The 254431-nt window shown below is 42.2% G+C and overlaps 2 protein-coding genes, 1 non-coding gene and 1 pseudogene across 5 annotated transcripts; 3 read left to right on the forward strand and 1 right to left on the reverse strand.

Annotated features, from left to right (window-relative positions):
- The first annotated feature begins 99355 nt into the window (after nt 1-99355).
- Nucleotides 99356-146491, forward strand: LOC120246789 (desmoplakin). 2 transcript variants are annotated; one of them, XM_039254399.1, is made up of 24 exons: nt 99356-99659; nt 111928-112030; nt 114199-114347; nt 115325-115499; nt 118710-118838; nt 119968-120018; nt 120934-121095; nt 121647-121751; nt 122822-122917; nt 123462-123587; nt 123926-124078; nt 127109-127263; nt 129944-130070; nt 130860-131061; nt 131778-132004; nt 132900-133066; nt 133498-133636; nt 134138-134331; nt 135356-135518; nt 136649-136732; nt 137288-137395; nt 138164-138262; nt 139287-141581; nt 142550-146491. In XM_039254399.1, exons 1-24 carry the CDS (start codon nt 99469-99471, stop codon nt 145796-145798), a joined length of 8649 nt encoding a protein of 2882 aa, XP_039110330.1. In that variant the 5' UTR covers nt 99356-99468; the 3' UTR covers nt 145799-146491. The 2 variants fall into 2 exon arrangements, with proteins under 2 accessions (XP_039110330.1, XP_039110331.1); XM_039254400.1 differs by having other exon boundaries at nt 99358-99659; nt 139287-139784.
- On the forward strand, nt 136785-136888 carry LOC120246808. The gene has a single exon (XR_005532154.1). It is a non-coding gene; the product is annotated as a U6 spliceosomal RNA (small nuclear RNA).
- Nucleotides 146492-150161: 3670 nt separating the features above from the next.
- LOC120246793 lies at nt 150162-150723 on the reverse strand (annotated as a pseudogene).
- SNRNP48 (small nuclear ribonucleoprotein U11/U12 subunit 48) lies at nt 150535-206474 on the forward strand. 2 transcript variants are annotated; one of them, XM_039254414.1, is made up of 10 exons: nt 150535-151174; nt 155092-155205; nt 155453-155513; nt 156350-156424; nt 161447-161635; nt 162061-162182; nt 165550-165638; nt 166467-166631; nt 168902-168955; nt 205567-206474. In XM_039254414.1, exons 1-9 carry the CDS (start codon nt 150758-150760, stop codon nt 168948-168950), a joined length of 1281 nt encoding a protein of 426 aa, XP_039110345.1. In that variant the 5' UTR covers nt 150535-150757; the 3' UTR covers nt 168951-168955; nt 205567-206474. The 2 variants fall into 2 exon arrangements, with proteins under 2 accessions (XP_039110345.1, XP_039110344.1); XM_039254413.1 differs by lacking the exon at nt 205567-206474 and having other exon boundaries at nt 168902-169819.
- Nucleotides 206475-254431: the final 47957 nt, after the last annotated feature.

Consider the following 254431-nt stretch of genomic DNA (forward strand, 5'->3'; position numbering starts at 1 on the left):
ATTGCTGGGTCCTAGGGGAGTTCTATTGTTAGTTTCCTGAGGAACCTCCACACTGTTTTCCAGAGGGGCTGTAGCAGTTTACATCCCACCAACAGTGTAGGAGGGTGCCCATTTCTCCACATCCTCACCAGCATCTAGAGTTCTCTGATTTGCTCATTTTAGCCACTCTGGCGTGAGGTGGTATCTCAGTGTGGTTTGGATTTGTATTTCCCTGATGAGGAGGGATGCTGAGCATCGTTTCATGTGTCTGTTGGCCATCTGGATGTCCTCTTTGGAGAAGTGTCTGTTCATATCTTTTGCTCATTTCTTCACTGGGTTGTTTTTCGGGTATGGAGTTTGGTGAGTTCCTTATAGATTTTGGATACTAGCCCTTTATCTGATATGTCATTTGCAACTATCTTTTCCCATTCCGTTGGTTGCCTATTAGTTTTGTGGCTTGTTTCCTTTGCCATGCAGAAGCTTTTAATCTTGATGAGGTCCCAATCGTTTATTTTTGCTCTTGATTCCCTTGCCTTTGGGGATGTGTCAAGTAAGAAGTTGCTGCAGTGGAGGTCAAGAAGGTTGTTTCCTGCTTTCTCCTCTAGGGTTTTGATGGTTTCCTGTCTCATGTTCAGGTCCTTTATCCATTTTGAGTCTATTTTTGTGTCTGGTGTGAGAAAATGATCTGGTTTCATTCTTCTGCATGTTGCTATCCAGTTCTCCCAACACCATAGACAGATAAATTTAAAATGGAGTAGGTATTAGATGACGATAGGAAGGCATTGTAATTTTATTAGATATGTTGGTAGTATTAAATCATTTTAAAAATTGTGCTCTCCTTGTGGACTGAAGTCTTTATGGGTCAAATGAATAGGATGTCTGGGATTGCTAGAAAACACTCCAACTTTATCCCCATCCCTAGTAGATAAAACAAGATCAGAACGTTAGTAATTGCTAAACCTGAGTGTGTAGGATTCATTGTGTTATTCTATTTCTATGTATAAAAGTTTCCATAAGAAAAAGGTGGGTTTTTCTTAATGATTTAAAGTATATTAAAAACATGACTTGTCACTTAATAGTAGTGTCTATATATTTGTCTTGTTCTTTTTTTAAAAAACATTTTATTTTATTTTTAAATTTTTTTAATGTTTTATTTATTTCTGAGAGAGAGAGAGAGATAGCATGAGCAGGGGAGGGTCCGAGAGAGAGGGAGACACAGAATCTGAAGCAGGCTCCAGGCTCTGAGCTAGCTGTCAGCACAAAGCCCGACGCGGGGCTCGAACCCACAAACTGTGAGATCATACCTGAGCCGAAGTCAGACGCTTAATCGACTGAGCCACCCAGCCACCCCTGTCTTGTTATTTTTAAGTAATTATTTTTGCCTGGGCATTAAGGTTTAATCATGTGGGCCAAAAAAAAGTAGGTGTAGACAGAATTGTAATGCCTACTGGTGCTAGACTTGCTTGATGTCACTTGAAATGACCTTCTGGGTCTGAAATTCAGATGCCACTAGTAGGACGCAGTTAAAGAACCTGTGTATAGAACAAAGGCTGATGGAAGCTTTAGTTCTGCCAAACCCGATACTTGTTTTAAACTGTGATGCCTCCTTCTGAGTGGCCTGTCCTAAGCACTGTGTTTGGAATGGCAGTCTGCCTGCTTCACCTACATGCTTTATTACATTTGCACTATTTGTCTAGAGCTCTTGTAACTCATGTACATACTGAATTTACTTCTGTATATCCTCTGTCTTCACTCACTTCCCAAACTCTGCTTAGAATGTAGTAAGCTTCATAAGGGCAAGGAATTTTGCCTTTGTTCAGTTCTGTATCCTGGCATCTAGACTGTTGTCTGAAACGTAGTAAATGCTCAATAAATATTTAAGTGAATGATAGGTTGTGTTCCTTAAAAATGAGGGTATTACATCAATTGAATGTACCCCTCATGTTCATAACAGTGAAAAGCAGGAGTTGATGTGGACTTCTTTGTATCCTCTCTAGCCCCACCCTGGCCAGTGGTGTCCGCTTTAAAGTGGCTGACCTGAGCTTTGTCTGTAGGGTATAACACTGCCCTTATGTTGGCACTCAAGCCAATGGAACTGATGGTTTTTTAAAAATATTTATTTGAGACAGAGCATGCACTGGAGAGCAGGGGTGCAGGGGAAGAGAGAATCCTAAGCAGGTTCCCGCAGTATTAGCAGAGAGCCAACACTGGGGCTCATTCTCACAGTTCACGAGATCATGACCTAAGCCGAAATCAAGAGTTGGATGCTTAATCGACTGAACCACCCAGGAGACCCTGGAACTCATGATTTTTAAACTAGATTGTTTTTTTTTTTTCATTTTTTTCTTAAATAGTTTATTGTCAAGTTGGTTTACATATAACACCCAGTGCTCATCCCCACCAGTGCCCTCCTCCATGCCCATCACCCCCCTTCCCCTCCCCCCCACCCCATCTGCCCTCAGGTTGTTCTCAGCCAAGAAAACAAGTCTCTCATGGTTTGCCTCCCTCCCTCTCCCCAATTATTTTCCCCTTCTCCCTCATAGTTCTCCGTTAGCTTCCTCCTAATCCACCTATATGTGCAAACATATGGTATGTGTCCTTCTCTACCTGACCTATTTCGCTCGGCATAACACCCTCAAGTTCCATCCATGTTGCTACACATGGCCAGATTTCATTCTTTCTCATTGCCATGTAGTATTCCATTGTGTAAATATACCACATCTTCTTGATCCATTCATCTGTTGTTGGACACTTAGGTTCTTTCCATGTTTTAGCTATTGTTGAAAGTGCTGCTATGAACATTGGGGTACATGTGCCCCTATGCATCAGCACTTCTGTATCCCTTGGGTAAATTCCTAGCAGTGCTATTGCTGGGTCATAGGGGAGTTCCATTGTTAATTTTTTGAGGAACCTCCATACTGTTTTCCAAAGGGGTTGCACCAGCTTACATTCCCACCAACAGTGTAGGAGGGTGCCCGCTTCTCCACATCCTCGCCAGCATCTAGAGTTTCCTGATTTGTTCATTTGAGCCATTCTGAGGGGCGTGAGGTGGTATCTCAGAGTGGTTTTGATTTGTATTTCCCTGATGAGGAGGGATGCTGAGCATCGTTCCATGTGTCTGTTGGCCATCTGGATGTCCTCTTTGGAGAAGTGTCTGTTCATGTCCTCTGCCCATTTCTTAACTGGGTTGTTTGTTTTTCGGGTGTGGAGTTTGGTGAGTTCCTTATAGATTTTGGATACTAGCCCTTTATCTGATATGTCATTTGCAACTATCTTTTCCCATTCTGTCAGTTGCCTATTAGTTTTATGGATTGTTTCCTTTGCCATGCAGAAGCTTTTTATCTTGATGCAGCCCCAGTAGTTCATTGTTGCTCTTGATTCTCTTGCCTTTGGGGATGTGTCAGGTAAGAATTTGCTGCGGTTGAGGTCAAGGAGGCTTTTTTCTGCTTTCTCTTCTAGGGTTTTGATGGTTTCCCATCTCACATTCAGGTCCTTGATCCATTTTGAGTTTATTTTTGTGTCTGGTGTGAGAAAATGATCTAGTTTCATTCTTCTGCATGTTGTTGTCCAGTTCTCCCAGCACCATCTGTTAAAGAGGCTGTCATTTTTCCATTGGATACTCTTTACTGCTTTGCCAAAGATTAGTTGGCCATACATTTGTGGGTCCAATTCTGAGTTCTCCATTCTATTCCATTGGTCTATGTGTCTGTTTTTGTGCCAATACTATACTGTCTTGATGATGACAGTTTTGTAGTAGAGGCTAACGTCTGGGATGGTGATACCTCCTGTTTTGGTTTTCTTCTTCAATATTACTTTGGAAATTCAGGGTCTTTTGTGGTTCCATACAAATTTTAGGATCATTTGTTCTAGCTTTGAGAATGCAATTTTGAGGTGCAATTTTGATTGGGATGGCATTGAATGTGTAGATTGCTTTGGGTAGTAATGACATTTTGACAATATTTACTCTTTCGACCCATGAGCATGGAATGTTTTTCCATTTCTTTGTGTCTTCTTCAATTTCCTTCATAAGCTTTCTATAGTTTTCATCATACAGATCTTTTACATCTTTGGTTAGGTTTATTCCTAGGTATTTGATGGTTTTTTGTGCAGTTGTGAATGGGATCAGTTTCTTGAGTTCTCTTTCTGTTGCTTCATTATTGATGTATAAAAATGCAACCGATTTCTGTACATTGATTTTGTACCCTGCAACTTTGCTGAATTCATGGATCAGTTCTAGTAGGCTTCTGGTGGAGTCTGTCGGGTTTTCTATGTAGAGTATCATGTCGTCTGCGAAAAGTGAGAGTTTGACGACTTCTTTACCAATTCTGATGCCTTTTATTTCCTTTTGTTGTCTGATGGCTGATGCTAGGACTTCCAGCACTATGTTAAACAACAGTGGTGAGAGTGGACATCCCTGTCGTGTTCCTGATCTCAGGGGGGAAAGCTTTCAGTTTTTCCCCACTGAGGATGATGTTAGCTGAGGGCTTCTCATAGATGGCTTTTATGATGTTTAAGTAAGTTCCTTCTATCCTGACTTTCTTGAGGATCTTTATTGAGAAGGGATGCTGTATTTTGTCGAATGTTTTTTCTGCATCTATCGACAGGATCATATGGTTTTTATCTTTTCTTTTGTTGATGTGATATAACACATTGATTGAATTGTGAATATTGAACCAGCCCTGTAACCCCGGAATGAATCCCACTTGATCTTGGTGGATGATTCTTTTTATGTGCTGTTGAATTCGATTTGCAAGTATCTTGTTGAGGATATTTGCATCTGTATTCATCAAGGATATTGGCCTGTAGTTCTCTTTTTTTTGCTGGGTCTCTGGCTTGGGAATCAGAGTGATGCTGGCTTCGTAAAATGAGTCTGGAAGTTTTCCTTCGATTTCTGGTTTTTGGAATAGCTTGAGAAGAATGGGTATTAATTCTGTTTTAAATGTCTGGTAGAATTCCCCAGGGAAGCCATCTGGTCCACGGCTCTTATTCGTCGGGAGATTTTTGATCACTGATTCGATTTCCTCACTAGTTATGGGTCTGTTCAAATTTTCTATCCCTTCCCGTGTGAATTTTGGTAGTGAGTGTGTGTTTAGGAATTTGTCCATTTCTTCTAAATTGTCTAGTTTGTTGGCACATAATTATTCGTAGTATTCCCTGATAATTGCTTGTATTTCTGAGGGGTTGGTTGTAATAAGTCCTTTTTCATTCATGATTGTGTCTATTTGAGTGCTCTCTCTTTTCTTTTTGAGAAGCCTGGCTAGAGGTTTGTCAATTTTGTTTATTTTTTCAAAAAACCAACTCTTCCTTTCGTTGATCTGTTCAACTGTTCGTTTAGTTTCAATATTGTTTATTTCTGCCCTGATTTTTATTATTTCTCTTCTCCTACTGGGTTTGGAGTGCTCCTGTTGCTCTCCTTCTAGTTCCTTTCAGTGCACTGTTGGATTTTGTATTTGCACTTTTTCTAATTTCTTGAAATAGCGCTGGAGTGCAATATACTTTCCTCTTAGGACTGCCTTTGCCGCATCCCATAGAGTTTGGATTGTTGTATTTTCATTTTCATTTGTCTCCATATATTTTTTAATTTCTTCTCTAATTGCCTGATTGGCCCATTCGTTCTTTAGTATGGTGTTCTTTAACCTTTATGTTTTTGGAGGTTTTCCAGACTTCTTCCTGTGATTGATTTCAAGTTTCATAGCATTGTGATCTGAAAGTGTGCATGGTATGATCTCAATTCTTTTATATTTATTGAGGGCTGCTTTATGTTCCAGTATGTGATCTATCTTGGAGAATGTGCCATGCGCACTTGAGAAGAAAATGATTCCATGGCCTTGGGATGTAGAGTTCTAAATATATCTTTCAAATCCATCTGGTCCAATGTGTCATTCAAGTCCATTGTGTCTTTATTGATTTTCTGACTAGTTGATCTGTCCATTGCTGTAAGTGGAGTTTTAAAGTCCCCTGCTATTAGCACATTCTTATCCATAAGATTGTTTCTTTTTGTGATTAATTGTTTTATATATTTAGTTGTTCCCTTATTCGGTGTGTAGACATTTATAATTGTTAGCTCTTCCTGATGGATAGACTCTGTAATTATTATATAATGCCCTTCTTTATCCTTTGTTACTGTCTTTAAAGTCCAGTATAGCTACTCCAGCTTTCTTTTGACTTCCAGTAGCATGAATTTCCTTACTTTCAATCTGAAGGTGTCCTCCACTCTAAAATGAGTTTCTTATAGACAGCAAATAGATGGATTTTGGTTTTTTTTTTTATCCATTCTGCTCTCCTACGTCTTTTGATTGGAGCACTCAACCCATTTACATTAAGTGCTATTATTGAAAAATATGGGTTTAGAGTCATCGTGTCCTTTGTGGGATTCATACTTGTGGTGGTGTCTCTGGTATCTTGCGTTCCTTGCAACATTTCCCTCAGAGAGTCCCCCTCAGGATTTCTTGTAGGGCTCGTTTAGTGATGACAAATTCATTCAATTTTTGTTTATTTGAAAAGACTTTTATCTCTCCTTCTATTCTGAATGACAGGCTTGCTGGATAGAGGATTCTTGGCTGCATATTTTTTCTGTTCATTACATTGAAGATTTCCTGCCATTCCTTTCTGGCCTGCCCTTTCAGTAGGTAGGTCTGTAATCACTTTGATAGGTTTCCCTTTGTATGTTAGGGTCCTTTTATCCCTATCTGCTTTCAAAATTCTCTCTTTGTCCTTATATTTTGCCAGTTTCACTATGATATGTCGTGCAGAAGATCGATTCAAGTTACATCTGAGGTGAGTTCTCTGTGCCTCTTGGATTTCAATGTCTATTTCCTTCCCCAGATTGGGGAAGTTCTCTGCTGTAATTTGTTCCAGGACTCCTTCAGCGCCTTTCCCTCTCTCTTCCTCTTCTGGGATTCCTATGATATGGATATTGTTTTGTTTGATTGTATCGCTGAGCTCTCGAACTCTCTTTTCATGTTCCTGGATCAGTTTATCTCTCTTTTTCTCAGCTTCCTCTTTTTCTATAACTGTGTCTTCTAAATCACTTCTCCTTTCTGCCTCTTCAATCCGTGCATTGGATGCCTCCATTTTATTATGTATCTCATTTATAGCATTTTTAAATTCATCACAACTACTTTTAAGCTCCATAGTCTTTGTAACAATAGTTTCTCTGATGTCTTACATGCGTTTTTCAAGCCTAGCCATTAATTTTACGACTATTGTTCTAAATTCTTGTTCAGTTATGTTGCTTATATCTGTTTTGAGCAGTTCTTTAGCTGTCATTTCTTCCTGGAATTTCTTTGGAGGAGAGTTCTTCCGTTTCATCATTTTGGTTAACTTTCTATCTCTTAATTTTAAAAGCTTGTTATTCACTCTGCCCCTGCAGGTGCTGCTGTATTAAAGAGGGCTCTTTGACTGTCAAGGGCCTGTCTGTTCAGGAAGTGTTCTTTGAATGCTGTCTCTTGGTTTCTCTTGTTGAGACTTTGGTTATTTTATTTCCCTACTTGTATTGGTATTTGGGACTCTCCACCCTGTGCACTTTGGCTTGTTTCTTGACGTAGCCCCGGCTTCTGCCAGCTCAGCCTCTCGGCCCCCGCCTTGAGCTCTGCTTGACTCAGCGGGGGACCCGCACCCCGATCTTGGGCCCTGGGGTGGAAGTGAGCCCACGAGTTCCCATGCCCCAGCCTTCTCTCACTCATTTACTTTCTCCACCCGTTTTTCATCCCTCAGAACCTTCTAGATTGTTATTCTGACTTTGACCATGGGAGACCATTTGAACATTACCCAAAGTGCTCAGCCAAAATTGGATTGACTAATGAATTCTTCAATCCCAAATCACCACAAAATATAACAATGAGAATCTTTGAAACCAACGCTTATATTCACACAGTTTGTCATCTTTTCCCAAATAAAAACCGAATAGACAAAGTTTTTAAGGTAACTTTATTTTAAAAGATGGTTCTGAGTCGAGGTGTACCTCCGTGGCTTAGTAACTTAAGCGCCAAACTTTTTTTTCTTAATGTATATCCAAATTTATTAGCATATAGTGCAATAAATGATTTCAACAGTAGATTCCAGTGATTCATCCCTTATGTATAACACCCAGTGCTCATTCTAACAACTGTCTTTCTTAATTCCCCTTACCCATTTAGCCCATTCACCACTCATAACCCCTCCAGCAACCCTCAGTTTGTTCTCTGTATTTGAGTCTCTTATGTTTTGTCCCCCTCCCTGTTTTTATATTGTTTTTGCTTCCCTTATGTTCATCTGTTTTGTATCTTAAATTCCACATATGAGTGAAATCATATTATATTTGTCTTTCTCTGCTAATTTTGCTTAGCATAATACCCTCTAGTTCCATCCACATTGTTGCAAATGGCAAGATTTCATTCTTTTTGATTGCCAAATAATACTCAATTGTATGTATGTATAGATGTATATATACCACATCTTCCTCATTCATCCATTGATGGACATTTGGGTTCTTTCCATACTTTGGCTATTGTTGATAGCACTGCTATAAACCATGGGGTGCATGTGCCCCTTCCAAACAGCACACCTGTACCCGTTAGATAAATACCTAGTAGAGCAGTTGCTGGGTCGTAGGGTAGTTCTATTTTTAGCTTTTTGAGGAATATCCATACTGTTTTCCAGAAAGGCTGCACCACTTTGCATTCCTACCAGCAGTGCAAAAGAGGTCCTCTTTCTCCTCATCCTCTCCATCTGTTGTTGCCGGAGTTGTTAATATTAGCCATTCTGACTGGTGTGAGATGGTATCTCATTGTGGTTTTGATTTGTATTTTGCTCATGATGAGTGATGTTGAGTATTTTTTCATGTGTCTGTTGGCCATCTGGATGTCTTCTTTGGGAAAATGTCTATTAATGTCTTTTGCCCATTTCTTCACTGTATTATTTGGTTTTTGGATGTTGAGTTTGATAAGTTCTGTTCAAATTTTGTTTCTTCTTATTTTAGTTTTGATAGTTTATATGTTTCTAGCAACTTATCCATTTCTTCCAGATTGTCCCATTTATTTGTATATAATTGCTCATAACATTCTCTTATTATTGTTTGTATTTCTGCAGTGTCTATTGTGATCTCTCCTTTTTCATTCTTGACTTTATCTATTTGGGTCCTCTTTCTTTTTGATCAAACTGGCTAAGGGTTTATCAATTTTGTTAATTTTTTCAAGGAACAGCTCCTGGTTTCATTGATCTGTTCTATTGGTTTTTTTTGTTTTTTGTTTTTTGTTTTTTGATAGCATTGATTTCTGCTCTAATCTTTATTATTTCCCATCTTCTGCTGGTTTGCAGGTTTGATTTGCTGTTCTTTTTCCAGTTCTTTAAGGTGGAAGGTTAGGTTGTGTATCTGAAACCTTTCTTCCTTCTTAAGGAAGGCCTGGATTGCTATACATGTCCCTCTTATGGTTTTGGACTGTGGTGTTACCATTTTCATTGGCTTCCAGGTACTTTTTAATTTCCTCTTTAACTTCTTGGTTAGCCTACTAACATTTTTTAGTAGGATGTTCTTTTTGTTTTAATTTTTTATGTTTTTATTTTATTTTGAGAGACAGAGACAAAGAGCGAGCAGGGGAGAGGTTGAGAGAGAGGGAGACACAGAATCTGAAGCAGGCTCCAGGCTCTGAGCCTCCAGCACAGAGCCCGATTCAGGGCTCAAACCCACGGACTGTGAGATCATGACCTGAGTCAAAGTCGGACACTTAACCGACTGAGCTACCAATTTTTTTCTTGTGGTTGATTTCGAGTTTCATAGCGTTGTCATCTGAAAATATGCATGGTGTTATCCCGATCTTTTTGTACTTGTTGAGAGTTGATTTGTGTCCCAGTATGTGTTTTATTCTGGAGAATGTTCCATGTACACTTGAGAAGAATGTGTATTCTGTTGCTTTAGGATGAAATATTCTGAATATATTTGTTAAGTCCATTTGGTCCAATGTGTCATTCAAAGCCATTGTTTCCTTGTTGATCTTCTGCTTAGATGACTGTCCATTGCTCTAAGTGGGGTGTTGAAGTCCCCTACTATTACGATATTATTGTCAATGAGTTTCTTTATATTTGTGATTAATTGATTTATATGTTTGGGGGTTTCACGTTGGGGGCATAAATGTTTACAACTGTAGATCTTAGTGGATAGACTCCTTAATTATGATATAATGCCCTTCTTCATCTCTCGTTACAGTTTTTATTTTAAAATCTAGATGGTCTTATATAAGTATGGCTACTCTGGCTTTCTTTTGGCGATGATTAGCATGATAGATGGTTCTCCATCCCCTTATTTTCAATCCAAAGGTATCTTTAAGTCTAAAATGGGTCTCTTGTAAATAGTTTATAGATGGATCTTGTTTTCTTATTCATTCTGTTACCCTTTGTCTTGTGATTGGAGCATTTAGTCCATTGACATTTAGAATGAGTATTGAAAAATATGAATTTATTGCCATTGTGTTGCCTGTAGAGTTGAAGTTTCTGGTGCTGGTCTCTGGTCCTTTCTAGTCTTTGTTGCTTTCGGTCTTTTCTGTTTTATTTTGTCTTTTCTCCCCTCAAGGAGGCCCCCTTAAAATTTCTTTCAGGGCTGGTTTAGTGGTCATAAACTCCTTTAGTTTTTGTCTGGGAAACTATTTATCTCTCCTTTTTTGAATGACAGCTTTGCTGGATAAAGAATTCTTGGCTGCAAATCTTTCTGATTCAGCACATTGAATATATCTTGCCACTCCTTTCTGGCCTGCCACGTTTCTGTGGATAGGTCTGCTGCAAACCTGATATGTCTTCCTTTGTAGGTTAAGGACTTTTTTCCCCCCTTGCTGCTTTCATGGATTTCACATGAAATCATGCTTTCACAGATTCTTTACTTGTCTGTGTATTTTGTGAATTTGACTGATACACCTTGTCGATGGTCAGTTTTCATTGAATCACAGTTCTCTGTGCTTCCTGGATTTTGATGTCTGTGTCTTTCCCCAGATTAGGAAAGTTTTCTGCTCTGATTTGCTCACATAAACTTTCTACCCCTTTTTCTCTCTCTTCATCTTAAATTTGTCCTCTGTGTTGCTGATTCATTGCTCTGCTTCATCCATCCATGCTGCCTTGGCATTCATTCAAGATTGCATCTCAGTTACAGCATTTTTAATTTCATCCTGACTAGATTTTACTTCTTTTATCTCCGCAGAAAGGGATTCTATACGTTTTTCAACCCCAGCTAGTATTCATATTATCGTGATTCTAAATTCTGGTTAAGACATCTTGCTTGCATCTGTGTTGGCTAAGTCCCTGATTGTCATTTCTTCATGTTCTTTCTTTTGGGGTGAATTCCTTCATTTCATCATTTTAGAGGAAGAAAAGGAATTAATAAAATAAATAATTAAAAACAACACAAAAAATCAAATAACAGATGCTAGATCCTATGTGTGTTTTCGTCTGATTGTTGAAAGAAACTTGTTATAATATGGAAGGGGGGAAGGAAAAAAAAGTAGGAAAATGTTTGAAATTTAAAAAAAATACAATAAAATAGAATGACATGATGAAAGTAAAATTGAATAAAAATTATAAAAAAAATAAATTTAGTAGAAAAGAAAAATTCTTATTAAAATGGAAAATAAAAATAATTTTTCTCTTTCTATATTCACAAATAAGAAACGAATAGAAACAGACAAAAATTGAATAGATGAACCAGCAAACAGAAAAAAAATGACTGAAATTACATCCAATTTCCCCTAAAAGTCAAACTATGAAGACTTTATAGTTCATAAACTAAGCAGATGGAGAGACTTGTGTTCCTCTAGAGCACGGGTGGCTTAGTTGGATGGAGCTTAGTGTAACGACTCCATTCTCCACTAGATGTTGCTGCTTAGCTTACTGGGGTGGATCAGTGTGGCACATGTATGCATATATGTGCATGTGCGGGAAGGGTGAAAACGGCATCACCCAGCAACCCAGTTTCTAGTATCAGAACTCTGTGCTCTCCCTGACTGGCAATCAAGAACCCTTCCTTTGTCTCTGGCTTCTGTCCACTCCCCGCTTCTACACTGTCTGTGACCAACCTATCAGCCTGCCAGGTGGCACTTTCCAAATATTATCTCTGACGGGGCTGTGTTTCTAAACGCCTCCCTTCTGAGGGCCCTGCAGCTTTGACCTGCTCTGACCCTCTGGGGGAGGGTCTTGTTGAACAATGGCCAGGTGCTGGCCCACCTCGAGGAACATTTGCGCAACCATGCTGCTGCAGATGTCCAGAGACTGTGGCTGGGTGCCAGCCCACCCCAGAAGGTTGAGGGATCATGTAGCAGCAGCATTTTAGTGATTATGGTAAATTTCAGCACACAGATGGCGTCAGGCTTCACCCTTAACATCCTTGTTCCAATACCAGCAAATGTGGCTATACTCTGGCGTCTGCTAGAGCTTTTGCCTTTGGGGAGGCTGCACAGTCTCTACCAAATGTCCTCTCAGCAGTGGAGCCACGAATCCCCCTGTGGCCTGAGGACCCTTCAGACCTTGTTCTCTGCTCCTGGGGATTTTCCCTTCCCACCAGGACTTCACCAGGTATTGAGCTGTGGAATTTCAGACTCTACACTCCCCTGTATATAGAGTCCCAATGGTATTTAAACCGTCTCCTTTTCTCCTTTCTCCTTTTCTTGTTCAGTCCCTTAAGAGTGTTTCCCCTCTTTGTCTCTCTCCAGCTGCTTTTGGGGGGAGTGCTTTTCCTATATTCTCCCCTCTGTCTCCATCCTCTCTCTGCAAGCAAAAACAGCTGCCTACCCCCCACAGCTTCTCTCTCCCCCAATTCACCTCTCTGTGCTGCCTACCTGCTGAATTCTGTAGTTCAAGTTGTGCATATTGTGTTAATCCTCAGATCAGTTTTCTAGGTGTGCAAGATGGTTTGGTGTTGATCTAGCTGCATTTCAGGGACAAGAAAAGCAGAAACTTTCCATGCTGCTCCACCATCTTAGTTCCTCTTCTTAAACATCTAACTCTTGATCTCAGCTCAGGCCTTGATCACAGGGTCATGAGTTCAAGCCCCATTGGGCATGGAGCCTTAATTAATTAATTAATTAAATAGAAGATGGTTCTGAGTTTAAACAAGACCTCTGCTTACTTGAGAAACAGTGAGGCACCATCCTGATCCTTTTCCTCAACAGAGCATAAAAGAATACACCATTCCCAGGAGACTGGCATGATTGCTGACTACGTATTTGGTTTTGGCCAACCTGGTTTTTCGTTAAATGGTACCAATATTGGCAGTAATGTTGGGAGCTTGTCTCCTGCTCTCCTGAGCATGTAAACATTGTAAAACCTTGCTTGAGGAGCTAGAGGGGCCACTAGCCCAATCTATCTCTCTTGGCTGGGAGAGTTGCTAAGCCACTTTCCTCTGGGGGGAGATTTTTCATCTGTGGATTGAGGGGGTCAGACCAGGTAGTCCTAAAATTTCTTCTTTACAATTCCATTATTTTTAAAAAGTGTAGCAGATCAGTGATTTTAAAAAGACCAAGGGACCAGGCTAGAATTACATCTCTTAAAAGAGTTTGTTTATTCAAAATACAGCAAATGGGTTTAAGGTGCCAGTTACCACACAAGGCAAGTTTGCTGTTTGTATGAATCATAATCTCAAGGCAACTTTTTCTTATGGTGTGCCATTTTAATTTTGTGTTCATTGTCCTTGTAATAATGTTTGCTCCTCTAGAGGGAGGTGTGTTCTTGAGTTCTCATCATCCACATGTCTGACATACTTTATGCATGCCATTTATGCTGCTCATTGCCAGAACTTTCAGACGCTGCAGGATCCACAGCACTAGTCAAGTTCATCTCTACATTCTCCTTAAAAAAGGATTAAATGAGTGGATCCTGTTGACAGATGCATGTTTGGTGGCTGATGTTTGAATTAGTCCTCTCAAAGAACTGGAGAAATAACTCCTCAATAACATTTTAGTAGAAGTTGTAGCTCATTTAATCAGGAGCTGTTTTATTTGAAAACAGCACCCATACTTCAAGAAAAGAATAGCAGTCACACAGAAACAGGCATTTGAAAAGCCTTAGAATGGGAGTCTGACATGCTATTAATTTGCTAAGACTCACTTTCTCTTTCTAGGCCTCAGTTCCTTATTGAAAGTGAAAGTGTTGGAGTGATGAGGTCTCAGAATTCTAGAGCTGCCATCAAGGTGGTAGCCACAGGCCACATGTGACTGCTGAGCCCTTTCAATGTGGCTGGGCTGGATTGTTAAGTGCAAAATGCACACTGAATAATGAAAGCTTAATATGAAAAACAGAATGTCACATAACTTAGTCACCTTTTAATATTGATTATATGCTGTAATGATAACATTTTGCATTCAGTAATTCCCTCTTACTCATGGCTCCAGTTACCTGTGGTCAACCATGGTCCAGAAGCAAATGATCCTCTTTCTGATGTATCTTCAGAAGGTCATCAATAGCAGCCTAGCACTAGGTCACAGTGCCTACATCATTCACCTTGCTTCATCTCCTCCCATGACATTTTATTATCAAACATCCCAAGAAGGGTGAGTACAGTACAGTAAGATATTTTGAGAGAGAGACCATGTTCACATAACTTGTGTTATAGTATGTTATCATTATTCTATATTATTAGTTGTCAACCTCTTACTGTGTCTAATTTATAAATTAAACTATCCTATGTATGTATGAGCAGGAAAAAAATTATATATACAGGGTTTGGTAGCATCTGTGGTCTTAGGCATCCACTAGGGATCTTGAAACATATTCCCCTGGATAAGGGGTAGGGGGACAACAGTATATTGGGTCAAATAAAATATATTAAAATTAATTGCAACTTTTTTGTGGAGTAGGAAATTGTGAATTGTGTATATGAATATGTGGTGTGTAGAATAACAACATACACAGGAAGGAATGAGTAAGGTTCTCCCCAAAATCTGTCAAAATCAATCTATAAGTTATTTTAAAAATTTCATATTCAGGAATATTTATTATTTCTGAAAGTAAAATTGCCATTCCATTTGGTGTAAATAAGATAATAGGTAATATATACAAGAAGGGAAAATGTGGCTTCTTAAGAATAAATTAACATAAGGAGGCATTAAATACTTGGTTTGTTTTTTTTTTTTAATGTTTTATTTATTTCTAGGAGAGAGACAGCATGAGTAGGGGAGGGCCAGAGAGAGAGGGAGTCACAGACTGAAACAGGCTCCAGGCTCTGAGCTGGCAGTCAGCACAGAGCCCGACACGGGGCTCGAACCCACGAACCGCGAGATCATGACCTAAGCGAAAGTCGGATGCCTAACCGACTAAGCCACGCAGGCGCCCCTGTTTTTTTCTTTTTTTAAAATGTCTGTTTTTGAGAGAGAGAGAGAGTGTGTGTGCATGTGCTGGGGAGGGGCAGAGAAAGAGGGAGAGAGAGAGAATCCCAAGCAGGCTCTGTACTGTCAGTGCAGAGCCTGATGCGGGGATGCGGGGCTCTATCCCATGAACCATGAGATCATGACCTGAGCAGATATCAAGAGTTGACACTTAACTGACTGAGCCACCCAGGGGCCCCAAAACACTTGTGTTTTTTAACAGTATTTTGTTAGCTTGTTAGTTTACTCCTCAGATTTTTCTATTGAAGGTACTCACTGGGACAGAAGAGCAGGCCCCAAGCTACTTCCCACTCCACCTTCCAGGCATGACATTTCTTTCAAATCTCTTGTTTTAGCTCTAAGGAAAAAAAAATCCATGTGAATTTTGCATTCTACTTAATAATAAATTCCTAAAAACTTTTTTGGAAAGTTTTAAATGACCATCAAGTAATATTAGTGCTCCAGGCAGTCATGCCCCATGTTTAATCTGAGGTTCCCTTGTGGACCATCATAATTGTGTTTTGTGGGGTTTTTAAATGTTTATTTCTGAGAAAGAGAGAGAGAGAGAGAGAGAGAGTGTGTGTGTGTGTGTGTGTGAGCTGGGGAGGGGAAGAGAGAGAGGGAGACAGGATCCAAAGCAGACTCTGCACTGTCAATGCAGAGCCTCATGAGGGGCCTTCAACTCACCAACCATGAGCTCATGACCTGAGCCAAAGTCAGACACTTAACCAACTGAGCCACCCAGGCACCTCCATCATAATTGTATTTTAAAGTCTGTTGCTAGTGAGGACAGTGTGGCAGGATCTTTGCTTGAAAATTGTAAGATAATAGTATCCTTTATATTGCAATGAGGATTAATGCACTCAGTCACATAGCTCAAAATAAATGTTTATTTAAAAAAAAAGTATTGGTCACCTTTCCCATTTGGTTTCTAAAAGGTGCCATTCCATTTAAAATGAAGGATAGAAGTTAAGGATTTGTCTTAGAAAATGTGAAATGTGCTAGGGGAGCACATGAAGTTATGAAAGACTGCCATAGTGTGTGTAGGATATCCACTTCATTTATAGTTTTGTTAATACTTATGCAGGTGTTGGGAGATGGCCATGTGCTGTAACAGAAAAGGTCCCACATTTAAATTAAGAAACTGAACTCTAGTCCAGGATCTGATATTCCTTCTTATTTGATTTATAATTTATACCCCATCTATGAAGAAGTTTTAAATGGTTTCAGTAAGCAGCATATTGCAATACTATCAATAAAAAGAGCAAAGCCATTTGGAGGAAGGGAGAAGTTTATTATAGCACAAACCTGTGCGCAGATATATGCTTGTTGCCTGAATGTCCTGAGCTATTGGGCACTGGATTGGCGAGCTTGGGGAAGCCATTTGACATAAGGCCTTGTCTCCTCAGCTCCATAATGAGGAGGCTAGGCCAGGTGATTGCTAAGGTCTCTTCCATTCCTAAGTACAGGACTTACAAGTCAGACAAATTCTGACCGGTTCAGATTCTACCTCCAGTGTTCACTAGCAGGATGAACATGGGCAAACTGAACTTTCTGAACTTGTTCCTTCATTTGAAATGAGGATGGTATGAAAATCAAACGTGATGTCAGTGAAAGTTCAATGCTTGACAAGTAGGAGGTAATCAACGCCGGTTTCCCCTCAGAATTCTAGGGAATTCTAATGCAAGTTTACTTGTTACCCTCTTCCAAAATGAATGTTTTCCTTTATAAAGAGGGTAATTTGGAACTTCAAAACCAAGAACTCCAGAGCAAGGGGTCATGGAGTCCATGGCACAGCCCTTGTAATAAGGGGGATCATTGAGGCAATGACCTTCACCACCAGCACTGCTACTGGGAATAAGTTTTTAAGAGCAGATGAGGCATTTTATTTCAAGACAGGTTCACCCCAAATTGCAAAAGGCTAATTTCTGTTAAGCAGATCTGAACCAGGTGGAGGGCAATGGAATGCCTGAAGGGGTGTGGTGGGAAGTGAGGAGTTTGCAGAATGGGGAGGGTGGAGAAGTCCAAAAGCCAAACTTACTGACTTCACAGTTTTACTTGGGGCCGGCCCTGCCTTCCCTTAAAACAGCAGGAGGAGTCAGTTAGCTCTTGCGACCTGCTCATCCTGTTGGGAAACCGCTCCCTATGTGGGGCATGGGATCTCAGCGTGCTGCTCTCCGGCCAAGGTGGAGCTGGTTCAGGGAGCATGCGCCCACACCTAGCACCTGACTCGGAGAAGCTGGCCTTCCCCAATTAGGTGAAGGAGTGCATGCTCATCCCAGAGGGTGTGCTGTGGGGCTGAGGCTGTGAGTCAGCTGAGCAATGGATGTCACCACCTCAGGACCCCAGAGTTTCTCTGGGCAGGCAGGCCAGGTTGTAATTAGGATTCTCCAGTAGAGATGTTGGTTGGGTTCTCTGGGCTGTTTGATTTTGCTTTTTCACTGTTTGTTTTAGATCATGGCCACTTTCTGGCACATGTAGTTGCTCAGCTCAGTGGAAGGTAAGAAAGCCAGTAGCTCTCCCTTTTCTTGGAAAGCCCACTTCAGATTAGGATTTCATCTTCCACCCTGAACTGGCTTCACTGCTTCTTCTCCAGTTTATGAATGAGTATACATTATATTTGCTGCTTTTAGCCTGTGCCTGCCAGGGCAGAAAGTGTCCTCATCAAAAAGGTGGTGAGCAATCCTAGGCATTAGCTGGATTCACCATCCCAGCAGCTCTCAGAGATCCTTTAGACCTTGGGGAGTGGATCTGAGTCCCTGGAATGGGCCAGCAGGGGCTTCAATGCTCCTGCCTCTGGAGTCCTGGGGTGGGCGATGAAGATCGGATTCTCTGGAGACAGCTCTTCAGAGTGACTCTCCTAAGGGTGTCACAAAGGTGGAAATCTAACCTCTGACTAGACCGGCTTGCTGCAGACAAGGCAGTCCTGGAGAAAAAGGGAAAAAAAAATCCTTCAACCATCTTAACAAAGGGAGAACATTTTTGTATCAAAGAAAGAACAAGCCCCGACAAGGCAAGTGCAGAAAAGATCTCTGAATGGCTGTATTTCAGGTTTGAGATTTCAGCGGCTTCTATCTGCAAGCCCAGGGGAGGCCCGGCCCAGTCTGGGTGGACTCTCTCTGGTCCAGCCACCTCCCCTGAGCCCTCATGATGGGCAACGTGCCAGCCGGTATCAGCAGCCCAGGGAGTGCAGGAGTCTGTTTTCCAGAATCATGTGTTTGGGGGAGGGGGAGAGAATCAGATGAACTAAGGGTGCTTTGGATAATGCTGTCAGAGGACGGGCATGGGCGCTGCCCAGGCGTGTGCCGCGGTCATGTGGAAGCTGCCCAGGCACCACCCATGCACAGTGGAAACCCACGTGTCCCCGTGTCCCCAGAAAACAAAGGCCAATGAGGAGGGCGGTCCCGGTGCCTGTGAACTGGTGGTGCAGGATCCATCTGGTCTCCCAACCAGTGCATATGGGTGATCAGACTGCAGATGGAAGCCATCCTCACACAGCTTGGCTTGCTCCCTAGGTGGGGGGCGGGTGGTGGTGGGGTGGTGGTAAGGATCAGACAGTCTTGGCTTTGGCAGCCTGGCCTCTCCAGCCGCTCTTGGTGTGCAGGCTCCCCCTCCATCAGGTCATCCCCTGGAAGCTGGCAAGAAAGGTCCAGAGATCCAGGCACTTGAAGGAACCTTAAGGCTCCTCCTGGCCATTGATGTTCTTCCCAGCTTAGGGGATGGCTCTCACAGAATCTATGCAGTGGAAGTGGAAACGGGGTCCACTCTCTAATGGTCTGTTCTTGAAGGGATTTTATTTTATTTTAATCTTTTTCCCCCTAAGTTAGAGTATGGTTTATTTTTTTTGTGAATATAATTTATTGTCAAATTGGCTTACATACAACACCCAGTGCTCATCCCAACAAGTGTCCTCCTCAATACCCATCACCTATTTTCCTCTCTCCCCCAATCCTCATTTTAATCTTTTTAAATGTTTATTGTTGAGAGAAACAGAGGCAGAGTGTGAGTGGGGGAGGGGCGGAGAGAAAGGGACAGAGGATCCTAAGCAGGCTCCAGCTGACAGCAGAGAACCTGATGTAGGACTCAAACTCACAAACTGGGAGATGACAACCTGAGCCAAAGTCAGACGCTCAACCGACTGAGCCACCCAGGTGCCCCTTCTTGAAGGGATTTTAGATGCTCTCTGTCAGTCACAGTTTGAAGACGACCAGGGGAAAGCAGAAAGCTGGAGATGTGATTGCCAGCACTCTGCTCTAATTTTGAGGACAAAATTTCAGTGGCTTCTCTGTTTTCCTAGGGCAGCAGCCAGGCTGCTCAGAGGCTGGTTCTCCAGCTCCCTGACAAGCCTCTTGTCCATGTGCGAGTCTGCTCTGGGTTTTGTGGTGTTGGTGTTTTGTTTTGTTTTGTTTTAAGTAGAAAATGTGAACAGCAGAATGAAATGCTATCCAGAGCCTTCCTTGGGCTCTGGTTTATATGTCTTTCATGTTGCATCCTTAGAGAGGCTTTGACCACATGAAATGTGCTCTGAGATCACAAGGGAGGTTTGAGAGCTTGGAGTCAATTTTGACCACAAATATAGACTTGCATATCTTAGATTTATTTTCCAAACATCCATTCCCGTATCAAAAAATGAAAGAAAATAAACTCCCCGTGAACAAATAGAAAACCAATGAAAATCAGCAGTAGCCATATTATTCAGTCTTTTTTTCCCTCTAAATTAAATATCATGTAAGCTTACAGATGATATGCTATTGGAAGATAGACAAGGGTTATACTTCAGCTCCTGCCCTTAATGTCACTGTTTCCTTATGGAATAAAACATATACACGTATGTGCACTCATACACTAAACAGTTAGGAAATAATGCAAGACTTTTTACATGCCACATTGTGTGGTGTAGGCAATATGCTATAGGTGTACGGAGTGAGGAGCAAACTGTAGGATTGGAGTGACTGGGTGTGACTGGAACTAGATCAAGAGATGGACTCATTTGATTGAGAGTAGGAAGGTGAAAAGCTGAGCTACGTGGCAAAAAGCCATCCTAGAAAGGCTGCTGTGATTGGTAGGAAAGAGCCACTTAGCATGGTTTGGGTTACAAGTAATAGTAATCCCTGCCCCATGTGGCATAAACAGTAAAGACAAAATTGATTTTTTAATGTTATACCAGTTTCAGCATGGATTTTAATACTATAACCAGAAGAGCCCCTTGCCGTGGTGATAGAGTAGGGTTTTGGAGGCCTCTGCAATGGCCAGTGTTTACCCATTGTGCAGGGGTAAGGGAAAGCCTAGTAAATTCCAGGGGAGGAAAGAAGGGCTGGTAGCGAGACACTCAAGAACCTCAGGGCAACAGCTATTAACAAAGCAACACAGACATATTTCAGTATGATGACAACAAATATGATGACCGGCATGTACCTGCTGCAAAGAAGCCCTGAACAGGGCTAACAAACGCATTATCTCACATATGTGTTTAGAGGCAAGCCCATCGTGGCTGGATAACTCAGCAGTCCAAGGTCTTCAATGAAGACTCGGTTCTTTATGGTACTCTCTCCTGCCATCACCCGGGCAATCACATTCTCATGACAATATCCAGAGGTAGAAAAAAGGACTTTTTCCCCCTGTTATTCTTTTTATCAGCTAAGAATACATCTATCAGAAGTCTCCCTACAGATTTTCATGCAAATTGCATTGTACTGCAAATGACTGTCCCAGAATGGCTAGGACTAACTGTGGCTCTCCCCTTGGGATTAGGGATGGGCCACTTCCCCTGAAGTACATGGTAACCCAGAGGAGGATGTATTACTGGGATGCACTTGGGAATCTTTCAAGGGGGAAGAGGAAATGGCGTTGTGTAGGTTACATGTGCCTAGTGAAGTGACATGAAGTAAGATGGAACCATGTTTGAGAAGGCCTTCTCTGAGTGGAGAAAAGTTCACTTAATCAGTATCATTGGTGACCAGTTAGTGAGCACTTACTGTGTATGCTGCTCAAAGACATCACATGTATCACCTCACTGAAGCCTCAGGGACTCCAGAAACGATAGACCTGCACACCAGAGGGTTGTATAACCTGCACCAATCCCCCTCACAGGCAGACTGTGACAGTGCTGGAGCAGCTGGGGTAATGGAATTGACATTTTGGTGCAGTGTGGCACAGAACAGATTAGGAAGCAGAGAAGTCGATGGCATAGAAACCAGTTAGGAAGTGTCACAGACTATGAGTCTGGAATTCTCTCTTGTCCAGCAAGAGAGCGGATGCAGAATTGAATATGAGGGAGGCTAATGTTCAGGAAGAGACAATAGCCCCTAACAGGGGTTTCATCTCCGTATTTATTGAGCTCTCAAGATCTTACACATGTGGTGAATATGAAGAAAACAATCAGATAGTAATCATTAACTTGTGTGTAAGAAGCAAAGGGTCTGGGGGACAAGTGGAGTTTGTGATCAAAGCACGATAGTATATTGGCAGCAGATGGAAAGTAATTTCCTGCAGGTGATATAACAAGTTACTTGTGATTCCATTATAATATCTTGCTACCTAATCTTGGGCACTTTCACCCCATGGTGGTGGCTTTCCACTTTATGATTTTGTCTACTTAATGTCTAACCTTTTTATCTAAGTATAAGGAATTCTTGAACCTATTTCCCCACAAGGAAGCTCTGGAAAGATGTGCAGATATGCTAAGGGTCTGAACCACTATGAAATGAAATTTTGACAGCCTATTGTGTGTGAAGCACTTCACCAGGCAGGTTACCTCATTCTCATGAGAGTCCCATGGGATAATTTTCCATTGTGGTAAAGAAACGCCTAACATAAAATTTACCATCTTAACTATCTTTAAATGTGCAGTTAGGTAGTGTTACGTGTATTTATACTGTTGTGCAACAGAACTCTAGAACTTTTTCATCTTGCAACACTGAAACTCTATACTCACTGAACACTAATTCCCCTTTTCCCTTTCTCCAGCCCTAGGCAACCACCTTTCAACTTTGTTTCTATGATTTTGACTACTTTAGATATTTTATATGAGAAGAATCATACAACATTTGTCCTTTCATGACTGGCTTATTTTTCGCTTAGCATAATGTCCTTAAGTGCTAGGATGTGCCAGGATTTCATTTATTTATTTTTCATGTTTTTGTTTCTTTTGAGAAAGAGAGAGCACAATCAGGGGAGGGGCAGACAGAGAGGGAGAGAGAGAGAGAATCCCAAGCAGTTCTGCATCATCAGTGCAGAGCCCAATGCAGGGCTCAAACCCACAGACTGTGAGATCATGACCTGATCTGAAATCAAGAGTTGGATGCTTAATCGTCTGAGACACCCAGGCATCCCTACCAGCATTTTCTTTAAAATGTCTGCATGATTTCTGTTGCATATACACATGACATATTCTTTATTCTACTGTGGATGGACACTAGAGTTGCCTCTGCCTTTTGGTTATTATAAGTAATGCTGCTACAAACATGGGTGTGCTGATATCTCTTTGAGATCCTGCTTTCAATTCTTGCAGATATATACCCAGAAGTGGAATTGCTGGATCATACAGCAATTATAGTTTAAATTTTTTGAGGAACCTCCATACTGTTTTTCATAATGGCTCTACCACTTTGCATTCCCACCAACTGTACACCAGGATGCCAATTTCTCTGCATCCTTGCCAATATTTGTTATTTTCTATTCTTTTGATAGTAGCCATCCTAATGTGTGTGAGGTGTGGTTTCTTTGTGGTTTTGGCTTGCATTTCTCTTATGGTTAGTAGTGTTGACTATCTTTTTGTATGTGTGCTAGCCATCTGTGTGTCTTCTTTAGAAAATTGTCTATTCAAATCTTTTGCCCATTTTAAAATCAGGTTATTTGTATTTTTGTTGTTGAGTTGTAGAAATTCCTTATGTATTATGGATACTGATCCCTTATCAGAGATGTTATTTGCAAATACCTTGTACCATTCTGTCAGTTGCCTTTCCACTTACTGGTTGTTTCTTAGGGTAACAATTTTTATTCCCATTAATACAGTTGAATAACTTGATAATTGAATACTTCATGCAGCTCTCTCCTCAAATACACAGTGCGGTACTTGAGAGACTTTATCTTGCCTTTGCATTCCTAGCATCTACTAAGTGACTGCCTGTGAATGAGAGAATAGACTGAGCCTCAGAGGTTACCTGACTTTCTCAAAGTTGCACCACTACTAAGAGACAGCATCAAAATTTGAATTCAAGCTTTTGGATCCAACATGAGTCTCCTTTCTAACTATACCAGTGATTCTCACTTCACTTTCAAACGTCTTCCTAATCCAAAATCCTGAATCCTGTCTTTGATTTCATGGACGAATGATGCACAATTCCAAAGATTTTCATTGTTCAGTTTGGTGAAAGTCACTTGCTAGTAACCTGCTAAGGGAGTTAATGTTACTAAAACATGATATTCATAAACCAAAATTAGCATATTACTTGAGGTTCCTGCAGACTCAACATCCATGCTTCTCCTAAGAAGTCTGGTTGCTACTTGGGACTTGGCAAAGTTACCATGTTTCTTCTGCACATTCACATATACATAGCCAGACCAGGAGCTTTGGAGACAGTTTGGCATCCTCTAGAAGAGCTGAAGTTGTCACACTGGTGACTCACCAGTTCCACTGTTATGTCTATCCCTTAGACTTTTGCTATCCAATAGTTGCCTCTAGGCTCCAGGCGACTATTTAAGTTTAAATTAAGTAAAATGAAATAAATAAAAATTAAGTTCTTCAGTGGCACTGGTCATACTTCAGTGCCCAATAGCCACATGTGGCTGGTGGCCACCGAATTGCCAACATAGATGTAGAATGTTTCCATCATTGTAGAAAGTTCTACTGGAGAGCACTGCCCTAGAGAAACTTGTGCTGATGTGTACCTGGAGCCATATACAAGAATGTTCCTGACCCATTGCTTGTAATAACCCCAAACTAGAAGCAGCTTAATGTCTGCCTACAGTAGAATGGGGAAGGCAGCTTATGCATACAATGGAATACGATGCTCATGAAAAAGAACAAAGAGATAGGGCTTAATTTGTTAGACGTCTAAGTCTTGGTTTCAGCTCAGGTCATGATCTCACGGTTTGTGAGTTCGAGCCCCACATCACACTGCATGCTGACAGTGTGGACCCTGCTTGGGATTCTCTCTCTTTCCCTCTCTCTCTCCCTCTGCCCTTCCTGCTCTATCTCCCTCTCTCTCATAATAAACAAACAAAAAAAAGGTAATAAAATGAAGAAAGGTACAAAAATACACACAGATGGATCATCACACACAGTACTGTTGTATGAAGTCTAAAATCATGCATAACTCTATTATTTATTTCACTATGGCAACATAATAAAAGCAAGAAAATGATTGTCCCAAATATTAGTATAATGTCAAGATAGTGGTCCCTTCTTATTTGGTCTTCATAGAGAGCTATGAAGGAAATGTTTCTATTCTCTTGGACTAATGAGAGGCAGAAACTAATAGTATCTCAGATAATTAATCAATCCTTGTAAGACTCTTCTAAGAAAGTGCCATAGATTGAATGTTTGTGTCCCCCAAATTCATATGTTGAATCAAACCACCAGTATGATGGTATTATGAGGTGAAAGCTTTGGGATGTGATTGGGTCACTGAGCCCTCATGTGTGGGGTTAGTGCCTTTACAAAGAGAGCTTCCTTCCTCCTTCCACCATATGATGACACAGTGACACTGTTCCAACATGGCAGTCTGTGAACAGAACTTGAATCTGCTGCACCTTGATCTTTGACTTCCCAGCCTCCAGAACTGAGAGAAATGTCTATTGCCTATAAGCCACACCCTGTCTACGATTCTGTTAGAGCAGTCCAAACAGACTAAGACAGGTAGCTATTAGGCTTAGGAATTATTTGACTTATTATTTTAAAGTGAGGGTGATATAATTTATCATTTTCTCCTGATGGTATGACTTTAAAAGTTTACAGGGATTATAACCATTTTACATTCCATTAAAAATAAAATCCCATTTATTCCTACACTAAAAGTTTTGCCTCACTTCCTATTGCTAGTCATTTGGGGCAGGTAGAAGAGGAAGTGTAGGAATTGAGTATGAGGTGTCAAGAGAGTTTTTGATGGATGAGCAATGCTCAAAACGACTGTCCATGCTTCCACCATCCTACATTGTGTTATCCACTCTGCACACATTTATGCAGGGATGAATGTGCTTCTCTACACTCTGAAGGTATTCCTGTCCCGATCTGGCAGCCACCTGGAGACGTACATGGCTCTGGACCCAGTGACTAGATCGGGCTTGAGGAGGTAGAAAGCCTTGGTGGGACACTTCAAAATTTGCAGACGACCCAGTTCAGCCCAGGAGGATTCTAGGATGGAGAATTTTGTTGTTCAGTTAGTATTCAGTTTTCGGATAAAACCGTTTGTGTTTTTATCACATGGGACATGTTGGTCAGTGTGTGCCTTGGTCATTTAGGGAAGGAAAAGCTTTGGGCTGCTTTTAGGAACACATTGAGCTCAGCATTGCTAAGAAACCTCCAAGCTGATCAGTGCAGTCAAGAATGGGATTCTACCTCACCCTATGTGCCTCAAATTCTTGGAGCTACCTTGGTTTAGCAGAATCCGCAATTAATCCACTCCAGAACACAGTGGAAGCCAGCCAAGCCCCTACAGGCTGACTCAGGGGGCAGCCATCTCACCCTCATCTTCACTCCCACCCCTGACAGCCAGGAAGGAATGCATTTCCAAAACTCCAGTGTATTTGGACTGAGAGCAACTTCTCCCTCTCCCCTCTGCCTTCCATGCGGTCTCTAGTCTCGTTCCCAAAGTGCAAACTCCTCAAGAAACAAGCATGGTTGCTTTCCCCATGTTGTGGCCATCCTTTCTTCAAACATTTTCTGTTGTAAAGAAATGGAGTTCTTTGGTTATTTTTTTCCCTGAATCTCTTGGGTATTCCTTAAGAATGTATCACACAGGCATTCTAGGAACACAGATCTTGTTAACAAATGATGAAACTGCCCTGAAAACACAAGAGCACTTGGCCCTTGAGCTCACATGTGGGATGCCAATGTTCAGAGACTTTCAACTAGCCCTTATGAATTTGTGGAAGGGGCTTTAAGCCTTAAGAAATTAGAATTTATCAGGTCTGGATATGCACAGGCAGATGAAGCCCAGTACGACACTGTATTCTTACGGTTCTGGAGGAAGTTTCTGGTTTAAGGGAGAGGAAAGAAGATCACCTTACAAAGTTTCTTAATCTTGCTCCATAAGCAACTTGTCTGAGAAATAATCCCAGGTGCCAGGTGTGTGTCTGCAGGGGGTGGGGGTGGGGAGCAGCATGCGGACAGGAAGGAGAGCGGCCATTTAGAGGGGAGTGACCGCTGTACACAGAAAGGACAGGCGGTAACAATATGGCTGGGTGGGGGTAGTTTGGGCCATATCTCTGAACTAAGAGCAAAGGCTGCAGGGTGTGAGGAGGGGAGACCATCCATCCAAAACCCAGTTTACCATGTAAGTCTTGAGAATAACTTTATCCAAAGGGAGAAAAGAAAAGCTTTTGTTCCATCTGCTTTGAGGCATGGCTGATATACCATGCTTGCTCTGAGGTTCTTCAAAGTAAGTTTGGTCAAAGATGTAAGATCCCAAATCCTGGCTGGGAGACTCATGGTTCAAATGGTCTGGCCCTTCTAACTCTGAAAGCCTGAAAGTCAATTTTTACCTCGACTGGGACAAGAGATTTGGGGAGAAGTTTTCTTTCAAGGTGGAAACTTCTTTATTTTTTAAATTTATTTTCTATTTTGGGGAGAGCACAAGTGGAGAAGAGGCAGAGAGAGGATCCAAAGCAGGCTTTGCACTGACAGCAGTGAGCCGACATGGGGCTTGAACTCACAAACTATGAGATCATGACCTGAGCCGAAGTCGGACACTCAACTGACTAAGCCACCCAGGTGCCCCCAAGGTTGAAAACTTCTTAAAACGCTATCATATTTTATGTATATGCTGAAATATGGAAAATTGACCTTTACAAAGATGTCTTTTAGTTTTGTAAAAAGCAGTGGTAGGGAGTATGCTTTCTGTATGCATGACTTGCATTTTCTACAGATAGCTCATGTCATTATTACCATTCAATCAAAAATGTGTCATGAATTGCTTACAGAACTTGAATAATTCCACATGTTTATGGTGGGAAATTTGACTCACTTTGGTGTTAGGCAGAGGATTCTTTATTTAAAAAATTCTAAACTTTATATTAATAAGTTGCTTTAGCTTAAACATTTTTTTCCTGTTGCAAATAGATCCTCATATTTCTTTGTTTTCCTCTTTGCCAAATATACATATTATTTATTCTGAAAAGTCAAGTCATCAAGTTACACAGAAAAGAGTCTTAGACCACTTCCCCATGCTTACCCCCTCCCCATTTATTCCTTGGTGTCAGCGGCTAGGTTTTTTTAGTTGATTCTTCAGTAATTGCCTCTATATCTCCAATTAGCAAGCTTGTATTACTATTCCTTTATTTCCAGATTAAGGCATTAGTTATTTTCCTTCTATGAAAGATGAGAATTAGGTCTATTCCTCCCTCTGCCCCAGCCACACACTTACACTTCCTTTCTTCTCCCCTGTCTCCAGGTCAGTTAGTTGTATTTCACATCAGTTTCAGTATTTATGCCAGTGGGATTATCTGCTGTTCAGAGAGATCCTGAACCACTATTTTTCTTTCCCTCCTAGCTATCAGTTCTTCCCCAGTTTAATGTAGGGGAGCAAGATTTGCCACTGTCAAATGTGTCTCTTCAGCATGTGGATTCTTGTAGCCTCAGTAGTTTGAAGAAACGGAAGGCTCAGGAAGAACTTTTATCTTTCCCCTGTCTAGAAGACTTTAGATAGAGGATCTGCTCCAGAGAGGGAAGTATCACTATATCTACAGGATAATATAAACTAGGTGTAGTAGACAGGAAGTTTTGTTAAAACTCCTCCTTGCGTCCAAGTGTTTCTGTGTGGCCCAGCAAACACTTGCTTACCAAACATTTACTCTTTCATCTTCTTATGAATTATCTTCCCTCTCTTTGAAGTCCCAGACCACTGCCCCTTCTACTTAGTTCAGGATGACATATACCTCATTTTGCCTGTCTGTGGAATCTCTCGTGTTTATATGGATTCACCTTACATGTGTAATTACATTTGGTTTTCTCCCATTAATCTGCCTCATGCCAATGTAAGTCTTTGACCAGCCAAAAGAATCTAAAAGGGTATAAGAAAAAGTTTCCTCCTGCATATTAACAACTATCTTCTTTTTAAAAAAAATTTTTTTTAATGTGTATATTTGAGACAGAGGTAGGCAGAGCATGAGTGGGGGAGGGGCAGAGAGAGAGGGAGACACAGAATCTGAAGCAGGCTCCAGGATCTGAGCTGTCAGCGCAGAGCCTAAAGCGGGGCTCGAACCGACAAACCACAAGATCATGACCTGAGCTGAAGTCGGATGCTTAACCAATAGGGTCATCCAGGTGCCCCTCTTCTTTAAAAAAACAAAACAAAATGAAAACAAAAAAACTACCTACTTTCTTTGTGGCTATGACTAGTTCAATCCCAAACTCTCTGCTAATTGTCCAGATCCCTTCTTGAAATGTTCCTTTCCATCAAACATCCTATCAACTTCATCTTTACAAAAGCTCCCTGGGCCGCTTGCCCCTGTGCAGATGCACACCTGTCATTCTGGGGTCTCTCTTGTCTCTTGGAGTTCCCCTCACCTCTCTCCTGCCTTGGATCTCCAGTTCCCTGCTTTGTCATCTTTTTGCCTTTTTTGATCTGGGAGATTTCCAGTTTTATCTTGAATTTGCATTTTTGAAAAGTCCTAATTTCCAATATCTTTTTAAAAATCCTCTGAATGCAGCTTTTTCATATTATCCCATTCTTCCTTTACAAATATACTTTCTTCCATATCTCTGCAATATAGTTTATCAAAAATGCTGTCTTGATTCAGTTTTGTGGCTTTGGTGCTCTCTCTCTCTTTCTCTCTCTCTCTCTCTCTCTCTCACACACACACACACACACACACACACACACACACACGACGGATAGTCCAGCATCCTGCCTCGAGGCAAGAGCCTGGCTACCAACATCTAAAAGCCTAGCACAGGTAGAAGCTTTAACTGCCTTATTCCTCTATGTGTAAACATTCACATCATCTTCCCCCCTAAGTAGAGGCCCCTCACTCCTAACTGTCTCTGGTGTTCCCCAGTCCAGAGAATCTCCCTTTGCCTTCCCCTGAGCACATATCTCTCACCTTCCACTGGGGTGGGGGAGAGGCAGTCGTGGAGTAGGGGAGGGAACCCATGAATTTAGCTGCTTCCTAAACAGCTTTCACCTTATCCTCCCTAGGATGAAAATCGCATCTCTTTTTTCCCCTGGTTTCTTAGATACCTTAGAAATGGTGCTGCCATTTCCTGAGTGTTTTTAAGGATTCTGGGCTTAAATCAAGTTGTTCTCATCTCTCCCCATTTGCTCAGCATTCAGCTTTTCAAGTCAGCTAAAGTCACTTAGCTAAAGTCACTTACCACAGAGCCATTTCCAGCTTCCGAAGTTTTATTTTGTCTTCTCTCTCATTCTCCCTGTCTCTGTGCAGGTTTCATTTGCTCTGTGTGTGTGGCTTTTAATGTTTTTATTTATTTTGAAAAGGAGACACAGAATCAGAAGCAGGCTCCAGGCTCTGAGCTCTCAGCACAAAGCCCGACGCGGCTCAAACTCAAGAACTATGAGATCATGACCTGAGCCGAAGTCAGATGGTTAACTGACTGAGCCACCCAGGTGCCCCTTGTTTGCTGTATTTTTGACATTTCAGGGGAATGAAATTAGATACACGTGTGTGTGTTCTCATCGTCTTTAGTTACCCAGAACTACACTGCAAATTCTAACAGAATTATTTAGTTAAGGATATATGAACCCTGCAGAAATGGCCTAGAAATCTTTTATTTCATTGGTGTGAGCCCCTAAGAAAAGGAAATTAAAAAATCTTATATTTACATGAATTACTGATTCTTTTATCTTCATGACCTCTTAAGAATCTTTTCAAGCAGGAAAAGGAAGGCAATCATTGATGAATTGAATCATCAATCAATAGCTTTTTCTGGTCTCTTTCTCTTTTTAATTGAGAAAGCTTTAAACATCATACATCTCTTCACTTATGTTTGTGAAAAAAAGAAGCACCATAAGAGGAAAGGGTTACTTGGTGGGTAGGAGGACCAGAAGGAGGGAGAGAAGGTAGAGAAGATAGGCAAGAAGCAGTCAGAGAGACAGGAAGAAAATGAAGGGCAGAGTATCCTCCAAACTCACATTGCTTAGAATTGCTAGCACATGGGGCGCCTGGGTGGCTTAGTCGGTTAAGCGTCCAACTTTCGCTTGGGTCATGATCTCGCGGTTGGTGGGTTCGAGCCCCACATCGGGCTCTGTGCTGACTGCCAGCTCAGAGCCTGGAACCTGTTTCAGTCTGTGACTCCCTCTCTCACTGACCCTCCCCTGCTCACGCTGTCTCTCTCTCTCTCCTAGAAATAAATAAAACATAAAAAAAAAAGAATTACTAGCACATGATGATCATAAAAACAGAGGGAGGGTTGATTGGCTCATTACTGTCTTTGGAATCTTAACAGACAAAGCCATCCCTTATGTCTACACCTGAACTGATGGCACTCTCGCCTTAGTGCTTGGTGGTTTTAGTTGAGGATCCTGGGAAAAAGAAGCTTGTAGTAATCATGTAGAGATTTTATTTTATTTCTTAAAGTTTAGTTATTTATTTGGAGAGAGAGTTTGCAAGCAGGGAAGAGGCAGAGAGAGAGAGGGAGAGAGAGGATCCTAAGCAGGCTCTGTGCTGTCAGTGCAGAACCCAACTTGGGGCTTGAACTCATGAACTGTGAGATCATGACCTGACCTGAAACCAAGAGTCAGATGTTTAACCAACTGAGCCACCCAGGTGCCCTCAATCATTTGGAGATATTTAACCACAAGGTAGAAAAATGGAAAGATTCTGGAGTCTCAGAAAGTTTAAAACCTACATAACTGCAAAAAACTTTTTGTAGCTCTTCATTTCATTCCATCTCTAAAATTCCATGTGTGGAAAGAAGTTGTCTTCTATATTCATTTTCACTTAGTCATGCCTTTCATACACATTTATTGAGAACCAGTGATGTGCCAGCCTTGTGCTAGGAGCTGAGGGGTGCAAAGCTAGTTAAGACTTTCCTCAGGGGGTTAGTCTGTAGTCTAACTGGAGGGAGAGACATCTTTTAAAAAATGCAGTGTAGGTACAACATGACAAGTGATATAGGAGGGGTTTTCTTGACTACAAGTTTCAGAGGAGGCCAAACGGAGGATGGAATTGATTTTGTCCAGGGTGTAGGAAAGCCTTGTGTTGAGGAGGGCATCTGGATAGCAGAGAAGAAGGGCAGAGAATGGGTGCACCTCAGGGGAAATCAAGATGGCTGAAGAGTGGATGAGTACTGGGGCCAAGGTCTTTTGAAGGAATTTGAAGTTGATTCTTTAGGCAAGTGATTTTCAGTATCAGGTCCATGCCAGGCTAACTGCCTACAAGTCCCTGGAGATCCTGACTCAGCCTTTCTTGGGTCCTCTCAATCTCCATCTTTCAAAATCTCTAAGAAACTACTGCTTTAGCCAGTACAATTCCACTGAAGGGATTTAGGTAGGGCGAGAATGTAATCAGATTGGCATTTTAGAAACATCCCTTTGGCTACAGTGTGGAAGTTGGACTGAAGGAGAAACTGGAGACAGAGAAGCCACTCTGGAGGGCAGTGAGACAGAGAGTGGTACCTACACCAAGGCAGTGGCAGTTGAGATGGAATGGATTAGACATGGCAGTATATAGTGGCCATGTGGTTCTAGAGAAAGGAGTGGGGGGGGGTGGTGTCTCAATAATTCCTGGGTTTCTGGCTCCCACAGTAGTGGGGTAGACAGTGGCCCAACTATTTCTATCAAGATGGAAATCAGGGGAGGACCAGGTTTGGGGAGAGAGAATGAGATGAGTTGGTGCTTAGGGGTTGAGTGTGTAAATGGATGTTCCCCCTGGGTGTGGGGTGGTACTTGGCCATAGGAATAAGTGAGTTGCCCAGACAGAGTGTGAGTGAAACCAGTAACCAAGGAGTTAACAGGGAAGAAAAGGGAAGCTGCAACTCTTTCCCCACTTCTGCCTCTTCTCAGAACGCTGTCTGCCACCATGTTCCTATAAGATAATGTTCTTGCTTGACGCCCATGATAGCCAAGTATATTTAGTTGTTTTTGCGGGAACTCAAGGTTTCATCAAGAAGCTGGCTGGAACCAGTTGGGACCACTCACCTCCTCTTTGAGACCAACAAAATGAGACTAACCCTCCTTTACTTAGTAACTTCTTTTATCTGATTTTGAGTCACTAGCTCCTGTCTCTCTCATGTAGACCCTCTTCTGCCTGCCTTTAAAAAACCCCGACTTTTCCCTTCTGGAGGCTGATTTGAGGCCCTTGCTCCTGTCCCCTCCTTTGGTGGCCTTTCAGATAAACTTCCCTGCTGCATACTGGATGCCTCAGCGATGGGCTTTTCTGTGCAACCGGGAGACGAACTAGGGTTCTGTTACATGAGGAGTAGACAAGGGAAGACAATTTTGCTTTCAATCTTGAAGGCAGGGAAGACAGCACAGGGTAGAAGGCAGGGGAGACAGCAAGACGTGCCAGAAGGATCCGAGAGACGGAAGAACATGAAGGCAGGGAGGCCTTCACACAGGGAGGACAGCCTTAAAGGAGGGTGTGGTCAGCCAAGTCTGGTTCCTCTCCAGAAGGCTCCCTCTCACCCAGCAGAGGCACCTGGGAGTGGAAGACACACACCCTGAGGGGAAGGCAAGGAGCAAGAAGCTGGAGACCTCCTTCAATTATTTTTAATCTCCGTCCAGATTCCGTCAGTGCTCAGCAGCATTTGCTCCCCGAGACGAAAGCGGGAGGGTGCTTGGGGCCTGGGTGTGGCTCCGGCAGCCATAATTGCTGAATGAGGAGCTCCTCCAGAGCTTTGGTGACCCAGCCTTAGTTGGGGGGGCGGGCCACCCACTTTTCAGGAAGAGGCCGAGACTCCCTTTGTAACTTTCTTCTCATTTCGGCAGCAAACGCCCAGCGCTCAGACATCGTTCTAGATGCTGCAAAACCGAGAAAAGATGTTAAAGATGCAAAATTAATTTTCCCCTCTGTTGTCTGCTCTCCACTCTCTCTGTTTCAATTTGACTTTAAATGAGATGTTATGCTTAATATTAAGGTCCCAGTTGTCAAGTGAAATATATTTTCTTTTACAAGCTCCCTCCTCCCCCCCAGTGTTTTTCATCTGAAGGATTTAGTGTTTTTCATCTGAAGATCTCAAGTCTCATCAGGGACACAGTGAAATGATCTATTTTTCCCTGAGAAGCAGGAAAGAGCAATTTTCTCTGTTTTGTGGAGCAATTTTGAGGATAGATGGTTTAGAAAGATAACCAGATGCTATGAGCACATTCATTCACTTATTCATTCAGCAGGCATTTATGGGCTGCCTACTCTGGGCAAAATAGTGTGTGTGAAACCATGCCCTGCCCACGGGGACACAGCCAGCTGGGACGACAAGATACAACATGCACGAGATGTTTAAAAACACCGTGAAGAACAAGGGCCTGTGTCCTTGCTCACCAAGTGGAATGCAGAAGGCAAGGGCTTCTGTTTGCCAGGTGTGGTCCCTTAGGTCTGTCTGATCTGGGGGTGCTGGTGGTGGAAGTGGGCCTCCCAGTGACACGTGACAGGGTGCCCAGCAGCATGCAGACCCCTACCATTTGCAAGCTCTCAGCCTCCTTCTCTCCAGAATGGGGATAACTATAGCTATGCAACAGTTACTGAAAGCACTCAGCAAGGGGACACCTGGGTGGCTCCATTGGTTAAGCAGCTGACTTCTGCTCAGGTCATGATCTCATGGTATGTGGGTTTGAGCCCCTTGTGGGGCTGGGCACTCCCGGTGTGGAGGGAATTCTCTCCCTCTCTCTGCCCCTCCCCAATTTGTGATTTCTCTCACTCTCTCTTTCAAAATAAATAAAGTTTTTTTTTTTTTTTTTTAAGCACCCAGTAAGAATGGCCGATGTTATTCTTCCTCTCCTTCCCATGCACGGCCCCGTCCCCACCCTGGTTTGCTCTCCCCCAGAACCCTGCTCCCCACCCATACCACGTCTCACACAGTCGCAACCGACTGGTTCCTTGTCTGCCACTCTCACTAGCCTTGTCACTGTGAAGTCTCCCTTCTTGGAACATAGTGGGGACTTTGTGAAAAATGTGTTGAATCTGGGAACAAAGAGCCTTGTAGGCAGAGGGTAGAAGTGTGGTCTGAGCTAAGGCTGGAATGTGCTCGGGTTATTGGGAGAACAGTGAATCAACCTGTTTGGTTGGAGTGGAGAGTGTGTGGGAGAGAACAAGGAAAGACAGATAGGGACCCGATTGTGGTACATCTTACATGTCCATGCGGCGGGCTGGAGATCAGGGCTTTGTGCCTCAAGTACAGGGAGACCCGGAGTGGTTTGGAACAGGCGACTGACTGACAGGGAAATGCAGGAGGAACTTGAACCTGAGGCACTGCGGGATGATGGGGCCAGCAAGATTGACATGATGCTAGCCATTCTTAGAGTGGAAATATACAAGCAAAGATACAGTAAAAAAAAATAAATGTGTCTACATTCCACTAAAAAGTATTTTAGTCATTGATAGGACAGTGACCTTTATAATTTAAAATCCAAACAACTTTCATTCAGGCTATAACAGAATGACCTCAGTCTCTGAGCGAGGATTGATTTGCAACTCTGATCTTTAAGTCCTAAGGATGTCACCTTGTAAACAAGGTCGGGTCTCCATACTTGGATGGGAGGCTCTTCAGGGTCTGGGCAGATGGGGATGGCAGTGAAGGGTGAGCTCCTATCCTTAGTCTGACTCTCAGGAGACTCCTGGCAAAGAGGTTTTTCTGGAGGAAATGTGTGTGTGTGTGTGTGTGTGTGTGTGTGTATGCACAGGTGCCTGTGCTGTGGGTGTGACTTCCCTCCTCCTTCTCCAGATCTTATCTGGAGCTAAATACTGTCCAGTTGCTCCCGATCCTAAACTCAGGGACCAAAGAATCTCAGGGACTCAGTAAACCTGGGCTTGAAAAATACCACAGATCCACACTCGTGGGAGAAGAGGAGAGAAGAGGGACCCGGCGGGTTTCAACAAACCCTCTGGCCTGCAGGCAAAGAGCTCATGGCAAAAATGACTATTCAAAGAAAGCTCGGGTGTGCCAGCTTTTAAATCTTTTCCAGGATGAATTAATTTGGCAATGATGACTATACATGTTGGCAAACAGAGGGGGAATAGAAAATTCAGTAAAGGAAGAGGTAAAGGAAGAAAGGTGTGGGAGGCTGGGAGCTCACCTGGGAAAGCATAGAGGGAAAGGGCAGCTGAGTGGAGTGCAGACAGAGTAGAGAAGAGACAAAGAAGGTGGCCAAGAAGTGCATGGGGCGGGAAAGGAAGGATTTCGTATCTGTTGGGCTAGTCTGCTCTTTCCAGTCTCCAACTCCCTTTGGGAATCTTCAACCTCTTGTATAGAATTGCAGGTGGTGTTCAGCTCAGGGACACAAAGACCATCTTTGACTACTTCCTTATGAAAGATCACTTTTGCTAATTTGAAACAAGCTAACTACTGCTATCTTGTATTGAGGGTTTTCTAAGAGGAAACGCATTGCACATTTCATGCTCAGTAGGAGTCTAGGAGGGATGTGCCACTCACCATCTCCACTTAGCTCTGAAGCCTGAGCACTTTACACAGTGAATAAAATAACAGAGCTCTGAATGTGAACCCAGCCAGCCTGCCTCCAGAGCTCACCAGCTTAGCCAACATCTGATCTGTCCCCTGTCCCCACCTCCCTGTCCTTGTTCGTAGTCTATTAACAAGTCCATTGAGGGTTATGTACAATAGGCTTCTCTTAGATTTCAAAAGAAAAACACGTTTAGCTCTGGCAGAATGCCTAATGCATGCCAGGAGCTGGGCTTGATGCTTATTTCCTTGAACACTTCCCATCCTGGGAAGTAGCCATTGCTGAGTCATTTATAGGTTGAGGCATTTTAGAGAGAGAAGTAATTTGTCACAGGTTACATAGCTAATAGGATTCAGAGCCTGGGATCCCAAACCAGAGCTGTCTGTCCTGAGAGCTCTTTCCCCGACTTGTCTACGTGCCCTTGGAGGCATTCTCAAACTCACAGGCATTGCAGAATGGAGGTCGTACAGGGGATTTCTGGAGCTGAGAAGGTAGTTTCCTTACATTTCCCTTCCTTTCCTCTCCTGCCTTCTCAACACCTCCGGACTGTGTTCCAGCCTCTTGCTACTCAAATATGCTTCCCAGACCAACAGCATCCAGATTGTCAGGGAGGGGGCTTGTTAGAGGACAGAACTTCAAGCCCCATCCACCTGCACAAGCAGAATCTGTCTTTTTTTTTTTTAATGTTAATTTATTTTTGAGAGAGAGAGAGAGAGAGAGAGAAAGTGAGCCAAGCGGAGGAGGGGCAGGGAGAGAGAGAATGAGAGGGAGACACAGAATCCGAAGCAGGCTTCAGGCTCCGAGCTGTCAGTATAGAGCCCAACACAGGGCCTGAATCCACAAACTGAGATCATGACCTGACATTTAACTGACTGAGCCACCAAAGTGCCCTTCTTTTTAAAATTTTTATATATTTTTTTATTTTTGGGGGCGCCTGGGTGGCTAAGTCAATTAAGTTTCCGACTTCGGCTCAGGTCATGATCTCATCATTAGTGAGTTTGAGTCCTGCATCAGGCTTTGTGCTGACAGCTCAGCGCCCGGAACCTGCCTCGGATTCTGTGTCTCCTTCTCTCTCTGTTCCTCCCCCACTCGCATTCTGTCTCTCTCTCAAAAAGAAATAAAGATTACAAAAATGTTTTTTTAATACATATTTTTATTTTTTGAGAGGGAGACAAAGCATGTGTGTGAGCACACACAGACACGTAAGTGGGGGAAGGGCAGAGAGGGAAGGAGAGAATCTGAAGCAGACTCCACACCTAGCACATATCCTGACACAAGGCTCAATCTCACCATCATGGGATCATGACCTGAGCCGAAATCAAGAGTTGGACGCTTAACTGACTGAGCCATCCAGGTGGCCCTTTAATTTTTTTTAAAGATTTTATTTTTTAAACAATCTCTATACCCAATGTAGGGCTTGAACTCACAACCTCAAGATCAAAAGTCACATGCTCTATTGACTGAGACAGCTAGGTGTCCCTATTATGTAGTTTCTATCTTTTGGAGAGGGGTATCTCACTCAATCTACAGTATGAACCCAATTTACAGAGGATCTGGTTTCAGTAGAGGGAGAGGGGTGGGCAGGAGTTATCGAATCATTAACCCTATCGAGTCTACCATGGACTTCTTCTTCCTTCCAGTTTAAAAAGGGGGTACCTGGGTAGCTTAGTTCGTTAAGTGTCCAGCTCTTGATTTCAGCTCAGGTCATGATCTCATGGTTCATGAGTTTGAGCCCCAAGTTGGGCTCTGAGCTGACAATGTGTGGAGCCTGATTGGGAATTTCTTCTCCCTCTCTCTGCCCTTCCCCTGCTCATGCTCTCTTTCTCTTAAAATAAACTTTAAAAAATAAAGAAATAGGGGTGCCTGTGTAGCTCAGTCCATCGAGTGTCCAACTTTAGCTTGGGTCATGATCTCATGGTTCATGGGTTCAAGCCATGAGTCAGGCTTTGTGCTGACAGCCCTGCTTCAGATTCTCTGTCTCCCTCTTTCTTTGCCCCTCCCCTGCTAGCACGTGATTTCTCTCAAATAAATAAACATTTAAAAATTTAAAAAATATAAAGAAATAAAGCAGACTTAATTTATTTAATGAATCGGTACTAGCCTTATATTATAAATTAATGATTTTCCCATTGGCTTCTCTAACTCAACCAGTTTAAATCTGAACTGCTCAGCTCTCCCCAGATATACTCCTCTGCTTGGATTTCATCTCCCTGTTGGAACTATCACTGCTCTGCCCTCAACCCAGGCATTTCTTTTGGCTCAACCTTCTTTCTGGACTCTCACATCAGCTACTTATTTGAGTCTGGTCATGGCCATTCTCACTGTGCTCCCATCTACTACCAGCTTACCTGGGCAATGGTGTTACTTCTCAGAATTTCTTCTGTTATCCTTCAAAATGAAACAGTAGGGATGCCTGGTGGCTCAGGCATCCAGCTGCAGCTCAGGTCATGATCTTATGGTTTGTGAGTTCGAGCCCTAGATGGGGCTCTGATCCTGCTTGGGATTCTCTCTCTCTCTCTATGCCCCTCCACAACTCGCACTTTCTGTCTCTCAAAATAAACAAACTTAAGAAAAAAGTAACAAAAGGGGCACCTGGGTGGCTCAGTCAGCTGGGCGTCTGACTTCAGCTCAGGTCATGATCTCACAGTTCATGGGTTCAAGCCCCATGTCGGGCTCTGTGCTGACAGCTAGCTCAGAGGTTGGAGCCTGTCTTTGGATTCTGTGATTCCCTCTCTCTCTGACCCTCCTCTGCTCACACTGTCTCTATCTCTCTCTCAAAAATAAATAAAACATTAAAAAAAATAAAAAAATAAAAAATAAAAACAGTAAGTTTTTTAACCAGCAAAAATGAGTTTATTTGGAAATCACAGAAAATTACAACTTGGTAAGCATAATCTATGGCAAAACCATAGGCAAGTCCTCCCAACAATGGAGAGGAACCCTCTTTTATAGGGGTGGGGGAGTTGGAAGTTGTTATAAACTAAAAGCCCATTGGAGTAAACCAGGAGTTCCAAGTGTAGTGGCTTCTCATTGGCTGAGTATGCCTGCGTCCCATGAGCTGAGCTGTTGCTGGAGGAGGGGGAAACCTCTCTTCCTCTTGCTCCTTTCTCTTCTTGTTGGGGGTCTGCAATTGAGTGTAGTAGGCCTTGGGCTCTATGCTGACGGTGCACAGCCTGCTTGGGACTCTCTCTCTTTGTCTCTGTCTCTCTACTCCTCCCTCCCACTCTCAAAAATAAACATTTAAAAACATTAAAGGGAGAGTCTTATCTAGATAGGCACTGAGTAATATATGGAATTGTTGGACTACTATATTGTGCACTTGATTGTACAACTAATAGAACAGTGTATGTTAACTATACTGGAATTAAAATAAAAGTAAAGGGAGAGTGAGGGGGTGGGGAAGAGAAGCCAGCAGGGGCTCAAGCAGGGACAGGGAAGTGAAACATTACAAAAACCTGTTAAGAGGGTTGGTCTAGGGGTGCCTGGGTGGCTCAGTAGGTTAAGTGTGCAACTTTGGCTCAGATCATGTTCTCCCAGTCCCTGAGTTCAAGCCCCGTGTCAGGGCCTATGCTGACAGCTACGAGCCTGGAGCCTGCTTCAGATTCTGTGTCTCCCTCTCTCTCTGCCCATCCCCTGCTTGTACTCTGTCTCTCTCTCTCTCAAAAAATAAATAAACATTAAAAAATAAAAAAAAATAAAAAAAGAAGGTTGATATAACTTGTAGTTAGGCCAGCTGTGCCTTCTAATTGCAACTATCAAAGTTAGGCATCTTTCTACTCTCTTCTAGAGACTGGGAACCAGAGGCCATATCCTTTTTTATTTATTTTTTTAATGTTTAGTTTTGAGAGAGAGAAAGAGCATAAGCAGGGGAGAGGCAGAGAGGTGGGGGACAGAGTATCCAAAGTGGGCTCTACACTGACAGCAGAGAGGCCTATTCGAACTGTGAGATCAGGACCCGAGCCGAGGTCGGATGCTTAACCCACTGAGCCCCCCAGACCCCCCAGGCTATATCCTTTTTGACAATTATATTTAAAAGGAATGTTTTTAGGTCCTGGAGAAAGAGATTTCTGGGCTATAGCAGAAACATGCATCTCCAAGGAGGAAAGATTTACTATATGAAGCTTTTTTTTTAGTACATACTCTAAGAAAGGGAGATACTAATTAGATGTCAGTAGACACAAAGAGTGAATTCTCTTGGCTTGGCAAGATTGAGTTTTTCCAGACAAGGATCTCAAGGTGGGGACTGGGTTGGCCCAGAGATGAGGGCCTTGGCAGTGAGAAGCCATGTCAGGGTTTGGTCAAGTGTCTTAGTGCTGATGTTTGAATGGAGTCTTTCCTGCGGGGAGTTTATGAGGTTCTCACAGCTCAGTGGCATTAAGTCCATTCACACTGTTGTGCAACCATCACCACCATCTGTCTCCAGCACGTTTTTCACTTTGCAAAAGTGAAATTCTGTCCCTATTAAACACTAACTCCCCACTCCTGCCTCCACTTAGCCTCCCTGGCACCCATCCTTCTCCTTTCTGTCTCTGTAAATTTGTTGACTCTAGGGACAAGTGGAATCATGCAGTATTTGTCTTTTTGTGGCTGGCTGAGCACAATGTCTTCCAAGGTTAATCCATGTAACCTGTGTCAGAATTTCCTTCCTTTCTAAGGCTAAATCGTATTTCATGCCCTCGAATGTGTATACCACATTTTGTTGATCCACTCATCCATTGATGGACATTTAGATTATGTCCACCATTTTGCTTTTGTGAATGGTGTTGCTATGAACGTATAAGTATATAAATACTGCTTCAGGACCCTGCGTTCATTTATTTTGCTTATTTCCTTTTGCATCTGCAGGGCTGGCCCCCTTTAAGCTCCTCAATAAATGTTTGTCAAACATCCTTGTTGCACAAACTTCTTGGCAGTGGGAATGGCCACAGCAGGTCGGCCAAGGCCCACAGTGGAGAGATACCCAGAGGTCCAAGGTGACCATGCAGTGAATGCCCCAGAGGTAACGGAGCTGGTCACAGAATCGAGGGGCTCAGCTGAAGGGGTGGGGCTCCTCAGCTGGGGCACAGTCTCAGCAAGAGCATGTTGGTCTATTGCTGGCCTCTGAAGCCTGTGGGCACAGTGAACCTCTATCCACATGCTCCTTCTCTGGCTCTTATCTGCTTTATGTCTGAGATTACTTATCTCCTCCTCTGCGAGGCCTCCCAGAACCACCGAAGAAGCATCCCCATGGCCACCTCACTCTCCAGCATAACATCCTATTTATAATCTTTAGAGTCTTATCATAGGTTAGAATTTTTTCTTTTGTTCACATGGTTATTTATTGTCTCTTCTCCATTTATGGTCTGCTCTCTGTAAGCACCATGCGGATGTGGGCTTCGTCTGTCTGTATCCACACAGTGCTTGGCACATAGTGGGTGGTGTTTTTAAAAAAGATAGACTATGGGGCACCTGGGTAGCTCAGTCAGTTAAGCATCTGACTCTTGATCTCAGCTCAGGTCTTGATCTCAGGGTAGTGAGTTCAAGCCCCATGTTGGGCTCCATACTGGGCAGAAAGCATAGTTTAAAAAGAAAACAATGTAGAATGAGTAATGATGAGTTTGTCTACATGAGGAATGTAGGCACCTCTGGTTGTAGTGTAAACAGTGTTGGGGAGGAGGCAGTGACCCCACCCAAGGTCATCTAAGACCCCTGAGCTGAGGAGGGGCTTACGAAAGATGTCTAGAGCAAGCAGCTGAAGAAAGTCGTGGCAGGTGAGCAGGACTCAGGCAATCAGATGGTCTGAGTTGGGGCTGGCGGTCCAGGGAGAAGACACAGCAAGGGCCTGGACCCTGACACTGAGTTCAGGCACAAGACTCCATTCATTAGAAGAACCAAGAAGAGTACACAGGGTCAGCCAAGAGGAATCAGAAAAGAGGGTGGATCCAGTCTCAACACTGGGGATGGGCCCGAGGAGTAATGACAGGAGGGCCCAGAGCAGAAGGTTTGAGTAGGACCAGCCAGCAAGCTCTCTGCCCTGATTTGGGCAGGTTTGACCTAGAACCTGAGCTGGAGATAAAGAGCCTCAGCATTACAATTACAGAGCAATGGGTGAGAGCCAGAACCAGGCAGGCCATTAGAGCAAGCATCATATATATGTTTTTAAGCATGGCATGATTTTTAAGTGGTGTTTCATGAAATATAAAAAGCACAGACCAGAGGTGCCTGGGTGGCACAGTCAGTTAAGTGTCTAACTCTTGATTTCAACTCTGGTCATGATCTTCCATTTTGTGGGATCAAGCCCCATGTCAGCCTCTGCACTGGGAAGTTAGTGTTTCATGTGTATAGAGTTTCAGTTTTGGAGGACGATAAATTTCTGGAAATGGATAGTGTTGATGGTGGCATAACCTTGTGACTATATTAATGTCATTGAATTGTCTACTAAAAAATGGCTAAAATGATCAATTTTAAGTATGTATATTTTACCACAATGAAGAAAAAAGACTGTATACACAAAGGGAAAAGATGTGGGGAAGATATCTGTTAAATTTTTACATCTACAGTTGTTTATTTGTACTGAAATAAACACTAGAAACGTGAAGTTCCTGGATCAGAGAACAGACCGATTATTTGCTCACATATTGGTCTTCATGCCAGTTCCCAACAGGCAACGCGGTGAGGCCCGGATGTACCCTGCATGGCTGGGGGCTTGTAACACAGAGAAGAGCTCTACAATTATGGGGCTCAGAGCATGAATAGACACTGCTGGCACATCAGTTCCTCCCACCCTGGATGTGGAAGGGGAGCCCTTTGTTCTCCAGTGTAAACAAATCCACTCTGGGGAGGCAAGAGGAAGGTCTCCGGGTTTTTACAACCAATTGGAATGTAAACAGTCGGCTCTGGGTTTATCACCTTTAGAGAATGAAGAGAAAATGAGTCTGGGGAGTAAGGGGGCATTTTCTGTCTTGGTCGCATGTCAATATCTGTTTCTCACTAAGGTCTGGACAGTCCAGGAACACTGAGAAATCCAGGGAGGATTGCCTTCCAGCAAAGTCCGTACCATATGGAACCAAAAAAGGATTCATATAAAGAATATTTAACTAACTCCTACAACTAAACAAGACAAGCAATCCTATTAAAATATGGATAAAAGAATGTAAACTGGCAGTTTCCAGAGGAAGAATTCCAATTGGCCAATAAATAAACTTACGAAAACCCCATGAGACTTACTGATAATTTGGGAAATTAAAATTAAAATGGGCACCAACCACATACTTAAATATTTCAAAACAAAGTGTTATCTTGTCAGGTTATAAAAGAACAAAAGTAGGATTCAGTTTATAGGCAATGTCCAGAATGGACAGGGAAATCTGGAAAGAAAGAAGGTAGACCAGTGGTTGTTTGGGGTGGGGGTAGAGAGACGGGGAGGGGTTAGGAATAAGGGTGATGGCTAAGGGAAGCCAAAGTTCCTTCTGGGGTAACGAAGATATTCCAGAATTGATTGCAGTGGTGGATGTGCAACTCTGTGAATATACTTCTAAAAGCCACCAAATTATATACTTTAAATGGAGGAATTGTCTGGTATACAGACTGTATCTCAATAAGGCTGTTTTTAAAAGGGATGGAGTTAGCATTTCCTTCCAACCAGACTACCAGAAAGTAAAAAGTTCAACTCTTCTGTGTGTTGACAAGGATGTGGAGAGATAGGAGCTTGCCCCACTGCTACTGGGCAGGTAAGCGTGACACCTTGGAAGAGCGCATTGGCTGCTTTGAGCAAAGTTAAAGACACATCTACTCTGTGTCCCAAAAATTCCACTCCTAGGTTAAGAATCTGGGGCATGTGCACAAGACTATACAAGTATGATCATGGCAACCTCATCTGTAAAACTATAATTTTTTAAAAATATTTATTTATTTTTAGGAGAGGGAAAGCACACAAGCCAGAGAGGGACAGAGAAAGAGGGAGACAGGATCTGAAGTGGGCTTTGCACTAACAGCAGAGAACCCCATGCAGGGGTTAAACTCAAGAACTGTGAGATCATGGTCTTAGCCAAAGTCTGACGCTCAACTGACTGAGACATCTAGGTGCCCCAAGAGCGCAAATTTTGAGTGATTTCAATGCCCATGAACAGAAAGATGGATAAATACATTTAAATCCATGCAATGAGATACTATACAGACACTGAAGATGAATCCACTCCATGTATCACCGTGGTTATGTAGTGTCAGCTGAAAATAAGTTTTCAAGATGATGCATTCAGTGGGATGCCATTTACATAAAGGCGTGCAAAACAATGACATATCTTTTTTAAAGCAGTGTCCATGCCCAATGTGGGGTTTGAACCCAGGACCCTGAGATTATGAGTTGCCTGCTCTACTGATTGAGCCAGCCAGACGCCCCAATAGTAGCATACCTTTGTTATCACGTAACATATGGAGTGGTAGTATAAAGTACGCACAGAATGACAAATAGCGAAGTCATGAAAACAGCTCTCGAAAGAGGAAGAGAAAGAGGGCCAGGGAGGCGTAGACAGGGAACATTGTGCCTGTACATTTGTTTCTTTCAAAAAATGTAATGCTGGTTTCTGATAAAGCTGTATATATTTATTTGCCGTATTATCTGCACTTTTCAGAACATTTGTGATATTTGCCAGTATGAAAGAAAAAGAAGTTCTTTGTTGTCAGGCTGCAGGAATTTATGAAGAGAATGAAAATCTGTACAGGGGAAGCCAGAGCTGGAGGGGCCGCTCCCTCCCTGCCCCAGCTGGCCCCTCCTCCCCAACCCCTTCCCTCCCCCTCCCTGAGGGAGGACGGGAGTGGGCCTTTGGTGCCCTCTCCACTATCAGCCAGGCACAGAGGCACTGAGGAAAGTGCTGGCAGGCAGTAGGTGTTGCCAAGTGCATACTCCGTCCCTGTCCTGGACGTCTGGTCCGCAGGAGCACAGGCAAGGCTCCCCCGGCCATGATTGTGGTCTGTGCTGGGCTGGCCCTGGGTGGAAGTGTGCTTTTCGAGAAGAACCCCGGCTTTGCAATAGGCCTTATCATTTAGAAATTGTGCCCTGCAGCGTCAACTGCCTCTTAGTTTACAGGGTGACGGACTGGAAGCCTTAAGAAAAGAGACTGCTTGGAGGCCTTAGGCATTCCATAGGAGTTAAGAAGCCACAACGGTTATCAGCGTTACCATGACAACGGTGGGGCCCATGAATAACAGGGCAGAGGTGAAAGGTCATGTCAAACTGAGAGATAGGTGCAGCAAAACCTTGTATGTGCCTAGATTATGTACCTGAAATGCACCGGATGATTGGTTTGAAACTAAATTTTCTGGGGCGCCTGGATGGCTCAGCTGAGTCTGGGACTCTTGATATTCACTCATGTCTTGATTTCAGGGTGGTGGGATCGAACCTCCTCCTTGGGCTAGGGGGCTGAGTGTGGAGCCTGCTTGGGATTCTCCCTCTCCCTCTGTCCCTCTGCCCTACTCTAGCACACACGTGTGTTCTCTTTCTCTCTCTCAAAATAAATAAACATCAAAAAAAAAAAAAAGGAAAGTAAATTTTCTTTTCACCCCCAAGTGACCTCTTATTAATGCTACTCTTTTATTTTTTTCTTCTTCAACCTATTGGTTTGGAATGCAGCTTAGTGAACAATTATACTTGGTACTACTCTTTTAAAGGATCATATCTATAAACTATGTTAAGTCTGATCAGAGATAATGCCGTCTCTCTAGTGTGAATAAGCTTTAAGTAACCGCAACTTTCTCATTTCCATCCAATGTTGCAAGGTGCTAACATTAGCATGGTTTGCAAATTAGACTAAAGAGTCATAATAATCAAACTCAGAATAATTAAAGACTCAGAATATTTAAGCTCCCAGAAATCTGGTGCTGGGGGTAGGAATGCATAGGCTCTCTGTGTTATTTTTCAAGAAGGGCATTCATTGTCTGCAAGGGGCTTTCTCTGTCTAACTCCTTGCTACTCAAAATGTGGTCTGTGAACCAAAAATCTGAGCTCAGCCCCACCCAGACTATTGGATTGAATAGATCTCCAGGTGATTTTCTATACACTAAGTTTGAGAAATTCTCAGTCTTACAGCCTGAGATGACTGCCTTCCAAAAGATTTCTGGCATCATAAGAAATAAGGTTTTCCAAAAGGAGAGACAGTTCCTGACAAATTCAGGAAAAACAGCTTTTCTAAAAGCAACTAAAAACAAAGATTCTCTGAGATGTCCTAAATTACTGGTTATTGGTGGATTATGTTTTGTACGAAGTTGTTATTCCTTTTCCCCCGCCCATTGAAAATATGAATTTGATTCCTAAAAAAAGGAACAGGGATGGTGGTTAAAGATAACATGGAAATCCTCAGTTCTTATTGGACCGTCATCTTGTGTGGTACTCAGTATGACCATGACTTCCACTTAGCCTGGATCATTTCCCAGGGCCTGCACAAGGATTCACAAGTCAATGATTTTAAGGACTTTGAGGTCCTTGGATGAAAGGCATGGCCAAGGCATTATTGGGGCCATGATGTGAAGGCTGGGCGGACTCCTGATTCAGCAGCCTCCTAACACTTGGGGTGCAGCATGCTCACTTTTATCTCAGTCCCTAACTTCTCTGGAGGAAAGGATTGTTGGGGTGGGGGTAGGGGGGCGGAGAGAAGCAGGTGGGTGGAGCAAGGGAGAGAAAGCAGCTTCTTATATGGATGAGTCAGAGGAAGCCTCATTTGTGGTTGGCGGATCCATTACTCACCCAGCCCAGCACTCCCACCAAGATTGGATGAGAGCAGCATGAGTGTCTCACTTCACTTCTGTGATGTGAGGGGACACGTGTCCGTGTGCACTGGTCTCCCTGCCATAGGGACAATTACAGAACGACATTAGTAACCAACAGGTTGCTCGTCACACAAAACGTAGTGATGGAAATGCGTGAATGACCATGACTCTCAGAGTAATTTGTTAGGCACAAGTATTAAACTAATATTTTTATATGATGGACTCTCACAGAATCTCCTTGGAGAAGTGAATGCAAATGGGCAGCTTGCAGCGCAAAACAGATCTTAGGTGTGACCGGCTTCAGGTTTATACATAAACCTGAACTTCCAAAACATATTAGTTGGGAGGAGGAAGTGTGACTCCTCACCTAATACAGGAGACTTTGGCTTTACAAAAGGACTCATTCATGGGCTTCTTTCTTTCTTTCTTTCTTTCTTTTTTTTAATTGTGGGAAATACAGGTAACATAATACTTAGCATCTTAACCACTTTTAAGTGTGAAGTTCAGTGGCATTAAACACATTGACTTTGCTGTAAAACCATCACCACCATCCACCTTCAGACCTTTATCTTACAAAATGGAAACTCTGCACCCCTGAAAAATAACTCCTCTCCCCCCATCCCCACAACTACCCTTCTACTTTCTGTCTCTGTGAATTTGACTACCTAAAGTAGTCAAATTGGCATCACATAGTATTGTCCTTTTGTGACTGGCTTATTTCACTTAGCATAATGATCTCAAGGTTCATCCGTGTTGTAGCATGTGTTAGAATTTCCTTTCTTTAAAAAAATTTTTTTAATGTTTATTTAATTTTGAGAAAGAGAGAGAGAGACAAAGTATGAGTGGGGAAAGGGCAGAGAGCAAGGGAGACTCAGAATCCGAAGCAGGTTCCAGCCTCTGAGCTGTCAGCACAGAGCCCGACGTGGGACTCAAACTCATGAGCCAAGAGATCATCACCTGAGCCAAAGTCAGACCCTTAACTGACTGAGCGACAAAGTTGCCCCTAGAATTTCCTTTCTTTTTAAAAACATTTTTTTACATTTATTTATTTTTGAGAGAGAGAGAGTGTGAGTTGGGGAGAGGCAGACACAGAATGCAAATCAGGCTCCAGGCTCTGAGCTGTCAGCACAGAGCCTGACACGGGGCTCAAACTCATGAACCATGAGATCATGACCTGAGCTGAAGTTGGATGCTTAACTGACTGAGACACCCAGGTGCTCCGGAATTTCCTTTCTTTTTAAAGGCTAAATAATATTATATTCCAACGTATGTATGTACCGCATTTCTTTTATCCATTCATCTGTGGATGGGTCGTGTGGATTATTTCCACCCTTTTGGGCATCAAGATCCATTCCTACCGCAGAGGAGGTGATGTGACTGCACAGGATTGTCATCAGGGGTCACAGTTGTTTTTGAAATTTTTGAAGATAGCCCTCAGTTAATGACCTCACTGTCTCACTGTTCACCTGTTACTTTTCTCAGTGTGCTCTCACGAATCCTGTGGAATTGCCTGGCGGACACCTACAGGCTGATGACTGCTGTAACTGAAGGCTGACTGAAGACAATGGGAACCACATTAAGATGCCTCATTCTACTTGCCAGGGAACTGAGGACTCAGAGGTAGATTCCTAAGAGGTGATCCTAAGCTGGGTCCTGAAGCTGAAGTGGGTGTAGGCGGGGCAGAGGGGAAAGGGAGGAGCTGCATGTGCGAAGGCCCTCCCCCTCCCCCAGCCCACGGAGCCTGGCCTTCAGGAAGTGCCAAGAATGGGTCAGAGGGACTGGGGATTAGTCTCCAGGATTAGTCTCATCAGGAGAGGGGCTGTAGTGAGGAGGTAAGTCGGAGCGAAATTCTTAAAGGCCTTAAAACCATTCTTAAGCCTGAACTTTATTTTGTGAGAAATGCATAGTCATTGATTTCAAACCAGGGCATGACATGATTAGGTTTTCTTTTTTAGAATGATCATTTGTACCCAAGTGTGGAAAATAAATTGGACAAGAGTGTGGGGACATCTGTTGGGAATCTCTGGTTCATCCTGGTAAGAGATGAAAAGAGCATTGACAGAAGAGAGAAGAACATTCATTTATTCATTCCTTTGCTCATTCACTATTTCGACATTCACCCAGTGTTTTCACTGGACATCTACTATGTGCTAGCATTGTACTGTGTTGCTTACAGGGAAGATAAACTTGGTGTCTGCCTCTCTGCAAATGCAACACTCACTTGGCCACCAGGCAGGTACGAAGGCAACCACAGTATGTGTGTGCTCAGACGGTACAGAGTATTTTTGCAGCATGTGTATCAGGAGCATATTCTAAGAGATGTGGAGCTTCCTGAAAACCTTCCCCAAAAATGATGTCTAAGCTAAGACCTAAAGGAGGAGCAAGGGCTGGCCAGGTGAAAGAAGGAGTAGACAGGACTCCAGGTAGATGAAATGTGGATGCAACCACCTGGAGATGAGAAACAGCAGGGCTTTCTGAACGAATGAAAAGGCTGAGTATGACTAGACCCCAGAGCTATCAAGGGGCGAGGCTAGCGAGGTAAGCACACACCCAGTTCCAAAGCACCTGCTGACCACATGCCGGAGGCTGTATAGGAGGAACAGGTGTTACCACGGGGAAGGTCAGATGGACATCTTGGAAAGATCCCAGTCTGGAGGGTAAATGACAAACAGAAAAGAGGTAGAATGGACAGGACTTGGTGAACCTTCAGATGGGGGTCTGTGGAAGAGCGTGGGGACTCCCAGGTTTCAGGCTTGGGTGTCATGAAACAATAAGAAGGGCAGGCTTTGGATGGAAGATGTAAGTTGCACTGGGACATGTGATCTGGAGGGACGTTCGTGTGGCGTTCTACAGCAGGCACTCCTGTGATATTCCACTCCATGGAGCAGGACCCACAGATGGTGCAGAAGTCATGGGATGGGGGCGATCAGAGAGACGAGTCTGTGGGGTAAGAAGAGAGGAGAACCGAGGAGGGAAATGCAGGGCAATTCCAACACTTATGGCTCAGGCCGAAGAGGACTCTGCCCAAGAGGCCAGAAAGGGTCAGCCAGGAGTACAAGGAGAGCTCAGAGGAAGGAACTGTGCACACCAGCGATGGAGTTTCAAGGGGGGCGAGGGCAAGTGTGTCAACCACGTTGGAGAGGTTAGGTAAGACAAGGATGAAAAGTGGTCATACAGCTTGGCAAGATGGGGGGCTACTACAGCAGGTGGGGTGGTGGGTGGTGAGAAGAGGGGTGCTAGTTAGTGAGGGGGATGCTGTCCTTGGTGTGGGGGGCACGTCTCGGCCGATCAGGGGAGACACAGTGGAACAGCAAGCACAAAGGCAGCAGGAGGAGAAGGCCAGTGGTCAGGAAGGGGAGACCCGGCCTAGGGGAATGGACATGTTTAAGTGATTAAAGACCGGTGGTTCTGGCTGGGAAAGGATGCAGAGCCACTGACCACATTCATTACTGCTGCCATTCCCTTCCAGCTTCGATTATATTCCCCCAGACAGGAAGTAAGAGTTCAATAAATATCACTTAAACACTCATCTGACATTTATTGAGCACTTACTATGGGCCATATGCTGGTGTTATAAATGGCTTGGTGCCTATTCTTTAATATCTTATGTCTTTGAAAGTGCCTGCCTTTATAAAAGGCAAAGTAAACCCCTAGATTAATTTCCAAAGCATCAAAACAATGAAGAGTGTAGATTCTTCATATGAAGTCCTGCTTGCTTTTTGTTATATTGGGTGCAGAGTTGCATGAGGTTTTTGCCTTTACAGTTCATGTTCCCAAAGGTCCAAGGGGTTGGATAGCATTGAAGGCAAATAGTCAAAACCCAAAGCTGGAGTTCAGTGTGAGTGGCATTCCAGCCAAGGAATTTAGGGTCAGGGGTTGGATGGAGAAACCGACCACAAGGCAGGGACTGACTGAAAGATCAGGGACACTGTGGGATAAGCTCAAGACCAAATGTAAGTGGTATTATCCAAAATGGATATGGATTAAGAATGGAAAAATTGCCTTTCATTTATTTGCTATGTAGTTTTGGGGGGGGGGGATTGTCATATATAAAATGTCATATATAAAAATACTAAAGGGAAATACACCAAAAATGTTAACAGTGATTACCTCTTGGTGGAGGGATTACGGGTAACTTGATTTTCTTCTTCGTAACTTTTCATATTTTAAAATTTTGTAAGGGATAGTATTAATTTTATAATCTGAAACAATGCTAGTGGTTTTTTTTTATGTTTTTATTTATTATTTTTGAGAGACAGAGCACAAGCAGGGGAGGCACAGAGAGAGAAGGGAGACACAGAATCCCAAGCAGGCTCCATCCAGGCTCTGAGCTGTCAATAAGAGCCCAACGCGGGGCTCCAACTCACAATTCGTGAGATTATGACCTGAGCTGAAGTTGGACGCTTAACCAACTGAGCCACCCAGGTGCTCCAAAACAATGCTAGTTTTACAACATGAAACGAAATATCAGAAAAAGGCAAAATGATGAGAATAATGTTTCATTTTTTAAAAAAATGGTAGGAAATAGAGTATTGGTATGAGAAATACCCAGAAATAACACTGGAGAAGCAGGGATCATGTGGCAGGCTTAACTTTGTCACAAGCTGGGAATGGTCCTGTCATTTTCTACAATCTATATATCATAACATTGAGGAATAGATCTGAAAGAGATAGTATGGTTGTGTGCCACACTGGGAAATGACTTATCCTAATGTGATATGTCATTTCATCTTGAAATTCTCAGGCAGAAAGTATAGGTGAGGGCAAACAAATATTAAGAATTATAATTCTTGGGGCACCTGTGTGGCTCAGTTGGTTAAGCATTGGACTTTGGCACAGGACATGATCTCATAGTTCATGGGATCCAGCCCTGTGTCAGGCTCTGTGCTGGGAGCTCAGAACCTGGAGCCTGCTTCAGATTCTATGTCTCTGTCTCTCTCTGCCCCTCCCCTGCTCACACTCTGTCTCTCTCTCTCAAAAATAAACATTAAAATTTTTTTTAAAAGAATTATAATTCTTTTTTATTTTTTTATGTGTATTTATTCATTTTCAGAGAGAGTATGAGAGCACAGATGAGGGAGGGGCACAGAGAAAGAGAGAACCCCAAGCAGGCTTTGCACCAACAGAGCAGAGCCCAATGCAGGGCTCGAATGCTCTGAGAGATCATAATCTGAGCTGAGATCAAGAGTTGGATGCTTAACTGACTGTACCACCCAGGCGCCCCAAAAGTTGTAATTCTTAATTGTGACATTTTTATTCATGAGAAGAAACAGATTTGATGTCTCTGATGAGAGAGTGACATATTCCAAAATGAAGAAAGATTACTACTAACTGGAATAGAGTTTTTAAGGTTAATTTCCTAAGGGGGGAGTTTACCTTTTAAAAGACATGCATGGCTATTCTTAAATTCAATGTTTTTAAAGTTTATTTATTTATTTTAAGAGAGAGAATGCATGCACCCATGGAGAAGGGGCAGAGAGAGAAGGAGAGAGAGAATCCCAAGCCGGCTCCGCAGTTAGAGTGGAACCCAGTGGGGTTCGTGGGGCTTGAACCCACAAACCATGAGATCTTGACTTAAGCTGAAGTCAGATGCTTCACCAACTGGGCCACCCAGGTGGCCCCTAAATTCAACTTTAATGAGTATTTGTGGGTAGGTAGGGAGATAGATGGAAATCATGTTTGGGGTATATGTCTAGTTTTAAAGACAAATTCCCTTTTATTAGTCTTGTGGGAAGGGGACCTGCTTTTCTTTGACCAAAACTGTAAACAAAAGAAGCGAGGTGTTGGTCTTACCAGTTGCTGCATGTATTGGCAGGTGAATGCTCATGCTACCACTGGTGGAGATGAGTGGTGGTGCTGCTCTCCACACCCATTCCAGACTTGCAAGAAAGAACCTACCCAGAAGCTGGAAGGCACCCAGAAGACATGGACAAACCCGCAGCTCTCCCTTGAGAGAGAGAGGTGTGCCCTTTCATTTCTCAAGTCTACTGAAGCCTGAGAAGATTAATTGAGAGATTGTTTGCCTCTGAGGCATTTCACTTAAGCAGCCCTGGTCCTGGATCAGCAATGTTCCAGGCTGTCAGGAGAAACACACACTTGGGCATCTCCTGTGTAAAATCCCCACAACCACACCTGCTGACTTAGGGCTTTGTAGACCCTCTCCCCCCGTCTGGGGCCAAAGAAATCTAATAGCCAACAGCCCTGGGTAGGTCTTTCCTTCTTGGCCATGTCTTCAAAATAAATTGGAGAGAATGATTACAGCTGTGTTTGAGAATTTGCTGGCATAACTCTTAATTAAATTCTCTTGATGGAAAACAAATGATTCTTCTATAAAACAAAATCTGAGTTTTGAATCATCTGGGATTTTTCAGTACCTTCAAGATCAACTTAAAGATCCCACTGCCTTTCTTTCCAATGCAGATGTCCAGCAGGATGCAGTGATGGGGGTTTCCTTCCAAGGGACTCAGCTTGATAAATCTGGTCACAAAGAGACAAATGTTGATAAAGGTGTTCAAAATAAGACAATTCCATTCAATATTTTTGGTCCATCTTTAGCTTCAGGCATTTGCCTGAGTGAAATAAAGCAAGGAGCTATTTAGTCAGGGTTTTTTGTTTGTTTGTGTTTTGGTAGATTTTTGCATGTAATGAATTACTTAGTTCCTACATATTTAACTCAATTAATGATTTTTTGGTGAACACTGTGAGGTAAGGACACACAAACACACATATACACATATACTCACACATATTTTTTGCCTTCACATCTTTGTTGAAAATTATCTGATCATGAAGGTAAAGGCTTATTTCTGGACATTCTATTCTGTTCCATTGCCCCATATATCTATACTTATGCCAATACAAGATTGTCTTAATTACTATAGCTGTGTAGTTAAGTTTTTAAATCAGGTAGTATAAGTCCTCCAACTTTGTTCTTCTTTTTCCAAATTGTTTGGCTCTTCTAGGTTCTTTGAATTTCATATAACTTTTAGGGTCAGGTTGTCAAACTCTACCAAAAAACTCCTGAGATTTTGATAGGGATTTCATATAATTTCTAGATCAGTTTGGGAAGGATTGCCCTCTTTTTTTTTAAGTGTCTATTTTTGAGAGAGAAGTGCACCCATGCTAGTTGGAGAGGGACAGCAAGAGACAGAGACAGAAGATTCAAAGCAGGCTCCATGCTGACAGCAGAGAGCCCAATGCGGGTCTTGAACTCACAAGTCATGACATCATGACCTGAGCTGAAGCCCGTTGCTTTACCGACTGAGCCACCCAGGAGCCCCAGAAGGATTGCCCTTAACTATATTGAGCCTTCTAATCTATGTACATGGTACATTTCTCCATTTACTCAGATCTTCAGATAAATACCTTGGTAATGTTTTGTGGTTTTAGCGCATAGTTCTTGCACTTCTTTTGTTAAATTTATTTCCAAGTATTTTATTTTTTGATGCTATTGTGAACAGAGTTGTTGTTTTTTTAAAAAAATTTTTTAAATGTTTATTTTTGAGAAAGAGAGAGAGCAAGCAAGGGAGGGGGAGAGGGAGATAGAGACACAGAATCCGAAGCAGGCTCCAAGCTCTGACCCATCAGCACAGAGCCTGACACGTGGCTCGAACCCATGAGCCACAAGATTATGACCTGAGCCGAAGTCAGATGCTTAACCAACTGAGCCACCCAGGTGCCCCTGGAACTACTTTTAAATTTTATTTTTGGATTGTTTGTTGTTAGTATATTGAAATACAATTAATCTTGTGTATTGGTTTGTTTATCCTGTGGCCTTGCTGATCTGGTTTAATTCTAGTAAGTTTTTGGAAATTCCTTAGAATTTTTTACATACAGAATCATGTTGTCTGTGAATAAAGACAGTTATACTTCTTCCCTTTCCAATCTATATACCTTTGATTTGTTTTTTCTCGCATTATTTTACTGGTAGAGACACTGGGACAAAGCTGAATAAATATATTAAGAGAAAATATCCTTCCCATGTTCCTAGTCTTAGAGGGAAAACATTCATTTTTTTCAATGTTTTATTTACTTCTTTTTTTAATGTTTATTTTATTTTTGAGAGAGAGAGCGGGAGAGGGGCGAAGAGAGAGGGAGACAGAGGATCAGAAGCAGGCTCTGCACTGGTAGCGCAGAGCCCAACAAGGGGCTTAAACCCACAAACCATGCGATCATGACCTGAACTGAAGGCAGACACTTAACTGACTGAGCCACCCAGGTGCCCCTACTACTTTTTATTTTTTAGCCTGTGGTGAAATATAAAAGTCATAGCATAAGATTTATCATTTTAACCATTTTTAAGTGTACAATTCAGAGGCACTGAGTACATTCATGTTGTCGTACAACCATCACCGCCACCTGGCTTCGGGACTCTTTTTGCCTTCCCAAACTGAAACTCTGTACCCAGTGAACAATAAATTCGCATCCCCCTATCTTTCCATCCCTGGACAACCACCATTCTACTTTCTGCCTCTAAAAATCATACTATTTGGGGCGCCTGGGTGGCTCAGTCAGTTAAGTGTCCGACTTCAGCCCAGGTCATGATCTCATGGTTCAGGGGTTTGAGCCCCTTGGGCTCTGTGCTGAGGGCTTAGAGCCTGGAGCCTGCTTTGAGTCTGTGCCTCCCTCTCTCTCTGTCTCTCCCCAGCTCATGCTCGCCCACTCTCTCTCTGTCAAAAATAAATTTAAAAATTAAAAATAAATAAATAAATAAAAATTATACTATTCTATTCATCATCAGTGGAACCATATGGTATTTATGTTTTTGTGACTGGCTTATTTCACTTAGCATAATGTCCTCAAGTTTCATCCATGCTATAGAATATGTCAGAAGTGCCTTCTTTCTGGGGCATCTGGATGGCTCAGTTGGGCAAGCTTCTCACTCTTGGTTTAGGCTCAGGTCATGACCTCATGGTTTGTGAGTTTGAGCCCTGTATCAGAATCTGTACTGGCAGTGTGGAGCCTGCCTGGGAGTCTCTTTCTCCTTCTTTCTCTGCCCTTCCCCCCTCTTTCTTTCTCTCCCCCCCTAAAAAAAAATAAATAAATAAAAATAATAAATAAATAAATAAATAAATGAAGTTGTAGGGTGCCTGGGTGGCTCGGTGAGTTAAGTGTCCACCTCTGGTTGAGCTAATGTGAAATTGTGTATGAGGTATGTATCTTAAACTTAATTTTTAGAAAAGTTAAGCTTCCCTTGGGAAAATTTCTTTTCCTCTCTAACAATTAGAACTATCAGTTGACTGAGTGCCTGGGTGCTCAGTTGGTTAAGCATCTGACTTCCACTCAGGTCATGATCTTGCAATTTGTGGGTTCGAGCCCCATGTTGGGCTCTGTGCTGAAAGCTCAGAGCCTAGAGCCTGCTTTGGATTCTGTGTCTCCCCCCTCTCTCTGCCCCTCCTCCACTCACACTCTGTCTTTCTCTCTCTCAAAAATGAATAAACATAAAAAAAACCTATTCACTGACCATGTTTTCCTTTTCAGTTTGGCTGGTCATAAACAAAAAGTAAAATTTAAGGCTTAGTTATAGCAACTATATATTTCCTTATAGCCTGTAGTTTATGATATTTTTTTAACTTTTCTGTTATTAATATTTATTTTAACTACTTATATTATGTAATCTATGATCTTATTATTTTATTCTTATATATATTTAGTCATGTTATTGAACCTATCTTTCTAGTAAATCACTTTAAATCCCTTATGGGAAAAAGTTGTATTTTAAATACATAGAAGATTTTGACTTTTCCTTTAGAGAGCCAAATATAGTTTGAAGAACTTTCTGTTCTCCATCAATGTATGTTTCAGAGTGCCAAGATAAGACATGATAACTGGCTGGGGTGAGAAAGCAGGAAAACCTAGGTAAATCTTATCAACTTGATCAGGGACAAGGATCTAGTGGAACCCGCCTACCATTTATCAGTCATCTGCGTAGATAATTGCCTAGACCATTGTAGTCAAGAACCGGGCTGGGAAAGGATGGCTGCTGGAGTTTGTGGACTTTTTGTTTGATTATTTTCACATCTGTAAAATGAGAGGATTAATTGAAACATTGAGAGGATTAAATGAAATAATATGGAGGCTCCTGGGTGGCTCAGTCGGTTAAACGTCCGACTTCAGCTCAGGTCATGATCTCACGGTTCATGGGTTCGAGCCCCGCATCGGGCTCTGTGCTGACAGCTCAGAGCCTGGAGCCTGCTTCGGATTCTGTGTCTCCCTCTCTCTCTGTCCCTCCCATGCTCATGCTCTGTTTCTGTTTCTCAATAATAAATAAATGTCTAAAAAAAAATAAATGAGATAATATGTTGAGAGCACCCACCACAGAGTGGAATACGTGGTGGGTTTGTGAATATTATCTGCTTTCCTCTTCCCCTTCCTCAATTAGATGCTGCAATAGCTTACTAAAATTATATTTGTTGGGGCACCTGGGTAGCACAGTCAATTAAGCATCTGACTTCACTTCAGGTCATGATCTAGTGGTTTGTGAGTTCAAGCCCCCACATGGGACTCTGTGCTGACAGCTAGGAGCCTGGAGCCTGCTTCGGATTCTGTGTCTCCCTCTCTCTCTGTGCCTACCCCACCCCACCTGCACTCTGTTTGTCTCTCTCTCAAAAATAAACATTAAAAACTAAAATTATATTTGTGATACAAAAAGAACATAGTATGTTAAATGTGTGAGTGGACTTTGCCACATTTGATTAGAGAGAGTTTCTAATCTTTTTTGGTAGGGAGTAGTAGATGCTGGGGAGGAAACAGAGAATGAGAGGCAGAGCACCCCCACGGTCCATGATAAACACCAGACAGCTGAGTCTGGAATCACCATCCTGAGGGCTTGAATAGCAGAAACATTTGGACGGTGGAAGACATTGGAAGAAGAAATCCATCCGCAGCAGAAGTGGTGGGGTGTGGAATGAGAACTGCCAGCAGCAGTCGCCTTTCTTAGAGAATGGAGAACAGAACTCTATTGTATAGAAACTATCAGTTCTGGGGCACCTGGGTGGCTCAGTAGGTTAAGCCTTTGTTTGACTCTTGGTTTTCAGCTCAGGTCATGATCTCGTGGTTTCGTGGGTTCAAGACCTGTGTTGGGCTCTGCACTAATAATGCAGAGCCTGCCTGGGATTCTCTGTCTCCCTCTCTATCTGCCCCTTACCTGCTCATGCTGTCTCTGTCTCTCTCAAAAATAAATAAAATTTTAAAAAATTAGAATGATCAGTTCTCCAGACTGCTATTCCTTGTGCATCATATCCTACCTGCCACACCCCTTAATCTCCTTCCGCAGCTTCTTAAAAAAATTTTTTTAGGGGCACCTGGGTGGCTTAGTCGGTTAAGCCGACTTTCGCTTAGGTCATGATCTCGCGGTTCGTGGGTTCGAGCCCCGCGTCGGGCTCTGTGCTGACTGCCAGCTCGGAACCTGAAGCCTGTTTCAGAGTCTGTGACTCCCTCTCTCTCTGACCCTCCCCTGCTCACGCTGTCTCTCTCTCTCCCTCTCTCTCAGAAATAAATAAAACATTAAAAAAATTTTAAAAAAAAATTTTTTAATGCTTACTTTTGAGAGAGAGACAGAATGTATGTGGGGGAGGGGCAGAGAGAGAGGGAGACACAGAATCTGAAGCAGCACGGATGTCAGCACAGAGCCTGATGCGGGGCTCAAACTCACAAACCATGAGATCATGACCTGAGCCAAAAGCAGATGCTTCACTGACGGAGCCACCCAGGTGCCCCCGCACCTCTTCAGTCTTGACCCAGGACAGCAGCACAGTGACCTCACGCTCACTCAGCCCGTTGGAAACTGCCCTATACCCTCGATGTCTGATTGTGCTTCGTTCGCCTGGCTTCCTTGTGATGAACTGACAGTTTTTAAAAACCAGAGATGGAGGAGAATGGCAAGAGACATTCGTCTTTTGATGCTGCTGGTTCTCTGAGGAGCACAGCTAAGCTTGATGATTGGGGGTTCAGTTGTTTCTAGGACTGCTCAGTCTACCTCAGTCGTATTTTACAAACCAATAACCAATAATTTACGTGCGTATTTTAAGATGAAGACGAAATGCCTGTGCAGAGGCTTCCTTTACTACCCAGTGAGGAGAAATCTCAGGCTAAACCTCAAGTTTTCCATTCTTGTTCTGACCTCCCATTAATTTTGCCCCACGCACAGCAACTCGGATTTACAGGGAATTCTCCCAAACCCGCCCCCCTTTTTGTGCCTTGGCACTTGCTGCTCTCTCTTCCTGGAATGTCGTCTTGACTTTTGTCTGCTGTGAAAACGTCTGTTTATTGTTTAGTATTCTTTTTCCTTGTTGCCTACCCACGTAAAGGCTATCGCTGCCCTCCAAACCCTACTTGAGTCTGTCTTTGTGTCCTTGTCAGACTTGGTTGTTTTTTTTTAATTTTTAAAATATTTATTTATTTGAGAGAGAGAGTGAGCAGGGGAAAGGCAGAGAGAGAGGGAGACACAGAATCTGAAGCAGGCTCCAGGCTCTGAGCTGTCAGCACAGAGCCCAACGCGGGGCTCAAACCAATGACCCGTGAGATAATGACCTGAGCTAAAGTTGGACACTTAACCGACTGAGCCACCCAAGCGCCCCAAGTCAGACTTTGTTTTAATGATTTACTCATAGGGCAGTCTCCCTTGCTTTCCTCTGAGCTCCCTGAATACAAGATGTCTGGATTATTCAAATCTGTACTTCCAACACTGTGGCATCCCTTATATGTGTGAGCGTGATGGACATTTCGTCATGAAAACCTCACGAGGGGGAATTTCTGAACTTAATGTGCCTCCACAGGTTAACCCTTGACAGTAGGGTTATTTTCATCTTGGTTACTGGTTCATATGAAAATGACACCCTTTGGGGGACACACCCCGAAAAGCTAGTAAATTTTCTCAAAGTTTTTGTTTACCTATGGGATAGCATGATGCCATAAAATAAGTAATTATACATGTGAAGTGTGTAATATGTGGGATCATTAAAGATGTGATGCTAGTTGAATCTACCTCCCTGTCTCTTAGCAATTAGTATTTAGGGCCAGCTGTGGGGTGTAGCTACATAGGACAAGTTCAATCACAAGGAAACAGTGAAAATAAAATATGCAAACTAGCCATCATATCGAATTTACCGAAATGTCACTTATGCAGAAGCATCTTTCTAAAAATCTCTTTACATCACTCTTCTTTATTTGTGTTTTTGAGGAAACCTATTTCACTTATTTATTTATTTTTTAAGTTTTAATTTTCTTTAGTAATCTCTATACCTAACATGGGGATGAAACTCATGACTCCGAGATCAAGAATCTCATGCTCTTGGGACTGAGCCAGCCAGGTGCTGCTCAGGTGGTCTGTTTCATTCAGCAGGTTTAAATAATTAATGACATGCCCGGTTTACAGTCAGTTCACTCTTCATTTCAACGGTACCTATCCCTGAAAATCAGTTCCTGATCCAATGGAAGGTTTAAGATCATTGAAATGAAATGGCAGAGGTATTCAAAGACACTTGAAGCAAATAAAGGACTGTGTGCACTCTTTTAAACATGTCCCTGTCTTAGGGGCGCTTGGGTGGCTCAGTCGGTTAAGCGTCCGACTTTGACTCAGGTCATGATCTCACAGTTTGTGGGTTCAAGCCCCACGTCGGGCTCTGTGTGGACAGCTCTGAGCCTGGAGCCTGCTTCAGATTCTGTGTCTCCCTCTCTCTCTGCCCCTCCCCTGTTCATGCTCCATCTCTCTCTCAAAAATAAATATTTAAAAATAATAATAAAGAAATAAGCATGTTCCTGTCTTAAAATTGAACTTAGACTTCATTAGGATTCCATGGATGTCACTTTTATTTCCCCTCACAACACCTCCTTATGCTTCTTTCTCCAGCTCAGAGGGCACTGAGATTCTCTGTGTTGCACAAACATATTTTGAGCACCTACTGTGTGCCAAGCACTATGAGGCACTTTATCTCAATGCTCATGCCATTCTAGCGACAGGCTGCAACACCGCGTGCTCAGAGCCAGTCATAGGAGGTGGAAGATGGCACCGGTCAGCGCTATCCTGGTGCAGCTGGTGACCTCCTGGATACCCCAGGCGGAGGATTTAAAGTCCCGTCGCTTCGCAGAAGGAGCGTGACTCTGTGCAGCCTTCTCTCACGATAGCAGAGTTTGTAATGCTGTAGAATAGGAAGCAGACATATTTTGTCTTAAAAAGTAAATGGAAAGGGCTATGCAAGCTGCACTGACTCTTTTTTTAATGTTTGTTTATAGTGAGCAGGGGAGGGGCGGAGAGAAGGAGAGAGAGGATCTAGTAGGCTTTATACTTGGCACAGAGCCCAACATGGGGCTCGATCTCAGGACCGTTGAGATCATGACCTGAGCCAAAATCAGGAATTGGATGCTCAGTTGACTGAGCCACCCAGGCACACACACTCTCTCTCTCTCTCTCTTTTTCTTCTTCTACAGAAGATAGGCTGGAAGAGGAGACATTTTTGAGCTACACAAGCTTTCCAGCATCTGGCATCTGTCACCTGAAACATTTTGTGTAACATTCCCATATTTGATATGGGACTTGAATCGCTTTTCGGCCTTTTGTCTAAGATCAAGTGATGTGGGACTTGAGCTTCGACATGGCAGGGGAAATAAGTGCTACCAGAAAGATAAAACTCGGGGATAGATACTGACCTTAGAGTTATTATCTTGGCATCCTGGGTTGGCCCAGATAGCTTGTGAGTTACTCTCTTAACTCTAAGGGTCAATGTTGCTTCTCCCATATTTGCTGGAGCAAATCTTCCCTGCTTATGATTTTCTTCCTTTCTTTTTCTTCCTTCCTTCCTTCCTTCCTTCCTTCCTTCCTTCCTTCCTTCCTTCCTTCCTTCCTTCCTTTCCCTTCCTTCCTTCCTTCTTTCCTTCCTTCCTTCCTCCTTCCTTCCTCCTTCCTTCCTTCTTTCCTTTTCTTTCCTTTCTCTTTCTTTCTTTCTTTCTTTTCTTTCTTTCTTTCTTTCTTTCTTTCTTTCTTTCTTTCTTTCTTTCTTTCTTTCTTCTCTTTCTTTCTTCTTTCCTTTCTTTCCTTTTTTGCATCAAGGCATATTTTGGTGACTAACACAAAATGTCTTTGGAGTGCAAGGCTGTCCACCGCCATCCACTCTTCCAATAACCCCCCATTCCAGAGAACACCATACCCACCTTGCATCTTCTTTTCTCCTTGTACTTGCCAATTCTTGTTCATTTCATTTCATAAGATCTTTTTTTATTGTGCTGAAATATAGGTAATAGAATTTGCCATGTGCCATCTTAATCACTTTTTAAAAACATTTTTTAAATGTTTATTTGTTTTTGAGAGAGAGAAGGAGAGAGACACAGAGCACAAGCAGGGAAGGGGCAGAAAGAGAGGGAGATACAGAATTAGAAGCAGGTTCCAGACTCCTAGCTGTCAGCACAGAGTCCGACCCAGGGCTCATACCCACCAATTGGGAGATCATGACCAGAGCCAAAGTTGGACGCTTAACCCACTGAGCCACCCAGGTGCCCCATCATCTTAACCACTTTTAAGTACACAATTCAGTGAGATTAACTACATCCACAGTGTTGTGCAAGCATCACCACTATTGATTTCCAAAACTTCTACTCTACACAGAAACTCTGTGAGCATTAAGTAATAACTCCCATTTCCCCAGCCCCTGAGAACCTCAATCACACTCTGTGTCTATCAATTTGCCTGTTGTAGATGCTTCATAGAGGTGGAATCATACAATATTTGACCTTTTCTGTTTGGTTTCTTTCTCTTTCTTCCTTTCTAAGTTATTTATTTATCTTGAGATAAAGAGAGAGAGAGTGAGCAGGGCAGGGGCTGAGAGAGAGGGAGGGAGAGAATCCCAAGCAGGCTCTGCACTGCTTCTACAGAGCCCAACGTGGGGCTTGAACTCACGAAACGTGAGATCATGACCTGAACGAAATAGAAAGTCAGATGCTTAACCGACTGAGCCACCCAGGCGCCCCTTGTTTTGCTTATTTCATTTAGCATAAGGTTTCCAAGGTTTGTCCATGTTATACTCAGAATTTTATTCCTTTTTTAGGATTGAATAATATGTCATTATACACACACACACACACACACTATATATATATATAATGTATAGATACATATATACAATGTTTTGTTTATCTATGCATCTGCTGATGAATGCTTGGGTTGTTTCTACCTTTTGGGTATTGTGAATAATGCTGCAATAAACACAGGTAGACAAGTATCTGTTTGTACACTTGTTTTCAGTTCCTTTGGGTATATACCTATGAGTGCAATTGCTGGGTCATACGGTAATTCTATGTTTAATTTTTTGGGAAGACACCAGTTTTTCACAGTGGCAGCACCATTTTACATCCCCATCAGGGCTCTAGTTTCTCCACATCTTTACCAACACTTGCTATTTTCTGTTTGTTCTTGATAATGGCCATCCTAATGGGTAGGAGGTGGTATCTCACTATAGTTTTGATTTACATTTCCCTAATGATTAATGAGGTTGAACACTTTTTCATGTGCTTGGCCATTTGTATATCTTCTTTGGAGAAAAGTCTATTTAAGTCCTTTGCCTGTTTTTTAATTTTGGTTGTTTGTCTTGTTGAGTGTTAAGAGTTTTTTTTTTAAGTTTCTATTATTTATTTTAGAGAGAGAGAGAGAGAGAGAGAGAGAGAGGCAGAGCACGAGTGGGGGAGGGGCAAAGAGAGAGAGAGAGGGAAACACAGAATCCGAAGCAGGCTTCAGGCTCTGAGCTGTCAACAAGGAGCTGGATGCGGGGCTGGAACCCACGAACTGTGAGATCATGACTTGAGCCAAAGTCAGATGCTCAACCAACTGAGCTACTCAGGCACCCCTAGGAATTCTTTATATAATCCAGATAGTAAACCTTTATCAGATATTAGATCTGAAAATATTTTCTTCCATTTCATAGATTGTGTTTTCACTTTCTTGATAATGTCTTTGGTGCAAAATTTTTAATTTTTATTTTTAAGTTTATTTATTTTGAAAGAGAAAGAACAAAAGCAGGGGAGGGGCAGAGAGAGAGAGAGAGAGAGAGAGAATCTGAAGCAGGCTCCATGCTCATAGAGGGCTTAATCCCATGAATCATGAGATCATGACCTGAGTCAAAATCAAGAGTCTGATGCTCAACCAACTGCGCCACCCAGGTGCCCCGGTTTTAGCCCACTATTTAGGTCATTGATCCATCTGAGTTAATTTTTGTGCATGGTGTATAAGAGGGGCCCAACTTCATTCTTTTGCATGTGGGAATCCCATTTCCCCAGCATCAGTTGTTGAATGGACTTGGCACCCTTTTTGAAAATCATTTGACCACAGATGCATGAGTTTATCTCTAGACTCTCAATTTTATTCTGTTGATAGATATGTCTATCCTTGTGCCAGCACCACGCTCATTCGATTACCACAATTTTGTGATAAGTGTTGAAATTAGAAAGTGTGAGTCCTCTCAATTTGTTCTTTTTTTCTTTCAATTTGTTCTTCTTTCGCAAGATTCTTTTCGTTATTCATGGCCCCCTGCAATCTATGTGAATTTGAGGATCAGCTTTTACATTTCTCCAAAAATTCTGCCACTTCTCCCTTGGTCTCCTCCCTTAAGGAGAATTCTAACAACTGCCTTCCACCCCAAAGGCCACCCCAGCGACAGCTCCCCTCAGGCCCTCCGCCTGATCCTTATCAGAAGTGTTGGTCCCACCTGCTTCCCAGGACTGGTTAATAATCTCCTCGGATGCAGACTGCCAAGAGTCTGGTCCACTCAACCCTTTTATCAACACTATGCATACGAGGTTAGGTCAACTTTGAGTTCCTACACATGAAGCTCCTTTTGGAAGTTTAAGAGCCCCTTTGACTTGGGGCTCATGCTTTTTTTGAGCAGTATTAAGGAAGTACATGGCAAGCTGGTGGGATTGGGACTTAGTGGCCCTTTCTATGGATTGAAATGAATATGCTTACATTCTATCTCTGCCCTTTTATGCCCACTAACTCCATTTATATGGACCTTTGCAGCGTTGGCTATTGTTTCGGCATTAATTTGTTGAGCACCTGATATGCACTAGGTTTTACAGTGTAACAAATACATGAGTTTGCATGGCATATAAATGTTCCAAATATCTCAAGCATGGGCATGGTACCTTATTTAACATCATGATACATCTTATAGTATAAATATGTGTGATTAGGGCTCAGCCAAGGGACAGACCCCCCTGAGCAGTAGTGCTACCAAGAGCTGGGTGGATAAGGCAGTATATAAATTGGGCCTTGAAAGCCAGATAGAATTTTCAGAGGAAGGGAAAAAGGAAGAGGATGTCCTACTGGGTACAAGTGGTGTGATTAGGGGAGAGGACCACAAAATCTAACACAAGGTGGGAATAAGTTTAATGCCTTTGCCAACCAATAAAAATCTGTCTTAGTGCAACCTACTCATATTCAAGAGCATAGTAGACCCAGCTGCAGGGTGGGGACAAATTGAGAGGACCCTGAATCCAAAGGAATTGTTTAGAGTCATTGGTGTCCCAGGACCTATGAGATCATCTTACACAACTTTGGTAACGAGTGCCTTTCCAGTTTCTAGAGGACTTCTTGTTCTCAAGGTGAAGGCAGGCTGTGACCCTCACAGTTGCATCAGTTTGGTGCAGGTGTTTGGAATGTCAAGTCCAATAAGACAGGGACCCTCTCTGGGCTCCCCTCTTCCAAGGATTTGACTGGCTATTTCCACTTGACTGGCTTCCTTTTGCCCCCCTTACACAGGAGTCCCTTCATTGACACTTGGCATCTGAAATCTAGACAGGAAGGCCACCCACCCAGGGCCTGAGTTTTCTTCTCCTTTGCCCATCACAAGTGACCTCTTGCCCTGGTCAGTGACACAAGGAATCACATCACTCTTCAGATGAGACCTTAACTCTATTCATGGCCAAGAGTACGGTGATGGGTTAAAGAGATCGCAACCCTGTAAAGGATTAAATGATGGAGTGGGGTTGGGTGTCCGAGATCAGAAGGCAGGTTTCTCTCAGAGTCAGATGTAGCAGACATTGTTGCAGGTGAGGAGGCTGCGACGGAGGAAAAGCCTCTGGAAAATGAGAAGGGCCTTCCCAGCAAGCAGTAAGACAGGTTTGACCAGCACATCTGTAAGGGATTTCAGAGGGAGTGTGGAAGGAATGAAGACCAAAGAGACATGTGACCCTCTCCTGCCTTGGAAGTATTAGGATTCCGCTTTTCTTCCACAACCCATACACTGTGGCCGCTCCCCAACCCTACTCCGATCACTAGTCCAGGTGGTTCAGCTAGGGAGAAGCAGAGGCCTCCCCGTTCCTTCCAGACTCACTGCCCTCTGCGGAGGGGGGACCCCTCCGCCTTTCTGAGCACCAGCTCTGGAGGCCCACTTGGAATGTGCACCCCAGTCAAGGCTTCCATCTTGCCCATCTGCCCTCTCCTTGCCTGCTCCCCACCCCCCCACTTCCCGGCTTGTAGCAGGCCCTACTTTCTACTTTCGCCATCCTGTGAAAGTCCTACATCACGACTTTAAGTTCCACTGGGCAAGGACAGGAAAGTCACACCGGGAAAAGGGTGCAAGCATTGACGTTCATTTGTTTTTGCTTTGGAACCACAGTCATAACAAGAGACAGTAGAGCAAATCTGATAACGTATCCTCAGCGATGGATTTCAGGCTATGGATCTGAATCCATTCTTACTTATAGTCAGGCTGTTTACCCCCTACCTACCAAACATGCCACTTTTTCTTCCGGAGCTACCAAACTTCTTGGTGAGGTTGTTACAAAGGAGGGACTGTGTCCAGGTCTCCCTGCTGCATTCCACAGAAGTATGACAAAAATGGTGCTCATTACTCAGCTTAACTCCTAGTGGAAGTTCCAGGATGGGTCTAAATAGTAGGCAGTCTCTTTCCCCTGAGAACTTATTTTCAAGATAACTATTTGTCTCTTACTCCTTGTGGTTATGGTGGTAACATCTTCATGGCTCTATTTTTTGACAGAATGCTGGGTGACAGAGCTATGCTTTAGGTAGCCATTCACAGAAACAGGATGCAAAAGGTTTGGGTTCTAAATTCTGACACTAATTAATAGTACGATCCTAGGTAAGTAATTTTTTCCTCTCTGGGGCGCAATTCTCTCTCATCCATAAATAAAAGGATCTAGGACGTGCTAGTAAATCTTTAACAACCAACTTTAGATGGAAGGGGCAGGTGGGGTGGGGGTGAAGGAAGCCCTGATTTGTACTGCTTGTTAATTTCTCTGCTGTAAATATCCCACCAAAGTCAACTGGCTCATAAGTTTCCTGAAAACTTAACAATGGGTTCTGGTGAGATAGATAGTACCAGCCAGGTGCAATATAACTTTGGATAAGATCAATAATACACATTATTTTAATCCTAGAATTCTTTCATATGATAGATCTAAAAGTCCTTTCAGACTTCAAATGCTACAATTGTATGATTCTGACACTGGATGATTTTTTTTTTTTAATTGCCAGGATACACCCAAAGCCTAATTCATAGCACTCACTTGCCGCCTAAGTTCATCGGCATCCTGATTGAAGTTGGCTTTGGTCCAGATTCAGAGCTATCTTCCCTTTTGAGCAAGCAGTTCTGGCCAGAGGCCTTTGAACTAGAGGTGCTCTGAAACTATCATGGCCTGGGAGTTGGGACCTTGGGTCTTGAAACTTCAGGAGTCATTGTTACTGCCTTCACTTGAGTGGTCAGATGGCTTATGACTCAACACCATGTGATTTCAGTCACTGTTTCCCAGGATGCCTGGAAGCGAGGAAGGCCTGAGAGCATGGAACAGACAGAGGAAAAACAGGGAGGAGGAGAAAGGGACATGTCTAGGGCAGGGCCCCTGCTGAGTCGTAAGCAGGTGTGAGTCACTCCTGTCTCCCTTGGCAGCCACACCCCTGCCCAAGTTCTGTATGCCAGGTGGAGAATTTGCCTACACCAAGCTCCCTTGATCAAGTCAGAACAGGTTTCCTGAGAAGTCATTCTCATTAAATTAGTGGACTCAAAATAAGCTGGTGTCTCTTGAAATGTGATTTATGTATTTCTTTTCTATTTCCTAAGTGCTTACAGAGGACCCTGAAAGTGTAGAAGAGAGAAAAGAGGAATAAGCATACTTTGGCATCCAGGAGGCTGGAGGTTGAGGGGGTGGTGGTTATACTATCCATTCCTGCCCTCTCATCCTCCTAAACAGCCTGCTAAATAAACCAAGCTGAGTGCAGTGAGGAGTGTAATGGCCAGGAATCTTCATGAATTACTGTATTATGATCAAGATCTTTCCACTGTGTGTGTCTGTGTGTGCACACATGCGTGAGTGTGTGCACGCATGCGCATGCGTGCACATGTGCATGCAACTACTGAATTACGAAGAAAAGGTCTAGGGACACCTGGATGGCTCAGTCAGTTAAGTGCTGACTATGGCTCAGGTCGTGATCTCACAGTTCCTGAGTTCAAAACCCACATCAGGCTTTGTGCTAACAGTGTGGAGCCTGCTTGGGATTCTCTCTCTCTCTCTTTCCCTTTCTCTCTCTGCTTCTCCCCCATTTGCACTCTCTCTCTCTTTCAAAATAAATCAATGAGCTTAAAAATTTTGTTAAAAAAGAAGAAAAGATCTAGAAGGGAAAGACTAACTTTTGAACCCCAGAGTCACACTTCACATCCAACACATGTGGGAGAGGATGTGAAGAAAGTGAAACTAAGGTGCACTGCTGGTGGGAATATAAGAATATGGTGCAACCACTGAAGAATTAGTATGATGAGTCCTGAAAAAACTAAACATAGAATTACCATATGACCACAGCAACTCCACTGCTGGATATGTATCTAAAAGAATTGAAAGCAGGACCTCAAAGAGATATTTGTATGCCCATGTTCATAGCAGCATTATTCACAATAGTGAAAAGGTGAAAGCGCCCAAGTATCCATCAGTAGATGAATAGATAAACAAAATGTGACCCACACATACAATTCCACTCAGCATTAAAAAGGATGGAAACCCTAGGGATGCCTGCGTGGCTCAGTTAGTTGAGCGCCAGACTCTTGATTTTGACTCAGGTCATGATTTCACAGTCCAGTCATGGGATCTAGCCCTGCATTGGGCTCCACACTGAACATGGAGCCTGCTTGAGATTCCCTCTCTCTCTTCCTCTGCCCCTCTCCCCTGCCTGTGCACTCACTTTCTCTCTGTCTCTCTCTCTTTCTCTCTCAAAATGATTTTTTTTTTTTTGAAAAGGAAAGAAATCCTGACCCATGCTCTAACTTGGGTGACCCTTGAGGACGTTATGCTAAGTGAAATAAGGCAGTCGTGAAAAGACAAACACTGTGTGGTGCCACTTACCGGGAGTAGTCAAATTCATAGAGATAGAAAGTGGAATGGTGCTTGTCAGGGGCTGGCGATGGGGAGACGATGGGAAGTTAGTGCTTAATAGGTAAAATGATTCTGTTTGGGAAGATGGAAAAAGTGTTGTAGAAGGATAATGGGGATGTTTGCACAACAATATAAATGTACTTAATCCCACAAAACTATCACACTTTAAACGGCTAACATGGTATATTTTACCATAATTTAAAAAAATTCACGCACGCACACACACACACACACACACATCCCCTGGGGACAAACTGATTGGGTTTGAAATCCTGTTTCATGGCCTGCTAGAAATATGAGCTTGGTCAAATTACTTGATCAACTTGAGCTTTTGTCATTTGTGACATGGAGAGAACAAAGATGCTCACTTCTTAGGGCTATTGTAAGGTTTAAATGAGACACCTCAGGTAAAGCACTTGGGACAGCATTTGGTACATAGTAAGTGCTCAGTGGTAGAATTCTTAGGCGTCATGGTTGAAGGTCAACCGGAAGTGGGCCGTGGGCAATCTTGTGTAACTTGTCCCCTTAAACTTGATCCAAAGAAGCAAACAATATTTTCTTACCACATATATTCATATTCATAAATATATGCATGCACCTTAAAGGCCCACACATATATCGGTAAAGATGACTAACATCTCCAGTCAGCATACTCATCTCGTGTGTTCTAAATTTGTCTTTTCTGCAAAGATATCAGAGTCTTGCTTTCCCCTTAGGCAAATTGCATTTAGGGCTGAGATGTTTTATGTTTATCAATACCTTTAAAGATTAGACATTTGCTTTCTGCAAGGAACCGTGGGAATAATGTCGGAGCTGTTATGATGTTGTCCACATAGGCTTCAGTGGAATGCCCACAGAGATCAAGCCAGGTCTGTAGTTAAGGCAGTAACAATGCAGAGCCCACCTGTGTTCCCCATCTGCTGGAGTCACGCTCACAGACCCTCCATCTCTGTGCTCCTTGCTACAGCAGCCAGCCTGCTGCCTTCTGGAAATTGCCTGGTAAGTTTATCTGATGAAGGCTCAGGAAGCCAAAGACAAGGAGAAGAGTAGATAAATGCTAGGGAGACCTATTTATGAAGTAAAATCTTTGAGACAATGTTTAGGAATGAAATGTGCAAAACATGAATTGTAGTACTGAATTCCAATGAATATTTTCAGAACAATGGTTCTCAGCTGAGGGAGGTGGGATTTGCCCCTTTACTCACTACCCCCAGGGAGAATGTAGCAATGTCTGAAGACCTTGGGTTGTAACAATTCACAGGCTGGGGAGAATGCTGCTGGAATCTAATGCTGCTAAACATCTTAACAATGTTCAGAGCAGCCCCCACAAAAAAGGATTATCTGGCCTAAAATATCAATAGTGGTAGGGTTGAGAAATTCAGCTTTAGGACACCCCAATGTTTATAGCAGGACTACCAATAATATCCAAATTATGGAAAGAGCCCAAATGTACATTGATTAGTGAAGGGATAAAGATGTGGTACATATATACAATGGAATACTACTTGGCAATGAAAAAGAATTAAATCTTGCCATTTGCAACAACGTGGATGGAACTAGATTGTATTATGCTAAGTGAAATAAGTCAGCCAAAGAAAGAAAAATATCATATGATTTCACTCATATGTGGAATTTGAGAAACACAACAGATGAACACAGGAGTAGAGAAGGAAAAATAGTGAAGAAATGGGCAGAAGACATGAACAAACACTTCTCCAAAGAGGACATCCAGATGGCCAACAGACACATGAAACGATGCTCAGCATCCCTCCTCATCAAGGAAATACAAATCAAAACCACACTGAGATACCACCCCATGCCGGTCAGAGTGGCTAAAATGAGCAAATCAGAGAACTCTAGGTGCTGGCGAGGATGTGGAGAAACAGGCACCCTCCTACACTGTTGGTGGGAATATAAACTGGTGCAGCCCCTCTGGAAAACAGTGTGGAGGTTCCTCAAAAAATTAACACTAGAACTCCCCTAGGACCCAGCAATAGCACTGCTAGGAATTTACTCAAGGGATACAGGAGTGCTGATGCACAGGGGCACATGTACCCCAATGTTCATAACAGCACCTCAACAATAGCCAAAACATGGAAAGAGCCTAAGTGTCCATCCACTGACGAATGGATCAAGAAGATGTGGTTTATCTATACGATGGAATACTACATGGCAATGAGAAAGAATGAAATCTGGCCATGTGTAGCAACATGGATGGACCTTGAGGGTGTTATGCTGAGCAAAATAAGTCAGGCAGAGAAGGACAGATACCATATGTTTGCACGTATAGGAGGATTAGGAAGAACTTAACGGAGGACCATGGGGGAGAAGAAGGGGAAAAATAGTGGGGGAGAGGGAGGGAGGCAAACCTTGAGAGACTCTAGAATGCCAAGAACAAACTGAGGACTGATGGGGGTGGGGGGTAGGGGAAGGGGGTTGATGGGCATGGAGGAGGGCACTTGTGGGGATGGGCACTGGGTGTTATATGGAAACCAACTTGATAATAAACTATTTTAAAAAAGAAAAATAATATAAAAAACATGAAGGGAGGCATTCATAAGAGACTCTTAAATACAGAGAACAAACTGAGGGTTGCTGGAGGGCAAGGGTGTGGGGGAACGGGTTAAATGGGTGATGGGCATGAAGGAGGGCATTGTTGGGGTGAGCACTGGCTATCATATGTAAGAAATGAATCAATGGGTTCTATTCCCATTGACTGGGTCGAAGCCAAGACTACACAGTATGTTAACTAACTTGAATTTAAATAAATGATTAAAAAAAGAATAACCAGAGAAGATGAAAAGAAATCATCCCCTAGCTGACACTACATGTATTTATCTACCTTCTTTTTTTCAATGAGATATTAACATTTAAAAGTGGAGTTGGTTAGGAGGGGAAATTTTCATTATAAACTATGAAGGCTTCTTTACTTAGGCCTTCACTATACTAGTCAGAACTTGTTTCTTATCTTGCTCAACATTCGAAAGGAATTTGTCCAAACATGAAATTCTTTTAAACCTCCCAATGCATTACACCTGGGAAACAGCTTTATGGGCCACAGATTAAAGTGGGAAAAGGTTTTGGAAAAAGGCACTAAAAGATCTGCAGAAAACCACGACAGAATAAAAGGCTCCCCCATGCCCTGGAATTCAAAACCACGTCATCATCGTTATCGTATGTTCCCGAAACACCAGCCTCAAGAGAACCAGCCACAGCACTGGTACAAGCAGGTTCTGTGTCTGCCTGCCTGAATTTCAATCCTGTCTTCGGGAGACAAATGGCGTGAACTTGGGCAAGTTTCTGAACTTCTTTGTGCCACTATTTTCTCACCCCCAAAATAATCCTTGTAGGGTTGTTGGATTAACTGAGATAGTTAATACAGGAAAAGCACAGTTCCCCAGGGCATTGTAAGGCCTCTAGAGGTTCTATCAGTTACAGGGAGGATGAGAAAGTGGAACGTCAGCATGTTTATAAAGGTTAAACATTATAAACATTACATTTCTTTTTAAATCTAATCAGCTTTTGATGGTGTCTCTGTAACTCAAAATAATCTCTAGGTTGCTTTAAAACTGGACAAAGGTAATTTTCATTTTCTCCACTCTGGAAATGGCAAGCCATACTTACACTAGCACCAGAGAATGCTTACAAAATTGGAAAATAGGGTGGTAAAGAAAGAACCCGAGAAAGAGAATTTAGATAATTCACTGTGATAGCAAGTTTGAGATCAGGTTTTGTGCTGACGCAAATTCTACGGGCACAATAAACATTTATTGACAAATGAAACTACGAGGTATATTTTGGAAGATGAGAAGCAGTACAATCTGAAGGGAAGGTTGAGTCGTAAAGAGAGAAGTCACTATGCAGGTGAGGGTCTGGGCTTACAAAATATTGCAGTAATTTCTGGAAACTACAAGAACATTCACAATGGTTCTTATAGCTGGCTGGACACTGGGGGCACTTTTCAGAATCCTAATTCCCAGCTCCACCCCAGGTTAATTGAATCAGGATCGTGGGGATCTTGGAGGCTAGGGGCCCAGACGTGACGTATTTTTATTTAAAAAAATATTTTTAATGTTTATTTTTGAAAGAGAGAGCAGGGGGGAAGGGGGCCAGAGGATCTGAAGCAGGCTCTGCGCTGACAGCAGAGAGCTCAATGTGGAGCTCAAACTCATGAACCATGAGATCACGACCTGAGCCGAAACTGAATGCTTAACCGACTGAGCCACCCAGGCACCCGACAGCTTGTATTTTTAGAGTTCGCATAGATTGCAATGTGTGACTAAGGTTAAGTGACCATTGTTTCTTAAACTTGAATGTTATAGGAATTGACTGGAGATTATTATTAAAACTCAAATTCTGATTTGGTAGGTTGTGGGTAGGGGGAGAGAGGAGAGAGAAAAGCCACAGGAGGCTAAGATACTGCATTTCTGAGAAATTCCCAAGAGGTGTCAAGTTCACAATTCTGGGGATGCCCCCATTTGAGCTTCCAAATTCCATGTGCTTTCTTTCTTTTTTTTTATTTTTAAAAATGTTTTATTTATTATTGAGAGAGAGAGAGAAAATGTGAGCAGCGGAGGGTCAGAGAGAGAGGGAGACACAGAATCTGAAACAGGCTCCAGGCTCTGAGCTGTCAGCACAGAGCCCGATGCGGGGCTCGAATCCACAAACTGCGAGATCATGACCTAAGCCGAAGCCGGACACTTAACTGACTGAGCCACCCAGGCGCCCCTCCATGTGCTTTCAAAATGGCTCCATATAAATAAACATATGATACCATTATAAAGGTGCTACTGTTGTTCTTTGAAACTCATCTGTTCAACCAATGTGTAATAACCTACTGTAACTATGTGCTTTTGGAGGGACACAGATGAATAAGTAGATTCCTTCCCTCAGTTCATTACAATTCAATTTATAATCAATGGCATGCAGTTAGGGAAAAAGGAAAACTTCCTGACTATAAGGTTTCCCAATGGCAGTGAAATGGGATGGATATTGAGGGATATTCAGGGTGGAAAATGTTTAGATAAAGAGTTTTGTTTTGGGAAAGTACCGAATGAAGAATATTTGTGCAAAGCAACAGAATAGCCCAAAAAGAGGTGGAAGAAATGGGCAGGAAAAAGGAAACTGAGCACCAGGGTTTTAAAAAAGTAGTCTATAGATGGCTGGTATGATTTAGAGGTTTCTGAGGAAAGAGAACCTTGTTGCTGAGGTAAGAGAGACTCGCTCTAGATTTGAGGTTTTATTAGGGAGCTCCCACTTGCCCATTTTATTCACTGGGCTTAGCAGATAAACAAGCACATGGGCTTAGCAGATAAACAAGCACATAAACTCAGCACTCGTATTTCTCTGAAAGGCACATCCCCACCTCATTTTGCATCTTCCGATTTGCAAGCCATGTGTTATTTACATCTGATTTCCAATGCCGTGGCTACTAGCCCCTGAATCTTCGTGAGCGTAGTCGCCTTATACCTCCATGTGCTTCACATTAACAATCAGTGGTAGCAATCCAATCTAGAGTGTTTAGTGCATTCCTAGCTCGTCAGAGTTGGCAATGAATGGATAGACTGCCTGGTTATTGGAAACTTCATCTTCATTATTTCCCTGATACCAACTTTGCTGAGCCTGGCAAGCACATCACCGGGATTGCAAAATCTCCAAGTGCTTATGAAAGCCCAGCCGGACCTGCTGAATTTTCAAACTGCAGAACAAACCTGCTCGTCCTCACCTACGTTACCAACAGGTTTAGAAAAGCCTTCGACAATCATTCCCCAAGCTTGAACACAATTCGATTCTCTTTTTATTTTTTATTATTTTTTAAAAACATTTATTTATTTTTGAGAGAGACAGAGACAGAGCACAAACAGGGGAGGGGCAGAGAGAGAGGGACACACAGACTCCAAAGCAGGCTTCAGGCTCTGAGCTGTCAGCACGGAGCCCAACGCGGGGCTCGAAGTCATGAATTAAGATCATGACCTTGAGCCTAGCACTTAACTGACTGAGCCACCCAGGTGTCCCCCAGAACACAATTAGATTCTTAAAATGGGTCGCAAGGCTTTTAAGTTCTTAAAAAGATGGGACTCAGGTAGATAATGTTTAAAGCCCCCCCAAGGAATTCTAATGTGTCCCCAGGAGGGGAACCAATGCCATAGACCAGTGACAGATTTCTTTGTGATTTCTTTGTTATTCCTTATTAAAAAGGAATAAATGCACTCAGTGAAAATTTAGAAAACATAGAACAGTGTAAAGGAGAAAGTAAAAGACACCATAATCCCACTATACAAGGATAATGTTAATATTTTGAGACATTTCTTCCTGGCTATGTTCTCTACAAATGCGGGATTATGTCTCATAGACGGCTTTGCAATCCTACATGTTCGCTTAACATTCTTGTTAAATCATGTTCAAAGTGAAAATCATTTTTCTCTCTTAAGGTCCTCAAATCCACTCAGGAAAATAGTTCTTCTTAATGGTCTGAATTCACACTGATGGGTCTTATCCTCCATTAAAACACATCTGGGTTCTCATCTTAGGAACAGCATTTCTTAACAGAATTAGCCTGCTCTCCAGAGGCTGGTGCCAAGGTTGCTTTTAGACTCAGTAAAGAGTGATTCTGTCTGTGGTAGGAATTCGTTAAGGTAGGTATAATTTACTTATTCTTACTCTTTTTTTTTTTTAAATATTTTTATTTATTTTTAGGAGAGAGAGAGAGAGAGACAGCGTGAGCAGGGGAGGGTCAGAGAGAGAAGGAGTCACAGACTGAAACAGGCTCCAGGCTCTGAGCCGGCAGTCAGCACAGAGCCCGACGCAGGGCTGGAACCCACGAACCGCGAGATCATGACCTAAGCGAAAGTCAGACGCTTAACCGACTAAGCCACCCAGGCGCCCCTACTTATTCTTACTCTTGAAATAGTCTGGGGGATAAGGATATCCCGGGCTTAGGATAGTAGCCTCCACTGTGCATTTGTAAAATAATCTGCATATTGTCATAATATTTGCCTATCTGACTGCATTAACCTACCCTCAGGACATTAGCATACTAAATGCTCATTATTTATTAAGCTTGCCCTTTTCTTCTAACTGGTCCATTCACTCTAATCCCCATTAGGCAATTCTATCAACAAGCATCTATTGAACATTGATAGAGCTGCAATTTTAAGAATGGCAATGATCAGGGCCCTAAAATCCTCCCTGGGAGATGACTTAGGCCAGCCATGGATGGCTGGGGAGCCCAGGAGCAATGGGTTTCGTCTCTGGCTGCATGTTAGAATCACCTGGGAGGCTTTTGTGCGAAGAAGCTGCACCCCAGACCAGGTGGACGGGCATCTCTGAAGGTAGAGTTCAGGCAGGTAGCTTTCAGAGTGCCACCAGATGATTCTGATGTGTACCAAGGGGTGAGAACCAGGGCCACAAAGCAGTGATTTTCATCTAACTGGCTACACATTAGAATCACCTGGGGGGAGTTTTTAAAAAGTACAGTGTCTGGGCCCCACCCCAGACCACATGAGTCAGAATCTCTGGGAAAGGAACCTGGCAACTGTATTTTTCAAAGCTCTTTCAGACAGACTCATACCCCATGAGCATTAGGAATTGTAACTCTAAGGAAACTAGTGAGTTAGAACAATCTAGATTGGGACCTGTTTCTGGCTGTTTTTGGCTTTGCAAAAAAACTCTAGGACAATGAGTTGCCTTCAAAAGGCCATGTGTGGTTGTGGACACAACACTGAGCTGAGAAGTTACGAGGGAAACTTAAGGCCTGGTTCAATTCTTGGTTTGCTATAAAATGTGCTGCATGACGTCAGACAAGATCACGTCTTGTCTGGGTTGAGAGCTCCTGTCCACCTGCTGATAATGGCTACCACCCTAGTTTTTTCAGACTTTCTTTCTTCTTCAATTGATGTTTTACTGGTTTTTATTTGGTGTTCAGTACATAAACATGATGATCAACTTGCATATAGTTCTTAGCCTAAGTACTGAAACCAGAAAAAGCTAGAGACACCTAGCTACTTCAGTCAGCAGAGCATGAGTGTTGGTCTTGGGGTTGTAAGTTTAAGCCCCACAATGGGTGTAAAGATTACTTAAAGAATAAAATATTTTTAAAAATATATAAAAAACTATATGATTGCAGTTTTTTTTCCCCAGATAGTTATTCAATTGACTTTCCAGCTTAAAATTGGGGAATAGATTGTTCTTAAGAAGAGGCTCTTAAAAGCCCTAGAGAGCATTATGCTAAGTAAAATGAGTCAAAAAAGGACAAATATGATGTGATCTCACCTATATGTGGAGTCTAGAAAGCTGAACTCATAGAAACAGAGAGTAGAAGGGTGGTTGCCCAGGGGCTGGGGGTGAGGGAAAAGTAAGTTCAAGGGTACAAACTTCCAGTTGTAAGATGAATAACTTCTGGGGCTCTGATGTGTGGCATGGTGGCCACAGGTTGCAATACTGTTATATACTTGAAAGTTGCTAAGAGCAGATATTAAATATTCTCACCACATACACATTCACACAAACACACACACACACACACACATGCACAGGTAATTATGGGAGATGGTAGAGGTGTTAACTAACCCTATCATGGTAATCATTTCACAATATGTATGTATATCAAATCACTGCACTGTATATTTTAAATTCACACAATGTTGTACATTGGTTATATTTCAGTAAATCTGGAAAAAAATAAAGGCTCTCAAATATCATTATCTTAAAGTGTTAATAATCTCAGAGCACCTGGGTTGCTCAGTTGTTTAAGAATCTGACTTTTGATTTTGGCCCAGGTCACGATCCCACCATTTATGGGATCAAGCTCCACTAACAGCACAGAGCCTGCTTGAGATTCTCCCTCTCCCTCTCTCTTACCTACCCCCCCGCCCACCGCTGCTTGCTCTCTCTCTCAAAATGAATAAATAAACTTAAAAAAAAAAAAAGCATTGGGGCCCCAGCGGGGCTCAGTTGGTTGAACGCCTGACTCTTGATTTTGGTTCAGGTCATGACCTCATGGTGAATTTGAGCCCTGCGTCAGGCTCTGTACACTGACCGAGTACGGAGTCTGCTTGGGATTCTCCGTCTCTCCCTCTCTCACTGTCCCTCCCCCACTTGAGCTCTGTCTGTCTCAAAATAAATAAATAAACTTTAAAAAAAGCATTGATAATCTGTTGGGTCTAAAATCCCACAAATTCATGACTTCATGTCATTTACATTACACTTTCAAAAATTTCCCATCTTTCACAGCACGGTAACAAAGTTATTAGGAAAAGTTGAGCTACCTGCGAACAAAGAAGTCACCGAGAACACCCAATTCTGTCGAGAAGCCAAGATCAAGGAGAATTCTTATAACTAATTCTACTAAAAGATAACAGGGGAATAAAATTAAATAGTATCAGATGTTTACAAGTTAAGTACATGATTATGACTTCAAATTGCCATTTGGTTATGTTTCTTGTCACAGAATTAAAAACTGCTAACACACTCCTCCTCCTCCCAGCCTATGGCCAAAGCCTCCCTGAATTTGATATTTTATTGATTTCTAGCTGTACTGAAAAAGAAACAACCAGCCCATGAACTCAACTTCTTAAAAAAAGTATTTTCACTTATTAAAAAAAAAAGTTTTCTAAGGCAAGTAGAATGAGTTTTCTACTCTTTTTTAAAGTTTATTTATTTATTTTGAGAGAGAGAGAGACAGCAGGGGTGGAACAGAAAGAGAGAGAGAGAAAGAGAGAAAATCTCAAGGAGGCTCCATGCTCAGCACAGAGCCCAACGTGGGGCTCGAACTCACAAACTTTGAGATCATGACCTGAGCGGAAATCAAGAGGTAGAAGAATGCTTAACCAACTGAGTCACCTAGGCGCCTTGCATTTTCTTTTCTTTCTTTTTTTTTAACAAATAGTTTATTGTCAAATTGGTTTCCATCGCCCTGCATTTTCTACCTCTTCAATGTGTATTTCTAGTACTTTCAACATCTTTCATTTATAAAAGTACTTTCATTGGTAAAATACAACTCCTCTAGATTGTCCTAGAAGGGTGGTCCTGAGCAATTGATGAGACTCTGTTCACAACGACAATCAGACTGGGCGTCTTTCTCTCCCTCCTGCTTCATCAGAGGCTGACCTGTCCCGATGTTAGCTTCTCTGTTTACTGCCTGGGAGTTTTCTTTAATTTCTTGGTTGGTTACTTTCACTTGTTTTCCTTTCGCTCCGCTTTTCCCTTTTAGTCTGTACTTAAAAAGTACATGAGAACATTTAGACGACACCTGGCCTATCTGTTCTCGAACTCTCCCTTTGCTGCCTCTGGAGGTGCACTGCCTTTTCTCTGGGTGTCTCGGCAGAAGCTGTGCTGGGAAGCACCTGGGCACTGCCGCTCTCACCACCCCAGTTTCAAACTTTGTAAAAACACCCGAGCTCCTTTGTATTCATGAAATCTTGGGCAGAATCGCTGTTTCATAAGGATCGAGGGGCATCTGCCATGTCGAAGCGGGTGTGTGTTTTTACGGAATGTTGATAAACTTCCCTGGAAAGCCCCGCCCCCATGTAATGCTGCAACAATGTGCACCTTTCAGTATGAAAATAATAAAAATCCTTTTAGAGTTTCTTTTTTTAAAAACTTTCATTTATTTTACAGACAGAGAGACACAGAGTGTGAATTGGGGAGATGCAGGGAGAGGGAGACAGAATCTGAAGCAGGCTCCAGGCTCCAAGCTGTTAGCACAGCCTGACGTGGGGCTTGAACTCATGAGCCATGAGATCATGACCTGAGCTGAAGCTGGATGCTTAACCGGCTGAGCCATCCAGGTGCCCCGCTTTTTTTTTTTTTTCCCCATAAGGAGGAGTTACTTGTCACTTCTGCCAGTTCTTGAGATTGGAGTGGGGTGCCTAGGTGGCTCAGTCACTTAAGCATCTGACTTTGGCTCAGGTTCTCACGGTCAGTGAGTTCGAGCCCGGTGTCTGACTCTGTGCTGACAGCTTAGATCCCGGAGCCTGCTTGGGATTCTGTGTCTCCCTCTCTCTCTGTCCCTCCCCTGCCTGTTCTCTCTGTGTGTGTGTCAAAAGTAAACATTGAAAAAAATTAAAAACAACAACAACAAAGATTGGAGAAAACAAAGTAAAGGGGTGCACCTTACAGGAAAGATTTGAGGAGCTGATAGCTGCCCTTGAACTGCCACTGAGATCAGTGGAGGAGGGCCCTGGACGAAGCAGCTAGGGGAAGCGTGCTGCGGTCACATCCGAAGGCCTGATCGGTACCGTGGGGCCTCTGTGTCCCTTTGTTGCGTTTGCTGTCTTCATCCAGCAAGTGAAGGGGGGCCGGGGGAGAGGGAAGAGTATTTCCCTTAGAGTGAGAACATGGCTACAGGGCAGCTATAGTCATGCCCCAGTCATCCCTGATGATCAATCAACTGCAAGACCTGCAGAAACTACCTCCTGAGCCAACCCTATAAGGTGATCCACCTCCCGGGTTAATGACCACTATTCTGTATTCATTGTTTACCAGCAGCTCAATTAGGCCTTTAATAATACCAGACAAGAAAACAATTAGGAAAGTACAGGCTAGTTGACCCCTTGACCTGCAGAGGCCTAGACTTTTCTCTAAGCAGTCAGCTTTGGCCCTAGAGTAAGGGTAGCCCCATACTTCCTTTAATTACGTGGGATTAGTTTCTCATTTCTTGAGAAGCTCAAAACACTTGATTCATGAATAGGCAGGCACTCTTTCTCTTAATTATTAGTATCTATCCATCAGGCATCTTTTTAAAAGACAAAGATAGCTTTGAAATTGCTTCTTCTTTTATACAGATTCAATTACCAATGAATTACCAAGGCAATGAAATGCCTTCAAGTAGGTAGTTTTAGTAAATTTTGTGTAGAAGTATAACATACATACATAAATATATACAAATCATAAGACTAGAGTTGGATGAATTTTCACACCTACGTAAACATGGAGTCTCCAGGTTGGGAAATAGAACCCTACTGTCACCGCATAAAGTCCCTTGTTTGGCTCCCCCATTTTCTCCCCAAAGTAACCACTACCCTAATTCTAACACCATGCACTAAGATTTTCACCTTTGAACTTTCCTGTTTTGACAGTTAACCTGTTTAAATCTGCTGCAACTGGACAGGGGGTAATATTCTTACCTCAGCAATCTCAAGTCTAAAGAATGATTGTTATTTTGCCTTTTCCTTTGTGTCTTGTAGGTTCGACCAGCTTGATAGAAAGCCATAAACTCAAAGGCTAGAAAGTCCTTCCTACAGACGGGATCAGCCTTTTTTTATTTAATCATTTGGCCACTGAGGAAACCAGATGTGCACGTGTGTGCACCTTCCTATTTTTTTTCGGCCCCAACTTCTCTTTTTCTTATTTATGTCCTCAATAGACAGCCTTCTTGACCCTGTGCTTCCCTTGCATACAAACCTCCTCAACAAATCCTGCTGTCCAGAATTAACCATCACTGCACACACTGACTCGAATTGATTTTATTATTTATCATAAAATAGGCACACACAACCTCAGAAAATCCCTTTTTTGACTTCTGTGCTTTTTTTAAAGATTTTATTTTTGAGGCACTTGGGTGGCTCAGTCGGTTAAGCATCTGACTTTTGATTTCAGCTCAGGTCATGATCTCATGGTTCATGGGTTCAAGCCCTACTTCAGGCTTTGCACTAACAGCACTTGAAGCCTGTTTGGAATTCTCTCTCTCCTCTCTTTCTGCCCCTCCCCCCCACTCACACGTGCACTTTCTCTCTCTCTCTCTCTCAAAATAAATAAACTTTAAAAAAATAATTTAAAAAAGCTTTTATTTTTAAGTAATCTCTACAACCCAACATGGGACTCAAACCCATAATTCTGAGATCAAGAGTCCGATACTCCACCAACTAAGCCAGTCAGGCGCCCCCTACTTCTGCTTTTGATGCAAAAGCAGGCATGGGCAACACAAGCTAAAATAAACAAATGGGATTACATCAAATTAAAAAGCTTCTGCACAGTAAGGGAACCCAACAAAACAAAAAGATGACTGATTAAATGTGAGAAGATTTTTGCATATCATACATCCAAAAGGAGTTAATATCCAAAATACGTAAAGAATTTATGCAACATAAAAGCAAAAAACCCAGACAGTTCAATGTTTTTAAAAACAGGTAGAAGAATACACAGATGACCAACAGGCACATGAAAAGATGCTCAACATCACTCATCATCAGAGAAATGCAAATCAAAACCACAATGGGATAGCACTTCACTGTGAGATAGGCTATTATCCAAAAATGGCAAAAAAGAAAAAAATAAGTGTTGGCAAGGATGCAGAGAAAAGGGAATCCTCATGCACTGTTGATGGGGATGTAAATTGGTGTAGCCACTGTGGAAAACAGTGATTTCTCAAAAATTCCAGCAATTCCGCTTCTGGATGTTTATCCAAAGAAAACACTCATCTAAAGAATATATGTACCCCTGTTTTTGCTGCAGCATTATTTAAAACAGCCAAAATATGGGAACTACCCAAGTGTCCATCAATAGATGAATAGACAAAGAACAGGTGGTATGTACACACCATGGAATATTACTTGGCCATAAAAAAGAACAAAATCTTGCCATTTGCCACAATGCAGCTGCACCTAGAGGGTATTATGGGAAGTGAAATACACATCAGACAGATAAACAAATACTGAAGGATATCACTCATACATGGAATGTAAAAAACAAAACAAATGAACAAAAACAAAACAGAAACAGACTCACAGATACAGGAAACAAACGGTTGACTACCAGAGCAGGGAGGGAGGTGGGGGTGGAGCAAAATAAGTGAAGGGCATTAAGAGGTACAAGCTTCCAGTTATAAAATAAAGAAGTCACAGGGATGAAAAGTATAGCATAAGGAATATAATCAATAATATTTCAGTAACTGGTGACAGATGGTAACTAGACTTATCAGGGGGAGCATTTCATAGTGTGTACAAATACCAAACACTGGGATGGATGGACACCTGAATTAATAGGATATTGTATGTCAATTATACTTCAGTAATAACTATCTTCTGTGTTTTATGAAAACCCATTATGTCACCATCAATTAAGTTTTCCAATTAAAATGACAACCTTTGAATCATCTAAATCCCTATTATTAAAACTAGTCAGTGGGGGCTCCTGGATGGCTCAGTCAGCTAAGCGTCTGACTCTTGATTTTGGCTCAGATCATGATCTCAGGGTTTGTGACAGTGAGTCCTACATTGGGCTCCATGCTGCCTACTTAAGATTCTCTCTCCTTTTCCCCCTCTCTCCCACTTGTTTTTATAAATAAATAAATAAATAAATAAATAAAACTGGTTAGTGAATTCGATATCCATGGTGTAATTTTAGTATTAATTATAATCATATTTTCATACAAGAGAAATAAGCATATGTTAAAGATTATTTATTTAAATATTTTATTTTTTTTAATGTTTATTTCTTATTTTTGTAATAGAGAGCATGAGTGGAGGAGAGGCAGGGAGAGAGGGAGACAGAGGATCCAAAGTGGGCTCTGCACTGTCAGCAGCAAGCCCGACATGGGGCTCAAACTCACAAACCATGAGATCATGATCCAAGCCTGAAGCCAAGCCTCAACTGACTGAGCCACTCAGGCACCCCAAGATTTTTTTTTTAAGTTTATTTATTTATTTTGAGAGAAAGGAAGAGAGAGAGTGGGGGAGAGACAGAGAAAAAGGGAGAGAGAGAACCCCAAGCAGCCTCTGTGCTGGGTCTTAGAGTCCAATGTGGGGCTTGTTCTCAAGAACCATGAGATCATGACCTGAACAGAAATCAAGAGTCAGACATTTAACTGACTGAGCCACCCAGGGGAAAACCCTCCCCACCAAGTTTTTATTTTTAAGTAGTCTCTATACCCAACGGTGGGGCTTGAACTCACAACCCCAAGATCAAATCACATGCTCCACCAATTGAACCAGGCACCACTAAAGATTTTTTTTAATGTTTATTTCTTTTTGAGAGAGAGAGTGAGCATAGGAGGGGCAGAGAGAGAGGAGGACAGAAGATCAGAAGTGGGCTCTGCACCAATAGCAGCAAACCTGATGGGGGGATTGAACTCATGAACTGGTAAGATCAGGACCTGAGCCAAAGTCATGTATTCAACTGACTGAGCCATGTAGGCATGCCAGCCCTAAAGATTAAAAAAAATTTTTTTTAATGTTTATTTATTTTTGAAAGAGAGAAAGAGACAGAACGCAAGTGGGGGAGGGGCAGAGAAAGGAAGACACAGAATCTGAAACAGGTTCCAGGCTCTGAGCTAGCACCACAGAGCCCAACATGGAGCTTGAACTCACAAACTATGAGATCATGACCTGAGCCAAATTCGGATGCTCAAGTGACTGAGCCACCTAGGTGCCCTCCTAAAGACTTTTTAAAAAGACTATAAGAGGGGTGCTTGGGTGGCTCTGCGGGTTAAGCATCTGACTCTTGGTTTCAGCTCATGGTTTGTGAGTTCAAGCCCCTTATCAAGTTCTGTGCTGTCAGAATCCTGGGGATTCTCTCTCTCTCTCTTCCTCTCTTTCTGCCCCTCCCTTACTCACACTCTGTCAAAATAAATAAATAAACTCTAAACAAACAAACAAACAAATAAAATCTAGACCTGGAAGGCAGAAATGAGTAGATATCCAACTGTTAGAATGTATGGCTTTTTGGTTATGATCTTGAGTCTGAGACTGTGTTTTCCTTGAATAAGAGTATTATACATCTGTTTGCTGAAGCCACAGGCATCCCATTCATTAAGTCACTCATTAATTCATTTTTTGAGCCCTGTTATGTGCTAAGCATTGTGTTTAAGGCTGGACTTTCCAAGGAGAAGTTCTATTCTTCATATGGGACAGAGACTGAGAAGCCCAAATAGAATATTTATAGATCTGACCTTTAGAGCATGAGAAATACCTCACCTCTTAAAATAGAGAATTGTTGTTTTTAATTGTGGCATGTGCATAATGAGAGCTCTACATACATTTTGGGATGAAAATAATAGTTTTGTGCATGTTTCTCTATAATAAATAAGTATAAACTGTGGATTGGTTAGATTTAAATAAATCCAGATCATTATTAATTTTAAAATTAAATCTAATCTCTTTGTTAATTAGGCAACAGCAATGGATTAATGAGTGGGCCTGTTTCTTCGTGGGGGTAATTGCTTACTGGATTGTAGGCTGCCCTCTCTCCTTTCAGCTCTAGTATTCTGGTGAGAGTCACAGTCTACATTTGTGTGTTGCCTAAGGTTTAAAATCTCATGACGGGGGATCTTTAGGCCTCTTTAAGAAAGCATTAGGTAGATATATGAAAAAAATGTTGAATAGCCTTTTCCTGTTATGCAGTAAGTCATATATTTGGTGCTTCCAATGATTTCTTGCAGGTACATTCAGAAACACTCTATAACCAGAAAATATAGCCTTGCCTTTAGATAAAATGCAAAGATTTATGATAAAAGTTTCTACAGAAGGCAAGAGGTGAGAGGGTGATTCTCTTCTTCACATGGCAAGCATTCTGTTATCAATTGAGAATTGGTACATTTTCAGTTCTGATTGAACCCGTATCTGATAGCTCAAACTTTTCTGAGATCTGTACCATGGAGAGGTAAGTGCCAGTTAAAATGAATTCTCTGAATTGTATATAAATTTGTTCCACAGAATCCACTACTGTTAATCCCATTAACACCAGTACTAATTGTATTGCATAATCAGTGAGCTGGGATCCAACCCCCTTTTGTATTCTTGTTGAATACAGAAGATAGATAAATGTCAGAGTTCTGCCCTAAATTAAGATTCCTCTTCGTAAAAGAATTCTGGACTCAGAAGGGAAGAATGCTACTTTACACAGTGACATCATACTGTCTACTCACGGCTCAGGGTCAGCAAACTCATAGATCACTGGTTTGTAGTCTATGAGATGTGGATGCCTGAAGAGATGAGAAGCATTTGTCATTGGTTTGCAAGCATTAAATATAACTGCATAAGTAATACTTTATACCTACATGTATTATTTTTCAACAGTATGAAGATACACAATTGTATTTGCTCCATCAGTTGCAGTCAGAAGCATAACTTTGCCTACATGCAGGTTCACAATTTTTAACAATAAAATGGTCCTTATAATTTAAGAGTTTGGGGGTCATTGTTTGCAAGTGTTGGTGATTTGTATTTAATGCATGGATGACCTCCTTTTAGCTCAATAAAGTATTGAGGTGCTGACATTACAAATCTGTTTCAAGTGGAACAAATATATTAATCTTACTCTGTAAAAGTCATATTGTTTACCCCATCCTTTCCTAATTCCCTCTGTTTCTTGGCATTTGCAACTCTAATTGGGAAATAGTATAAGGATACAAAATATTAAATAACAAGTTAAGAAAATGCAACGAGAAAATGTGTAGTACATGACCTATTGTCGACTGCTTTGAGCTCAGAGGAAAGAGTGGGAGGAAGGAATGGGGAGAGAGAGAGAAAGAAGTGGGTAGTGTGGTGAGAGAGAGTGTGTCACATAGGAGTCCAGACATTAGGACAGGTTTTTGTAGACTCTTATTCTTGGCTCTGCCAATTACCATGTGTGTGACCACGGACAGGTAACCTGACACTGCTGAACCTCCATTTTATCGTAATAAAATCAGGATCTTAATACCTCCCTCAGAGTGTTATTGTGAAGATAACTATGGCAAAATGTTTTAAACACTTTATACTATACCTGGTATATGGTATGTACACAGTATATGGTAGCTACTATTTGTTCTATTATATTGTCAATCCTCCTGCATTGGAGGGCTGGAAAGAGACAGATAGATGATTAGATGAATTTGGAAAATGAACCACAAGCTTTGATGACCTGGGAGGATCTCATGAAGAAGCAAGACTTGAGGTGAATCTAACAGAATGTATGGAAAAGGTAGGATGGTATTGCAATGGGAGATGGGTATGAACCAAGGTACAGAGGCAAGGAGACACAGTGTGTTGTGGAGGGTAGATTGGAATACAGTTGTGGGAGGCTTGGAATGCCAGGCTGGGGAGTGTGTCTCTTATCTGCTGACAGTGGGGAGTCCAGGAAGATTTTGAGGAGAAGGGCATGAGAAGAGCTTTCCAGAAACTTTAGTCTGGTCTGGTGTATGGTATGGAGTGGGGAAAGGAATGGACAATCTACTCTGAATGGGACATGACCAAATCCCTGTCCATTGTGACCACTATGGGAACAGAGAGACAAAGAACAGATAAAGGAAAGGGCAGCAGTCCCTGTGTCTTCTCTATTCTGTATGAATTCTTAATGTGGCCATTTAAACCACTTACCAACATGCATACTGACACTTGAAATACATACAGTGACAATTTCATTTCCGTTGTAGGTGAGTGTTTAGCTGGAGAGGAGACAAACTTAAATCGGAGGGTTACAATGATGAGGTGTACGGAGCGTGTGGCATTAACTTAGTCAAGAAGTACAGGTGATTTAGGGACCAGGCTGGGTTTTGTTTTCTTAGAGACTTTGGAAGATAAACAGTGGTTAGGGTTAGGAGATGGATTAGTCTATGGACTCTGAAACTGAACTGAGGCAGCTCAATTGCCAACAAGAGAAATTGAATGGGGAAAGGTGAATTAGATGAGGTAGAGTGGGAGCTGGGGGGGGGGGCAGGGCTGACCTGCTGAGAGGGGATGGACAGCAGGTGCTCAATGGCTTCCCTGGTGATGGAGAGCACAGGTGAAGCCTAATGAGGTGAGATCCAGATTGGGCCACTCCTCCTTCTTCCATCACTGGGATGGACTTGTGGACCACTTCTTGCCACTCCATTTAAATTTGACCAGGAGCAAGCAGGTGGAGCCTGGGAAGCTGAATCAGAGCAAGCTGCTTGCTTTTGTTACACTTCCAGGAGAGAAGTCTGTCTCCATGGAGGAAATTATTTTTCCCAGATAAGGGAACCATCTCTGGAAAGAAATACAGAGAAAGAAAGAAGGAAAGAGAGGAAGGAAAGAGAGGAAAGAGAGGAAGGATGGAAGGAAGGAAGGAAGGAAGGAAGGAAGGAAGGAAGGAAGGAAGGAAGGAAGGAAGGAAGGATGGAAGGAAGGAAGGATGGAAGGAAGGGAGGGAGGGAGGAAGGAAGGAAAGGAAGGAGGGAGGAAGGAAAAAGGAGGAAAAGAGGAAAGGGCCTACTCGTAAGGAAGATTCACCCATTTATTTAGTGTATGTGCTAAATTTTAAAAATATCCACTTTCCTCTTCTTCCAATAACTGCCATGTTTACTGACTGCTGACTTGTTCCCATAGTAACTCTCTGAGAACCATAATAAACTCTTTTTCTCCTGTACTGGGGACCAAACAAGAAGGATGTTTAGGTGGAACTCCCTAAATTTTATTATTTAAAAATAATAGAGAGACCTGATTACTGAAAGTTTCATAAAATGTATAGAGAATCAGAGTGGGTTTGGAGGTCTCAACAGCAACTCTGCAAACAGAAGACAACAGAGCCAATGCATCCGAAAATCTGAGGGAAAATGATTTCCAATCCAGAATTCTGTACTCGGCCAAGTTGTCAGTCAAGTACGTGGTGGAATAAGGACATTTTCAGACACACAAGTTCTCAAAAAAAAAAAAAAAGTATCTCCCATGCACTTTTTCTCAGTGATATTGGTGGAAGGTGAGTGCCATCAAAATGAGGGAATAAACCAAGAGAATGAAAGACATGGGATCCAGAAAACAGAAGGTATAAGGAACAAACAGAAGACAAAGGAAACCTTAGGGTGACAGTGAAGGAGCTCCCAGGTCAACTGTGGAGAAGAAGGTCTGAGAAACAGCTCAGATTAGAGCAAGTCAAAGATTCCAGGAAGGATTTTTTTTTTTATCTCAAGCTAGTTAACATCCATCACCACATATGGTTTCAATAAAAATTTTTCTTGTGATGGCAACTTTTAAGACCTTGGCAACTTTCGAATATGCAACACAGTATTATTAACTATAGTCACCATGCTGGGGCACCTGGGTGGCTCAGTTGGTTAAGTGTTCACTCTTGATTTCAGCTCAAGTCATGAGTTCACTGTTCGTGATCTCAAGCCATGCATCAGGCTCTCCTCTGGCAGCTCAGAGCCTGCTTGAGATTCCCTCTCTCTCTCCCTCTGCCCCTCCCCAGCTCTCTTTCTCTCAAAATAAGTAAATAAACAAAAAAAACTATAGTCACCATGCTGCACATTATATCCACATGACTTATTTATTTGTAACTGGAAGTTTTTTTTTTTTTAATGTTTATTTACTTATTTTGAGAAAGAGAGAGGGAAGCATGAGCAGGGGAGGGGCAGAGAGAAGGAGAAAGAGAATCCCAAGCAGGCTCTGCACTGTCAGCACAGAGCTTGATGTGGGGCTTGAGATCATGACCTGAACTGAAACCAAGAGTTGGATGCTTAACCTCAACTGAGCCACCAGGGCACCCTTGTAACTAGGTTTGTCTTTTGACTTCTTCTCCCCTTTCACCCATCTCTCACCCCCCAACCAGGAAGGATTTCTTTAAGCAGATGAAATTAATAGAATACCTGTTATGGATGTTTGTGTTGAGAAAATACTCAACTAGGGGAGAGTTTGGGAATAAGTTAATGATAACAGATAGCTAAGCAAAAATAAATAAATAAATAAATGGACAGTTACTAATTCTGGGAAGAAGGGAAGTTATAAAGGGAAGAATAAGTATAATAATTTTACTACTTTACAAAGCAACATAGTAGCAAAAGGTGTTAAAGTCAAAAGGTGGAAGCAACCTAAATGCTCATTGACAGATGAATGGATAAACAAAATGTGGTCTATATATATAATAGGATATTATTCAGACCTTAATAAGCAGGGAATTCTAACACATGCTACAACATAGTTGGACCTTGAAGACTTTATGCTCAGTGAACTAAGCCAGACAAAAAAATAACAAATATTGTATGATTCACTTATATGAGGAACCTAGTATAGTCAAATTTAATAGTGGCAGAAAATAGAACAGAAGTTCCCAGGGGCTGGGCTAGGGAAGGGGATGAGGGTGTTAGTGTTTAATGGATACAGAGTTTCTGTTCCAGATAATGAAAAAGTTCTAGTGACTTTTTCATCAAGGTGGTGGTGGTTGCATACACTGTGAATGTACTTAATCTCACTAAATTGTATGCTCAAAAATGGATAAAAGGGTGAATTTTAAGTTATTCATATTTTGTTACAGTTAAATTTTTTAAAAAAATGCTGTAAGGTGATGTAGAAATAAGTGGATTTATAATTTTTATTCTCACATCGATGAATACCAAATTTTTATGATTCAAGTATTGGGGACTCTCACCTTCATTTTCAAAACAAGATATGGGAGCTACCATTTTCCTACAAAATTGCATACCTTTATTTTAACGATCTATTATTAGAAATAATACTCTAACAAATAAGTTAGACAAAGAAGACATAAGTCTTCTATGCAACCACCTTCCATCAATAACCTCTACGCCTTAATTTCAACTTCATATGTCTTTTCTAACACATACTTTTTAATGTAAACAATCTGACCACATCATATATGTGGCTTAAAATTTGCCTTTTTAAAGAAATGAATCACTTTGTATGTAGAGTTTAAGGAACAAAACAGATGAACATAGGGGAAGAGAAGGAAAAATAAAATAAGCTAAAAACAGAGAAGGAGGCAAATCATAACAGACTCTTAGACAAACAGAGAGTTGCTAGAGAAGTGGGTGGGGGGATGGGCTAAATGGGTGATGGGCATACGGAAGGTACTTGTTGGGATGAACACTGGGTGTTATATGTAAGTGATGAATCACTAAATTCTACTCTTGAAACCCATAATACACTATATGCTAACTAACTTGAATTTAAATGAATAAATTGAAAAAAACCAAACAAATTTAAGTAGGTGAATTCTCAAAAAAATGAATACAATTTAATTTTTAAAAATTTACTTACTCTTTTTAAATAGGCTCCACACCCAACATGCGGTTTGAACTCATTACCCTGAGATCAAAAGTCACATGCTCTATCCACGAAGCCAACAGAGGCCCCCATCGTTTTTTGTTTTTGTTTTTTTGCTTTACCATACATTTGTCTTCTTTCTACATCCCTGACTATATAAACACATTTATTTTCTTAACATTTATTTTTATTGATAACACTAGGATCAAGATGTTTTTTCATATTAATGTAAGTCCCTCTTATAAAGACAAGCCCCTTTGTAGTTAAAGAGGTTTCCAAAAAAACCCTCCTTCTGCATATTACATATTCTCTTAGGGCTACAAAACCAACAGAAATATTGATTTTTTGTTTTAAGGATGAAGTAATTCTAATGTTGAGTCGTGAGATTATTTTTCCCTTACTCAGTATAGCAAAATAAAAGGTTGTTTAGAGATGACAAGTGACATGTTTCCTCAGTACCTTGGTGGGAAAGGACTCCAGATGCTTTGCTTGATTCCACCTGAAGCCAAATTGTTAAGCAGGTAAAACTTCAGGGAGCTGCCAGACAGGTTGAACGGGAACGATGGGCGTTGCTCTCCACACCCACCTTTGCAAGACAGAACTGCTTCTCAGGTTTGCTGAAACTGCTGCAGATCTGTGCTCTAACTCTTTCCCAAATTTGAAACGTTTCTGTCTGATGTCAGCATGGTTTGCACGTTTCAGGTTCAACTTCTGCCGATCAGTAAAAAACCCCACGAATCATATCCAGTTAAATTCGTTGCAGTGGGCATTAATTGATGGAGGAAGAAACAATCCTGTGAGGTCTCCTCCTGATTGGCATGACATTTTCTTGAATCCAAAGCTTGAAGGTTTCTCATTTGGAGATGAGTGTTCAGTTCATTAAATCCTGAGGAGCTTATTAAAGAAAACGGAAGTAGCTCAGTCTCTTAGAGCTTCTCCAGCACGCGTGTCCATGGATTACTCAAGATTTCAGGAGACAACCCTCTGGTTTCTGACGTCAGTAACCCTTATACTGAGGGCTACAGAAGCGTTGCTGGAAGACCCTGCAATGACTGCTGGGCCAGGACAGGGCAGGATTGTTTTCCTAAACATGTTTGGTGTTGTGACTGTCTTCCATGAAGTGATGGCTGACTGCTTCAGTTCTGCCGCACCCAGTCTCATTTCCTATCCGCAGTGGATGCTATTTGCCACGGATGTGAAAAATTCTAGAATGGGGAGGATCTCTCATGTAGAATGTTCCAGGATCTGCACCTAGCCACTTTAAAAGTCTTTAAAACAACAACAACAAAATGGTATACACCTTTTAAAACAATACTAGTAAGTTGGAAAATGTTCACGGTATAGTGCTAAATTAAGAAGGTGGGAATCAATTTATATAATCTGACATCAGGTAAAAAATTCAGTGGAAAAGAAAACTGGAAGGAAATCTACCAAAAGTGCATATGTGATCGCTTCATCTGGATGGTGTAATTACACACGAAATTTTCTTAGCTTCTCTGCATTCCCTTCTACAATTTCTGAGTTGTTTCTTTTTCTTTTCTTTTCTTTCTTTCTTTCTTTTTTTTTTTTTTTTTTTTGGCAAACAAACATAGTTTTACAATGGTGGGGAGAAAAGCCAACTTTGGATCCATCCTTCTAAGTAAGCCTTTTACTTTAATCTAGATTTTGCCCCTCACAGGCAGGGACCTTGATAAGGGATGTAAATTCTTGTCACCTCAGTTTTTTTCTGTGTGCAGTCGAGGAATCTGCAGTTTTTCCCTGAGATCTGCAATCTTACCAAGTCTCTGACAAAATAAAACTATTTCAACTCTAGATCGTGAGAGTCTACTGACTGAGAATTTCCCCCTCCAGTTCCTGCTCTATTTAGATGCTCACTTCTTGTGTCTTTGTGAATACTAGCAGTTGGTTTATGTTTCATATTTTGTCTCTTGCATTAGATGTCAAGAAAATTAAAGACAGAAACTTATTCTTTAAATTCCCTATGAGGACATTTCTCTCTGCAGCAGGGAAACAATATACATGCAATAAATCTTTCCTGATGATAAAATGATCATGGTTGCAGGAACTTGTTATTTTGCCTACGAATGTCTAATTTTGAAAGATGGTCACTTCAGAGATCAGGTAACATTTCCTTTCCATTACAGTCTACCCAACGTTAGATGCCAGATCATTTATGGCTTCGTTTCCATCCTGATTTTATGTTGTTTGCATATTAATCTTTTATTTCACTTTTTCTAAATGATGGAAGCTGTATTTAAAAAAAAAAAAACTAAAACAGGGGCGCCTGGGTGGCTCAGTCGGTTAAGCGTCCGACTTCGGCTCAGGTCATGATCTCAGGGTTCTTGGGTTCAAGCCCTGCATCAGGCTCTGTGCTGACAGCTCAGAGACTGGAGCCTGCTTCAGATTCTGTGTCTCCCTCTCTCTCTGACCCTCCCCTGTTCATGCTGTCTCTCTCTCTCTCTCTCTCAGAAATAAATAAAACATTAAAAAATTTAAAAAAAACTAAAACAAAACAAAAACACGCACTGTGATTTGAAGACACCAGGAAAAACAATCACCTCACCTATGCTTATAGGAACAGGACTAAAAATGAAAGGTGTTTTGGAGTGACTTCGAGACAGCAGGCTGATTACTTTAGAGTTACTGCATTTCCAGACATCCTACGTGTTTGGTGTAGGAGGACAGCAATTAATAGGATAGTTTCTTGGGTTTAAGTTGATAACAAATCACTAACTCAAAAATACATGCTTTCATGTCTGATTGTACCGGAATTTTGACATAGTAGAAAGAGCATGAGGCCAGAAACAGACAGAATTCTAATATTTTACTTAAGTTTCTTTACTTAAAAGAAACTCAGGGGAGTTTCTTAACCTCTCCAGGACTCACTATTTTCTTTTATTAAAATGTGGGTTTTGGGGGCGCCTTAGTCGGTTGAACGTCCAACGTCAGCTCAGGTCATGATCTCACGGTCTGTGAGTTCGAGCCCTGTGTTGGGCTCTGGGATGCAGAGCCTGCATCGGATTCTGTGTCTCCCTCTCTCTCTGCCCCTCCCCCACTCGCACTCTGTCTGTCTGTCTCTCTCTTAAAAATAAATAAACATAAAAAAAATAAATAACAAAATAAAATGTGGGTTTTGGGTCATATGGTGCTTTAGTCAGGGAAATCTTTCTGGGGCCAGAGCTTCGGAAGGCATGGTTCAGGTCCCGTGGGTGGGCACGGGGTTCCACCAAGCAACAACTAGTCTGGGGCTATAATGACCTGTTTTGGTTGCTGGCTATTCTCATAGGATTTCTTTTATAAAAAGAGTTCCAAGGCTCTAAAAGTTTTGAGAAGAACAGGTACAACAATTCTTTAAGGTAGGCTTTATTTCAGAAATTGTCTATGGAACATAAATTTTGAATTCCTAGCTGTTAACAATTTTCTTCATGTGGCTGTTAGCACATTGTATAGTGATGTGGCATTTGCTGATAACTGGGTTTACCAGCAATAATCTGCATCTTGATTTTATATTTATAGAAGTCTGAGTAAGAGTTGCAGTCCCAACATGACAGGTCGACAGTTCCTGCACATCATGGTAAGCTTAAAAAATTACTTCGAGAGTATATTAAAAAGGCTAACGTAATTGGCGCCTGTATCATATTTATTGACTGTGTGGCTTGCCTACTAAAAATTAATGTGAGTTATTGTTTAGGTTGGTGGGTTAGAAGTCACTTGGCCAAGGGTGTGGATGGCCTCTCTGTGGTCCATAGCTGTGCTTACCGTCATTCATACCCTTAACCTCAAGATCTCCACCTTGCAACTGGGGCTCTTAATGAAAAAGAGGCTCAGGCAGGACAGCATGGATGAATCCCCAATATCCATGCTATCCAATTAGAGGCAGTCAAAAAACATATTCGTCAAACATAAATGAGAAGGGCACATTGGTGGCCCAGTGAGTTAAGTGTCTGACTCTTGGTTTTGGCTGAGGTCATGATCTCATGGTTTCATGAGTTTGAGCCCTGTGTTGGGCTCTATGCAGACAGTGGGGAGCCTGCTTGGGATTGTCTGTCTTCCTCTCTCTTCTGCCCCCCACCCCCACGCTATCTATGTCTCTCTCAAAATAAATAAACTTAAAAAAAAAAAGGATAGTATCATTTATTAGATATTACCTATGCAAAAACCCAAACAAGTGGCATCAAGAACAAAAAAAATCTTCTTACTACAGTGACAGAAAATGTATTTAAGATGTTTCTCTCAGCTTTTTAAATTTTTAAAAATGTAACCACCTTCCCCTGGTAAAAATGAAAAACCACTACAAACAGAAATATTCTCCTGTTCGTGAAGGACATTTAAACCAAGGATAATAAAGGTAGAATGGGGCTAATGTGTATGTTTTGCCACCATTTTCCTGTTTCTGAAATGAAATTTATTTGGTTTCTCAAATTGCTTTCTTCAATGTTTCAACTTGAAGTTTCAACTTGAAGAAGGAGAGATCAATCTTATTTAGGGGATATTGTGAACCTAGGTTTAATTATTTGTGGAGGATTCTAATTTATTCATACAAATGGAAGAGTAAGAAAGAAAAGGCAGAGATATACACAATTAGCAAGAATTAGATTATCTGCTATTTTAATAGGCATTTCTTTAGCTGACATTATAGTTCCAATCCTAGTCTCTGTAGTTCTGATTTGTTAAAATACTGCTCCCCTGACAGGCAGAATAGCTATTTTAACTCCCGCTGTAAATCTTCCCTGTGGCCAAGGGATATCATTTAACCAACAAAGAGATATGAGAGATCCCATGGGATTTTGAGCAAGTAAATGATCCCTCCTAATCTCATTGAAATCAAGGTGCTCTGTTTAGTTTCAAAAATACACTCAGGATATGACTGATGCCTTTTACCTAACCACAAGGTCATCTCTAAGGGCAGTCAGAGAGAAAGTTACATGTCAGTTTTCTGTCTCTAACAGTACAAGGGGCGGTATCTACAAGTGGCTGGGAAAAAAATAGCTGACCTTAGTCAGGTCAGCTCATAAGAACTTTGCCAGATTTTGGATTGGGAACTTTTAAAACTTGGTGGTAGGAAACAAGCTAAACCTTCTGCTGTGCTCCCACAATTCTATAAACAGACCTTTGTAATAACGTACGTAACATATTGCAATGATTTGTTTTCCTATGACAGACTTGATATCCCACAGAACAGGAGCCCTGCCTTATTCACCTTCCTGTGATCAGTGCTGAGCTTATGGTGTAGCACATAGTAGGTGTTTAACAATTGCTTTTAAAATGAATGAATGTTAAATGTCTCCCAAAGAGAGTTTTACTGATTCATGGGGGATTAAAGACAAAAACACTGAAGGTTAAGATTTCACATCTAGCAAAGAGCTTTTGGTTTAATGGGTGGTACCTTACTTTTATACAATGTTTCTGTTTTCAAGAATGTTCACATAGGGGCGCCTGGGTGGCTTAGTCGGTTAAGCGTCCGACTTTCGCTTAGGTCATGATCTCGCAGTTCGTGGGATCGAGCCCCGCGTCGGGCTCTGTGCTGACTGCCAGCTCAGAGCCTGGAGCCTGCTTCAGTCTGTGACTCCCTCTCTGACCCTCCCCTGCTCACGCTCTCTCTCTCTCTCTCTCTCTCTCCTAGAAATAAATAAAACATTAAAAAGAATGTTCACATATTATAAAGTTGGCAGGGCATGTATTACTGTTTCCATCCTGCACATGAGGAAATTGAGCTCTTGCCCAAGTAAATTGTGGCGCTAAGATCAGAACTATGGTCTTCTGATCCCCCAACTTCACTGTGGAGGCTTCCATGAGATGAACCAATTTGGGCAACTAATGTGTACATGTCTGGATTCCATCAATCATGTCAATCTTTCATTTCATCCTTTTCTCTTCCTTTATCATCCTTAGAGAAAGATAAATGGAAGCCATTGTCTTCCCAAACCTGGAATGTATGGTTAGCTAGAAGCCATTTGCCTTCCTGGGAATACCTAAAGGAGTTCAAGAAACCAGAAGATAGTCTGCAAAGTAATGGCAGGCAGAGGTGTGTAATTGGTGGATTGTACTTTTCACCTCTTTGTAAACAGACTGAACAGCTCTGTGAGTCTGGGTGGTGTTGGGTCTATCTGTAGCCAGGCTCCTTTGTTAGGTGGAGCTTTGGTCATCACTGGGATACGGTTCATAGATGTGTCTTGTTTTTAAGGAGAATTTTACTGTGCAATTGCATAACCTTCTTATTATACATTATTAAAATAAAGGAATCCCTGAATTTTCTTAATTGAAGGTTTACCATATATTTAATGGTAGTGACTGTGCCTCATTCATCTTTGTATTTTTCAAAGTCTAACATTGGTCCTCCCATATAATAGGTTATCTAATTATTTGAGGAACAAATGAGGTGCATAGGGGCAAAACATCCTAGAGCAAATTACGTGCATAATGCCCTGGCACACCAAGTGGCTTTTCTCCCCTCCAACCAGTGGATATTATGGCCTATTTGTGCTGATACTAACATCCAGCCATTAAATATTCAATTTTCAGAGGAAACACTGCTCTTGTCTGTACATCAGTGTTTGTGTGATCATTGAATTTGAACTTTATCACACTTGCATTTACTAAAAAAGAGCGGAAATTGACACAAGGATGTGAATTACTGAGTGTGCTAACAATGGTAAGCTTTTATCTCACTGCACTTAGGCTGGTCAAATCCTCAACTCTGTGGTCAATTGTGAAGAAGAACAGAGCATTTCGTTGTCAAATGCCTAAAAAATAAGGTGCAATTAGGGGTGCTATAATACCGGAACTTTCAGAAAACTCCCCTGCTGCCTTAACATGCAAATGTAGTTCCATTTTTGTTCTTTTCAGTTCTAAACGGTTTAGTATATCGCATAAGAAGGTAGGTTAACGGGTGTTGCTAGGGAAGATGACAGATATTTATTATAAGGATCTTTAAATGGTGTTTATTAAAGAGTAATTTCACAGTTTTCCAAATTATAAAAACAGCTTTTTGTGGATAGTGTGACTGAGTCTGTATCTCAACCCTGGTCATAGAGACTACAGTGTGGTTTACACCTGGCCACTAACTGGGAGGGGCCCCCCCCGGAGCCAGTTGCTGGAATGTTCTGGCTCAGAGTTGCTCATCTGTACCAAGTAGATGATCTCTGTCCTGGGTTCTTCACTGCTTTCAGGAAGACTGAAGTCTGAGGAAGGCCTCGGCCACTGACTTGTGGTTGTGGGAGAAGGTGCTCAGGGGCGCGAGATACGCATTCCCAAGGCTCTTTCACAGCGTTTGAAAAGCAGGACTAGAGGTGGAAGTCCTTTGCAATTTCTTGTTCCAAATGACTATCAACAGGCAAAATAAAATACAGTTTATATTTTCCTATTACTTCGTAGAAGGTGGAAACTGTTTTCTTCTTTATCTTCATACCAAGGAAATTCATTATTTATGGTGAAGCCTCCTCCAGAAAGTGGTGGCTCCGTGTAAAAATCGATTTACACGTCAGAAATCGAGCTTCCGAGACCATTTTTCTGGATTACTGGCATACAGAATTTCATAAAACCTTCCCAAACAAAATCTCATCATCTAAGCATGCTCTTCTCAATTTTGTTTCTTATTCAAAGCTTGGCTGGCACGATTTCCAGGGACTGGCAAACGTAAATGTTTAATAAGTAACTGTTTCATCGAATGGCCCTCAATTTTCGGCTTATTTCCGCCCTGGGGACCGAGGAAATCCTGAAAAGCAGGGGTCGCACTTTCCGGGCGGTTGCAGCCAAAGCACTGAGCTAGCGGCCCCGGCCAGCGGCACGTCCTCCCCTCGGTGGCCGCGCCCGGGGCGCTCGGTCTAGGGGACCCCGCCCCCCGCCCCTGCTCGCGTTCCTCCGACCTCGGAGGCGCAGGGCGGAGCCGCCGGCCGGAGGGCGCAGGTGGGGAGGGGCGGCCCGAGCGCGTCGGTGACACTCGCGGGGGGCGGGGAGGCGCGGCGGCCGCGCCCCGCCCTGGGAAGAAACCCGCCAGGTGTGGCCTCGGTGCCGGGTGCCAGCGGGGAGGAGACTCGCGCCCCCACCGACCAACACCAACACCCAGCCGCGACCCAGCTCCTCTGCGCCCTCGCCGCCCTCGGAGCCACAGCTCTTCCTCTCGCTCCTGCTCCCGGCCCGTCGTCGACCCCGCGCCCGACCTCCGCCCGCCGCGCCGCGCTCGCAGCGGCCGGGACGGCCCTGGTGGCGAGGAGCGTCCCCCAGACCCTTCTGCGCCCGCCCCCGTTCCCGGCTTGGGGCCTCTCCTTTGAACCCCTCCACCTTCTGCGAGCCGGCCCGCTCTCGCTTATGCCTCGGCGCTGAGCGGCTTTCTGAGTGCCCGCCGACATGAGCTGCAACGGAGGTTCCCACCCGCGGATCAACACGCTGGGTCGCATGACCCGCGCCGAGTCCGGCCCGGACCTGCGCTACGAGGTGACCTGCGGCGGCGGCGGCGGCGGGGGCGGCGGCGGGGGCACCAGCAGGATGTACTACTCCCGGCGCTGCACGGTCACCGACCAGAACTCGGACGGCTACTGGTGGGTACCGGCCGGCTGGCAGGCACCCGGAGCCCGGGACCCCGGAGGGCGGGGGGGCGGGGGGGGTGTCTCCGTACTCTCCTCGCCGAGCCCCAGCAAGTTGCGAAAGGGAGGCGCCGAACCCACCTCTGACCGACGAGAAAATCCGGGTCCAGGAAAAGGAAAGCCGTTTTGCTCGAGTTCCTGAAAGCGTTTCTTGCTCGCGCCGGGGCAGGACCAGGTGTCCTATAGCCCTGAGCCCTGCGCACACCCGGGTGGGTGGGTGTGCGAGCCGGGCGCGGAGCCGCTCCTTCCCTGCAAACGGGTTCTCGGTCCCGCCTTTCTCCCTTCCCGCGAGCCGGGGCTGGAGGCCGGCCGACGAGGGGTGCAGGGGGTCGCCGCGGGTGAGCGGGGACGCGGGGGGTCTCTGCCTCCAGGACTAGACCCCCAGCGCCGCCGGGACCGGCTGGCATCGCTTTTGTCCCCGCCGGCAGGTGGGAGGGCGGGGCTGCAACGACAAAACCCAATCTCCAACTGTAACCAAAAGTGGAGCAGTAAAGGAGCCGGGGTTCAGGCCTGTCCGGTAGCCAGGGTCGGATTCGGGGCTCCTCCGGCTCTAGTGGCTTATTCCAAATTCCTGGTCACTCTGAGACCACCCCGGCTCGGCTGCTGAGTCCCCCAAGGGCTTTTGTGTAGAGGCCGCGCGTCGGGCCGCGGGGGTCCTGTCCCGAGAAGGCCCCGGCCTGCGCCTCCCCCGCCACCCAATGGAGCTTCCCTGCAGGAGCAGCCGGCCGGCCGCAGGTCCCAGCTCACCCGGGACGCCCCGGTCGTCCTGGCCCCGCTGCACCGCAGCCCCCGCGCGCGAGCGTACCTGTGGCCCCGCGCCTGCGCCCTTTGTCTCTTTTTAAAACGTGTGTTTCAACTCACCCGCGCGAACCCGCGACGCCGGGGGCCTGCTCTGGACAGGGGGGCCCGTGAGGGCCCGCTGGGATGTGGGCAGGGTCTTCTCGGACACGTCCCGGAGACCGATCGCGGGGGTCGTTTGGAGGGTGGGGGAAGATCATGAGGCTGCATTGACTCGGTCCCCAGAGCTGGACTCGGGATGCCCACGGGAGCCGTGAGAATTTTGCAGTCTTCTTCCCCCCCCCCACCACCCCCCCCCCCGCCCCCTGCGAGCGCTTCCCAAGTAAGGCATTTGGGAAACAGGCCTCCGTTCCAGAAAATTATTTACCCTCCCTGTGGCCTCAGGCTGGGGAGGAGCAACCTGTATACACTCCAGGGATTTTTTGTTTTACCAGCAGTTTTGAATGTAGCAACCACTCGAGTTGCGACCTGTTTTCCGCTTCGATTTATTCATAGATTTATTTCCCCCGAGCACCTCGACATTTTATTTTCCCTTTTTTGAGTTAGCGAAGGCTTGTCTCAGCCTTGGAGCTCTTGTTTTCTGAACAAAACGCGCCTGGGGATTTCCAGGAAAAATGTGCCAAGTAGTAGAAGGATTTTTTACTTTGTTTTTTAAAACTTGGGCAACTGCTTGAATCCGAAACTTCACTTTTCCCTTCCAGTCTTCCCGTGTTTGGGAAAGGCGTTCTTTTCATCCACCCATTTAAATCCAAGTCAGAATTTTGCAAGAATTCTTGTGCAGGAGTTCTTTCTGGCATTTTATGAACGAGCGTTTTATTTTGATTTTGTATTTTAAAAAAGTATGATCCTGTTAATCTAGAGTCCTTATAATTTAAATTGACAAGAAACGTTACTGTTAATTGAACATTTCACTCCCTTGGCTCCTTGTAGAAGTAAATTTGCAACGAATTAATATATTGGTTAGTGAACTGCATAAACATATCTGGTTTACAAGGATTCTTCACGGAAACAGTAAATTTTGAGGGGGCTGAGTGGTTTCTCATAGCATTATTTTCCGACCTAAACGCTGTTTATAAATATGTCAAGTTTTAGGTCTCTCTGGGAAGGGGAAACAGAGTGGAGTTTAGAATTACTTAATTTTGGGGAGGGAGGTTTTTCTGCACTTTGATGTTGATCTGCCAGGACAGCGGGGCGCCTTGCGTGGAGGCCTGAGTCAGTGTGGGGCCATTCTTTTCTGATCCAGTAATGGGGACTCTCCCAGCCTCGCCCCCCCAGCCAGTGGTGCTGCAAACCCTTCTTGCATTCAAGAATTAGCACACGAAAAAACTGCCTGTAACTGCTGACTTCTGCATTTAAAAAAAAAATGGCGACTGACTTTGGAGATTTGAGGCTTGCACCCACACCTTTTCTTCTGCTGTTTTTCTTAATGGTTTTGTGGCCAGGGATTTGTCCCACAGCACGTACTTTGTAGATGTAGGATGCCATGTGTGACTCTGACTGCCCTCTGCCAAATGAATGACTAAGAATTTAATAAGTGCTTCCTGACGAAATTTTTTTTTTCCTAAATGAAGGTTTTTTTGTTTTTAAAACACCAAAACCGATATCAAACTACTGGTTGAATTCACACTTGTTTCTTTAAAAAAACTGCCACTTTATTGGCTGAATTAGATTGCTGATTTTTTAAACAATCTGTGTTTGTATTTTTTCTTTTATAGTTTATTGTCAAGTTGGTTTCCATATAACACCCAGTGCTCATCCCAACAAGTGCCCTCCTCCATGCCCATCACCCCCCTTCCTCTCTCCCCCACTCCCATCAGCGCTCAGTTCTCAGTATTCAAGAGTCTCTCATGGTTTGCCTCCCTCCCTCTTCCCAACTAATTTTTCTCCTTCCCCTCCCCCATGGTCCTCTGTTAAGTTTCTCCTGCTCCACTTAAATCCGTGTTTGTATTTAACCTTGCCCTAAGTGAACTAATTTGACTGTGTAAGGAGCCCAAATCTTATTTTTCTTTTTAAAAAATATGATCCTGTTAATCTAGACTTTAAAAAATGGTCCTGTGTCTGTGCTTCGCATTAATAACACTGGTCAGTTCTTAAGACAGTGTTTTATTTCATTTATGGTTCTTCCTTCTCTGCCCGCCCACCTTTTGTGTTTTCTTTATTTTAGATTGAATGGAATCACAAGTACTTTAACCTCTTTTGCTCTACATGATATTTTAAAGTTTGGTAAATGTTACGTGCTCGATGATGTAAGAGGTATATTTTTGAAAATTTAAACTGGATTTTCTTGAATAGGGTGATATATTAATATGGCTTTCAGTGAAGGCTGACTTACTGTCGCCTGTTCCTGTAGTTAAAAGAAATGACAAATCTGTAGTGAAATTTGGTGGCCAAGTGACAAAGCCCCACAGTTAGATTTCTCACTGATCAAAGTGTGGATATTGTAGGAGGATTAAAACCCAAATATAGTCATTAAGCTTCAGAAATATGTGGTTATAGAGTTAATGCTTTCTTTTTTCCAGAACTTGTGATTTCCAAACCAGAATATATGTGATCTATACTTTAATATTTGATACATATTTTAAAGTTTGTTTTAAACCACCTTTTACAAAGCAGTCTCTTAGCAGTAAATAAACAGTCCATTTGCATTGAATTTTAGAGCTGGAGAGAGGGCTGAGGTGTAAAAGCCTCACTCTTCCACTTTAGAGAGAAGTAGAGTAAGACTTGCCCTAAATCCCAGAGTCTACTCAGGGCTAAATTGGAATGAGAACCCAAGGCTTCTTACCTTTGCCCTCCTGTCATCCTGTGCCTTGAGACCATTGTGTACCTTGTGTGTTAGACTGGACAGTCCTGTACTTAAACAATGAGTCTCAATTCCATTCATTCATTCATTCATTCATTTATTCATTCATTCAGTAAATATGTGAACATCTGCTGTGTGTTAGGTGTCAAGGAGCGTTAAAGGTGAAAATACAAAGACTTCTTAAAAAGAACGTAGTTATTTAAAGAAAAATAAGTACTATAATACAAAAGAATAATAGACAGAAGGTATAAATGACTCAGGCTTCATAAGGAGAGAAGATGATATCTGTCCTGGAGGTCCGAGTGAGATTTTATATAAGAAAGTGGTGCTGAATTGGACTTTGGAGTGTTTCAGCTGATAAAGATGGGTGGGCAGAGAGAGCATTACGGGGGAGAAAATTCTGGGAGGTGAAAAACCAGGAGCAAACTGAAGGCCTGTAGAGCGGGTCTGCTTCTTGAGCATGTGCTCTCAGTGGGAAGCAGTAAGACACAAAGGGGAAGTGTAGGTTGTGGCCAGAGCCTGGGAGACACTGCGGTGGTGCGGAATGTGGATAGAATGTAGAGGGGAGCCATTGCAGGTTTTCAGCGAAGCCAGTGATTATCTCCTCCTTCGAAGGAGCAGGAAAGAAAGACCATCCTTGTGAGCTGTAGGCTGTTTCTGTGGGAGCAGTGAGCAGGGCGGAGAGGTGATGAAAGTCTGACTGAGGGCGGGGGCCTGGCCACGGGACGCGAAAGTAGATGTGGCAGTGGAGTGGCAGCTTCAGATGAGAGCTGGGTTTGAGAGGCCAGGGAGAGCCTAAGAAAACAGGCTTGGAGTCGGTGACTCAGAGAATGGATCTTCTAAATATTTTTCTGGGAAGCGATTGCACTTTAAGATTCAATTTAGCTCCAACTATGCAGATAACACTCCCATGATTATTATCTTTGAGCAAGTTACATATTTTATAAAAATATCAGATCGGTGGTTAATAATAGCTACCATCACCTGGCAAACACCTACAACGTGCCAGGTATATTATATATGTTGTCTTAAGCCTCAAGACAGACTTCCCATTTGACAGATACAAAACCGAGTTTAAAGTAGTTAATTTATGATCTGGCCTGGGTCACACAACTGGTTAGTGTTTGAGCTACATTTGAATCCAGGACACTACAGTGGCTCAAGAAAAGAGCAAATCCAGGTTATTAGATTTCATCTTTTGTCCTTGTAAACTCTTCTACCTAAACCGAGTGTTTGCTTCTTTTTAACCTGTTGCATACCTGTGAAATATTTATCTCATAATTATCATATTCTTTTGTTAATGCTCCAGTAGGGTTTCCATCTGCCAAGGAAAAAAATACAGCGTGATGCTGCATTAAGCCCACTCATGTTGGTCAGACCTACAAAGTAGCCTTCAACAGCAGTTAATTTTTTTCTCTAAATATGGGCATAACTTCATTGTTGTTCAGGTGATTGAAATGTCTTGGGGAAGAAAAAAAAACTGCTGATGTCCCTCATGCCTCAGTGCTGACTGCTTAGGGTGGAGCAAAGGAGGGCTTGGGTGTGACTCTGGGAGTCTCACTCAACCCTCAGCCAACCTGTCTTTCCAGATGAAGAGGTTCCAGAAGGAGTGCTTCAGTCTGGAGGCCTGGGTGCTTAGGGCACTGCCCCACCCTTTGCTTTTCTCTTTCTCCCTCCTGCACTCGGTGGGAAATGGTCAGGTGTGGTTCTGATGTCGAAGGCACCGCCCCACAGACCCTAAGACTCAGCGAGCCTCTCCTTTGAGGCGACATCCTGTAAAATGTTAGTGCAGCCCAGCAATTTACATCTTATCACCAACACCTTGGACCGGACGGGTCCAGGACCTGCAAGGATCTCACGGATGTGAACTCTACAATTCATGAAAATGTTGACGCATTTGCAAATAGGTCTAAGTTTTTGCTTGGGATTACATTTTTAAAAAACACTTTATTTATTTTTGAAAGTTTATTTCTTTAGTAATATCTGTACCCAGCGTGGAGCTCAGACTCAGGACCCCAAGGTCAAGAGTCTCATGCTCTTCCAAGTAACTGAGCCAGCGAGGTGCCCCTGCAATTAAACTTTTCACATGCAAACATAACATCCTTGGGTTCATTGGGCACCTGAAAAAAAATTAGAAAGGAGCTGGCTTCTTGATGGATAAACCAATAACCTGTCAATGAATTTTTTTTTTTTTTGGCTTCAGAATGAATGTAAGTTTTCTCATAGGGGAATAATTCAAAATAAAAGTCCTTATTGTGGCATTGAGTTTGTGAGGATTAAATATTCATATGTCATTCCTGCTTAATGAAGGAAAAGAGAGCATCTTTTTCTGAATTTTCTTATCTATTTAGGAAAGTTCTTTCACGCTGTTAAAATGTATCACTTTCTTTGAATCCTCTCAAGGTATTATTTTCAGGTCTTTTTTTTTTTAAGATGTTTATGTATTTATTTTGAGAAAGAGAGAGAGAGAGCAGGGGAGGGGCAGAGAGAGAGAATTTCAAGCATGCCCCGCCATGTTAGCATAGAGCCTGACACAGGGCTCAACACCGTGAATTGTAAGATCATGACCAGAGCTAAAATCAAGAGTCAGACTCTTCACCTACTGAGCCACCCAGGCGCCTGTTGAGGTCTTGTAATAACCTCTCTTCTTTTTCATCTTTTTTCTTTCTTTCTTTTCTCTCTCTCTTTTTTTGTTTTTTTTTTTTTTGCTTCTCACCTCACCCCAGTTTGATGCAAACTATCTTTTGGCAAAGTTCAAAATGATGCAATTGAGAAATTGAGACACACAATGAAAAATGAAACAAATCTGAGAATCCCAGCCTAGCAGCAGCAGCAGTGAGAACTGACTTTCTTCTGGGCTTGGCGGGCCTTTACTGGCTCCTCTAAGTGTCTGGTCAACCCCAGGAGGTGGGTGTGTACCTCCTACACGTTGCAGATGCAGAAATGCCAGGCACTGGGAGTCCAAGTCATTTGCTCAAAGTCCTAGGCTGTCCAAGTGGAAGTGGCTGAGCAGACAGTGGAATCTGTCTCCCCGACCTCAAAGTGTTTATATGAAGTTAATGGTATGTGGTTCGTTTGCCCTGAAACACTCCAGTCCACGGAATACCGTGTGAAGATAATGAACATGGAAAGGAAGTGGAACTTTTAGTAGATACTGCTTCCGAAGCTCACGGGTGGGGACGAAAGAAAGACTCAGAGGAGGCCCCCTTTCTAAAATTTATAGAAAAAAAAAAACTATCTTTGTACATTGTTGGGGTGGGAATGGGCGTAGAGGACAGAATAGATGCGCTACCTGACTTGGCTTTGAAAATCTGGGTAATGAGAGAGTGGTAGTATCCTCAGATCAGTCCTCTAGTTACCTTCGTTTTGCTTCTCCTTTAAACCAAACAGACACTCATTAAGTACCTTCTGTGTGCAAAACTGTGTTGCTAGGTGCGTGTAGGAGTCAAGGATGACTAAGATGTGGGACTTTGCTCTTCAGGAGTAGGACAGACAGGTGTGTAAATAACTAGTGCAGAATGAGGGCAGAGGTGTGAACCTGAGAGCTCGGTGGAGGAGGCAGCAGTTGGGTCTCTAAATCGTGAAGGACAGTTTGAACTTGTTTCAACTGAACATAGTGTGTTTAGTGTGTCTTGGAGGTATGATATTGTCCTGAAATGAAGAGGTGAAGATACTTTCTTTTTACAAACGTCAATTTCCCCCCTCCCCTTTTGCTTAAGATCCTTTGAAGAAACTCAAAATAGCTTATGTGAAACTGCTTTGAACATTAGAAAAAGCTAAGCAGGTAGGCTTTAAGATCCATGCATTACATAATTATAATTTCCAACAAATATTTATTGAGCTTTTCTAAAGCCATTATTCTATGAACCTAAATACAGAGAGATATAAGACGCCATTTCTGCTACCCATTCAGGACCCTTTGTTGATGGAATGAACAAAAGAAAGGCAAGAGATAAAGATGGTGTTAGAGCCTGACAGGGAGAGAAAAGGAGAGGAAGGAAAGGAGGAATCCAATAGGAGAGAAAAGTATATACACAAGAATTAGTTGGCATGGACCATGTATGCAATGAGCAGTATTATTATAAAATGACTTTTAAAATCAGAAAGAGTAAGTATTAAAAATTTTCTCTTACCTTGTAATGCTGTGTGCATTCAAAATATTTGTCTTGTATTTTTTTTTTAATTCTTGGCAAAAGGCATTCAACTAACGTCTCAATACAGCTAAAGCTGACGTTTTATTTTTAAAGAAAAGAATGTTATTTGGCAGTAGGAAAATAAAACATGAAAAGCTCTTTTTAATATTGTTCACATAATCATGTGCTTTGTCCTTAAAATTTGGATTAAGATCCAGAACGGGTTTTCCTTTTAGCCATTGATGAAGGGATCTTTATGTAAACAGTTAGAACCATTACTTGTTTAAACAAGTTTTAGAATGAATCTCTTTTTTTTAAATGTTTGTTCAGGCAGGTTCTTTGTAGTATGAACTGCTTGCCTTTGTATGTTTGAAGATAAAACAGAATTTCTGAGAAGTTAAAAACTTTGAAGGACAAATGCTATTTTTTCAAGGAGAGCTATTAATTTTAGTTTAGAAGTCTATATTTTTTGATTGATTTGACCCAAGTGAGTTTTGTCTTCTTGTGGGCTTTTTAAAAACATTTTTTACATGACATCTTTCATCTTCCGTGCCACTGACGTGGGATTTAAAAACAGAACTTTGAGCTTTGTTAGTTCAATTCCCAACATGGTTTAAAATCGCTGCACCTCAATACCTATACATACTCGTATTGAAAATTATTTTGAGGCTAGAGATTTTTAAAATCTTTACATGCTTGCTAAATAAGTACATTTATTTAAAAATTATTTCTTCACCCGTGGTAGAATTTTGCATTTTCCCAGTCACTCTACAAACTGAAGAGGAAACTTCATTACCTACCATTAGAACAGACTTTTGTACTATTATCAGTAGGAATGAGTTTGGGTAGTTTCGTAAAACAGAGTTACAGAGGAGTGAGCTAACGAAATCTTAGATAGTATCTAGCCTAACATGAGAAAACCAAGGTCCAGAAATTTCTGATATAAAAAAAGGTTCTGAAATTGTGATGTGGTCAATTAAAAATATGACTTAAAAAGTTTTGAGTGGCACACAACTGTAAAAAAAAGGCACGTGCTCCCTGAGCAAGCTCTCCTGGCTGTGGTGCTGAGAACCCTGCACAGTGTTGAGTGTCTGATGGCCCACTGACTTGATGAGTCACAGTTCATTTGCCTGCACTTTCTCCTTGATTGAAGTACAGCCATCTCTACATGGATTCTTCCTTGGGCCCAAGATAAGCGAATGGAACATGAAAGTGGATTCTCTTTTCCCCAGTCACTACAGCTCAGTGAGCCTGAGCCTCCCTTCCTCTGTCTTATTTTGCTGAACCAACCTATTAGAAAACGGTACACCTGGCTCCCTCTCTCACCTAGGTCTGTGTCCAAAGGGCGTTCTTGGCCACATCTCAGACTGAAGAGTGATTCTTGTGATGAAAGACAAGATGGGTAGATCTGGCTTTAAGAACCAGACGAAGTTTTGGGGCGCGTGGGTGGCTCAGTCAGTTGAGTGTCCAACTCTTGATTTCTGCTCAAGTCATGATCTCATGGTTCAGGAGATCAAGCCCTGCATCCAGCTTCACGATGAGGGTGGAAACTGCTTGAGATTCTCTCTCTCCCTCTCTCTCTGCCCCTCCCTGCAGCACATATAGATGCATGTGCGTGTGCGTGCTTTTCTCTCTCTTCAGTAAATAGACTTAGGAAAAAAAGGAACCGGATGAAGTCTTGAAAAGTTGTAAGATGAAATGTGGTTAATTAGATCATATTTTCCTATAGACAAATAGCAAGGCCAAAGATTCTTCATTACATTTTTCTAACACTTAGCTTTTCTTTTCTTTGTCTATGTTTTTGACCCTTAAAAAGATTCAAGTTTTGTGCATTTCTCTTTCCTGTACAGTGGTTAGTCTATTCACCTAATTGCCAAGCAACACATAGAGGGCTTTAGTGGATGTCTAAGGCATGCATGGTGAACATAGGCAAGTCCTCTAGAGAAGCATGAAGAATTCTTTTTAGAATTATTAGCAACATATGGAGTTACCTGGTTTTTGTTATTTTTTAAATTTAAGTTCAGATCTATGTAGGGGAAAGGAAGTAGACGGCTTACCTTTATATTGATGTCAACTACTCTCTCAAAGTAAAAATGTCTTCTAAGGAGAGTAGGAGGGAACAAAAAAATGTGGAAAGTCCATGTATTTTTTAAGCCAACATTGAATTTCCTCACCTCCCTTTTTGCTTGATATAATTCATTCCTATGTCATGTAACTACTCTAATAGTTGTTTTAAAAGAAGCTGGTTTTATATTTTGTCATCAAATGTATTTAGTGTCATCACCTCACTCTTAAAAAGACTTGTACATACACTTTGGTCCATTTATTCACAGCTGAGTTTGGCCTCTCTGCTTTTTGTTTTTTTTACACATTTTTATTTTAGGATAATTTTAGATTTATAGAAAAGTTGCAGATCTATAGAAAGTTTTCATATACATTTCACTCAGTTTCTCCTATCAGCCTCTGTCTTACAGCTCAGTTTGTGATACTTTTTTACAGTAGCACATATTATTAAATCATTTGAGGAACTCTGACTTTCCATTGCGCTAAGAGAGAGCCCTTTCGTTTATATACTGGGGACTGGCTTCCTTTGTGGGAACCACAGGATCAGATTGCCAGAAATAGTCGCTAAACGTTTCAGAACAAAGGTACTCTCATCGCCTTTCAATAAAGAAAATAAATATAATTACACAGGACCTTCCTAAATTCCTTATCCATCCTAGGATTCTAAATGAGGTTTCCATATTTCCTAATTTTTTCCTTTGTCTCTTGAGTTTCTTTCCTGTGATTCTAAGTCCATTGGAATTTTGCACAAGTTTTGACAATGGATGTAGTCCTGTTTGCATCTCAGCCATCTGAGAAGTGTGCCAGGTTTCCTGTACATTCTGAGTGGAAGAAAGAGAAGGCTGTGCTAGCGGGGGGTGGGGGTGGGGTGTGTGGGTTTTGGTAGGTGGGCAGTCTGGGCGGCACTCTGCCTGGGCCTGCCTGAGGAGCCGTGGAATCATCGGGAGTGGTTCCCAGGCAGAGCTTGGTTCCTCACCCACATACATCAGCTAGTGCTGGCTTGCTGAGAAGCCTTCCGTGGCGGGAGGGACTGGAATAGGTGGCCAAGAAACTCACTTGCTTCCCCACCGTGAAAAGGTGCTGAATCAGGTGCTGCGGGAGAAGCGTCTTGCTATCTCATCCCGTCCACGTGTGTTTTACAACTCCCTCCTTTTTCTTAAACAGTGACTCGCTGGGGCACCTGTGTGGCTCAGTTGGTTAAGCAGTCGACTTCGGCTCAGTTCATGATCCCCCAGTTTGTGGGTTTGAGACCCGCGTCGGGCTTTGTGCTGACAGCTCAGAGCCTGGAGCTGCTTCCAATTCTGTGACTCTCTCTCTCTCTGCCCCTCCCCCACTCCTGCTTTTTTTCTCTCTCTCTCAAGATTAAATAAATATTAAAAAAAAAATAAAAAAAATTGTGACTCGCTTTCTTTACAGCACACAGACACACCCACCCCCCACACGCAGATACATACACATGTAAGAGAAAGTCCAGTGCATTCGACAGGCATCCAGCAGTTTTCTCTGCAGGTGTAGACCGGCCCTGGCTGAAGGCCTGGTGGCTCTGAAGCCCTGTGAGTAACTCAGGAGGCCTGTCCCAAACAGTCAAGAGTCACTTAATATGCTTTAAATGTCTCTTCAACTAAGCTATAGGAGGCTGTGGCACAATGAGTGTGTCTTGGCAAATTAAAAAGTAAAACTGTTTTGTTCTATGTTGCTCTCTTTGTGTATATTTGGAGCACATTGTGTTCCCGTAATTTCTTTCTTTAAAATATGGAACATCTACATGGGTGCCGGGGTGGCTCAGTTGGTTAAGTGTCTGGCTCTTGGTTTTGACTCAGGTCATGACCTCATGGTTCATGGGTAGATCCCCATGGGGGGGGCCTCTGCCCTGAGCGTGGAGCCTGTTTGGGATTCACTCTCTCCCTCTGCTCCTCTCCCCTTCTTGTGCTCTGTCTCTCTCAAAATAAATAAACTTTAAAAAAAATGGAACATCTGCAACACCACTTTAAAAAATTTTTTTAATGTTTATTTATTTTTGAGAGAGAGAGACAGAGACAGAGCATGAGTGGGGGAGGAACAGAGAGAGAGGGAGACACCGAATCTGAAGCAGGCTCCAGGCTCTGAGCTGTCAGCACAGAGCCCAATGCAGGGCTCAAACTCATGAACCGAGAGATCATGACCTGAGGCGAAGTCAGATGCTCAACCAACTGAGCCACCCAGGCACCTCCAGACAACCATATATATACAGCAATAAATACATACACCTACAGAGAGGGGAAGAGTGGATAAAACAAACGTGTCCAATATTAACAATTAGGGAATCTGTGCAAAAGATCTACCCGTGTGTTTTTGTTTCATTTTTGCAGCTTTTCTGAAAGTTTGAAATTATTTCAAAATCGGGAAAAAATAATTTTCACATCTGCTTTCTTTGTGTTTGCTTCGCCAGTCAAACCGGTACGATGTCCAGGCACCAGAACCAGAACACCATCCAAGAACTTCTGCAGAACTGCTCGGACTGTTTGATGCGGGCCGAGCTGATCGTGCAGCCGGTGAGCTTTCTTGTTCTCCGAGAATATCGTCCACTTCTACCTTTGTTCCTGCGAGCTAGCATAGACTTCTCGTCCTGACCTGTGCACCCTTTGTCACGGATGTCCTGCACATGTAGGGTTTAGAGATTATCCTTTTCAAAACAGACTAGAGAGGGAGGTGTATCTTCTTCATCTATTTGTTGTTTTAACAACGGCCATTAGTTTTCACAGAGATTTTTTCCAACAAATGTTTACACTATAGATTACCACCCTTTTGGAATTGCAACAAGCTGTCATTTATTTATTATTTCGATGATTATTGTCATGCTTTTTCTTCCTAGAAATGCAACATGTTTATGTCACTGGATTGTGACATATGCCATCAATTTAATAAGTTTTTTTTTAGGAAATATTACTGTATTGGGGGAATAATTCTATTTGAGGAAAGAAAGAAAGAAGGAAAGAGAGAGAAAGAAAGAAGAAAGGAGAGAAAGAAAGAGAAAAAAATAAGTAATAGGAAATTGAGAGAAAATGGTACCATTTATGAAAGCCTCATGTTATTTCTGAGTATTAGCTTAAGTTCTGACCGAAACAGGCTCAGCAATCATGGATGCCAGGATGTTGTATTTGTAAAGTTTTTATTTTAAAACCCTGTAGCTACCATTCAGATTTGCTCTGGTTTTGCTAAAAACAGACTAGAGAATGGTAGGGCCATAGATGCCTTTTCTCTGTTTCCCTGATTTATTGTATCTCTCCAGTGAAGGAATTGAGTTTCAATCATCCCGATGCTGACATTAATGTAGGGGTTACAGATGGAATCTGGCCCCTCGCAAATTTTAACCAAGTAAATTTACGTGTTCTGTCTGGAGAATATCTTAGTGTTCTGATTTCTCACGTTTAGAAATCTGTGTGGTTTCTAGTTTATTTTACCCAGTTCAAACAATTTCACTTTAGTCCATGTAAAAGGATCTTAGGGGTCCAGCAAACTAGCTTGACTCTAGTTCTGGTGTTCTAAGTCTCTGATTTAAAAAACACTCTGCTCGGTACATGTGGGTGGCTCAGTTTGTTGAGCATCTGACTTTGACTCAGGTCATGATCTCACAGTTTGTGGGTTCGAGCCCCGCGTCGGGCTCTGTGCTGACAGCTCGGAGCCTGGAGCCTGCTTTGGATTCTGTCTCTCCCTCTCTCTGGCCCTCTCCTGCTTGTGCTCTGTCTCTCCAAAAATAAATAAATGTAAAAAAAAATATTTAAATACCCTGCTCATCATGGAGCTGTGATTCCTTCACAGAAAGCAAAACCAGAGTCTCCGGTGACTTAATATTGAGTATATTTGCACCCCAGTCCTGGACACAATTTGTTGGTGCTGTCGAAATGTTCTACACATGGTTGTAAAAATGTACATGGCATCGTGTTCTCAGTTCGTTTTGACTTCTGTGCATCGAAATATAATCATGTCAGGGAAATGTAGCATACTTGCTTCATTTGGCTGAAGTTGAATGAAAGCAGCAGTTGTAAAATTCGAGGGAAAGCTCATCTATGACCCTGAAGCAGCGGCCTCTTGCATGTGAAAAGAGGAAGCTTTCTTTTTTAAAAAACAATTTTTAAGTTTGAAATAATTATAGACCCACAAGGAGTTGTAAAAATGGTACAGACCACCCTGGTGTACCCATCACCCGGCTTCCCCCAGAGGTGATGTCTCATACAACTGTGATGCATCATCAGATGCAGGAGATTGATTGGCCCAATACCATGAATTAGATAGCTTCCTTTTAAGGACTGAAAATCTGTGTTCCTAGAAGATGTAGGAAAAGCTCAGTTTGTGTGTAAAAGACTTTATCCAGTGCAGTGTTCTGACCCCGGGGAAATCCCATTGGATGAATGTTCTTTGTAAATATGAAAGATGGCCTTTAACATATTGGAGCAAGAGAAAACTCCATGTTCTGTTACTTTGCCTTTAAAAGCCTAGTAAAAGTTTAAAATACAGTCCACAAATTTTGCTTCATGAGTCTGCCTGTATTTACCTACCTGCCTCACCAGATTAGTAAGGTAATTTTCAGTTAGTCACACGCAAAATGGCAACTTCTACTATTTGTCAAGTTTACAAGCAGGAGCTTCTGCTTCCATGAACACAAGTGAAAGCTTTTCTCTCCAGCATCGTGGGTTGCCTTCATGTGGATTCTTTCCTTTAGGAACTGAAATACGGAGATGGAATACAGCTGGCTCGGAGCAGAGAATTGGATGAATGTTTTGCCCAGGCCAATGATCAGATGGAAATTACCGATAGCTTGATCAGAGAGATGCGACAGATGGGCCAGCCTTGTGATGCCTATCAGAAAAGGTATTGCCTTTATCACAGAGCACACTTCCCGGCAGGCCACACGAATAAGAATGTCATGCACCCACTTGCACTTGATCTCGTGGCACAGGTCTTCCCTTGAAGGAACTACAGCATTCCAGAGGAAAGACTCCCGACGCTTGGTATTTGCATAGCTACTGTATACAAACTGACCAAAATCACTATCTTCCTCTCATGTGGAATCAAAAAGCTGCCACGAAAAGAATTACACAGAGGTGCTCAAAGGAGTGGAATTGTATTGATTGGAGGGTTGAGTTTGTTATGAGATGTTACGTGTGCCTCCATTTTTTTAGGGAGCAGCGAAAGCCTTGGGCATAGCATTTGACTTTCAAGAGTCTAATACCAAGGCAAGCTCAGTTTGATGCATACAGAATTGAGATGTGTAGAGTTTGAAAAGCAGTTCAGAGAAGAGATGGGTAGTCTTGATTTTGCTGCAAATTCCCACTGTGAGACCTGGGGTGGGGAGGTGGAGGAGGGAAGCAGGAGGTGCTACCATGTTATGCAAAGCCAGCGACACTTTCTGTGATGTTTCAGACTCTGAGCATCATGATATTGAGGTTCTTCTATATGATTGAGATTCAAGTCACATGGTAAAGAAAATAATTCTTCAAGGACACCTGGGTGGCTCAGTTAGTTAAACATCTGGCTCTTGGTTTCAGCTCAGGTCACAATTTTGCACCTTTGTGGGTTTGAGCCTTCCATTGGGTTCTGCACTGGGAATGCAGAGCCTACTTGGGATTCTCTCTCTCTCTCTGCCCCTCCCCTACTCACCTTGTCTCTCTCTCTCTCTCTCTCTCTCAAAATATATAATTAAACTTTAAAAAAAAGAAAATTCTTCCAATAAGACATTCGTGACCTTCATGCTAACACAAAGGAGACTCAGAGGGAGGAGTTTGTCCAGAACATGTTTTCATAGGCTGTTTTCCTGCCACAGTGTAATTGTTTTCCTTTCCTTTCAGACTGCTTCAGCTCCAGGAGCAAATGCGAGCCCTTTATAAAGCCATTAGCGTCCCTCGAGTCCGAAGGGCCAGCTCCAAAGGTGGTGGAGGGTACACCTGTCAGAGTGGCTCCGGGTGGGATGAATTCACCAAGCGCCTCACCAGCGAATGTCTGGGGTGGATGAGGCAGCAGAGGGTAAGCAGCTTCCAGACGAGGTTGGTTCTGGAATGTTCCACAGCTGGGTATCAGGTGTATAGAATGTGGCAGGGTCAGCCCCACTGGTCTGGCCACAGAGCAGTCTGGGCCCTCAGTTGGCAGCAGAAACTTGCTGTTTTCTGTATTTTCTTCATATACAATTTTAAATTGGATGCTCCTTTTTTGAAATAAAACTTCAGTATTTTTTTCCTTCTTTTTTGTGGCTTAGGGAATCAGCCTCATTGTTTTATGGTCCTAATTTATCACACAGATAATATTTAACAGGTATAATTTAATTAGTAGATTTTGAATATCTAGCTCTTACTGTTTCCAATCTGAAAATGTGTTGGAGTTCCCGGGCTAAAGAACTTCATTGTTCTACTTGAGGTGGTAAGTGACCTCATCTGTGTTGGTGATAGGTACTTCGAGGAGGTTCATTTAAAATGTTAAATTGGAGGAGTTGGAAACAGTAAAACTGGATTTTCTGGTTTGGGCTCATTGGTTGCTTACCTTATACTTTTGAAGTATCAGTTGCCTTGTGCAATCTTTACGTCACAGGTGTGGGAGGGAGTAAAATAATGGCAACCAAAGTATATGCTGAGCCTTTCCCCGCAACTGCAGTTTCTACAAAGTGTTTTCCGATGCTAATTATTGTTTTGTTGTTTTATGTGGTCATTAGGCCCTTTAATGAACAGGTGGCATTAGAAATATAATCATGTAGATGGAGATGTTATAATGAAAACCTGATGCTAATGAACCACCCTTCTCTCGAGAAGGTGGATACGATAGAATGATAAGTTGTGCAGACATCATATGTTATGCCCTGTGGTTGTGGTTGTAAGAAATATTGATTTTGGTGTTTATTGTTGGACCAGCTGAGCAGTGGGTCCAAAGTTTCTCAACCAGTTAACATTTTTTGTATGTGTTTTTATCTGAGTGGTGAGGGTTTACCAATCTGTGTATTCATTCACTCAGTTAAGCTTTTCTCCTACTTGTTATAAAGACTATATAATACTATTACAGAAGGTGGGGCTTATAGAGGAGAAAAGTCAGTTACCATCCCAGAAACGTGAATAAGAGTCCAATTTACATGTTTTCAGATTCTATTCTGATCTTCAAACACACATTTCTTGAGCTTTTTTAATACCTATTGGCACTATACCAGAAAGGGAGTGTTCAGAAATTATGTTTCATAGTCCTGGAAATGAACGTGATTGAAGAAAACAAGACATGTACACCCAAATGCCAGATTTCTGTCCAGAGCAGTGTGGGCTTAATTGCTGTGTTTGAGCTCTAATAAATCCTGCTCAGATAGGGCTGGGGGGAGGGGCGGTGCTCCAGTCCCTGTGGAATGGAGCCCTCAAAGGATGGCTTGGCAGGACCGATGAGGCCTGAACTATACCATAAGTGATGTTAGGTGAGACAACCTTTGAACCAAATTACTTGTTTGGTGTGAAAACATCACATCGCCTAATTCCTTCTTAGTATGACAGTTAATATAAAATGACAGCTCATCACCAGTCATTTTCTGTATTCATGTTGGGTGTAGCTTGACAAGAATCCTTTGTAGCAAAGGCTCAACATTTTTAAAATTTTGGAAAATGGCATTCTCCCATGGACTCCGTTTTCTGTTGTGGTGGGGGAGTATTCTTTTAATAGGTGCCACTGATGAGCAAATCAGTTCGGATCAGCTGGCCCCCATGGTTTCAAAGGAACTGAAAGTAGTTTTATCACTTACTGAGGGTTTGCTCTGGGATTCTCTCGGGGCCCTTTTTCCTCTTATCCCTCTCCCCCCAAGCATAGCCTGCATTCTTTCTCACTCCGAGGAGACTGAGCCACAGGCCCAGCTAGCTGATAAGGAAGCAGCAGTGTCCCCAGCCACATAATCAGTAAGCAGTCACACATCTCCTGTGCCAGGTTTCTGTTGTTTCCCCGATTTGTGTTTCTGTTGATGGACGGGTCAGATACTATACACCTGGCTGGTAATGAGATGACATGGGAGCCTGGTCATCTCATTAACTTCCCAGTGCACTCACCTGTTTCTGCTCAAAAGCTGAAAAGAGCGAGGGAGAGAAAGGGCAAAGTCCTCAGTAACTTTCAGCAGTCTGACTGAAATGGCTTCCCTTTCTGAAAGCTTGCCAAGTGTATTAGAACATGGATGTGGCTTAGAACAATGTGTGTTATGTTCTTGCTGCAATACCAGACTGGAATGTTTGCCCTTGGCATGTGTAAAAGATGACACAGGTGATTTGGAAATTTACATGAGCTCATGCAAAAGAAACATGAGATAATAGACCTGCCTCAGTATGAAACTTGTGGAATAGTATGCTTGTTTCTTAATACATAGCATTCTTAAATTTGAAGTGGTGGGGACTCAAATTAGAAAGTCAGATTTAATTTTTAAAGAGCTAACATGAAGCTTTGAGTATGTGCTATAGTATCTTCTCTACATAGTGAGTTTTGCATCCTGAAAGGTAATGGTAAATGCCAAATTTAAAGAGTCAACAATTAACACAAATCAAAATAATTTAAAGAAATGAACAGTGAAAAATACTTTGAGGTCAGCTGTTGAGCTTGGAAAGTAGTACCTGACTGAGCTTAATGGACTATTTCTGATGCATATTTTAAGATGAATATGGGGCACCTGGGTGGCTCAGTCGGTTGAGCGCCAGACTCTTGATCTCGGCTCCAGTCATGATCTCAGGATTCGTGAGATGGGGTCCCGTGTCAGGCTCTTCAGTGACAGTGCGGAGCCTTCTTGGATTCTGTCTTTCCCTCTCTGCCCATTCCTGCACCTCAAAATAAATAAACAATAAAAATAAAATGAATATATAGAAACTTCTTTCAGTATTTTCTAATATGTCATACACATGCTATACAGATACACACCACTTGCATGTACACAGGTAGATTTTTTTTTTTTCTTCAGAGGACATAATCTAGCTTTCAGGGATCTCCTTCCTGCATCATCTCTCCTCAGCTGGGGTCAAACAAGTTGTGGGAAGTATTGGGCAAGCCCTGTTCGCTGTTCAGGAATTCCAAGCCTTTAAAAATTTTGTTGGGTTTCAAAAATATTGAATATTTACAACCTCAGTTTTATCTGAATGGAAACTATGGATGTCCCTTGGTTCTCTGACCCCTGATGCCGGGGGCTAAGGTGAGTCTGATGGAAAGGTTCAGAAATGAAGGACACACTCTTTCCCTTGGCAGGCGGAGATGGATATGGTGGCCTGGGGTGTGGACCTGGCCTCTGTGGAGCAGCACATCAACAGCCACAGGAGCATCCACAATGCCATTGGGGACTATCGCTGGCAGCTGGACAAAATTAAGGCTGACCTGGTACTTTGAGATGTTTTCATTTCTATGTCTTCAAAAAGCATACCGAAGGATTGTGTAATTAATTTCTCAATCCCAGGCATTTTTGTCTGAAACGTTAGCCCAAGATTTTTTCCACAACAGACTGGAAATTTCTAAAAATCCCATTTCATAAATGGGGAAGTAGACTCAAGTAAACCTGCTAGAGAGTGTGTTAACACTCGAGGAAGAGGTAAATTGAAGGCAAAGGGTGTACATGTGTGCATTTGGGCACAGTTCGTAGATGAGGATTTTTGAGGGTGTAGAGTGTTTTTTTTATTTTTAGAAAGCAGAGCATGTCTTAAGTAGAGAAAGAGCTACAATCATAAAATTTGTGTGCTTGGTGAATCCTTTCCTATGTGAAAATTCAATGTATTTCTAGTAAAAGCAATTGTGTCTCTTCCTGACACTTTTCCTTTGTCAAAGGACTAGTTTGCAGCTGGGTCAAGAATTACAGTGTGAAATAATCACTTGATTTTAAGTGTCTGGATTCCACCCCTCATCCCCCATCTCCTGCTATTAAATCCCTCACGTTTTTACCTATCCTCATTTCTGCCTTTTTTTCCTCCCTTACTTTTGTCCACTTGAATATCTCACCAAATTTCTCCCTTTTTTCTCTAAGTTCAAGAGAGTCCTAAGTTGTCAAACTTAACATGTTTTAACACGTGAGTCTTTAAGTGATCAACCTTTTGTGGAGAAAGCAACAAAAGCACAGTGAGGGGGTGCCTGGGTGGCTCAGTTGGTTGAGTGTCTGACTCTTGATTTTGACTTAGGTCATGATCTCACAGTTCGTGAGTTCAAGTCCCACATCAGGCTCTGTGCTCAGCACAGAATCCTTGGGATTCTCTGTCCCTCCCCTGCTCATTCTCTCTTTCTCTCTCTGAATAAGAAAGAAAAAGAAAAAGAAAAAAGAAAAAAAAAAAGGCCAGTGAGGGTTTGCCTTCAAACCCAACTGGGAAAAGGTCCCTGCGAATAAAAGATTTCATAGTGCAAATACTTCTTTCTACTGAGGGATCTGAAGTCAGTATCTAACAAAAAGGTTTAGAAGGGCTGCTGTTTCTATACAAACTGACAAGGGGAATTCACTGCTTCCTCACTGTTTGTCTTTCTCTAGCGGGAGAAATCTGCCATCTACCAGTTGGAGGAGGAGTATGAAAACCTGCTGGTAAGCGGACTCATTTCTGACGTCTCTGCATTCAGTTCAGTTCAGTTTCATAAAAATGGAGAACAGCCTGGGTGGGCGGCACCTAATGACCCAGGAAGTACCTGGAAGTGTAGTTAGGGGCTTGTAGATGCTAATTGCATCTCTGCTGCTGGGATTCCTTCAGAAGAGAATGTTAAAAGACTTTTTTCTGAAGACAGTATTCATAGATGTTCTATTTACAAGTTGAGTGTCATGTATATAGCCCGTGTTAAGTACTTGCAGTTAAAGAAATAAAGCTTTTCCACTTGTGAATTGCAGCCTTTTTATGAAGTATAAGCAAAAATAAGACTTACTTTCCCCTAGGTAGTAATCGACTATCGTCTCCATTTTATGACAAACATGAAACCAGTTCACTTGACTGGTATAAAGAGTGATTGCCATTTTTTTCACCCATGTGTGACACCCTGGCTTCATGTCTTTGGTGTTTACTTGTTGGCAGTCATCCTTTTAAAATAATGTGGGTAGTAGTGACACAATTGTCCTATTAGATATGGGGCGTAACAGATGGCACCTTGAAATTTTGGGGGGTGTGGAAGAGGGCAGGAAAAACTTGACTTCTCTTTCTAAGCATCCATTTTCCCCTTTGTGGTCTAAAACTAATTCTCGAAACCAAACATCAGAGTCTGAATCAAGACCCTTTTGGCTATTCCATTGAATCTAAAATTGCTCCCTTGTTAAATTTGGATGGACTTTTTTTTTTTTTTAATATACTAGGTGGTCAGTGCAGATTTTACTGATTCATGTGATTTATGTATTTATTTATTAAAAACATTTTTTAAATTAAAGGGACCACACAGATTTATCTGTGGAATCTGCAGAGAACACCAGTAAGGTGCACACTGTTATCCCAATGCCGCTTTTGAACTTGCCTTGCAGAAAGCATCCTTTGAGAGGATGGATCACCTGCGACAGCTGCAGAACATCATCCAGGCCACGTCCCGAGAGATCATGTGGATCAATGACTGCGAGGAGGAGGAGCTGCTGTACGACTGGAGTGACCGGAACACCAACATTGCCCAGAAGCAGGAGGCCTTCTCCGTAAGCACAGCCCTCAGACTTGTAGATATGAGGCTCTTGCCTGGGAGGCCCCCACATGGGGACAAAGGCCTCACAATCATTTAATCGGTTCTGTGGAATTCCGCTGCAGGTGAAATGGTCATGAAAAGCCATTCCTTTCTGGAAGCTTCTCAGTGACTCTAGAGGGGCAGTGCATTGCTTGCCATCCTGGAAGACAGTAGACAGAGTCAGAGTTATGCATTTGGACATCCCACAGTGTGTGTAGCCTAGTGGGATGGTGGATGCAAACCTAGGAACAGGAAATCTCAGCATTAGTTGTCGCAGTCCCTTAACCTGTGTGGATTGGGACAAGCCATGTCTCCAGTGTGAACTCTGCCATGTACTGGACCATCCCAAACATCCTTTCTGGTCTTTCAAGTGCTGTGATTCTTGAGGACACCATAACATGATTCTTTGACATTGTTCATTTCCAGAATGTAGTTTTGTGTTCTAATTTTCCCTAAAAATGGTGGAAATGATGGCAGGCTAATGGTGACTTTGCTCTGACGGATTTGTTTTTCTTTCATTTATAGATACGCATGAGCCAGCTGGAAGTTAAGGAAAAAGAGCTCAATAAGCTTAAACAAGAAAGTGACCAACTTGTTCTCAACCAGCATCCGGCTTCAGACAAAATTGAAGTAGGCTTCACGAGATATTTTTATTAGAGAGTAAAGGGGAACTTTTTGTAAAGTAATACTATACAGATTGAATGATTTTTATGTGTTATAAAGCCATGACAAGTTTATTTTACGTATTTTGGATTAATACCCTAGACTGGGGGTTGACAGGCTTTTTAGGAAAGGACCAAATAATAAATATTTTAGGCTTGCAGGCCATTTGGTTTCTGTCGAGATTACTTTGACATTGTTGTGTGAAAATAACCATACCAATATGTAAGTGAATGGGCATGGCTGTGTTCCAATAAAACTTTATTTGTAAATACACACAGTGGGTCCAGTGTACCCTGTGGGCTTTGGTTTGCTAACCTGTACCCTAACCTGCCATCTGTTGCCTGGGTTCAAGGCCAACATTAGCTGGTAGCAGCATTACAATGGCCATCCTGGTTATTAAAAACTGTTTTTGTATCACTTGATAAGAGTCACTGCCTTAAGCCCCTCAAGCCTTCTGCATGGGTTCCTTGGAACTCCTCATCATCTAACAGCTGTATAGGAACAGGGTGCAGTAAAAGGACCCTGCCTCAATGCCACCCCAGTGTCTGTTCTGGTTCTGATTGGTCAGCAATGATCCCATTTGAGCAAATATTTTGACTAATCTCCTAATGGTATCTATTTGCTAAAATTGGTTTTAAAATTTAATTTCTACCATACCAAGAGTTCCCTATTGGGAAATTTTTTTTAAAAATATTATTTATTTATTTTGAGAGAGTGAGAGAGTGCATGTGCACGAGTGGGGGAAGGGAAGAGAGCGAGAATCCCAAGCAGGCTCTGCGCTATCAGCACAGACCTCACAAACCGTGAGATCATGAACTGAGCCGAAACCCAAGAGTTGGATGCTTTACCCTGTGAGCCCCTCAGGTGCCTCCCCACCATTGGGAAATTTCCACTTTCAATTTTTAGAAAAATGTTTGCTTCATTTGGTATTAGATATAACATAGCTCGTAGCTTTCGTTCAGGCTCACATATCTATCAAAGAATGGATGTCCTTGTCGCTGAGTGGCGATGTGCTAGCCGATGTGCTCTTGTTTCAGGCATATATGGATACTCTCCAGACACAGTGGAGCTGGATTCTGCAGATCACCAAGTGCATTGACGTTCATCTCAAAGAAAATGCTGCCTACTTTCAGGTTTTTATGCTTCATAGTAATTTAATTGTTTGTGGGTCTTAATACCTTATCTTTTAAAAAAATTTTTCTTGATATTTTATTTATTTTTGAGAGAGAGAGAGACCCAGTATGAGGGGAGAGAGGCAGACAGAGAGGGAGACACAGAATCTGAAGCAGGCTCCAGGCTCTGAACTGTCAGCACAGAGCCTGACTTGGGCTCAAACTGAACTGCGAGATTATGACCTGAGCCGAAGTCACATGCTTAACCGACTGAGCCACCCAGGTGCACCCTAATACCTTATCTTTTGAATGTATTTCTAGAAGCACTGAATACAGTCTTCAAAATATTTTACAAATCCTATTTATTGGCTTTTTGTGTAGAGGAGCAACCTGGTCATGAGTCACTCAGATGTCTCTTGCTGTCACATAATATAGCTTCTGCTCTAACCTTTTCCTTTAGCCACCTATTAAAATAGACTCCGGGAAGGTAGTCCTTGAAATAGAAAATACTAGTTGCCTACTGAATTCCTTTTCATTAATGTGTGATCACTCTCATCTTTAATAGTTTTTTGAAGAGGCCCAGTCAACTGAAGCATACCTGAAGGGCCTTCAGGACTCCATCAGGAAGAAGTACCCCTGTGACAAGAACATGCCCCTGCAGCGCCTGCTGGAGCAGATCAAGGAGCTGGAGGTATCGCAGAACAAAAACAGACAGAACGCTCATTACTCAACTCATTACTTAATTAAAAGTCCTTTGGAAAGCATACTTCACATTCTATTGACATAGTCTCTTCACACAGTGATAGTCTTTCCTGCCTGCTTATGTGGCTCTGTGGTTTCTGAAGTGGCTTGTTATGAAAGGTTCCGATAGTCCCTGCAGATAGATGAACCCGTGGCCTTTTGTGGCTGATCCAACAGTAGCAATACCTAATGTGTAACATCATAGCAGCTATGGTAATGTCATTTGCAGGGCTTCCCTGAAATTCACTGAGCATCTATGCTAAAGTATGGTCTGATTTGCAATTGCAGAAAGAACGAGAGAAAATCTTGGAGTACAAGCGTCAGGTCCAGAACTTGGTAAACAAGTCCAAGAAGATTGTGCAGCTGAAACCACGCAACCCAGACTATAGAAGCAACAAGCCCATCATTCTCCGGGCTCTCTGTGACTACAAACAAGACCAGGTGGGCGCTCACTTATTCAGAATGAGGCACATGTTTTCCCTTTCTTCACCTAGAGATTTTTGCCATCTAGGGCGTAGAGTTTAATCCAGGTTTTGGTGGGCGGCAGAATCCATGCCTTTCTTTCCTACATAGAGCAGCAAGCTGTAGAAATGCGGCAGCTTTGCTCTGAGTCCAATCATAGCTCTTGATAATTAGAACAGTGGTTATTATTTTTTAAATGTTTATTTATTTGTTTTGAGAGAGAGAGAGTGTGTGTGGAGGATGATGGCAGAGAGAAAGGGAGAGGGAGAATCCCAAGCAGGCTCTGCGCTCAGCACAGAGTTCCATGCAGGGCTCTATCCCACAACCCTGGGATCATAACCTGAGCCGAAATTCAAGAGTCAGATGCTCAACCACTGAGCCACCCAGGCACCCAGGACAATAGTTATTTTTAAGCTATTCATTTTAAGTATTAATACTTCTCTTCTTCTAATATGCAGAACTTCATCTGTGATTACCCTTTATTTATTTTTTTAATGTTTTTTATTTATTTCTGAGAGAGAGAGAGACACAGTGTGAGCAGGGGAGGGTCAGAGAGAGAGGGAGATACAGAATCTGAAGCAAGCTCTAGGCTGAGCTAGCTGTCAGCACAGAGCCCAACGCGGAGCTCGAACCCATGAACTGTGAGATCATGGCCTGAGCCGGTATCGGATGCTTAACCGACTGAGCCACCCAGGTGCCCCTGTGATTACCCTTTAAATCCTTTTTCTTTTTAAAGTTTATTTATTTTGAGAGGGAGTGCACGAGAATGGGGGAAGGGAGAGAGAGAGAGAGAGAGAGAGAGAGAGAGAGAGAGAGAATCCCAAGCAGGCTCTGTGCTGTCAGCACAGAGGCCCATGCTTAACCAACTGAGCCACCCAGGTGCCCCACTCTTTAAATCTTAAATTTTAAAATCTTTAAATTTCTTTAAAGATCTTTAAATTTCTAACATGNTTACCCTTTAAATCCTTTTTCTTTTTAAAGTTTATTTATTTTGAGAGGGAGTGCACGAGAATGGGGGAAGGGAGAGAGAGAGAGAGAGAGAGAGAATCCCAAGCAGGCTCTGTGCTGTCAGCACAGAGGCCCATATGGGGCTCAAATCCATGAACTGTGAGATCATGACCTGAGCTGAAGTCAGATGCTTAACCAACTGAGCCACCCAGGTGCCCCACTCTTTAAATCTTAAATTTTAAAATCTTTAAATTTCTTTAAAGATCTTTAAATTTCTAACATGAAAGAAAGGGGGAATGTGACCATTATTCTGTGTTTGAAGTGAATGTGATTATAGATATTATGAATTGATTGAACATATTAATCCTGCAGGCTCTGTGGTAAATACAAGTGTTTATATGGAAAGATGACTTGTTTTTATTAATTACTTGTGTGATTCCCACAGCTCTGTTTTCTTTTTTTATAATTTTTTAATACTTTTTTTTATAATGTTTATTTTTAAGAGAGAGAGAGAGGCAGAGCATGAGCAAGGGAGGGGCAGAGAGAGAGGAAGACAAAGAGTTCAAAGTAGGCTCCAGGCTCTGAGCTGTCAGCATAGAGCCTGATGAAGGGCTCAAATTAGCCATGAGATCATGACCTGTGCCAGACACTTAATTGACAGAGCCACCCAGGTGCTCCTCATGGCTCTGTTTTCTTATAAAAATTATGGAGAATTTAAAAAATGTAAAATATGACCAGCTGGTTAGAATCATGTTATAAAAATGGTGTTTATTCTAGCAGGTGGAAATGTTTTAGGAACTTGCATGGAGAGAGGCACCTGGGTGGCTCAATCAGTTAAGCGACTGACTTTGGCTCAAGTCATGGTCTTATGGTTTGTGAGTTCCAGCCTCTCATCGGGCTCTGTGTTGACAGCTGGGAGCCTGGAGCCTGCTTCTATTTCTGTGTCTCCCTTTCAGCTCCTCCCCTTTTTGCATTCTGTCTCTCTCCCTCTCAAAAATTAGCATTAAAAGGGGCACCTGGGTGGCTTAGTGGGTTAAGCGTCCAACTTTCCGACTTTCGCTTAGGTCATGATCTTGCGGTTTGTGGGTTCGAGCCCCGCGTCGGGCTCTGTGCTGACTGCCAGCTCGGAGCCTGGAGCCTGTTTCAGTCTGTGACTCCCTCTCTCTCTGACCCTCCCCTCCTCACTCTGTCTCTCCCTCCTAGAAATAAATAAAACATTAAAAACAAACAAACAAACAAAAATTAGCATTAAAAAAAAACTTGCATGGTTGAGAGAGAAGCAAGTTGAAATAGAGATATGAAACACATAAATATCAAACTTACTACATTTCACTAGTTAAGATAGTTGTCCTATTTGAAGTGTACTCATTTCAGGAAGCTATGGAATTAATTTAGAACATAAGCTATTCAGAGGGTTGGGTGGCTCAGTCAGTGAAGTGTCTGATGCTTGATATCGCCTCAGGTCATGATCTCACAGTATGTGAGATGAAGACTCATGTTGGGCTCTGCTTGGGGTTCTTTCTCTCTCTCTGCCCCTCCCCTCCTCATGTCTATGTTTTCTCTCTCTGTTTCTCAAAATAAATAAATAAACTTAAAAAATAGAGTAAGCTATTTAGATATTGTAGTTAATTTAGAAAGTTATTTTCTGGGGACAGAATTTCAGAATTTCTTGTTTTTATTTCTAAATTTTAAGAGCAAGTGAATGAGACAAGTAACTCCCACATACTCAAACATAATATATAAAATATGAACTCACAAAAATAGAAAAGCCATGGGGGTAGTTTTTGCTTTACAAAAGGATTGCTCACTTTACTGGTGGATTCCCCAGGCTGTCTTTGGAAAGTTCCTTTACCTAATTCATTTTATGCACACCTTTTAGGCTCACATGTATTATTTAAAGCATCAGTATTGTTGGGATATGTAAAGATCATCTTCATTTAAGGGAAAATAATAAGATAAAAGTTCAGTTTGCACATTTCATCTCTATTTCTGTCTTTGAGAAAAAAGATAAAAATGTGTGCTCATGAGTATAGCTGAAACATGGAGTTGCTTGCCTTACAGAAAATTGTGCACAAAGGGGATGAGTGTATCCTGAAGGACAATAATGAGCGCAGCAAGTGGTATGTGACAGGTCCAGGAGGCGTGGACATGCTCGTCCCTTCTGTTGGTCTGATTATCCCCCCTCCAAATCCTCTGGCCGTGGACCTCTCATGCAAGTAAGTTGTTGAAGTTCCCAGTAGCCACAGCATGAATGCAAGTGTGGAGAAGTAGGGCAATGCTTATACAAGAAATGTAGACTCACCCTTTTGCACTATAATACCCTGTCTTGAAAAAAGGAGCTTTTGTAAGTTTTCCTGGCATTGTCATGCAACTTTATGTTGAAGGTACTATAGTTTTTATTGGAATGTAAAAAAGAATGTCTGACTATTTGGGGGACTGGAGGAAGCCATTCTTTTTAAAAAATATATTTAATATTTAATATGTAAATACTAAGCAATCCACAACTGCACAAGCAATGGACTAAATGAGAAATCAAATGGCAAATAAAAATATGTCTCAAAACCAAAGAAAAAGCAAATGCAATATTTCAAGATGTATGGGATGCAGCAAAAGCAGGTGTTAGAATGAAATTTCTGCTATAAAAGCTTGTATGAAGAAAAAAATGTTCAAATAAACAACTTAACATGACACCACAAGGAATTAGAAAACATAGCTGAAATTTAGTCGAGGAAGGAAAGAATAAAGAAAATCAGAAAGAAATAAAATAGAAATTAGAGTAAACAATAACAGAACATTGAAAGAAATAACCAGTTTTTCTGAAACAAACAAACAAACAAAATTGGCAATGCTTTAACTACATTAAGAAAAAAAAGAGAGAAGACTCAAAAACCGAAATGAGAAATGGAAAAGAAAACAGTACAGCAGGTAACCACAGAAATACATCATGTGATAATAGTGGCATTTACTATAAATAATTATATGCTAACAATTCAGATAACTTAGACAAAAAAACCCAGATAATTCCTAAAAACGCACAAGTTACCATGATTGAATCTCAGATCTTGAATCCAGGAAATAGAAAATCTTCTTAGACCAATCACAAGAATGCATGTTGAATTAGGAATCAAAAATCTCCCAGCACAGAAAGGCCCAAGACCCAATGGTTTCGTTGGTGAATTCTACCAAACATTAAAAAATATATAATTAATGACAATCTTTATCAAAATGTTACAAGTAATGGAATAGGAGAAATGCATTCCAGATCATTCCATGAAGCCATTACTACCCTGATACCAAAGCAGGATAAATATGATACAAAAACAAAAGAGTCTAGTTTGTGCAATATAAGTATCACTACTCCGACTTTCTTTTAACATCCATTTGTATGATAAATGTTTCTCCACTCCTTCACTTTTTTTTTATTAAATTTTTTTTTTTTTTTTTATTTCTAGGAGAGAGAGAGAGACAGCGTGAGCAGGGAAGGGTCAGAGAGAGAGGGAGATACAGACTCTGAAATAGGCTCCAGGCTCTGAGCTGGCAGTCAGCACAGAGCCCAATGTGGGACTCGAACCCACGAACCGCAAGATCATGACCTAAGTGAAAGTCGGACACTTAACCGACTAAGCCACCCAGGCGCCCCTCCACTCCTTCACTTTTGATCTGCAGGTGTCTCTAGGTCTAAAATGAGTCTCTTTAGGTCTAAAATGAGTCTCTAGATGAGTCATTTTTTTATTCCTTTTGACACCCCATGTCTTTTGATTAGAGCATTTAGTCCATTTACATTCAAAGTTATTATTGATAGATCTGTATTTATTGCCACTGTATTACTTGTTTTTTCATTGTTCCTGGAGATTTTCTCTGATTCTTTCTTGTCTTTGTAACTTTTGGTCTCTCCTTTGCACTCAGAGTCCCCTTTAACATTTCTTGCAGGGCTGGTTTAGAGTCATGAACTCCTTTAGTTTTTGTCTGGGAAACTCTTTGTCTCTTTCTATTCTGAATGTTAGCCTTGATGGGTAGAGTATTCTTGGCTGCAGATTTTTCCTATTCAGTACTTTGAATACATCATGCCACTCCCTTCTGGCTTGCCAAGTTTCTGTTGAGAAATCTCCAGCTAGCATTATGGGTTTTCCCTTGTAAGTGAAGGACTTCTTTTGTCTTGCTCCTTTTAAGATTTTTTATCACTATATTTTGCAAATTTAATTGCAGTATGTCTGAGCGTTGGCTTGCTTTTATTGATTTTGCTGAGAGTTTTTGTGCCTACTGGACCTAGATGTCTGTGAGGAGACCATTCTTACCATGTATCTTGAAGGCATTGTTTCAAAGTTCTTATTCCCTTCTTATTCCATTCTTATCAGTAATTTTGCAAGTAGCCACAAAAAAAAACCCTTCATATTAATATCTGCTCATCAATAAGCAAGTAGAGCATTCATTTTACAGATTGTCCACAGCAGATTCTTTTCCACCTTTAATTATGGAAATCTTCCACCATACACAGAATAGGGAGAGTAGCATAATGAACCCGCATACTCACTTCCAAGCTGCAATAGCCATCAACATTCCATGATGGCTTCTCCCTGCCATCCTGCATGGTGTTAGACCTCTGTCAATTAATACTTTGCTGGCAAACAATACAATAACAAGGAAATGTATATTCTGAGCAAAAGTGAATTATCTATACTAATATAGATCATTGAGAATGAACTTTCAGAGAGTTAACTAGTCCAGATCCATTGAAATGCTGAGTGTTTGGAAAGTATACATTCACTGCATACATTAACTACTACTCTGTTAGTTCTTGTTATAGTTTTGACGCAGTGTGTAAGCACAGTCAGCTTTCCTGTTGGGGTGGAAGTTTGAAAGCCGAGCTCCAGTGTGTGTTCCCCTTGTGCCTTCCAGGATCGAGCAATACTACGAAGCCATCTTGGCTCTGTGGAACCAGCTGTACATCAACATGAAGAGCCTGGTGTCCTGGCACTACTGCATGATTGACATTGAGAAAATCAGGGCCATGACTATTGCCAAGGTACATCCTGAGGGCCACTCACACTGCCTGGAGGAGGTTCCAGGCTGCTCCCTGTGGTGCTTGCTTCTGCCAGGCAGACCTTTTAGCAATGCAACTAATGCTTTTGTTATCTCATCAAGAGAGTTAGCTCAGCCTGCCAGCGAGGTTCTGGTCCACCCTATATAGGATGGGAGGTATTTGCACATGGCTGGCTCTGGTACAAACAGAAGTACTGATTGAAGCTACCTGACAAGCCAGAAGTACCTGTGGAAATGACACATGATCCTGTACTATCCTGGGTCCTGTTGTCCTTTGATGTAATGGAAAGCTAGGTCATAAATTATTAACTGGATATCACAGAAGTGAATAGGGGGGACAGAATTCATGGAATAACGCCCAAAGCAGTCATTCTTCTAGATCAGTGGTTTTCAAGTTGTGGTCTGAAGAATCCCAGCTTAAGGGGTTCTGCTTGGGATGACAGGGCAAGTAGAGAGGCACAGAATGAGTAAGTCTGGGGTCCCATATTCCCCCTTTTCTCTTTTCAGTCAGAGCAGCTTTGCTGTGATCTGCTTTAGGTTTGCAACTTCTGAGTAATACTTCCTTTGAAGAATAAAATTCTGTAGGAAAAATCTATTGACAACGCACTGCTGTGGTTCTGAGGAGCAATCTCGTAATTCTCCAGGACCTTTTATATCTTAATGGGCCTTTGACAAGTATTGCCTTAAGCCCCCCCAGCATAGGGTGTTTCTGGGCACTCCTCTTGGTCACCCCATGGGGGTAATCAAACACTCCTGCCTGGTTTACTTCCAGCTGAAAACCATGCGGCAGGAAGATTACATGAAGACAATATCTGACCTTGAGTTGCATTACCAAGAGTTCATCAGAAACAGCCAGGGCTCAGAGATGTTTGGAGATGATGACAAGCGGAAAATGCAGTCTCAGTTCACGGATGCCCAGAAGCACTACCAGACCCTGGTCATACAGCTCCCTGGCTACCCCCAGCACCAGACAGGTTTGTCTATTCTTCGTGTTATCAACCACACACACAGCTTTTTCTTTTTAATAGTTTATTTTTTATTTTTTGTTTTTTTAAAAATGTTTTTATTTCTGAGAGAGAGAGACAACATGAGCAGGGGAGGGTCAGAGAGAGAAGGAGACATAGAATCCAAAACAGGCTACAGACTCTGAGCTAGCTGTCAGCACAGAGCCCAATGCGGGGCTTGAACCCATGAACCATGAGATCATGACCTGAGCTGAAGTCGGATGCTTAACCGACTGAGCCACTCAGGTGTGCCAATAGTTTTTTTTTTTTAACATTTATTCATTTTTGAGAGACAGAGATAGAGCATGAGTGAGGAAGGAGCAGAGACCGAGGGAAATACAGAATCTGAAGCAGGCTTCAGGCTCTGAGCTGTCAGCATAGAGCCCAATGTGGGGCTTGAATTCACGAACCATGAGATCATGACCGGAGCTGAAGTCAGAGGCTTAACCAACTGAGCCATCCAGGAACCTCAACCACACACACAGCTTTAACAGAAAGTAGTTTGCATGAAACTAGTTTCAGGATCAATGTTGAAAAATAACGTATCAAAAGTCATATATACACTAAATTTTCAGAATCACGTCAAGGAAGGAGTTATAGTTTATGCAGTACAGACGTTTTCTGAGCACAAGCACCCTTCTAGCTAGGAATTCTCTGACTTTTGTGGTCCTAACGTATTTTTGCAGTAACCACAACTGAAATCACTCACCATGGTACCTGCCAAGATGTCAACCATAATAAAGTGATTGAAACCAACAGAGAACATGACAAGCAGGAAACATGGATGCTGATGGAGCTCCAGAAGATTCGCAGGCAGATGGAGCACTGTGAGGGCAGGATGTCCCTTAAGAACATCCTGCTAGCCGACCAAGGCTCTACACACCATATCACAGTGAAAATAAATGAGCTAAAGGTAGGCATCCAGTGATATTTTGTTCGATTCCGGGTATATTGTTTATCTGCAAACTAATTAAAAAATACCTCCTGGTTTAAATATTTATAGACAAGAAGCACTAATTTTCAAGAAAACAGGCTTCTGGCAGGATTTCCTCTTTTCTTTCCCATGCTTCCAAATTTGTAGAAGGTTACCAGGCTGGGGATTAAAGCACTGTTGTGTTGGTTTGTGGGTTGTTGAATCAGGCCACGGTGTTTGTCCTCTATGCCACATAGTTCTTTGTTCAGTTTTAAAGTTTTCATAAACATTAGTTTGGTTGCTGCTTGAAACCAACTATGATATGGGCTAAACAAGTAGAATTTTTTTTATGTTTATTTATTTATTTTGAGAGAGACAGAGATAGGATGAGTGGGGGAAGAACAGAGAGAGAGAATCCCAAGCAGGCTCTGTGCTATCAGTGCAGAGCCCGATATGGGGCTCGAACTCACAAACCGTGAGATCATGAGCAAGAGTTGGATGCTTAACTGACTGACACACCCAGGTGCCCTGAGTTATTTTTATTTATAGGTAGGAAACTGACATGGAGAAATTTGTTTGGTGGGGGCGGGGTGGTGGTGGTGGAGGTAAAACCTCAAAGCTGTAGAGAGAGCTGGGATTATGCCCAAGCGTAGTCAGCTCCCAGCTCTGTGATCTTTCCTGCTCAGCCACGCCTGCACGCTGCATTGGGATATCTAAGATAATATATCCTGAGTAAGAGGGCCATGTTTACACAGCGCTGATAAGGCCTCCTCGGAGAAGGAAATGAAATATCAACTCTGTCTCCTGAGTCTTTTCCATTTAGGGGACTACTTCAGGACAAAAAACGATCATAAGAATCACAGTTAAATCAAGAGCTTTCCTTCTTCTTTGACAGAGCGTGCAGAATGATTCTCAAGCAATCGCTGAAATTCTCAACCAGCTTAAAGATATGCTCGCTAACTTCAGAGGTTCAGAAAAATACTGCTATTTACAGAATGAGGTATTTGGACTGTTTCAGAAACTGGAAAATATCAATGGCGTTACAGATGGCTACTTAAATAGGTAAACGCCCCTAACATTTATCACAGATATTTTGCTTTTCTCAAGCTTCATTTTGTCAGACTTCATTTGCTCTGTATGCTTGACCTACTGCTATCTTGCCTTACAGTTTTTCTGTTCACTGCAGACTTACTTACATTCTTCTGTGCTTTTGAGATAGTAGTTGTGAGATGTTAATTCCAGGGTTGTGAAATCTAATGTGTTTTACAGCTGAGGTATATGCTATAAGAGTCAGGACTTAGAATTCTTCAATTAATGCAGAATGGCTGTCTGAATGATGACATAGAGGGGCGGGAGAGGAGTTTATTGCTCCTGCTGCTTAGAATAGGCAAAATAAATTTTCATCAGCTTCTTTCATTAATAGTGGCAAGAGCCAAATGTTCAAAGGGTAATTACGTCACTGGCAATATTATTTGCCTCTTTGCTCTTTACAGCTTATGCACTGTAAGAGCTCTACTCCAAGCTATCCTGCAGACAGAAGACATGTTAAAGGTTTACGAAGCCAGACTCACTGAAGAGGAAACGGTGTGCCTGGATTTGGATAAGGTGGAAGCTTACCGCTGTGGACTGAAGGTAACTGAAAGTTGTGTTCAGTTGATAGCAGTGTCCCGGCTTATGGGAAATCATGTGATCCAAGGCTTCACTACGTTTTTATGAGTTTGAGGATTACTAGAGTTCATTAGCCACACCTGGTTGGTATCTGTTGTTATCTGTAGTACACTGTTTACCAGGCTGTACTGTTAAGAACAACGTGCAGAGGTAATTTGTGGTGAAATTTGTTCGGAAAACACAAAGTTAAACATAACTGAACTGGTTTCTTCACTACAGCTCTTCTCTTCTTCTTTAATATATTCATATGTATTATCATTATTCAGCAATGAAACAGAGTTGGTATTTAGCATTTCTCAAATACGCACATTAAATCCTCTATTAATAGGGTAGCATAAGAAGCTAGATCACTGACATAAATATTGGGAAATGCAATCAGTGAATATGCTTTTCTGGATTGCTTATCACTTAAAAATACAAATATTCCAAGAGATTAACTTGTACTCTTTCTTTCTCCTGTGACAGAAAATCAAAAACGACTTGAACTTGAAGAAGTCTTTGTTGGCCACCATGAAGACAGAGCTGCAGAAAGCCCAACAGATCCACTCCCAGACTTCACAGCAGTATCCACTTTATGACCTGGATCTGGGCAAGTTCAGTGACAAAGTCACACAGCTGACAGACCGCTGGCAAAAAATAGACAAACAGATAGACTACAGGTGTGCCAACTTCCTTCCCTAGTTTCTTCCCATTTGGTTGTTCCAAGATAATGTCACTTGAAGTTGTCATTACAAAAGCAGTGGTTTGATTGGCTGTGTTAGTTAGGCGCAAGAGACGCTCTGTTCATGGGCTGTCTGGAGTCAGCTTTGTGGGAAAAGGGGGAAGCAGGCACCTCGCAATAGCCAAGCTTGAACCAACCCATACCAGGTACTTGTAGAGAAATCAGCAGAAGACATCACTCAGGCTCTTTGGGGCCTTGTAAACTCTTGCTAGAATTGTTGGAAGGAGTAGATACTTTGAGTGAGTGTTCTTCTGAAATTTAAGAAAATTAAATCTACTACAAAAGAAATGCCTTCTTCCAAATGAGGGTTTAAAAAGTCTCTTTTAATTTTACAGTAGTTCATTTTACTAACAGTGCTTTTTTAAAATTGGTAACTAATTCCCTTGTCATACAATTCCCCCATTGAAAGTGTATAATCCAGTGGATTTTACTGTATTTAAGATTACGTAACCATCACTGCCATCTATGTCTAGAACATTTTCTTTACCCTGAGAAAAGAGCCTCATACCCATTAGCAGTAATTTCCCATCACCTCCCAATCCTCCAGCCACAACGCAGTCTTTCCTGTCTGTGGATTTGCCTGTTGCAGACATTTCATATGAAGGATCATATATTATGTGCTCCTTTGTGACTGTTTTTCCACTCAGCATAATGTTTTCAAGGTTCATTCTTGGGGTAGCATGTTTTCTTACTTCATTCCTTTTTATGAGTGAATGGTATTCTATTGTATGGCTATATTTACTACATTTTGTTTATTTTATTTTATTTACTTTCATTCATTCATGGTTTGGGGCTATCATGAAGAATGTCACCATGAACATTCATGTGTAACTTTTTGTAGGGAGGCATGTTTTCAGCTCTCTTGAGTAGGCAGCAGGTGGAATGATTGGGTCATATGATAACTCGGTTATATACTCTCAGGACCATTGCTTTTGTGATTTTATCATATCGATTTTCTGCAGATTATGGGACCTGGAGAAACAAATCAAGCAACTGAGGAATTACCGTGATAACTATCAGGCTTTCTGCAAGTGGCTCTATGATGCCAAACGCCGTCAAGATTCCTTAGAATCCATGAAGTTTGGTGACTCTAACACAGTCATGCGATTTTTGAATGAGCAGAAGGTACAAACCAGTTTGTCATTTCCTTAGATAACATTGAGTGTAACCTGTATTTTCCTGTTTTCATAGTCATGCCTAGGTTTGAAATGATATATTTATGAAGGCTTTTTAAAATTTTTTTTTAATGTTTTATTTATTTCTAAGAGAGAGAGAGAGACAGCATGAGCAGGGGAGGGTCAGAGAGAGAGGGAGTCACAGACTCTGAAACAGGCTCCAGGCTCTGAGCTGGTAGTCAGCACAGAGCCCGACGCGGGGCTCGAACCCATGAACCGCAAGATCATGACCTAAGCAAAAGTCGGATGCTTAACCGACTAAGCCACCCAGGCGCCCCTGAAGGCTTTTTAAAAAATGTTTATTTTCTTAGAGAGAGAAAGAGAAAAAGAGAGAGAGAGAGAGATAAGGAGAGAAAGAATCCCAAGCAGGTTTCACGCTGTCAGTGCAGAGATGCAGGGCTCCATCTCATGAACCTGAGCTGAAATCACAGTAGTACACTTATCTGACTGATAAGCCTGAAATGATGTTTGATATTACCAGTTCATTTTGTGAATGCTTATATAAGGCCCAATGGAAAAACAGTTGAGATATTTATAAGGAAATCAATGGGCAAAGCAGAAATAATGTAACATTATAGTAAAGTATCTTTAAATTGAGGTGATAGGATCAGAAAAGAGTATAGATTAGAAAGTTTCCTCTTAGAGAATAAGAAATTGAGGATCTGGGACACCTGGGTGGCTCAGTCAGTTAAGCATCTGACTTTGGCTCGGGTCATAATCTCATGCTTCATGGGTTTGAGCCCCGTGTCGGGCTCTGCATTGACAGCTAAGAGCCTAGATGCCTGCTTCGGATTCTGTCTCCCTCTCTCTCTGTCTTTCCACCACTCATTCTCTGTCTCTCTCTCTCTCTCAAAAATAACTGAACATTAAAAAATAAAGATTTAAAAAAAAAGAAGCCAAAGATCTTGCCTACCCTTTTCTGAATGGAAAACATGCTCATCTTCTCAGGCTTAACTGAGAATAGGAGTTCACTGCATGTAGTCATAAACTGTGGAAAACCAGTTGTCCAGCAGTGAAATAGCATTTATTTAAAAATATTTATATACTTTAATGCTTATAAGTATTATACTTTTTGTGTAGAACTTGCACAATGAAATCTGTGGCAAACGAGACAAATCAGACGAAGTTCAGAAAATTGCCGAACTCTGTGCAAATTCAATTAAGGTATGTTCGTTTCACAAAGAATGTTGGCATTTCATCAAGAATAATATTAACTGTGCTCGCTTCAGCACACGTACTAAAATTGGAATGATACAGGGAATATTAGCATGGCTCTTGTGCAAGGATGACATGCAAATTTGCGAAGTGTTCTGTATTTTAAAAGTATATATTATGAACGGTGTTATTTTCTGAAATACTTGAAAGAGTATAAACTTCTTGAGGATAGCAATTATGGCTTCTATGTGTTCTCTCTTGAACAAACCGTGAAAAATTTATTAACTATTAACATAAATTCATCGCACATTGGAATATCAATGGAGTGGGCTGGTCTTCATTCTTTATACTAGTAATATGGGTAACAATCTTCATTTAATATAAAGACGTACTCCTTGGTTTAATAATGTAATGTTAGTGACTTGGACACTGTCAATGCATGATAGCCTATGGGGTTGGTCATTAGAAACACAGCATGATGATTTAGGACCGTGGAATTGTAGCTGTCAGTGACTCTTTTAAGTCCAATTGAGTATGTTTCTCTTAAACCTTTTTATTCTGCAGGATTATGAACTCCAGCTGGCATCGTACACCTCAGGATTGGAAACTCTACTGAACATACCTATCAAGAGAACCATGGTTCAGTCTCCCTCTGGGGTGATTCTGCAAGAGGTATGTATCTCATTACATATTCTTAGAGCCAGCCCCTCCTGCATCTTCTGTTGTCCCTGCTTCCTTCCTGTCTTCCCTGTAGACCCTGAATTCACCCTTTGTTTCAAGGTATCCACTCCAAAAGGGTTTAATAGCAGGTTATGCTCCTTCAGTGGGAGTCATCAATACCTAAGTGATTTTAGGAGGTGGTCAGTGGAAATCTGGATCTGTTGTTTATATGGTAGGATCTTCGCAGAAGATCTGGGATTAGTGAGGGAGGCTTTTAACAAGTGGAAAATGTCTAGTTGATTTTTAAAGGACAACTTCTTCCCAAAGATGTCAGATAGCATCATCTGTCAGATAGTTTAGGGGAAATACTCTAGAGGGATGAGGATAGGCTACAATCTTGTGAGCCTTTTGTTTTGTGGTACTTCTGGATTTTGGAATTAGCACACATGAAGGAAGGGAATTCACTATTTGTGTTAATTTTTTAGTGTTAATTTGTTCCCCAGTCAGGGGAGGGGCAGAGAGAGCGGGAGAGAGAATCCTAAGCAGGCTCCGCACTGTCAACACAGAGCCCGATGTGGGGCTTGAACTCACAAATCATGAGATCGTGACCTGAGCTGAAATCAAGAATCAGACGGTTAACCAACTGAGCCACCCAGGCACCAAATTATAATTTCACTATTTCATTGATTTAGGAAATAAAATTGGTCAGCTTGCATAGGACATTTTTTTTAATGCAGTAACTGTTTTTTTTTTTTTTTTCTCTCACTCCTTTTTTACAAGGCCGCAGATATGCATGCTCGATACATAGAACTACTTACAAGGTCTGGAGACTATTATAGGTTCTTAAGTGAGATGCTGAAGAGTTTGGAAGATCTGAAGGTAATTTACTTAATTTCCTTGGAGTGTTGGAAAAGAAAGTGGAATAGAACTTTATTATTACTGCCTCATTAGAATATGGATCTGGACATACTTCCTGTCTACACTAGAGTTTATTCATGAGTTAGGGGTTAATTCTGTGCTTCAGGACAGTGCGCTGAATGGTGTTAGGTGATGTTTACAAAATTCTAGCTGCTTTACCGTACCAAAAAACCCCCACTAATTTCATTTACTGTTTGGTCAAGGATTTTGCTTTTTTCATGTGTGTTTTTTCTTTTTTTAAATGTTTATTTATATTTGGGAGAGAGACACAGAGCATGAGCTGAGGAGGGGCAGAGAGAAAGAGAGGGAGACACAGAATCTGAAACAGGCTCTAGGCTCCAAGCTGTCAGCACAGAGCCTGACATGGGGCTTGAACTCACGAACTGTGAGATCATGACCTAAGCCGAAGTCAGATGCTTAACTGACTGAGCCACCCAGGTGCCCCTGTGTATTTTTTTAAATTAAGGAAGAGAGCGTCCTGGACTGGCTGGATTTGGATTTTTTATCGACATACAAATTTGTTTTATCAATTTGGATGTTTTTATCAACATAAAAAAATCTAGTTGTTTAATTTACTTGTCATTTCCAATACATGCATTCAGTTTATATGAAAACTTAATACCCTGAAATAAAGGAAATGTTAACTTCTGAAATTTTAAGATTTTGATCTTGGAAGAAGTTACCTCACTTACACATGAAGCAGGGGAAACTCAACGATGCTGTATCATTTGCTAAGATCATACAGGCAGTTGATGGAAGAATTATGACGAGAACACAGATTTTGTGGGTTTTTGTCCAGTAGCTTTTGCCTTGTATCACTCTTTCTATATGTGCTTGTGTGTGTGTGGTGTGCGTGTGCACATGTGCAGGTGTGTGAGGAGAAACGAGAACACACAACGGTCTGAGAGGGGGGAGAGGGCCGTTTCTTTTTCTTAGGACGTGAGAGGTTTTCCTTTCATCCTAATTTCTGATTTCACTTCCGCAGCTGAAAAACACCAAGATTGAAGTTTTGGAAGAGGAGCTCAGACTGGCCCGAGATGCCAACTCTGAAAACTGCAATAAGAACAAATTCCTGGACCAGAACCTGCAGAAGTACCAGGCGGAATGTTCCCAGTTCAAAGCCAAGCTTGTGAGCCTGGAGGAGCTGAAGAGGCAGGCGGAGCTGGACGGCAAGTCGGCCAAGCAAAGCCTAGACAAGTGCTACGGCCAAATCAAAGAACTCAACGAGAAGATCACCAGGCTGACTTACGAGATCGAGGACGAGAAGCGGAGACGCAAGGCTGTGGAAGACAGGTTTGACCAACAGAAGAATGACTATGACCAGCTGCAGAAGGCAAGGCAGTGTGAAAAGGAGAGCCTCGGCTGGCAGAAAATGGAATCCGAGAAAGCCATCAAAGAGAAGGAGTACGAGATAGAAAGGTTGAGGGTTCTGCTGCAGGAGGAAGGCGCCCGGAAGAGAGAATATGAAAGTGAGCTGGCAAAGGTAAGAAACCACTATAATGAGGAGATGAGTAATTTAAGGAACAAGTATGAGACAGAGATTAACATTACGAAGACCACCATCAAGGAGATATCCATGCAGAAGGAGGACGATTCCAAAAACCTGCGAAACCAGCTTGACAGGCTCTCGAGGGAAAATCGAGATCTGAAGGACGAGATCGTCAGACTCAACGATAGCATATTGCAGACCACCGAGCAGCGACGGAGGGCCGAGGAAGATGCCTTGCAGCAAAAAGCCTGTGGCTCCGAGATGATGCAAAAGAAGCAGCATCTGGAGATAGAGCTTAAGCAGGTCATCCAGCAGCGCTCCGAGGACAATGCTCGGCACAAGCAGTCCCTGGAGGAGGCTGCAAAGACCATTCAGGACAAAAACAAGGAGATTGAGAGACTCAAAGCAGAGTTTCAGGAGGAGGCCAAGCGCCGCTGGGAATATGAAAATGAACTGGCTAAGGTAAGGAACAATTACGACGAGGAGATCATTAGCTTAAAAAACCAGTTCGAGACTGAGATCAACATCACCAAGACCACCATCCACCAGCTCACCATGCAGAAGGAAGAGGACACCAGCGGCTACCGAGCCCAGATCGACAACCTCACCAGAGAAAACCGCAGCCTATCCGAGGAAGTAAAGCGCCTGAAGAACACGTTAGCCCAGACCACGGAGAACCTCAGGAGGGTCGAAGAAAATGTCCAGCAGCAAAAGGCCACGGGCTCGGAGGTGTCGCAGAGGAAACAGCAGCTGGAGATCGAGCTGAGACAGGTCACTCAGATGCGGACGGAAGAGAGCCTGAGATACAAGCAGTCGCTCGATGACGCCGCCAAGACCATCCAGGATAAAAACAAAGAGATCGAGAGGTTAAAACAACTGATAGGAACAGAAACCAGTGAGCGGAAACGCCTGGAAGAAGAGAACGCTAAACTACAGCGGGCCCAGTATGATCTGCAGAAAGCCAATAACAGTGCCACGGAGACGATCAGCAAGATGAAGGTTCAGGAGCAAGAGCTCACGCGCCTGAGGATCGACTACGAGCGGGTGTCCCAGGAGAGGGCCGTGAAGGACCAGGACATCACGAGATTCCAGAGTTCTCTGAAGGACCTGCAGCTGCAGAAGCAGAAGGTGGAGGAGGAGCTGACTCGGCTGAGGAGGACCGCCTCCGAAGACTCCTCGAAAAGGAAGAAGCTGGAGGAGGAGCTAGAAGGCATGAGGAGGTCTCTGAAGGAGCAGGCGATAAAAATCACCAGCCTGACCCAGCAGCTGGAGCAGGCGTCCATCGTTAAGAAACGGAGCGAGGATGACCTCCGGCAGCAGAGGGACGTGTTGGACGGCCACCTGAGGGAGAAGCAGAGGACCCAGGAAGAGCTGAGAAGGCTCTCCGCCGAGGTCGAGGCCCTGAGACGCCAGTTGCTCCAGGAACAAGAAAATGTCAAACAGGCTCACCTGAGGAACGAGCATTTCCAGAAGGCAATAGAGGATAAAAGCAGGAGCTTAAACGAAAGCAAAATAGAAATCGAGAGGCTGCAGTCTCTCACGGAGAACCTGACCAAGGAGCACTTGATGTTGGAGGAGGAGCTTCGGAAGCTGAGGCTGGAATACGATGACCTCAGGAGGAGCCGGAGCGAGGCGGAGAGTGAAAAAAACACCACCATCTCTGAACTCAGGAGCCAGCTGCAGATCAGCAACACCCGGACCCTGGAACTGCAGGGGCTGATTAATGATTTACAGAGAGAGAGGGAAAATTTGAGACAGGAAATTGAGAAATTCCAAAAGCAGGCTTTAGAGGTATTCACAAATATTTGATCACAGCTTCCCTGTCCTTCAAATAATTCACTCCTTTTGCATCTGAACTCAGCTGTGCTCCTGATAACTGGGATGGCCACTTACAGCAAGCCTAATTTCTCTTCTTATTGCTGTGCTGCTGCTGCCGTAACCCAGGCCACTGCTTTACAGCAGTTTGTCCTGTTTGCCCTTCTGTTCTGTCCCTGCATCAGTACCTATCTGTGTGTCACTCCTGTTTGGAGTGCTTTTCGAACATGAGCTCATCATCAGGTTTAACACCTGAGAGCTTGTCCTCTGAATATTCCAGTCTGTTTTCTAGAAGATAGCTCTTACTTAGCGAGCTATGATCTGCATTAAAAATTTTTCTAAATAAAAACCAGAGTAAAGGCATTTTCTATGCAATTTTGAAATCACTTTTTCTTTCTTGCTTATGTGGTTTTTCTGCATGCATTATTCTATTCTCTTTTGATCATGACCCTAATGTGTTTGTTTTTGTGTGGCTTTTCTCCTTTTAACCCCTAAGTTAAAAATACCTTCTTTGAGTTCTAATACATTTGACTTCTGTAGACAATATTTGTGTGGGGCTGGGTGTGGGGTGTGTATATGTTCATAGATTTATTTTGTTTTATCAAACATGCTAGTATAGCTGCAACAGGAGAGATGTAGGTATAGCAGGTATGATGACTTGGAACAAAATTCCCCATATGTTTTCAAGCCATTAATCCTGTTAAGACAGTTCTGTAAATGAAAGTAGCAAGTATGAAGCCATTTATCAAAGTGGCAACATATCTTTACAGAATTTTTTTTCATGATTTATAAGATACCAAAATAGCAGTATATCCAGGGAAAATAGAGGAAGGGCAAAAAAGTGAATACATTTTATGTTTTATGTGTAGAAAAGAGGAATTATGATAGCCCTACAATATGCTCAAAACATTATTTCTTCCTGTTTCTTTCTTTTTAAATTCCAGGCATCTAACCGGATTCAGGAATCAAAGAACCAGTGCACTCAGGTGGTGCAGGAAAGAGAGAGCCTTCTGGTGAAAATCAAAGTTCTGGAGCAAGACAAGAGCAGGCTGCAGAGGCTGGAGGATGAGCTCACTCGTGCGAAAGCAACGCTGGAGGCGGAAAGCAGGGTGAAACAACGCCTCGAGTGTGAGAAACAGCAAATCCAGAATGACCTCAATCAGTGGAAAACCCAGTACTCCCGCAAGGAAGAGACAATTAGGAAGATCGAGTCGGAAAGAGAAAAGAGTGAGAGAGAGAAGAACAGCCTTAGGAGCGAGATCGAAAGACTCCAGGCAGAGATCAAGAGGATTGAGGAGCGGTACAGGCGCAAGCTGGAAGATTCGACCAGGGAGACGCAGTCACAGCTGGAAACCGAGCGCTCCCGGCTTCAGAGGGAAATCGACAAACTCAAGCAGCGCCCCTACGGGTCCCATCGGGAGACTCAGACAGAGTACCAGTGGACGGTTGACTCCTCAAAGCTGGTGTTCGATGGACTGAGGAAGAAGGTAACGGCCATGCAGCTCTATGAGTGCCAGCTAATTGACAAAACAACCTTGGACAAACTGCTGAAGGGGAAAAAGTCTGTGGAAGAAGTTGCTTCTGAAATCCAGCCTTTCCTTCGGGGTGCAGGAGCTATCGCTGGAGCATCCGCTTCCCCTAAGGAAAAGTACTCTCTGGTGGAGGCCAAGAGAAAGAAATTAATCACCCCAGAATCCACAGTCATGCTCCTAGAAGCCCAGGCAGCTACAGGCGGTATTATCGATCCCCATAGGAATGAGAAGCTGACCGTTGACAACGCCATCGCTCGGGACCTCATTGACTTCGATGACCGCCAACAGATATACACAGCAGAGAAAGCAATCACTGGTTTCGATGATCCATTTTCAGGCAAGACCGTATCTGTGTCGGAAGCCATCAAGAAAAATCTGATTGACAGAGAAACCGGAATGCGCCTGCTGGAAGCCCAGATTGCATCAGGGGGTGTGGTGGACCCCGTGAATAGCGTCTTTTTGCCGAAAGATGTAGCCTTGGCCCGTGGGCTGATTGACAGGGATTTGTATCGGTCCCTGAATGATCCCCGAGATAGTCAGAAAAACTTTGTGGATCCAGTCACCAAGAAGAAAGTCAGTTACATGCAGCTGAGGGAACGGTGCAGAATCGAACCGCACACTGGTCTGCTCCTGCTGTCGGTGCAGAAGAGAAGTATGTCCTTCCAGGGAATCAGACAGCAGGTGACCGTCTCTGAGCTGGTAGATTCTGGTATATTGAGACCCTCCACTGTAAATGAACTAGAATCAGGTCAGATTTCTTATGACGAGGTTGGTGAGAGAATTAAAGACTTCCTTCAGGGTTCAAGTTGCATAGCGGGCATATACAATGAGACCACAAAACAGAAGCTTGGCATTTATGAGGCCATGAAAATTGGCTTGGTCCGACCTGGTACTGCCCTGGAGTTGCTGGAAGCCCAAGCAGCTACTGGCTTTATAGTGGATCCTGTTAGCAACTTGAGGTTGCCAGTGGAAGAAGCCTACAAAAGAGGCCTGGTGGGCATTGAGTTCAAAGAGAAGCTCCTGTCTGCAGAACGAGCTGTCACCGGGTATAATGACCCTGAAACAGGAAACATCATCTCCTTGTTCCAAGCCATGAACAAGGAACTCATTGAAAAGGGCCATGGCATTCGTTTATTGGAAGCACAGATTGCGACCGGGGGGATCATCGACCCGAAGGAGAGCCATCGCCTGCCAGTTGACATGGCGTACAAGAGGGGTTACTTTAATGAAGAGCTCAGTGAGATTCTCTCCGATCCCAGTGACGATACAAAAGGATTCTTTGACCCCAACACGGAAGAAAATCTTACCTATCTGCAACTAAAAGAAAGATGCATCAAGGATGAGGAAACAGGGCTTTGTCTTCTGCCTCTGAAAGAAAAGAAGAAAGAGGTGCAGACGTCTCAAAAGAATACCCTCAGGAAACGTAGAGTGGTCATCGTTGACCCAGAGACCAACAAGGAGATGTCTGTTCAGGAGGCCTACAAGAAGGGCCTGATAGATTATGAAACCTTCAGAGAACTGTGTGAGCAGGAGTGCGAGTGGGAAGAAATAACCATCACTGGATCTGACGGCTCCACCAGAGTGGTCCTGGTAGATAGGAAGACAGGCAGTCAGTATGATATTCAAGAGGCTATTGACAAGGGCCTCATTGACAGGAAGTTCTTTGATCAGTACCGATCGGGCAGCCTCAGCCTCACTCAATTTGCTGATATGATCTCCTTGAAAAATGGCGTTGGCAACAGCAGCGGCATAGGTGGTAGCATCAGTGATGATGTTTTTAGCAACAGCCGACATGAGTCAGTAAGTAAGATTTCTACCATATCCAGTGTCAGGAACATAACCATCAGGAGTAGCTCTCTGTCTGACCCCCTGGAAGAAACAAGCCCCATTGCCGCCATCTTTGACACAGAAAACCTAGAGAAGATCTCCATCACGGAGGGAATAGAGCGGGGCATTGTCGATAGTATCACTGGTCAGAGGCTTCTGGAGGCTCAGGCCTGCACAGGTGGCATCATCCACCCAACCAGCGGTCAGAAGCTGTCACTTCAGGATGCAGTCTCCCAGGGCCTGATTGACCAAGATATGGCCACCAGGCTGAAGCCCGCTCAGAAAGCCTTCATTGGCTTTGAAGGTGTGAAGGGAAAGAAGAAGATGTCAGCAGCAGAGGCAGTAAAAGAAAAATGGCTCCCCTACGAGGCAGGTCAGCGCTTCCTAGAGTTCCAATACCTCACTGGAGGCCTTGTTGACCCGGAAGTGCATGGGAGGATAAGCACGGAAGAAGCCATCAGGAAGGGGTTCATCGACGGCCGAGCAGCTCAGAGGCTGCAAGACACCAGCAGCTATGCCAAAATCCTGACCTGCCCCAAAACCAAATTAAAAATATCCTATAAGGATGCCATGAATCGCTCCATGGTGGAAGATATCACTGGCCTACGCCTTCTGGAGGCCGCCTCTGTTTCTTCCAAGGGCTTGCCTAGCCCTTACAACATGTCTTCTGCCCCAGGCTCCCGCTCGGGCTCCCGTTCTGGCTCCCGCTCTGGATCCCGCTCCGGCTCTCGCTCTGGTTCCCGAAGTGGGTCCCGGAGAGGAAGCTTTGATGCAACGGGAAATTCTTCCTACTCCTATTCCTACACCTTTAGCAGTAGCTCCATTGGGCACTAGTAGTCAGTTAGCTGCTATTTCCTTGGCTTCATTTATGTGAATTTTCACTTTGCTAAATATTAACAAAGAAAAACCTAGTGCTTGCAGTATAGAGATAGAACTTTCTGTGATTAAGAAGATATAACCTTGGTTGAAATCAAATACTAAAGGCTGTTCTGGCTTTTTATCTTCTCAGTTCGCCTAACACATCTAATACACTGGTTGTAGTGTGTATGAAATGGTAATCAGTTGTAACGATAGCACAAATTGAACCTAGAGTTTGTTCCTTCTGTGTTTAGTTTTTTGATCGATTCTTGTATTTCTTTTGGCCTATAATACAGATTTCTGTTCTTAGAGATGAAATTAAATTGATCATTGATATTCTAGCCATCGTTCTGTGTTTCATCTAAATATTTCCATTTTCTGTATTAGGAGAAAATTACCCTTCCCATTCTCCCCAGAAGCCTCCACCCCAAACCCAAACATTTTGGAATGAGTCCCCTTTAGTTTTAGATTATGGACTGTGTAACCTCTATACTCTTCAGTGCACCTGTTTGGTTTGGCATTAATTTGACTATATGTGCGTGATGGCAGCAATCTTTCCTTTTCTTTGGTCAAAGTGTTCTGTTTATTTTGCTTGTCATTTCCTACGTACTTTCAAAAGGTGTCTTTATGAAGTTTGCTATTCTGGCAATAAACTTTTAGACTTTTGAAGTTTCTGTGTTTTGATTTCATATGTTTATACACACAAGGCATTTATCAGCATCATTTTGTTAATATGTCTAAAACCTTCTGTGGACTAAGTACCTATTAAGGATGACTATTTAAAAAAAAAAAAAAACTACCTTAGTTCTGAATTCTTGTTAGAACTTTGTCTTTTTTAGTTTTTTTTTTTTTTTTTTAACATTTCTCAAGTACCTGTTATATACCAGGCAGAGTTCTTGGGGAAAAAGCCTGTGTAAAGAGGCCAGGCCACACATCACTTCTTGTTTATCCTGGACAGTGAATTCTAAGTAGCATGGGCAAAAGCCATAATACCATCAAAAAAAATGAAGTGGCTAAGATTCTATTTTGGGTATACTCAAAATATATGGTGTTTAATTTATCCCCTCAAAGGTGTGAATTGTCCTTGGATTTATAAAAATGAGTCCTGAAGAGTTTTTGGCTCTCTGTTGAAGGACAATGAGATATAAACCTATTCTTTGTATCAAAGAGAAACTTTGAAATCCAGATGCTTGTTATTAACATCAACATGACCTTACTGAATACCTAGTATTAAGCTAGGTACTATGAGGATTCGATACATTTGATATTCAGTACAAATGACATCAAGACATTTGCAGTCTGGATGGGGACAGAAGACACCTATAAAGCAATCAGCGGGACAACTTTCATATATGAGCAACATGCATTAATATCAAGTATAGTATAGATTAGAAAATAGGGGAAAAAATGATGTTAATTGTGAAGAGCAAAAAAGATATGAGATAATACTTAAATTATTGGGGCTTTTGGCACTTGGGATGAAAACAGCCTTCCTTCATTGTCTCACCTCCTTTTCTACTCCTTGACTCCCCTCCCAATCTGGAAGACTTGTAATTAATTTCATTCACTAGTAATTGACTTCTGTGTGCTACACATTGTGCCAAAAGCTATGCATCCCATGGTATTAACACATGGTACAAAAATAGCCCTTGTAATATAAAAGGAAGAGGAAAATATGTGGGAAATGCTGTGTTGGGTGATATGATGGAAGATCTTCATGCTAGAGCTAAGAGGCTATATCAGTCAGCTTGGGCTGCCATAACAAGACGCCATAGACTATGTAACTTAAATTCATTTCTCAGTCTAGAGCCTAGAAGTCCAAGAGCAAGGTGTCCTTAGATTGGTTTCTGGTGGGAGTTCTCTTTTTGGATGGTAGGCAGTAGGGGTGGGTGGGGGGAGCCCTGGTATGTGTTGCTTGTCTCAGAAGGACTTGAATTTTACCACATTAGAGCCCCATCTTTATGACCTCATTTAACCTTCATTACCTCCTTACAGTCCCTAACTCCAAATACAGCCACATTGGGGGTCAGGGCTCCAGCATATGAATGGGGGTGGTGGTGGTGGTGAGGGTAACACACAATTCAGCTTATCATAGAGATCTATCTCTCTAGAAAAAGTGGTGATTAAACAGAATAAGAAGTATCCACGTAAAGCAGTTCTTAGGGTTGAAAGAGTATACCTCCAAGCTGTTGCCGAAAGTTGCCATTAAGCTCTGAGATGAGATAGGCTGTGTCCTAGAGACAGGACATGCTTGACCTTGGATAAGTTTTGATTTGGTTCACCTGCAGCAAGCCTTCACAGAAAATGACAGTCATCATTTCACATTCAAAAGTAGCCTCACATTTTCCGGCTGCTGCTGGGCTAACCATGTAAATGCAGATAAAAAGTAGGGATTCTGTGGACAAAGTATGAATAAACCGGAATTCATCTCTTACTCCACATCTGCTTGCAGCTCTTGGCCCATTTCTGTATTTTGGGGTACAGCTTATTTATACTCAAAACTTTGTTTTTTATTTTGGTGAGAAAACTGTACTATCTGCCTATTAGAAATAGCCATTCCCTCCATACTTTCCATCGGGTGGAAACAAGTACAAAGGGAAGCAAAAATTTGGCATTTGGCTTGAGAAAAGTAAAAAATAATATAAGAGGGATTTGGTTCTGGGACTTAAAAGCATTTGAGGAAATTAAAAGGGTTGATTCTAGATCTTGGATAGGAAATGTACAAAGTATGCTTGGGTTAATCAAAGCAAAGGAAAAGGAAGTAGTCAAGGACTAATGGAACATGTCAGAGAAACGAAGTGGTTTAAGTGGCTTCCACTGGTCAAGGTTGGGACAATTTGAGAATCAGCAAGAATTGTGATGGTAACAGAGTGTAATAATTAATCAATAATGATTTTAAAATTCCCTTGATTCAGGGTATGTAGGTGGCTCAGTCAGTTGGGCATCTGACCACAGCTCAGGTCATGATCTCACAGTCTATGGGTTGGAGCCCTGTATTGGCTTCTGTGCTGACAGCTCAGAGCCTCGAGGTCGCTTGGGATTCTGTGTCTCCTTCTCTTTCTGCCCCTCCCCTGCTTGTGTTCTCTCTCTCTCAAAAATAAATATTAAAAAAAAATTTTTAAATCCCTTGATTTTATAGTAAACAAAATGAAGTTATGGTAAGAAGGCCAGGTAACAAATACAGAAGCCATGACAATATTAGAGAATCATTATTTATAACTCCTAACATAATGACCAACTCACTGAAGGATTGTGTGAGTTTTTTGGGGAAGAAGACATTCATATGGCTTTAAAGTACCATCCCACAGAGGAAGATGTCCTACAGCAGAGTGATATAGCTATCTACCAAGTGATCAAATTTAGCATTACTAATAGAAGGAGAATTTAAGATAGGTGTCCTCTATGAGATGTAATAAAAAGGCATTCACATCTCCTTGCAAAATTATTAAATAAAACCTAATCACAAGGGGGGGGGGAAATCTGACAAATCCAGAAAGAGGAACATTCTACAAGATAACTGGCTGAGGCTCCTGACAAAATTCAATGACTTAATTTAAAAGGAAGGTGTGGGGGGCACCTGTGTGGCTCAGTTAGTTAAGCATCTGACTTGGGCTTTGGTCATGACCTTGTGGTTTGTGATTTCATGCCCCACCTCAGGGTCTGTGCTGACAGCTCAGACCTGGAGCCTGCTTTGGACTCTCCCTCTCTCTCCTCCTCTTCCTTTCTCCCTTTCTCTTTCTCTCTCTCAAAAAAAAAATACACATTAAAAAAATTTTAGGGGTGCCTGGGTTGCTCAGCTGGTTAAGCATCTGACTTCAGCTCAGGTCATGATCTCATGGGCTGTGGGTTCAAGCCCCACATGAGGCTCTGTGCTGATAGCTCAGAGCCTGGAGCCTGCTTCAGATTCTGTGTCTGTCCCTTCCATGTTTATGCTCTGTCTCTCTCTGTCTCTCAATAATAAATTAAAAAACTTTAAAAAAATTTTAAAGAGGAGGGTAGGGAGACATTCTAGATTGAAAGAGACAAGAGCCAATTACAGCTCATGGGTTGAAAAAACTAATCAAATGACTATGAAAGGAATTTGGAGGACAACTGGGGAAATTTGAATATAAACTTAACATTATATGGTATTATGAGATTAATTGTCTGTGGTTTGAACATACATGGTGGTTATGTAGGACAATGTTCTTATTCTTAGGAGATGCATACGGACCTATTTGGGGGTTGAAGCAGCTACAATTGATCCTTAAATAATTCTGCAAAATAAGTATGTGAGGCTGTGTGTGTGTGAAGAGAGCAAGAAAAAGCACACGTGGGCAAATGTTAACCAGCTGGAGGACGGCTTTGCAAATATTCTTTGTACTACTCTTTAAACTTTCTGTAGTTACAAACCATTAAAAAAAGGAAGTTCAGTTTTTTCTTGAACATGTTGAAAGAGGTTTAGTCAAAAAGACCCAAAGCCCATGCCATCATCAGACTCATCGGATTCTTCTTCTTTGCTTCCACTTTCTTCTTAGCAGGGACAGCAGAGGTGGACAGGGCAGAACCTTGGCTGGCGCAGCGCGAGGCGCTGGGGCAGGTCCACCAGCCCCTACGTTGAGCTGAGGCTCCTGATGGTGACACCGGCCAGGACCTTTCCAAAGCAGCCTGGCCAGAAAGGTTCAACATTTAATGAGGGCATTGATCCTCCCATCCGTGACTGCCATTTCATCGTCGTGCAGGATGACGGCCGTGTCGATGCAGGCGAAATCCGACAGAGGCCAAAGTTCGGGCGAGTGCCCAGTGGGAGCTGCCAGGAGCTGGTGCTAGTGCCAGATGAAGGTCTCATCCCAACGTGGCCTGGCCTCATCGGAAGGACGGAGCATCGTAGAGGCAACTGAGGAAAGGGCGATATAAACCATTTTTTGGTGTGTGTGTGTGTGTGTGTGTGTTGGTATGTTTTTGGGGGGGTGGGCAGGCGGGAATGCAGTCCAGAGACTCTCCGGCGCAAACGCATCCGGGAGCAATTACACAGGCGGTAACACCGGGAAGAGACCCTGGAACACCTCTCAAAATGACAGCTCCGCTCCTTCCGGGTCCTCTTCCTACTGGCGGTTCCAGTCACGTGGTGGCCTGGCCCCGCCCACGGCTCCCAGAGGCCCGCGCGAGGCGCCGGCGGTTCGGCCGCTTCCTTGTGGCGGGATGGGTCCCACCGCCATGGAGGGCGAACCGCCGCCTGTGGAGGAGCGGCGGCGGCTGCAGCAGGAGCTGAGCGAGTTCGTGGAGGGCTGCTGCCGGACGCTGGAGGAGGTGACGGCGTCCCTGGGCTGGAGCCTGGATCGCCTGGACCCCGGGGAGGAGGGGGCGGCAGAGGTGAGGGCAGCTTGCGCGCAGGGTCCTTTTGGGGGCCCTCCGGCCGTGGTCTTTTCTGGGGGTGGGGGGAGGAGTCCGCGTGGGAGCCCCTGCCGGTCTGCGGCGCCGTGGGGGGCTCCCGGGACCCGGCCTGGTCGGCTGCGGGCCTCGGGTGGGGCGCGCGGGGGACCCCGAACGCCCCGCAGCCGCCTCGTGCGCGGCGCTCCTCGCGCAGAGCGTGGGTTTGAGAAGGTGGGTGAGGAGGGCTGGCAGGTTTGGGGTTTCCCTAGAAGACGGGCGAATCGGAGTGCTGCTAGCAGAGGTGGGCCCTTTGCTTTGTCATCTGTCACATGGATGCCGCGGTTGGCACCAGATTCGGCGGCAGGAGAGTGCTTGGGAATTCACCTTTCTCTGCCTTAAAATTGTACGCTTCTGACTGGGGCAGCACCGGTTCTGGGATTATTAGAGCATTTCCCTAAGAGATGGTGGCTAGCAACTCTTTGGAACATTAGAATTGCTTTAAAAAATGTAGGCACGTGTATTAGAGCGAACAACCCTGATTTTTGGTTATTTTTCATGGGCGGGAAGAACCGAAGTGCTTCACTCCCGGATAATTCATGATCCCTAATACTCTTCTTGGGTTTATCGCGTTCTACTAATTTCTCCCAGGTTAGAAGACAAGACTGATTCCCAAAAGGCACTTAGAGTATAGTTAGTTTACACACAACTCACGTTTATTAAAGTCTTGGCGGAAATTTGAAAAAGATCTTTTAAAAAAAAAAAGTTTATTTAATTGAGAGAGACCAAGACCGTGGGAGTGGGGGGGAGGGGCAGAGAGAGGAAGAAAGAATCCCAAGCACCCCCCCGTCTGCCAGCGCAGACCCTAAGTGGGGCTAGAAGTCACCAAACTGTGAGTTCAGGACCTGAGTGGAAACCAAGAAACCCAGAGTCGGATGCTTAAATGACTGAGACACCCAGGCTGCCCTAAAAAGGTCTTTACTGTTTGAATCTGTGAATTCCATTGAACGGGACCTCCCCCACCTTTCCTTACCACTGAAATTTCTAATAACACTTATATCCCACTTTGCTTATATAGGTTAGTTAACCCGTTTAATGCTTTTAGTTACCTTATGAGGTAGGTACTGTTAGCCGCGTGTTACAGATGAGAAAACAAACCCAGACAGGTGGTAATTTGTCACCTAGGACACACTGCTAGTAAATGGCCATTGGGATTTTGAACCCAGGCATTCTGGCTCCTGGGACCGTGTGTGTTTAATTGCTGTGCTGCCCCTCTAACACTTCGTTGTAAAATTATAAAATTACGACAATTAGCTGTGAGTGTACATCTAAATTTTACAGAACCAAGGTCTGCTATTCAAGAGAGTGATTGGTTTAAAAATCCTGGTACTTGAGAGCCATTGTTCCTGGAATAGGTGCTGTCCAGATAGTTAACAAAGCCTCACTTTTCTGCTGGAATGTTTTATTTTTTTTTTAATTTTAAATGTTTTATTTATTTTTGAGAGAGAGAGAGAGGGAGGCACAGAATCCAAGGCAGGCTCCAGGCCCTACATGGGGTTGGAACTCGAACTGTGAGGTCATGACCTGAGGCGAAGTCTGACACTCAAGAGCCTGAGCCAGCCAGGCGCCCCACTGCTGGAGTGTTTTAATGCTGAAATGCAGTGAACGACAGTCACAGGTCCTGTCACAGAGCTTACTGTGTGGGTGTGGTGAGGGGGAATCCAGAGAAATCAGCCTCCATTGCAGTGTGATAAAGTCTGTGAGTAGCTGCAGTACAGGTTATTGTAGGCTGTCCTAGGACAGTAGAGGGTTCCTGGATAAAGTGCATTCTCTGCTGATAGAAGTGTGCTAAATCAGCTGGCTGAAGCACAGGGGGAAGCATCAACGGCAGGCGGCAGGCGTAGAAGTCCAGAGAAAAGGGTGTGACCAGATCAGGAAACCTGAGGTTGTTAAGGATAGCTAAGCATAGGCTATAAAGAAGGAGGGGGATGATGGTGGGAAGGGTCCAGATCTTAAAGGTCCTTGTGTAGGCCATATTAAAGAATCTGGATTTTTTTTTTTTAATGAGGAGCCATGGGAGTATTTTAAGCCGTACTATATCATCATATTTGCCTTTTTTTTTTTTTTTAAATATTTTTATTTATTTCTAGGAGAGAGAGAGAGAGAGACAGCGTGAGCAGGGGAGGGTCAGAGAGAGAGGGAGTCACAGACCAAAACAGGCTCCAGGCTCCGAGCTGGCTGTCAGCACAGAGCCCGACGCGGGGCTCGAACCCACGAACCGCGAGATCATGACCTGAGCAAAAGTCGGACGCTTAACCGACTAAGCCACCCAGGCGCCCCTATTTGCCTTTTAATAAAATAATAATTGCTTACATTTATTGAATACTTGCTATGTTCCAGGCCCTGTTTGAATTGCTTTATGTGTATAAACTCATTTATTAAGCTTATTTAATCTTCACAATAGATCTGTGAGAGAAGTCCTATTATACCCATTTTATAGATGAGGAAACTTAAACTTAGACAAAGAAAGGTTAAGTACCTGAACGAAGTTCATGTAATCAGTAAGTGGCAGACCTAGGATTCAAAGGAGCTGCATTGTGAAGAGTGGAAGGGACAGCAAGTCTGGAAGCATAGAGGTTAGGCAATGGCTGTTGTAATCCAGGATGATGTCCTGAAGCGGGGAAGTGCCATTGAGGATGGATTATGTGGTAGGATTTCAGAGTTACTTAGTAAAAAGGATTAGGTGATTACATGTCAGTGATGAGGGAGAAGGAACGGTTTTCTAGTAGAGGAGGTGGGACCTTTCACTGAAAGTGCGAAATACAAGAGCAACAGGCTTAACGGTCAGGAGACCATGAAAATAATGAATTTATTTTTGTTAATAGTGAATTATTAGTGTTTTTAGTATAAGGTATTCACGAGAGAATCCAGGTCTAAAGATCTAGATTTGGAGATCCTTACTATATGGTAGAAATTGAAGCCATGATATCTTCTAGTAAGTGTATATCAAATGGCACAAAGTCACTGGTTTGACTTTTGTAAAACAACATTTAAAGGGGTACAGGTAGAACAAAGAAGGCACCTTTTAAAAAATATTTTAGGGGTGCCTGGGTGGCTCAGTTGGTTGAGCATCCAACTTCGGCTCAGGTCATGATCTCATGGTCCGTGAGTTTGAGCCCTGCGTTGGGCTCTGTGCTGTCAGTTCAGAGCCTGGAGCCTGCTCGGATTCTGTGTCTCCCTCTCTCTCTGTCCCTTCCCCACTCACACTCTGTCTCTCTCTGTCTCTCAAAACATGAATAAACATTAAAAGTTTTTTTAAATATTTATTTATTTTTGAGAGAGAGGGGGAGGGAGGGTGGGAGACAAGAATTCAAAGCAGGGTCCAGCCTCTGTGCTGTCAGCACAGAGCCCGATGCGGGGCTCAAACCCATGAACCATCAGATCGTAACCTGCGCTGAAGTCGGTTGCTAACTGACTGAGCCACCCAGGTGCTCCAAGGAAGATGTCTTCAGAGGAGACCAAGTAGAAGGAACCAGAGAGGTGGGACATGAAGATTGTATGAGGATAACAGAAACTAACAATTGGATTGTAACCTTCTTAGAGTTAACATACATTAAAGAGTCTAACATGTGCTTTGGCTATGAGATGATTGTTAGTGACCTCCTGACTGGTAGTTTGTAAACAAATCTTTCAAAGGGTTGGGCTTTGAAGGACTGGAGAGAGGGCTATAAAGGAGAGAGAGATTGAGGGAGGGAGGTTTTTTGTTTTTGTTTTTAATGGGCACATGCATCACACAGGAGGTTGGGGAAGAGGAGATAAATGGATAGTACCACTTACTCGAGTAGTAAACTTTAATGGTATAATCATTTATTTAAATATTATGTAACCCTTTTTTTTTTGCTTCTGTTTCTTTTTTATAGGATGAAGTTGTGATATGCCCCTATGATTCCAATCATCACATGCCTAAATCATCTTTAGCAAAGCACATGGTATCTTGTAGATTGAGGAAACTGGGCTATACCAAAGAAGAAGAGGTACTATATATTTATTATGTATATGTTGTGTAATTCCCAAATTAATAAATTTACAGTATTCAGAAGGTAGAGCGTGAGGTTTTCTGACATGGAAGAATAGTCATTTGTGGGGTGGAATGGTACTTACCTAATTTCACAAATTTTCTTCAATAGTTAAACGATATAGTCTTTAGTTCACGTCAAATCTTAAAATAGTCAATTATCTGTTACTCAAGAATACTAACTTTTTTTTGTTTTTACCATTTAGGATAAGATGTATAATTCTGATTTTTTTTATGAGAATGTGAAGGTACCTTCAATTACTTTGAGTAAGTATTTAATAGATTATAATTTAAAAAATATCTTAGTATAGGCATTGATATTTCATTTTTGAATTATCAAAAGAATGGACTTTTTAGTACTCTTATGATTAAGAAGCACATTTTATACCCAGAAAGAGTGTAGGATTAATTAATGTACAGTGAAAGTAGTGTGCTTAATCTGAAATTTAGAGATGAGGCTTATATTAATAGGCCATGAAAACCATGCAAAGCTTTCTGCAGTGGACAGATGCCTTCTTTCTTGGTTATGACAAAAATCTGGCCACACACACAGTTTGCAGCCTGAATATGGAAATGTGAGTGTGTTCCAGGTGTTAACAGCATATATAGAGGTTAAAATCTCAGGCCCTAGAATCCGAATGCCCTGATTTTAATTTTTGTCACTAATATATTTGTGATTTTTCAACAAGGTCATTTAACATTTTTGTTGCCTAAATTTCGTCATAAAATGGGGGATGATGATAATAGCACCTTTGTGAGGATGAAATGATATATTTATGTAAAATGCTTAGAAGAGTGCTTGACGCTTAGGTAGAATCAAGAAATGGTAGCTGTTATTGATTGGTTGCTCAAATTTGCAACAACTACTGCAGCATGCCTGATGGTAATGTTTTCTGAACTGCTTGAAGTCTAGTTACTTACTGAGTTCTAGCTAGATATGAATTTCTGCGTTCAGATTACCTGGGCAGCAATGTGGGTGTTTTTGCTTTTAAAATTTTGGAAGGTTTGTCAGTGTGCCCAAAGAGCTTGGATTAGAAACAAGTTAATAATTTAATTGTGGTCACTGATGATTCGTTCTGTGTTTACGGGTACTTTTTTGACAGATAAGGACTCACAATTCCAGATAATTAAACAAGCTAGAACTGCAGTTGGGAAAGATGGTGATTGTTATAATCAAAGTAAGTAGCAGCATAGTTTGAGCTAATTAATGATTCAAACTATTTTTTAAGCACGTTACTAATTTTTAAGAAAAATCTTGCGGAAATCGTTACACGGAAAAAATTGTTTTACATTTAACATTAGGACAAAGTGTTTGGTGTCAACTTCATTTGTTAGATATTTTCTGCTCAAATATATCAGAGTCTCACTGGGCCATTGTCTTAGCTTGGGTTTCATGCTTTGGAATCACCTAATAGGTGAGACTATCTTGTGGATCATTTTAATTCTGATTATTTGGTAACTAAATCCCACTGAGATTGTCTAACCCTGAGATTTCTTTCCTTTCTTGAGAATTAGCCCATTGTTAAATGTAAGAATATTGAAATGCAATATGAAAGGAAAGGCTTAGGCTGAAAGAGAATTTTAGAATAAAGCCCAAACACAAAGTTTTACATACAGTTTCAGAAAGTTTGTGGATCCCTTCATGCCCAGTCCCTTCTTCTAGGGACTTACTTTAACAGAGACTAGATTAGAATTTTTAAGTATGAGATTTTAGGAAATGAAAAGGAAACAAAATCCATCCAAAACATAGAGGTAAATGAGTAAATAGAGTTAATAGGTTTCTGAACCTAGCTTTAACATATAGCCAGAGCTATATTACTGACTCTTCTTATAATGGTTTCTTAGTTGTCTTTGAATCTTCTAAAAATAGATTGCTCTGGACATCTTACCTTTTTTTCCTCCCCTCATTCTTTCTAGCTCAGTTATATTCATTAGCCCATAGTTAAGGTTTATTTCTCCCTTGTTGAAATTCAGTCTTTACCCATTGTTCTAAGCCACTATCTAGGCTTGATTTTTTTCTTAACTTGCACTGTGGCTTCAGGAGGAGGAGCTCTCTTACCTTTGGTGTATATTACATTGGTTCCATGCAACAGTCAGGAGCACATTTCCTGTATTTCCTGTTTTAAAGCTCCCATTTTTATGTACTTTTTGCTAAATTCCAGAGTGGTTTTCTTTGAGGGAAACATTTAACTCTTACTTGAAGAGCTTACTGAGCTCTGATCAGTCAAGCCATTTTTTTTGGCCCTTATTATTGATTCTATCCCTTACCCCCAGTTTAGTTAACCAAAAAAATGTAGAGGATTTTGCTCTTGTCTTTTGGGAGGGGTTAATAGTTAAACGCCTTTTTGACTTTAACTAGTTAGATATGTTTGCTGAATTTATTTTAGATTTGAAAGAGAACTGGAAGATCGTCTAATCTGGCATCTGTGATTTACAGATAAGGAAATACTCTAGAGAGTAATGATAAGGTTCTGATGTGTTTGTTCTGAAGGCTCTTAATACTTCAGATTTTTAAAAGAGATTCTCTTTTTGTAGCTGTTTTATGTATTTTATTTCTCTTTCATAACAAACTTGAGATAATCTGGACATATACTTTCCCTTACAATATTAGGAGAAGAAATAGAGACACACAGAAATGGTTTAACACTCCTTTGTTAGATAATAGCCAGTCTTGCTAATAGCAAAGCTGGATTGAGAGCCAAGTTCTGAATTTTGGTACATATTCTGAACATGTAGTGAAATTTATGGACTAAGATTCTAGATATTGCTCAAATATATTCATTATTTATTATGTCTATTATAAATAAGTACAAGAATATCACAGACCTCAAATCTGTACCAGACGCTGCTATTATTAGTAGTTTTCATTGTTTATTCTAGTTTGTAAGCCTATTTTAAAGAAAGAAACTAGTTTCTTGGCCTGGTATAAATGCCAGTTTTTCTGAGGTTTTGTTTCCTTACCTATAGTATAAAACTATCTTACAATGTTTAGAGTAATGGAGATAATTAATGCTAGTACTAGTTTAGTACTAGCTCTAATAGTTTCTGTTGTTTAGCAATTTAATTTCTAAGCACATTAATGTACAGAAAGCCATATTAAGATAATGAAATGGATGAGAATTTTATATATGTGAGTAATTTAGAAAATGTTCTCAAGTTTTTAAATTTATTTTAACTAAGTAATAAGGTAGATTAGACATTGAATTTAGTTCCTTACAAAAGCAAAGAATTACTTTGAATAGTTCCTACAGTAGGAAAGTTAAGAGAAGCTTTTGTTTTTGTACTCTAGTAAGATTTAACTTAATAAATTCTTTAAATTCTATTAAGAATTTTTTTATATGATCTGTAACCCTCTTTTTAAAACTTTTTTTCATCTTGTGTAGAGTTCTGCAGTTTTTCAAAAACCTTATTTTTGTGATCCACTTATATGTTAGACATTTTAAAATCTTATAGCCTAGAACAAGAATCTCTTTTAATACATTACTGATTTATTTACTCAGAAGAATGTAACATAAGCAATTTTATGTTTTGCCATTTAATTAATATTTTGTGTGTCATGTACTAAGTTGTAAGTTTTTTGATAAGTTATATTTATGTTTCCATTTCGTCAGTCATACCAGGTCTTCACTCAGTGTACAGAATTCTCAATTCATTAACTTTTGTGAAAGCTTGAAGCAACCATGAGATGTACTTATTATCAGATATAAAAACCTTGGTTAATTTTATAACCAAGATGCTAATTTTAACATAAACAGTCATTTTACATTTAGTGGTTTATACTTTTCTTTCAGTATTATTTGCTATATTTCAATTTCCTGACTATATTTGAGTCATGGCCATGATTAGAAGATCAGTGTATTATACTAAACCTTCAAGAGACCCAAGTAGATTGGTTCTAGGCCTAATCTGTTCCTGCCACTTGTGAGACTTGGGCAAATAATTTTACCTCTATTGGCCTTAATTTCTTTATTTCTGATGTTGGAAATTGACATTATGAATTCTCCCTAAAATTCTGAATTTGTATCTTTGAGCCAGTACTTTTTATTAATGTTTAATATTTTATATATCATATGTTTAAGATGCTCTGTGATGGCAAAAGTGGCGAAAAAGAAAGAATTAGAGTTACTAAAAAGGTAGATTAGAGTTTTAATTTGGGTGAAGAAAAAGTTCTGGAAATGGACAAAGTTATGGTTGCAAAACAATGTAATATACTTAATGCCACTGAGCTCTACACTTAAAAGTGGTTAGATGGTAAATTTTATGTTATGTATATTTTACCACAACTTTTAAAAAGCTACTACAAAAAAAGTAGAGGATCATAGAATTTAATATGATTACAGCACATCGAGGTGTATTTCTAAATCCTATAGAAGCTTGTGTTTAAAAATTTACATTTTATGGAAATGTAAGCTTATTTGTGTTTATCCTTTTTTTTTTTTTTGGTCAGAAATATCTATGTTCTGAATGATTTGAATGCAGTTTGTTGTTTAACTTTTCCTGTACTTTTTCTTTTTCAGTAATTGGGGTGAGTATAAAGAGGAATTAGGAACCTGAATATACTCCTTATTTAAAGATATGCAGTATCCTTTTTGCAAATGATATCCTTTTAAAAGTATCACTCAAATTTCTAAACTTGATCTTAACCACTGTCACAGTATTATAGTCTTTGGAATTTTCGTTGAATTTCAAGGAATTTAGGTATCAATCATCACCATACAGAAATTTAAGATGAATAAAGACAACTCCAAAATAATTTAAAGAGCAAATTATATTTCTTTGTCTAAAAATAATAGGCAAAGGTTTATGTGGAGCTTGTTTGTACTATATCAGTGTTTTCTAATCTGTGTATTTTTCTCCCAGATTTTTATAGCCTATATTCACAAGAATTAGGCTTATCAAAGCTAATTCATTTTTATGGTACAAAATTAAATGTTTTCACATCTGCTTTCATCAAAAAGCTTTTTGTAGTGTCTACCACAATTAGAGTAAAATTGATTGATTTGAAAAGAAACCCTTCTCTACTAATTCAAAACCCTTTGACTAATACAAATGACCTTGTATTGTTATCTGTATCTATTCATGGACTCATATTAATGTAGCATTCCTCTTAATGTAGACAAATGTAAAGTCATCTCTCTTGTTGTGTTGTAGTGCTTAGATGATAGTTTGCTCTTATTTGAATTTTTCTTTTGCCTCTTTACCTAGGAAGTCAAGGTTAGACTTTATCAAATAAAAGTATCTGGGAAGAGCTACTGATCTTACCTTGTTCTGTGAATCAGAGTTATTCCTTTAGGGTAGTAGCTCCTATTCATTGTTTGCATCAGTGAATAATGAAGGATAGAAAGAATTGTGTTAAAACAATTGCTTTATTTACAGTTACCATTAATTTTTATTTCTTGAGAAAATTTGAATCTCAAAACAAAAATTTTCTTCAATGTTTAATACATCATGTCAAGGTATTGTATTTACTTTCTTTCATTAACGAGCAGATTTTAGAAAGTTCTTTGACTGTTGGGGGGGACACTAACTCTTTGAAATTAATTTGGTTATGCCAGTATGCTTCCTTTTCAGAAAATTAAAACAAATTTAGTCTCAGTTTAATTTGTCTTTCTCTGGTATGAGTTTGGGATTTCTGCTACTTAATTAATTGTGTTTTGGCCCCTAGCTCTAAGTCATTGCACAGGTGGGGTATATTTTGAGTATGGAACATCTAATTTGATGTCTCGTATAAAAAAGACCTTTTTTACACATTTTTCATATTTCCGTAATGTATTTTCAGAGGGATGACAATGTGTATTACCTATTAAAAGCATTTTTTCTTTTATGGGGAAAAGCATATAAACAGAAAGAAAGTTACTATTTTTATCACTCGAGTAACCTTTTAAAAATTGTTACCCAGAAGGTTTCCTTATGAGCAGATTATCTCATGGTTATTATTGCCTGCCTTCATGGGATCTGTCTTAAAGTTGTCGGAGAGAATAGCAAACATCCACAGTACATGCTTTCTGTGGGTATGGCTTTGAGGATAAAGTCATTGTTTATCATTTATCACAGGTGGATATTTTGTATATTTTAGGGATTACTGTGAAAACAGTTGTGTTAATATTGCATTATTGCAGCGCATGTTTAAAGATACGGAGTAGATTTTAAGTCCACAATGCTTCATGTATTGTTTATTCTTGTGGTTTTATTTTTACTAGGGATTTACTCTTCATTACCTGTTGAAGTTCCTCTGAATCACAAACGGTTTGTTTGTGATCTGACACAAGCTGATCGTCTTGCCCTCTATGATTTTGTAATGGAGGAGACAAAGAAACAGCGCTCGGATTCTCAGATTATTGAAAATGACAGTGATCTCTTTGTAGATTTGGCTGCCAAAGTCAATCAAGGTTTGAGATGAATATTTCATAATTGTCATTTCATTCTTTGCGTGTTATAAGATTTAGTTGTCAGGCCACTTTGAGTTGGAAGAGGATGTTTTGCATTATCTGATATTCTCATATAAAGATGTTTACTTGGTGCATGAAATTTTGCTCTCTGTCTTTTATATTCAGCATACCTTCCTTCTATAAGAATGTTACCTACAGCTGTGCTGGTCTTTTAATCTTTGTACCTTAACAATCTTAGGGTCACCTAATGGAGAAAAGGAATGATATAAAACTTAGCCTATTTGTATAGTATGGAATTGTTAGGATGTTTTTGTATGCATGGAAACATGTTGAAATATGGGATGTTTGTGATCTTTTTTCCTGCTAATTAATAAGAATTTAAAAGCTTCCAAGGATATAATAATTCTGTTTTGTTCTTTCATTAGATAATAGTCGAAAAAGTCCAAAGTCTTACCTTGAAATTCTGGCAGAAGTCAGAGATTATAAAAGAAGACGCCAGTCCTATAGAGCTAAGAATGTTCACATAACCAAGAAATCATATACTGAGGTAAGTTTTACATAATCTCTTAGAGCTTTGTTGAGAACAGAATTTCCCTTCAATAGTTTTCTAAGTCTATTCTGTGGATTTCCACAGTTCTTAGAGGTTTTCTGAAAGAAAATAGCTTCAAGGTGGCCACACCTGATTTGTATTTGCTCCATTACTTTCAGATCCACTGTACCAGGCAAAGAAAGCCTTTTCATGGTACAAAAATCTTATGTAAAGAGGCTGTACAATCTTAAAAAATACCTACTTTTCAGAAAGCATTGTATCATGATAAGAGCATAGTTTTGGGTTTGAGTGTTGATTGTGCTGGTTATCATTGGCTATCTGACTTGAACAAGTTCTTTGAGTTTTTTAAGGTTCAATTTTTTTCATTTTATATATTTTATGTAGACTCTGCAGGTTGTTGTAAGAATTGATTGAGATAATGTGTGTAGACACAGAAGTTGGTCAACAAGTTGCTGTTGTGTTTTACAGAAATGTTAGTGTGTTTTTATATACTCTTGTAAATGTTTGGGCTTAAGAAATGTCTGGCATAAATTATATATTGGTCTCTTGATGTATGTCATATAAGTTATTTTCAGATGTCCTTTAGTGGATAGAGTTGATTAATTTTTTTGGTACGTGAATTACCTTGCCCAGACTCTACAAATAATTTCCTCATTGAATCTCTAAATTCATCCCACATTATTTCTTACTTCTCTCTATGATTTCTAAGACCCTCCATAATCTGGCCTCATTTCACCAAGCATTTTCTTTTGCTTTAGTCAACTGTGTCTCTTAAACTATATCTGATTACACACATTTATTATCTCCATGTCCAAATAACATATTTTCTCACCTGAAATGCCCTTTATTATTGCTGTTTTAAATCTTGATACAAACTTTAAGGCCCATTGTTTCCATGAGGTGCTAGTTGACTCAGTCATTTGCTGCTTTATTGTTAGCTTAACACTTAATCTTATGCTGTTCTTTGTACAATTAAAGTATATGTTTCAGTCTTACCTCTTCCAGTCAAGATCTGGGACCTCATCATATTACCTAAGTATTCGTACAGTCCCTTAAATAACTTGGTGGTTCATCAGTTGTCTTCTCTGGTCTCAGTACCTTGTAATCAAGTGTAAGTGTTGCTGCTAGTGTTCTTCACCATTTTATGGTTAACCTTTTTTTTTTTTTTAAGTTTATTTACATAAATAATCTCTGTACCGAATATGGGGCCCAAACTCGCAACCCAGAGATCAAGAGCTGCATGCTCTTCAGACTAAGCTAGATAAGCGGCCCTGTGGTTAACTTTTTATTATGGAAATATTCAAATATATGCTAAAGTGGGTGGAATAGTACAATGAACCCTTTTGTTCCTGTCACTCAGCTTCAACAATTATCAACATCTGGCCTTGTCATTTTATTTATATCCTCACTTGCTGCCTCCCTCCTCCTTCTCCACATTGGTAATTTTGGACGCAGATCCCAAATACCTTTCATCTGTAAAAACTTCAGTGTTTACAAATCTTTCAGTAATTTATCATATTCCTGGTCATGGCTTTTCCAGCATTTTATCTATTTCTAGCTTTGTTCATATCCTCTATAATTTTTGTTTGCTCTGGACTAAACCTGAGCTTTATCAAATTTCAGAAGAAAGTGTATTACCTATCATAGTTACTGTGCATAACACACTGCTGTTGGGTAGGTAAAGATAAATGGCACACAGTCACTGCCCTCAAGGAGCTTAGAACAGTTTATAACACGTGGAACAGAACGTTCAAAATACAGCTTGCATTCAGTGCTAAAATAAAGTGAGATCAAAGTATATGGGAGAAAGGAGTGATTCTTTTTAAAAGATAAGATTGGTATGGGGTTCACAGTGAACATAGCATTTGAAGGACAGGGAGAAGCAGGAAGGGTAAAGAATGTTCATCAGCTCTTTCCTATGGCAAATCTGTGTGAGGTCAGGTCTGTGGAAACTGTGTCCAATAACACTTGGGCTTCCCGGAGTTCATGTAGAGCTAGTCAGGGAGTGATGTAGGGCTACTTGGGAAGTGTTAGAGCTAGAATTGGAATTCAGGTGCCTGTGACTGGTGTCACTCTCTGGGTGTCTCCTTGACACTTCTTAGATTTTCTCAGGAGAATATGGTGGAGGAGGGGAAGTGGTGGATGAGCATATTGCAGGTGGAAGGGCTAGTGTTCCTAAAAATGAATGGAAGTACAGTTTTCCAGGGACCCATTAGTAATCCAGGATGGCTAATGGTTAGGGTTTCTGACCATCCAGTAGGAGACAAGGCTGGTTTCCACTATGTGATGTAGTAAAATCATGAAAGGCTTCAAAGGCTCTTAAGGAATTTGGACACTGTTCCATTTTACTTTGGGAGCCATTGAAAGTTTCCTTGAAGTGGGGAGAAACTCTGTCAGAACTGAACTTTCTAGTGTTTGTCTTTGAGATTGCCCCTTGCCCCCTGTATCTTTTTAAAACATTTCCTAATTAGGCATGAGGGAAGTGTCAACTTCTATTTTAGTTTCATCTGTGCTTCCCAGTTGACTAGTCCTGTGCTTGATGGCATGGATAAATAAGAAAGAAAGAAACTTCCAAATGGTTCTTACAGGTAAGGTGTTTGTATAATCTTAAAGGAAACTATCTGTGAAGTGACTATAATGTTTTATACGGTGAAAAACTAAAAATAGTACAAACAACTCCTGAATATCCTTTACCCAGATCACCTGTTGTTAACATTTTGTCCCATTTGCTTTTCATTTGCATTCTCTCTCCATCTGTACATTTTTCTCTCTCTTGATCTCTGTCTATACAATATTTTTTTTCTGAACTATTTAAGTTACATAATCCATGATATTTTTTTTTGTCACTAAAAACTTACTATGTATTTCTTAAAAATAGGGATATTTTTTCTTAATCATAAGATAGTGATCAACTAGCAAGTTTATCAACGATTATAGTACTTTCTTTTTTTTTAACATTTATTTGAGAGACAGAGACAGAGAGAGGCAGAGACTGACTGAGCAGGGGAGGGGCAGAGAGAGAGGGAAACACAATTTGAAGCAGGGTCCATGCTCTGAGCTGTCAGCACAGAGCACAATGTGCAGCTTGAACTCCTAAATTGTGAGATCATGACCTGAACCAAAGCCAGCCACTTAATCAACTAAGCCACCCAGGCGCCCCTATTGTACTTTCATCTACTATTCATATTCTAATTTGATCACAGAATTTTTTTATGTTCTCTGAACTGCTCATGTCCCACAGTCCATTTTGTCATAAGTCTTAGTAAATATTTGAATGATTGCTAGCAGTGATTTTTCTAGCTTTATAGTCTTAATTTTTTGAAAAAACTTTCTTATCTGAGACTGGGTGCTTATCTCTCCTAAGGTGATTCGAGATGTAATAAATGTGCACATGGAAGAACTCAGTAGTCATTGGCAGGAAGAGCAGGAAAGAGCAGAGGACAATGCTGAAAAGTATGTCATGGTGTTTACTGGTAAAAATACTCTTATTTTAATCTGTTACTTTATAATCATTGGACTAAATTTTAGTATTTCCAAGACCATTAATAGAACATTGTAATTCATTAAAATGCTCACATTGTTCCATGTTGTCATTCCTCAAGTGGCATTGCCCTTTGACAGTTTTGGAGAGACAAATACATTGATGAAATAGTGAAAAAGTAAAACATTTAAGAGCTATGTTTCTTTAACTGTCCTCTCATATGGAATATAAGGTTATACCTATTTTTTTTATGTTTATTATTTGAGAGAGAAAGAGAAAGAAAATGAACGAGTGGGGGAAGGGCAGAGAACAAGGGAGACACAGAATCTAAAGCAGGCTCCAGACTCTGAGCTGTCAGCACAGAGTCCGACGCGGGGCTTGAACTCACAAACTGTAAGATCATGACCCGAGCCAAAGTTGGACACTTAACCAACTGAGCCACCCAGGTGCCCCAGGTTACACCTATTTATATCAATTGTATCATTGTTCTGATATAGAATATTCGACTTTAAGCTGGTGTGTCTGTGTATGTTTGGTAGAGACCAATGTTTAAAACTAACTGTTCTGAGGCTCCTGTGTGGCTCAGTTGGTTAAGCATCCAACTTTGGCTCAGGTCATGATCTCATGGTTCATGAGTTCGAGCTGTGCATCGGGCTCTGTGCTGACAGCTTGGAGCCTGGAGCCTGCTTTGGATTCTGTCTCCCTTTCTCTCTGTCCCACCCCTGCTCACGCTCTGTCTCTCTTAAAAATAAAATAAACGGTAAATTTAAAAAAATTAACTGTTCTTAATTGTGTTTCAGGAATGAAGAAAGGCGATCAGCTTCAGTAGATTCACGGCAGTCTGGTGGAAGCTATTTGGATGCTGAGTGTTCACGACATAGAAGGGATCGGAGTAGGAGTCCACATAAAAGAAAGAGAAATAAAGATAAGGATAAAAACTGGGACTCAAGAAGAAGGAAAGAGAGGTAAATCTAACACTGCATCATCTGATGTTGAATTGTTTACTTTTGAAAAGTAAGTAGATCCTTCTGTTGTAGAGTATGTTGAGAAAATGGATTATAAGAGTAAATTACAGTAAAGAGAGTAGATAAATGATAAGAATTCTTATCATTTGTCTTATCTTGGTTCAAATGACCACAGCTCTGGTGGTATAGTTCTCTATATGCTTGATTGGATGTGGGTTTCCCTCTTTTAATCCTTGTTTCCTAGACAGGACATGTGCAAGTAATGTCTAGGTAGGAGGTTAACTGTGTCAACAAGGTGTTTGCCGAGATCTCTTTCTTGTGCTCCATCCTCCCTCCTTTTTCTTACTGTTTCTTCCTCCTGCTAATTCCAGGGTTAAAGGGTATGTGGGGTCAGAGATAAGATCCAAACTTTAATGTCAAGTCAGTTTTGCCCTTGTTAATAACCCTCATAGGATTTAATGGCTAGAAGAATATGAACTAATACTAAAATAATAAATTTAAGTCATTTGTGGTCAATTCCTATAGTCCAGCTGCTTCTGGGCATCTGCCTGAATCTCACATTCTTCAGGTCTCTAATTGAACTTACTTTTTCTCATTCTTCCCTCTTCCCCAGCATTCCATATTCTGATGAGTGGGATGACCATCGTCTGTTCACCTAAGCAGAAATCAAGGAGTTGTTTTAGTTGTTTCTTTTTTATTCCTACCATTTAGTTCCTAATGGCTATCAGTTTTACCTGATAACCTCACTTGCACCTCCTTGTCTCTGTCCTTACTGCTGTCCATCTGGAAAATGATAGTTTTCCTCATTGTTCTACCTGCCCGTAAGCTTGTCTCATATGGAGACATCCCTACTCTACTGCCAGAGTGGACTTTCACTCTTAAAACTTTTCAGTGTCAAAATTCACATTGTGTAGAATGGCTCCCAAGCCCTCTGGGATAAGGGCACTGCCTACCCATCCTTGTGTTTTGCCACAACCCCATTAAATGCCAAAATTATGCTCTAGCCAGCCCGAAATACTTACAGTTCCTCGTCTATATGGTGCCACATTTATGCCTTTCTGTGTCAGATTCTGTTGCCTGATTTTTATTTTTTAAAGCCTGCTTGGTAAACTCGTCCCTGTCCCTTAAGACCCAGGTTAGTCATTTCCATGAAACCTGTTCTCACTGAGGCACAGCTGATCTCTCCCATTTGTCAGCACTCTGTCTCGCATGTTCTTTTTATTGAACTTACATTATTACTCTCCCTACCAGACTTAGCTCCTTGAAGTCACTTTGATGATATCTTACTTAGTAACATATGTACAGTGTTTGTCTAAGAATGGCTTCTCAAATGATACCTTGTCTCTCTCCAGGGCCCATAGTGATCAGGAATTAGCAATGCTTATTGGTTCAATAATTTTGTTCATCTTAGTGTCATTTATTTCATGGATTTCCAGCTAGCTATGATTTTGTTCTTTTCTTAAAAAATGAAATATTTGTTCAGCAGTTCCTTTTCATTCATATAATGAATGATATTTTTAAATAATTATACAAAAATAAACTTTTAGTTATCAGACTTACTGTATTCTTTTACTTCTTATGGTTAATGTTTCTTCCATTTGAGTAATTTTTGGCATCTCTGATCAATTTTTAGGACTTAAATACATTAGCCTCAAATATAAACATGAAATAATTTTCCTTTAGAGAGGATATATTTAGAGTTTAAATATAAACTGAGTGTTAGTGGAAATGCATCCTTCTCAGTAGTAGTGCAGGGCTAATCTTTGATATCTACACTTGAGGTGGAATGAATTGTAGGAGGCTGAGATAGGAGCCAGCATAGAGATATCAGACGATTTCTGAATTCTTTCTATGACTTTAATATTTTATTTGAAATGAATTCTCTCCTCCTCGTGTATGTATATTCAAAATCAATTTTAAAGCAAAACTCCAAAATGTAGTTTAAAAAATATATCATTTTGCTTGTCCCATGGCAATTTTGTCCCTTAGTTTTAATGATTCATTTTCCACACTTACTCTTAAACAACTGTTTAGGGGCATCTGGCTGGCTCAGTTGGTAAAGCATGTGACTCTAGGTCTCAGGATCATGAGTTCAAGTTCCATGTTGAGCATACAGCTTACTTAATAAAAAAAAAAAAAAATTACTGTTTAGTTCTGAATGCATGTTTTAACTTGTTCAAAAGTATATTATTGGTGAATTATCATTTTAACATTCTGATATTAAAATGCCCATCATTTGTAATCTTTTTTTTCCACTCCTATCATTTCAGGGATGGGGAAAGACATCATAGTCATAAAAGAAGAAAGCAAAAAATATAAATGAGGTATTAGTGCATGTATTAATTATGCTTATGCCATGATAACCAATATGCCAATATTTTAACTACAATTGCTTTGAGTAGAAGAATGTGTTTCTGTGACTTGTTTAAGTGCTTAGATTACTAATTTTCAGTAAGTACTTATGTATCTAACTATGAGTACACTATTATGCCCTATAACTTTGTTTTACTTATATTTTAATAGATGATTGCTTCCTATTACTGATTTTATTTCATTCTTTGTGATAATTTATGTATCAGAAAATTCTTTAATTAAAGTCAGTACTTAAACTGTTTAAATAATACACAAATACATACTCACTTTAAAAAGTTAAACTTTTCAGTTAGGTTAATGTCCCCTTGGGAACACCACCTGTAATCCCTGTGGCCACCCCAGGAACTACTATTTACCACTATTCTGGTAAATTGTAATAGGGAAAGACAACCTAAATATCTGTTAGAAGGGAAATGGCCTGGTTAAATAAAATATGGAGTAGTCACATGATAGATTATTGGACTTAAAAGAAATTTTATCTAGATTAACATGGATACATCTCAGAAATATAATGCTAAGTGAAAATAGCAAGCTGCAGAAAGATAGATACAAGTTATATTTATGTACAGTACAGTACTATGCTTTCTGTGACCATATATGTATGTAAATACACTTTTAAAGATTTAGAAGAACCCATAACCAGATTAATAATAGTGATTATTTAGGGGAGGAGTTATAGATGGGAGAGGTTAGGAGTGAAAACCAGGATTGAGAAGGTAATCAAAGAAGACTTTAGCTTTATCCATAATACATTAATTTTTTAAAAATCAGATATTTATGTTTCATTTGTAATTATAATTAGATTTTAATTAAAATTAAAAATACGATGTATTTTCTTTCATGTGAATCATTTTTATTGAAGTTTACTGCTTATATAAAATAAAATGCACCCATTTAAAGTGTAAGTTTCATTGCGTTTTGACAAATGTATATCCCTGCCAACAAAGTCACCTTACTCAAGACAGAGAACATTTCCATCATCCCCAAAAGTTACCATATGCCCCTTTACCAGGCAATTTCTCTGCCCCATCTTTAGACAGCCACAGACCTGGTTCTTATTGCTGTTGATTAGATGTATTTTTCTTAGAATTCATATAAACGGAATCTTACAATACGTACCTTCTTCTACTCCATATGTTTTTTAGATCAATCCATGTTGTGTGCATCAATCTCCCCTTTCTTTTTCTTAGTTTATTCTGTTGTATGATGGGTCACCCAGGTGAGATGTAGGCATTAAATGTTAATCATCTCAAGTCTAATAGTAATATCGTCATTCTTAGAAACCCAGGATAAAGACTTCAAGGTGGGTTCCAAATAGAAATGAAACTTTAAATATTTCAATAAGTGACTGATAATGACAGAAAGGTTGACCAGATTTAGATCAGATTGTTAGGCTTTAGGTATGAGAAAAAGTTCTCAGATTTATAAGTTGGAAATCAACAGTTCACTTGCCAATGTGAAGTTTTATTACTGCTGTTGTACTTAATTTCTGAATATATAAAATTCAGATTTAAAAATCTTAAGGACTTTGGCATCATAATGTTGAACCATGTGAAATTGCTGCTTTTATGGGTTAAAACTATTAGAATTACCAGCAATTTTATATTTTGTAACTTAATTTATTATTTTTGTTTTTCAATATGATTTCATTGATTTTGCTGAGTGGAAGAAACTAAAGAGTAAGGCTGAAAGGCATAGTTAGGTTTCTAGTAGAAGAGAGAAATAAGTGGAAAGGAGAAATGGGTGGTGGGATTGGGGAAAAATAGGATAGTATGGAAAAATGTAACCAGAGGGCTTGCTTTAGCAGCACATATACTAATACTGGAATATCAGCAGGGCCTCTGGGCAAGGATGATATGTAAAATGTAACCAGAGTTTTTTTTACAGATTTTTAAGTATAATATCAACTACTGCAAACTATCCATTAAAATGTAAATATAGGTAAGAGGCTTTGTTTGATCGTTGCGTGTTTTAATTTTCCATGCTTACCTCTTTGTGTTTCAGACTCCTTCACTGGATTATAAGCTCCTTGAGAGCAGGTTTTATATTTTTATCAATATAACCGCACAATAGTTGTCAATTTATTATTTTAAATTTTGACAAAAGAATTTGTAAGCCCCTGTCATTTTAATGTCTAATTTTTGATTCATAAAGTACTGATATAATTAATATAACTGTTACCTATCTTACCGGTTTATTTAATCCTATTTCTGATGGTACCTTCTTGCCTACATTTATGATTTACTGGCTATAAACAATTTTCTCTCCTGAAGTCTTTTAGCACTAAGGATAGCCAATGTTTATTGGCTCTGTAGTGGACTAGGTAGTGGACTCTGTGCTGAGTATTTTAGCCAATTTTTTAAGTTTATTTATTTTGAGAGAGAGACAGAGAGGGGAGAGGCAGAGAAAGAATCCCAAGCAGGCTCTGACAGCCTGTGCAGATGGACACATGAACCATGAGACTATGTTTGAGCCAAAATCCAAAGTCTGACAGTTAACCAACTAAGCCACCCAGTTGCCCCTACCATTTTAGCCATTTTTAAGTGTATGGTTTAGTGACATTAACATTCAGGTTGTACAACTGTCAGTGCTAGACGTTTCCAGAATATTTTCATCATCCCAAACTGAATCTCTACTCATTAAACAGTAAACAGCAACACCGTTTACCCCTTCTCCCAGCCCTTGGTAGCCACCACACCACTTTCTGTTTCTAGGAATTTGACTCTTCTAGGGACCTCATGTAAGTGGTCATAAAATATTTGTTTTATATTTCTGGCTTATTTTACTTACTGTTTTCAGGGTTCATCCATGTTGTAGCATGTATCAGCATTTCATTTCTTTTAAGGCTGACTAATATTCCATTGCATGTATATTCCATATCCATCTGTCATTCATCTGTTGGTGGGTATTTGTGTTATTTCCAACTTTGGCTACTGTGAATAATGCTGCTGTGAACATGGCTGTACAAAGAGCTATTTGAGTCCCTGCTTTCACTTCTTGTAAATGTATACCTAGAATTAGAATTGCTGGGTCATAAAGTAACTCTGTGTCTAATTTTTTGAGAAACCACTACACTGTTTTCCACAGGGTCTGTGCATTTTACATTCTCACCAGCAATGCTCCAGGGATCCAGTTTCTCCACATTTTTGGCAACACTTGGTATTTTCTGGGTTTTTTTGTTTTTTGGTAATAGCCATTCCAGTAGGTGTGAAGTGGTATCTCACTGTGGTTTTGATGAGCTGTTTATATTAAACATATTTAGTTTTCAGAAACAATCTAACACATCACTAAATACTAATATTATCACCATTTTAGAAATGAGGAAACCGAAGCTCAGGGAACTCCTAACTTGCTCTAGTTCTCAAAGAAAGTGGTGGAGCTGGAGTTCCAGTCTAGGCAGGCTTGCCCCAGGGTCCATGCTCTTTGAGTATTTCTCTCATAAGTACTCAGCTACTGCTTCCATTTCCAACTAGGTTTTAAAAATTTTTGAAAGTAAAATACATAGTGATTATCTTTGAATCCCCAAAGTGCTTAGTATGATTCCTAGAATAATGTAGGCGATAAATGTTTGTAGATGAGAAAATTTAGGCATAGAGATGCTTAATTATTTTCCCAACATCATACAAACAATACCACAAAGATTGGCACTAGAGCCCCTGCCCTTAACCACTATGCAAACCTTTTTTTTTAATTAATTTTTTAAAGTAATCTCTACACTCAACATGGGGCTCAAACTCATAACCCCAAGAGCAATAGTCACACGTTCTGCCAACTGAGCCAGCCAGGCACCCCTGTACAAACTTTTATTAACTGTGGACACTTTTTAATGGATTCCCGTCATGTTAGTGTCTGCCATTTCTTAGCAGTCTCTGCATATCCACCAAGTTCTATGAAGTCCTTCATAAAATTAAAAAAAAAGAACATTTTAACCACCTGCCATTTTGTTAAATTCAAGCTGATCCATAAATGAGCTTGCTTTGTATCTTGATGCCCTTTAATCGTCCACCAAAGTTCATTGCATTGATCAAGTTTACATTTCACATGAACATCTAAAAATCAAAATCTCACAGTACCTCCCCAAATTAAGACTACTTGATAGTTAAATGCTAGATTCTTAGAGAAACCTTAGCCAACATAAGGAAGTTGTAAACAGCTGAGGAAAAACTAAGACCTCCATTATCCTCGCCTCCCATTTCCTGCTTATCTTGAGGAAAAGGATGTGGGTAAGGTTTTTCAATCTATCATAAGTTAATAATGCTTATGCTGAAACTCAAGAGAGTAGGAATTTGTGAGCAAAAAGAAATGAAGGAAGCCTCAAATATTTAATCTCATCTTGGTTGCTTTAATGGACATGTTGTCAAGGTGGCTGCTGTGCAGAGCCCAGGACACTGAATACCTTCAGTAGGAAACAACTCCTCACTCAGAATTGAATTAGATCAATCATCTCCAGGTGTTGGCCACTTTTGAGTAAGGCTGATCAGTTAATCTCAGGCCTTCTAGTGAAAATTACTTGTCAAATGGTAAATTTTACATAAGATGTTTTAAATTGGCTTTGAAAAATATTTTCTAATCACCTATATATTCTGTCACACAGAGGTATTAATACTATAAAAGTGTGTGTAGGGTTTTTACCCATGTCTTTGAGGATGCTTTCTTTTAATGTTTAGTGAGTTCATAAAGGTCCAAGAGTTCTGGTGCAAAGCTTTGTTGCAGTGAGTATAAAAAAACAAAATCTATTTGTAGTTTAAGTATGTTTATAAGGCCAATTTCTTTTTATAGCTTGCTTTTGAGTTGTTACAATTGAGCCAGCAGATGTGCTAATTATTAAACCTCACTTATTTGTTACATTAGTGATTGTACTTCTCACTGTGGTCACAAATTTGGGAGTTTGGTGTAATGGAAAGTCCTCACAGCTTTTGAATATTGAGATTGGGACCAGGACTTGTATTGCTCTCTTTCAGGAAAGAAAAACGTAAGATTTGTCAGACTTAAGGGGCTGCATGCTAGATTCATCTTTACTGAGCAAGTTGAGTCAGTTTCCCATTCAAAAAACCAGTATGGCCGCCCCAGAGAAAGGATGCTGCCATAATATAGAATATAAACATCTAAGCTTTTTTCTATGTTCTTTGGCTTAGTAATAAAAGGCAGGAGACACTTCCAGTTTAAGAAGTTGCTACATATAATATCTGGACATTATTAAATTAAAGAAGTCTGCAGGCTCCGGAGAGTCCTGCCTTCTGAGGATCATACTTTGTGGCACCAATTAAGGGATTTGGGGTTGAGTTGCTTGAGTAGTGTATTTATGAGGCTAATTTCCCATAATCATGGAGCTTTGGTAACCTGTGTTGTTGTTCTCCTAGCTCCAAGTCATGATTCCTCTTTTAGAATGAGAAAGCTAATTAAGGAGAGATGTCAGGAATACAGAGAGATGAAGCATGAGCCTGGGCTTTATTTGCCGTTGTTGACACTCATATAAATGAAACAGTTTTAAGTAACAAATTCTTCACGTAATGGAAAGAATAGCCGTGGTGATGAGTCAGATGGATACAGTATAGGTCTGCCCCTTTCTTCACTGTGACCCTGGGTGAACTCATCTTTTCATGCCCCCTATTCCTCATCTGTAGATTGAGAATAACAGTATGCTCTCAAGGTTAGCTCTGAGATTTCAAGATAATGAATGTGATTTGCTTCACATAGTATCTGATAGATGGCAAGTACTAAGTACCTGCCATTATTATTTGTAACACACTTGTGAATATTTTGTTTCTCCTCTGCCTCCTATGTCTTGCTTTGCTTAGAGACCAATCTAGATACCTCTTTTATGCCCGCAGAATTCTGTGCTACTATAATATTGGCACACATGCCGTACATCATTGTAGACTCCGTAAAGAAGTGTATATGGGGGGGGGGGAGTGGTGAGTGTTTCACATTACCTACCTCTGGGGCATGTATACAGCTGGTACGCACCTGAGTAGCTGACTGGTATAAAAATACTGAAACGCTTCTGAACTGCCTAGTAAATAACTGCTGTCCCTAGCCTAGCCCCACTTCCTGTTTCCCCCTCTTTGCCATGGAGATTCCTGACTGTCCCCTAGGCACCGCCATCAGCAAATAAACCGCTGATGTCTAGTCCAGGTGGTAGCCTCAGCATTCTCTGCTCCAGACCTAAAGCTGGGTGGTGGCTGCTCTGAATGATTGACGACTATGCAGTCAGCCTCTCCCCCTCAAATAGTGATACCATTGTTGTTAAGTAAATATATATAATAAACCCCAGAGAAGCCACTAAATAAATAAAACAGTGAGGAATAGCTAATAACCCATAGTAGGGAGGAAACAGGATCATTAAGAACAATCCAAAAGAAGAAGTAAGAAAAAGAAAAGAACAAATAAGACAAATAGAAAACAAATAACAAGAAGGTAGATTTAAACTCATACTGATCTTTTTAAACATTAAATGTAAATGTTCTAAATACTCAAAAGGCAGAGATTGTAAAATTAGGTAAAAAAGGCGAGACCTAGCTATATGTTGTCTATAGGAAACCCATTTTAAATATCAGGATACAAATAGGTTAAAAATAAAAAGATAGGGAAAATGTCTCCTGCTAACACCAATCGAAGGAAAATATATGACAATCAAAGTAGACTCAGAACAATGAATATTACCAGAGATGAAGAGGAACATTTCAAAATGTCAAAGAATTCAGTTCATCAAGAGGACATCACAGCCCTAAATACATGTGTACCTTATAAGAGAAGTTCAAAATACCTGCAACAAAGATTGGCAGGACGGAGGGAGAACTGGGTATATTTGCAATTACAGTGGAGATTCGAAGTCTCCTCCCTCAGTATATTGTAGCATGGGCAGGTAGCACATGAGTAAAGGGAAGAGTGGCACAACACGGTCAACTAACCTGACCTAACTGACAGTTAATTGGAGAACACTCCATTGGGACAACCAGTAGAATATTCTTTTCAGACTGTCTTTTGATAGTGACCAAGATCATATTCTGGCCATAAAACAACTCTCAGTACATTTGAGAGGATTAAAATCATACAAAATATGTGCTCACATATGACCACAACAATTAAACTAGAAGTCTGTAACAGATACCTGAAGAATCCTCAAACATCTAGAAATGAAATAGCCTACTTCTAAATAACTCACAGGTCAAAAATTATAAGGCAAATCAAAATGTATTTTAAACTGAATCAGAATAAAAACAGCAAAATTTGTGAAAAGGTCATTTATGGCATTAAACGCCTAACTAAGAAAAGATAAAATCTCACATTAGTGATCTAAACTTCCACCTTGAAACAGTAGAAAAAGATCAAATTAAACAAAAGGAAGGAGACAATAAAGAACAGAAATCAGTGAACTAGAAAACTGAAAAGCAATAGACAAAGTAAATGAAACCAAAAGCAGATGTCAAGAAAATGATGAATAAAATTGACAAGTCACTAGGCAGATGGATCTAACCAGACTCTAACCAGGAAGAAAGAGGAAAAAAAAAAAAAAGACAAATTATTGATATCAAGAGTGAATATGGAAATGTTGCTATAGATTCAATAGATTTTAAAATGATAAAAAGGTAAGGGCACCTGGGTGACTCGGTTAAGTGTCTGACTCGATCTCGGCTAAGGTCATGATCTCATGGTTTGGTTTGTGAGATCAAGCCCTGTGTTATGCTTTGCACTGACAGAGCAGAGCCTGCTTGGGATTTTCTCCTTCCCTCTCTTTCTACTCCTCCCACGCTTGCGCGTTATCTCTCTCAAAGAAAGAAACATCTAAAATATGATTTTAAAAAAGGGAATATTATGAATAATATGCTAACGAATTAAACAACTTAGATGAAACGGATAAATTCCTTGAAATGTACAAATCACTTAGGCCCACTTGAGAAGAAACATCATTTGAAATCATCTTATATCTATTCATAAGTACATTAAATTTAGTTAAAAACTTTCCAACAAAGAAAACTTCAGTCCCAGGTGGTTTCACTAATAAATCCTACCAAATATCTGGGGAGGAAAAATATCAATTCTTCACAAACGCAGATAATGAAAGAAGAAGGAAACTTTCCCGGCTGTCCCCCTGATAACAAAACCAGATAAAGATCTTACAAGTAAACTGTTGCCAACAGATCTCATGACCTTAGACACCTTAACAAAAAGTTGGGAAATGTTTTGTAAACAAATAAATCCAGCAACACATTAGAAAACAACAACTTTTTTTTTTCATAGAGGCATAATAAGAATTTATTTTTTTTCACCTGCTGTGCCTAATTTTAGAAAACAACAACTTAGGACCAAGTGAGTTTTATTCCAGGAATTTAAGGATGGTGTAACATTGAACATCAAGGTAATTCACTGTATTGACAGACTAAAGAAGAAATGTCCTACTATCCTCTCTAGATGCAGGAAAAGCAGATAATAAAATTCAATACATGATTAAAAAAACCAAAACAAAACACTGTCAGCAAACTAGAAACAGAGGAGAACCTCCTCAACCTGATAAGGGACATCTACAAAACCCTGGAGTTAACATTGTAATTAATCTCTTCTTATGACTGGTAGTGAGGCAAAGACATCTGCTCTGCCACTTATGTTCACTGTTGTACCAAGGTCCTAATTGGTGCAATAATGCAGTAAAAAGAAAATGTGTAGATTAGAAAAGATGAAATAATACTGTCTTTATTCACAGGTGACATACTCCTTTATGTAGAATCCTCTAAGGAACTGATTTTAAAAAAACTACTAGAGCTAAATTTAGCAAGGCTATATAGTCAACATATAAAAATCTTATAATTTTTATATGCTAGTAATGAAAAGTGGAAATAGCATAAAAAAAAAAAACCCAAAATATATAGACAGAGGTAAAATGTGTGTAAGACCTGTACACTGGATACTATAAATCTTGCTCAGAGGAATTAAAGAAGATTTAAAATGAAGAGAGATGCCATGCTCATAAATCAGAATACTCTAATTGTAACATACCAATTCCCATTAGATTGAACAACAGATTCTATGCAATTGCAATGAATTCCCAGCAGGCCCTTTATAGAAAAAGGATAATATATATTTTTTTTATTTTAAAGTATACATAACATTTACCATCCTAACCATTTTTATTTTATATGTTTATTTTGAGAGAGAGTGCGTGCACATGCAGGAGGGGGCAGAGAGAGAAAGAACCCCCAAGTAGGCTCTGAGCACCAAGCCCAAAATGAGAGCATGACCTGAGCCGAAATCATGAGTCAAATACATAACCAACAGAGCCACCCAGTCACCCAAAACCAATTTTAAATGTACAGTTCAGTAGCATTAAGTACATTTACATTGCTGTGCAACCATTATTGGCATCTGTCTCCAGAACTTTTTCATTTTCCCAAGCCACCCAGTCACCCAAAACCAATTTTAAATGTACAGTTCAGTGGCATTAAGTACATTTACATTGCTGTGCAACCATTATTGCCATCTGTCTCCAGAACTTTTTCATTTTCCCAAGCCAGAATTCTTGTACCCCTTAAATATCTCCGTTTCCCCTCCCCCAGCCTCTGGCAACCACCATTTCATTTTATGTCTCTGACTTTGCTCCTTTAGGAACCTCATTTAAATAGAATAATAGAATATTTGTCCTTTTGTGTTTGGCTTATTGCACTTAGATAATGTCCTAAAGGTTCATCCATGTTGTAGCCTGCTAGCGGACTGGCTGGCCTGCTTTGTTTCTTTGTTCCTTTCCTTTCTCTTTCTTTTTTTCTTTTCTCTCCCTTCCTTTCTTCCTTCCTTCCATTCTTTCATTGAAAGACTGATTTATATGGAAGGGGCGCTTGGGTGGCTCAGTCAATTAAGCATTCAGCTCTTGATTTCAGCTCAGGTCATGATCTCACATTTTGTGAGCTCGAGCCCTGCGTTGGGCTCTGTGCTGCCAGCATGGAGCCTGCTTGGGATTCTCTCTCTCTCTCTGCCTCTCCTCTTGCTCTTTCTCTCTCTTCTCTCTCTCAGGGGGAAAAAAAAAAAAATATATATATATATATATATATATATATGGAAATGCAGTGGACCTAAAAGAATCAGAAGTTTAGAAGGAAAAAGGATTTATTATGAAGTTACAATAACCAAGACAGAGTGTAATTGGCGTAAGGATAGACATGAGTAGAAGAGAAGAACAAATCCAGAAATAGATGCACAGATATGTGACCAGTTGATTTTTCACAAACTACTGAGATATTTCAATGAGGGAGGGATAGTACATTCAACAAAATATGCTGGAACAACATGAGATCCATATGTAATAAAATGAACCTCAAGTTTTACCTCACATCAACCTTTATGTTTACCTCACATAACCTTTATCAACCTGAAGTTAATCATAAACTTACACATAAGAGCTAAAATATAAAATTTCTAAAAGAAAACATAGCAGAAGTTATTTGTGACTTTGGGTTAGGCAAAGGTTTCTTAAGTAGGGCACATGAAAGAGAAAACAGAAAGAGAAAGCCACTAAGTTGGATTTCATCAAATTAAACTTTTGCGCTGGAAAAGGCAAATAATAGAATGGGAGTAAGCATTCACAAAGCAGGTAGCAGACAAAAGACATAGCTAGAATATGTAAAGAACTGTTTTGAAACAGCCTCCCAAAAATGGACAAAAGATTAGAGTAGATACTTGGCAAAGGAAGATAGGTGAAAAATAAGCACATAAAAAAAAAAAAGATGCTCAACTTCATTACTAAGGGAAATACAAACTAAAACCATGATGAAATAACACTACACACCCAGGAATGCCTGAAATTAAAAGACTGATAATTCTCACATTGGTGAGAATGTGGAACAACTAGAATTCACATTTATTGCTGGCAGGAATATATAATTGTGCAATCATTTAAAAAAGAGTGTTTTTTTCTTCTTTTTAAAAGTTAAATGTACACTTAACCATACAATCCAGCAGTCTTTTTCCTAGACTAGTCCTAGATTGTTTTCTGTGTTACCAAAGATAAAACATGTCCACACTCAGATTTGTCCACAAATATTCATAGCAGCTTTATTCATAGTAGCTCCAAAGTGGAAATAACTGAAATGTCCATCAGCTGGTGAATGGACAGGCAAATTATCTATCCATTCAATAGAATACTACTCAGCCATAAAAAGGAATGAACTACTGATACAGCAATGGACAAATCTCAGAAACATGTCAAGTAAAAGAAGCCACACATAAGAGTATATATACTTTATGATTCCCCTTATATACAGTTCTAGAAAAGGTAAAACAGTGACAAATCAGTAGTTGCTAGGGGTTGGGATGGGGGGAGGAGACTGTAAAGTAGCACAAAGAAACTTTTTAGGATGATGGAAATATTCTGTGTCACTACTGTGTTGTTTGTTATAAGACTGAATGCATTTGTTAAAACTTACCAAATCATACACTTAAAATTGGCGAATTTTATTACATTGAAACTGCCTCAGCAATGGGAAGAAAAAAAAAATGGAAAGAAAGAATATGATGGCATCTCCCCTCCAGGAGCCCCTAGTCTATGTAGGGAGTCAAGATAGTCTGGAAGAAACTTAAGGTAACGAATGATTAGGAATCAGGTATACTTCAGTTAAGCATGTTCTGTCACACCCAGGGCTGGTAGTTGTAACCCCATGCCCTGGGATGGTTATTGGTAAGGCTCGGTTATGCCATGGGAATGAGGGAAGCAAGTCCAGCTTCCTTCGAGGAAGGAATTTAAGAGACTTTCTTCTTAAGAAGTCAGCACGGGTCTTCCCATCTGGAAGGACTCTGGATTCTTCCCCATGTAAGGCAGCTTGAAGCAACTGTACTTTAACTGGAAGGCGCACTGTGTATCCAGCCTGGTGCTGGGAATTTGAAAGAAACATAGTTTAGGACGATCACTGGGAGAATAAAAACCAACACTTGAGAAGTACTGGGAAGTTACCAGTATAGGTGAATACTCAAAATTCTACATAGACTACATGTGGGGGAAATAGTGTTATTCTCCATGAAGAGTGTTTGTGGGCATATGCCTGTGGGTCATGGGTTTCGAGTAGCAGTCTGTTGGAGATGAAGTACCAAACTTGGTGGTTCTGATGATAACCCCGAAGCAGCAAGAAGCGAACTCTGAGGTCACAAAGGGAAAGGGGATCTAATTTGAGATGGATGCTGAGTCTTGAAGAAGTGGAAGGAAAGAATTTTCTCCCTGTTACAGGAGATATATGTGAGCAACCCACTTGAGAAAATAGCCTCGCTGCCCAAAAAATATCATTACAGGTGTAAAGAGTTTGGTTTCTTTGGAGAAAAAGTAGAATTTAGAGCCAAGGAGGCAATATTGATAGTTTTGTTGAATTATGGTTTTATCAAGAATAGATACATTTCCCGTAATTTTTTGCCAGGTTAGAATGTGACTATATAACCAAGGCAAGTTATTCCAGGAGATTCATGAAAAAAAGAGTCTGTACCTTTAGGTAGTTTATTAGAGGTGATCATCAAAAACGATTTAGGGAGGGTGTTGACAGTGGAGGTGGCTGTGCATGTGGGGTCAGGACGTGTGGGAGCTCTACACCTTTGCTGAGTTTTGTTGTAAACCAAAAGTGTTCTAAAAAATAAAGTCTATTTTTAAAAACAGTTATTTGTAAACATGGCTTTGTTTGACAGGGTAAGAATTGAGATTTGGAATTTTCAAAAACTTCAAGGAGGCCAGTTTTCTGAGTGATACATAAACATGAAAGGAACAATGTGCCATGTGTTTCTGGCTCCAGACCTGCTTCCTTTAATTGAAGCACATTAAAAGTCCAAATGAAAGAACAAGTCTAGATTTCAGAGCACTGGGCTTTCTGAGTTAGGAAAAGCTGATGAGCTCATCTCTGATGAAGGGAATAGCTGCTCCCAGGGGGCTCCCCCACCATTGCACCCTTCCTTACCTGTCAGCATAGGGCCTGGGGCCCAGCCCCTCTACTGTCTGTGTGAGGAGAGAGCTTGAGCAGCACTGGGTATCATCCGGGTGCCTGAGGGAATTGATGGAGGGCAGGGGTGGGGGTGGGCACAGGTGAGCAGACAGCAACTAACAGCCTCTCAGAGAGCAGGCGGGATGGGCAAGCCTCCAGATTTGGCATCTCTCAGAGAGTCATGGAAGTGTTAACCATTGCTCTTTTACCAGGAAGCTTCAAGGAAAAGTGTCAGGACTTCTGACGTCTTCTTCAATTCCCCGAAAATTCTCTAGCTATGGGAACATTCCCAAAACTGTCAGGAACATCACCGGGACATATATCTAGATCGGAGGTGGGGGCTGGTGATAACAACAGTAACAACAACAGCAATGATAACAGCTTTATTGGGCACTTGTTCTGAGTACCTTGCACCTAACATGCATTATTTCACTTAATTCCCACAACACCGTACGAGATAGGAGCTGCTATCATTCCCACTTTACAGATGAGGACCCAGACTTAGAGCTCCAGGGATGTGTCCAAGAGTGCGCAGCCGCCACAACTCAGGGAGGCGACCTCAACTCAGAAGTGTTTACCTTTGGAACATCTGTCCCTAACCGCTGCTCTTGCTGCTTCCCTGTTCCTCTGAAAGTGATCCCTTGCTTTGCTTTGGTCCAGAGTCAAGGTAGATAGTGCATGATCCAAGAGGACCCGGCCAGAGAGAGGGGCTCAGGAGTGGGGAAGATACAATGCCTTGACAATGGATGTGAGCTGGATGTGACCAATCAGAGGTAGTCTCTTGTCTTCAGATGCCTCCACCTCTTCCAAATTCCCACCTTCCCAGCATGACCTGCAAGCAAATAAATGTCAAATGTCTCATTATCAGAACTCGGTGTGCATGGGACACTTGGGTGCCTCAGTCGGTTAAGTGTCCTTCTCGGCTAAGGTCATGATCTCACAGTTCGTGAGTTCGAGACCCATGTCGGGCTCTGTGCTGACTGCTCGCTCAGAGCCTGGAGCCTGTTTCGGATACTGTGTCTCCCTCTCTCTCTGCCCCTCCCCTGTTCATACTGTCTCTCTCTCTCTCTCAAAAAAACAAAAAACAAACAAACAAAAAAACTCGGTGTGCCGTTGATTTACACATTCTTTTAAAACATTTTTTTAGGGGCACCTGGGTGGCGCTGTGCTGACAGCTCATTTTTTTAATGACCTGAGCCAAAGTCGGACGCTTAACCAACTGAGCCACCCAGGTGCCCTGATTTACATGTTTTTAAATCGTATGTGTGGAAGTAGGCAATGACCATACTCTGCTTCTTGTACCCTGTTCAAAGCCTTGCCCATGTGGAACTGAGCCTTCTTCGGTAGTCTGTGAGTGTGGCAAATCCTGCTACAGAAGGAAGAACAATTTACACTAATGACTCTAGAGTGTGCTAGAATGCAAACTCTATGAGGGCAGGGATTTTGTTTTATTTGTAAAAAGTTGTATCTCCAAGACCTAAAGCATGTAAGAAATGTCTAGTAAATACATGTTTAATAATAATTATTAACTCTCCAAAGTACTAGTTCATCTAATATAATTGATTTGTTTGATTGTTGTGGGCTACACGGGCAATGATCAGAGTGACTGCCACGGAAGAGTGACATCTGGACGTGCTCACATCTTAACAGAATAGTGCTGTACTTCACTGATTCTAATATAAATATCTTTCTTATTTTAACATCACTGAAACCTGGGGTGGCTCAGTCGGTTAAGTGTCAGATGTTAGCTCAGGTCATGATCTCACGGCTGTGAGTTTGAGCCCCGCGTCGAACTCTGTGCTGACAGCTCAGAGCCTGGAGCCTGTTTCGGATTCTGTGTCTCCCTCCCCTGCTCTCACTCACTCTCTCAAAAAGACTAAAAAAATGTTTTTTAACATCTCTGAAACCTGAACAGGTTTGTGATCACTGTTGTCACAAAAAGACATTGAGTTTTTCCAGAGAGGATTTGTGTCGGCTTCTGCCAGTACCCTAGAGGTGCTATCACCCTGAGGTCCTTCGGATTCAACTCTTGGCTTGAAGAGAACTCCGTTTTTCCCTCTTCCTTCACCCAGTACTGTGGCTGAGCTTTGTTGTCCTATTCTGCAGGGAGGACACTCTTTGGTTGGGTTTGAGCTCTATGTATGTGGATGCCACATAGACCTGCCATCTGGTGTACTTTTCTTTCTTAGTGTTGCATAAAATAATGGGCCTCTTGTGATTGATGACTCTTAGACTTGATGACATGGAGCCTCCCTTTACTGAATTTTTCCTGTTCATGAGGCACTCTGCATATGTGTCTTAGATTCCTTGGGAGTGGTGTCTGAGACTGAGATTGATGCAGGAAGTTTGCTGAATGTGCTTTCAGGATCGGCACCTGTGGGAGGGGAAGGAAGCAGGACTGGCCAGTAGGGGAACTTTAACCACAATGCAGTCAGGACAAAGGCCTTACCTGATCTAGCGGAGTAGGGATTCTGAGATTGGGATGATCCTTCAGAGCTGTCTCTAGCTGGGGCAAGCAGCAAGCAGGCCTTTATACTCCCACATCCACCATTCATTGGATACAAGCTCTGCCTTCTACCCAACGCCCTGGATGGGCTGTAACTTTGGTTGTGGTTTCCCTTGGACCAAGGGCGATTTGGGGGAGATCTCAGATAGTGGCTATCATCTGTCTGGTGGCTGGGAGAAATTACCTCCATTTAAAGGGGAGATCTGGGTGGCACATCACAGCAAGCAGTACATATATTATCTCATTCATTCTTCACGCTATGGGAGGTACTGTCATCATCAATATCCAGTATCTGCATCAATATGCAGATGAGGAAACTGAGGCTTGGAGAGATTGAGCAGCTCATGCAAGATCTCACAGCCAGTTGCAGAAGATTCACATCCAGTTCTGACATCAAGACCCAATTCTTAACCATGGAGCCAGGGAGCTGCATATTACATCTTGGCATCTCATATTACATTCATTGGTAGGAAAGGAGGGAAATGTACATGTCTGGCCATAGTAAAAATTTCTTTGTTGGAATGAAAAAAGCAGTAAGAATAAGTTTTACAGAAGTGCAGAGGAGGTAGCAAGGACTCACACTATGGTATGAATGGAGATGGTGGGGGGCAGCCGGACTAGCTTACTGCTCAACACTGTATATAGTCTATGCCTGTGTTTTATCTTTTACCCTCATGTCCGTGGAAGGTGCTAGAGAAAGCAGCTCAGTCCCCACTTTACAGGTGAAATCATTAAGGCCAGGGAAGATGGTAGTTTGCCCAGAATCATGAGAAGGACCAGGGCACAGATATGTCACCTTGTCCCTGTGCTCCCCATGTGTATTCCAGTAAAGACTTCTTTTTCTCCCCCAAAGATTTTATTTTTTATTTTCTATTTTATTTTATTAATTTATTTTTTTGAGAAACAGCACTTGCTAGCAGAGGAGAGGGGCAGAGGGATAGACTGAATGACCAAGCAGGCTTCACACTCAGCATGGACCCAGACACGGGGCTTGATCCCACACCCTGTGATCATGACCTGAGTTGAAATCAAGAGTCAGGTGCTCAACTGACTAAGCCACCCAGGTGCCCCAGAAAGATTTTATTTTTAAGTAATTTCTACACCCAATGTGGGGCTCAAATTTACAATGCTGAGATCGTGCTCCACCCACTGAGCCAGCCATGCACCTCCGACAGTAGAGGCTTCTTAACAAAGGGTGAGATGTCCCCTTCACCTTTGAGGTGAGCAGATCAGGTGATGGTTAGATGAACACTTTGTCTCCTCACCTGCTTGGAGAAACCAATGTCACCAGTCTTGAGATTGTTCATGGGAAGCAAGAAGTAAAGCATTTCAGAAAATTTCTGAAATTTCTAGGGCTTTGTTGGCTTAATTAATCATTAAGAAGGAACAGTATTTGCAGGAGAAAAAAAATTTTTTTTCAATGAATCTGTGAGAGTCCTAAAGGAACTTTTTCAGTTGAAAGGAACGTTCTTTTACTTAATCTAGGACTTTCACTTCCTCAGCTGCTTTGCAAATCATCTACTTCAAAAAGCCATCTGTGTTATTGCTGGGTAGATAACAGTGGGAGACGTTCCTGCTTGGGGACAAAAGTCACCCAGAAGAAAAGAAACAGGTTAGCCGTCCCCTTTTAATCGACTCTTCCCTACGCTCTAGCCCACAACCGGCACAGTGCTCGGTTCTTTACCTAAGCTCCCTGGGGCGGGTGTGGGGGATTGGGGCTCATTCTACCCCCCCTTCTCATTTGTCGCCCTGCACTATAGAAGCTAAAAGCCATGCCGGTGGGTTGCAGCAAGGGTTAATGAAGAGACTCCCGGCTTCCAGTCAGATGAGCTTGTAGGCCGTCTGGGGGGCAGAAGTGAATGCAGCAGCATGAGCAGGCATCCCAGGCAGGAAGCTGGGGGCCTGTACTCTGCAGGTTTGGTTCTTGGGGAGACTGCCTGCTGTGTTTTGAGCCAAGGGCATTTCTCTCTGGAGCCACAGTGGCAGTGGCTTCCTTATCATTGAATCTCTGCTAAGCTGTGTGACCCTGGATCTGCGTCACTCAGCAGCTTCCTGATTCTCCAGCTTCTGGTTGTGGCAGAGGTGGCAATTCCCTTGAGCCCCGAGACTCAGCCCATTCTGGGACTTATTCTTGAAAGCCCAGCCTAGGGCCTATTCCTCCAGCCTTTTCGGTAGTCTCGTAAGCACCTACCCCCTTAATTAATAGCTTGCACTGTCTTAGTCCATTCAGGCTGCTGTAACAGAATGTCATAGACTGGCTGGCTGAAATAACATGTAGTTCTCACAGTTCTGGAGGCTGGGAAGTCCAGGGTCACACTGCCAGCACCTTCAGTGCCTGGGGAGACCTGGGGAGATTCTGTGTCCTCACAGTAGAAGGGGCGAGGAAGCTCCCCAGGGTCTCTTTTTATAAAGGCTCTAAACCCCATTTGTGAGGACTCCACCCTTGTGATCTAATCACCTCCCAATACCACACCTCCAAATACCACAAACTGGGGATGAGATTTCAACATTAAATTTTGTGGGGGACACCAATGTTCAGCCTGTAGCATTCATCTTATGATTGATGCCTCTTAGACTTGAAATATGGTAGCTTCTCTTTCTTGAGTGCTTCCTACTAATGAGGCACTTTGCATCGATGTGTTGGGTTAAGTTCCCTGGGAGCTATTCTACTTAAGAGAGCGAGCAGACTTTCTTCTGTGGGGAAGAAGAAGCAGCTGATGCACGTTGTGTTTGACCTTGGTAACTACCCCAGGAGGCTGGTACTGGCTGGTCCCAGTTTCACAACTGAAGAAACAGAACTCACATGGCCCAAGTGACTTGTCTGTGGGGGTGCAGGTTGCAAGCGCAGGTACATTCCCTCCTTACTCCATCACCCCATCCCACCTTGCGTGGACTTTGTGGTCGCCTGGGTATTTGCTTATCCTGTTTGGTTTTGGTACAGCATATTTACGAAGGAAAAGTGACAGTAAACCCATCTTCCAAGCCACTTCATTTTATGTTGTCATTTGAAAAGTATCTTTGAAGTGAAATTTCTTCTTAGTTTTCTGCTATAAGCTTCTCCACAAATGCATGATACTCATTTCCTCCTGACTGCAGTTACATTTCTTGTCTTTCCTTTTTTTTTTTACAAATTTTTTTTATGTTTTATTTATTTTTGAGAGTGAGAGATCACGAGTGGGAGAAGAGCAGAGAGAGAGAGAGAGAGAAAGGGAGACAGAATTGAAAGGAGGCTCCAGGCTCTGAGCTGTCAGCACAGAGCCCGATGTGGGGCTCGCACCCATGAACTGTGAGATCATGACCTAAGCTGAAGTCATACGCTTAGCCAACTGAGCCACCCAGGCGCCCCTTTCTTGTCTTTCCTTTTAACAGAATCGGGCTCATTCCCTAAGTCCCACCCAGAAGGCTTTCCTGGTTACTCCAGCTCCCACTCTGCCTGAAACCTGAAAACAGCACCTCTGTCATCTCTTTAATCACTTAGTGGATATTTTCAGGGTTCTTTCCTAGATTGTAAGCCCTTTGAGAAAAGGAACGATTGCATTAGTATGACAGTAATAATATTAGCATCATTGTAGGGTATCTGTTTGTGCTAACATTTGATGTGCATGACCCCTGCTCCTCATAGCAGCATTGCATAGTGTATGTCGTCTTGTGACCTTGTCACGTGGAATTTTTAACCTTACTGGAAGGGCTGAGTGGGGTTTTGTCATGTGTCAACCCTGTGAAGTCTCCCTGACCACGTCTCCCTCCTCCCACCCTGCGGACATCCACACACCTGCCTGCTGTGGTTTCCATGCCTCCTTCCTCTACTGCGGTTCCAGACATGTGCCCTCACACCTTTTCAGTCTTGTCTTTGAGCTGTTCTGTGTGTCTTCTTCCACCACTTACTTTTTCGCCCAATGGTATGTGAGGTGCAGCGTGGCTCCCGTGCAGAGTGTGCTCAGGGTCACTGGTGTGCGTCCCACTGCGTGTGCGTCCACACTTCCTCCTTCTGTTTGCAGACGTTTGGCGCTCGCCGTGTTTGCTGCTGCAAACACTTTCCTGAGAGCATTCCCTGCTCACCTCCTGGAACACAGGTGAGCGCTTCTCCAGAACACAGACTTCTGGAACCGCTGGGTCTTCGTGATAGACTTTCCAGTTCTGTTTGCTGGCAGTTCAGATGCATCCGAACCCCCTCCCTGACCATCCTGAGGGGACAAGAGGCCTTGCTTGTCTCCTGAGTGTCTGCGGCCAGGGGTCCTGGGGAAGGAAGAGGAGGTGTGGACGGTACCTCGGCCAGCAGCCCAGGGAGGCAAAGAGGGACAGGGGGACAGGGCCTTGGCACCTGCTCTCAGAGGACCTGGAGACAGGGACTCAGGCTGCAGCACGGTGACATCCCAGAATCTACTGTGCGGTCACTGCTGGGCTGTGGGACCTGAGCGGACGTTACATTCGGAGGCCCTTTGGCCTTGGGTCCTTCGTGGACCGCATGCAGTAAGGAAAACCGTGTGGCTCCCGGGACGATGCCCAGAGCCTGGCTGCCACTGTGTGCTGCCCTGACTCCTGCTGCAGAGTCCATGGTCGCAACCCACTGATCCCAGATGTGGGCCCGGCCACCCTCTGTGCTCGCCTCCCTGGCCTGTGCACTCCCCCGCAGCTTCACTCACCCAGCCCTCAATCCCACGGTGGGCTCCTGACCACTTTGCCCAGGGCCGGCTTTGACCTTCCTGGAGGAGGAGACTGTGCTGCTGGCCTGTCACCTGCTGGGCCTGGATGGGCAGTGTGAGAGGCTCCCTCACCTCCCCTCTGCCCTCCACCCTCCTGCTAGGAAAGGGCCAAATTGGGGGAGGGGACTGGGAGCATTGTGAGCAGAAGAGCCATGGGGGCTGCTCCTAGGCTGCTCCAGCCTCTCCCTTTGTCGTTGCTGGGGGGGGGCAGCTGGAGGATGGCTTCTGTGGTCACGTGGGCCCTGTCCTGTGGTGAGGGGAGCTCCCCCTCGGGGATCCCCTCCTCCCCCATCATCCCTCCTCTGCCAGCTCTACATTGAGACACCCTGGCTTCCCCCTCAGCTGCTCCTGTCGCTGCGTGTCTGGCCATCCACCTGCTGACATCTCTGTCCCTCCCCCGCCACACCTGTGGAGGGCCTGTTGGGCCACCTGTGCCGCTGCTTCCGGAGCAGTGCTGTCTCCCCGCTTCCTGGGCCTGAGCTGCTGCTCCCGTCCTGGGCCTGCAGATGCAGGGGCCGCTGTGCCCGCAGCCCGGCTGCGGGGCCCGTGGCCTCTCCTGCTGCTGCCCACAGGGGACACTCGGCTACAGCTGTGCACTTGGTGACTGCGGGAGGTGTGGACGTGCTGGGCGTCCCACGAGCAGAGTCGGTGTGAGGTCATGTGGGTTCTCTCCCCCTTCCTGACTGCCCCCTTCCAGCACAGCCAGAAGAGATGGCCTTGGACACCTCGGGGAGCGTGTGGAATTGAGCTGTACCTTTGGTCCCTCTCCATGGAGCCCTCGGCTTCTCCTGAGAGGAGGAGAAAGAAACGAGGTCGAGAAGACAGAGTGAGGCCAGAGCATCTCAGATGGAGAGTATATAAGGGAAGGCCCTTTGAGGTTGTCAAGTCCATGGTCCTGTGGAGTGCTGGCATGGCTCCCATCTGCCGCGTGACCAAGGGCCAATCTTGTTCAGCAGGAGAGCACGATCGAAGCTCCCCATGAAAATCCTCCACTGCTCTGTTTTGCACGTTGTGCTCATCTCTGCAGGTCAGGAGGGCACGCTCATGCACACGCTACATTTTGATGGTACACACATGTACCCACACACACACATGGTACCGGTATACAGTGTGGGGCAGCCATGGGGAGACAGACTGCAGCTCAGACAAACCGAGGACTTTCTTCTGGTTAAAGTGCCCCACAACTGCTGAGACTGAGTCAGGGCAGGAAGTGTTCGAGAAGAGCATGGATGACCAGGGGGGTGTGGAGAGGATTACAACGCTGGGAAATTCAGCTTCATGGCATGCCCTGGAGAAGCCCTAGGACTCTCCAGTGTGGCATGTGACTCGGCCTGAGCCCTTTCAAATGTGATACATTTTCATGCTGGGCCCAAAAGGGCACCAGAGGCTTCGCAGTACCAGCTTCTAGCTGTATTCCCACCCTCCTGCATCTGCAGACTTACTGCTGAGCCAGGCTTAATCTTTACCCCAGCTGGCTTGCCTGTTGTGTCCTCAGCTGGGCTGGCCTTGCACGGACGCACCTCCCACTGCACAGCTGGGGGGCTCTGTGATGCAGTGACATCCATCCATTGCTCAGGACTATCAAGGCAATTCTGCGCCTAGCCTTCATTTCCCGACAGGGCCTGTGAGAGTTACTCATCTTCCTCTGGGACCCTGATCCCACTGACTGTCTGTGCTCCTCCTCCACTGCCCTCTGTGACCTGTCCCACCACACAGCCTTTCTCCTTGACCCCTCGCAACTGCCTCCTCCAGCAGGGCCATCACCTGCAAGGTGGTGGTGGGGATGTATGCAGGAATGGGGTACCACATATAATCTCCACTTAATTGATGACAAAATCGAGGTGAAGAGCCACAATCCTGCCTATGTCTCATTATGTCTGAGATCTCTGGGTAGAGCCGGAATTCCCTCCAAGGGGCTAGAGGTGGCTGGCTAGCATAGTTCTGATGCTACATTGAGTCATTAGTAAATCCTGGGTGAATGACCTTTAGTCATTATCTTTTTGTGACCCAGGATGTCAGTGTACAGGAAAGCCAGTGTAGCCTTGGGGTCCTGGTGTCCGAACACTGATCCTGTGTTGATTTGGTGCCACTTTCCATATGTTGGCCGGGAACCTGAACTGGGCTGGCTATATCAAGATCACAATGGGAGCTAATTAAAAACACAGATTTGGTGGCTCCATCTGTGAAGATCCCAATTTACATAAGGTCTGGGATAGGAACCTGCGAATCTGTATTTTAAGCAAAGTTCCCAGGTACTTCTGATGTCAGTTAAACTTACGAGCTAACTGGATTGAAAAAGCACAGAGAACAAAAGTAGCTAATTAAAGAGGGTAGTAGGATATATGTAGGTCATGATTATTTTTGTTGACTCTGTGTTAGAGATTTGCCGACAGAAAGGAAAAGGGAAACAGAATTTTATGGGAAACAGAATTTTATGGTGTCGGCCATACCACTTGCGTGCTTTTGTTGGTGTCATTTAATTAAAGTTCAATGACTCTGAAGGGACTGAATGCAAATTCTTAGATAAACTCCATCTTTCAAAAGCACTGTTTACTAAAGCTGCCGTTCATATACCTCCCTGTCCCCTTCACATACAATGTGTACTAAACGAATACAGTTTAAGGAGGGAAGTCTTTCTGATGAACAAGAAGAGCTCTTGGATTTATTTTTTGCAGGTGGAAACATATGATCTTGCTTAACCCTCAGGGATTTTCCTTTGAAAGGATGAATGAAAGGAGTGTTAAAAAAAAAAAAGTTTTAAAAGAGTTTCTAAAATACCTTTTCACATGTTAGAATGTTTGGGGCTAGAAAAGCATTTGGAGTTTATCTGATCATTTCTCCCCCCGCATTTTATAGGTGAGGAAACTGAAGTTGCCTCGTGTATTAGTCTTTTCTAATGCAGATACACAGACTTCAGCAACAGAAATTTATTTTTGCAAAGTACCGGAGGCCAGGGAGTCCAAGATCAAGGTGCTAGCTATGTGGTTCCTGGTGGGAGCTCTCTTCCTGGCTTGTCGACAGCTACGTGGTCACTGTGGCCTCACGAGACAGAGGGAGTGAGCTCTGGTGTCTCTTCTACAAGTGCAAGAAACCTACCAGATCAGGGCCCCACTCTTTTTTTTTTTTTTTTAAACGTTTGTTTATTTCTGAAAGAGAAAGACAGAGCGTGAACAGGGCAGGAGCAGAGAGAGACACACACACACAGAATCTGAAAGAGGCTCCAGGCTCTGAGCTGTCAGCACAGAGCCCGATGAGGCGCTTGAACTCACAAAGCATGATCATGACCTGAGCTGAAGTCGGAAGCCTAACTGACTGAGCCACCCAGGCTCTCCAGGGCTCCGCTCTTATGACCTCATTGGACCGTAATCACCTCCGTACAAGCCGTATCTCCAAGTGCAGTCACACTGAGGGTCAGGGCTTCAACATTTAGATTTTGGGAGACATAATTCAGTCCCTGGCATCCAACTGGTGTGGAACAGAGCCAGGTCTACAATCCAAGCTTTCTAACTTGAATTCTCACTCTTTGGAATACTCATAAATATTACTTCTCTTGGCCACTCTATCAAGATGGCACACTTACAGATTTGAGGGAGCAGCATAGCCTCCTTTAATCATCCACACTGAACCCACTATGTTGGAAAGCAGGGTTTGGCAAGCCACCCTCCCCAGTCCAAATCCAGCTGGACACCTGCTTTTGTTAAGTCTGTGAGCTAAGAATGGATTTTACATTTTCAAATGGTTGGGAAAAAAAGTCGAAAGAAGAATAAAATTTCATGACACATGAAAATCCTATAAAATTCAAATTTCAGTGTCCATAACAACTATTTCTTGGAACACCACTGTACCTAATCGTTTACATACTGTCAATGGCCATATGAGAGCTGCAATGGCAGAGTTGAATACTTGCAACCAAAATAGTATGGCCTCCAAATCTTAAAATACTTACCATCTGCCCCTTTTTGGACAAAGTTTGCCCACCCCTGATCAAAAAGGCTGGGTTATGTTTCTAAAAGAATGACTAATTGTGTGTGTGTATGTGTGTGTGTGTGTGTGTGTGTGTGTGTGTGTTTAAAAATAAGTAACAGTGTCATCCAGCTTTTATTTTGACAACTTTCTGGGTGTCCTTTCTAGTTGTCCATGTAGCATATTCCTATAACCCCAGTGCTTCGGTGGGGCCAGCCTCGTGGATGTTACATCGAGCCCCATGTTCAGGAAGAGAACCTGTACTTGGGGTTCAATACTCTGCCATTGTCATTCTGAAATTCTTAATAGCTTTTATCATTGAATTTGTGTCTTGTTAGGTGGGACACTGGCGTATGAACTGGGGCTTAGAGCCCTGGTTCATCTCTCTCACCTCCCACCCCCCTGGGACAGCCCCCCATACCCAACCCTGGCCCCATGAGAACTTGGGCGCATTCACCTCAGTGTTCCTATGGGGTCAACAGTTGACCTGTGACCATCCTCATTCCTGAAAACAAATAAAACCCATTATGACAGGTCAAGAAAGAGATCATGAAAGACAGGAAAAAAATCTTACTGGTTTGCCTGCTTTTTGAACAGGGCTCTGCATTTTTATTTTTCCCAGGGCTCTGCAGATTATGTAGCTGCTCTGTTCTTATGACTCAGAGCCTAGTGGTTTTATTGAATATAAGGAACTATTTGTCCAAATTAGAGTATGTTGTAGCACATAAAAAGGGAGATAAATCACACTTGTCTTTGCTCTTTTATTTCCATTCCCAGTATTAGCATTTTAAAATAATCACTCTTTTGATTTACTAACATTCTTTAATATTTATTTGGCAGTGAATCAAGGCATTCGTTTGGGAATTAAAGACTAACATCATCAAAAGCTATGAATTTTCCTTTTGGTACAGAGTTTAGCCATATTACAGATACTTAATACATGTTTCTTTTTATGGTCTTTCCATTTAATAATGATCAAGTGTTACACGACTTTACTGTTTTGAGGAAAAAATGCAGAGAGGTTTTTTTAAAAAGTTACTTTTGATTAAATGAACTACGCATAACTTGAAGGGCAACTGTTTTTTAATAACAACTTTGATATATTAGAGATCAAACTAAGTGCCCAAAGCAGGAGCATAGCACATTTACATATTCATATATTAAGCCCTCAGAATCTCATTGTCACACAGCCTCTCAGGAGATTCTGATGAAAAGGCCTGATAGTTGTTCAGTAGCCAGCCTTGGAGAACCACTGCCCCGGGGTGTCTGGGTGGCTCAGTCAGTTAAGCATCTGACTTCGGCTCAGGTCATGATCTCACGGTTCGTGGGTTCGAGCCCCGTGTCAGGCTCTGTGCTGACAGCTAGCTCAGAGCCTGGAGCCTGTTTCGGATTCTGTATCTCCCTCTCTTTCTGACCCTCCCCTGTTCACGCTGTCTCTCTCACTCTCTCTCAGAAATAAATAAAACAGTAAAAAAAAAAAGAGAGAGAGAGAGAATCACTGCCGGATCCATTGATCCGTTGGCTTAAAGGGACCAGGTTTTAATACAGTTCATCCTTCTTCAAGGGTCTTAAAAATTGTGATCTTTGAGGGGCACCTGGATGGCTCAGGCAGTGAAGCATGCGACTCTTGATCTCAGGATTGTGAGTTTGAGCTCCACATAGAGTGTGGAGATTACTTAAAAAAATAAAATCTTCAGGGGAGCCCAGGTGGCTCAGTTGGTTAAGCGTCCGACTTTGGCTCAAGTCATTATCTCATGGATCGGCTCAAGTCATTATCTCATGAATCGTGAACTTGAGCCCCGTGTCAGGCTCAGTGCTGACAGCTCAGAGTCTGGAGCGTGTTTCAGATTCTGTGTCTCCCTCTCTCTCTGCCCCTTCCCTGCTCATGCTCTGTCTCTCTCTGTCTCTCAAAAATGAATAAACGTTTAAAAAATAAAATAAATAAATAAAATCTTTAAAAAATTTGTGATCTTTGAAGCAATTGTTTGATTAGAGGTTGGGGGAAAAGGGAGAAAGAATTGTCTAGGAAAAAAAAATTGTTTCAGTTATTCCTTAGAGGAGAAGGGATGTATCACAAGTAGAGATTTCTCTTGATAAAAGACCCAGATGGATAAACAAACACATGTTTAGATGAGTTAATTTTTAAATAATTTGAATTTGGGGGTGCCTGGGTGGCTCAGTTGGTTAAGCCTCCAACTTTGGCTCAGGTCATGATCTCGTGGTCCGTGAGTTCAAGCCCTACATCGGGCTCTGTGCTGACAGCTCAGAGGCTGGAGCTGCTTTGGATTTTGTGTTTCCCTCTCTCTCTCTGCCCCTCCCCACTTGTGCTCTGTCTCTCAAAAGTAAATAAACATTAATAAACTTTTTAAAATAATTTTGAGCTTTACTTTCATGTTAGAAGCTCATATTTTTCTCTATTCATTGGTTTTCCAGGAAGAAGGGAACGATTTATGAGGATTCTTGATTATTAGACAACTGGGCAATGATTCTCGATTATGGGGCAATTGGACAATGCTTTTTCATTATTAGACAGTTCAAGAATTTAGTAATCTATTTGTGGTTGACATACATTTCCTGCCTCTACTCCCATAGCCCACTTCACCCCTGTCAACATTTCCATCATAAGCAGTGGCAAAGGATTAGAAATTAAATACGAGCACATTCAGTGTTTCCATGCTTAGCTTAGGGTATAATTTCAGGATGCACTTAATATAATCAGTGTCTTTGTGGTGGTTAATGCTCTCTGGCTTTAAAATGAAATGCAAAGCAAAACTCATAATCAGATAGCTGTCAATCACACTCCAGAGAGAGTTTGCATAAATGTATGTATTCCCTCTGCTGGGTCTTGAAATTTTGGAACATATCCCTCATCATAAAATGAAAGAATTTGCTTACCTTCTAGGAATTGGGCTTCAGAATGCAGATGATGGTGTAGAAATGGGTTCTGATAGCATAGCAATCATACTACCCTTGCTTAGGCTGCCTCTAAGCCTGCTCTGGTCATTCTGTGGTATCTAGGGGGAACTGGTTTCTTGTCTCTGTCATCTCTCTGCTTCTGTGAAAGGACCAGGATAGTGGTCAGGGACAGACTTGGCTGCTGGAGCATCAGGAAGTAGAAGCCAGTTAGGGCCGATACCAGTTGTGACCAGGAGCAGCTTACCTTTGGCTGTAGGGTAGGTTCGCAGGGACTGGATTGGAGGCATTGGGCCTCTCCAAAAATGTATATTAGCCACATGGCATTAAGAGAGATTGTGGTTTTCTATAAAGTGTGCAGGCCAAACAGAAGATTAGGATTTGATTCCAATTCTTTTACCAACTAGCTTGGCTTTAGGCAAGTGCTATGACTTCTATGAGTCCTACTTTTCCTTATCTGTTAAAAAGGGGAATTTCTAAGATCCTTTCTGATGATATTAGGTTAGTTCTATAATCCTGTTAGGAAAACGGTCATTATCATCACTGATCAGAAATTCTGTAGGGTTAACAGAGCATGAAAAGAAAGATAGAAAATATGATTTGTCTGTATGGTCTAATAAAGAATACATCTGGTTTTTGTCCCTGCGTCCTGGCACAGAGCTTCAAAACCCTGGGAATTTCCTGAGTGACAGGAGTGTCTTTGTTATGCTAAGGAGACAGTTCCAGGCGAGTCCCAAGATAGCTTCAGTATACAATCTGGTCACCAGAAAAACCAGCCCAAATGTTTATAGCAGCGCTTTCAACAACAGCCAAATTATGGAAAAAACCTAAATGTCCATCAACTGATGAGTGGATAAATACGATGTGGTTTATATATACAATGGAGTACTACTTGGCAATGAGAAAGAATGAAATCTGGACATTTGCAGCAACATGGATGGAACTGGATGGTATTATGCTAAGTGAAGTAAGTCAGTCAGAGAAGGACAGATATCATATGTTTTCACTGATAATGTGGATCTTGAGAAACTTAACAGAAGACCATGGAGGAATGGAAGGGGGAAAAATAGTTACAGAGAGGGAGTGAGGCAAACCATGAGAGATTCTTATCTCAGAGAACAAACTGAGGGTTGATGGGGGGTGAGTGTGGGGGAAAGTGGGTAATGGGCATTGAGGAGGGCACTTGTTGGGATGAGCACTGGGTATTGTATATAAGCCAATTTGACAATAAATTATATTAAAAAAAAAAAAAGAAAAGAAAGAGTTGGAACTTTGGGCCAGCCCATCCTCCACTGGATGGGAAGGGAACTGAAGATTGAGCTCAGTCATGTGGCCAATGATTTAATCAGTCATGTGTAATAATAAAGCCCCGATAAAAACTCTAGACATTGAGATTCAGTAAAGCTTCCCAGTTGGTGAACACGTTGGTGTCCCGGGAGGGTGGCGTGGCTAGATTCCATGAGGAGAAGGCATAGAAGTTCTGTGCCCTGTCCTGTCTTCCCCGTCTTCCTTCCCCCAGATCTTGCCTTATGTGTCCCTTCATTTGGCTGTTTTTGAGTCATACTAAGCTGTAATCAGACGTGCATGTGGCCTGGAACCCCACTGTGGCTGGCATCTGAAGTGAGGGCAGTCTTGTGGAGGATGGAGCCTCTAAGCCTATGTTAGTGTGATATTAACTCCAGGTAGTTAGTATCAAAATTGTGTTGCAAAACACCCACTTGGTGCTGGAGAGTTAGTGTCAGTTTGCCTAGAATTAATATGAATTACAATATTTTATATGGACTTTCCACCTTTATGCTTTATTTCAGTAGAACCAAATAATGATTGTGTTTGTAATTGAATATGAGAATTTATATATTTAATATAAAATTACTTGATTAGAAGTAATTAGACTCTTCATGGATACCCAGCCTTTAGTTTATGTTCATTTATTTTGGTCATCTGCTTATACAGTATGTTCATGACTTAGAAAAGAATAAGCAAATAAAACTGAGGGAGTGCTTAAAAAAAATTTTTTTTTTTTGCTTAAAAAAATAATGCATTAAGTCATCAGGTATAAGTGCAACATTATTTAAAAAAATTTTTTAATGTTTTATTTATTTCTGAGAGAGAGAGAGACAGCATGAACAGGGGAGGGTCAGAGAGAGAGGGAGACACAGAATCAGAAACAGGCTCCAGGCTGTGAGCAAGCTGTCAGCACAGAGCCCGATGTGGGGCTCAAACCCATAAACAGTGAGATCATGACCTGAGCTGAAGTCGGATGCTTAACCGACTGAGTCACTGAGGTGCCCCAAAATGCAACATTATTAACTGATAATTCAGATGGTAGATGTAGAACTAGAAGATAGAAATGTTCGGGGAAAGAGTCCAGGTTCTGATGATTTGAGAAAGGAAGTGTCGGTGATAGAGACTAGATGTGTTCATAACGCTCGAGTTTCCTCTACTTCCTGGGCACGTGAGAAGACTTCCCAGATCTTTAGTGGTTATAGGGCCATATGACTAGTTTTGGCCAATGGGTTGTGAGCAGAGGGAACAAGTGTCACTTCCAGTCAGCAGGCACTTAATGAGCAGGTGTGAATGTTCCACATCACATCAGACTCTGAAGCGATGGCATCATGAGTTGGTAGGTCCTCTGTCAGCCCAGATTGCTGAGGGATGGCAGCACACGGGGTGTGCAAATGAGGAAGAAATAAAGCTTGTTACATAAAGCTACTAACAGTTCAGGATTAATTCGTTACTATTGCACATCCTAGGTTATCCTAACTAATGTAGTGGCTTTGGGTACATATTTTTTTAGTGTGGCTCTAAATACCTGTCCTGGGTTGGGCTCTTGAATGAATCCTGAGGTTCTTGGTGGAAGATCTGAGCTGATATAAAAGAAAAGAGGCAAATCTTATGACCTGTGCATGTTAGAAACAAGGAGCACTACATAGGCAGGGTTACATGTTGGTTTTTCACACAGCAACCAGATATTTGAACTGCAAGGACCCTTAGGAATCATTCAGCTCACTAGCAGACATCACTGGTTGCGTTCCTAAATCCGTTCCTTGCCCTTTCTTGCTTCCAGAGCCCATGTGCTCAGGGAAGGGACTCCCTGGGCTCCCTGGTCTAAGCTAGTCATGTGACCTAACACCTGCCCCTGTTCCTCCCAGAGTGATTGATTTAGGAGTGGCCATGTGACTCTGTTCTGGCTAATGTTACATTAGAGGGCATTTCCCAGGGGCCTCCTGGGGAAAGCTTTTCTTGCTCTTAAAAAGCGGTATCCTAGAAAAAAATATTCACTTTTATACCTCAGCACATGGCTGTATGAAGCATGATGCTTGGAACATAAGATGAACCCACATACGGAAGGCAGTAGTGTGGTGAGAGCTTTGGTTCTTGGTGACACTGTTGAGATTCTGAATGAACCAATCCTGGAAGAGCCCCACATCCGGACTTCTCAGTAATTGAGATGGTATTGTTGGTGTTAAGTCTTTGTCACTTTTGTCTTGATTTGTAGTCATTTAAAAACCCTCTCAACTCCCATGTTCCCGTGACATTTGTTCCTCCGAGGTGTGTGAAATCCACACCCCTAAAGCTAAGGCTCCAGGATACAGGGGCCTCTTTCCCCTCACAACACCTTCAGCCAGTGGTTTGAATTCCACTCAGAAGTGACTCCTCTTCCACGACCTCTCTGTTCTCAGAGATGATACTGCCCATGGGAGGGACAGGGGCTCTCCACCCTCCGTCCTTGCAGGCTCACTCCCAGAGGGCCTCCGAGGGCTTGAGGCCTCATCCCAGCTTCATCTTCTTCCTGAGTGAGCATCTGACACGTGCTAGGAGAAAACTGTCATGTGCCTATCTCAGATGACGTCATGACAATCTGGAACTACAAGCAGACACTGTCATGCCTAACACAGCTTATCGGGGTTGATTTTCTGCACATGTATTTATCTATTTGCGCATAGTTATTACCCAGGTCAATCTTGTCCTGGTAAGTGAGGCACTTAGGTTCCTCCAGAAGGACTACTTTGATAAAGAGCGAGGGAGAGTAATAAAAAAGGCATTGATTTTCTCTCTTGAGACAATAATCCCAAAGATTCTTGGTCTCTTGAGGATTGGAGTCATGGTGGTGGCTATAGAAGTGAGGCACAAGAGGAAGTCTGGTCTGTCCCTTACACCCCTCTTTTTATGTGCCCCCCATTATCTCCACACTCACCCCCCTCATCTTCACACTCACCCCCACTGTCTCCACACTCACCTCCTCCACACTCATCTCCATTATCTCCACACTCACCTTCATTATCTCCACACTCGTCTCCTCTATCTCCACACTCACCCTCACAATCTCCACACTCACATCCTCTACACTCATCTCCATTATGTCCACACTCACCCCATTATCTCCAGATTCCCCCAGTATCTCCACATTCATGCCCATTATCTCCACATTCCCATTATCTCCACAGTCACCCCCACTGTCTCCACACTCACCCCACACACACACACTCCCTCTTATCTCCACATTCACCTCCATTATCTCCACACTCCCAGCCCTATCTCCACACCCACCCCCCATACCTCCACACTCCTGCACCCCCACATCTCCTTACTGAGAATTCTGGAATTGCCAATCCTCCAATATGAGCCTAAGAGACATCTTACAGACTGACTCTTCCTGCAAATTTAAAAATGCAAGAGGTTGTGGTAACTTTGATAACTTCAACTTTTTCTATTTACAAGCCATCTTCTTCCTGCTTTCCTAGAATTATTAAGCAGTTTTTGAGGCAGCCTCCACTTTCACTGCAAGTTGCCTCCTGGCTGAGGGCTGTTGCAGTTTGTACTCTGCCTTTATGTCTTACAGTTACTGAGGTTATTCCTATAAATTGGAATAGGCTCCACCTATGTAATTGCTTGGTTTCTAATATTTACTACACACATTAATCTCGAGTAATGTGTGTATTAAATATTAAATGTTTTACCCTTACTTTCCAGGTTCATCTTCCTACCTAGTACGAGGGCACCATGTCAGAGTCTGTGTCTGTGTGTGTGTGTGTGTGTGTGTGTGTGTGTGTGTGTGAATCTATACACACATGCACACTCACACACACTACTGTGGCAGATTTATTAAAATCTTACAGATAGGAGTTCAGATTGGATTCCTGACATGGTGCCAGCCCATCATGACGAGGGAGCAGACACTGCTGTTCTTCCTCTGACGACTGAGACTCTCACTTCTCTCCTTCTGCCGCTAGTCCTTTCCCTAAAACATTTTCGTACCCACCATTCTCTGTATTCGGAACGTGTTGTATGTGACCAGAGGAAAATGATTCTTCGATCTCCTTCTGAATCTGGCTAAATAAAAATGTCTATCATGGAACATCTCCAGTACTGAAATACGACTCACCCCATAAGGGTCTTCTCAAGTGATTCCTGACCTTTCTGGCCAGAGCCATTTCCTGGTGGCATCATGTTGCAGGATACTCGTCACAAATCAAAATGATCTCTGAACAGGTCTTCACCCTCACGCTCAATACCTCTTTGTTGAATGATGGCAGGGGTGTCTCCCCACTGGACAGATTCAGTGCCTGGGTTGTTTCTTGCTCCTTGATGATGCTCGGTTCAGATTTCTGCAAGAGTGAGTGACTGTTCACATGGCACCTGCTGATGTTCTGAGCCCCAGAATGAGGGAGGCGTCCCTGTTTGTGCCCCAAGGAGGTTGAGGATGTGAGAGGTGACGCAGATACCAAGTGAGGGAACCAAACTTGCGGGTGAGCCCTCTTTGCATGATTTCTCAAAATTTTATTCTTGCACTGGTTTCATTACTCCACAGAAGTACTCACTCGTGCAAACTCCTCCTTCTTATTGCCTAATACAAACCGAGTTTTACATTACACAAACACAGTTTCCAAATATTGTAGGAAAAGTGAGAAATAGAAACAAGCCAGAAAAAAAAGTCATGTGTAGGCTAATTCTACGTCTCAGAGATTCTACTGCTATGTAAGGTGTGGTCTTCGTCACGCCCTCCCTCCCTCGTTCAGCACACACACTGAGCACCCGCTGCGTCTGTGCCTTGTTCCGCACACATTCCAGGGACATGGCAGTGAACCAGACAAGGTCTCTGCTCTCATAGAACTCACAGTCCACAGGGAGCAGTGAACAGATTGGACAAAGCAAACTTTCAGGGATGCCACACTCTTGTGCAATCAGCATGCATGCTGTGATAGTGAGGGGCTGGGTAACAGCTGTGGTCGGGAAGTGGGAAGGCCTCCCCCAGGAGGGGACATTTGAGCCGTGACCTGACTGACAGGGGGCTGCTAGCTATGTGCGGATGAAGAGCGGACACGCATTCCAGGCAGACACCCCCCACGGCAGGGACAAGGCTGATGTAGCAGGAGCTCACGAGCAAGGGGGAAAGAGGCTGGTGGTGAAGGCTGAGCAGTCCTGAGGGGGTAGACCTCGAAAGGCAGACCATGACCTTACAGGCTCTGGTCCTGGGTTGGGAATGGATTTAGATATCTGAAACATTCTGGTCTCTGAATGGAGAATGAATGTGGGCCAGAGAGAGATCAGAGAAAATCAAGAGGGGATTGCATTAGCCCAGGTGAGAAAGCAAGGACCACCGTTCTTCTGGTGTTTTACTGAAAAAATGGACATACTTTTATTTATTCTTTTATTTTTCATTAACATTTTTTAATGTTTATTGATATCTGAGAGAGAGAGAGAGAGAGAGAGAACACGTGTGCGTGATCCAGGAAGGGGCAGAGAGAGAGGGAGACACAGAATCCGAAATAGGCTCCAGGCCCTAAGCTGTCAGCACAGATCCCAGCAAGGGTCTCGAACCCACAAACTGTGAGATCATGACCTGAGCTGAAGTCAGATGCTTAACTGACTAAGCCACGGAGGAGCCGCAAAAGTGACATACTTTTATAAGACATATTTGTATAGATTTAATATATTTTTGAATGAACTCATGCTGTTTGTATAACCTCTAATCCACCACTAAACTTACTATTCATATTATGAACACATTTCTTTTTCATTTGATGTTCTTTGCGATGACAAAGAGAAGCTGTATGCTGAACTCTCGAGGTCCCATGAGACTAATAGGCCAAGAAAAGAACGAATAGATTTAAAGTAGATTCTCAATAACAGTCATCAAAATGGTAATAATAGTTACCATTTGCTAAGTGAAAACTATGTGTCCGGCTCTGTTCTGGCGGGTGCTTTACCTGTACTAACTCAGCCGGTCCTCAGCTGTCCTAATCTCTATGAGGAAGGCACTCTTATTCTCATTCTTTTTTTTTTTTAATTTTTAAAATCTTTATTAATTTCTGAGAGAGATAGAGACAAAGTACAAACAAGGGAGAGGTATAGAGAGAGGGGACCCGGACTCTGAAGCAGATGACAGGTTCTGAGCTATCAGCACAGAGCCCGATGCAGGGCTCAAACTCACAAAAGCAAGTTCATTACCTGAGCCGAAGTCGGATGCTTAACCAACTGAGCCACCCAGGCGCCCCTGTTCTCATTCTTGTTTTATTGATGAGAACAAGAAAGCACAGAACAGTAAGTAAGTCTACGTGAGGTATTTATCTTATCAATCTGTTGATCCAAGATGAAATTTTATTTCTTTTTTAAAAAAGCACAACAGCCGGAAGCGAAAGCAACCCAAGCTTCTATGGACAGATACGTGGATACAGACAATGTGGTCAGATAAATGGATACAGAAAATGTGGTCTATACATGCAACAGAATATTATTCAGCTGAGAAAAGGAAGGAAGTTCTGACACATGTTACAACATGCATGAAACTTGAGAACATTTTGTTCAGTGAAATAAGCCAGTCACAAAAGGATTGACACTGTATGGCTCCACTTATAAGAGGTCCCTAAGGAGTCAAATCCACAGAGACAGAAAGTAGAAAGCCGTTGCCCAGGGCTGGGGGGCAGGGGGCAGAGGAGATGGAGAGTCAGTGTTGAATGGATGCAGAGTGTCAGTCTGGGGAGATGAAAACGTCCTGGTGGCGGTGATGACTGCATAGCAATGAGAATGTACCTGATCCCGCTGAGCTACATATAAAAATGGTTAAAATGCTTAATGTTAAGTTATGAATATTTAGCCACCAAAAAAAAATGCACACTTCTTTCTCCAAAGGAGTTCCTGGCATTTTCAGTCTGAAGCCTTCAAATTGAAACATTACCAAACCTTATTAAGAGTGAAACAAATTTGTTTGGCTTAAAGGAGTCTCCTCAATCCTTCCAGCATTACTTGGAATACCCTCAGACTAAATATTCTCTCAGCTTGGAAATGTTTATCTATAAAAGGAAATGTTTTCAGAGGGCGCAGTTTAAGATTAGGAGTGAAAATGAAACCTTTTCCAAACAGAACGATGTCGTTTGTTACTGTGAATGAAGTGGCAGATACAGGCACTTTTAAAAGGCGAAAGAATTATACGATCTGAAGAGAAACCAGAGCATGATACAGGCACTTTAAAAGTGCCTATTTCAGGGGTGCCTGGGTGGCTTAGTAGGTTAAGCGTCCGACTTTCGCTTAGGTCATGATCTCGCGGTTCGTGGGTTCGAGCCCCCCGTCGGGCTCTGTGCTGACTGCCAGCTCAGAGCCTGGAGCCTGTTTCGGTCTGTGACTCCCTCTCTCTCTGACCCTCCCCTGCTCACGCGGTCTCTCTCTCTTTCTCCTAGAAATAAATAAAACATTTAAAAAAAAAGTGCCTATTTCAAGCATTATGCTGTTCTTGTGTGAGGCTACACAGTCCCACTTGTCCTAGAATGTGAATTTGGAGCTGTGGGAACGCAGGGTGCCTGTAGCGGACACGGTTGGTGGCTGACCTACATCTCCCCGGCCTATCCCTGGGGTTGCCTGCGGGCCATCCGTGTACACATCCGTGGCCTTTGTTTTTGCATTTGGTGGCCCCTGGTGAGTGCTTTGCCTGGGGCAGACGGGCCAGAGGGCCAGAGAGTTAAATGCTCCCAGCAAGCACGGGACCGCAGGTGGTGGATAGAGACCCCAGCCCCTCCCTCTCAGGGGTCCGTTCTGAGATGTGCTCTGCTCGGAGAAATTGAACCCAGTCACCTACAGTGGAAATGCATCGATACACGTGTACCCAGAGTGAATTTTTTTCTTCCCTCATGGTGCTTCCTGGGGTTTCCTCCCAAAAGCAACTACTCAGATCCATATCCTCTGTATTTTTAATAAATGTTTCTATTGTGGTAAAATATGCATAACATTAAATTAAACATTTTTACCATTTTTAAGTGGACAGTTTTGTGGCACTAAGCTTATTCGTATCATGTGGCGTCACCACCTGAAATGCTGTCCGCATTAAACACTAACTCCCCATTCTCCCTCCCCAGACCCCGGCCCCTGGCAACCCCACTTCTACTTTCTCTTTCCATGAAGTTGACCGCTCTGGGTACCACATCTAAGTGGAATCATACCATATTTGTCCTTTTGTAACTGTCTTATTTCACTAAGCATCATGTCCTCAAGTTTCATCCATGTTGCAGCAGTGTATGACAAGATTTTCCTTCCTCTTTAAGGATGAAGAATATTCCAGTGTATGTGGGCATCACCTTTTATTCATCCATCCATCATCTAGGGACACTTGGGTTGCTTTGGATCCACACTCTTATTTCAAGGTCTGCTTTGGAGAGAAACTAAGATGTTTTGAATTCTGACCAGGAGGGAATGTGACAGTCACTGATAATTGGAATCAGCTAGTTAAATGGAAGGATCCCAGAAGTCCTTGTGAGGTAGATCCCTCATCTCAGCCTGAAAAAGGCATCTACACTGTCAATATGTGGACTGTGGGAGCAGAAGGTAAGGAACACAGGTGATGTACAGAGAAAAACGAGTTTGCTCTTAAATATTGGACCCATTGTGTATGACCTTGCAGTGAGCCCAGTATTTAAGCAAGATTATGTGTTAAGTTCTGTTAAATGTCAGATGGCTTCTGGATATTTGACTTGAGTCCTGAGCTATGGAAGAAGTGTATATGCGAAGGTCACAGATTAAAAGAATGTAATACCAAGCAGATTTATCCAGTCAGTGTTGTTATCTTTCACAATATCTACGATACACTTCTACAAGTGGTTCTCACGGGTTTGGACCAGTTCACCGGCATGCCCTTCATCATGGTGTCCCGTGCTTCACCAATGAGGAGACCACCCTTATAATTCATATGGAGGAAATACATGACACGGGACATCCTGACGGTGGTGTCTGCCTGCACTAAGAACTAGCTGCAGAAGCAGAACCATGTTCATGTACTTATCTGGTGAAAGTAGAAATTACCTTTGTGGAAAGCTGTGCTGGTTTTCTGCAAACATGTGCATATCCCAGAAGGGATCCTTTGTAGTGACTAGGGATACACTGTGTGCATGGATTCTCTCTTTTCTATCTTACAAGGAACTTGTTTAGAGTCATGAGTACTTGTGTTCCTGTGCTAGAACCTGAAATAAAACCTCTCTTTGGAAAATTTTTTTCCAGAAAATGTATTTTGTTGCAAATGGACAGTTTGCACTCACATGCCTCATTTTATTGTTTTTTTCTATATACCTCATCTTTTATTTACTTATTAAAAAAATTTTAATGTTTTTATTTATGTTTAAGAGAGAGAGAGACAGACAGACAGAGTACGATTTGGAGAACAGAAGAGAGGGAGACACAGAATCTGAAGCAGGCTCCAGGCTCTGAGCTGTCAGCACAGAGCCCAATGCAGGGCTCGAACTAATGAACAGTGAGATCATGACCTGAGCCAAAGTCAGACGATCAACAAACTGAGTCGCCCAGGTGCCCCTATATACCTCATTTTAAACTATTATGTCTATACTGTCTTCCAAATCAGAGATTTACAACCTTAAAAAAAAAAGTGTTTTAAAACTATTGTCTCCAGGGCAGCTGGGTGGCTCAATAGCTTGGGCATCTGACTCTGCCTCAGGTCATGATCTCACAGTTCATGGGTTCGAGACGCTCATTGGGCTCTGTGCTGACAGCTCAGAGCCTGGAGCCTGCTTCCGTTCTCTCTCTCTCTCTCTCTCTCTCTCTCTCTCTCTCTCTCTCTCCTCCTCCCCCACTTATGCTCTGTCTCTCTCTGTCTCTCGAAAATAAATAAATATTTAAAAAAAAAATTTATTGGCTCTGCCCTGGAAATGCCAGTCCCTGTGTGCAAGTGGGTGTGAAGGAGGTTACTTGCTACATCAAAAACTAGGAAATGGGAGGAAAAGCTACAGTATCAGAAAGAGGATTCCCTCTACAGGTCCTCATACTGGGGAATTCTATGTGGTATTGGATACGACCTGAAATAAAGCAAACTCTAGTAGAACCAGAACTGTCTACCTTCAAAGCTGAACTATTTTTTACTTTTTTAAAACTAAATTTAAAAAAACCATTTCTTTTCCAGCTTTATTGGGATACAGTTGACGTATAACGTTGTGTAAGTTGATACATTTCTCTTTTGCAAAATGATTACCACCATAGCATTAGCTCCATCCCTTTACATAATGACCATTTCTTTCCTGTGCTGAAAATATTTGAGATTTACTCTTAGCAACTTTCAGGTATTATAATACAGTGGAAGTGTACTGTAATACAGCATTATATACAGTATTATACAATATTATAATAATCGCCATGCTGTCCATTAGATCCCCGAGAACATTAATCTTATAACTGGATGCTTGTCCCCTTTGACCAATATCTCCCCGTCTCCCCTCCCCCTAGCCTCTGCTACACTCCACTCTACTCTGTTTCTCTATGTAAAGCCAAACTGTTTCCCTACTAATTGTACATTATCTTTTGCTTGACCTTATTTTATATACATATATACTATATAATTATATATATACTATATAATAATATATACTATATAATTCTATGGTATATTATATATTGATATATATTTTGGTATTATCATCTTTTAAGGATTTCTTACCAGCCTGCCTCACCTATGCTAAGAATAAGCAAGGGCCTGGGTGATCCAAGAGCAGCAGGAGCCCAGGTGGTGGAGGCAGGGGCACTTGGCAGGAGAAATCTCCAAGGGGTTGGAGCGGCTCTGTCACCTGACCCATGGTATCTCCCTTTCAGGACTTCCTGGGTTATTAGGACAACAGTGGGACCAGCCGTATGATCTGGTAAAAGCAACTGTTAAAAACAGTGGGCATCAGGGGCGCCTGGGTGGCTCAGTTGGTTAAGCATCCGACTCTTGATTTCAGCTCAGGTCATGATCTGGCGGTTCATGAGTTCGAACCCTGCATCAGGCTCTGCACTGGCAGTGTGGAGTCCTGCTTGGGATTCCCTCTCTCTCTCCTAGCCCCTCCCCTGCTCTCACTCTCTCTCAAAATAAACTTTCAAAAAAAAATTAAACCACACACACATGCACACATACACACACACACACAGTGAGCTTCAGCTGAATTAATTATGACTGCTTCTTCCATGCTCCAGCATCCTGCCGGGTTGGAGAGCCACAGATCACAAGAGCCTTGGGGGACGATTGGATCATGGTACCTATGGACTGTGAGGTAGCCAACCAATGTTAGGACTGCAACTCTTCATCCACTGGTCCAGCATCGAATGAAATGGGGATCACCTATTTTAAAAACATATTTTCAAGAAATCTCCATCCAGGTCTGCTCTCCCACCCAGAGTGCTCTACATAGTTGACTGATAAAACGGTCGTTAAATTAACTACAAAGAGTAGTGCTTGGCTGTGTTGACAATACTGAGATCAGTTTGTGGCAAGAGTCATCAGTCTTTGGGTCCCAGTTATTTAGGAGCGGGGAAGGGAGCGGCAAAGCCTCAGGAAGCTGGGCTCTTCTCTGCCTTCTGACTTATCTTCCTCAGCCCAGAGCCTCCACGATTGCTGCGCCATGGGCGACAGTGAAAGATGACCCAAATATGGCAAATAAAAGTCAGCAGATTTTACCTGGAGAGGTACAAACCTTCAAAGACTTTTCATTTGATAAAAACTTTCCCATGTAAAATGGGGTCTTGGATACCTAGGGAATGCTCAGATTTTATGCTAGAGAGTATAAAAAGGAAGTAGAAAATAAGAATTCCATTTCAGTAAAGATGATCACATTGATTTCATGACTAAGGAAATTGAATTATCTGGTTGTAAATCCGTGGGGGGTGTTGTGCTCTTTAAAAAGATTGGGTGCCTTAGAAGAGAATTTCTATTACCTTTTAAGGGCACTTAATACTAAAAGGAAGTAAAATGGAAGACCGCTGTTGGAACACTACCTATTCAGATGGAACTAGTCATTTAGAATGATGTTTGCTCTCATGAGGACCATCAGAGTGACTGTGCTGTGCTGGTGATCCCTACTGGCAGGAGAGCTCCTTTCTTCCAGCCTCTTCAATTCCTGTGGCTGCGTAAATGCACATCCAACTTGCTGGGAATAATCAGTGCATGCACCAGGGTCAAAGAGTGGAGGAGAGAATGAAACACAAAAAGGGGCAAGGGGTAAAGAGTGGCATTTATTATTTATCAGGCTCCAGGGAACTCATTTGAAATAACAATCCCCACCATCACACGGCTTTTATGAAAGGGATCTTGGAAGGCCGGCCATCACCTCCCTAAAGCGTCCCTTACTTGGTGTTTTCCATTTGCCTCAGAGTCATGTACATATGTACAGGGGGAATGTTTTCTGTCTTCTTGGAACATTAGGGATAGTTGAGGTCATTGTGTGGTGAAGTACTGACTGGAGCTGGCAGTAAGAGGAAATTTGCTTTTTAAAAATGGAAAAGGAAACTCCATTATCTCAAGCAGCAAATATATTTGAGCAGCGCTGTTCTGCCTGGTGAATTTCTCCAGAAGCGAACAGTCCTGGGATCCATGTTGAAAGGCAAATGATGGTCCACAGTCAGGGTGATTCAAGGTCAGGATCAGGACTTGAGACTGCCCCAAGCTTGCTCCTGAAGAGCTTTCAAACATCTTTTCACATGAAAACCACTTTAACAAAATGCATTTTACTTTGCCTTAGTGTTACCCAATCTTTCATTAACTTCATAAGCACTTGCCTCTGCTCATAAGCATTCCATAGGACCTTAATTAGTACTCTACACTAGGGATGAAAAAATACTTTACCTGAGCAGTTGGAATCAGACTCCTCTTACGAGATACACAGAAGACTTTCCTCTGAGCTCCCACAGCACTTGGCCTATACTTTTTAAAGTTTTTTTTTTTTTTTATGTGGTAACAGATAACAAAATTTACGATTTTTCAGTATGCAGTTCAGTGGCCTTAAGTACGTGCACATTGTTGTATAGCCATCCTCACCATCCACCTCCAGAAGCTTATTCATCTTGTGAAACTGAAACTTTATACTTGTTAAAAATAACTCCCATCCCCTCCTCTCCCCAGTTCCTTGGCAACTGCCCTTCTACTTTCCACCTCTATGAATTTGACTCCTCTGGGCGCTTCAGAGAAGTGGAATCATATACAGTATATGACCTTTTGTGTCTGGCTTGTTTTATTTAGCATAGTGTCCTCAAGATTCATCATATTGTAGCCTGTGTCAGAATTTCTTTCAAGATTAATAATACTCCACTGTATCAAAACACCACATTTTGGCCTATGCCTTTTTCAATTGGGATTTAATTGACATATAGCATTATATTAGTTTCAAGTGTACAACATAATGGTTTGATATATATTTATATTGCTGTATGATCACCATAGTACATCTAGGTAACATACATTACCACACATAGTTAACATTTTTTCCTTGTGATGAGTTTAAGATTTACTCTCTTAGTATCTTTCAAATATACAATACAGTATTATTGTATTATTATTTTAAATGTTTTCTTATTTATTTTGGGGGGTTGCACATGAGTGGGGAAGTGCAGAGAGAGACGGAGGGAGAGAATCTCAAGCAGGCTCCAGGCTCAGTGCTCAGCGTGGTGCCTGATGTGGGGCTTGCACCCATGACCATTAGATCATGACCTGAGCTGAAATCAAGAGTTGGATGCTTAACCAACTGAGCCCCCAGGTGTCCCTACAGCATGGTATTATTAACCATAGTCACCATGCTGTACGTTACACTCTGGGGCTTATTTGTCTTATAACTGGAAGTTTGTATCTTTTGACCACCTTCACCAATTTCTCTCACTCCCTACCCCACCCCCCACCTCTGGTGACCACCAATCTGTTCTCTGTATCTATTAGTTCATTTTTCTGTTCTTTGTTAATTTTAGATTCCACATATAAGTGAGATAATATGGTATTCGCATTTTTCTGTCTGCCTTATTTCACTTAGCATAATATCCTGTAAGTTCATCTGTGCTGTGGCAAATGTCAGGATTTCCTTTCTTTTTAATGGCTGAATAACATTCCATTGCAAACCACATTTTCCTTATCCATCCATCTATTGATGGATACTTAGCTTGTTTTCATGTCTTGGCTCTTGTAACCAATGCTGCAATGAATACGGTGGTGCAGAGAGAGTGTTTTCATTTGCTTTGGATAAATGCTTGGAAATGGAATTTGCTAGATGATATGGTGGTTCTATTATTAACTTTTTGAGAAAATTTCATACAATTTTCCATAGTGGCTGCACCAATTTATAGTCCCACTAACAGTGACCAAGGGTTCTCTTTTCTTCATATCCTCACTAACATGCATTATCTCTTGTCTTTTTGATAATAGCCAAGCTAACAGGTGTGAGGTGCTATCTCACTGTGGTTTTGAGTTGCCATTTCCCTGGCTTATATGTTTGATACAGCACATACCAGCCACTGTCCTTTTAGCCAATAAGCTGCATGGGGACCAAAAAAACACAAAGGATTCATATTTTGAATTGCTTCACCTTGGCATGTGGCAGAGCAATGAACACAGCGTTAAGGACATATTCCTCAAATAGGTCTCTTAATGGTAACATTACACACACACACATACACACACACACACACACACCCCAGAATAATGTGTGTGGAGGCGTGATTAGTTGTTACTACGATACTGCAAGTGAGAGAGGGTAACCTGGTCCTACTGATAGATTAATTGCTTGACTGGCTGATTTGGTAATTAATTCGTTCATCTAACAAATGCTTTATGCACTTTGTACATGCGTCAGACAGCTTGCTAACGACTGAGAACACAGCAGATACTACCCTTGCCTTCATAGAGTTTCCAACTCCTGGGGGAGAAATTAAAAAAAATAACTTCTCAAATAAATACACAATCACACGTTGTGATAAGAGCAGGGAAAGCGTATTGTAGATAGGCTGGCGTATGAGACACAGCAGCAACATACACTTCCGCTAAGGAGATTTTGAAATAAAAACAAAACAAGGGGCACCTGGGTGGCTCAGTCTGTTAAGTGTTTGACTCTTCATTTCAGCTCAGGTCATGATCCCAGGGTTGTGGAATTGAGTCTTGTGTCAGGCCCTGTGCTAAACGTGGAACCTGCTTAAGATTATCTCTCTCTCTTCCTCTACTTCTCTCCTCCACTCGTACTCTTTCCCTCTCTCAAAAAAAAAAAAAAAAAAAAGTAAAGTGGGGCCTTTTTTTTTTTTTTTTTTACTGAGCTCCTGGGTGGCTCAGTCAGGTTGAGCATCCAACTCCTGATTTCGGCTCCAGTCATGATCCCAGGATCATGGGAAGACGGCTTCAGGCTCTGTGCTGAGTGTAGAGCCTGCATAAGATTATCTCTGCTCATGATCGCTCTATCTCTCTCTCTCTTTCTTTTTCTCTCTGTCAAAGAAAGAAAGACAGAATGAAAGAAGGAAGGAAGGAAGGAAAGAAGGAAAGAAAGAGGAAGAAAGAAAGAAAGAAAGAAAGAAAGAAAGAAAGAAAGAAAGAAAGAAAGAAAGAAAGAAAGAAAGAAGAAAGAAAGAAAGAAAGAAGGAAAGAAAGAAAGAAGGAAAGAAAGAAAGAAAGAAAGAAAAGAAAGAAAGAAAGAAAGAAAGAAAGAAAGAAAGAAAGAAAGAAAGAAAGAAAGAAAGAAAGAAAGAAAACATATTCCTTTGGTCTCTGACCTCTGATTGACATTGACAGAGGGAACTCCAATCTTGGAAACTTCTTTCCCCCAAAACCTAACAGTGTGAACAACCAAAGAGTGAGAGTCAGGAAAGGGTGACTATCAATAACCAAGTAAGCAATGAATGTCCAAGAGGCGCCTGGGTGGCTCAGTCAGTTAACCGGCAACTTTGGCTCAGGTCATGATCTTGCAGTTTGCAGGTTCGAGCCTGGCCTCGGGCTCTATGCTGACAGCTCAGAGCCTGGAGCTTGCTTCGGATTCTATGTCTCCTTCTCTCTCTCTGCCCCTTCCCAGCTCTCACTGGGAGAGCTGTTTGTCTCTCTGTTTGTCTGTCTCTCAAAAATAAATAAACATTAAAAAAAATTTTTTTTAAAGAAATGAGTGTTGAAGAAAGCTCAATGGCTCTATCTGTTCCCCTCAAAGCCTAACTCTGCCCTTCACACAAACACTGTCTCAGAGAAGAGCACATATGGAAGCCTGACAAATGGCACAAATGACTTCCAAACTGTAGTGAAGGCAGAAGAGAGGCTGCCGGGCGGTGGCAGGGGAGCCAGCGCCAACAACAGGTGACCTATGAGATGGCCGAGCAAGATGGTGCAGGGAGGGCTGAGCTGGGCAAATGTCAAGTGGAGATGTCTTGTTTAGATGTTAGGTGGGGAATTAGGGGCCGGCAAAGAGGGAGGGTAGTCATAGACAAAGGGGGAAAACCAGGGAGGTGGAGAAGCCAGAGAAGACGGTGTGCCAAGAGGTGGGACCAGTCTGCTGTGATTAGTGCCCTGGGGTGAGCGTCAAACACTGTCATCAGGGCTGGCAAGTGGAGGTGCTAGTTCCTTCACCAGGAGGGCTTTGAAGGGAGTGAGATCCACCAGCTAAGGACACGCAGCCTCTTTGAAAGTCACTTTGACCACTGGGGTCCCACTGCCATCAATCTATAGTTTTTAGCGGAGGTAACCAGTGACCGCGCGCTAAGATAGTATCACACAATTCACAGTCACCACTTTGATGGCGGAATTGGACGATTAGCCACCTACAGCACATTAAGCATTCTCATCATATGTGAACCAAAGTTTCCCCTTCCAAACTTTTCTCAATATCTCTGCTAAGTCTGGCTTCCACTCCGTGATGCATGAAAAAGCTAAAATATCTGAGACTGACAAGACATGTCCATAAGGGAGAAAAGCCACCAAGCCCAGTGCAGTCTGCTGTCATGGCCAGAGATGACCCACCTTCTAGGAGTGGCTTCCTTTGGTCTTCACATTCTCCTCTTGGATCAACCAGGTCTGCGAGCCTGAGAGCTTTGTCTCCCTTGAGTCAAGGATGCTTGCAGATTCTGGGTAAGCAATTTGAAGGTCATTCATGGAGGTAGAGGGTCTCCTGAAAGATCTTCATCCCTGCCAGGGAGAATGTGAGCTGACACTTAATCCTTTTTTCCATTTGGTATCAACATTTCTTGTAGTTTCTTGTGTTCATTTTGGCATCTTTTAAAAAGATGAATTATTATGTCACAAACATTACTCTGTATTGGCAGGATAATTTTATAGCATTAATTTATGTTTTCCTTCCTGTGTATTTTTCTTTCTCTTCTCTGAGTAGCTAACAAGTCACTTGGGTGGAGAGTAGGAGTTATGTCCAAGACTTCATTTTTTCCCCCTGATTTTTATTTATAAACCCTTTGGGGCACTGCATCCTGCTCCTCAAGCTGCCAATACTTCAGAGAAGAATGTCTGAGGGATCCCTAGTCTTTTTTTCTTTTCTTTTCTTTTTTTTTTTTTTTTTTACAAATAGTTTATTGTCAAGTTAGTTTCCACATAGCACCCAGTGCTCATCCCCACAAGTGCCCTCCTCCATGCCCATCTTCCCCCTTCCCCTCCCCCCCACACCCATCAGTCCTCAGTTTGTTCTCAGCATTCAAGAGTCTCTCATGGTTTGACTCTCTCCCTTTCCCCCGCAGTCCCCACATTTCCCCCCTTCTTCTCCCCCACAGTCCTCCGTTAAGTTCCTCCTAATCCTCCTATACATGCAAACATATGGTATCTGTCCTTCTCTGCCTGACTTATTTTGCTCAGCATAACACCCTCAAGGTCCATCCATGTTGCTACACATGGCCAGATTTCATTATATCTCATTGCCATGTAGTATTCCATCGTATAGATAAAACACATCTTCTTGATCCATCAATGGACGAATGGATCAATAAGATGTGGGATCCCTAGTCTTGTCAGATACCCCTGTGCCCTGGGAATCTCATAGTATATTGAGGGGCTTGACATTTGGAGCTACTTGGACCAACAGAGGCCTCCTGTCATCAATCCTCCAAGACTGGGAGAAATATCATAGCTCCACAAGTGACCTGGAGACAGGTGGTGTCCCAGAGGGGCTGATGACAGACACAGCAGGACCCACCCCTTGGCTTTGGTCCTGGTAAGACCCTGGCACCTGTTCATGTCACTGGAGATAAGGAAAAAGCCCTAAGAATGATTTGAGGTTGAGTTTTCTTCTCGCCTAGAGAAGGTGGGCACCAAGTCAAAATTAATTTGACCAAAAAAAAAGTTTCAGTGCATCTTTCCTGGCGTACTCGAATGTGAGGTCTGAGAATAGTCATACGTGTCTCACATTACGTTAACTTGAAGTGGAAATACAGCCAGCTCTTGATTTTGTGGTCCATGGAAGAGAACAGCACATAGAAATGGAACCTACCGCTATTTCCAAACTGCTTTTTTTCATTTAAAGCCTTTTATATTTTTCTTTCTTTCTACTAAATAACAGCAAGATTTTTTTTTCTACTTTCTCCCTTCCCTCTTGTTGTCAATTAAAAAACCATATACAGGGGCGCCTGGGTGGCTCAGTCGGTTAAACGTCTGACTTAGCTCAGGTCATGATCTGACGGTTCACGAGTTCGAGCTCCACGTCGGGCTCTGTGCTGGCAGCTCAGACCCTGGAGCCTGATTTGGATTATGTATCTCCATCTCTCTCTGCCCCTCCGCTGCTCATGCTCTGTCTCTGTCTCTCAAAAATAAATAAATGTTAAAAAAAAAATTTTTAAAACCCCATATAGAACCACTTTGAAAAAAGAGTTTGGCAGTTTCTTATAAAGTTAAACATATACTTACCACATGATCTGGCAGTCCCACCCCTAGGTATTTACCCAAAAGAAATGAAAACATATGTCCACACAAAGGCCTGCACATGAATGTTCATAGCAACTTTATTCATAATAGACAAAAACTGGAAACGATCCAAATATCCAGCTGGTAAGTGGGACAATCCCAGCAAATTGGATGAATGAATTATTGATAGAGGCAGCCATATGGAGGACCCTCAAAAGTATAATGCTAAGTGAAAGCAGCTGAAGGCAAATGAATACATACCAGCTGATTCCACCTACGCCAAGTGCTCTACAGAGCAGAGCTGCAGTGGCAGACACAGAGAGTGGTTGGCAGGACCCAGGGAAACAGAGGGGGGCTTGACTTCAAAGGGGCACGAGAGAGCTTTTCGGAGTGCTGGGAATGTCCCATCTCCGGATTGTGATTGGTAACATGACTGTGCACATGCCCCAAAACGTATCAAATTTTTAAATACTTACAAATCGGCGGATTTTACTGCATGTCAAAAAAGCTCCAAAAGGGGCGCCTGGGTGGCTCAGTCGGTTAAGCATCCGACTTCGGCTCAGGTCATGATCTCACGGTTCACGAGTTCGAGCCCCGCGTCAGGTCCTGTGCTCACAGCCAGCTCAGAGGCTGGAGCCTGTTTCGGATTCTGTGTCTCCCTCTCTCTCTGACCCTCCCCCCTGCTCACGCTGTCTCTCTCTCTCTCTCTCTTACTCTCTCTCAGAAATTTAAAAAAAAAAAACAACTCCAAAAAAGCTGGCCAAAATCATAAGGAAGGACTGGAGATGATAGTAATGAAGGTGTTGAATAACTCATTCCTGGAGACTTGAGAGACCCATGGAAAGGAGTCCCCGGGATGCTGGTGCCAGTTTTTCTATAATGCTTTTGAATTGCGTGTTGCTCACTCACGTCTACCCAACCCACACCCCTATGCTCTGGGAGCCCTCCACCTTCTCCAACACCCATTCTTTACCTTGAGAATACATGCTGCCGTGGTTCAACACTACTAACTGTATCCGGCTCCAAGTATAATGTGAGCCAACATGAACCCTTCCCCCATCTCCCTCTGTAGTAGACAGAGGGGTGCAAGCTCAGCCTTCCCTTTTGCCTATCTTTCATTCCACAACTTTATTGCTGATTGTGGGTACTATTTATCACATATGTATTTGGGTTCTCTAGAGAAACAGGCCAACAAAGATCTCTCTATTCTCTCTCTCTAATTATCTATCTATCTATCATCTATCTATCTTTCATCTGTCTGTCTGTGTAACTCTCTATCTGAGAAAGAGGATCAGAGAGACTTATTTTATGGACTTGGCTCCTGCAATTGTGGGGACTACAAAGTCTGGAATGTGCAGGGCAGGCCAGCAGGCTAGAAATTCAGTTAAGAGCTGATGCAATCTTGAGTCCAAAGGCTGGAAACTCACCAGAATTTCTATGTGGCAATCCAGAAATAGAATTCCTTCTTTTCTGAGTGTTTAGAGTTTCTGTGCTTAAGGCCTCAACTGATTGGGTGAGGCCCACCCACATTATGAAAGGTAATTGGTTTGCCCAAAGTCTGCTTTAAATGTTATTCATATCTAAAAAATACCTTTGCAGCAACATCTCAACTGGTGTTTGATCAAACAACTGATTACCATAGCCTAGCCAAACTGACACGTAAAATTAACCATCACACATCTTCATTAGCCTCTTTCCTCCCATTTAAAGTCATTAAAAGTCTGAGTTTGCACTTTTGCTCTGCCATTGGCTAGCTGTGTTACCTTGGGAAAGTTGCTTGTCTTTCTAGGCCTCAATTTTCTCAATATAAATCTGGGGCAATAATAGTACTGTTATGTCAGAATTTAGTGAATAAATAGAAGAGAACCTATGGAAGAATACCCAGCACTATAACCTACTTACTACATGCCAGGCACTATTTTACATTTTATATATATTAACTAATTTTTGAAAAAAATTCTATTCATCTTAAAATTACATTTATGAGTCAAGAAACTTCCTAGTCATGGCCAATGAATGACTTGAATCAAAAAGAAGGGAGAGGAACCATATGTTTGAAGTAAACTAGACAGAATAAAGAAACTTTTCAAACCCAAATGTTCAAAAAAATGCCCAGAGCCTTCCCCTACTTCCTTCCTTAGTGACATTTAGTCAAGGCCTAGCATTTAAGATAATTTCAAAAGCTTTTTGCTCAATGATATTATTGTTTTACTGTTTTATTTAATCACTAGTATGGCAAAAGCCTTAGATTTTTCTTTTTTTGGTAGTGTATAAAAAGCATGTCTCTTATATTATACTTTAAACAGCCCACTTGTGGGCTGGTGGGGGCCCAATCACCGCCGATCACATTTCTATGGGAAATGTATTCCAAGATCCAAGCAAATGACTTACGAATGAACTTGTAGTGAATCTCCCATCTCTAATTTGCTGACTGTCTCCTTTAAATACACACAGCATGACAAAGTGGGTAAGGACAAGAACTTTGAAACTTTCAAGCAGCCGGCTGCCTGCATCAGTGTCACTGTGGGCAGATTGCTTAATCCCCAACTACCTCAGTTCCTCAACTTGGTAATGAAACAATAAATACCACTTCATAGATTTGTTGTGAAGATTAACTGAATTTTTCCAGCCCTTAAAAAGTGCTCAATAAATGAAATCATTCTACTTTGGAGAACATTCCATGATACCCATAACTTTTAAGTTATTCGGTACCAAATATCCTTACCCCTTGCTTTTCAAATGAGAAAAGTGAGCAGAGATACCGTGGCCGCTCTTGTAAATTCCTCATGCACATGCATCTCCCCACATTCCAAGAACTTCCTGAAACTCACCACTGTCTTGTGCCAGCAAGCACTAGCTGAGATCAATGATTCTGCATCACTGAACCCCCAGGGCAGTTTGCGTCTTTAAATTACTGGGCCTCTGTGCCGTGTTTAACTATTAAATCATTGCGATGGGTGAAATTGTGTCTCCCCATATCCACATGTGGAAGTACCAACCTCTAACATTCAGAATGTGACTATTCACTTGGAGAAAGGAGGAGGCAATTAAGTTCAAACAAGATCATTAGAGTGTGCCCTGATCAATTGGATTGGTGTCTTTCTAAGAAAATGACGTGAGGACATAAGACACACACAGAAGTGTTGAGGACACAGGGAAAAGATCGCCATCTACAAGTCCAGGAGACAGGTTTGAGAGGAAACCAGTCCTGACAACACTTTGACCTTGACCTTCCAGTCTCCAGAACCTTGACAAAACAAATTTCTATTTTTTAAAGACCGCGTCTGTGGCACTTTGATATGGCAGCACTTAGCAGACTAATTCAGCCTCTTCTTCCTCCTCTTCTTCCTCTTCTTTTTAAAGTTTATTTGTTTATTTTGAGAGAGAGAGAGAGAGAGAGAGGGACAAGGGAAGAGAAGAGAGAATCCCAAACAGACTCAGCTCTGTCAGTGCAGAGCCTAATTCACGGCTCAAACCGACAAAACCATGAGATCATGAGTTGAGCTGAAGTTGGATATTTAACCAACTGAGCCACAAGGCGCCCCTAATATAGCCTCTTGTTGGAAATTTACTACTGCCTAGATCCCCACAGCTCCCACTGTTTTTCCAGCTGTTCTTTCTGAATAGACTTCTTGTCCTTTGCTCATCCTTCAATATTGGTGATTCTCAGGGTAAATAACCTTTCTTATTTTATATGCTCTGCCCAGCAGATGTCACCCACTGTTATGTTTTAACTATTGACAGTAACCAATTCAATGATTTCAGCCTAGTCCTCTCTATCTCTTGCAAGCACCACGTTGATGTGTAAAATTGCACATCTTCCCCCAATGCTCCCCACAGTGCAAAACCGTGGTTATCGCCTTCCCCACAAACTGGCCCTGCCTCCTGGGCTGTCCCTTGTGTTCAGTTCATGTCACCATCTTCCTGTTCACACCGGAGACCTGAGAGCCAGTCTGGATTTCTTCCTCTCCTTTACTGCTCGACATGATCTCCTAATTAGGTGTTACGCCCCTCCTGTCCTTACCATACTCACCGCCCTGCTCCAGTCCAGGCAGAAGCCTCTTGCGCTCAGACTGTTGCAAGCTCTTCCTGGTTGATCTGGGTGCCAGAGTATCATTCTCAAATCAATCCCGGCTATGCTCGCCTGGGCAATTGCCCAGACTCTGTCCCCCATGCTCCTTGCAGGAGAGCACCACACAGCTTGAGCAGTGTGATCAGGTAGACTTGGAGGTCTACCTTGGAGCTTGGACAGGGAGAGACTGACTGAGAAGGTGCTATCTAAGATGAGGCTGGAAGGACCAGGAGACACCAGTGTTGCCCTTCAGAACAGCCACTGAGTCTTAAAAAAAAAAAAAAAAAATTCAAAATTGACTTCAGCTTTTCATTTTCCCAAAGGTGTTCTTTAAAGAGTTGTAGGGTTTATATGAAGCTGTCTACTGCCACCTTGTGGCAGACACTTAAAAAGAACACCTCCAACGCAAAAAGTTCTGCTAACTTCTAAAAGCCTGAGCCTCTCTCCTGTTACAATGGATGGATTATCCGCAGCTCCATCTAAGAACATCACCTCTTTTCAGGTGCAGGAAACTGTCCTTTCTCCCTTCACCCAAAGATGGTGTTCCAAATATTTCCCTCTGTCTGGCATCATCAATTTTCCTCTCTATTGCCGCTTCCCATCAGGACTCAAATGTGTGGATACTTACCATCTTAAAACAAAACAACAACAGCAAAACAAATACCTTAGCTTCACCCCTACCCCACTCCCCCTGCTCGTCTCTAGTTATCACCCTATTTTGCTCTCCTTTATGGCAAATCTCTTCAAAAGAGTTTGCTGTACTTGATGTCCTTTCTCTTTTTCTTTTCTTGTCCTCTCTTGAGTCTATTCCCACTTGGGTTTTTGCCTCTAACACTCTACCCAGACTGTGGAGTCAAGGCCAGAAATGACTTCCGCGTTGCCAAATCCAGTGGTCAAGTCTCAGCTCTCATCTTGACCCAACTGTAGTTGACATCACTGCTGAGTCCCTTCTCAAAACACTTTCCTCACACCCCACGCTCCACCCTCTCCTGGCTCTTCCTTCCACACCATAGGCTGTTCCTTCCCAGAGAGCATTGCTGGTTTCTCCTCTTATCTCTAAGCCTTAAATATTGGAATGCCCAAGGCTCAATCTTCTGGCCTCTTCCATACAATGCACTCCCCAGGAAAAGGCTCCTGCCTTTTCCCCCTGAACTTCAGAATGGACACTACCACCACACACCTACTGTGTGTCTCAGATGAAGCATATTTAAAATGGAACTTTTGATTTCTCCTCAAATGCCCATCTTACTCGCTCTTCACTTCTCAGTAAATTGCAGCATCATGCTTCCAGCAACTCATATTTCACCCTTTTTCTGAGACGCGCATCCAACCCATCAGGAAATCCTATCGACTCTGTCAAGTGTTTTACCATCTCCTTCCACCACCACCACCACCATCAGCCTCGTTCAAGCCCACCTTCAGACTGTCAGGAGAAACTCTTACTTGGTCCCTCTTACAGCCTGTCTCCCCACCGAGGAGCCAGGGACCAGCATGCTCCTTCAAAGCTGGAGATAAGGCCATGCCATTTCTCAGCTCAAAACTGCCACGTGGCTGCCCATCTCACACAGGGTAAAATGCAAGGTTCTCACCCTGCAAGACCCTACGTGGCCCATGCCCAGTCCCAAGCTTCTGGTCTCACCTCCTGTCACTCACCCTGCTCCAGCCTCCTCAAGCATGAGAGGCTTGCTCCTACCCATTGCCTTCCTTCTGCCTGAAAAGCTTGATTCTTACAGCCTCCAGTTCTCTGCTCAAAAGTCTTCTTATCAAAGAGGCCTTTCCAGATCATCCTACCGAAAATTGAGCTTTTTCTCCCTTTCCCTTGACTCTTATTTTCCTCTGTAGCGTTTCATTACCTAATATAGCTTATGAGACGTAAATTTCACAAGAGCAGGGGACTTGGTCTCTTTGTTCACCGCCACATCCCCAGTGCCGAGAACAGAGCCTGGCATATAGTAGGCGTACCATAACTATTTGTTGGATGAATGAATGAGGGCCACTGTCTTAGGTATTCCAATTTCAAAAGAAGGAACACATTCTCTCTAATCCATCTACTTTTGCTTGAATGAAGCAACAGCAACAGGCTCTTTAATCAATTATTTATTTACTTAAAAATACCCTTAAGACTTTATTTCTTTAGAGCAGTTTTGGGTTCACAGCAAAACCCAGAGGAAGATACAGCTATTTCCCATATGCCCCCCACTCCGCCACACACACGGCCTCTCCTGTTTCAACAATTCCCACCCTTGTGGGAAATTTGTTACAATTTATGAACCTGCACTGACACATCATAATCACCCAAAGTCCAGAGTTTACATTACGGTTCACTCCTGCTGTTGCACATCTATGGGATTGGACAGATGTGTAAAGAAATGTATCCCTCGTTATGGTATTTTACAGAGTATTTCCACTGCCCTAAAACTCCTCTGTGTCCTACCTATTCATCCTTTCCCCAACCCCTGACAACCACTAATCCTTTGACTGTCTCCGTAGTTCTGAATTTCCCAGAACGTTATAGAGTTGGAATCATACACTATGTAGCCTTTTCAGATTGGCTTCTTCTGTTTAGTCATATGCCTTTAAGGTCCTTTCACATATTTTTATGGCTTGATAACTCATTTGTTTTTAGTACTAAATAATATTCCATTGTCCAGATAAACCACAGTTTATTTATCCATTCACCTTCTGAAGGACATCTTGCTTGCCCTCAAGATCTGGCAATCATAAATAAAGCGGCTAGTAACATCTGTGCGTAGGTTTTTGTGTGGACATAAGTTTTTAACTCCTTTGGGTAAATATCAAGGAGTACAATTGCTGCATCATATGGTAAGACTATGTTTAGCTTTGTGAAAATCCACCAATCTGTATTCTAAGGCGGCTGCACCATGTTGCATTCCCACCAGGAAGGAATGAGGCTTTCTCACCAGCATTGGGTGTTTTCAGTGTTCTGGGTTTTGGCCATTCTAATAGGCTTGTAGTTGTATCTCTTTGTTTTAGTTTGCATTTCCCTGATGACCTATGACCCAGAGCATCTCTTCATATGCTTATTTGCCATCTGTGTATCTTCTTTGGTGAGGTGTCTGTTCAATTCTTTGGCTCATTTTAAAATCAGGTTGGGGGCGTCTGGGTGGCTTAGTTGGTTGAGCATCTGACTGTTGAACTCCACTCAGATCATGTTCTTATGGTTTGTGAGATCAAGCCCCGAGTTAGGCTCTGTGCTGACAGCATGGAGCCTGCTTGGGATTCTCTCCCTCCCTTCTCTCTCTCTGTCCCTTCTTCCCCAAAATAAATAAGTAAATATTTTTTTAAAGGTTAAAAAAATAAAATCAGGTTGTTTATTTTATTGTCAAGCTTTCATCTCTAACCTATTTTTTTCGTGGAGGAAAGCTGCTATTGGTAGTTTCTTTTTTATTAAAACTTTTTTTTTACATTTATTTATTTTTGAAAGAGAGAGAGAGAGAGACAGAGCACGAGTCGGGGAGGGGCAGAGAGAGAGACACAGAATCTGAAGCAGGCTTCAGGCTCTGAGCTGTCAGCCCATCGCGGGACTCAAACCCACAAACTGTGAGATCATGACCTGAGCCAAAGTCAGAGGCTTATCAGACTGAGCCACTCAGGTGTCCCTCTAGTAGTTTCTCTAATGAGATAGAGACAGCAAGTCAGATTTTTCTCTGGTCCAGGAAGAGTCAAGTGAGTCCTTTGTTATGTAAATGGGCAGCCAGACTTGCCCTGTGAGGGTGGGGTGGGGCCCTTTTGATGGCTTTATTGAGGTTCCTCATCCCTCTGGTCACCAAAGTGTAGAAAGAAAAAAGCCTTCCTGTGAGGAAAGAAACAGACACCCCAACCTTTTCCCTTTTGAGGATGGATGCTATTTGGACCTTTACAGATTGTGAGACGGCTTCAGGCTGAGACGGTTCTACAGAAGGAAGGGGCCTTTTGTGACCTGGGATCAAGGGATGGCTCGGCCGTGATGAGGGGAGGATTGTTCTGCATTAGTGGTGTTGGGTGGGGGCACCTATCTGCCTGGGACGGGGTGCATGCCTGTAGTGGGGGGACCTTGGGAGCCAGAGCTGGTTTGGGTGTGTAGCTTCCTACGTGGAAATACCCTGGGAGAGTGGGATTTTGCTGCCTGAAGAAATGCTGTGTCTTGAAACCCACAGTAACACCAATGATTTCTCTGAACCTGGCAAGGTGAGTACTTAACTGTAGCTCTTGGGATCCTCGTTGCCTGGCCCGGCAGCTAGATCTAGAGCAGCTGGGTTCTGGGGGTGGCTGTGGCTTTCAGCCCCAAGGGCATTGGTCTCAGTTCTGAGACCAGAGGGGACTGGGTTTGGAGACACTAATAAGTATGTGGGGGGGTGGGGGGGAGGGACTTTGGAGAATGCTAAGACGTTGGCGGGAAGCCACAAGTGGAACATGCTGAACTTCCTGCTAAGCTGGCATGTTGCAGCCTGAGCCGAATTCAATTCAGAAAATAAAAGGGATGCAGCCTTCTTTGTGTGCCAAGCCGGTGGGGTGGCTCACTCCGGTTCTGTACGAGTCTGGTGTCCTCTACAGAAACAAGCAGGCAGGCTCCTGCCCCCCGCTTCTGTCTGTCCCCTGCGCACTCTCGCCCACATCCACGTTTCTGGTGGCCTTCCATCACACTCAGGTGAAACCAGCCTGGAATAATCCACGTCTTTCTCTCCGTTCCCACCCCCGTGCCCTGGAGGACACCACAAGACCCAGACAGGTGCTGCTACCGGTGTACGGACCCCTATCACCACCCTCCATCCCCTTAACTTCCCTCCTCTCAAGTTCTTTGCTTTCCTCAAAATGACAGCTTAACCACTTCCCCTTCACTCCGAAAATAGAAACCAACACACAGAAACTTCTTTCCCTCCCCCCTACCCCCAACTAAATCTATTCCCTTAGCAGCATCTGGAATGATACTAGCTGAATATGAAGTGAGAGCTTATACAATGACCCAGGCTTGCCCTAAATGTTTCAACTGCCAACTCGTTTCATCTACTGTTTGTCCTTTTTGACTTAAACCAACAAACACCAAGGCACGGAGAGATTAAGTAACTAGACGGAGCTCGCAGGACTCATTATGGGCTGAACTGGGATACGAACTCAGCAGACCAGCACCTAAGCACAGAGGTGCCATAAAAAAATGTGTTGAATCAATCAATCGATGAGTACATGAATCTGTGAAAACAAAGAGGTTGAACTCCAGCTTTAGATTAGGATGCCGGTCAACTCAGTATTAGACACAAGGGAAAAATAGCAATGCTTTATAGAAGGTGGAGGTGGTAAAGCACAGTAAATGTGTTTTGTTTTTTAATGTTTATTTATTTGGCGGGGGCGGGGGAGGGATGGTCAGACAGAGAGAGACAGAGGATCAGAAGCAGGCTCTGCGCTGACAACAGAGCACCCAATGTGGGACTCAAAGTCACAAACAGTGACATCATGACCTGAGCCGAGGTCAGATGCTTAACTGACAGAGCCACCCAGGCACCCCCAAAACACAGTAAATTTATATTTAAATTTTATTTTTCAAATGCAAAAATAATACCTAATTGAAGAATATGTGAAAGAATCACCAAAGTATAAAGAATAGAAAGAAAGTCACTAGAAAAACCAGTGACATTTGTTCCTTTTGAAATGCAGCTATCTTTGGAAAAAACAATATTCTGGTCTCCTGTCATTTATAGCTTTGTTGAATGAACTTGAGATCCTTCCCCTGTATGAATGGACAGGAAGGCCTGGCCTGACTTCCTCACAGCATCAGTCAAGGTTCTTCGGAGAAACAGAGCCAATAAGATATGTATATATTTATAGAGAGTGATTTATATTAAGGAGTTGGCTCACTATTATGGAGGCTTGTTAAGTCCAAGGTCTGTAGGGTGGGCTGGTAGCCTGGAGACCCAGGGAAGAGCCAATGTTAACAACTCAAGTCTAAAGGCCATCTGCTGACAGAATTTCTTCTTGTTTGGGAAGGTCAGCCATCCCCCTCCACCCCCAGGCAGGGCTTCCACCGATTAGATGAGGCCCACCCACATTATGGTAGGTACTGTGTTTTACATCTCCTCATTTAAATGTTAATCTCATCCAAAAACACCCTCACAGAAACATCCAGAATAATGTTTGACCAAATATCTGGGCATGGTGGCCCAGTCACATTGACACAGAATAACACTCACATAGGCTCGGGTGTCAAAACTGGGGAATGTTCCCCTTTCCTCGACCAGAAGTCTGGGTGGCAGAGAGGGTCCGCAACATAGAGGCGGGGAGCTCATTGTCTTTGGACTTTGACATCATCAAAGTCTCAGACATAGTCATTGAACACAGTGTATGTGGGCAGCTGGTCTGACCCGAGACAGTGCCTGGCTCAGGACAGTCAGATGTTGAACCATCGAATGCTAGAACTGGAACAAGGTGGGGATTTGTTTTCTTTCCATTTTGACCCCCCCCACCCCACCGCTTGTTTGTCAGGTGAGGGAATGAGGCCCATCTGTCCGTTATGTAACACGCTCCTGAACTTTCCTCTTGCCTTGCCTAGCGTTTTACTTTCTCACGGGTATTAAGTTTGATTTTTCCCTGATGTTTTTGGTTTCAGACTTTTCATAGGAAGTATTAGGAGGAAGAAAGCTGGTGGTGTTGGTGTATGTGGGTGAGCGTAAGGGGGGATGTAGGGCGGGGTTGGGGAGAGGCTTGTTCAGTGTGTACCATTCCTTCAACAGAAAAGGAAAATACATGCTTCAGGTGAAGGCGGGACACCAATCAGAGGTGCTGTGATGGTTCATTATATGTGTCAACGTGCCTGGCTGCAGCGTGCTCAGGTGTCTGGTTATTGTTTCTGGATATGACTCTGAGGGTGTTTCTGGAAGAGATTAGCACTGAAATCAATGGCCTGAGTGAAGCCAATCACCCTTCCCCAGGGTGGGTGGTGCTTATCCCATCTGCAAAGGCTTGGACCACAGCAACAAGGTGGAGAGAGGGAGGAGTCAGTTTTTCTGCCTGAATGCTTGAGTTGGGACGTGCATCCTTTTCTTCCCCTGGGCTGGCACTTAGACCATTGGCTTACCTGGTTCTCAGGACTTTGGAATCAGAAGAACCACACCACTGGTTTTCCTGGTTCTCCAGTTTGCAGACTGGAGGACTTCACAGCCTCCATAATCACATGAGCTGATTCCCCATGGTAAATATCTATCATCTATCTATCTATCTATCTATCTATCTATCTATCATCTATCTATCTATCATCTATCTATCTATTATCTATCTATCTATCTATCTATCTATCTATCTATCTATCTATCATCTATCTATCTATTATCTATCTATCTATTATCTATCTATCTATCTATCATCTGTCCAACCATCTGTCTATCTATCTACGTTTATTTTGCATCTCCAGACAACCCTGACTGCTACAGAGCCTTATTTGCTGTGGCTAAAATTGTGCTCAGTATACACCCTTGGTATTGGGCCACTTAAATGGAATGGAGGGCTTAAGGAGTCCTCATTATTCCTGTCCTCATTATCGGAGTTTCTAAAGTGACAGAGTTACACAAAACGCAAAAAATAGACACATCATGAAAATATTAAGTAATGGATTGGCCATATGTAAAATCTTGCTGCACTCAAACATCTGTCTCAGATACCAAAGATCTCTGATTAGAGCCTGGTGTTGTAAACACTGGGCAAAATGGTGCCAGAACAAATGGACTGCACCGTGACAGTGGAAACCTGGCAAGAGGTAGGGCTTTTCATGCAGCTGTTGGAAATGATGGTGGATCCTTCCTCAGGTCTCTTGTGGACCCATCAGCAGATGATGCTCTTGCAACATGAGAGAGCCCAGTTAAGAAATGAAGAAGAGAAAGTTCCTAAGCAAAGCAGGATAAAGCCTTCACAAGGGGATGATTTAAACATCAAAGGACTGAGAGACTCCCTCGGGAGAATTGATGTTGTCTGCAGATATTTTTGTAAAAAACTACTGTGTTGTAAAAAAAAAAAAAATGAAGGAGTCTCTGTTATGCAATCACAGATTTCAATCAGGAGAATGAGCCCCTTCCATAAAAGCCTGATTTATATCTTGCTCATTTTGAAAAGTAGTTTACGGGTCGAATTATAATGGAAACGTGGTTAGATATAATATTTTTAAAAACACGTATTTAACACTTATTTTTCCAGATAAAATTTCAACCCAAGCTTTTTTCCTTAGTGTTTCCTTGGATAATGAGGACTGTTTTCCATATGCTGGGGTGAGAAAACCCCTCTAGGCAATGTCTCAGGAAAAGATAGTGGTAATTGAGGAGTAAAAATTTGATAATATTGCATGGCAGACTAATAGTAGGCACACACCTCACCGGATGAAAATCTGAGTAGCATATATAATCGCTGGTTAATAGCCACGATATATGGGAGGCACATTCAAATCAATAAGAAAAAGAAAATTCACCCAGTGGCAAAATAGGTAAAATATATGACAGGTGGATTCACAGAAGAATAAAAAGGGGAACAGGGACAGAAAGTGGCAAAGGATACTGACACTTAATGGTAATCTGGGAAGTGCAAAATGAAACACCAAACACCATTTCCACCCAGAGATTGCTGAAGCCTGGCATTAACATCCAGCACTGGTGCAGGTGCAAATAAATATACTTTTTGGAGACGCAGTTTAGTATGGTCTAGCAAACTTAAAATGTGATTGTCTTTGAAGATAACAATTCCACTCGTAGGAACATAAAACTGTCCCATAGAAATACCCACACACGCTCACACAGAGCTGTCTGCTAGCTGTTTGCTAAAATACTACTCTAGGAAAATTGGAAATACTGCCATTTACTGTGAGTGACTGCTCACACCTATAGAAAGCCTTCTCTGGGTCAGTACTTGCCTAAGCACTTTACATAAATGTACTCACTTACTCCCCAGGGACAAGCCTGTATGTGTTTTTATTGTCCTCATTGTAGGGATGAAGGACCTGAGACACAAAAGGGTGAAAAAGCAGTTTATTCCTGGCCTTGAGCCAGCAGGAGGCAGGGCTGCAGTGGGATGTGACCCCAGGCAGTGTGGGAGGAGTCTGAGCTCTCCGTCGTCGTTGCTTGCAGTTCTACCTAGTCCAGTGTGGGCGTGGTTGATAAATCACAGCAAACCCTTATAAGCAATACCAAGACAGACTGTAAAATGGAACAAATGGGTGTCAGTGTAATCCCATTTAAGAAGTGTGCAAACTCTATGTGGGGTGTGTGTGTGTGTGTGTGTGTGTGTGTGTGTGTGTGTAAATGCACAGAGGACAGCAAACCGGAAGAAACACACTGACTGTTATTAGTGGTTGCATCTGCTAAGGGACGTGTGACTGGGGGTAGGTGATGGAGGGGCGGTGCTGATAAAAGGAGACTTTTCATTTCTAATCTATAAATCTTGGACTTGTTGATTTTATAGGAGGATATATTTATTACATGTATAATTTCAAAATGTCAAAGCCAAACACTAAGGAGTGGCAGGTACTTCTGACCTGGTCTATGAATAGCTTAGTTTGAGGCTCCGTGATCATTTACAAGTTTTACCGTGGGATGCGGGGGCAGGGGTGTGTGTGAATAGCAGCACATTACAATAGCAGCTCACAGGCAGAGAGACCTTAGTTGTTGAGGGAAGAAGCCCAGGGAGCAGGAGCTATGGGCTGGCAGCTCTCTCTCTCAAGCAGTGACCCTTCCCTGGACGCACCCCAGCCCTGGTCATGGAGATGAGACAGCAAAGAGGGATATTTCTCACCTATTACCATTTATGAGAGGCCTATTCCTTTTTTTTTTTTTTTTTTTTTTTTTTTACAAATAGTTTATTGTCAAATTAGTTTCTACATAACACTCAGTGCTCATCCCCAAATGAGAGGCCTATTCCTAACTGTAATAATCTAACTGGTCAGCCTTACCACAGCTATTGTTCTCATGAATGCAGGATTTATTATTATTAGTTTTTAATGTTTTTATTTCTTTCTAAGAGAGAGCATGAGCAGGGGAGGGTCAGAGAGAGAGGGAGACACAGACTCTGAAACAGGCTCCAGGCTCTGAGCTGTCAGCACAGAGCCCAACGCGGGGCCCGAATCCATGAACCATGAGATCATGACCTGAGCCGAAGCCGGACGCTTAACCGACTGAGCCACCCAGGCGCCCCAGGATTTATTTGTTATTAAATAAGGATATATTGGGGGGGGGGAGAGACATGGAAGGCATGGTAACAGTAGTGCCCCGAACAGGGAAATGATTTGCTTGCCACTATGACATGGTGAGCCCAGTGTCATTTATAATCCCACTTGCCTTCCTCAACTGTAGAATCTGAAAACTAACAACACCCGCTTTCCCAGACTTCCTTGCAGCTGGAGGGTGACTTTGTGACCTAGCCCTCTTCCGTAGGATGTTCATCGGCATCACTGACTGGACTTCCAGTAAAGCTTCCTGAGAGTGCAGTCTAGACTGGGATGACCCATCAGACGTTTGCCCTTCCCCCACCCTTTTCCTGAACAGACCACAGATGCCCAGCAGTGTAGCTGTAACTATGAAGATGAAAGTCACATGCTCATTGGTTGCCCAAGGCGGCCATAACAAAGTACCACAAACCAGATGGCTGAAAAACCATAGAAATGTAATCTCTCACAGTTCTGGGGGCTCGAAGTTCAAAGTCAAGGTGTCAGCAGGGCCATGCTCCCTCGGAAGGCCCTAGGGGAGGATCCTTCCTTGCCTCTTCCTATCTTCTGGTGTTGCTGGTGGTCCTCAGCACTTCCTTGGCTTATAGAAGCATCACTCCAACCTCTGCCTGTGTTGTCAAGTGTCTTTCTCTCTCTGTCTCTTCTTTTCTTATAAGGGAACCGTCATATTGGACTTAGGGTCCACCGTATTTCATCATGACCTCCTCTTAACTTGCCTATATCTAAGACGTATACTAAGACCCTACTTCCAGATAAGATCACACTCACTGGTACCAGGGGTCAGGACATGGACACACTTTTTTTTTTCTTTCTTTTTTTCTTTTGGTCATAAAGATAGACAATAGGAAGATGGAATCCCCTGATAGCTTTTGGGACTGCCGCCATTGGACAGCCTACCTGTGCCTTCTTGTTGTGAATCAAATAAGTTCCTTATTTATTTAAGCCACTGTTTAGGTTTTCTTGTTGTTGTTGTTGCAGCTGAACACATTCCTAACTGACACATTCCTAATTGCCAAACCTATCCATCCAGTCAGCCAATTTGGGGGAGGTACTCATGGTATTCCAGGCAGGCAGCTAGGTTGCTGTGCTACTCAGAGCTGAGCCTGGCACAGAGAGTATTCATTATTTGTTAAGGACATGCTGGGAAGACAAACTCATTGCTTTCATGGAACTTATAGTTTAGAGGATGCACAGAAGATAGACAATTAAAATGTAGAAATATACTCTGTGTGGGGCTTGTACCCAACTCTGACTCGGGGCTGAAGGGGGGTTTCATGGTGGTAAAGGGTGGTGGGGGTATATGAGGAAGCTGAAGAGAGTGTGATGCATTTAAGAAACAGAAAACATTTACTACACTGGCCTGTGAAAGGTAGGGAAACGGGCAGGGATGAGGAATGGGAAGAGAAGAGACAGAGATTGTGTGTGTGTGTGTGTGTGTGTATGAATATGAAAAGCAATCTGCAACGAGGGCTAGAGACACAAACATGAATACCTGAGATTATTATTATTTTTTTAAAATGTTTTATTTATTTCTAGGAGAGAGCGAGAGAGACAGCGTGAGCAGGGGAGGGCCAGAGAGAGAGGGAGTCACAGATTGAAACAGGCTCCAGGCTCTGAGCTGGCAGTCAGCACAGAGCCCGACGCGGGGCTCAAACCCACAAACTGCGAGATCATGACCTAAGCGAAAGTCGGACGCTTAACCGACTAAGCCACCCAGGCGCCCCGGAGATTTTTTTTTTTTAATTTATTTTGTTTATTTTGAGAGAGAGAGAGAGAGAAAGCACACATGCATGTGCAAGAAAGGGGCAGAGAAGGAGAGGGAGAGAGAGAGAAACCCAAGCAGACTCCGTGCTTTTAGGGCTTGAACCCATGAACCATGTGAGTTCATGACCTGAGCTGAGATCAAGAATCGGACGCTTAACCGACTGAGCCACTCAGGCGCCCCCGAGACCATTTTTTACTATTTGAACCCATGTCTGGTAAGATGTTAACTGGGAGAACTACTGCATGAACTTTTGTATTTGGGGAGGAGAGGGTCTGTCGGTGGGGTGTTTTTACTCGTTAAGTTGCCTGGCTGATACGCCAGTAAGTACAATGTGCTGCAGAGGGAAAAGGCCTTAGGATGCAAACATCACTCTTTTGCATGGTTAGATCCTGCTCTGGTGAACTCTTCATTCTTGGGTCAACAGTCTGAAGCTCAAGTTTTGTATTTTATGTAACATGTGTTAACACTCAGGGATGTGTCCAGTAGGCCTTGCTTTCGCACATCATCCTTGTGCAGCTGTGTTTTCTGGCCGAGACCCGTGGAGAGCTGGTTTATGCCAAATACTCACTTCTGACACTCACATTCTTGCCTCCCATCTTCTTGCCAAGGGAACAGGCATGAACAGCTCTCACTTGCATGGACTTCTTTTCCTGCAGCACTAAAATTAACCTTCTAAAAAATTCATTAAGAAACAAAATGAAATAGAGAGCTCCTGGGTGGCTCAGTCAGTTGAATGTCTGACTTCGGCTCAGGTCATGATCTTGTGGTTCCTGAGTTCAAGACCTGCATTGGGCTCTGTGCTGACAGCTCAAAATCTGGAGCCTGATTTGGATTCTGTCTCCCCCTCTCTCTGCCCTTCTCCCGCTCACATTCTGTCTCTCAAAAATGAATAAATGTTAAAAAATTTTTAAAAAACAGAATGAAATAATGACTGCCTTGCACATAGAAAGTGCTAAAAATGGATTGAATAAAGTATATAAATTAAAATATCTATGGTCCCATATCTTGGGGAAAATCACTGTTATCATTTTAAGGGTTAGTCAGAAGCAGGTTGACTTTTTTTTTAAGATTTTATTTTTAAGTACTCTCCATACCCAGCGTGAGGCTTGAACTCACAGCCCTGAGATCAAGAGTCACATGCTCCACCAACTGCCATCCAGGTGCCCCAGAAGCTGGTAGACTTTTGTGTCTCATGGCCCCTAAGGGTAGACTGGTTCTGGCCCTGCCCCTGGATGAATACTAAGGCAAGATTCATGTTTCTTCTGGTCACCTCAACTGGGACTCATCTAGAGATCTAGTACTGGTGTGTTCTAGACTTGGCAGATGTCTAAACCACATAATTTCTCTGTAAATTTCTCTTGCATGTTCCCTCATCAACTAGGATCTCTCATCTTCTTTCTCTTAAAAAAATTTTTTAATGTTTATTTATTTCTGAGAGAGAGAGGAGACAGCGCCAGCAGGGGAGGGGCAGAAAGAGAGGGAGACACAGAATTCCAAGCAGGCTCCAGGCCCTGAGCTGTCAGCACAGAGCCTTACATGGGGCTCAAACCCATGAACCGTGAGATCATGACCTGAGCCAAGGTCAGATGCTTAACCGATTGAGCCACCCAGGTGCACCTCTCATCTTCTTTCTCTTGACATGGGTGAATACATCTCTGTAATTTCTTTTTCTTTTCTCTCTCTCTTGCTCTTTCTCTCTCTTTTTTTTTTTTTTAGAAAGAGAGCAGGGGAGAGGCAGAGAGAGACAGAGAGAAAGAATCAGAATCTGAAGCAGGCTCCAGGCTCTGAGCTGTCAGCACAGAGCCTGATGTGAGCTTGTGAACCATGAGATCATTCCCTAAGCTGAAGTTGGCCACTCAACAGACTGAAGCACCCAGGCGCCTCTCCCCCCACCCGCCACCCCCCAGGCTCCTCTTTTAAACATGCTGTAATTTCTCATTCCCTGTGACCACTTCGCAGTCCTTAGGCATCTGGATGTTCCTGTCTGGACTCTTACTATTAGGGATCCCAATGCCCTTGTAGGGAAGCCCTTTTAGGACAGGATCTAAGACACCCCCTTCTTACCTTTCTCTCATTGCCCATCCTTTACCATGACATATTTAGGTTAGTTGGGCCAAATGCAGCGTGACAGCAGCCTCTGCCCACAGTTCAGGAACAAACCAATCCTTCCCCCTTCAGACTTATCATGCATGAGGTAGATACCAGTCTTCTGGGTACCTCCAAGCTACATGGGACAAACATTATGCTCTCTAGGTGGTAGTGCTGAAGCCCTTTTCCTTAGGCTTGAGGGGAGGGGAAAAAGCATCCTTAGCGCCCCCTAGTGGGGGAGAGAGGACAAACAGCACCCTGAAAACTGTCAATGCCCTCACTCCCTTCTCTTCTCTTTGGGGGCCCAAGAGTCTTGAAGCAGCCTTGAAAACCCTGTATTGCTGTCCCTCACCTTTCTGTTGTCTTCATGCTTCAGGTAAAACTTGTGTTTTAACATCTTGTTACAGTTTCTCTGGACTTTGGTCCCTAAAGTGGGAAACACAAATTCTTAGATATCAGCCATTTGGTGGCTGTGAGGACTAAAGAAAATATCTAAATAAAGTCCTAATTGTGTCTGGCATTGGAGTTGATGCTCAGCCAATGGTCCTTGGCTCCCACTTGACCCCATGCTCTTGAGGGTGTTAACTGAGGCTAGTGGGTGTTAATTGCCTGGCAAGGTGGCTTCTTGAGACAGCATTTTTGGAGGAGCAGCAGCATCCCCTGATTACAAAGCCCTGATATAGTACCTGTGGTCGATTTCTGTGCTTCATCCCTGCAGCCGGCACCTAGGTCACCCTGCAGCTCTGTCTACACAGGAGGTGAAGGGTGAGTCCTTTAAATATGGGTCTCCTGGCACTTCACGTAGAGGAACTAGCATTGATAATACATAGGGCAGGCCCTGGGGAAACTCAGAGCCCCAAGACCGTGGAGTCTGTCTGACTAAAGGGTGAATGAAAGTCATTGCTTAACAAATTTTTCACTTCTGGGGTCCATTGTGTCCCTCTGCAGCCTGGTCCCTATGCTCCCTGGTGGGGAGGAAGGTGGAGAGGGTGATTGTTTCCTAAAAAGGAGAAGTGATGCTCAGATCTGCCCTTAGAAAGGCTAAGAACTGAATTTCATCTTGAAAAACTGTCAGAAACAGCCAAGAGTTCACCTGGCTGAGGTACAAAAAATCTGGGAGGGGCTGGTGAATCAATCTCCATTTTTAAGTTTTCTGGATATACCAGGGTCTCTTAACTGGGCAAGTTGACAGTTAGGCAACACTGCCCTCTAGAGGTCTGCTGATGCTCTTGAGCACGTTCCCTCAACCACAGAATCTTGGGTATCATCTTAGCTGTTACAGTGCATTCATTCCATTATACTTAGATGCTCAGCTCCATCCCTTGATTTGTGGCGATTCATCAGTCCAAGGAAATAAGATGAGCTTCAGTATATGTCTGAATATACTTCAGTATATATACTGAAGCTCATCTTATGTTCAAGGGACATGGGCCAGGACCAAAGCAAGAGAGTAAATAAAGACCCACAATTGTATGTTCACAAATTTCAAAGTTATAAAGTAATGTAATAAGACATTAAATACAATATATCCTTCAACTCTGACAAATGTACTTTCATAATAACCTGGATGGCAAAGATCAAATTCATAATTCTTAGACTTTTTTTGACTTCCACTCCTAAACATCACAGTGTGGGTGAGCCAATGTGGCCTATGGTCTTCCCATCTTCTGTTTGCACATGCAGCTCCATCTGTCACTGCAAGAAGGCTCAAATGTATATATGCAAACACCTAGACACTTCATTTCCAAGCTCAGTCCACAGTACTCCCAAACGGTTGTCCCTTGTCCCCATCCCAGGTCTGGGCTGCATGTACTGGAGGCACAGCCTGCCCTTGGGAGGACAGGCCCCAGATAAGAGAGTGTGAAAACTCTAGAGGCTATCATGGGGACCCTTGGGCAGGGATTCCAGAATTATGGATACCTGGAGCACGGACGACCGTGTGAGTGAGTATGATCCCTTGGCCCCATTGACTCTTCACTGTCTGAGGTGGAACTTGTGTAGGAAGTGAAGAAAGCCCTATGAAAAATGGAGCTCATGGTAGGGGTCTTTTTACTTGAGTCTAATGGCTGTTCCTGACTGGGGTGTCCCTAAAGGAAGCCATATTTATAAGAAAGACATCTTGGCTGCTGAGTAAAATAACAACAACCAACAATGGATGAGAAGGAACGCTGGAAGAGTTTACAAGTTGAATAGCACAGCTTGGTTCACCTAGGTACAAATGGTTCCAAGTATAGGCCAGTCCTCAACGCTCCCTTTTCAGGAGCACTTACCCCAACTTCTGGTGCTTGTGCATGCTTGGAGGAAGAGGGCTTCCTTATAAAGAAAATAACCAAATCCAGCTTAGGAGCTCAACAACTCTGATGTGGGAAGTTCCTCTACAAGAGCTGGTTGTGAGGATCAGGAAATATTTCCTGTAGGTCGGAGGAGGAGACTTCTGGAGGATGAAGATGTAGAAGACTTGCGGGCAGTAGGAGGTGAAGGGGTTCCAAGATCAGTGGTAGTGGAGTGGGGGAGGCAACATGAGGGAGGCAGAGAAGAAATCATGGGACAGAGTATGGAGAGGGCTTCAGACCCTGGGACAGAGGGTCTAGAGACCTTGGGTGACAGTCTGACTACAAATAAGCTCCCTTGGGACAGATAGAAAGAAAGCCTAGGGAACAATCTGGTTACATTTCCATGGGGACTTTGGAGACGATTGGAGAAGGGGATCCTGGGAAAAGACAGGCTTTCCTGTGATTCAAGGCAATGAGAATCAAGTAGATGAAGAATCAAAGTGTCTAGATATGGAGTCAACAGAACATGATTAATTTGAATGCATAAATCAGTAAGGCCTGGGGTTACCTGGTTCCAGATGCTTTTTGGAAAAATGGATATAAAAAAAAAAAGATCCAAAAGAATTAACTTATGTTTCACATAGATGAGTCTGGGCGCATGACACACTATGGTATGTTTTTAATTATACTTTATACTTTAGGAAATAATGGGGTACACACACACAAAACACGCTTCCAACATCCAACAGTTAGATGCGCCCATCTTCAGCAAGAGGCAATTGAAATGGACTTCACCATCTGATGCTCAGTTGTAATCTTTTTCCAGTTAATTCTCGAGAAGACAGCTGTTTCCAATTTAGCCTCAAAAAGTACACAGTAATAAAATAATCTGCAAATTAGCATGTTGGTAGGACCCAGTGTTTACAATCCATTTTGAATAAAAAGCTTTGCCTTTGCCTGTTTGCATTTCCACCAGGAAGATGGGGTTGCCAAGCATGCATTATCATGTTATCTTTTGAACTTTTATGTTCAGATTCTGGTTCGGACATAACATTCTTTCTTTGAAATGCTCTGCAGAAACTGACCAAATATTTATATATTTCTTCAAACATCAAGTTCCTTCTTCTCTCTTTCTCTCTCTTTCTCTCTTTTCTTGGTGTGGTCAAAAAGAATCTGCTTTTCTGACGATGCCTCATTAAACCTTGTTTGCATATTTGTTAAACGTTTTTAGAAGACATTGGAGACCTGGTCTACTGGTTAAGCCTCTAAGGAAGTGAAGGATTCCAGGAGAGCCTCATGATCTGTTTAATTCAGAAAATTCGGATGAGCAGTGGAGAATGATAGAAGCAGCATGAAGATAAGAACCTTGCTTATCATTTAGTGCATCCTAGTGAGGTACAAAGAAGAACATGAATTCTAAAACATGGGCTCTGGCTGCAGCCAACCACCCCGGCACCTCAGGAACAAGATCTCAGTTCATGTTTCATTCCATTAATGGTGACCTTGAGCTAGGATTCTCTGCATGTGCCTCAGTCCTCATTCAGGTTCTAGGGCTGTGCTTGTTCAGTAGAGGGAGGGTATTGTGATGGCTGTCACTCCTTTGGGCTTTCTCCCAGTGAGAGTAGAGTCTACCCCTCTCCTTTAGATTCTGGGCTGGTTTCTGACTGCCCCAACTGCAAACATGATGGGAGCAATGGTATGGCAGTTCCAAGCCTAGCTTTGGGAGGATAGCAGCTTCCACTCTGGTCTCTTGGAGTGCTGAGCTGCCAGGTAGCAAATCCAAGTACTCTGCCAGAAAGACTAGGTAGAAAGGCCACGGGATGAGGAAAGGGATCCTGCTGAGCCCAATATTCCAGACACTTCTATCAAGACACCAAGCATGTGAGCGAAGCCTTCTTAGACCCTCCAGATCCAGACTGAACAGCATCTAGTGACCCCAGGCAACAGCACAAGGAGCAGAAAGAATTGCCCAACTGAATCCTGCCTTGAGTCCTGACCCACAAAATGATAATTGTGAGTGACAATTGTGGTTTTAAGCCATTGCAGTTTGGATAGTTTGTTTATATGGTAACAGCCAGGGCAGGCGTAGCAGCCACCCAGGAAATAAAGGAGTCAGACACCATCCTGGTGTACCTCAATGGGGCCTACTCCTGGGAGTTGGACTGTAAGAAAACAAACCCAGAAAGAGGAATTCCTTTAAACATTTCACCTCTCTCCAGAAGAGATTCAGATTCAACTTAAGCCCAAGGCTACATGTCTGCCCAAGACTCTTTTGCTTTTTGCTTTTTGCTACGACTCAGCACCCTTGCAAATAGACCTCCCACGGCCAGGCTCTACAGCTCCTCACACCATGCCAGTCTGAATCTGCCTCATCACGTAGCTTGGGTTCAAGCCAGAACCTTCTATTAAAACAGTATTTCACTTGTACCCCAAGTCAGCATTTCTGATCTGTCAAAAATGTTCCTGGATCAAAATGACTCCTTTCCTATTACTATATTGACAACAGAGTGATGGTCGATGTTGGTCTTCTACCAAATGCAGACCCAATCTATATCACAATTGTCTTTAACTGGAAATTTTCACCCTGAGAATTCTCATAACCAGTACAGCTATAGTTTAGGGAAAGAAAAGAACTCTGTGGAATGCAGCTTTGTAGATAAGAGTAAAAAATATCTCAACAAGTTATAAAATTCACCAGCTGCTCCAGCCTCAGTATATATCGCACAGATGATAAAATAAACAAAATCAATGTTATTTACTCAGTGTGAATAACTAACTCCTGGCTCTAGAACCATGGACATGTAATTGAACTTAAGCTGACTTTAGCTGTGCTGTTCTTGTCAGGTGGTCCTCTGACTGTCATGGCTAATTATAAAACTGTGTGAAAAAATCTGAAGGACTGGCATTACTGCTGAGGCAATAGCTCTCCATCAGGAAAATGGCGTTAAGTTGATTAATATAATGAACTGTATTTTAGGATTTTAATAACACCTTTTCCATTCTTAGGAAACGGAGTGTGAAGCTAAATTTTCTATGTCAAGTTTTTTGAAGTTCAGTTTTTGAGACTTTTTCTGTATGGCATGATGACATTTTGATTTCAAGGATTTCTGGATATAAAGCAGAAAATTCAACTGGCTCAATTTCCCTAGAAAAGATCTCCAAACACATTTGTTATGCTTCTTCATTCAGTAGGAATGTCCTGGATGGGTAATGAATTGACATTTTGGTTTCTACTAGAGTTTTGTGTGTGTTCTAGGAGATGCATGTGTTCTTGATGAGGATTTAATATTTTCTGTCTTAATTTCTATGACATTATAAGAAAATGAATACCAGCATATTGCAAATCATCTGAACGACTACATTATAATAAGTTCAGTCCCCCTGCTTGCTTGAATTTAAACTTAAAAAATGTTTTTATTGATTTTGAGATAGAAAGAGAGAGCACACAAGCAAGGAAGGGGCAGGGAGAGAGGGAAAGGGAAAGGGAAAGGGAGCACCCGAGGCAGGGCTTGAACTCACAAACCATGAGATCATAACTTGAACCGAAATCAAGAGTTGGAACGCTTAACTGACTAAGACATCCAGGTATCTCGGCTTGCTTGAATTTAATTTATAAATTTGCTCTTAAGTTATAGTTGCATGAGAACCATACCTATCACTTTAGTCCTAGCTTTATGTGCATATATTTTACTTTACTAAGCTCATTTCTTTGTGCCAGGTATCGATCTAAAAACTTAACATGTACTATTGCCTTTGCTTCCTACAACAAATCAATGAAGAAGGTACCAGTGTTATCTTCATCTTAAAAATGAGGGTATTGAGGCACAGAGAGGTAAAGCTTAAGTAATGGAAGGCTCAAAGTTTTAAAAATAATAATAGAAATTTATTAAATCATATAATTGAAAAGTCCAGAGGTAGAGTGAGCCTCAGATAGAGTTTGGCCAGGGGGCTGGCTCAGTTTCTCTGTAATTACTTTGGCTCAACCCCTGCCATGTGTCAGCTCATTTTATGGTTGGCTTCAGTCAGGATTACTGGCTTCATCTACCAGGACCACACGTCTCCTCATTCATACCTGGGGAGAAAGAGTCACTTCTTCAACTTCTGTTGGCTTTGCTGTGATGTTTTGCTTCAAAGCAACTTCCGTAGCTAAGAGAATGTCTGGCACTGATTGGTTTAGGCTTGAGGTAATCACTGTGTCAATAGGGATGAGATTATCGTGGTTGGCTCCATAGACCCATGGAAATCTACCCATGGAGTTGAAAGACTGAGTCCCACAAAAACTGCATGGCTGTTACACAATGGAGGTCTGCTGAAATGTAGTTGAGGGCAGGGGTACCTGGGTGGCTCAGTCGGTTAAGCGGCCAACTTCAATTCAGGTCATGATCTCGCGGTCTGTGAGTTCGAGCCCCGTGTCAGGCTTTGTGCTGGCAGCTTTGAGCCTGAAGCCTCCTGATTCTGTGTCTCCCTCTCTCTCTCTGCCCTTCCCCTACTTTCTCTCTCTCTCTCTCTCTCTTTCTCTTTCTCAAAAATAAACATAAAAAAAATTAAAAAAGAAGAAATGTGGTTGAGAGTAGAAGTAATCACAACTTTCACTCTATTTAGTAAGTGGTCATGTGATTAATAAGTGGTAGCTAGGATTCCAGTCCAGCAGATTGACTCCAGAATCAGCTGTCTTTACCCCTAAATACATATGTAATTATCTCTATAATAAAAATTATTTCAGTAAACATCAAGTCAATTCCATACTCAATTTTAAGAAAGATTGTATGAGAGGGACTGGGTGGCTTAGTAAGTTAAGCATCCAACTTTGGCTTAGGTCATGATCTTGTGGTCCATGAGTTTGAGCCCCGTGTTATGCTCTGTGCTGACAGCTTAGAGCCTGGACCCTGCTTCATATTCTGTGTCTTCCCTCTCTTTCTGCCTCCCACTTGTGCGTTGTCTTTCTCTCTCTCAAAAATAAGCATTAAAAAAATAAAAAAAGAAAGATTATGTGAGAGAATATTATTAAAGAGGAAAGAGAAAAGGTAAGTAATTTTATATCAGTTATCCATTGTGTAACAAATCGTCTCAAAACTTAGTGATTGATCTTTCATGATTCTGTGGGTCAGGAATTCAGGAAGATTTGGGTCTGGCTCCAGCTTCTTATATGGTTTCAGTCAGACAGTGGCTGGAACTGGGATAGTTGGAGTTACCTGGACATCTCTCTTCATTAGTCTCAGGGACTCTCCATGTGGTCTCCCTACATGGGCTGGATTGGGCTTCCTCCTAGCATGGTGCCTTCAGAGTGTAGAGATGACCTACATGGCAACTCAGGGCTGCAGAAGCAAGTGCCCCAAGAGAACCAAGAGGAAAGCTTTGTCATCTTTTACAATCTAGTCTCTGAAGTAGCACATTCACCAAAGTTACGAACCTACCCAGACTCACAGGCTGGGAACATAGACTCCACATCTCTGTGGGAAGATTGTCAAAGTCAATTTCAAGTAAATGGTGCAGGATGTGAGATGCCATTGTGACCATCTTTGGAAAATACAATCTGCTACAATTTCTGTACTTGTTATTGACGGGCTTTTGAGATATTTGAAACAGAATTAACACTGATTGAGGAGCCTATTCAGTTGCTTGTGGACACCCATGGCTGTTGCTTGCTTTCACATTTCAACCTACCTCTTTAAAACATGATTTCAGAAGAGAGTGGGAATTCCTTCCCCACCTCTATTGCTTTATGCAGGGGTTTACTTCTGCATACCATTTTGTCAACTGCAAGAACTTTGTTCCTCATGTGTGTGCTTTGGAAAAGGATAAAATTGGGAGGTTGGGAATAGAAAGGAATATAAACTGAGTGGCAGATCAGGAAGAGAGGTTTTTCCACTAAAACTTGGGAGAAAGGAAGGAAGATGAGGAAAATCTAATTGGAGACTTGGACCATATTCTCCTGTCTGTGGGAGGGAGGGAGCTGAGACATTAATCAGAGTTGCTGACAGCTCCTGATTTGCCTTGAAGGGAGGCTGGGCAAGTCAAGCTGCGAAACTCTGGGCAGTGGGAAGGGGGTGAAGAAATACCTACGTGCTCAAGCCCTACATAAAGCCTCTCAAACACACAAGTTGCTCTGTGTCTCTAGAATCGCAGTAAGAATGAAACATTTCATGCCATAACATTAGTGACAAAAAATGCAAAAAAATTACTTGCTCATTATCTGTAATAAAGAAAAACAAGCAATCCACTGAAACCAGGAGAAGCAAAATTAAGAAAGGCTTCTAGCTTTTAGAACTTGATAAATAGAACTTAATCTTAGAAATTAATTACTGCAGAATTATATACATAAAATATCATTGGTAAATTGAAAATAAAACTACCATATGATCCAGCAATTACATTTCTAGGTACTTAGCCAAAAGAATTTAAATCAAGATTTGGAAGAGATATGTTCACTCCCATGTTCATTGCAGCATTATTCACAATAGCCAAGAGGTGGAAACAACCTAAATGTCCACTGGCAAATGAATGGATAAAGAAAACAGAGTCTATGCATACGACGGAATATTATTCAGTCTTAAAAAAAGAAAGACATTCTGACACATGCTACAACATGGATGAACCTTGAGGACATTACGTTAAGTAAGATAAGCCAGTCACAAAATGACAAATACTATATGATTCCTCTTATATGAGGTATGTAGAGGAATCAAATTCATAGAGACGGTAGAAAGGTGGTTTCCAGGGGTTGGGGGGAAAGAGAGAAAAGGGGAGTTGCTCTTCAGTGAGTACAGAGCTTCAAATTTGCAAGGTGAAAACATTCTAGAGATCCGATATACATCATTTTGTCTATAGTTAGCAATACTGTGCAGCACGCTGAAAAATTTGTGAAGAGGGGAGATCTTATGTTACATGGTTTTTGCCACAATAAAACATATCATTGGTAATTTATTGACTCCCTATGTTGTCTTTATGCTTGAATTTTGTGCATATAAAGTGCCATTGCAATGACATTCACAGGTTTCCTTGTAATTTCCCCGCTTCCCACATTACTTTTGCCTTAATGTTTCCCCAAGTTAAGCCATACCCTGGGGCTTCCAGAAAACTAGCTCTCCTTGGTGGGGGTGGTAACCACACGGATGCTAGCTTCTTGGTAACTGTATGTGGTTGTAATTTTCTTAAATTAGGATTTAACTAATAGTGCATTCCGAGTCTCTAAATGTGAGCAATTTTCTAAAAGTGTTTTTACTAGAGAAAACATGCAACTAAGTGGGGACTCTTTTAATTAATTACTTTCATGGTTGGTTACCCCTTCATTGCTTGTGTTTACAACCAATTTTCAGAAATAATTTTTGCACTTCAAAATGAGCACACAAGGTCAGGAGAATGACTCAAAAATATTAGCTTGTGCACTATTCATACCATTTAAATTGTTTCAGGACTTACAAAAAATTTTTGACTAAAGTGACTTATACATTTTTTAGAACTTATGCTTTTTAAAAAAATCAACCTTTTAGTTCTCTACAATAGAATAAAAACATACTTTTGAATATAAGATACTATTTTGACAGTGTCTGAATAGGCCAGTGGCCAGGAACTTTCTGAATCAGGAGGGTGTGACTCCAATTTTACAGCTTTTTTCCTTGTCCTGAAAATGAATCTTATCTATGCAATGTTTCATATTTAAAAAAAAATCTAATTGCTCAATTTATTCTTTAGGTCAAGAATTGTGATTAGTAAGAAGCCCCTGTGGATGGCTAGAATGAATGTCAGGTTGATAGTCTACCACATCCAGACCCTCAGGGACAATCCATTCCTATCTGTTTTCTTTTTCCAATGAAGAAGAGAGGGCAAGTCTGGTCCTTACCTGATAGTGTGATAGAAGACTGGAACTCCACACTGGAAACCAGAAAACCTGGGAGGTTGCAGTATCTGTGGCCCTGGCCTCTGTATTAGCCTGCCCAAACTGCCGTAACAAAGTACCATAGACTGGTTGGCTTGGACAATCAGTTCTTGCAGTTCCGGAAGTTGGACGTCCAAGATCAAAGTGCCCAGCTGATTTGGCTCCTGATGAGAATTCTCTTCCTGGCTTGCAGAAAGCTGCCTTCTTGGTGCCCTCACATGGTGGAGAGAGAGAGAGAGAGAGAGAGAGAGAGAGAGAATGAGACAGAGAGAGAAGAGTTAATTTTCTTCTTCTTACAAGGGCATTACTCCTATCATGAAGTCTCCACCCTCATGATCTCATCTAACCTTAGTTACCTCCCAAAGGCCCCATCTCCAAAGACCATCTCCTTAACATTGAGGGCTAGGGCTTCAATGTATGAAGCGGGGGGGGGGGGGGGGCAACCCAACTGAGTCCAGATCAAGCTGCCTTCATTACCTTTCTTCTGGATAGAATAGGAGCTCTGATTTTTTGGGACATATCCAGGAAGAGAATTCTTCTCAGTATCTTGGTTTTAATAGCTAAAAGTGATTCTTTTTTTTTTTTAATGTTTTTTATTTATTTCTGAGAGAGAGACAGCCAGTGTGAGCAGGGGAGGGTAAGAGAGAGAGAGGGAGACACAGAATCTGAAGTAGGATCCAGGCTCCGAGCTGTCAGCACAGAGCCCGATGCGGGGTTTGAACCCACGAACCGTGAGATCATGACCTGAGCGGAAGTCGGACGCTTTAACCGACTGAGCCACCCAGGTGTCCCTATCTAAAAGTGATTCTTACCAGCAACTTCTCAGAAATGTAAAAATATATTTAGATAATAATTGCATATTATGGGACACCAAATCTACTCTGATGCCTTAGATATAAAATTTAATCCAGCATATAGTTTACATGACTATTATCATTTTTTGAGAAATTATTATTACACACCTATTCTTATTAGGAAAACTCTATTGCAGCACTGTTATGCCCTAGGACACACCTTTCTCCTTCAGTCCAGAAATAGCATCTCAGGAGCTCTGGGAAGATGGGCTCTGGTGGTCTTTGCTTCTCCAAGTCCCCCAGAGTCGGTCAGGCAGTGGACTTTGGTACCACTTCTTCAAGGTCCAACCAAGAGTGTGGGACACTTCTTGGACACTGTCCTGGCAGACTTCCCAAGGTTGTTCTTCTCTATGCCCTGTCCACCAGTGTGAGTTGTGGAAGTGCATATTTATTTTCCTGATTGCCTAACAGAAAGAAAGATTAATACTTTCCTCACAGTTTTGTAATCGCAAGGCCTACTTACTCACAATGAAGTTCTGTTCACTTTGGATTTCAAATGGTTTCTCAGTGGGCCTGTTGGGGATAATAAACAGGCACATTACTCAGCCATATTCAATGGCTGCTTCCCTGGCTACTAAAAAGACCTTGCCAGTACACTGAATTTTCTGCTTAGAGAGGCTGGATTAACTTCTTAGATAAGGATCATGCTTCTTAATCTCTGTCTGGGGAAAAGAGTTGGTTTCTTTCTCTCCATTATGCAAGTGATTTTCCTTTGAGTATCCCCAGGAAGCTTGAAAACTTCTTTGAAGTTTATGGTTTTGTCATAAAATTAATGTAAATTTTGCATTCTATGGCAATATATAAGTTTACAAGTAATGTTTTAAATTACTTCCTATTGAGCAAAATATATTTTCTGAAAAGATGTGTCATATTCATCTTGTTACCCTGTTATTCTTGAACTTTGAGTAATTCTTGGCAATGACTCAAGAAAACTGGTAATATGTCATTACAGCCTTACTACTCCCTCCCTTACAATCTCTAATCTTCTGAAGCAACTTGGAGGGGCCCAAGTCTTTGTAAAACTGAATCTTAGGGACATATAACCTCACCCAGATCTTAGAGTGTGATGAAGGGGAACAAAATTTCGAGAGAAACTCATGACAGTCAGAATGCCCTTTGACGTATGCAACACCCATACTTTCTTTCAATAACTTTCTAACTTAGGACTTGAGCTTTCATGTACTCACTGGCCATTATGAATCACTGATTCAGATATTTCTCAACTGAATGTAGCACCACCAACTCCTCGTCAACTCCTGGAGATCCTGGACTGGGTGTGTATGTGAGTCAGGACATCCTCACTCCTCTGGGTCTGGTGCCCAGTATCCATTCACTCGTCTCTGATAACCACACCCCAATATCACTCTGGGGAACCACCCCTAATCCACTTTCCTTCCATCTACTTTTGGTTGTTTTGGCTCCTTTGAGGTGCAGAACATATGACTCAGGTCTGGCCAATCAGCATGTCTCAGTTCCCTGGCTAGGGACCCAATATGACTCAATCAGAGTGAATAAAATGAAATCCTATTGGGCTTAACGCCTGGAAGATATACAATCTAGATCTTCTGTAGACATCTTGTGATCAGGAAGAGAGAGACTGTCTGAAAATAAAGCCAAAATACAGAATAGACCATGGCCAGTAGACCATGTGATGAAGAGAAACTGGGTCCTGGCAACGGCAACATCATTTGGCATTTACACAAAGCTATGCTTGAAGCCAATACTACCCCTGAGCTTTTCAGTTATCTTAGCTAATAAATTACATTTTTTTTTTTTTGGCTTAATCCTATTAGGGCTGGATTTTTTTTTTTTTGGTCTCATGGAAATGAATGAATCTTAACTATATGTTCCATACAAGCAGGATTTTTCCTGACTTATTTACCACTGTATAATAGAACTGAGAACAATGGTTGACACGTAATAGGCACTGAATAAATATTTGTTGAATAAGTGAATGATCTATAAATTAGTACCAGGAATAAGTTAGCAAGTAGCAGATACTGTAATTGGCTGGGTTAACATTGAATGGAAGTCAGAAGGAAATCTTGATCTCAGGCTGTAAAATTGACAATACTAGTTAAGCAGTAGTAAAAATGCTGGTCAATTTTTCACCTGCTTTTGTGTTGGTACTCACACCATGGACTACCTAAGGTAACAACACAAGGGGACTTGGTAGGAAGAATTCTGGGTGTTAGAGTACGCTGGTTATTTTTGTGGTTTCACTGAGGGCTTATAATAAAAATACAAGCCTAAGCCAAGTACAATTAGTGATTGCTTGATTTTGAAGACACTCCTCAGCCTGAGTTCACTTTCATACATGAATTTATGTTATTAAGAAATTAGTTGATAGAGTATAACTTTTAAGTAAGGAATTATCTCTTAAAATAATCTCAGAAATGACTATGGAGGATAATGGACAAGGAGATGTTCCAAGAAGAAACCATGAGCCATGGAACAAAACGGGTAAGGGAGAACTTCCTAGGTCTGTCCAGGTTGGCTAACCAAGGATCAAGGTCCAATGCCAGGAAGTAAGCCTGGTTATTCCTGCCCAGTGGAACATGATATTTATTTTGGATTGATGAACACTAAGTAATTTCTAATTCTGGATTTTCCTAAATGGTTTCATGGCAGTTATCTTGTTCTTGCCCCACCACTGTATATTGAGTGTCAGGGGTTGCCAAAATGATCATTTAGCTATAGACTATCAGATTATGATGCATGAAATTTTGCCTTGACTGGTAAGATTGCATATATTCCAGAGATCTTAGGTTTGGTGCTGGATTAGAATTGTATTATCTCCTTTTGGAGAAGTGGTGAATGTATTTTAAGTAGGTATTTTAAGCGACTTTACAAGATATGGGAGGAAGTATGCATGAATGTGCATATGTGTGTATGTTCTGAGAAGCCCAGAGGAGGGGACTGTAATGGATTTTAGTTGTATTTTGCCACCCAGCAACCATTTACCTTTATTATGACTATATGTGATCTCCCTCTGGGAGGTGATCCCTTATCCATCCTTTGATTACATATCCACATGTAGATTTGGAGCATCCCACTGCCTATCTGCATGCAACCCAGACAAAGTCAAATAAACATGATGAGACTTCTAGAATCCCTGGTCAAAATATTCTTGCTGTTTGTAGTGGCAACTGAAGATTAAAGAAGAGAAGACAGGAAACTTCTATAGTCAACTTATGACCATACAGGGAGATCTTATTTGAGGATAAATAAAGCCAACATATGGAAGACAGTAGTTAACTGTCTTTTAACTGAGTTAAAAGACAATGATGCTGGATCTTGATATTATATTTGAAATCCCCATATCACAGTCACTGCCTGAAGTCTGTTCTGTTCTTATACCTTTCAGGTCAATGAGCTAATACATTCCCATTGATCAAAATACACATTTTGTTGGATTTCTTGACATTTTTCTTTTCTTTTTTAACCATCAGTTTTATTTATTTATTTATTTTCTTTTATAGTTTATTGTCAAGTTGGTTTCCATATAACACCCAGTGCTCATCCCAACAAGTGCCCTCCTCTATGCCCATCACCCCCCTTCCATTCTCCCCCACCTCCATCAGCCCTCAGTTTGTTCTCAGTATTCAAGAGTCTCTCATGGTTTGTCTACCTCCCTCTTCCCAACTATTTTTCCCCTTCCCCATGGTCCTCTGTTAAGTTTCTCCTGTTTCACTTATGAGTGGAAACATATGGTATCTGTCCTTTTCTGCCTGGCTTATTTCACTTAACATAACACCCTCAAGGTCCATCCATGTTGCTACAAATGGCCAGATTTCATTCTTTCTCATTGCCATGTAGTATTCCATTGTATAGATAAACTATATCTACTTGATCCATTAGTCAATTGTTGGACATTTAGGCTCTTTCCATGATTTGGCTATTATTGAAAGTGCTGCTATGAACATTGGGGCATATGTGTCCCTATGGATTAGCACTCCTGTATCCCTTGGGTCAATTCCTAGCAGTGCTATTGCTGGGTCATAGGGGAGTTCTTTTGTTAATTTTTTGAGGAACCTCCACACTGTTTTCCAGAGGGGCTCCACCAGTTTACATTCCCACCAACAGTGTAGGAGGGTGCCCGTTTCTCCACATCCTCGCCAGCATCTATAGTCTCTTGATTTGTTCATTTTAGCCACTCTGACCAGCATGAGGTGGTATCTCAGTGTGGTTTTGATTTGTATTTCCTTGATTATGAGTGACGCTGAACATCATTTCATGTGTCTGTTGGCCATGTGGATGTCCTCTTTGGAGAAGTGTTCTTGACATTTTCAACTGGGGGAGTTTTAACTGATCCACTGGAAAAGTATCCACACTCCCGGAGATTCCTTGAAGGAGATGCTCTGAAAAAAGAGCCTGAGACAAGGACTTGCTCAGGAACACATAGCTTATCTAGATGATTTCTGGAAGCAGAAATGAGAGAGTAGGGAGAGAGAGACAGGAAGCATTAAGTCCCACTGTGGATTCTCTGAGAAACTGTGTGGAATGCAACTCAAAATTGTACCACCAGGAGACATTTATACACTGTCCCTTGACCCAGTTATTTGAGGGCTACCCCGAAGAGTCTTAACTCCAGTATGTATATGGATTGCAAGTAGCTGAAGCTCAGCAGATTTCCATAGCTTTAGAGAAATCTCAAAGTCAGCAAAGCAGAGGGACCCTGAGAAAGGCACGTGTTGCGGGATGTCAGGAGTATGCATAGAACTGTCAATCACAGATGCACTGAAACTAGATGGACCAGAGGGATGTGGTATGGGGTGCCAGAAGCATCAGCTACATGATTCATTTCCCATTTTTTCTGTTCAAGTTTCTCTAATAAGAGACCTCTTTAAATCAACTATAGGAATCGAAGAACCTGTTCTCACCTACCTTGGGCTTAGCCAATTCTAATACTACTCTTCCAAATCATCAAATTGATGTCTTCAATATCATGGTGGTAGAGCAACCTTCATAAGTAGGCTCCAGACAATTTACCTTTGCCCCACACCTGCTTCTCAAAGAAACTGGTTTGACTAAGGTAAATTTACCAGTGAGATATAAGACATTTGTAAACATCAAAAACATTTAAGCAGTGAAGAAGACCCAAGCTCAGATGGATTCAGAACTCAATGCACATGGAATCTGACTGTTCTTTTATGAGAAAGCTGACATAAACCAGGACAGCTAAAGCTCACAGTTGATGAAGTGAGTCCAATCCTTGACATACTTGAATTCCAAATCTAATCTGTGCTAATATAGGCTGGAAATCAGGTCAAGAGGTATCACATCATAATGTGGGGAGATAACCTGAGGATTTTGCTTAGGCTCCTCCTTCTTCCTGGAAAAATATCATGCAACAGACATCTCTTTCTCAGAGCCTAGAGATAATTGTGTATGTCTATGTGTAGAATAATTAACTGGGGCACCAGTCACTGGGTGACTCAGTTGGTTAACCAACTGACTTCGGCTCAGATCATGATCTACAGTTTGTGAGTTCGAGCCCCAGGTTGGGCTCTGTGCTGACAGCTCAGAGCCTGGAGCCTGCTTCGGATTCTGTGTCTCCTTCTCTCCCCTCCCCCACTTATTCTTCCTCTCTCTCTCTCTCTCCCTCTCCCTCTCTCTCAAAAATAAACATTAAAAAATTTAAACAAAAAGAATAGCCAGTAAATTTAAAAATTATTTTGGGGGCTAACTTGATTGACAGCTGGCTTGCCAACCAGTAATATTCGTTCTGTTTTGTCTTTAGATAAGTCTGAAAAGAGAATGTATATGGAATCTATAGACTGATGGAATCATTACTTCAATTGGTACAGGCCTTGAGGCCTCCAAGGTTGTGATAACTGAATTTTGGAATATAGAAGTCCTCCTTGTGTAAATGGCCAGTGGGATAGCAGACAGGAGAGAGACCAAGTGTGAGTGTGTGTGTGTGCGCGCACGGACGTGTGTGTAGCTGTGTGTTGAAGCAAGATCTTCGCCTGTATAGACTGTTGAGTCCCCTCCTACCCAGACAACCTTTCACTGGTAGCCAGGCCTTCTCAGATGTCACTGCTAAAGGAGTAGATACCACCACTTGGTTGTATCTTCTTTTTTTCCTGTTCTTTCCTTAACTGCTTGAATATTTTGGGTTTTAAAAGTCCTCAGTAAAGTAAAAGCAATTGCATTTTGTCATGCGAGTTGTTTTGTCTTTAGTCAAAAGTGCCTTTTCATGAAGTAGAAGTGTATGGTATCTTCTATATTACTTTACAGAATTAAATTACAGTAAAACCTTGGTTTGCGAGCATAATTCATTCTGGAAACATACTTGTAATCCAAAGTACTTGCATTTCAAAGTGAATTTCTCCATAAGAAATAATGGAAACTCAGATGAGTCATTCCACAACTCAAAAATCTTCATATAGAAATGATTACAATTCTGTAATATAATACAAAATAATAAAGAAAATACAAAATATAAAGAAAAATAAACAAATTAACCTGCACTTACCTTTGACAACCTTCATGCTGGTGTGAGGGAGAGAAGAGAGAGGGAGGGTTATTGTGTAGGAGGACTTTCAATATCACTAACAGAATCACTGCAATCTATTGGCTCAATGGCATCTTCTTCTTTTTGTGCAAATTTAACAAGAATCCTATCCAACCACACTTGCTTTGGCTTCTTTTTGAGGATTTTGTGGAAATATGACACTGCATTATTGTTAAACAGATTCATTGTTTGCACCACTACAGCCTTATTCAGGTGTCTCTTTTCTTCAAAATTTTCCAGTGTTTCCCCACATTTTACGTGTCTCCCTAATCTCATTTGAAATGATGGATTCCTCTGTCTTTTTCTCCTCCTCTTTTGCAGACAAGATAAAGACTTCTCATAAAATCTTGCAATTTTGGGGAGGGGGCAAGATGGTGGAGAAGTAGGGAGCTCCGTACATTGCACTCGCCCCCATATCTCGCACGGAAAAGATCTGAAGCCACTGGAAACCTTACAGAACCCAAGAGATTGGGAGAAAAAGGACGCAGAATCCACTGAGAGAGCCTTCTAATGTGAGTGCGAACTGGGGAAGATAAAATCAGGCCGGGATCGGAGACTCCAGGGACGGGGGCGATCCCCCTCTGCGGGGAGTGGGAGGGGAAAGGGAGAGAGTCTGAAATCGCTCAAGACACAGTCCCTGTCGCTGGGAAACAGAAGAGCCTCCACTCCGGGCACAGAAGGACTGTGCGCGCCAAATCCCTGTGCGCCAGGTCCCCGCGTGCCAACTCATCCCGGAGGGGCAGCGCGCTGACCATTTCTTTGTGCTCCTGGCTGGCTAGACACTTAGAGGAGCTGCGCACCTCTGCGCCATTGTGCTCATGGCTGGCCGGACTCCTGGAGGGGCCATGTGCGTGTGTGCGAACCGGGCGTCCATGCTCCTGGCTGACTGGAACTCTAGGGGGAAGGCGAAGAGCTTAAAAACTGGGAGATTTGCCCGCGAGTTCATGTTTCGGGTGACGAGACACAGAGGGACCTGGTTTCCCTTTCTCCAGTGGGCCCCGCAGGCAAACCCCCACCCATGCTCGCCAACCCGGCCCGGAGAAGGGAGCAGCGATTCTGGCTCCACCCCCAGGGCTAGGCAAAAGGCTTGGAATTGCCCTGAGGGGAAAACCTGCAAGGTTGTGTCTACTACAATTTCAGTGGGCCGCGCAGACTGGGATTTGGAAACTAGGCGTGGCCTGGGTTAAAGAGCGCAACCCACTTTGGCTGTGCCCCCAGCCCGGGGAGTTTACACACCCAAAAAAGCGAGGTGCAGCGCTTGGTTCAAGAAGGTACTGGAGCGCCACGACTCTTCTCCCCACAACCGCCAAGGCAGAGCTCCGCCTGACGCACTGGATCACACCACACCCAATCCTGCTTGAGAGCTGCCCTCTCCCCCCCCCATACCCCCCGCCCCAAACATTGACCTGATTAACTCTGGTCACCGGCTTGCTTAAACAGTCACATCTAGTCCATTCTGTAGATGTAAATTCTACACCTACCGACCTTTTCATCTCTTTCTCTCAGGAGTAATTAGACTATATAGTTTCTCTGGATAATACCAGCATCCTTCTCTCACCTATCCAACCATATTCTACCCTTTACCTCTTTGAAAAAAGCTTCTTATCCCTTCTGCCTGTTCATTCTCTTTCCAATTTTGCCTCATCCCCGCCCTGTCTTCTCTCTCTTTCTCTATGCTCTTCAACCAGCATTGCATACACACAGCTATTTAACTGTAGCTGGGAAATCCGGTTATATGCTTTAAATTGTTCTTTATCCATCGGTTTTCTTCTTTTTTCCTTTTCTTTTCTCCTTTTTGACCCTTTTATGTATTTTTTTATTTTCTATTATTCGCCGTCTCTCCTCTGTCTTTTCTCTTAACTTTTTCGTTTTCCCTCTCGGTTTGCAGGTTAGTTGGATTTGTCTGTGCGTTTGTGTGCCTCTGCTCCCTGTGTGTTTGCCTGTCTGTTTTCTTCTCCAGGGCTACCTCAAGAAACAAGCCAAAGTGCACATGGTGGAGAGTCCCAAATATCACTACGAGTAGGAAAATAAAATAACCAAGGTCTCAACAAGAGAGACCAAGAGATACCATTAAAAAGAAACACTCTCTGAAAGGATAGGCCCTGGACAGTCAAAGAGTCTTCTTGGATACAGCAGCACTCACAGGTGCAGAGAGCATAACAAGTCTTTAAAACTAACAAGAGCCAGAAAGCTAATTAAAATGATGAAACGAAAGAGCTCTCCTCCAAAGAAATTCCAAGAAGAACTGATAGCTAATGAACTGCTCAAAAGAGATATAAGCAGCATAACTGAACAAGATTTTAGAAAAATAATCATAAAATTAATAACTGGGCTTGAAAAAAGCATAGGGGACATCAAAGAAACTATGGCTACAGACAACATGGAGAATAAGAATAGGCATGATGAATTTAAAAATGTGATAAATGAGATACATAATAAATTAGAGGCCTCCAGTGCACGAATTGAAAAGGCAGAAAGGAGAATAAGGGATTTAGAAGACACCATTATAGAAAAAGAGGAAACCGAGAAAAAAAAGAGACAAAATGATCCAGGAACATGAAAGAAGAGTTTGAGAGCTCAGTGATATGGTCAAACGCAACAATATCCGTATCATAGGAATCCCAGAAGAGGAAGAGAGAGGGAAAGGTGCTGAAGGAGTCCTGGAACAAATTATA

Source organism: Hyaena hyaena, unplaced genomic scaffold (genome assembly GCF_003009895.1).
Source record: "Hyaena hyaena isolate Hyena2069 unplaced genomic scaffold, ASM300989v1 scaffold_481, whole genome shotgun sequence".
In the NCBI taxonomy this organism is placed as follows: domain Eukaryota; kingdom Metazoa; phylum Chordata; class Mammalia; order Carnivora; family Hyaenidae; genus Hyaena; species Hyaena hyaena.

Coding starts and splice junctions, on each gene's coding strand:
- LOC120246789 (XM_039254399.1), top strand. CDS start 99,469: ATGAGCTGCAACGGAGGTTCCCACCCGCGGATCAACACGCTGGGTCGC. Junction 122,918..123,461: donor AAAATGCTGCCTACTTTCAG/GTTTTTATGCTT, acceptor CATCTTTAATAG/TTTTTTGAAGAGGCCCAGTC. Junction 132,005..132,899: donor TGAAAATAAATGAGCTAAAG/GTAGGCATCCAG, acceptor CTTCTTTGACAG/AGCGTGCAGAATGATTCTCA.
- SNRNP48 (XM_039254414.1), top strand. CDS start 150,758: ATGTTTTTGGGGGGGTGGGCAGGCGGGAATGCAGTCCAGAGACTCTCC. Junction 155,514..156,349: donor GGTACCTTCAATTACTTTGA/GTAAGTATTTAA, acceptor CTTTTTTGACAG/ATAAGGACTCACAATTCCAG. Junction 165,639..166,466: donor GCAGAGGACAATGCTGAAAA/GTATGTCATGGT, acceptor ATTGTGTTTCAG/GAATGAAGAAAGGCGATCAG.